Raw genomic sequence first — 243793 nt, forward strand, 5'->3', positions numbered from 1 at the left:
AGGACATGGTTATAAATCTCTCAACGTCTTCGTCTCTCCTCTGGAAATGTTATAAAAGAGCCAGCATTTCTTTTAAAGGTGAGATGGAGAAGCTAACAATTCTGCAGATTCCATCTGACCCGTGCAGTAAGTTGGGAGAAGCTCACTCCTTACGTGGCTTCTTTCTTTTTTCTTCTTCTTTTTTTAATAAATGTACCTGAGGTTACATTCATGCCTGAGCTAACAGACTTGGGCCTTAGCTATTTGGCCTTGTCCTCAGGAAAACAGCTTCAGCCCTTTCCACATAAGCAAGTGAACAATCTCACAGGGGAAGATTACCTCCTGCCAGCCTTTGGTGAAATTTGGGGAAGCCAAGAATAAAGGAAGGAAAGGCCTGCGTGGAAAAACCAAAAGGTCCAGTTGGTGGAATTATGGGTGCTGTGAACGCCTCTGAGCCCAGGGAAGATGGGAGCCTGCCAGCCAACAAAGAAGCCCCTAGATGAGTCGTTCTGGGCACAGGCAGGCAGAGCATCAGATCAGTGATGCTTGCTCTCTGTTTCGCAGAACTGGGTGGGAGCAGTGGGGGCTTACTTCCCCATCTTGGCCGTGACAGTGTGTGCCCAACCATGCCAAATGGAAATGAATCCTCAGGACGCCAATTACTGCATCTAGTCTCCTCAGGGTCCCAGAGAGCTTCAGTTGGGCCTCCTGGCATCTTCCGGCTAATCCACGGAGCACCTGACACCACGGTGGCCCCCCTCCTGCTGGCCATTCCCTCCCCAGGAGACCATGCCATCTGCACCACAGGCAGGCTCTCGGGCATGGGTAGGAGGCTTCGGAGACTCTGCCATTGAGCTGTGCCTGGGGGTGGGGAGAATGAAGGGGACACCACACCCACTGGGGCAGATCAAGAAACTGGGGACCACTCTAGCTGCGCGGATGGGCCCTCAGCTGTTGCCTCCAGGCTGCAAAAGTCAGGCATAATCACAAACGGGCCCTGCCTGAAATCCAGGAGGTCTAATTACAGAGCTACGGATCTGTGTTTTCCCTGCTACCCTAAATCCTGGCATAGACCATAGTGAGTCAGGAAGGCAACACTGGCTTTCACAGGAGGGAGGAGGCAGGCCGGGGAGGGTGGGGGAGGAGGAAGCTCACTGAGCTTCTATTGGGAGGACAGGAGCACGTGATGGGAAGGCCACTGGGCTCTCTCCCAGCACAGAAGTTTCTTCGACTTCTTCATTGTCAGGGGGCCCGGCCTACCTTCCCTTTTGGGGGCTTTGTTTGCTTATTAATCTATCTCTTATCATGTAAAATCCATTCGGGAGTAGATTGCGTATATCCTCTTACACTGTTATCCTTCCTGGCAAATTAAGTCACTGAGGAAGTAGGAAGCAGCCTGATATGTCTCAACTTTTGCCACCATATAAGGCAGAGAGAAGGTGTGGAAGGAGAGGTAGTTTCTCTCTCTTTGGTTCAGCCAGCAGGAAAGCAAAGCATACGGTGGAGCCCAGGACCAAACTAATGTTGAAACCCTTTGCAAAGCATATGGTGGAGCCCAGGACCAGTGGTGATAAAATAGAGGGGGAGGAGAAGAGGTAGTAGTATCCTGCATGTCTCCTCTGCCCCAGGCTCAGCCCAGAGCCCCAGGTCTCTTGGGGGTGAAGGGAGTGACTGAGGACAAAGACACCCCTCCATGCTCCCCAATCCATACACCTCTCCTTCCTCCCTAGGGAACTCAGTCCTGGGCAGAGGAATGCCACACATGTCCTCCTCCCTTACCCACTTAGCTTCCTATAAGGTTCAGGGCATTTGCTGAACTGTTAGCTTGTGTTGTTAACTTTTTTTTTTCTAAGATGTTATTTATTTATTTGAGAGAGAGAGAGAGAGAACACGACTGGGGAGAGGGGCAGAAGTAGAGAGGAAGGAGGGCAAAGAGAAGCAGACACCTGCTGAGCAGGGAGCCTGATGCAGGGCTCCTTCCCAAGACCCTGGGATCATGACCTGAGCCGAAGACAGACGCTTAACTGAGCCATCCAGGTGTCCCTTAATGTTTCATTTGTATATCATATCTCCCAAACTCAGCTGTACCCCCCTCACAGCTCATCTCTGGGCTGGAGATGAAAAAATAACACCTCGTGGATGAATAAATAAGCATGTACTGCTCACTCCCCTGGTTCACAAGGAGGAGTGGGCCTGTAGGGGATGTTTTCACAGACTGATCAACACTGGGAGGCTTTTCAGGAAGCTGCAATAAAGAGTTGGGTTTATCTTTATTTTCTACTCTGAATCTTCACACTCTGGGTTGGAATATCCCTGCAAAGGTCATTTGCGAATGGTCCAATGATTCAAGATTTTTAGAAAATGTTTTCGCATGGCAAATTCCAAGCCAATACAAAAGAAGAGAGAGTCCCCGTTTGTCTACTTCTCAGCTTTAACAAATTCAACTCATGGCTGATTTCGTATCACTTATATTCTGTCCATTTATTACGCACCCTCCCCAATCAGGGTTATAAACAAAACACATCATGTCATTTTGTTCCTAAATATACAGTGCGTATCTATAAAAGATAACTTTGCTTTAAATAATCACTTCTGTGCTATCATCAAAGTGCTCTGACCTTTGAGGCAGGGCCTGAAGACTGATGAGCCCCTTGTGATAAGCCTCTGTCGGGTCCCTATTACTATTGCATGGGAGGCAATGGGCACACCAAAGTCTTCCTTATGTCCATCCTGCCACTCCCCCTCTTTTCTCAGTCACCTGGTGTCAGAGGAGTGGCTTCTTAGGAAATGTTTACATGTAGAGCCTTGGAAGCAAATGTGGCTTAAAATCCCAGCTCCACCACTTCCTAGCTCTGTGACTTTGACAAAATACTCAACCTTTCTGTGCCTCAACTTCCTCATCTTTAGATAAGGATGAGATAAGCTAAGTCAGTGGCACCTGGGTGGCTTAGCGGTTGAGTGTCTGCCTTTGGCTCAGGTTATGAACCCAGGGTCCTGGGATCAAGTCCTGTATTGAGGTCCCTACAGGGAGCCTGCTTCTCCCTCTGCCTGTATCTCTGCTTCTCTCCGTGTCTCTTGTGAATAAATAAATTAAATTTAAAAAAAAGTTAAGTCAATTAATACTACTTATCTCATAGAGTTCTAAGGATTAAATATATTGAAAATAATGTGAAGCTCTTAGAACAGTACCTGGCACATAGAAAGTACCATGTGTTTGCCCTTACTATTTATTCTTTGCTTAGGACGTGCACAATTTCCACCAACACCACCCACTCCCTGAATTAACTGACTACCACAATAACCTGCCACATCTGCACAGCAACATATATATTTCTCAAAGAATTTTCATATGTTTTATTGGGTGCAAACTTGCCATAATCTGCGACGGTATCGGGAATTCAGAGGTGTTAATGCAGAACAGGGGAGTGCAAAAATTCAGCTGCAATTAGCCCTGTCATGATGAGGAGAAATTAGAACCAAAACAAAGGGCTAACAATAGCAAATAAAATAAAATACAGCATATATTATAAAATAAAGTAAGATATAGCATATTTGTTAAATAAAATACAGCAATTTGTTATGTCCTATCATCATAAATGAAAAGGAACATTTAATACATAAAAATTATTCATGCTGCATAAAGTGAAAAAGGAAAGTTACAGAAAGGTATGTAAAGTATGAATCTACTATGCTTTTTTTCCCCCTTTTGGTGTCGTATGTTTGTTAAAAGGACTAAAAAGATACACATCAACATATTAGCATTATTTCTCAATGGAGCAACAAAAAGTCATCTTTCTTGTGTTGGGAATTTCTTTTTTTTTAATACACAGATAACATTGTTTATTATATTGCTTCGTGGCATATATTAATAATAATAGGTTGTGTTTGAAATTTCTGAATGCTACATAATGAACATTTATTACACTTACAATAAGGAAAGGTTGCTATTTAAAAACAAGATACAGAATTGTATATGCAACGTGGTTCAGTTACATAAAAGATATATAGAAACTGCAAGATGTTAATGAGAGAATTGTGGGTTTCTTTATATTTTCTTTATATTTTTCAGGTTCTTCCAAATTTTTCATTCTGAGAGCACAATGTTGTTTTGAGGTAGATGGTTCAGATAGGGAAACTGAGGCATAGTAGGTGGGCAGGAAGGCTCTCTGGCTCCAAACCAGAGTAGGTGTGTTCAGTCCAGCCCAAGGATGCCCACTTTAGGGTCTGTTCCTAACATGTGACTTAAGGTCAAGGCTATGACTGTCATGGAACTACTGACTTTAAGACTCTCCCCTCGGAAGAATTGGGCCGCAGGTGTGTATAGGGTGAAGGTGGGGATGCTCAGCACCCCAGAGACATCACCCTGGCCCTCTGTGGGGGCAGAAAGCCAGCCCACAGCTGTGTCTCTCCAGATTCTGAGGCAGCAGCCATCTCTCTGCTCCAGATGCCAGGTGTTAGGGAGGAGTAAGCCCTGAAGGCAGATGTGTCCATAAGTGATAGCAATCCACCCAGCCCAAACATTTGGGGTGTGTGTCTAGAACAAAATAACATAAGAACAAAAATAAGTAGGAGTGGGGGAAAAAGAAGAAATGGGTGAATGAGAGAAAAGTATTTTCCAGAGAAAGCAATTGGATCTGTTAGCAACCGAGGAAACAGGTAGAAGAGAGGGTGGTGTAGCCCAATGGGCAAAGCTGTGGGTTAGAAGTCATGGACCAAGAGTCTGTTCCACCCACTGCCTACAACTGTATGATCCAAAGTAAGTCCCCCTCTCGGGGCAGTGTCTCTTTTGCAAGAAACAAATGTCACTAAAGAGTACGAAGGGTTCCTTGATTCTGGAAGGGGAGCTACATTTGCCCCAACCCCCCAGGAAGGGTGAGTTGGTTCACAGTCTTCTTGCACATGCCTGTTTGGGTTTGATCAGCCAGGCAGATTGATGACATTGTTGGATTCATGCTTCCAGACCTGCAAACAAGGAAATAGGCCCATCTCGGCGATACCACACTGAGGGGCCTGGGCTGGGCTGGGAGCACCCCTCCACCACACACATACCTGGCCTGGGCTGGCCCAGTGTGTGAGACAGCTGCAGGCCTGGACCATCTTCAGGGCCGTCAGCTCTGAGTAGCTCCGTGGCCCCTGGCTGCCCTCCAGCAGGCCTATGCTGCCCAAGAGGACATTCACATCGCTGTCCATTGGTCACAGAGTAGTCTTTGAGGATGTTTTCCCCCCAGTGGAATGGAAGCAAAAAAAGGAGCAATGGTCTATTGTCATTGAAATGTTATGTACAGGTGCGCCTGGGTGGCTCAGTGGTTGAGCATCTGCCTTTGGCTCAGGTTGTGATCCCAGGGTACTGGGATCAAGTCCTACATTGAGGTTCCCACAGGGAGCCTGCTTCTCCCTCTGCCTGCGTTTCTGTTTCTTTCTCAATGTCTCTCTTGAATAAATAAATAAAATATTTTTAAAAAATGTTATGTACAGTTGTGGCAATTCTAGACATGCCCCCCAGTAACTTACCTGTCTTTGGACAAGGGGAGACTCTAGCAGTGATTTCAAGGCAAGAATATATGGAATAAAACAACACTGAAAATGTGGGTAATAGGAAAGAATCATTCTTTCTTACTCCCTAGCTTCCTAAGTTTTCCTTTAAATCCCACCCAACTCTCCCACTGGTGTCTCTTTGGGTGTGCAAACAGATTCAGGTTCTAGTACTGGGTAAGAGGTGGAGAAGATTACAACAGAGGGACAAAATCTGGTCCTGGTGACTTCATTCCAGAGGGGGTGACAAAAGCCACACTGGAGGCTATTGACTAGAACAAGTCAGACAACAGATTCCAAACCAAATCACAATGATACAGCCCGTGAGCACACTCATTCTGAATTAACCCCAACCCCAAACAGAACATATAGACAGGATCATAAACTGCACCCCTGTTAGTACCAGCCTGTGCCGTTAATGGAGATACCCCAGCAGTGGTTCTCTGCCTCAGAGGGCAAGAGCCATAGGATGGCCACTCAGTATCATGCCTGGACATTCCAGGTGTACATTAAGGTCCATCTCCAAGCAACAGCAGCTAGGCTGTTAAAAAAGGTATCTGGCCATGTTTGTGTATGTCCTACCCTAAGGACAGCATAGAGGAGAGAAGATATTTACTTCACTCAAATTTACTTCACTAGCATACAGGCTGCTTCTGGCAGGATCCACCTGCAGACCTCAGATAAACCCCATGGGCCCACCTCTCACTTGCTGGGTGTATCCTCTTAATTGACTCAATATTTGTTTTTTCTCTTTTAAAGGTACCATTTGAGCATCACATCTCCTCCTCTTCAGTGATGTCTCCAACTGCTCTTGCAATTCCACATCAGTATTATTCAAATAAAACCAGCTCATGATTTATTTATATTCCATGTTTTGTATTTATGTTTCTGTTGTGGTTCCAAAGCAGGTAGCAGGTGACAATCCTGGGAGCCCCACCACGGTGCCTACACAAAGCCAACAATTCTGTCCCCAGGAAAATCATGGCAGACACCATTCTAAGTATCTAGCGTTTGTCCCTGTTGTGCTGTTTAACCGCCTTTAAATGAAGCCCACTTAGAGGTGTACGTCTGCCTCGCTGCTTCGGCAAGCAGGTGCACTGATACCTAATGGCAACCATGACTCACACTGTAGCCATGCCAATTAGATTTTGAATTATATTGTTCAAACCCATGTTCATCAGCCAAAAGATTGCAACAAAAACAGTTATTATTACAAGGAATCATTTGTATAGTCGGTGATAATTCCACAAGATATGAGTGAGAGATACCATCTTCGTGAACAACAATTCCACAAAAACACAGACGTGACCACACATGAGTAGAAATCCTAGCTCCTTCTAGGAGAAGAATAATAAGCAAACTATGAATTTTCTTTATATTTACACAGTGGTTCTAAAACTAATGGTTAATCTGTTTGCCCTGTTTAAAGATTTAAAATTATAAGCTGTTTATATCATGCATACGAAGTTAATAAATTACATTTATCCACCAAAAAGATGCATATTTCTATGCACACATCTGTATTTCAGACAGAGATCTGTAACTGCACAAAAAAACCCTTCACCGGAATGGAAGTGAACACAAAGGCAAGAGCAATTAAGTTGCTAATTCTTTCCTCCCGGCTAAGTCTATTAGTCTTCCTGCCCTGTGTACTTGGTTATATTCCTTCCTGGATTTGCCGAGGGGAGGGCAATCAGCATTAGAAGTCTGATACACAGATTTTAAAACTGATTTTCAAACACATAAACAAAAGTTCCATGCCACCAATATAAAATTAAGCCTTGTCAAGCCTGGCGCAGTACAGTTTTGGCTTTAACCACTAATTTAAAATGATGTTTAATTCAAATACCCAAGAGCCGACCAAGAGAAGCAATTGTGGCTTCTGCATACAGTGAATTACTGTAGATCACTTACATATACAAAGATACCTTTGAAAGGCTTAGTTTATTCTCTTAAATAAATAGTAATTGTATCAGTTTCCTCTGGCTGCTCGAACAAATTACCACAAATTGGCAGCTTCAAACGACAAACATTTATTGTCTAACTGGAGTTCTGGGGACCAGAAGTCTGAAATCAGTTCCACTGGACAAGGTATCAACCTGGAAGGTTCCTTCGGGAGGCTCTCAGGATGAGTGCGTTTTTGCTTTTTCTAGCTTCTGAGGGTGACCCGAGTGCCTTTGTCTTCTGACCCCTTCCTCCCACCACTCCACCCTCTTGCCTCCATCCTCACCTCTCCTCCTTCCTTCTCTATCTTCTTGTCTCCCCCTTTGAGGACCTGGTGATTACGAGGGCCCATCTGGATAAGCCAGGCTCATGTCCCCACCTGCAAGTCCTGTTACTATACAAAGTCCCAGAGATTAGGACCTGGAGAGTTTTGGGGAGCCTTGTTTACACTGCATTTACGGTGAGATGGACCAAGGATAAAAACTTCAGACGGTAGAGCCATAATTATATCTAAGTCCCACACCCTAGAATTGAAGACAGGGCTGGATTGGCAGTGAGGAGACCTGAGTTTCAGTGTCGCTCTGTCACCGCCAGGGAAGGGTAGCTGGGGAACAGACAGGTCTGCTTTGAAATTCTGGATCTGACTTATTAACCGAGTGACCCTGGGCAAGTTGTGTAACTCATCTGGGGAGTAATCACAGCTCCCAGGCAGGGCTGTCTCCGAGAAGAAATGAGTAACTGTATGTAAAGAACCTGGCAGAGAGGGTGTTTAGGAAGTTTTAAACCCAGTTGCCCTTCCTACCCTACCCTCAGGGATGAAACAATGTCTGTGATTTTTTTTTAATTTCTAAAAATTAAAAGCATCTCACAAATATAGATTCGTATGATTATAATGGACAAAGTGAGTTGGGCCTACCCTCTGATTATTTTTCTCCTTAACTGAGAGCCCAGGTGAGGGCAGAGAAAGCAGTGGCTCTCCATCCCATTAGTTGGAGATGTGAGTGAAATCCATGTACAGAAGACATAAAGGGAGCAAAGATGGAGCACCAGGGTGGCTGAGTGGGTTAAGCATCTGACTCTTGATTTTGGCTCAGGTCATGACTTAGGGTCGTGGGATTGAGCTGTGTCAGGGCTCAACACCCAGCACAGGCTCAGCTGGAAATTCTCTCCCTCTCCTTCTGCCCCTCCCCTGCTTGTGTGCTCATGTGCTGGCTCTCTCTCTTTCTCTCTCGCTCTCTCAAATAAATCAATAAAATCCTTTTAAAAAATAAAAAACAGGGCACCTGGATGGCTTGGTGGTTGAGCTTCTGCCTTTGGCCCAGGGCATGATCCTGGGGTCCTGGGATCAAGTCCCACATTGGGCTCCCTACGGGGAGCCTGTTTCTCCCTCTGCCTCTCTCTCTGTGCCCTTGTGAATATATAAATAAAATATTAAAAATAAATAAATAGAGCAAAGGGATGGATGAGAAGGAAAGAAAACAAATATGAGAGAGAGTGGACTAACTGGCTTTTAGAAAATTGGAATGACCATTTGAGCTCACCTCACCCTGGATATCATGCTGGAGGACTTAAGCAAATCAGTCCCTTGAATTTCTGTGTCCCCACTTGTAAAATGGACATTATGGAGACTATCCCACCTCACTCTGATTATGTACAAATAATAATTTACATTCAAATCAAGAGAATGTGTGCACAGTGTCATGTAAGTGGCATTTGGCTCCACAAATCAAAGGCGACATCATAAACCGTTGTTACCAGCCAGGGTCCAGAGGGGCAATAAGTTTCACCCAACTTCAAAATGCAGCTTCCAAAAAAAAAAAAAAAAAAAAAAAAAAAATGCAGCTTCCGTGTCAGCATGGGCAAAACAGGCAACACAACTAAGAAAAAACGTTGTAATAAAATATGTCAACAAGCCACTCATTCCGTTCCTCCAGGACCAATGCCAACACTTCCTTCTTTAGGACACACGGGAGCCGGGGGTGTTTGTATGCAGGTGCCTTGCACAGAAGGCGCCTGGCCAGTGGGGCCGGCCCCCTCTCCAGACCTCCAGTGCCTCATTGCACTCACTCCTCCAAACTCAAAACCCATGTGTTGTTTCTAAGGGAAACAGCTCCAAAATGACTCACCAGGAGGCTCACTGCTCTCAGGACCCACTGCCAGTACCCTGGAAGGGAAGGGTCAGAAGAAGCAAGCAGCTTACTTTTCCCTTGGCGCCCCAGAACTCAGGGGAAACCCACGCCGGGATGAAGCTCTGGGGGCTCTGTGAGCTACAGAAGGACCAGGAAGCAGTGAGCCTCCTCCCCACTCACTAGGCCTCCACTGGATTCATTCCTGGGTGTTAGTTCTCTTCTTAGTGACAAGTTTTCTTCTAAGGGTCAACTCTTGTGGTTTTCTTTTCTGGCTTTGTTCCAGCTATTTCCCAGGACAGTCCTAATCCCTGGGCCCCAGTATCCTCACCTCTCCTCAGGGGGGTCGTGCTGGGTTGATCACAGATACGTGATAAGGATTTTGTACCTGGGATCTCCTAGTACGGCCCACTCATTTTGCAAATCAGGAAACTGAAGCCCCAAGAAGGGAAGTGACTTGGCAGAGATGGCAACGAGGTTGGGTATGAATTTCTGGACTTTGTCTTATCTTGTTAGCCAGCTCCTCAGGAACTCAGGGGCAGGGGCTATGGCTTCATGCCTTTCAAATCCCTCCAGGTACCCCAGTCCGTGGGCAGTGAGGGCTGGGGTCTCTGTAGACACATATTGATTGCGGGGGGTGGCTAGTGGATGGAACACAGGATTGGTGGACTTGGGTTGGAGAGAAACTGTCAAGAGCGATCCAGACTGTGGAGCAGGCCCACATGGGCAAGGGCAGGGAGCATGGGTGGGGGGCTCTGGACAGCCACTCATCAACGGGTCAAGTTTCTTGACTTCTCAAACTCTCCATTTCTTCAACTATAAAGGCGGAGGGGGGCGGCAAAACTTACTCCACGTGGTTTGAAGATTTACTAAGCCTGACATGCTCAATAGATACCAGCTTATTTTTGTTGTAGTTCTCATTATTGTGTAATTACAACTGGAATAAGAGCAGGGTCCCTGGGGAGGTGGGGAAACAGAATGTCACCGGAAGATGCAGGAAAGCGCAAGGCAACCAGTCCCCTGCCTCTGCTCCTGATGTGGGGAAGCTTTGCGGGGCTGCAGGAAGCTCTGCTGAGCCTGCTGGAGGGGAGGAGGGGGAGGGCTCCTGTAAGTAGCCGGTCACTATGGTTGGGGCCACCCCTTCTGGTTTGCACTCAGGGCCTCAGGTGTAGGGGATCCTTTTAGACAATTTTTTTTTTTTAGATTGTATTTATTTTTTCATTAGAGACACACAGAGAGAGAGGCAGAGACACAGGCAGAGGGAGAAGCAGGCTCCGTGCAGGAAGCCCAATGTGGGACTCCATCCCAGGACCCCGGGATCATGCCCTGAGCCGAAGGCAGATGCTCAGCCATCTGAGCCACCCAGGCGTCCACCTTTGAGACAGTTCTGACGCAGTACTCAGCATTGCTGTTGACTGGGCTTCCCCTGTGAACAGAGGGGTATAACCCAGGGCAGGGCCCACCCTTGATGAGAGTTCTCCTCCTAGACACGGATGCTCCCCCAGCAACTGACTTCTCCGGCACACCAGCAAGAAGAAATGGTGACAGACAGATGGCTTGCTAAGGAATTGAGGACATCTCACCTGGGGGGCAAAACACGGGCACTGATGCCTAGGTGGGCTCATCTCTGGCAGGGTGGCCCTGGACGACAGGTGGCGTTTGGCAGGCGTGGGGCTCTTCCGACTCCAGTGCAGCCCTCTCCCAGATGTCAATCCTGCGGGCAATCGCAGTGTGATCACGTCCTCAATGAACCTCTGCTTATCACTGCAAAAGTGTTAGCTGATAATTCAACAGTGAGATAACTACCAAACCAGAAGGATCTGCCATCTTAATGGGGGTAGAGTAAGGAGGGAAACCAGCCAGACTAAGGAGGTTGGCTCTGGAATCCAGAAGACCTGGGTTTATATTCCAGCTGTACCATTGCCCTGCACAAGCTATGTGTCTTTGCTGGGACTCAGTTTTCTCATCTGTGAAATGGGACCGATCTTTCTTGTCCACTATGGTTGTGGTGAGGTTCCAATGAGATATTTGTCTGTAAAGGCACTTGGCAAACTGTAAACTCTCTATACTTGTAGTAGGCTGTTGTTGCCAACTGTCCCTCTCACAGTTTGTTTCAAGGAGTTTTAAAGTTGAGAAGGGAATTCTCAGCCATACCTCAGATGATAGGACTTGGGACACCCCCACACCTGCCATGCTGCATCTGAAGAGTAGGCGTGCCCTCCAGTCTCCAGCCAGAGCAGCCCTTCTTTTTTTTTTTTTTTTTTTTAATTTTTATTTTATGATAGTCACAGAGAGAGAGAGAGAGGCAGAGACATAGGCAGAGGAGAAGCAGGCTCCATGCACCAGGAGCCTGATGTGGGATTCGATCCCGGGTCTCCAGGATCGCGCCCTGGGCCAAAGGCAGGCGCCAAACCGCTGCGCCACCCAGGGATCCCAGAGCAGCCCTTCTTAACTAAACAGTCATAGGCTTGGTTGAAACCTCTAATCCTCCAACCTGATGGAAATGAAGCCTTTCCATTGAATCAGAGCAGGCCTGCTAAAAATAGCCCCTTTAAGAATGCTGGGGGGGACACCTCTGATGGTTGGGTCCTGCACTGGCCACTGGGCCACTGAGTCATTCCAAGGGGTTGGGGGCTTTTCTCACCTGGATGGCCCTAAGCCTTCAGGGTTCCCTAAATGTGGGAGCAAATGAGATAAAGGCTCTACTAGCTTCTCAAGGCTGCTAGGTTGGCATGGCGGTAAGCATGTCTGAAAGGGAAATGTGTGAGTGTGCAAGCAGGTGATGGGAGAGAGGGCAGGCAAGTGAAGGGAGGGAGGATGAGGCTCATTGAGTCTTCCACTCAAAAATGCTGTTTGACAGTTGACTATATGTAGGTTCTATGGTGGATAAGGAAAATGGGAAGAGTGAGGGAACATGAGAAGGGAGAAAAGGAAAATGAGCTCAATATTCTAGCTCATGCCAGAATTTTCTGAACTGTAGGTTCCTGACCCTTAGAAGGTACTCAGCAAACAGTGGTGGAAGGCTGGGTGGTTCTAGGCCCCGGTTCTCCAAAGGAAGCCAGACCTGAGTCTGAGCAAGGTTTAGAATCTTGAAGCCCAACACAGACTTGGGACCAACTCTCTACTGGAGTTTCAGAAACATGCTTAGCACTTGGACTCTGCACCCTGCACTCTTGAGGCAGATGGCACAATCCATCTCAGGAAGAGCAAAATGTCCTTCTCTGACATATGTGCAGGGCAAGCATCGAGCCTTGCTTTGTCCATCCTCAGACCCCTTGCAGGAGCCCAGGGGAATTCACTCCAGCCAAACTGGTGTTTATTGACAGTACAACCTGTCTATGGACATTGCAGTAAGTGCTAGAGATACACAATAAATAGAGTCCATTCCCTGCTCTTTGGCAGCTCCCAGATCAAAGAAGAGGTGAAGTCATATCTACTTTATAGATGAAGAAACTGAAACTCTATGTGATAGGATTAAAACATTTATTCATTTGTTCTTTCTTTCATTCACTTATTCAGAAAACTTTTATGGTGTCCACATGAGGTGTCAGGCCCTGTGCTAGGTGCTGTAGGCTGATGTGGAGAAAAGTCAGGCACTTTCTGCCCCACAATAGGACACCTACAGAGACAGTAGCAAATAAATGAAGCGCTCTGGAGTTGATATTTTTGTTGTGCACTGGAGCCTTGTGACTTTATCCGTGTAGCTTCCATTTTATTATTTAAATGTTATTTAGAGGGGTTATAGGAAAATGTTGTGGGGTGTGTATCTGTGTGTACACAAAGACTACTAAAATTGCTTCCTCAGATCTCAGGGAGTTGAGGGGAGAAAGATGACTGGGGAAAGATGTAAGAAAAGACAGTCCCAGACAGTTTAAGTGATGGGGTGGTACCTGCAGGAAGAGGGGGAGATAGTATAGCCTAGAGCCTGGGCTGGGCATTCAACCTGCATCATGATGGTCCAGAGCAGGGGCACCTGGATAGCTTGGTGGTTGAGTGTCTGACTTCAGCTCAAGTCTTGATCCTGGGGTCCTGGGATTGAGTCCGCATCGGGATCCCCACAGGGGACCTGCTTCTCCCTCTGCCTATGTCTCTGCCTCTCTCTGTGTGTCTCCCATGAATAAATAAATAAGATCTGTAAAGAAAAAAAAAGATGGTCCAGACCAGGGATAGTCAGTTATATCTGCCACTTATTAATGGTATGGTCATGAGGAAATGGCCTAATCTCTCTAAATCTCAGCTTTCTGATTTGTAGAATGAGGATAAGTTTGCAAATTTCTCAAGGGTGTTCAGACTTCCTTGTGAGGAGTCACTGAACTATCACTGGCACATTCTAAGAACTCAGTAAGCTACAGTCAATCATCAGCATTAACATGGTTATGAAAAGTGTCTCATGCTGGGGCACCTGGGTGGCTCAGTTGGTTAAGTGTCTGCCTTCAGCTCAGGTCATGATCCCAGGGACCTGGAATCAGGGTCTGTGACATCGCACATAGACTCTCTCTCTCTCTCCCCATCTCAAATAAATAAATAAAATCTTTAAAAAAAAAAAATGTCCTGGCGAACCTGGTTGGCTCCGTGTTTGAGCATCTGTCTTTGGCTCAGTTCATGATCCCAGGGTCCTGGAGTCCTGCATTGGGCTCCCCAGAGGGAGCCTACTTCTCCCTCTGCCTGTGTCTCTGACTCTCTCTGTCTCTCATGAATATATATATATAAAAAAAGTGTCCCACGTGGAAGGAGTAGGAGAAGGTGACAGTGAGTGAACAAAGGGATTTTTCCCATCAGGGCAGGCTTGAGTGGATAGAAGACCTCCCCCCCATCACTCTGGGGTTTCAAGCACCTGTGGGAGAGACCCACATTGTGGACTGGACCTGTGGGGCCCAGGCTGCATCGGGCTGGGAGAAAGAATGCTGCATCTGACAATGAGTGGGTAGCTGGGGCCCCAAAGCCCCTGGTCTGGGGTGGGGCCCCAGGACCCTTAAATATTCAAGGACAGCATTTTATCGGTCTGTCTCCCCACAACCCCACAAGGAGGTTCCTCAGAGATAAGCTCAACCCACCAGTCTCCCTCCCAGAGAGCAGGTACTTTCTCAGTTTTAAGTAATTGAATATTTTTTTTCTATTCACACAAATGCTTATATTTGGAAAGTGTACAAAAGTAAAAGTAACATTTTACAATGATCCTGAGTCTCACCACTCAAAACAATCATTTTTCTGTAGTATAAATTATTTTTAGCGCTTTATTTTTTGCCTTTAAAAAAAAACAATATAGTTGTAGCCAGAATATAATTCTATTCAACTTTCTCACTTAACATTACTTTGTAGCTTTTGTTATTACAGAATTTACATATACAATTTTAAAAGTCTGCCTTTGGTTTTAAGTAGATGATCAGTTTTTATCTAATCATTCCTGCATTGTTAGACTGTTTCCAATGTTATACTTTTATAAATAACATCACATTAATGTCTTTGTAGACAGCATATTCTGTAACTTGAATTATTTCCTTAGATTAAGTCCTCAAAATGGCATTTAGATAGTTAAATAGCATAAACATTTATAAAGCTTTTAATGTTTTAGGCATCTCTAAGTGTTTTCCAGTTTTTTAAAAACAGTGTATGTAATATACACTTGTGTAAAAATGCTAAAACATAGAGCTAAAAAATTAATGGAAAAATTATAAATAATCCTATCACCCCACCCTTTTTTAAATTTTTATTTATTTATTGTAAATTTTTTTTTTAAGATAGTCACAGAGAGAGAGAGAGAGAGAGAGAGAGGCAGAGACACAGGCAGAGGGAGAAGCAGGCTCCATGCACCGGGAGCCTGACGTGGGATTCGATCCCGGGTCTCCAGGATCGCGCCCTGGGCCAAAGGCAGGCGCCAAACCGCTGAGCCACCCAGGGATCCCCTATCACCCCACTTTTGACACTTTTTATTTTTTAAAGATTTTATTTATTTATTCATAGAGACACAGAGAGATAATGAGAGGCAGAGACACAGGCAGAGGGAGAAGCAGGCTCCATGCAGAGAGCCTGACGTGGGACTTGATCCAGGGTCTCCAGGATCACGCCCCGGGCTGCAGGCGGCACTAAACCGCGCGCCACCGGGGCTGCCCCACTTTTGACACTTTCATATACTTCCTTCCACATTGCTTGGGGATCATTTTTTAAATAAAATCGTTATTTTCATTTCTTTCTCCACATCATTAAGAATCTGTCCACCACATGAGTTTTAATTACTGCAAAATGGCCCTTTATGTACATATATCATAATTTATATCTTATTGGTGGTTAACAGGATTTCCTCCTAGTCTAAGTATTGTAAGTAACACTCAAGCAGGTGATAAAAGACCCCTACATTCATGAGGAGGATCCTATCTGGTGGGAGTCACAGAATTACAATCTCAAGCACTCATATGCTTCAAGAGATTCACTTGTCTACTACCCTGCAATCATATTCAAAACCATTTATATCCTCATTTTACAGATGGGGGATAGTATACTACAGAGCCTTGGAGTGGTCTGTGCAAGTTCATAGATCTAGTGAGTGTCAAAGATGAGGATTGAAACCTTAATATGTTGGGTCCAATGCTCCTTCCATACATGAATCAATGTGATTATCTTCATTTTTCTGAAACATCCTTATTTTTTGAGCAATTTGAGAGCAAGGTGTGCATAAGATGATAATGCGCTAAGGGAAGCCTAAAGAGGATTGACTTTTATTCACATCAGCCCAAAGGAAGGTCTCTACTGTTGTGTCACAGATCTCCATCCTTGACTTTATTCATTCAGCATTTTAATGAAAATGAACCAAGCAGGCTTACCCAAATTTCAGGTAATCTATAACTAAGGTGCTGAGTGACAAAAGCAAGATTCCAACTCAGGAGATCTGAAGGAGGAACCCAAACTCTTCCCATTAGGAAGAAGTATAAAGATTTCCTTTCCATCAAGAAAGTAGGGGTGGGGGTAGAGAAGAGGAACTACACACAAAAAGCATGTCTATTAAAAATATTTGAAAATGTGTTTTTTAAAAAAAAAGGAAAAAGAAAATGCATTTAACTCCCCCCACCACACACATAGTGCTGGCCACCAAGGTAATGTGGGAGCCACCGTGTTGCACAACTCCAGGGGGCCTCATTTACAAGGACTTCATGAAGTGGCCTTGGATATGGTTGCCAAAAGGCTGCAGTGGATTTAGGCTGTCTTCACAGAACTGTAGAGTTGTTAAAGAGATTTTCATGATACTTGTTAAAGACTAGAAGGTCAGGCTTTATTTAGTGGGGACTTCTACAATGGGGTTCTGTAGTAGAGGAGAGAGCTTGGGTCGATTCCAAATATAACAAGGACAGGCGGCGATTTACAGCCAAGGAGCAGAGGCAGTGGATGGAAAGTTACTAAAATGAAACATGAGGGGTAGAGGGGATTCTGCTAAACCAACTCGATAATATTATTGTTGAAGGCAGGCTAGAGTGGTAAGATATTGAGGGGGTGAGGGGGGTGGTAAGGAATTTGCCCAGAAATCAAGGGTGAGAGTTTTGCTCAACTGACCCAGCAGAATTCTTGCTAAATCTCAACTAAGCAGAGATGAACACAGGAGCCCAAGAATCCGGACCTCACTGAGAAGAGAGTTCAGAGTTGATAATAAAAGTTCTCTGACAAACATGTCATGTTTCTCTTTCAAAAGACATGGATCGAGTACCTACTATGAGCCAGTTGAACAGTACAGATAACAAACTAAATTCCTGTTCCAAAGAACTTTACATTCTGGTGTGAATATAGGGAGATTAAAAATAAGCTAGTATATGAAAATAAGCGAGATGATTATAGTATGATACGTACTATGAAAGAAATAAAGGAGAGAAAATGATAGAGTTGGATATCAGCTCTAGAGCAATTAGTCAAGCAGAGGAAAATGGAGTTTGGGGTGTCAGAGAGACAGAAGAGCCTCAGAAAATGAGAGGGGGGCTGATTGTGTTTCTTGCTGCTGGAACACACAAGAGCAGAATGGAGAAGTACCCACAGAATCTGGCAACACGGAAGTCATTTGTGGCCATAATCCAAGGGTAGCTTTGGGATATTGAGAATAGAAGCCCGGTTGGAGTGGGTTGAAGACAGAATAGGAAATGAGAAAGCAGAAACAACCTTTTCTAGAAGTTTTGCTGTGAGTGGAGAGCTGAGAATGGAATGTAGCCGGTGGAGGATCCAGAGTCAAGGAAGGATGTACTTTAAAAGATGGAAGGTATTAGGATACAATTGTGTGCAGATGGGAAGGATCCAGTAGGGGAGGGCAAGAGATGGTCATGAGAGAAGGAGAGGCACGTAATCTTTGAGATGGCAATTGGAGATGGGTCCAGAGCACAGGCAGAGGAACTGGCCTTTGGTAGAAGCAGGGAAACAGAATACTTACAGGAGAAGCACTGTAAGCAGAAACAAAATGGAAAATATGAGGTCAGCTGCCGGTAGGTGTGTAGACTTGGTGGTAGGAAGATGTTAAATGTTTCCATTTTCTTTTTTTTTTTAATTTTTATTTATTTATGACAGTCACGCAGAGAGAGAGAGAGAGAGAGAGGCAGAGACATAGGCAGAGGGAGAAGCAGGCTCCATGCACCGGGAGCCCGACACCGGACTCGATCCCGGGTCCCCAGGATCGCGCCCTGGGCCAAAGGCAGGCGCTAAACGACTGCGCCACCCAGGGATCCCTGTTTCCATTTTCTTAATGAAGAATTAGCCACGTTTGCAAAGTGGGGAAGTTATGAAATAAATGCCTTGGAACTGACGGGGTTGGGGTATGGCAGGACTGCTAGAGAGAGCAGGGCACCCATGTGAGGTTCATGCAAACCATAGATATTGAGTCTGGCTAAGTTAAAGCAACATATCTGTTGGAAGGACGGAGAGAGTTCCCATGGTCATAGGAAAAGCTGAAGGACCACAGTACCAGGAACTCCACAGCAAAAACTCACGGAATAGCCGCTGTTGGGATGGGTGGGTTCCATCTCTCCACATTCAGATTCCAAGGAGAGAACGTCTGATTGATACTTGCAGATTGAGGCAAAGGACAATGATTTTATTGTAAGTCTCACCAAGACTGTGCTCAGCCAGAGGGAGATATTTCATCCAGGAAAATTGTGGTATTATTTCTCGAAGAAGAGGAAAAGGATTCTGGACAGACAAAATCAGATGACTACTCCGGAGTCATGAATTAAAGGATAACTAGTTAGCAGGATTGTGTGTTTTCTCCAGCAATACTTTTCTCTGGGGCAAGCCCAAAGAAAGTGTATCATTGGGATTCAACTAAGTCAGCTTTCTGGAATAAGGAGCTTACTATAAGTAATTAGACCTTACACAATCATGGGAGGAGCTGGGGAAGTAAAAGTCCATATTTGGAGCTGAAGGATCAGAGAAAAGCTGTGAACCAGCCCTGGCACTGGGGAATGAGCAAGCATCTGTAGGAATTCTGGAAGCTAGCCACATCCAGCTGTTGCAGTAGGACCACAAAAAGGGCTGATGTGGAAGTCCAAGGACAGTTGTTGGTTCTCCACTGCTACTGCATCTGTGAGTTCACACCAAAGTGTCTTGTGTGGGCTTGGTGTCACCTGTCAGCAGTCCTAGCAAGTGGGAAAAAAGACCCAGAAGGGGAAGAGAAGTACAAACTGGAACCTCTGGCATCTCTGTGTCTGTCCCTAACCAACAACAACCTTCAGGGTGTGATGACTGCTATTTCACTTCGCCTCCCAAATCTTGCACAACTTCACTTTTGAACCATTCAGCAAAAGGGATACTGGGAAACATCTCTCAGTATAAATAAGTCATTAATAAAAATATACAATATGCTGAGTGTAATGAAAGAAAAAGGGGCACCTGGGTGGCTCAGTGATTGTCTGCCTTCGGCTCAGGTCGTGATCCTGGGGTCCTGGAATGGAATTCCACATCAGGCTTCTCCCTCTGCCTATGTTTCTGCCTCTCTCTCTCTGTGTGTGTCTCTCATGAATAAATAAAATTTTCAAAAAGAAAAGAGAAGACAGACAAGGAATTTAGCTTTTTTTTTTCCAGAGGAGTTATAGTGATGGACTGCAGGATCCAGAATATGGGAGGTCACATGACCTGGCAGTCTCAAGGTCAAAGAATTTTGTATCAGGGTCTGCAGTTAGGTGAACTGTAAGGATAAAAGATGATAGGAAGTAGGACGTGAATTTGAGATTTTGGATGTGTTATGGTTATGGTGATAAGCAGGTGTGGAGTAGCCAAAGTGATGAAGGCCCACCGTTTTGACAGAATCATTCATGGGACTGTGGAAGTTGCTGAGGGAAAGTCAATGAGGCATGAGCTGAAGTCATCAGTGAAGAATAAGGAGAAGTGGACGCTGAGCTTGAATGAAGCTGGAGAGTTTGAAGTAGAAGGAAGGGAAGTAGTTTTCAAATGGTGATAGAGAGCAACAAGGGCTCCTACCTACTCCTTGGCCCTGAGGTACACGAAGAGTGGGGTTGGGGGGGGATCAACCTGTCTTCTGAGAGTACTGCAGAGGAACCAGTGTCCTGGAGGAGGTGCAAGATTTCATTTAATGAAAGGAGGTGGGAGGCGCATTCAGGGAAAAGGTAAAAATATACAGGGGAGGGTGGCAAGATCTCAACATGTCTTCCAAGAAGGCGTAGTGAAATGTCCCTGCCAAGAGTTCAAGGATGAGAGAGTGAGTCCGGTTAAGAATTATATTAGGACTTTTCAGTTTCAAATGTCAGATATCCAACTCAAACTTAATTAAGCAAAAGAAAAGAGAATTGATTTGCTCATGTACTGAAGTCCAGCGGGACAGCTGGCTTTAGTCTCAGATGCATCAAGCACCCAAACACGTCCTCAGGGTGTGCTCCTCTGGGTTGGCTACATTCTTAAGTAACTTCTCCCCACAGAGCAGTGGATGGTTGCCCAATAAGTGGAAATGGGCTTCAGCCACTGCCTCTTCCCTTACCACATAGTGAAATCACAACCCCAACCATCCACTGTGGTTCGTGGGAGGCATCTCTGGTGGGCCAGGCCTGCATCCCCTGCCCACTCATGGTGGACAGAACTCACCAGAACCACATGTTGGCAAGTAAGGAAACGGTTCTTCAAAGGAAAACTGCAATGCTGTCATCAAGAGAAGGAGGGTAGGGTGCTGGACAGCCAGAACATGGGATGCTCATGTGGGGTGCACACAGAGAGGATGGGGATGAGAGTCAGGGTGATGTTGCATCACTGCAGAGACTGGGATTTGGACTTCTGGTGGTCACTGAGGAAAACGGTTGTAAGACAAGATGGGGTTGGCGCTGATAACTTCTTAGGGAAAGAGGATAACCTTTATAGTAGTCCTAGAGCTCCAGAAGGAGGTTTTGTCCATAGCGCTCTCTGGCGGTGGGTCACAGCAGAGCCGGGAAGCTGAGGCACAAGATGGCTCCCCTGTGATTGTTCACTCCCTCAGCTCCAGATAGTTTGTGGTCCAGGACAGGCAAGGAGTCCTTTGAAAATGTCTGAAGGCAGTGGGGGAAGTTTGGGGGGGGAAAAATTGAGAAAGACTTGAATGACATCAGCTCTTGTCAACTTGAAGAACTGACCGCTGGACAAGAGGGAGGAAACTTCATTTAAGTGGTTCTGGAGCAGAATCATCACCAAAGTGTGTAAGTGAGAAAAAGTTCTGATCTAATAATGCAATGAGAACCGCCTAAGAAGGGGGTTTTCATCTGAGGTGGTGAGTTCCCTGTCCCTCAACGTGTTTAAGCAATGATATGAATGCCTCTAGTCAGAGGCATTATGTTAAGGCTTCTATTTGGGGTATGAGATCAAACCGGAACACATTTAAAGCAGCTTCCAGATTTAAATTCTGTGACTTTGTTCACAGAAATTCTACCTCAGAAAGAGGAAGAAATTATCAGCCAAATGGTGTGGTGGCTAAATGTCTTCAATATCCTCTCACTTCCCTTTTTTTTTAATTCCTTTTTTCTTTCTCCAGGCACCACCATCCCATCATTAGAAGCTTGATGCTCTCATGATGTCTACTGGATTCCCACCCAGGTCAGCCTTGTAGACAATGTCCCTGCTGCGAAATTAGTCTTCCTGTTTCTCATGAAAATGGCCAGCCTACTACTAATACAGATGTAAACTAACACCTGACTGTCACAATTGGAAAAGATGAGCCTTGTTGGAGGAACTATAAACTTAATTATAAAGTGTGTGCCATGCATTTTTAATAATTTTTTTATTTATTGGCTTCTGTACTCACTTTTTTTTTTTTTTTAAATAGGCTCCATGCCCAGTGAGAAGCCCAAGAGGAGGCTTAAACTCATGATTCTGGGATCAAGATCTGAGCTGAAACCAAGAGTCAGACACCTAACCAACTGAGCCACACAGGCACCCCTGTGCTCACTCCTAAATGTGCCTTAATCAAGGCTCAATCTAGTCTCATCTAAAAGTTAGAAACTTCAGATAGGAGTTACATGATACAATCTTCTGAATCCTCCACAAAGCTTGATATTTCAGCAATAGGAGATTAGTCTATTAAAATTAAGATTAGGGCAACCCCGGGTGGCTCAGTTGTTTAGCACCGTATTCAGCCCAGGGTGTGATCCTGGAGATCTGGGATCGAGTCCCATGTCAGGCTCCCTGCATGGAGCCTGCTTCTCCCTCTGCCTGTGTCTCTGCCTTTCTCTCTCTCTCTCTCTCTCTCTGTCTCTCTCTCTCTCATTAATAAATAAATAAAACCTTTTTTAAAAAATTAAGGTTAGTAAGTTTTATTTGTAAGCAAGTTTGTTCATTTGCTCAAAACATATGTAAAGGACCATCTACACACAAGGAACCAGGTGTGCAGGTGAGTGGAACAAAGCCCCTGCTGCATCGGGGGAAGAAATGAGACAAAAGCACCTACCAAGCTCCAGGCACCATGCTGGACACGGTGCATCATTCTTGCCTTTTACTCTTTGACACCCCCATCAGGCAGGGATGATGCATTATGAGAAGAAAGAGCTGCCCAGAAAATGAAAGCCACAGCTCAAACCCAAGTCAGTCTGGCTCCATGTTGCCTATAAACAAATAAGCAAAATACAATTACAAAACAAATCAGTTTTCTTCGGTTTTCACACTTCCTTTTGCGAGCCCCAGGAACAAAAGGGGATCTTTTTTAAAAACAACAACAACAACAAAAAATAACCTATGATTGGATCCAGAGAATAAAGCAAAAATTGCCTCATTTGGTCCTGGTGGATACCAAAAATGGAATTCAGCAAAACCAGAGACAAGAGTGACTGTGTCTTACCAAGGAGAACTCAGTGAGTGAAGTGACCCTGTCCAGCAATGTGATGGGCCCAGCTCCACAGAGGTGCCTAGAAGGACAAGTTTCTGGCCGCCTTGCTGCTCCGTGACTGGGGAGGGCCGCAGCTCGGGTGCCATCTAGTGGTAAGTCTAACGCCTCATTCACAGCTTGAGAAAGGATGTGGTGCCAACATGCCTTCATGAAAAGCAAGGAGCTAAGACTCGGTTGGCTGTACTGGCTGAGTCCTGAATCCCAGGCCCAGAGCCCATCACAGCATCCCCAGAAATTCATCAACTGCCCATGTTGCCATCAGATCTAAATTCCTGAAGTCTCAGTCCACACCTTCAGCTTGCAGGCTTTCCAGAAAGGAATTTGAGTGTCCTTCTATAGTCTACTTTGTACTTCCATTCATGTTAGTCACAAGTGAAAAAAAACAGGACTCAGTGAATCCAGGTTTACAGCACCAAACACACACACACACTCACACACACACACACACACACACACACACAGGTCATTCATCAGAGAGCCTCTCCAAGGGAAATTTTCCTAAACACAAGATCCAGGTGGAAAAAAAATTCAGCAGCACAAGAAGGCCAAGGCTTGAAGACCACCAAGGAAGAAAAAGCTGCACTTACAAAAAGAACTCCCATAAACAGAACCCAGCAAACACAAGTGTCCTCAGCTCTCTCTCCAGGCACCTGGCTACCTTCAGGGCCTCCGTACAGCTCTCCTGTCGCCCTCTCTGCCTGGTATGCCACATTTCAGCTCTGGCCCCACCTTCCACAGGTCAGGCAGTTGTGCAGCACCTGGACTGGAGGGGACAGACAGGAGGGGAGACTGGCATTTTCAATGGTCCAGAGCTGCGGGTTTGGCCTTGGTGTAAGGGGTGCTGGAGAATCTACGTAGCATCCTGGAGGATTTTCTCTGAATACAACCAGGTGAGGAAGAGTTCTCCACCCTCATACTGACTTTTGTACCTGATTCACCCAATTTAGTCATTCATAAATAATGTTATGTGTTCTATGAATGCATATATTTTAATTTAAAAAATATTATTTCCATTTTAGGTCTTCTGGGAGACAGAATAACCCTCCCTCCAAAAATGTTCACATCTTAATACCCGAGACATACAAATACATTACTTTGCATAGCCAATGAGACTTTGCATATATAATTAAGGACCTTGAGATGGGGAGATTATCTTGGATTAGCAAAGTGGGCCCAATCTAATCACATCAGCCCTTTATTTTATTTATTTTTTTAAGATTTTATTTATTTATGAGGAAGAGAGGCAGAGACACAGGCAGAGAGAGAAGCAGGATCCATGCAGGGAGTCTGACATGGGACTCGATCCTGGGTCTCCTGAGCCACCGGGGCTGCCCACACATCAGCCCTTTAAAAGAAGAAAACCTTTGTAGGCTATGGTCAGAGAGAGAGAGAAACACGAGGTAAATCTGAGAGATTTGATATGCAGGCTTTGAAGACAGAGAAAGAGAGCCATGTATGAACCAAAGATTATGGGCAGCCCCTAGAACCTAAAAAAGCCTAGGACATGGATCCTTCCCTAGAGCCTCCAGAAAGGAATGCAGCCCTATGAATGTCTTCCTTTTAGCCTAGCAAGACCGTGTCAGGCTTCTGCAGAACTGTGAGATAATTTGCATTGTTGTCAGCCACTACATTTGTGAAAATTTATCAGAGGAGCCATACAGGCTAACACAAGTCTCCTTGGGATTTGAGATCTCAGAGTCTCACTCAGCATCAAAGCAAGAACCACCTGACGCTATGCTGTGTCTCAGAGATTTTGCTCTGATAGGGGCCATGGTTTTTGGATTTTCAGGACCTGAGGGAAAGGCATCATTTCTGTTAATAACCTATTTTGTTATTCAGAAGCCGAAAGATCTACTCAGCCCCACCTAGTGGGCCTCCAATAAATGTCTTCAGACTTTTCAGAGTTCTGAATTAGGGGATAGCTTATGTGCCCTTCATCATTGACTTGAACACACTCGAGAAATAGGCATGTGAATATGTACTGGAGAAGAGGCCCAAATGGACTGTCTCTACCAGAAAGCATTGGCTCCTTAAGAAATCTTTATTGAATCATAAAGTTGTCCAAAGCTCCTAAACACAGCAATTCCATACTAGGGAATTTTTTATTTGAAAGAGACTCCAAAAAAGCTAAATAAATTGTGCATTTATAATTTATGTGATAAGATTATCTATAAGAGTAAAAGCAGCAACAATGGAGGAAATATCAAAATTCCAACATAAGGAAAACTTTAATAAATTGCTATTCCATGCTATTATGGAAGCATTAAAGATTGCAATTAGTCATGCTATAGAAACACATGGAAATATTCTTATGACGCTAAATGGAAGCAGCGTGTTATAAGATAGTATTCATTCAATAACCTCTTATTGACCCCACACGACGGATCACGGATCATACCAGGCGCCACGCAATCAAGTGAAACCAAAATAGATAATACACACAGCCCTTGTGGGTATCTATACACATGGAAGGAGATGTGCCAAAAAATGAAGCAGGGTGTTAGGGCACGGTAAATACTCTCCTTAGCCTTCTCAAATTATCTTTCCAGTTATAATCATTATATTAAAGGATAGGACAGGAAGAAACATAATCCACTAGACCTAAGTCCCTATGCAGAGCAGGAGTGGCAGCAGGCTTCTCCTGGAGGAAACTGGATCTGGATCCACCCTTAAAAATACAACAAAGAGGGCAGCTCAGGTGGCTCAGCGGTTTAGCACCTGCCTTCAGCCCAGGGCCTGATCGTGGAGACCCAGGATCGAGTCCCACATCAGGTTCCCTGCGTGGAGCCTGTTTCTCCCTCTGCCTGTCTCTGCCTCTCTGTGTGTGTGTGTCTCTCATGAATAAATAAATAAAATCTTTAAAAAAAAAAAAACAACAACAAAGAGAGGTGCCTGGGTAACTCAGCTGGAACCATCTGCCCTCGGCTCAGGTCATGATCTTGGGGTGTTGGGATTGAGGCCCACTTTGGGCTCCCTAATCAGCGGGGAGTCTGCTACTCCCTCTCCCTCTGCCCCTTCCACCTGGTTATGTGTGCGCTCTCTCTCCCTCACTCTCTCTCAAATAAATAAATCTTAAAAAAAAAAAAATACAACAAACAACAACCTGGCAGGTCAGGAGGCCAGGCTCTTTCCCACCAGGGGAGCAGGAATACAGCTGTACACACAGGTCCTTCCCAATGGGGTCAGTCCTGGAAGGCCACATCTCAGCCTGACCTGACAGCCTCAGTTCTGTGTATTTGGGAAACGTTTGCTGCACTAGACACGGCCCCGAGGGACACCACCTGTCTCTGCCTATCTCCCCAGCGGCCGAGATGTTAACTGTGAAAGCAGATGCTGCATTACCCATAGTTTTTATGCTACTGTCTGGATCTGCCAGGCCACCCACACTGGGCCTGCCTCAGTTTCTCCGGGGTGAATGAGGAAAGTCAGGGCTTGTTCATTTCTAAAGTGCCTTCTAAAGGCTGTAGTTGTAGGAGCTGTGCTGGGCTCTAGGCCAAGCAAGATGGATCCAGAGTAGGCATAGCCCTGACCATGAGCTTACAATCTGAAGACACTTTTATGATGGTGCAGATCGGAAGAGCACTTAGATGACCGAACAAATGCAGAGCTCATGACAAAAGTCACAGAGAGACTCGTTAGCAACGAACATTAATTGCACAACAGGGATGTGTAGAGTAGGGCATGGTTAGGAAAGGCATTTATAGAGGTCTCATCCTCTCTTTTGACTTACCTTCTCCTATCAAGTCCGAAGTTGCTTTTAAATAAAATTCAGAGCAGACTTTCTCCAACTCTTGCTACGAGCCAAGCGCTGTACTTAGTGCTTCCCTTGGAAAATTTCATTTACTTGTCACAGCAACCCAAATAGGTGGTAGTATGATTTCCATGCTACCTTTGAGAAAATATGAGGTTTTTTTTTTTAAGATTTTTAAAATTTATTGATGAGAGAGAGAGAGAGAGAGCAAGAAGCAGGGGGAGGGGCAGAGGGAGAGGGAGAAGCTGATTCCCCAATGAGCAGGAAACTCGATGCAGGGGCTCCATCCCAGGACCCCAGGATCATGACCTGAGCCAAAGGGAGACACTTAGCCAACTGAGCCTCCGAGGCACCTGAGAAAATAAGAGTTTAAACAAACAGCTTGCCCAAGGTCTCATAACTAATAAATAGTCTGGGATTTGAGCCAGGCTGGGGATACTCACTCATGCATGATCACTGCAACTGAAACCCTGTGTCTGTTCAATCTGATTCATTCTTTTAAATCTAGTAAATAAGTCTTTTGTGCCATCCCCACACTCTCACCTCCAACCCATCTCCCAACTTCCTGTGCTTTGTGCTTCCATGAGCTGCAATTGCTGCCCACCAGCCCCTGCTGGTCCTTTAGACGGTACCTTGGGGCACAGCATGCCAAATTGAGCCTGCGTGAAACTGGAGGACTCATTAAAACACCCATTCATGGGCCTCCTTCCCAGGGTTTCTGATGCAGTAGGTATGGGGCAAGGTGGTGAATTCGCATTTCTACCAAGATTCCAGATGAGGCTGCTGCCCTTGGCTCTGGTGTCACATTCTGGGAATTCCTGTTTTGGGGAGCCTGCTTCTACTGTATTTTCCTGTGTTGCCAATCTTCTCCTTAAACAACGGCTCTCCTGTGTTTTATATAAGGAACCCTGGCTTTCCTGGGACAGCACTTCACCCAGGGTATTTTTCTCCTGGATCCCCAATAACAAGACAAGGAAGAGTGGTTCCCATTGGCACTTCTAATGCCCTCGCCTCACAATTTCTTGATTCTCCCAATTCCAGCAATCATTTCCACACTGGCTGCTTGCAGCAGGCATGGGATGTGTCACCCTGCCCCTCACCCCCCATTACAAACAAGAAGTGATTTGCAGCCACTAGTCTGGGTAACACCACCAGCCTTTTTGCTCCTTCCTGACTTCTTGGCTGCTGGAGATAATCACAGAGCTATGATTAGGTTCATCACATATTCAGGCCTCCTGACCTCAGATGGAACCTCATGACTGCTCAGTTGTCTCTGACTCACTTGTTGCATCCCTGCTAGCTCCTATTTTAACCTTTGCCAGTCCCGCTGCAGCCCCTCCCTGCCCCATACCTTCCTGTCTGGATTTATGGCCTTGCCATTAAAATAGTGAACAAAATGGAGATCAGCTAAGAGCCACCTCGGCATCTTTCTTATTCACTTCAAAATAGCTCTGCCTCTCACTCATCTTCCCCTCCTTCCCTCTGTTTCAAAAAGGAGGCTTCAAAACCACAAGGAGATTCCACCTCATAGCCATCAAGATGGCTACTATCAAAAGAAAAAAAAGAAAAGCAGAAAGTAACAAGTATTTGGGGAGGATTTGGAAAAGATGGGATGCTTGGGCACTGCTGGTGGGAAGGCACACTGTGCAGCCCTTATGGAAAACAGTATGGAGTGTCCTCAAAAAATCAAAAATAGAATTACCATATGATCCAGCAATCCAACTTCTGAGTATATATCCAAAGAACTGAAAGCAGAGTCTCAAAGCGATATCTGTATACTTGTGGTCACAGCAGCATTATTCACAATAGCTAAAATGTGGTAGCATTGCAAACGTCTGTCAACGAATGAATGGATAAACAAAATATGGTTTATTCATACAAGATTTTATTTATTTATTCATGAGAGATTTTATTTAAGATTTATTTTAAGATTTTATTTATTTATTCATGAGATTTTATTTAAGATTTTATTTATTTATTCATGAGAGACACAGAGAGAGACACACAGGCAGAGGGAGAAGCAGGCTCCATGCAGGGAGCCTGATGTGGGACCCGACCCCGGGACTCCAGGATCACACCCTGGGCCAAAGACAGGTGCCAAACCACTGAGCCACCCAGGGATCCCCACATACAAGGGATATTAATCAGCCTGAAAAAGGAAGGACATTCTGACACAGGCTACAACATGGATGAACTTTGAGGACATGATGTTAAGTAAAATAAACCAGTCGCAAAAGAAAAATACCATCGGATCCCACTGATGTGAGGTATCTAGTGTAGTCAAATTCACAGAAACCGGAAGTAGAATGGTGGTTGCCAGGGGCTGGGGGTGGTGGGAATAGGGAGTTGTTATTTAATGGGTATAGAGTTTCAGTTCTGCAAAACAAAAATGCCCTGGAGATCGGTTACACAACAACATGAAGATATTTAACACCACTGAACTGTACACTGAAAAATGGTTAAGATGGTGAATCTTATGTTGTATGTATTTTACCACAACTTTTAAAAAAGAGTCTTTCCTCTTCCTTGCAGTAATTGTTCCCTTTGTGCCCTCAATCCTATCTAATGCCACCTTTTCTAGGGGGCTAGTTCTTCTGTTTTCTCCCTTCCAGAATGGACACAGACATTGGCAGGACTCGCAGTAAGATCACATGCGTATAATTCAGAGATGCGTAAGATCACAAATCTAGGTGACACACGATTCAATAGGATGTTTTATCATCCTAACTTGAAAAATATGTCTTTATAACAAGAAAATGGGGAAGCATGTAGAGTTGTGGTTTCTATAACACTGAAAGTCGGTGAACTCTCAAGTCTCTGGCTCTTAGGCCATGCTCTCTCTCCCCAGTCTCCCAGCTCTTCCTGTGCAGTAGAGTAGTCCGGGCCAGCGCCCACCCTCAGGCCACAGCAGGGCCAGCCGGCAGCCTCTGGGCCATCCTTGTCACCAGCAGGCCATGGGTTCCTGCAGTGGCCACAGAGCTCACACACTCATGGGGTCAGGCCCATGGGCCTGGCACTTGGAAAAGTCATGCATTTGGTTTCATGTTCTCCCATCACTTCTTAAAATTCTTGATAATTTTTGAATTTTAAAATTCCTGCATCTTCACTTTGCACCAAGTGTGCATATCACATAGCCAGTCTCAGGTAGCCATACCCTCCTGAGAGAGCTCTAAGCCTCAGCCTTGGGATGGGGACACCAGGAGGTCAGGGACATTCTCTGGGTCTTCGGTTCCTTCCTGTCCACTCCTCTCCCTGCCCCGAGCCTAGAGGTAGTAGAAGCTTTGCTGCATTTGTTTCTTCTGGACTGTTTTGTGAAGTCGCTCTCTTTTTAAATCTCTTTCAGATTGTTAAGCATGTTCTATTAGGTAACAATTCTCTTTTAAAAAAATAAAGATTTTATTTATTTATTCATGAGAGACACACAGAGAGAGGCAGAGACACAGGCAGAGGGAGAAGCACGCTCCAAACAGGGACTCCAGGATCATGCCGTGAGCTGAAGGCAGATCCTCAACCGCTGAGCCCACCCAGGCATCCCTAGGTAACAATTCTTGATACTAAAATTTTCCTTTGAAATAACATATATGGTTTCTGCCTTCTGACTGATATGGGGAGACAAACCATATACTAACAAAATAAGAAAATATATGGTATTTCAGATGGTGCTACAGGTTACAGAGAAAGAGGAAAACAGAGATAGGCATAGAGAGTGTGGGATTGAAGGATGGCAGCTTGCAATTTTACACGGACAGTGGAGAAGAAGTCAGAGAAAAAGACACCGTACTGAGACTACACAACGGACTCTTCAGCCCCAATTCCAGCTGAAATGTTGAGACAATGTAAAAATTGGGCTCAACCTGCATCATTCAAGTGGAAAATTCTCTATCCAAATCCAAAACCTCAAAGGAATTATCTTCTAGGGTTTTAAGGCAAGTAGGATGAGAATATTGTGAGGAAAGATAAGCTGATCTCCAGATCGCCCACTGCTTTCTCTCCGTCTTCCTTCCCTTCACTTCTGGGACTTTGAAGGGTGGTAAGCAGGGAAATGACAAGTTTTTCCAAGCTCTGTCTATAAGGAAGGTAATATTCATTCATTCTTCCATTAATTAATTAATTAATTCATTCATTCATTCATCACTTAGTAAACGTATTTTGAGCACCTCCTATCTGCCTAGCACTGTCCTAAACACTCTGGAGGGTGTGAAGTAGAAGACGTGGTACCTATCTGTCTTCAGAGGGGTTACAGTCTAGTGGGAGGCGTTATGGGAACTAAGACAATTGTGCAAATAAGTATGATTCAAAGCTAAGAAAGATAATGAGCAAGCTGGATAACAAAATATGAATTCTAAAGATTCTAACAGATGGAAATGTTGGCTTGACTTGAACAAGAGGAAATATCCAATTCAGTTCGAGTAGACATTATTGGGCAGCAACTCTAAAAAATAAGGCATGGGTCTGAAACGGGGATGAATTTGGAGATCAGGCCAAAGTAGGATCATTGCAGCAGGAGATGGGTAAAAGCTATTTCTGCTGTGGAAGGCAAGGGATCCAGAGCCTTAGTTCTGCAGGGCATGAGAGGAATGCATCATGGACACACAAAATCTATTTGTTGACTTGAATTCATATTTGCTCCAGGCTAGGAATACACAGAGGAATAAGACGGTAGCGAAGACCAACAGCAGTTATACGAAATGAAGGTGCTGAGCAATAAAGGAGAGAGACTTTCTTGCCTGGGAGGTTAAGAATATCACAGCCGCAGAGGGGCAAGCTGATGGATGAATAGATTTTTTTTTTCTAGGCAGTCAAGAAAGAGGAAATTATTCCAGTCATAGGAAATATGTGTAAAGACACAGAGGTGTGGAAATAAGGGACACTCTGGAAGTGAGCAAGCAGTTAAGCATGCTGGAACCAGGGGATATGTAGAGATGTGTTAGGACTTGGGGCTTAAAAGTTGGAGGGCACTCAGTCATGACCTTGGGGTGTTAGGCTCAGGAGGTAGGCATGAGGCCAACCTGCCAATAACATCTAATCACCCACCAATTCCTAGAGCTGACTTGCTACAAATTCTAACTCTAACCTCGAGGTGATAAGGAATGAATGAAGGATGCTGACGGAAGTGGTATATTAGCTGGAGTGAGGAAGGAACACAGAAGTGGTGAGATTCAAGGGACCCAGTAAATAACCCACTGCTTCCCACCCAAGTCTGAATGGTTTGCAAAATGGAACAAAAACCATATGAAGACAAAAATATCACCCTTTCTGCAGATGAAGTCGATATGGAAGAATGATCAGAATAGGATGATGCATGTACATCACAGTGGTCAGGGAACGAAATTACTCTGCTTAATCAGCCCAGGATCAGGTGTTCTGACCCAAACGGACCACGTGTGAGACAGGCATATTCTTTCACAAATTTGGACTCCTTTTACCAAAAACAGAAGGATGGGTCCTGAGCAGCAACCATGTCCACTCCCTACGTGTGTGTGTGTGTGTGTGCGTGTGTAACGACTCATATCCCACACGATCCCTTTACGTATAGTCGATCATGCTGCTATGATGAGAAAAAGTTGAAGGAAACTCCGAATTCCGATGTTGCTTTAAGCAAGCCACTTGCTCTTTCTGGATCTAAAATGCTCTCTCTCCATAACCAAATACCATAAAATAAGAATCCTCTTGGCCCATTCCCTGCTTTAGGAATGTTGAGCTTATAAATGAGGTCATGTCTGCCAAGTGCTATGATCTCCTTGAAGACAAATTCTGCACAAGTATGTAGGATTATTAGCCAAATTGCTCAAAAACTAGTCTGTGCATGAATGCATTAGAAGGCAAACAGGACCAGGGGCGAATAATAGGACTCACCATTTCCAAGGGCCACTTGATTCCTTTGTTTCCGTGACGTGCAACACCTCCCAGTTACCTCTTCTGAACATCCATACTGCCAGGGGGGACAGTTTTAGCCAACTTAGGCTCCCTGGAATGATGGGTTAAAACATTTTTAGAGCAAAGCCAGCAGGATGCCAAGCAACTGCCACATTAGAGGAGGTTTTTTTCAGGAAGATAATTTAAAAGAAATCCTGTGTGGGTTTCAAATACTGATAGTTAAATACAAAGCCATTCATCAAGGTTCTTACATGCATAAATTGAAAGCAATCCGGAGTTCAATGAAAAAGGGAAAGGGCTCTTTTATATTTGATTTCATAAGGAGGAGGAGAGGAGGAGGAGGAGGAGGAGAAGGAGGAGGACTTTCTTTCTGGTCTTTTCTTTTGCCGCTTAGAAATTATGGATTTGAGGAGCGCCTGGATGGCTCAGTTGGTTAAGCATCTGCCTTCAGCTCAAGTCATGATCCCAGGCCTGGCATGGAGTCCCTAATCAGGCTCCCTGCTCAGCAGAGAGTCTGCTTCTCCTTTTCTTTCTCCTTCTGCTTCTCTCCCTGCTTGTGTTCACATGCTCTCTCTCTCTCAAATAAATTAATAAAATCTTTTAAAAAAAGAAATTATGGATTTGAGATCTGAAAAGGGCCTTAGAAGTCAGCCTAGCCACCTCCCCCTTCCCTTTTTCAAATAACATATCGATGATGAGGATCAGTGAGGTAAACTAAATTTTCTGAGCTTACACAGTCCATTGGCGACATAGTAGGGACTAGGGCTCAGGTGTCCACCTCCTGGTTTGGTATTCTTCATATTCAATTATCCTGTCTCCCAGTCTTAGGAGCTTGTGCAAGCCACTTTGCCTCTGAGAGCCCAGCTGTCTCATCTATAAATGTAACTAGACTCTAAACTAACTAAAGAAAAAGGCAACTGGAGAATAAGACCTCTTTTTTTTTTTTTTTAATGATAGTCACACACACACAGAGAGAGAGGCAGAAACATAGGCAGAGGGAGAAGCAGGCTCCATGCACTGGGAGCCCGACATGGGATTCGACCCCGGGTCTCCAGGATCGCGCCCTGGGCCAAAGGCAGGCGCCAAACCACCCAGGGATCCTGAAAATAAGACCTCTTGATGGACCTTCTAGTTTTCAATCAACCAGTTCAGAAATAAAGACCTAACAGTAAGTAATGGAAGACCAGTCAAAACTAATTTAAACAAATAAAAGTTTTATTTTCCTCTCATTACAGGAAGTCAGGAGGTAGACCCAATAGCTGGGTTTAGTTTCATGATGCCATGACGGACCCAGCAACCCTTCCTTTCTATATCCTCATACTTAGTATTGCCATCTTATTCTCATTACTGTTGCCTCGTGGTTGCAAGAAGGCTTCTGCAGTCCAGATGTCACATTCTCTCCGAAACTTTCATTTAATACTTTTAAAATACTAAATAGGTAACAAGGTTCTTCACTCTTACAGTCATGTTAGCTATAGTTCTGTAGATCTTCCTATCAAACTGAGGAAGACCATTCTCTTCACGGTTGATGAGAGCTTTTCGGTTTAAATCATGAATGAGTGTTGAGTTTTGTCAAATGTTTTTTTTTTCTACGTGGATTGAGATAGTGTGAATCATACGAATTGTCTCCTATACACCATTTATGTAATGAATAACATCAACTGATTTTTAAAAGGTTGAACCAGCCTTGCATTTTTTTAAAGATTTTATTTATTTATTCATGAGAGACACAGAGAGAGAGACAGACAGACAGACAGACAGACACAGGCAGAGGGAGAAGCAGGCTCCACGCAGGGAACCGGATGTGGGGCTTGATCCCGGGTCCCCAGGATCACACCCTGGGCCGAAGGCGGCACCAAACCGCTAAGCCACCCGGGATGCCCCAGCCTTGCATTTCTTGAAGCAATTCCACTTGGTTAACCTGTCATACTTTTTCTAGATATTGCTGGATTTGATTTGTCAATATTTTGTTAGAATTTTTGCACCTGTACTCATAAAAGAAATTGATGTGTAATTTTCTTTCCTTTCTGTTTCTTGTCATCAGGATCATTTTGACCTTATATTGTGAGTTAGGAAGTGTTCCCTTCTCCTCAATTTCTCTGAATTTATATAAGATTTATATAAGATTGGTAATTTATATAAGATTTCTTAAAAGCTTGATAAAATTTGCTTTTTTTCCCTAACTTTTTAAAAAATTTCTTTAAAGCTTTTATTTATTTATTCATGACAGCAGAGAGAGAGAGAGAGAGAGAGAGAGAGAGAGACGCAGAGACACAGGCAGAGGGAGAAGCAGGCTCCATGCAGGGAGCCTGACGTGGGACTCGATCCCGGGTTTCCAGGATCACGCCCCGGGTGGAAGATGATGCTAAACCACTGGGCCACTGGGGCTCCCCTAACTTTTTTAAAAAATTTATTTATTACTTATTTTAGACAGAGAACACACATGAGCTAGAGAGGAGCAGAGTGGGAGAGAGAGAGGGAGGGGGAAAGAATCTCTAGCAGACTCCCTGCTGAGCATGGAGCCTAGTGACAGGGCCTGATACCACAACCCTGAGATCGTGACCTGAGCCAAAACCAAGAGTTGGACGCTTAACTGACTGAGCCACCCAAGCACCCTTCTTATACTAACTGCTTAAGGTAGAAACTTAGTTAATTGATTTCAAATATTTTTTCATTATAACATCTTCTTTATCCATTCACTTGGCTATTTTCATATTTTGGCAATAGTAGACATTGTTGCTATAAACATTGTGTGTGTGTATCCCTTGAAATTAGTATATTTTTTTATTCTTTGGGTAAATACCTAGTAGTGTGATTGCTGAATCAGGGTAGGGTAGCTCTATTTTTAACTTTTTGAGAAACCTCCATACTGTTTTCCAGAGTGGTTATACTACTTTGCATTCCTACCAACAGTGCAAGAGGGTTCCCCTTCTCTTACATCCTTGCCATCACTTGTTCCTGTATTATTAATTTTAGCCATTCTGACAAGTGTGAGGTGGTACTTATCATAGTTTTGATTTGTATTTCCCTGATGATGAGTGATGGTGAGCATCTTTTCATGTGTCTGTTAGCCATCTGTATGTCTTTGGAAAAATGACTATCCGTTTCTTCTCCCTTTTTTAATTGGCTTATTCACTTTTTTGGGTGTTGATTTTTATAAGTTCTTTATATACTTTAGATACTAACCCTTTATCAGATATGCCATTTGCAAATATCTTCTCCCATTCCATAGGTTCCTTTTAATTTAGTCGATTATTTCCTTCGCTGTGAGAAGCTTTTTATCTTGATGAAGTCCAAATAGTTTATTTTTGCTTTTGCTTCCCTTGCCTCAGGAGATGTACCTGGTGATAGGTTGCTATGGCAGATATCAAAGAGGTTACTGCCTGTGTTCTCTTCTGGAATTTTAATGGTTGAATCATTAGATTGTACACCTGAAACTAATATTACCTTGGTTGTAAACTAGAATTTACATTAAAACGTAAGGGGAACCCTGGGTGGCTCAGCGGTTTGGTGCCTGCCTTTGGCCCAGGGCGTGATCCTGGAGTCCTGGGATTGAGTCCCACATTGGACTCCCTGCATGGAACCTGCTTCTCCCTCTGCCTGTGTCTCTGCCTCTCTCTCTGTGTCTATCATGAATAAATAAATAAAATCATTTAAAAAATTAATTAAAACTTAAAAAGAAGTAAAGTTGTAAATATGTTGAGTGAAAATGCCTAGTTCTTCTTAGATTTTTTTTTTAAGATTTTATTTATTTATGAGAGACATAGAGAGAGGCAGAGACACAGGCAGAGGGAGAAGCAGGCTCCATGCAGGGAGCCTGAATCGAGGGGACTCGATCCCCGGTCTCCAGGATCACGCCCTGGGCTGAAGGCAGGCTCTAAACCACTGAGCCACCCAGGTATCCCCTCTTCTTAGATTTTCAAGTGCTATTTTCCATAATCCTTGGGAGCACAAAGGAAAGGTAATCGAGGTGTGGTAAGCACACTGTGGCTGGCTGACTACCAGAGCAGCTACCACGGGCGGTAATGAGGCTGCACTACCCCTTACTCCTGCGACACCACGGTCACTTTTGGCAAGGACCGCTCCCAGGCTCACTGGCACAGCTCTGCACTGCGCGCCAGTCATCCCGGCGCAGGCCCCGCCCCCGGCGCAGGCCCCGCCCCCGGCGCAGGCCCCGCCCCCGGCGCAGGCCCCGCCCCCGGCGTGCGCGCTCCCGGCGCGGGTGGTGACGCGCAAGGGCCGGCGCCGGGTGGCCGCTCGGCTCCCGGAAAGGACCGGCGCCTCCAGGAAGCCGGGTCCGTGTTGCAGCCGCCGCGCCGCGCCGCGCCGCGGTGTCCGTGATGCCCTCCACTCGCAGCTTCCCGTCGCCGGGAGTCCCGGCCGCCGAATCGGGCGCTGCCGAGCAGGTGAGGCGGCCTTACCGGCGCGGATGAGGAGAGGGCGGGGAGGCTGCCGGCCGGGCTGGGACGGTCGGAGTGTGGGGCCGGCGTGGCGGCGAGGGCCGCGGACGAGCGCCCCCGGCCCCTCCTGGCGGTCTTGCCCGCGTCCGCGCAGCCCCCGCCGCCCGGGCCGCGCGGCCACATCCGGGCGCCCCGGAGGTCAGCCCCCGGGACCCCGGGCGGCAGGTGCTCTCCCCCAGCCCCGGGCCGGAGAAACTGGCGTCGTGCTGTGGCGCCTCCCCCGGTGACCGGCGGCTGGATTTTCCCTCGCTCCCTCGCGGCGTGGGCGGGTCTGGCCCCACCGGGAGGGACCTGGCCGGGGAGAGGGGATGCTGGACCGACTGGTTCTTGCCTGCCGGCCCGTCCGAACACTGGGGCTTTCAGCCTCGGTCTTGCTGTGCTCTGCTTTTACCAAGTTTCATGCTTTAGATTGCTCCTTGGACAAATGGAACTACTTGGGCAGTACAGTGATAGAGCAGCGTTTCTCAAACCCGAGTGATGCGTGGACACCTTTTAAGGGGACGGGTCTCATTCTCTCGAATATGCCCCAGAACTCGCAGGGGTCCTCGGACCCCATTTCGATGAACGCTGGGGCAGGGCATTTTCAGGGAGCATTTATCAGGAAAGAAAAGAGATGCTTTACAGATCTGGGACTCCAGTGCTAGAAGATAAACTAGAAATTATTATTATTTTTTTATAAACTAGAAATTATTAAAGAATTCTAAATTAGAGACTCAGATCGCTAGTTTAATTTCACATGTCTGCCTTTACCGTGTCTCGATTTGCATAATGAAAATTTTCCAGCCTCGGAGGTTTAAAAGAATCATATTTTTGTGTTATCTTGTGTTTGCTGTTACCTAGTTTTTTGTTTTTTTTGTTACCTAGTTTTTGTATTAGGTTTATTCAGTTTGACACATAGCAGAATTTTAGAATGGGGTGCTAATTTGCATTAGTAGTTTAATGATTTCTTTGTGTTTAACCTTAACATTGATTTTATCACTTTTGTTTGTTGCATATTGTATCTCTGGTTTACATTCTTCCAGGTGTAATAGGAAGGCTTGATCTCAACTCCTGTGTCTATAGTCTAGAAAGAAGAAAAAAAAAAAAAGTAAAGTTGATCTAAGGATTTATATGTATATATATTTTTAAAGATTTTATTTATTTATTCCTGAGACACACAGAGAGAGGCAGAGACACAGGCAGAGGGAGAAGCAGGCTCCATGCAGGGAGCACTACGTTGGACTCGATCCTGAGACTCCAGGATCAGGCCCCGGGCTGAAGGCGGCGCTGAACCGCTGAGCCACCCAGACTGCCCAGGATTTATATTCTATACATATTTATTCAGCATGTTTATTTAAAATAAACTGCAGTTGGAGTGCCTGCCTGCCCCAGTCACTAAAGCATGCAGCTCTTGATCTCAGGGTCATCAGTTCAAGCCCCATTTTGGGCATGAAGCCTACTTTAAAAAAAGAAAACATTAAATAAAATAAACTACACTTGAGTAAAGAGAAGATTCAGAATGTGGGAAAACAATAGAAAGTAAAACAGGTTAAATCTTGTCAAAGAAAAATATTGGACCAGGGCTTTGAAAGAAGTGTAATATCAAGAGTAGGACATACTAGGAGAAGTGATATTAGTAAAGGCCAGAGGCAAGAATGAGAAGAGTGTATGTGGGCAACAAGGGACCCACCTCACTAGAGCAGAGAGATGTTATTTGGGGCTGAGGAGAGAAAAAGTTGATAAAATTAGATGGTACCAGTTGATGAACATTAAGGTTTCAGATGCTACACAGGAAGTTGGTGTTGAGCCATAGTCTTCAGAAGTTTCTTGAGCTGATCATATTTTGAAGGTAGCATTTTACACAGGTATTTCTGTAGTGTGGTGTTGAGAGTAAAGGTCGAAGGTAGGTGATCTACCTAGAATCTGTCCTGAAGTAGTGATGTCTGCTGTGGTGATTTTAGATGTGTGAACTAACTGTGATGTTTGAAAAAGATTTGTCAGGCCCCAATGAATGATAAAATATCATTGCAAATAAACAGGATTGAAGGTTAAGAACCAGGTGACCCCAGTCAATAGTGATACCTCTCTTAGGCCTGGAGAATTTGGAAGGTGGTCATAGTTTCTGCCAAAAGATTGTGACCCCAGACTTGGATTAAACACGTTGCAGTAACAGGGTGTCAGTAAGCTCAGGATGTGGAATTGGAACCTGAGGAAAGTCAGAGTTGCAGATTTCAGAAACTGCAGAAGGGATGCAGGACAAGTGTGACCAGAAAAAGGTCATTTAAAATAAGGACCAGGGAAGCCCCCGTAACTCAGCGGTTTAGTGCCGCCTTCCGCCCAGGGCCTGATCCTGGGGTCCTGGGATCGAGTCCCACGTCGGGCTCCCTGCATGGAGCCTGCTTCTCCCTCTGCCTGTGTCTCTACCTCTCTCTCTCCCTCCCTCTCTCTCTCTCTCTCTCTTTCTCAAGAATAAATAAAATAAAATCTTTAATAAAATAAAATAAGGACCAGAATTTTGCAAATGAATAAAGGTAGGAGGAACTTTGAATAGGACTCGTTATTCAGAAATAAAAATTTTTAAAATAAATATTGGAGAAAATTGGCCAGCCCCAGATGGCTTAGCGGTTTAGTGCCATTGTTGGCCCGGGGTGTGATCCTGGAGACCAGGGATCGAGTCCCGCGTTGAGCTCTCTGCATGGAGCCTGCTCTTCACCCTGCCTGTAACTCTGCCTCTCTTTCTCTCTGTGTCTCTCATGAATAAATAAATAAATAAATAAATAAATAAATAAATAAATAAATAAATAAAATCAATCTTTAAAATGAAAAAATAAAAAAATACTGGATAAAATGTAGATCATAAGTGCAACTAAGAGCATTCTTCTTGAAACAAAGAATGAATTGTTATTTTAATGTCTTTCCCCACAACTGAGTGAAGCATAGCATCCTGCTCTTTGCTTTGGCTTCTCACTCTCCCAAGACAGGTGTTTCTTTTTCTTTTTTAAGATGTATATATTTATTTGAGAGAGAGAGCACACATGCACAGAAGGAGGAGGGGCAGAGTGAGAGAATCTCCAGCTGACTCTCTGCCAAGCCGGGAGCCCACCTCAGGGCTCCGCCCCACTACCCATGAGATCATGACCTGAGCCAAAACCAAGAGTTGGATACTCAACCTACCAGGCCACCCAGGCGCACCAATAGTTGGTTCTTACAAAGTTCTGCCTAAGTGTTTGTGGACCTCTATGATTATTCAAGGTCCTCTTGTAATCTTGATATTTAGATCATTCTTTTCTTCATGTCATCTTACCTTTTCTTACTCAGAGGTCTATCTAGCTGTTCCAGAGTCTCATTTGTCTATGATTTTGTTCTTGTGATTTGAGAATTTGCTAATAATGTCTGTCTCGTTGAGTGCTGCATTTTTCACCAGAAGAGCCATTTCACTTTGCAGTTGATTTAAGTTGTTTTTACATACAACAGGACCAACAGTGAGAAACTGCCAGACATTGAACCATGACCACTAGAGACCACTAGCTTCTCTCCACCAGAGAATATTCAGCTAAGGAGGGCCCCCCACTAGCTGAAACCTTGAGTTAATACATCTCTCTGGTGGTAGGTCTAACACAAGTTAGGCCTTTTAAAAACATGGCAGTTTTATGTAACATTAGAGTTTGCCTTCATAAACCCTGGTGCCAAAATTCTTAGCCACAAATACAATTGGAGTTTACATTTTGAGATCAAATTACCATATTGCTGACTCTGGGTAATATTCAGCCATACTTTTGTCCTAAAACAAAGTAATTGCTTCAGCAGTTTATAAGCTGTCCTATTTTCCTCTGTCTTTAACCACAAATGTTGTCATTTAGAAAAATATCTATTTATCCTTTTTGTCAAAATCCTCGCATATCTCAAAAAAAAGTTCTGAGACAAACATCAGATTAAATAACGTTTACCAAGTTTGCTACGATTGTTCTAAACAGAGCAACTTCCTTGAAAAATGTTCTCTTTTCCCTTCTTCCATTGAAAGGGTACCTCTCACCTCCAAGAATCTTCCTGTTCCCTAGCCTCGTTGTGCTCTTCTACAAACTGTTACAGCAAGAGTCTGGATAATTTAACATTGCCTTCTGTTGTTCTCTTGTTTTCTGGGTATTGGAATTTTTTCTGTAACCAGTCTGGAAACTCCTTGAAATCTGGAGCCACATTTGTTACTCCTCTGTGCCCTTCATATAGCCTTCAGGCACACATCATTGGAGATCTTTCTTCCCCCAGGACCTTGACTTTAAGCTGTTAACTAGAACATTCTTTTCTTTTGTTCTTAGTTCAGCTATAACATAATTATTGATTTTTCAAAATGTTCAGAGTCAAATTCCTATGTCACAGTTTTTAAATAGGCTTTCTTGAGGTATCCAGAAGAGGATTTGATGCTAGAAACTGGAGATTCATCAGTTGAATCTTGTTAAAAATAGTTGTGTCTCTTCTGCTGATAAAATTAATGTATGCCCTTTAAGAAAAGCAAGCCTAAGGAAGAAAATAGATGATCCGTTAATCCACTACTTAGCAATAACCAACCACTGTTGAGATTTTGGTTTCTGTCCTTCCATTTCCCCACTCTATATATGGTATGTTTTTTTCACTTACTATATCATGGATATCTTTCCATGTCAATAAATACAGATCTGCATCATCACTTTTAATAGTCATATCATGTTCCACTGCTGCAGAAATGGACCATGTGTAATCTATCCCAACCCCTATAATGCACATTGGTAGCCATGTTACGCTGTTATACCCAATACTATCATGAATTTCTTTACACATATTTTAGTGAATTTACCCTATTATTCCCTAAGATTGAATTTCTGTGTGATAGAGCACAGAGTAAGCATGTTTAGTATTTTCATATATGTTATCCATATGCCCCCAGAGGTTAATACCTATTAAGATTCTCTGCAACAGTACTCCCCTTTGTTAGCTAAGTATTGTCAGACTTTAATCTCCACCAGTCTGAGAGTGAAGTCTTATTTTTCTTTATGTTTCTTTAAACATAAAGAAGTGAAGTATATCAAGATAACTACTTGATAAAAACACCTGAAAATTCTTTTAAACATCTCAGTAATTGACATCTTTTTCTTTTTTGTGTAAATTTTTAAATTACAGTATCATTTGTCCCAAGTTCTTGGTACATGGTACAATAAGGATACCATTTTGAAACCTGAACTAATTAAAGTGATTTTCCCTCTTTGTCAGGTAGGCATTTCTAATACTTTTTACTGTAAGTGTGTGAGTGTGTGTGTGCGTGTGTGTTTATCCCCTCTACTGCATTATAACTGATTTCAGGGGACGCCTGCCTTCAGCCCAGGGCGTGATCCTGGAGTCCCGGGATCAAGTCCTGCATCGGGCTCCCTGCAGGGAGCCTGCTTCTCCTTCTGCCTGTGTCTCTGCCTCTCTCTCTCTCTCTCTCTGTGTCTCTCATGAATAAATAAAATCTTAAAAAAAAAGAGAGAGAACTTATTTCAGAGCTGGATCCATACCTGATTCATCTTTATATCTCCTATTCCCAGCCATCCATGAAGCAGATAGTGCTTGCTCATCACTCCTGTGACAGGCACTGGTCACTGGAGAAACAGAAGACTAAGAGGCTGCCTCTGCCAATGAGAGGCTTGCCATGTAATAAGTCAACTACCAGTATAATCCTGTAGCCAACTACTGTGATGAGCAAACACTCTGGGGACATGAGAACTAGGGATGCTTTCACAGAAGAATTGTGCCTGACTTGTGTCACAGGGAATACATAGGAACACCAACAGATGGACCTGAAAGAGAGGCATTCTAAAAAGGCAGAGGAATGTGCGGCATTTCAGTGACTCGCTGCTTGTATTTAGTATGGCTAAAGCATAGGGTACATATCTGTCTAGTCTGTCGGGATAGGACTAGAAAGACCGGGACAGGATCAGTGTTGTCTAATGCAGAAGCTCCAGGTGGCTGTTGAGTACTTGAAATGTGGCTAGTGCAACTGCGGAACTGCATTTTTCTTTTTAATTGCTTTAAATAGCCACATATGCAGTGGCTACCCTATTGAACAGCACAAGACTAAAAGACCATGAGAGCCCTCCTTTATTACCCTAAGGAGTTAGGACTTCTTCCTGAGTGGGAGAGAAAAGTTGGGAGGTGGAAAAAAATGGGATGCTTGGGTGGCTCAGTCTGTTAAGTATCCGACTTGATTTCAGCTCAGGTCATCATCTCAGGGTCATGGGATCAAGCCTCACATCAGGCTCTGTGCTGAGAGTAGAGTCAGCTTGTCCCTTTCCCTCTGCTCCTACCCTACCCCTGTTTGAGCTCTCTCTCTCTCTCTCAAATAAAGAAATAAAATCTTAGAAAGAAAGAAAGAAAGAAAGAAAGAAAGAAAGAAAGAAAGAAAGAAAGAAAGAAAGAAAGAAAGAAAGAAAGAAAAAGGAAGAAAGAAAGAGAAAGAAAGGAAAAAAAGGAAGAAAAAAAGAAAAGTTGGAAGGTGAGGAGGTGTCAGGATTCCCGGTTGTTTTGGAAAGATCACTCTAGTGTATAAATCCTTAACCTTTTAGGCTCCCAGTTGTCTTTTTGCCAGACACTTTCCTAGGGGTTTTTTGGTACTGTGAATGCAGCAGTCAACCAAGCAGACAGAAATCTGGCCCCTTGTGGAGCTTGACGCATGAGCAAGAGAAATGCAAACACACACACACACACACATACACACACACACACACAGCATTTTAGAGGACAAGGATAATAGTATGGGTTTTCATGCTAGAATCTCTGTTTTTTTATATATGATCATTTTTTGTTGGCTGCATGGCCTTAGGCAAGTTACTTAGGCTCTCTGCCTCATCTGTGAAACGCTATACAAATAGTGTCTACCCTGTGGGTCATTAAAAGGAATAAATTAATATTTGTAAGTAACCAGGGCCTGGCACATAATAAGGTCTATATAACTAATAAATAAGTAAAAGCTAAGGGAAAAAAAATAAAGAAAAGAGATAGGTGGAGGGGACAGCTTGCAATGATAGATTGGGTGGCCAGACGAGTGACAGTGAATAAAAACCTGGAGTGGGGGTAGTGAGAAAGGGAGTTGCACAGGTGATTTCTAAACAGAGGGAGTAGCACGTTCAGAGGCCCGGAATCCAGACAGCACCTGGCATGTTTGAAGATAGCCACGGCACCAGTATGGCTGGTATGGGGTGAAAAGGGAAAGTGGATGATGAGATCAGAGCAGTGACAGGTGGCGAGGTCCTGTGGGCCACAAGAGTCAGAGTAAAGCCTTTGGCAGTGGAAGCCACTGAAGGATTTCAAGTAGGAGAGTGACAGGATCACAGACCTGAGCAGGGACGGGGTGAGTGTCAACTTCAGGTGAAGAATCTGTGCCTGAAGGTATTAGATAAAGAATTGGAGAGCCACTGGGTTGATGCTGCAGGTAGGAGACTAACTTATTAGACTGCTATTCTGATAGGCTAGGCAAGAGTTGAGAAGAGGAAGAGATTTTAGATAAACTGAGGTTAAAAAAAATGGGAGGAGGAGTCTGTAACAAACTGGCTGTGGAAGGTGAAGAAGAACAAGGGATCAGGCCTGGCTCCCTTGCTTCTGCTTTGAGCAGCTTGGTGGAATTGAGACTGAGACAGCAAAGTGAGACAGGATGAGGGAGAAGGGAGCAAGGACTGTGATATAAGCGTGTGGTTTTAGAAATGGTTTTCATCCAGTACTCAGATGGAGGTATTGGTAGGTGCTTGAAGATCTCTGTATCTGTAGCTCAGAAGAGAAGCCTGGGATGGGGAAAGAAGTTTTTCAGTGAACTGTTAATTGAAACCATCAGTGAGGCTGACCAGGAGCAGAGTCAGAGTTGGGAGAGAGCAGAGCCAAGCCAGGAAGAAGCTCAGGGCATGGGGGAGCAGACAGGCCTTTAGGAAGTAGATGTAGGGTGGAGGAAGGGAGTCCTGAGAAGGATCTGTTCAAAGGCTAGGAAGCCAGCAAAGGGAAACAGCTGTCTTGAGATGCCTGGAAGAGGTAAAGCAGCAATACCAAGGATGATGTCAGTCTTTGGATCCAGTAGATCAGAAGAAGGCCCTAGCTTAAGCCCCAGCTGTCCCTTGTTTGCTTTGTGATTTGAGGCCTCGGGGCTGAAGGAGTGAGACTCAGTAGCTGTGAGAACACCAGAGCTGACTAGGAACATAGTAACTTGCATGGTACTTTGTGCATAAGAGAGGTCTAACAGACATTTATCAGATGAGTCAGTATTTCAGATTGCTGTTGAGTGAATCATACCTCCTACCCCTGCCTACCTCCTACTTCTACCCTTAGTCTTCCTTAATTCAGTACCTACTTGATGACCTGGTATTTTGGTACTGATGGCTTTTAGGTAGCTACCACTAGCTAGCACCAGACTGTTAGCATCTCTTTTGATTTAGGCCTATATCCCTGACAATGTGAAATTGACTGAGAAGTGTGTTGCTCAAGATAAATCCTTATGACAGCTTCACTGCAAGGATCATGCACCAGATTTTGTGTGGTTGGATTTAAACACGTACTTGGGGGACACCTGGGTGGCTCAGCAGTTGAGCATCTGCCTTCATTCGGCTCGGCATGATCCTTGGGTCCTGGGATTGAGTCCCACACTGGGGTTCCTGCATAGAACCTGCTTTTCCCTCTTCCTGTGTCTCTGTGCCCCCCCCCATGAATAAATAAATAAATAAAATCTTCAAAAAACAACAACAACACATACTTTGTAAAAGAACATAGATGTCTTTTTGAATTGTGCCATCTTAGTGACTTTTCTCACTTTCTGGAACAGGAGGTCTGTAACTCCAGGAGGACCCCATTATGTCTGTAATGGTATATGAGGACTGACTCCTAGAACGTTGCCTGGTCTCTGACCCGTCAGCATGGGGAGGTGAGTGATGGTGTCTAATCACTGGCACTTGTAAAACCCAAGATTTTGGTGCCACAGAAACAGATATTGAAAGGAAAAAAAAATCTAGGTTCCAAGTGAAAAGGGTTCAAAGTTATGCTACACTTGTGTTTAATACCTTTGTTTTTCCAGGCCTCATTGGGGTGCCTGTTACAGAAAGTAGTTGTGCCAGATAGATTCTATGGGGCTTTTAAAGTAGTTTACTGTGAAGACACGTGTGTGGGAATCTGTGAGAGGCTGTACTAGCTGCAAGATAACTGTAAGCCTCAGAGGTGTGGGCAGGGGTTGGCAGCCTCTGTGGAAGTGGCCCAAGAACCCACATGGAGACTAGAAACTACAAGTGAACGCCATTGGGTTAGCAGGATATCTCCCCTTTCTGTGAGGTATTTTAGTCCAGGAAGCACCCTTTAAAGGGAAGAACGTAGAAATTAACCACAAAACTTTAACATCTACTCTAAAAGTAGCAAGTTTTTTTTTTTTTGTTTTGTTTTTAAGCCCCACAGTAATCCGTTATTCCTGGCATAAACAGAAGAAAAGTGTTTATTTGTTAAAATGTCTCAGGAATAATCCCAAAAACACAGGACATGCAAAACTCACTTTGTGCCTTTATTCTGAGGATGTTATTAAAGATCCTGATTTTCTCCCATTTTCTCACTGAATCATCAGGGAGAAATTTGCCTTGAAATTCAATGTTGAAAAAAGTCTTACTCCTCCTGAGCTGTTTATGTTTCTAATCTAATGGACAAGGTTTTGGCTACTGGGCAACTTTTACAGGGCCTTTCTTATTACATGTTTTTCCTTGTACTGAATTGTTTTTTTGGTTTCATCACCCTGAAACCTGAGTTCATTATAGATTTATAGATTTATTACATTGAATTTACTCGTCTCTGTCCTCTCTTTTTTATTTTTTTGAACAAAGCAGAGTACGAATAATAATCTACATACTATTGTCAGGAAAGGTAGAAAAACATAGATATGTCATAACCATCAGGGTGTATTTCTCATTCATGTAGTCTTATACTGAGTAAAATAGCAAAATAGCAATATGGAAGATGCTGGCATACAGATACCTCCCAGCAGGGGAATGAGTGGCCCCAGCCAGATGTCTTACTTTGAGATCAATTTAGGTGAGGAAAGTCCTCTTGGGAGCAGATTGCTTTAAAATCTGTTTTATTGGAATTTTAGGATTGGCATCTCCTGTCTATTTCCTGCTTCCTGGCATTTTAGCATCTCTCCAGTGGGGTGTCCGCGAATTCTGAATACCAATTTACGCCAGATTATTGTTATTAGCATTCTGGCTGCTGCTGTTTCGCTTTTATACTTTTCTGTTGTTATAATCCGAAATAAGTATGGGCGGCTATCCAGAGACAAGAAGTTTCAAAGGTAAGAGAAAATATCATTTCTTTTCTAGATGGGGTGCCATACCTTCAATTTTACAGCTTCAAGACTTTGGGGATTAGATTGGAATTTGAGGAGCATGTGGCTGTAGGAATCTGTACTGACTACAGCGTGGCATGCAAAATTAAACTGTTTGAAACTGTTTAATCATTAGCCACCAAATCCGCATTGTAAGAGGATTTAAACATAAGCTTCTCCTGTGATATCTGTTAAGCTGATTTTTCAGTGAATGTCAGTTGTTTGGGAATAGTTTTGCTTCTCAGAACTTCTTTGAACTTCTTAAAAGGAATGATTATGTATCTGATTTAGATTATCTTTATCACTATCAATTGTTTTGTTTTCTTTTGACTCTTTAATCATTTGGCAGTTGTAAAAATGTGATAGTGGATCAGCTTAGAATTCACTGATTTGGTGGTTATTTATTGCTTTTGCTCTGTTAAGGTTTGGGCAATATTCTCTGTCTCAGATAAAGCATATGTTCATTTTTCTAAACAAGGTACTTGGCACGAGTTACTGACATTGAAGCGACAGACACCAATAACCCCAATGTGAACTACGGTATCGTGGTGGACTGTGGTAGCAGTGGGTCTCGAATATTCGTCTATTGCTGGCCAAGGCACAACGGCAATCCTCATGATCTGTTGGATATCAGACAAATGAGGGATAAAAACCGAAAACCAGTGGTTATGAAAATAAAACCCGGTATGTAAAGGATAAATATCAATTGGTAACCAGGTTCTGTCCTTTATTCTCTGTCAGGTTTTCATGTCCTTCCCCCCGCTTTGCCCACAGCCATCGCCCTTCTCCAGAGCTCACGCCAGGACCTGATAATCGTTTCACTTTCTTCCCCCTCCTCTCTCCACCCCACATGAGGCGACTAACTCCTTGTAAAATAGCCAAAACCATGTCTGTCTTGTGTGTCCTGCAGCATTTATCACAGTGCCTTACTCATGTGTCTGTCTACTCAGGTGTTTGCTAGTTGACATTCATTATGGAGAGATTGTTTTTCCTCCTATTTGGTAGTCGTTGATCTCTATCCCTAACAACAGGGTAATTTCAGATAATTCTTGGATATCTGTACTCTAAAACATTGTTATTAAAAAATAAAAATAAAAAAATTAAAAAAAATAAAACATTGTTATTATCTTTTCCCCCGCATTTTTAAAAAGTGCTCCAATATGGGCAGCCCGGGTGGCTCAGTGGTTTAGTGCTACCTTCGGCCCAGGTTGTGATCCCCAGACCCTGGATCAAGTTCCACGTCGGGCTCCCTGCATGGAGCCTGCTTCTCCCTCTACCTGTGTCTCTGCCTCTCTCTCTCTCTCTGTCTCTCTCTCTCTCTCTCTCTCTGTCTCTCATGAATAAATAAAATCTTTAAAAAAATTTTTTTAAAGTGCTCCAATATATTTCCTTTTTTAAAAAAAATTTATTTACTTGAGAGGGAGCATGTGTGTGAGTAGGGGGAGGGGCAGAGGGAGAGAGAATCTCAAGCAGACTCCATGCTGAGCACAGAGCCCAATGCAGGGCTCAATCTTATGACCTGAGCCCAAATCAAGAGTCATACACTTAACTGTCTAATCTACCCAGGCATCTCCTCCCAATATATTTCTAATCATCTAGATTATTATTAAATGAGAATGACTGCAGAACTTAAAAGAGCTGATGTTATTATGTCAAGTATTTAAAGATGTCACAGTTTCTAAAACAGTGTGTTGTGTAAAATTGGGATTTGCTTTCTCCATTAAACAATTTAAGTCAGTGGTTCTCAACCTTTTTCTGTACATACATTATTTCCATGGGCATTGCCATTCTGTAAGAAGTATTAGAATCGGAAGGTGTCCAGGAGTACCTTGAATAGATATTTTATGTCTTGATAGTTAATAATCACTGATTTAAACAGTGGACCACATGGGTGTCTGGCTGGCTCAGTTGGTAGAGCTTGTGACTCTTGATCTCAGGGTCATGAGTTCAAGCCCCATGTTGGGTGCAGAGATTACTAAAATAATAAACTTAAAAAAATAAATAAAACAGTGGACCACAGATCCTCATAGAGATTCAGCACTTTTATTTCATCTTGCTAGGGTGTTAAATGGTACAATATTAAACCCAAATAACTCAAGGAATTTATCTTGTAAAATATTAGAGAATGTTTATAAAAAAATCACTTATTATCTATTTCAAATATGTAAATGAAAAGGTGGTTCAGTTTTAATATGATAAAATACCTGTCCTCATAAAATTGTTCCTAATAACATAGACTACGGGCTCTTTGAGTCCTCCCCATTCTTCATTGAATAATTTAGGCCCCACTTCCTTCTTCAGAAAACCCTTAGCAAGTTGATTGTTCTTTGATGCTTGGGCAGCTGGGCACTAGCATATTGCTCAGAAAATCCAGAACCTCTACCTCATTTCTCAGGTTAAAGAGAGGGAACTTAATCTGAATCTCTCATGTAAGCATTATTTTGATATTAGAGTACATTTCCATGAACAAAAATTATTCTTTTCTAGAAGTCTTAGTGAATGACTTTGAATTTTTAGTTTTTTATTCCATTCCTTAAAAAGTTTTTTTAAAGATTTTATTTGTTCATGAGAGACAGACAGAGGCAGAGACAGAAACAGGCTCCCTCTGGGGAGCCTCATGTGGGACTTGATCCCAGGATGGACCCCAGGATCACAACCTGAGCCGAAGGCAGATGCTCAACCACTGAGCCATGCAGGTGCCCCCTCATTCCTTCAATTTTGATGTATTCAAAATGTAGAAACATTTTCAGGATTAAAGTCATGTTGATTAAATTAAAAATTCACCAGAAGATTGAAAAATAAAGTTCTATAAAGCACATTGCATTTCATCTAGCTTCACATACCAGCTTCCATTAGTTATTAAATAAGATAAAATCTTTCATGCCTTGGAGTTGTCTTTTGGGACATCATCCCAAGGTATACACCAGAAACTCATTAAAATCAGGTTTAACATGGTTCTTTCTTATGCTACAGAAAGTATTTGAAATAGAAATTCAAGTACCTTTTTATAGCACTCCTCAGTCGTGAAGCCGGGACTCTCATGTGTAGCATTTCAACAAAGCTCTAGAATAATTTCCTTACTTAATAGATTCTGGGTAGGTTGGGGTTTGGTGTCTATCAAAACAGTATTGTTTGTGGAGTAAAAAAAAAAAATCTGGCTTTTGGTCTATTTTCTGCTGATTGCTCTGACAAATCACTTAACTTTCTGGATCCACAGTTTCCTAATCTGTGAAATGAGAAATGTTTGGACATCTAAAATGTGAAGTCTGGAAGACACCATTTGTGTGGGAATGGTCGAGGGATCACCAAGACTGGAGGGTAGGAGATGTTGCATCAGACTGCCAGAAAGGAGGAAGAAAAATGAAATGTGAGAGGAACCAGGGAGAGGCGATTAATGACACTCAGAACACATATTGGAGAGGGGATTTTATCCAGAATCCTAGCTTGGGCTGCTGGTTGGCTAGTGACGGTGGTCACTGATTGGCTAGTGATGGTGGTAAGAAGCAGTAAGAACAGATTTGCTGTGGAAGTTGAGCTCAGATTTGTATGTGTATATGTTGAGTTTGAGGGTTGGTGAAGACAAGTACATTGTCATGTCTAGTGGACAGTTACCACATACTGATCTGGAGTTTGGGAACAAGACTTGGTAGCTGCTGATGAGATTTGGAGATATGAGACACAAAGGTGATGGCGGCAGCCGTAGGAATGAGTGAGCTTGCCTGAGCAAAGTGGGAACATGTTCTTGAAGGCAGGTGCATGTGCTCATGTGCAATTGATCCCAATGTCTGACACATAGTTGCTCAAATGGTTCTCATTTCTTTGGAGACTGAGAGCATAAGCCTGAACATTTAATACCACTACTGTTCAAAAAGACTGTGGAAGTTCTTGCTAAGAGGGATACAGGAAAAACTAGGAAAGTGTGGTTTATAACTTGAATTTCTCTCAATTTAGCCACGTTGAAGAAACATAACTTATTAACTATCTACTTGTTAATGGAAGTGTCTTTTTTCGATAGGCATTTCAGAATTTGCTACCTCTCCGGAGAAAGTCAGTGATTACATTTCTCCACTTTTGAGCTTTGCTGCAGAGCACATACCACGGGCAAAGCACAAAGAAACGCCTCTCTACATTCTCTGCACAGCTGGAATGAGAATCCTTCCTGAAAGGTGATCCTCCAGAGGGCAGGCCAGGCCTGGATGGCCATGGTGGTGGTGGTGGTGGTGGTTTATTTCCCCCCTTCCTCTTTCTGTCCCTTTTCCTTCTCTTCCTCCTCTTCTATTATTACCACCAAAAGGAAGACATTAAAAATTCTTCAAATTCGAGATAGTACCAAAACTATTCTCTTAGCCAAAACTCACCAAAATCTCTTAATGTATTTGTTTATTACTATAAATAATAAACTACAAAGTAAACAGTAAAGTATAAACTATAAAGTTGTCATAAAAAAACTCATTTTCTATGTCATTAATTTAAGGATTGCAGTTGTAGTTTTACATCTAGGAATCACAGAATTCATACAACTCATGAAATTCCTAAAATAAAGTTTTATTCAGTGAATTCCTTTGGTTTTGAAATTTACTGTTTTCATATAGGATATACTGGAGCCATAGTTTTTGTTTTGTTTTATTTTGTATTTTCTTTTTTTAAAACAGAAAAATTTAGCACATATTTTGATATGCAAATTTTGGGGTTGTCTTACAGCCAGCAGAAAGCCATCCTGGAAGACCTTCTGACTGATATCCCCGTGCACTTTGACTTTCTATTTTCTGACTCTCATGCAGAAGTAATTTCAGGGAAACAAGAAGGTTGGTATATTGGTCTTCAACTTGAAATTTGGGAAGTTATTCCTTTAAGGCTCCCCCCCATTTTTCCCAGTGTATGCTTCACTAAATTACTTTTTGTATCTTAAAAATTAGGAAATCATAGCCTTGAAATATTATTTTTAAATAGCAAAATTAGTTTCTTATATGACTGGTCTTTATTATCCAAACATTAAGCCATTAAAAAAAATAGCTCAGTTTGTGTTCACCGTATTTAGGAAACATACATTGGATTCATTTTGATATAAAAGGTTTGTGTTCCTTGCCTAAGTTATATAGCTTCCTGGAATTATGATTACTGCATTGGAGTCTTCTGTTGATTTACTTACTATTCTTGACTTTGATACACTGAGAAAATATTATTTCTGTTTTCAAATAACTGATTCTACTTGAGAATGAAATGACAAGTCAGTGAGATATTATTTGGGGAATAGCTTGCTAGAAATGGTGACCAAAAGCATTTATTTCAAAGTCGTCTATCATTTCAGCAGATACCCTCTCTGTGAAAATAAAAACTGGGTGAAATTTAGATACTGCCATTGAGTTATTTACAGACAAGGGAGGAACACAGTTAGCTGCCATATGAGGTAGAGTCTTTGGTGCCATAAGGAAGGAAAGGAAAAAGGATCATGGGAGTTTGAGCTTTTTTTTCTTGCTAGGGATGTCATGAAACAAGTGACATTTGAACTGTGCCCCTAGGGATAGTTATAAGCATGCTGGAGCATGGCCAGGGTGGGGCTTTAAGAGAGCAGTAGGAAGTACCTTCTAAACAGGAAATGATTCAAGTCAGCATCAGTTAGAAAAGCTGTTCTATGGACAGAGGAACAAAAATATGTTAGTTTGAGCAAATTATAGCCCTTTTGAAAGGTGGTAGTGATGTGAAAAGTTGAACAGTTTTTGTGACGTTGGTGTCATGGCAGCGTGAGTTGTTCCTTATATGTCTCCCATTTGATTTAAACTAATAAAACACCCGTGACCCAGAAAAAACCACTCTAGATAGGATACCCAACAGATCCATCCTCTCAAAATGGGTGGCTTGAACCTCAGAGGAAGCTATGGAGCCAGGCAGGTGGTAGCCGGGGCAGCGGTAGTCCAACACAATTTTTCTAATGGAGGACATGAAGGGTGAAAGTTGTGAGTTAGGGATTTACCCAACAGCACATGCCAGGGCCTGTTGTTCTCTCTGAGCAGAGATCACAGTGACTGAGAGGAGGGAAGGAAGAGGAGGACAGCACAGAGAACTGAAGGAATGTGTTTCCTTCTGTCTGCCCCAGGATTTTGGCAAGAGGATCATCCATGGACCTCTGGGACCACCCCCATCTTGAAGATCCCCTACTAGGCTATGAGCACAATCAAAGACCCAAGTACTAAGCACACACCTCCACCAACACTGCAGTCAGCCTTTTTTAAAATTAGTAACCTGTTGAAGTATTAGAATTAAAGTAAAAAAAGACTTACCTAAATAAGAAGGGTGTTCACTACTTGAAATGCAATAGAACACTTTTTATCAAACACTGAAAAATCAGGTTAATATGGCAATTTTCCAATAATAGAGCCTAAAAACATGGAATATTTAAATCTAACTGATGAAGAATTCAAAATAGCTATTATGAAGAAATTCAGTGAGCTATAAGAAAACTCAAGCAAATACAGTGATCTCAGCAATAAAATTAATGAACAGAAGGAGTACTTTACCAAAGAGATTAAAATTCTAAAAAATCAAACATTTTGGAGCTGAAAAATCCAAGACATGAGATGAAGAATGCACTAGGAAGCATTGGAAATAAAGCAGATGGAGGAGAAAATAAGCAAGCTTGAGGATAGAAATATAGAAATATTTCCCATAGAAGAGCAGTGAGAACTAAGATTTTTAAAAAGTGAAGAAGCAAAAAAAAAAAAAAAAAAGTGAAGAAGCCCTCTGAGAACTATCAGACTCCATTAGAAGAACCAACATAAGATTAGAGGGTATCCCAGAAGAAGAAGAGAGCAAGGAGCAGAGTATTTAAAGAGCTCATAGAAAACTTCCAAATCCAGGGAAGGAATTGGATACATAAGTCTATAAAGCTGATGGACCACCTTTATCTCAGTGCAAAAAGACCATCTCTGAGACACATTACATTAAAATTGTCAAAAGTCAGTGATAAATTATTTTGAAGGAAGCAGGGGTTGAGGGAAAGATATTACCCTACAAAGCAAGTCTCATCAGGCAATCAGCAGATTTCTCAGCAGAAACTCTATAGGCGGGCAGCCCCGGTGGCTTAGCGGTTTAGCTCCGCCTTCTGCCCAGGGCCTGATCCTGGAGACCTGGGATCGAGTCCCACGTCAGGCTCCCTGCGTGGAGCATGCTTCTCCCTCTGCCTGTTTCTCTCTCTCCCTCCCTCCCTCTCTGTGTGTCTCTAATAAATAAAAAAATCTTAAAAAAAAAAAAAAAAAAAAGAAAAGATACTTCTTCATTAAAAAAAAAAAAGAAACTCTATAGGCCAGGAGAGAGTGGAATGACATTTTAAAATACTGAAAAATACAAATTGCTAGTTGAGAACACTCTCTCTGGCAAAGATTTCCTTTGTATATAAAGGCAAAATAAAGGCTTTCCCAGACAAACAGAATGCAAGGGAGTTCACCACCTCCAAACAGCTTACAAGGAATGTTGTAAGGAGCTTTCAAGCTGAAATGAAAAGATGAAGGTGCACAGAAGTCTGATTAAGGTGATAATAGAGTCAGAAAAACCAATTTTTTAAGAATAATATATTGAAGTATAAGGTTAAAGGAGAAAGAGCATTAAAAATACCTATAGCTACTGCGACTTGGTCACAGCATACAAAGATAATATGTGACATCAAAAATATAAAAGGATGGAAACTTTATAGGTGAACAAAGATAAATTGCTATCAGTAGAAAAAAGACTTATCTATGAGCTGTTTTATGCAAACCTCATGGTAACCACAAAGCAAACATCAGAGTAGAGAGACACAAAACAAAAGGGAGACTAAGGAAATTGTGGAAACCATGGAAAACCACAAACTTTAAAGATAGACATAAAGAGAAGTAAGAAAACAAGGGAGAGAACAACCTAACCAGAAGGCAAAACACAAAATGGCAGTGGTATATCCCTACATATCAGTAATCATCCTAATGTAAAGAGATTGAATTTACCAAGAATGGGAGAGAATTTTTGTAAGCTGTATATCGGATAGGTGTTAATATCCAAAATATGTGAAGATCTCCTACAACTTAATAACAAAAAGTTAACAATTTGATTAAAAACTAATGTGCCTGGGTAGCTTAGTTGGTTGAGTGTCAGAGTCTTGGTTTCAGTTCATCATGATCTCAGGGTGGTGAGAGCCCCACATCAAGGTCCGTGCTCAGCAGGAAATCTGCTTGAGATTCTCTTTCTCTTCCCTTTGCCCTCCCCCGCCCCCATGCCCACTGGCTCTCTCAAATAAATCTTTAAAAAGAAAACTAAACTAAATAGACCTTTTCCAGATAGGATATCAAAAAGGCCAATAGTACATGAAAAGATGCTCAGCATCACTAATCATTAATGAAATGCAAGTCAAAACCACAGTGAGATTTCATCTCATACCTGTTAGAATGGCTGTCATCAAGAAGACAAGATAGCAGGTGCTGGCAAGAATGTGGTGAAAGGGTAACTCTTAACGTGTTGTAGGTGGGAGTGTAAATTGTACAGGCACTGTGGTAAACAATGTGGAAGTTCCTCAAAAATTCGGAACTAGGTGTACCATATAGTCCAGTCGTTCCACTTCTGGGTATGTACCCAAATAAAACAAAAACAGGATTTCATCACAATGTCTGCGCTCCCATGTTTACCATAGCTTTAGTTACAAGAGCTGAGACATAGAAACAACCCAAATGCCCATTAGTGGGTTAATGGTTAAAAAAAGATCTGATGCATACATACCATGGAATATTATTCAGCTATGAGAAAGGAGGATATCCTGCTATTTGTGACAAAATGGGTGAACCTTGAGCACATAAGTGAGATAAGTCAGAAAGAGAAAGTACCATTTGATATCACTTATTTGTGGAATCTGAAAAAGTCAAACCTATAAAAAAATAGTAAAATAGTGGCTACCAAGGAATTGGGGTGTGTGTGATAAGATTGATGATGTTTAAGGGTGCAAACTTCTAACAAATAATAAATAAGCCATAGAATTCTACTGGGCAGTGTAATTAGTATAGATAGTAATATTGTACTATAACTGTGATGTGACAAGTATCAGTATAAGGGCACCTTAAATCACAGGTGTAACACACTATACACCTTAAATATGCACAATGTTACATGTCCAATTTATTCAATAAAAACAAAAATTTGGAGAGGTCTTGAATTGTCAGGCGGTGGAGTTTAGCCTTGTTCTACGTCAGTCCAGTCGCAGAGAATAGCGTGCGTTGAAGTGGAGGAGGTGGGCAAGATCAACTAGGTCTCTGTGACAGCTTAAATCAAGGTGTAAGACGTGAAGTGGGTGGAGACTGGATAGAGCAAGTGTAAAAGGGGAATGAGGCTTGGCTACTGAGTGAAAAATGAGAGACGAAGGAACTGGAAGAGTTGGAGTTTTGTTTTTTCAACCTTGCAGTTGGTAGGTTTAACTTCATAAAGCAAAATTACTCCATTATTTCAGAACTGTTTGAAACAAAAACTAGCATCAGGGGAATCCTGTTTTTAGCTATGTAAGTGACAAGAAACTGAATTTTAAGGAGTTCTAGGAAAGCCACTAGAAAAACAAAATATATCGGACGGATTTGTTATTTCCGATAATGTTTTTGCACATTGTCAGGGAGTAAAGTAAATGAGTTGTTTGCGTGGACTGCATCAATAAGAGTTGTACAGAGTATCTTAAAACTTTATTCTCTCCCCCCTATGAAATGTCTATAGGTGTGTATGCTTGGATTGGCATTAATTTTGTCCTTGGACGATTCGAGCATATTGAAGATGGTAAGTATCATGTTTCCAACCGATATTTTTGACTGGAAATAATAACTGTTCTGTCTAATCCCAAAGGACAAAAAAGGAACTAAGTTTTGTTTTTGTTTTTTAAGATTTTGTTTATTTGAGATAGAGAATGAGAGAGAGCATGACTGGGGGGCAGAGGCAGAGGGAGAAGCAAGCTCCCTACTGAGCAGGGAGCCCGATGTGGGGCACCATCCCAGGGCCCTGAGATCATGACCTGCGCTGAAGGCAGATGCTTAACTGACTGAGCCAGCCAGGGACCCCAGGAGCTACGTTTTGTGACATAGCTAAGTGTGTAGCGTAGAGAGTGTGTAGCTCTTTCCCACCATGAACTTGACTTTAGGCAGGAGGACTAGGCTGAGTTGGGCCTAGGTGGGCTTGAAAGTACCATGAAAATAAGACTCTTCAGAAGATCCCCATTTTCTGGATTGGTTCTGTTCCAATGGATGTTTCTTGTTCTTCCCAGATGAGGAGGCAGTTGTGGAGGTTAACATTCCTGGTAGCGAAAGCAGGGAAGCTATCCTCCGTAAAAGGACAGCCGGTATTCTGGACATGGGAGGCGTGTCAACTCAGATAGCGTACGAAGTTCCCAAAACTGTAAGCTTTGCCTCCTCACAGCAGGTTACTATCCGTGCAAATTTTCTTCCATTTGGTTTGGTTTTCCTTTAACATGTCTCCATCCATTTTTGTTTTGTTTTCTGAGTCTGAACACATCTTTACTGTGCTTGCTGAGGCCCCACCTTCCCAACCCAGGAGAACGGAGTCAGGAGGAAGCCACGTAAACCTCCGCTAAGCCATTTGTGTTTGTTCATTGAAGTCAGCTGGTTTGTTTTTTGAACTGAGAGTTTCTGTGCGGAATAAATGTCAGTCACATGCTCGAATTTTTGTTTGTATTTTCTCTTCAGTCACTTCTCACCAGATATTGTAATACTTAATGTAATGGCATCGTATTTCTTAAGTTATAGTTAGGGAAGGTACTGGGTTTTTTTAAGGCTCAGACAGCTTTTGACTTTTCTGGAAAGGATTGAGGTTTGTATGCACTGCTTGCATATTTATGAACTTGACTTTTCTCTGTTTTCTCCATGCCCTTCGGGGCTCCCTGTCACTGCCTGGAGTTTCCCAGTAGGCCGGGCAGCCTTGTAAAGAGAGCACCAGAAAGGTTTCCAGATGCATTCCTGAATTGCTGCAAGTCTTTATGACTCTTTTTCCCATCTAGCTGTAAATTACTATCAAAGCCTGATTTCCTACACTTTTCCCTAGCATGGTATAGTGCTTAAAAAAGTCTGGGCTCCATCATCACGCTGGCCCCACTAGCTATGTGACCTTACACACATCACTTAACTTCTTTGAGCTAGGTTCTTCATCTATAAATGTGAATGCAAGTACCTTTCACACAGAGTTTTTAAAAGGCTGAAATGAAATAGTGCATATAATGTATCTGATGTACTGCCAGCCACCTAGTGTTCACTCACTAAATGTTATTGGCATATTTATTAAGTGCTTTACAAAAATGCTTGTAAGTTAAACGCTTTATGTGTCCTGCATCTCATCCAGACATGGTTCCAGAAACTATTATACTCTTTGTTAAAAGTCATGTTTTCGCCCTCAAGACAAAGTAAAAAAATACATAGAAAGTGAGTTTAGAAAAGAATACTGAAAAATCAGAGTTAAAAATTTTCCATGGTGCATCATCCAAAAAAGAAAAAAATCATTGTTAGCATTTTGGTATATTTCTTTTCATTCATTTTTTTCCCTACTTAGAGTTTTTTTTAATATGTTTGTTGTAATCTTACTGTTTATACAATTTTGTGTCCCTTGTTTAACCATGCATAAGCATGTTCTTCCATAAACTAATGATTACCATAATTAACTAAAAACTCCTTGGAGTTGTAGATTTTTTTTTTATCTTTTTAAAACATTTTTTTAAGATTTTATTTATTTGAGAGAGCGTGTGAGCAAGAGGGAGGGGCAGAGGGAGAAGCAGACTCCCCACTGAGCAGGGAGCCTGAAGTGGGGCTTGATCCCAGGACCCTGATACCATGACCTGACCTGAATGCAGCCACTCAGGCATCCTGGAGTTACAGATTTAGATGACACCCAGTTTCTTCTCTCATAGAACACAGAAGTCATCTTTGTGTATAGAGACTTTTCAATGTTTAGAATTATTTCTAAAGCATAGGCTTCCACCAGTAGGAAGATGGAGGATGTGAACTATTTTGCTAACTTCCCTTTACAAAAAGTAGTAGTATCACAGATGTGCAGCCCATCTGGAATTTTTTAAGTCAGAACTGTGCTGTGAATTCAGAGGGATGTTTTGAAGGGTCCTTGGGAAATGCAGAAGCAGAAATTTTTGCTGCTTTTGGATGAGAATCATTTTAGATCATTCTTTTTCACAGGAGGTAATTGTTTTTGTATTGCTTAAAATACTAAAGTTTTTTTATCCTTGCATATGCAGGAAGAAGTAGCTAAGAACTTGTTAGCTGAATTTAACTTGGGATGTGATGTTCACCAAACTGAGCATGTATACCGAGTCTATGTGGCCACATTTCTTGGGTTTGGTGGCAATGCTGCTCGACAGAGATATGAAGACCGAATATTTGCCAGCACAGTTCAAAAGAACAGGTAAAGCACCTTCCACTTCTCAGCATTTGCTTTCAGACCTAGGTCTTTCCTCATAGAAAACCTCTCAGGGCAAAGCAGGGAAACCTCAAGCAGCAGAAATACATCAGCACAGTCAGCTTTGACTCCCCTGCTAGTTGAGAAATGAAAGGACACCACGATTCTACCTTTGGCTCTCAATTCTTTTCAGGTTCTGAAGGCAGATCTCTGTCTCTCTCTCTCTCTCAGACCCACACCTCCCTGGATTAGAAATTTCACTGTTAACATATTGAAATAGTTTTGAGCCCTGGGTGGTGTATTTCATATTGCAGAGTCCTGGGGAAAATCAGCACGCAGGCTACTGCACATGTCCTGGAGGCCTGCGGTAAGTGATGATCGAATTGTTGATGATTGAAGTGAATTATGTGATATTCTGGTGGTGTTCTGGAAAACCAGCCTGTACAGTTATTTATTGGATAAGACCATAGAGAAAAAAGTTATTCAAGAGAAAGAGGTGATCTAGAAGTCTAAGTTAGTGATTTCAAACATTTTTAGCAGTGAAACTTTTAAAAATGAGTCTCTGGGGAGCCCAAAATGGCGACCAACTGCTGCTGCCAGCATTTCCTTGAGCTCTGTGAGGACTTGCCGGTGGATGAGAACAGGGCCGAGACTTTTGTGCTTACCTGCAGCACCAGGTAGCACAGGCCTTTCAGGAGGGAGAGAACACCCAGATTGCAGAGCATGAGGCCTGTGGTCAGGTGTATGAGAGCTTAGCCACGACTCCATTCAAACTATTACAAACACCAATATTCTTGCCCCAGAGACATGAGCTTCATCAGCCTGTCCATGGAAGAGTATAAGCTGATCCTGTGCACAGGCACCCTGAAAGAGTTTAAGGAAACAAATAAAGATATATGGAAGACAGTGCAGGAGAAGTTTGCCCCCAGGAATCCCAAGGAGAAGCAGAGGGCCCAGGCTCAGTCTTTATCTCACCCATGCACCAAGTCATGGAGTTTTGTACCTTGCATAAATAAAACTGCCCTGATTTACCTTCCTAAAAAATAAAAATGAGTTTATAAAAGAATTCTGGTATAGAAAGCATATAGAACAAATAAAAGCAATACTTTAATGAATTTAAATTTGTAAGTTTAAGTATATAGGAATTATTTATTTAAAATTGGTCCAAAAAAATAAATAAATAAAAATAAAATTGGTCCATAAGTAAAGCAGAGCTGTTGGATGAATAAAAATATCTGAAATCTAGGGTTATATAAAAAATGCCAATTAATAGAGATAAATTGTAGTATGTGGTTCCTAGATCAATTTAATCTTAACAAACCTTTGGAGGCCTGAACTTTAAGAAAGACCAGGTCAGAGCCATTTTGTACCACATTTCCCAGAAATTCACATATGTGAATAGGAAAAGCAATAAAAACTTATTATTTTCCTGCTCCAGACATTAATTGAACAGTGTTAAGAGATTGGTGGTCCCAAAGTTTCTTTTAAACGTGGTATATAGGACATTCTGGTATAATTATTTTTTATAATAGTCTTATTAAATAGAAATATTTTGTAAGTGATGTTTGAATTAGAACTTTGGAGAAAACCAGCAATGCTAATTTTTATTTTTACTTTTTTTATTTTTTTTTTTTTCTAATTTTTAATAATAGGTTTTAATGTCAAGAAGCTTGTATAATGGACAGTTGTGTGGTCCTTCTTAAGATGTGGGACAACTAAAAACAGTGTTGAAGTACATTTGACAAGTCTTGGACTTTTTTTTTTTTTTTTTTTTTTTTAAGATTTTATTTACAGGGCATCCCGGGTGGCTTAGCGGTTTAGCACCGCCTTCAGCCCAGGGCCTGCCTGATCCTGGAGACCTGGGATCGAGTCCCATGTCAGGCTCCCTGCATGGAGCCTGCTTCTCCCTCTGCCTATGTCTCTGCCTCTCTCTCTCTCTCTGTGTGTGTGTCTCATGAATAAATAAAATCTTAAAAAAAAAAGATTTTATTTACATATTTATTTGAGAGAAGAGAGTGTGTGAGAGCACATGTGAGCAGGGAGAGGAGCAAAAGGAACAGGAGAGAAAATCTCAAGGTGACTCTGCAGTGAGTGCCGAGCCAGAAGCAGGGCTCAATCTCACGACCCTGAGATCATCACCTGAGCAGAAATTAAGGGTCAGACACTGGGGCACCTGGGTGGCTCAGTCTGTTAAGTGTCTGCCTTCAGCTCTGGTCATGGTCCCGGGGTCCTAGGATCCAGCACCGCATTGCGCTCCCTGCTTCTCCCTCTCCTCCCTGCTCATTCTGTCTCTCACTATGTCTGTCTGTCTCTCTCTCAAATAAATAAATAAAATCTTTAAAAAAAAAAAAAAAAAGTCACTTAACTGACTGAGTCACCCAGACATCTTATCTTGGACTTTCATAATAATTATACACATAAATCATCACTTTTTACATATGTCATAAATTGAGCTTTGAAATGCATAGTTATCTCTTTGCTATCAGTAGCAATTGAGTTTTAAAAATAATTTTTTTTAAAGATTTTATTTATTTGATGGCACAAGCAGGGGGAGCCAGAGAGGGAGAAGCAGGGAGCCCAATGTGGGGCGCAATTCTCGGGACCCTGGGATCGTGATCTGAGCCAAAGGCAGACACTTAACTGACTGAGCCACCAAGGCACCCCAAAAATTGTTTTTAATTAATGGCAAAGACCTTAGTTTATTACATTCAAGTGCATGTTTAGTTACCCTGATCTTAGGAATAAACAACTTGTCAATTGAGTGACTGATACTAATACTTAAACACTTTTTAGACCAGGGATCAATAGTGGGTTAATTTTTAAAAATTAGTTGAAACAGAGATTCAAAAATAGAATCAAATGGCAGGCATTTTGTTTTATGTTTTCATTTGCCAGTCTTTTGCTCTGGACTCAGGTCTTTTCTTAGACTACACCTGTCATATCTCTGGCATGCACTGCACCTGCTCATCTCAGTGTCATTTTGGCTCTTTAATGACTACAAAGGGCTTAACAAACATTTGTAAAGCAGTTTGATACCAGTTCTAGGTTTTCCCAATTTTTTTAAACCTACTGAATTTGACAGTAGTTTTCAGGCAACTTGCCTCTATCTAAAGCATCTAGCCTGGCTTGGGCAGGGCCAGTTACTTCTTGCCACAGTCACATTTCATCTCTATAATGAAACCCACAAGCTCTAGTGGCAGAACAGGATTGGAAGGGACAGTTGGTGGGCATTCAGTTGCGGTGAACTTGAAACCAAGAGGAACTTAGGAACCATAAACTCACCCAGGCTGAGCGCACCAGGCCACTTTGCAGGGTACAGAAAGCACTGGTAGTCTGTGCAGGTAGTTGTCTCACTGGACCCCATTACAGTGTCTGCTGTACACACATGTGGATGGATGGAAATCTTCAAGAGGGGCTCAAGAACCTGTTTCCCTAATCTCATCATCCCAGAACCCTTTTGTTTTCCCACAGAATACCTTGCAGGGCTCATGGTTCACAGAATGTCTTGAGAAACACTGACTTGCAACTACTTTTTCAGAACAATTTTCTGTCAGTCTCAAATCAAGTTTCTCTTTGTTCTGTAGGCTCCTGGGTAAACAGACTGGTCTGGCTCCTGATACTCCATTCTTGGACCCCTGCTTACCCCTAGACATCAAAGATGAAATCCAACAAAACGGACAGACCATGTACCTCCGGGGAACAGGAGATTTTGACCTGTGTCGAGAGACCATCCAGCCTTTCATGAATAAAACAAATGAGACACAGACCTCTCTCAACGGGGTCTACCAGCCCCCGATTCACTTCCAGAACAGTGAATTCTATGGCTTTTCAGAGTTCTACTATTGCACTGAGGATGTGTTACGAATGGGTGGAGACTACAATGCTGCTACTTTTACTAAAGCTGCAAAGGTAACCTTCAAACAAACCCTCTTCTCTCCTGCATGCTGTTGAGAGACTGGTGTAGATAGTGGCACCTTATGTCCCTCCTGCATATTTAGAAGCCCAGCTCAAGAGAAAGGGGAGGTGGAGGGTGGAGGGGTGTAGCATAGCCTGTTGGGGATCCTGTTCCCTTGGTGAGCAGGAGACATAGTCCCAGCAGGAGTCAGAAGTCCACGGTGAGCTAACTTTTGCCACCACTGCATGAGCCACTCTGATCATCAGTGGCTTCTAGATGACAGACTTGAATACTTCTGGGTAATAACGTAGCCAGTATCTGGCCACACTCCTGGCAGCCTTCCTGTCCCTCAGTTCTCTTGTCGGCCACTGCCTTTCTGATAGTTTCTTAGGCTCTCTCAGCGGTTCCCCTCCTTTACACCCCTTAAACCTTGGTGATCCTAGACTTCCACCCTTGGCCCTTGTACCTTCAAGCTTTTGGATGGTCTCATCCATGCTCATGGTTCACTGGTAACTGCCTGTCAAAAGAGGCTCTAGTCCTGACCCTGCCTACTAGATTTCATGACCCAAAACAAACGCACCATTTTCTCCATTCCCCTCATTCTGTGATATTGTCTGGGTTAATGGCATCCCTTGACCATCCAGTCCACCTCCCAAAACTCAGAAGTTCTAGACTTCCTCCTGCCATTCATTCCCTCCTCGCTGTACAGCCCCTATAATCAGTCAGCAAACTCATTATTTTATGGATAATCATTTCTCAAAGCCCCTCCTACTTTTTGTCCTGCTCTCACTGCTCTCGTGAGGCCTGCATCTGTCACCTGTGCTACTGCAGGATCTTCCCAGTTGGTCTTCTTGCCTCTGGTTCCCTCCATTGTTCATCTCTCATGCGACTCCCAGAGAGTTCTGTCTGAAACACGAGTGCCATCTCTTCTGTTTACAGTCTTCAGCGGCTTCCTTTTGTAGCAGGATAAATCGCAAATGCCTTAGCATGTCCCTAGTCTCCCGGGAGCCTCGTTTCCCCACCTAGCACATCCTTATGATAATCACAGCGAGCATCTATTCTTTTCCTCGGTACCCAGGCTGCTTCCATCTTGTCTTCATTCACGGTGTCTCCTCTGACCTGAATGCCTGTCCTCCCCTCTCACCCCAGACCAGGTGCTGTTCTGTGTTCCCTCTTGCACTTTCACCATCTCTCAGAGCCTCAGTTTCTTCCTCCTTTGAGATAAGAAGTGTAATCCTAGCCATGCCAACAAGTGGTTCTAAGTATTACATTCAGAAAAGGCACTTAGTGCTCAATAAATGTTAGCTATGGATATTATTACAAATAATTTCAGAAAAAGATGGCACCTTTTTCCCTTCTGAAGACAGGCCTTTGTAATGATATCGGTGTTCCCAGAACCTTGTACTGTGCAGCTGCAAACATAGGTACCCGCTCCGAACTAACTAAAGTCCCACTTCACTTTTCTGAAAGCGTATGCCTGTCACAGGCAGTCACACAGTGGGAGAATGAGCACTTTCGAAGAGGGTGGCTATGGGCAGTGAAATTCTCTGTATAACAATAATTTTGACAGCATTTTAAGACCGAATGAGCCCTGTCTATGCTGATCAGTAAGTATTTGCTGGATGCTTGTGCATCTCATCTTCACATTACACATGGAAGTTAAGCTTGTGTTACTTAATTGTTATGAATATGAATTGGGTAAACCCTTTTTAAAATGAACATAGCATTTAGCCTTTACCAATGATTTATTTACGGTGAAATTTCTTCCAGGATTATTGTGCAACAAAGTGGTCGATCTTGCGGGAACGTTTTGACCGCGGACTCTACGCCTCACATGCTGATCTCCATAGGCTAAAGTAAGCAGTGGGTGGCTGAGCCCACACGGTTTCCAGAAACAATGTAGTAGTGGTAGCCGCTGGCTTGCCACACCCTGCTTTTGCATCCTCATCCTTCACTGTTTCTCCTCACCCACCCTTGGCTCCTTTCCAGTGGGACAACAGATACTTATGTCCAGATATACCTTATGGGTTTTTATTCAGTTTTGCTTTCCTTCCACCTGGAGTGCCCCTGTTCTTCCCTTGCTTGTTGAATCCCTGGCCAGACCTCAGAGTCAGGTCAGGATCTATCCCTTTCAAGTCTCCCCCTGCCCATTCAATCAGACTCCATTACTCTGTCCGACTCCAGAGCACGCATATGTCTCCCTAGTGGCATTTATCAGATTCCACCCTATTTCATAATTATTTGTTGCTTTTTAAAAATCCTGTCATTATAAGTCATTTAAGTATGCTGGCTATCCTGTTTTTTGTTATATCTCATTACTGACTTAGCTCAGCACTTTGTAATAAGTAAGCCTCTGATAAGCATTTAGAACCATAGAGTATCAGAGCTGCAAAGGACCCTTCAGGCTTTTCATTTTATAATAAAGTAACCTGGGTCCAAAGAAGTTGGAGCTTGCTCAGTGTTTATCAGAGAGTAAATCCCAGAATGCCCAAGAAAAAACATCTGTCACGGCAGTGTATTAAATCATACTGAGACAAAGTGTCCTGAGCTACTGAGTTTGACAGGTGAACTGTTGTGGGACAAGGGGCAAGTAAATCAGCTGGAAGTGCATGTAATTGGTTCACCTGCTCGGAATGCTGGCCTGGTGAAGCCTGTGCACCCGCCCCTGGGTCTCGGGGGAAGGCTGTCTCACTGCACGGTTCAGTGTGACCAGTAAATGAATCCCGCTTACATTTGTGCTTGGTGTTCATAGGTACCAGTGCTTCAAATCTGCTTGGATGTTCGAGGTGTTTCATAGGGGCTTTTCATTTCCTGTCAACTATAAAAATTTAAAGACGGCCTTACAAGTTTATGACAAGGAGGTTCAGTGGACACTCGGAGCAATCCTTTACAGGACCCGTTTTTTACCCTTAAGGTACGGCTCTGAATTTGGTAACAAGAATCAAAAGATAGGCCTCTCTGCAGTTATGACGCAATGTGGTGGCTGTGGTGTGCGGATGTTTGGGGTGTGCCCTGGCTATGGGCAGGACTGTAGAGGCAGTGAAGTTTGACTCTGGTCTTTCCCACCAGCACTTGCTTCCCACCTCACCCGTCCCATCATATACAGCATGAAAGTGTTGTTCTTTGCCTTTATGGCTTTGGACTCCTTCTCAAAATGTTTTTAAGGTATAAAATAAATAACAGGTTAGCCTCTACCTTTGGCTCAGGTCATGATCCTGGGGTCCTTAGGCTCCCTGCTTAGCAGGGAGTCTGCTTCTCCCTCTCCCTTTACTCCTCCTCCCTGCTTGTTCTCTCTTTGTTTCAAATAAATAAATAAATAAAATCTTTACAAAAATAAAAAATAAAAGATTACAGAGGAAACCACTGTATTGAAATACATTTCCCGAAGTGCTACAGAAAACATATTTGAAGTATAGTAATAATGTGTTCTTTTTTGTTAATACATGAAATAACCAATCTGGCAGCAGAACTAGTACTCTCTATCATTTCAGTAGTTTGATGTCTGTATTCATGGTTAGTGGAAATGACAGTCAGAGATTGGCAAATAAAGGTGGACATTTTTCACCATTCACGTTCACAGACCTGGCTGTCAGCTGACCCCCCCCCCCCCCCATAGGATCCCTGGGGGCACTGATAAAGGAGGAATTCGCTTTTGGGTTTTTTTTACCCCTTCATCTAATTGAGCATGTCCCAGCAATCCATATAGCTGCATTACCTGCAAAAATTGTGGCTAATGGGTATTACTGCTCACAGACAGGTGGTCTGATTCCACCTTGGCTTCCGTGTGTTAGTAAAACTGTCACGGTTCTTTTAAATTTCTCTGATTTTTGTTACCCAAATTATAGTGACAGTAACTGCTGCAGACTAGCGAATGCACTTTCGCGTGGTCTCTTGTTTAATACTCACAGCCACCCTCTGTTAGGCCACGTTAACCCCCATTTTAGAGGTAAGGAAACGGAGTCCCAGAGACCAAGAAGACAGTTTTTGTCTGCAGAGCCGAGTCCTCAGCCAGCTCCCGTGGGCCCATATCCTGTGCACGATGACATCGCATGCCTGCCTGAGGAGGCCTGTTCTCGCTTACCTGTCGTGTTTGTTTTTGTTTCCATGTGGGCAGAGATATCCAGCAGGAGACCTTCCGGGCCAGTCACGCCCACTGGCGGGGCTTCTCCTTTGTCTACAATCACTACCTGTTCTCAGGCTGCTTCCTGGTAGTCGTGCTCTCCATCCTCCTCTACCTGCTGCGGCTCCGGCGCATTCACAGGCGGACGCTCCGCAGTGCTTCGACTGCCACCCTCTGGCTGGAGGAAGGCCTCCCGTCCCAGAAGATTGCTGGTACCTTATGAACGGGGATTTGAGAGTCCAGGAAGACTTTCTGAAGGAAAAGCCATTTTTTGCCTCAGGGTTTCTCCTCTTTATTTTCATTCAGTTTTTTTCCCTTTCCTTTTTGTTCCTTGAAACAGAGACAAAATCCATTGTTTGTAAGCTCTGCTGTCCCAGAGGTAACGCATTTAGCCGTTCTGTATACAGCTTTAAATTGAGGAGCAGGGAAAAGGGAAAATCACTACATTTTTGCTGCATAGGATAGCTACTAAGATTTTTTATTTTTCTTTGAGGTATGTTAAATTTTAAACAGATGCACTTTGATATTGGAGGGAATATGGCAAAGCTGTTTCTATCAGAAAAGGTAGCGCTGTCAAGTGATGCTTTCCCAGAACCAGAACCCAATGACTGAATCATAGTCCTCTTTTTGTCTCTCTCAAAAACTCTGACCTACACAGGGTAGTGATGTGTGATATCAGATCTGTCACTGTAAGTTTTCTTGTAGGCTTAAAAAAAATCAAAGCTATTTCTTTTTTTTTATTTTTTTATTTTTTATTTTTTTCATTTATTTATGATAGTCACACAGAGAGAGAGAGAGAGGCAGAGACATAGGCAGAGGGAGAAGCAGGCTCCATGCACCGGGAGCCTGACGTGGGATTCGATCCCGGGTCTCCAGGATCGCGCCCTGGGCCAAAGGCAGGCGCTAAACTGCTGCGCCACCCAGGGATCCCTCAAAGCCATTTCTATCTGAGATAAATATAAGCACCAAGAGGTAACTATTTTTAAAAGTAATAGTCCTAGAAGATGTGAAATAATGACTAGAGCAGTGTGTATGTGTGTGTAAGAGAGAAAGAATATGTGTGTGAGAGAATCTGGGTGTGTGTGTGTGAGGGAGAAAGAACGTATGTGTAATAATGAGAATGTGTTTGTGTGAGATGTTTGTGTGTGTGAGAGAATGTGTGTGAGAAAGAATGTGTCTGTGTGAGAAAGAGTGTATGTGTGTGAGAAAGAATATGTGTGTGAGAGAAAGAATGTGTGTGTGAGAGAAATGTTTATGAAAGATGAGAGAATGCAATGCTCTTTTAAAAACACACACTTTAAAAAACAAAAACACACACACTTTAGAATTTACTGTTTATTTCTTTTAATGTCAAAAAATCCCCATTACCATTATCTTTTCTGACCACAGGTAATGACTTTCTCAGTCCCACCTTTCAACAGCCTTAGAATATTATGCCTTTGAGTGAGTTGGAAAATTCATCAAGTTTCACTGGTTTTGATGTCATTAGAACTGGAACTAGTGCCTACTGACAGGCAGACACATTAGCATTTCCTAGTGGTACATTTTTGCTGGTTTAATTGCACTCCAGTTTCTTCCAGCTTCAAGTTGGTGTTCCCCTCCGTAATGAAAAATGGTCTCAGTGGTTTTACCTTGGAGATTGTGTACTTAGCTTGACACGTTGTCTTTATTCTGGTCTTGGTTGGGGCTCTGGTGGTAATGCCACTGTAAATCCAGACTAAGAGAAAGGTCTGACATTAATAGAAGAAATAAACTCACATTTAGAGAAAACAAGTTTGGCATTTTAAACAAAAACCTAAGGAGGGCAGCTGGATTGGCATATGTGAGATCAGTTGTTTTTCACCTATTCATTTAGTTTAGAAGTTTAGGAATTCTCATACCTAGATTTTTTAGGGGAAGTTCTTTTTGTGAGTGTGTATGTGTGTGTGTGTGTGTGCATGCACGCTATTTCTTAGCCCCAGAACAGTTAAATTTGTCTGGTTGGCAACGTATGTATATTTTGAGAACCATCAGCTGCTTTTCCAGACATCATTGATTAGAGAGAAAGGGTTCAGACCCTGAAGCCCTTATTTAACTTAAAAAAATTACATTTTTATGTTTATTAACTATATAAAACATAGCATATATTTTAAGCATATTGATGACTTGAAAAGATCACAAATATATAAAAGAAATGCAAATTCTCTTACTCTGCTCTTCAAAGTGAATATTCAATAGTGAGAAAGTTATGGGTAGAATCTTTGTGTCTCAGATATACAGAAGGTTAGAGGAGCTATGTGGTGGTACAGCCCCTGCTGTGTGGTCTTGTGTCAGGATGGAAGTAAATGTCCCTGTGGAAGATCCACCTTCTGAAACGCTGATCCTCAGCTATTTAAGTGCTTGATCCCTGGTAAACACTGTTCCTTACCAAGACCCAGCCACAGGTGAGCTGTGTCTTAGATACCCCAGAAGTAGAGTGAGTCGCTGTGCTTCCCCTTGAAACCTCAGACAGTGTTTCTTCTGCAGACTGTGGCATTAGTGGCAAAGAGGAAGTGTGTTTACACTTGAGCTTTTCTACTGCCAACCACTGGGAATAGTAACCTGGAAACGAAACTCCTCCGATTCCTGAAGTATGTGCTTTTTTACCTTTAAAGTCAAGGCAAGGATTAGCCAGCATAGACCCAGATTTAAATGGGCCTTAATTAAGATTTCCTACCATAAATAGCCACTTTTTCATAAAGGGTGCCAATTTGGTCCAGCTCTGTACCGTTTGCGGAGCAGAATCGAGAAAAACAGATCTGCTTTTATGCCTGGTTTGTGGATCCCTCTGCAAGCACCTACCTAACTCTCCAAAAGAAATCCCCAAATCAGTGTTCTGAGACCCAAACAAACTTCTACGTTACATAGCTAAGTGCCCATGTTCCCCTGCCAAGGAACTCCCTGGAGCAGGGCTTGGCAAACTTGGCCACAGGGAAAACCTAGAAGCCCTTGAACTGAGAATGGTTTTTCAGTTTTGGAAGGGTTGTTAAAAGAAATTAGAAAGGGGGGGGGGGGGAGAATATGCAAAGAGACACATGTGACCTATAGAGGCTAAAATATTTACTAAATGTCCCTTTATGGACATCCATTACTTGTTGATGTTCATGGACCCCTGCTCAAGAAGGCATATGCATTGGCATTCTCTTAATTCAGGAAGCTAGTTACTGTTTGTGGGGACAAAGACAGGCAAGAGAAGTGACTAAACTTCAGTCTTAAAATATTTGTGTATGCATCAGAATCGCACTTATCTAAGTTATTTTCAAGAACCATTTTCTAATAAGCCAGCAAACATGCCCTCCTTCCCCAGATTTAAAAAGCGCTGTTCCAAGTACTCACCATGTGGTGTTGGGAGGTCTGCAATCTCGAGAGGATTGAACATGGGTCTTTCTGATGCAAGGGAGGGCCAGGGCGAAAGGCAGGTCCTAGAGGAGCTTACTTTAGGAGAATTCATATCAAGGGCTGGTCAAGAAGGCAGGGAACTCAGAATACTTGAAGTAAGAAGCAAAAGAAATTAGACTGGTTGAAATTTGCTAATAGCCTTGTGGAAGAAAAACACTCTGTGTTGAGCCTTGCTGGAAGTGTGCTACAGGAAATACTGTTGTCCCATCCTCAGTACTGTGCGATGCTTCTTTCTAAACCTTCCAAGGACACTAGCAAAGATTTTACAGTCCATTGGAGGACATCACAGTAAAAGTACAAACACATACCCATTTGAACCAGTGCTTTTTGCATATTTTTGAACCAGTGCTTTTTGCATATTTTTGCCCTAAACTGCAAGCCTTAAGCCTGGGGGTAAGCTGGAGAGGTGCCTGCAGCTAGGCCCGGCCCCTCTGGAGGCTGGGAGAGTCACTTGTTCACTACCCGTTTCCACATCTGCACACTCAGGTAGGCAAACTCTAGATTGATAGATATTTAAATTTTAAATATCAGGCCTACATAGAATAGTTTTCCTTAGAAGAAGCATGCATCACTTAGCGAGAAACTCAAAAAGGCAAATGTGTTTTCTAAGTTTTAAAAAAAATCAGCTTTAGGATTTTGTGTGGTTATGTGCAATGCAGCAAAACTACCTACACATAAATTATTTTGTTATTTATTTCTTTCTTCCATGTTTCATTTTTTTTATGATTTTTTTTTTCCTGTTCTGTAACGAATGATGTGACCAACCCAGGAAATTCTTTGTTCTGTTACTGAGATGATATTTTACACTTAAGAATTACAAAACTTAAGGAGATCTTTAAATGTTTTTTTTTTATAATTAAAATAATGTTTTCCATTCAAGGTAAGAATAATTATCTTTGGGGTATTGTGGTAGTGTATCATTTCCGTGTTTGGCCATCTCATGTTGCCAGACGTATACGCAGATGGGTGTCAAGAGCCAATAAAATGAAAGCTCATCCACTGGCCCATAGACTCTGTGTGAACTTGCTTTCTTACCACTAAAATAAGTTTTTCTCTCCCGTTTGAACCTTGTTACCTGTTAGAATGCTTAGTTGAACTTGAATCTAAATTCAGTAAAATAAATTGTCTGAGTCTGACCGCAACTCTGCATTTGCTCTATTTATGTGCTTGTAATGAAGCACTGTTGTCTGTATTCTGGAGGGAGGATTCTTTGTCCAGCAGCACAAAAGTCAAATATTTCCCCAGGAGAAATATTTACCAAGGTGTAAAGCCACCTGTGTGTCAACAATAAAGGTTGTTCTGAGACAAATGTTGCTAGGGTTATCATTTTTAAAATAACTATTAACCATTAATATAGCCCAGAAACTGAAATTAACCAACTTTAACACATTTTCCCTTAAAACTGTAAAATCAAATGTAGACTTTACATTATATAATTCTTCAGTTAGATCTAGGCTTAAAGTCATTGGCTTATTTCCAGACAACTGTGAATGTCACTGTTCGTGTTACTAGTAAGTAACTATTAGAAACGCCAGCTCTTTCAGCTGTCTGAGAACATATCAACAGAGGTTTTCCCCGGCCGGGAGGGTGCGGGGTGCTGCTGAGGCATAACCCAAAAACACATAATAGAGACAGAAGGAGAGGGAAGGGACCAGCTGTTGACAACACAAAGAAGAGCCTAAGACATACGTACAAGCCGGGTGAGGGACCAGCAGGGCAAAACGGGAGTACAGGGCGAGCACAGAAGCACGGGGCTTGGAAGGCCAAGAATGGGGTGATAATGTTAAAAGAGAATTTAATTTCTGAGGCAGTTCGGTAAATGTAGGTCTTTGGGCCTGAGGATAAATACATGAAAATATTTAAGGCATCTGAAGGTGTCTCAACTTTACTCTGCTTGATTGAAGAGAAGGAAGTACCTGTTTCTAACGGCTGCAGGTGTTAACAGGCCTGAAAGGCAATGGGTTGGGGATTTTTGTTTGTTATCTGTTTCCATTTGTCCCGTGAATCTGGAATGCACCAGCGGCTCTCTCTTGTTCTTTCTCTCTCTCTACTTTTTTTTTTTTTTTTTTTTTTTTTGAGATCCCGAAACGCTAATGGTTTGCACAGAGGGGTTTTGGCGCTCACACTGGTCTGGGAGCAGAGACGCGAACGTCATCTCTATCAGAGTCAGACTGTCTCCTTACGGAAAGGTCACCAGAGGACAAAGGAGTGTCCTCTTATCCCAAAGGGCCACTTGGCCATGGGGCCGTTGCCTGGAGCATTAGCGCCTGCAGGAAATCAGATACCTCGAGGTGTGTCCCAGCCCCACCTCATCTGGTTGCCTGCCTGAGAGGCTCGGCCTGCCATCTCACCTCCTTGTAACAAAAGAAGAGGTGACCTGTTAAGGTATTTTCATTTGTTCTTAACAAGCAGTTAGTTCCTGCTGCCTGGTGCAGTGTTGCCTCTATTACTACATCCATTAAGGCGGATGAAGCCCTGCCACAGCCCAGACGGGGGCTGGTTTGGCCTCCCCTCTTTGCCCTTCACCCTTGATCCTGTTTGGCAGGTGAATTACTTCTGGGCTCCAGACTTCACGGCCACTTAAATGTTTCTATCAACAGCCCGTTGTGTGTTAGAGACCCAAATAAGAAGCCTCAGAGAAAACCCAGACTTTGGAAAGATTTCTGCCCTGAGAAAAATACTGAAGGCTCCTCGCGGAGCATAATGGTGATGGTCACAAAAGACCGGCCTCTTACTTATCTAAATACGTAAACGCAACTGAATGGAGGGAAAAGAAGACTTTTTTTTCCTCCTGAAAAAAAGGAGAAGGGGAAAGAGTTGGTCTGTGACCAGGTCATCAGAAGACAGAGTGCCTTCCTCATTCCCGGTGTGGAACTTCCTCTTTCATTGTATTATTTCTGGAAAGTGCCCAGGCCAGCTATTCCCAGTGTTCTCACAGGCTTATAATTGGTAGTTTTGATACCACCTTTCACCTTTTTGGCCTCCATGGTAATCAAAATTTGAAGTGGGCAATTTTGAAAAAAAAAAAGTAAAGAGGGCAATTTTGGAAAGATGAATCCTGTCCTTTCACAGCTTCAACTCCAGGGACCATACCTTGCACTTCCTCCGAAGATTCCATCTTTTCCACCCGACACAAGCTTTATTTATTACTTAGATCTGAGATTCAAAAAGACTGAGACGCTTAAATATTTAATGGGTTCTGCTTATCCTCGTTAAGTTTTTTATTTTGGTTATGGCAGCACGAGAGGATTTTCTGGAATTTCCTGGCCTTTCTCCATTCTGTTCAAATTACATGTTTAAATCACCTCCAGCCTTTTGTGGCCCTATGGTCCATCAGTGTGCCTGTTCACCCTCAACCTCCTTGCACATGAATCCTGATATGTTTACTTTCTGTGTTTTTATATTTATAACTAACCCAGTGAAGAAATACTTTGTAGCTTATAGGTTTTCCTAAATATTTGTCCTAATCAAAATCTGGTTTCTTTGCCACATCACTTTAGGTTTCTAGAGTTTGCAAAGTAAATCTTTTTACAAATCTTTCACTCTCGGTGCACTTTCTTCTTTGAGGATTGCTGAGCTTCATGCATCTTAGAGGCACAGGCCTCTCAGGAATCTGTCCACTTCCTCCTGCCACCATGAAGTTTGCTAAGGGAGTGTTGCATTTTAGAGCTATGTTTAGAAAAACTTAGGAAAATCAAAGTTAATTCAAGTGGCTTCCTTTCTTCTTAACCCATTCAGTCCTGAAGAAAAGGAAAAAGAAAGCCCAGAATCCGGTAGAAATGAGTAGGGGCAAAGAAAGATGAATGTTTCCCAAAGCCCAGCTTAGAGGAATTAATTTCTGTATATTGATCTTATTCTAAACATAATTTCAGAATTTTTTTTTACTCTAAATTATCCTTAAAAATCTGTCACTTTCTAACTCAAACCTCCCTCCCCCACCTAAAGCATCAAATGTAAGAGAGAAAGGATGAATAAGGAGGCGCCTGGGTGGCTGAGTCGGTTGAGTGTCTGCCTTCAACTCAGGTCATGATCCCAGGGTCCTGGGATTGGGTCCCACATTGGGCTCCCTTCTCAGTGGAGAACCTGCTTCTCCCTCTCCCTTACCTGCTCCCACTCCTGCTCCCCCTGCTTGTGCTCTCTCTCTCTATCAAATATAATCTTTAAAAAAAAAAAAAAAAAAGAGGGTGAATAAGGAAATACCAGAAGAGGGGTGCCTGGGTGGCTCAGTCAATTGAGCATCTACTTTCCACTCAAGTCATGATCCCATGGTCCTGAGATGGAGCCTCACATTGGGCTCCCTGCTTAGTGGTGAATCTGCTTCTCTCCCTCTCTGCCTCTCCCTCTGTCCCTCCCCTACTTGTGCTCTCCCTCTCAGGCTCTCTGTCTCTCAAATAAATAAAATCTTAAAAAAAGAAAGAAAGAAACCCCAGAAGTAAGGATTTCTGTTCACCAGTCATCAGTCAAAGCTAACAGGTGGCAGACCGAGAAGGTATTTTCAGTGACTAAAATTGACAAGGGATTAATATATATTTACAAGGATTCTTACAAATCCACAAGAAAAAGAAAGTCAAGAAAAATGGGCTATGGGTCTTAATAGGTGGTTCTCAGAAGGGTGGGCCCAAATGGTTAACAAGAAGAGATAAATGCAGGAGCCAGAGAAATGCAAATGAAAATAAAGAGCCCCTCGAATGCCATACTTTAAGGGTCAGTCATGATGTGGGGACAGTAACTTCTGTATTGCTGCCAGTGGGGTAAACCGCCGCAGGCACTCTAGAAAGAGAGGTGGAGGCACTTTAAAGTTGGCTGTTCGCATATCCAAGGGCCAGTGCTCCCCACAGCAACGTCTATCCTGAGCTACAGAAGGATGCTCTCCACAGTGTTACTCAAGCTTCCGTTGCTGGAGGGAAGCAAGATCTTGGATAAGTAAGTGGCAGGGGCTGGCAATGGATGACTATGCAGCTGTTAAAAACAATGACCTAGAGGTAAATACAGCAACATGGGTGGACCTTAAAAATAGTATTGGACACTTAGCAAAGAAACGAGATTTGTAGCCTAATGCCATTTACGTAACCATGGCACACAACACCGTGTCACGAGGATACTCAGTATATGTCTGTTGTGTCTATGGAACATTAAAATGGATGTTTTGAGGATACAGACTAGTTCTGGAAAGAGGACTAAGAATAAAGCTGGTCTTGGTTTTCAACTGGCCAACCGCACCTGTTTGCCCAGTCTTCCCTGGTTTAAGTACTGACAGCCTCCCATCCCAGTAAAAAGCCTCAGTTCAGGGCCAATGGGGATGGTTAGTTACCCCATTCCCACCCTGTCCCTTCAACATGGCAGCCTTGAAAAACGTTCAGATAATGACTGTTGGCAGTATCCAGCCAGTTGTCTACTTCACTCAAAGGAAGAACCAAAATTTTTGTAATGGCCTATGAACATACACACTATGCTTCCCCCAACTCCGCATCTCTCTGACCACCTGTAATTTCTCTCCCTGGCTCTCTCTGCGTCAGCCCCACTGGCCTTGGGACCTCAGTGACTCACTGCCCCAAGAAGGCCCACCTGGCCACCTGCTTAAAACTGATACTCCTTCCTCTCCCAGCACTTCCCATCCTCCTTACTGTGCTTTCATTCCCCCCCCCCCACCTTGGTACCACCTTCCAGCATACTCTATATTCATTATGTTCATTGTGAATCTCTCTACTAGAATGTAATCCATGGGGACAGAGGGTTTCTGTGTTCATTTTGGTATTCTATCCCTAGGATCTGATACATAGTAAAGGCTCAATAAATATGTGTGGAATGAAAGAAAAAAGATCCTTGTGGGAAGGGGAAACTGTGGGCTGAGAACCAAGGAATATGCTTCACTCCACCTTCTGCCCCTGGGGTGTGGGACAGGAAGCAGGACTCAGACTCCTTCCTTTATTGAGGGAAAGTGCTTCCTGTACAGAATCACCCCAACAGCATAATAGTGGTCTCCGATGTGCCTGGCAGGCTGCTTAAACACTTTATTGGGCAGTCCGGGTAGCTCAGTGGTTCAGTGCCGCCTGCAGCCCGGGGTGTGATCCTGGAGACCTGGGATCGAGTCCTGTATCAGGCTCCCTGCATGGAGCCTGCTTCTCCCTCTGCCTGTGTCTCTGCCTCTCTCTCTCTGTCTCTCATGAATAAATAAATAAAATCTTAAAAAAAAAAAACAAAAACACTTTACGTAATCCTGGAGGCAACATCATGAGGAGGTGCATTTATTACTCTCATAGGTGGAGAAACAGGGAGAGGTTACATAACGTGCCCATAGCTACACAGCTAGCAAGTAGGGAGCTGGAGTTTGGAACCCAGAAGCCTGGCTCATGTCTACTCTAGAGCTACACTGGCTGGTATGGCACATGAAATATGGCCAGTCCCTCCATCGAGATGGACCGTAAATGCAAAATATACACGAGATTTCAAAGACTCAGCACAAAAAAAATTAAGTAAAATATCTCAATTTATTTATATTGGTTACATAAGACATAATATTTTGGCTATATTGGGTTAAATAAAAGATCAATGCCATCTATTTTTAGTTTTTTAATATGGACACTAGAAACTTAAGTTACTTGTACACTTATGTTTCCATTGGACAGCACTGCTCTAGGCCCTCCTCAAAGCAAGGTCTGGGGACCAGTGGCATCGGTATCACAGAGGCCTGACAGATGTGCCAAATCAGGGCTGGTCTCAGACCTCCTGAGCCAGAGTCTTCCTCTTACAGGGTCTCTGGGTATTTCGTAATGCACAGTGAAGGTTGAGACGTGTTGCTCTAGACAAGGAGTTAGAAAATTTCTCACCAAAGGGCCAGATAGTAAATACGTCAGCTTTGCAGACTATATGACTTCTGTCCAAAACTTCACTCTGCTTTTACAGTGTGAAATGTGTCATGGACCATACGTAACTGAATGGCTTTGTTCCAATAAAACTTTTTTTTCTAAAAAAAAAAAACAAAAAAACTTTTTTTTCTAAAAAAAAACAAAAAACTTTTTTTTCTTTACAAAAAGCAATGGTAGGCCATTCCCTCCCGTGGGCAGTAGTTTTACAGTGTCTACTCTAGACTCTATACTATGCTGGGGCGAATTTTAAGAAAACACAGCCTGCCTCCAAGATCTCATTCTCTGCCTTTCATTTCCTTCCAGACTCCTCTCGAGAGTTACAGACCCAGATTTCTGTTTCCTACCAGACGTTACTTAGGTGTCCCACAGGATCCTGAAACTCTTGTCCAAATATGAACCCTTCCTCCTCCACACCTCCTCTCTCTATGCACCAGCTGGTAACTCAGACCAGAAACTGGGAAACATTCTAGATCATGTCTTACCGCGTTCTCTCTCCATCTAATCAGTCACCAATCAAGGATCAGATCCACTATTTTTCTTGGGTATAAGTTTCCAGCTGCAGCCTCGGCCATCCTATCTGGGTAGCTTGCCCTGGGCGCCAGACCAGGGGCCTGAGTGGCGGGTGTGGGGCAGGCCCCTGATCAGGGACCCAGTCCACCTGCTGACCAGCTGCAGAAAGAGACGTCGCCACCTAGTGGCTGCTCTAACCCCCAGGCACTCTGGCTCCCTGTGAGAACCCTAGCTGGCCTACTGAAGAAGCAACGTATCCTTTGTAACATGATCACAACCTAAAGGTACTCATTTTATGGGTGGAAATCCAGAAATGTCGTGTGAATTGTACAAGGTGATAGAGACAGTAAATAAGAAGGCTTCCAGGCTGTTGCTTTGACTCCACTGTGAGTGGGGAACCCAAGAGACGTGATAATGGAAGCAGGTAGCTTCTGGGCATAACGCTGGGTGTTTCCACTGCTTGCTCACCAGAGCAGAGGTTGGCCGGAGAAGACCTGGGGAGCTGAGGTTGAGCGTGACAGGCCCATCCCTCACTCCCACACAGAGGTGTCCTGAGCCATGGTGGTGAGGTGTGAGCGGCAGGCTAGCAAGAAATTCACTGCAGGTCAACACACTGGCATAAGCAGGTACATTAGATTCCAGTGGCTGCCCTAACAAATGACCACAAATTCAGGTGGCTTAAAACAGAAATTTACTCTCATAGTTCTGGAGGTTGAAAGCCCACCCTCCCCACCCAGGCTCTGGAGATGGGGCCTTTCTCGCCTCTTCCTAGCCTCCAGTGGTTGCTTGAAATGCTTGGACCCCTGGCTGTGGCAGGCTCACTCCAGCCCTGCCCCCATCTTCACATGGCCTTCTTTCCTGGGGCTCTTCTGTGTCTCCGGATCTCTCCTGACAAGGACACTCACCATGTAGGGCCTACCCTAATTCAGTACAATCTCATTGTAGGTCCATTACATCTTCCAAGACTGATTTCCAAACAAGGTCAGGTTCACAGGTCCTGGTGTTAGGACCTCATTGCATCTTTACGGGGAATAGAACTTGACCCGCAAAAGTGGGGGATCATTTATCAAGCATCTTCCAAGAAGAAATGGTTCTGGAGATTACATGGTTAATCAGACTCCTCAGAAATGTAGGGAAGCCAGTGTGAGAAATGGGCAAATTCACTATGGCAGTAGATTTTAATACTATTCCTACTTATTAATAGATCAATCAGCAAAAATCAGTTTACTACACTTGAATAACACGCCAAAGAAACTTAATGTAGGAAAGTGTATAGAACACACACTTTTCAAGCTGCATGGGGAATATTTACAAAATTTAAGCTTAAAAATAAATAAATAAATAAATAAATAAATAAATAAATACAAACAAAACAAAAATTTAAGCTTAACAAATTTTGAGCAACTCCTTTCACTCCAGCCACATTGTCTGACCACAATCCCATTATGTCAGAAATTCATAACAAAAGACAATTTTTTAAACTCTTAATACTTGAAAAATGAAAATCCGTGTTCTAAGAAGAAACGATTCTAAGTTCTAAGCAATCCATGTACCAAAGAAGAAACCATTTTGAGAGCTAGAGAATAATTAGAACTGACCATTAATGAGATACTACATCTGAAAACTTCCTGGGTATGGCTAATGTGCTTAAGAAGAACATTTATAGCCTTAAAATGTATACATTAGAAAGGCATAAGTGATAAAGTTTAATAAAGTAGAAAAAAGGATAACAATGAAAAAATAGAATACAGCAAATAAGCATAGAAATGGATCAGCAAAACCAAAATTCCATGCTTTGAAAACACAGATACAGTGAACAAACCTTTAGCAAAATTGTTCAAGAAAGAAAGAGAAGGCACAAATAAACAATAATTGAATCAAAGAGATATGACTACAGATAAAGCAGATATTAAAAAGATTAAGAAAATTATGAATATATCAATGCCACTATGCTTAAAAACTTGAGTGAAATGATGAAAATCCCATACAATTACAACTTTTCCAAAACTGATTCAAGAAGAAATAAGGAACTTGAATAGTCCAACATTCATAAAGGGATGGATTAGTAATTTAAAATCTTCTCACTGGACCAGGTACTTTCATAGGAAAATTCTACCAATATTCAAAGAACAGATAATTCCTGTCTTATGCAAACTTTCCCAGATAATACGAAATAGAGGGAACAGTCCTCAACTCCTTGTGTGAGGCTAGCCCATGCTAAAACCAGGAAGGAAACAGAAAAACTAAGAAATGTATTTCTGTAATTCAATACCTTAATTAAAGAGAAAGATCACATCAACTGGTACAAGAAATACATGTGACAAAATTCAACGTAACTGAAATAATAAAATCTGTGGACAAACAAGGAACAGAAGAGAGCTCCCTGACCCCATTAAAGGTTATGTGCTATAGCCTGCAGCCAGCCTAATTCATAATGGTGAAAAGTTACACACTCTCTCTACAATCAGAAACAAAACTAGGATTCCCACTACAACCACCTCTATTCAGCCCCTTACTGAATGACCAGGTCTGTTCATGAGGCCAAAGCAAACAAACAAAATTATAAGAACTGGAAAGGAAGAAATAAAAGCATCACTTTTCACAAATGATATGCTTGCCTACATGGATTCTAATAAAAGAATATTTATTTACTTGAATTGATAAGAGACCTAGCAAGGTTTTAATATCCAAAGTGCAATTGCATTTCTATACATTGGCAACAGAGTTAGAAAATGCAATTTGAAAAATGCCTGTTATAACAGCAATAAAAATGTAAAGAGCTTAGAATAAATCTACCAAAACATGAGCAAGAGCAAGACCTTTACAGAAAAAAATCATACAATGTCAACAAGAAACCATAAAGAAGACCAAAAATCAAAGAAAAAAAATATATATACCATATTCATTGGCAAAGATGCTTAAGATATCAATTATAAGAAATCAATTCTCCCCAAACTGATCTAATGGATTCAGTTCAATTCCAAACAAAATTCTAAAAGGGTTTTAAATAGAAAAGCTGATTCTAAAATTTATATGGAGGGACAAATGGTCAAAAATAGCCAAAATAGGGGTGCCTGGGTGGCTCAATTGGTTAAGCGTCTGCTTTTGGCTCAGGTCAGGATGCCATGGTCCTGGGATCAAGCCCCCAGTGGGGCTCCCCGCTCAGCCTGGAGTCTGCTTCTCTCTCTCCCTCTGCCCTTCCCCTGCCTGTACTCTCTTGCTCTCTCGCTCAAATAAACAAATAAAACCTAAAAACCAAAGAAGAAGAATTGCCAAAATACTGTAAAAAAATAAAGGTCAGACTTTTACTGCAATGTTGTTGTGTCATGTCATATCATTACATGTTGCATCATGCTAATCTTTGGGGGAGTGTAGCAGTGGTACTGTGCTCCTTCCAGGGCTCATCATCTTTGCTTTGTCTCCCCATGGCTGGGACCACTTGCCAAGTAGGGATGGTCTTCTGGTTCAGTGTCACTGCAGGGTGTTCACTGAACCTGAAATACAGCTGCTTGACATGCCTAAATTTGAACACATCCAGCAAGATGAGAAAATTAAGACAAATGTTTAATTAATTAGGTTAAGGAATTTTTTTTTTTTTTTTTTGCATCAGATTGGCAAACCTTCAAAACTGGTGCCATCCAATTCTGGTGAGGGAATGGCAAAATAGGCGGGCACTCTCATATGTACTGCTTCCTTGTGGGAATATGAATTGTTACAATCTTTGGGGCAAGTAATAGATAGTATCAACTAAAATTTAAAATACTCATCCCAGGGGCACCTGGGTGGCTCAGTGGTTCAGTGTCTGCCTTCAGCTCAGGTTGCGATCCCCCGGTCCTAGGATCAAGTCCCACAATGGGTTTCCCGTGAGGACCCTGCTTCTCCCTCTGCCTATGTCTCTGCCTCTCTCTGTGCCTCTCATGAATAAATAAAATCTTAAAAAAAAACTCATCCTTTTTGTCTAGGTCATCCCACTCCTAGAAGTCTGTTCTATAGTAATAAAAACATGTGTGTTGGGTGGCACCTGGGTGGCACAGTTGATGAATCATGGGACTCTTGGTTTCAGCTCATGTCTGGGTCTCAGGGTCGTGAGATGGAGCTCTGCATCAGGCTCTGAGCTCGGCGGGGAGTCTGCTTGAGACTCTCTCTCCCTCTGCCCCTCCCTTCTGTGTCCCTGCAGGTGTGCACAAGTACGCACATGTGCTTTCTCTCTCTCAAATAAATAAATCTTTTAAAATGTCTGTATATTGCAGGATTTATAACTGACATTCCTGAGCTTTCATGATGCAGCCAGGTGTGGTTCTCCTGACTATACACTCATGTGCATAACCTCATTTAATCCCTACAACAATCCCACAGAGCGGGAGTTATTACTATTCCCATATTTCACGTAAGGAAATGAAAGTCAAGTCTAGCAGCTTGATAAAGCACATAGCTAGGGTGAAACTAGGATTCCAACCTAGGCAATCTGTCTCCATAGCAAACACTCCTAAACACATAATTGCTTGTAATCACAAAAATGGAATCATCTGAATGCTCATGCACAGGGGAATGAATGGTTGAATAAATCATGAAACCTCCATGCTACCAAACATTACAGCTATTCAAAGGAGTGAGTTAGGTCTAAATAATACATTTGACCCTTGGAAAGCTGTCGTTGATACATTTTTAAGTAGATGACAAGTTTCTGGTAATTCATATATTATTAAACGATTTCAAAAATATATGACCCATTTTTATATATTTGTATAATACAGCAAACAATGAAGCTAATATTAACTTTGGGGGCTATATTTGTTACTAATATCTTCTAGTTTGTGGCTTGTATTCTCACTTTCTTTTTTAAATAATAAATTTATTTTTTATTGCTGTCCAATTTGCCAACATACAGAATAACACTCAGTGCTCATCCCGTCAAGTGCCCCCTCAGTGCCCATCACCCAGTCACCCCCACCCCCTGCCCTCCTCTCCTTCCCCCACCCCTAGTTTGTTTCCCAGAGTTAGGAGTCTTCATGTTCTGTCTCCCTTTCTGATATTTCCTACCCATTTCTTCTCCCTTCCCTTCTATACCCTTTCACTGTTATTTATATTCCCCAAATGAATGAGACCATATAATGTTTGTCCTTCTCCGACTGACTTACTTCACTCAGCATAATACCCTCCAGTTCCATCCACGTTGAAGCAAATGGTGGGTATTTGTCATTTCTAATGGCTGAGGAATATTCCATTATATACATAAACCACATCTTCTTTATCCATTCATCTTTCGATGGACACCGAGGCTCCTTCTACAGTTTGGCTATTGCGGACATTGCTGCTAGAAACATCGGGGTGCAGGTGTCCCGGCGTTTCATTGCATCTGCATCTTTGGGATAAATCCCCAGCAGTGTAATTGCTGGGTCGTAGGGCAGGTCTATTTTTAACTCTGAGGAACCTCCACAGTTTTCCAGAGTGGCTGCACCAGTTCACATTCTCACCAACAGTGCAGGAGGGTTCCCCTTTCTCCGCATCCTCTCCAACATTTGTTGTTTCCTGCCTTGTTAATTTTCCCCATTCTCACTGGTGTGAGGTGGTATCTCATTGTGGTTTTGATTTGTATTTCCCTGATGGCAAGTGATGCAGAGCATTTTCTCATGTGCATGTTGGCCATGTCTATGTCTTCCTCTGTGAGATTTCTGTTCATGTCTTTTGCCCATTTCAGGATTGGATTGTTTGGTATTCTCACTTTCTTAAAGCTGTATTTTGATGGACAGAAATTCTTACTTTAAATACAATAAAACGTGTCAATTTTGGGGGGTAGTTTATGCTTTCAGCTTTTAGTTTAAGAAATTCTTCCTCACCTCATCGTTAGAAGGGTAATCCTCTTTATTGTCTTCTAAAAGTTTTTAATTTTTGACTTTGATATTTACATTATTAATACTCTGGGATTGATTTTGCATATGGTGATAACTGGGAATCTGATTCCATTTCTTCCAAATGGATAACTAAATTTTCCAGCTTAATTTATTCAAAAGTGCTTTTTTTTTCCCTCAGTCATCTGCCTTGACTCTTGTCACAAATCAAAAATTTATTGACGAGTGGGATTGTTGGCAGGCTCTCTGTTCTGTTTGATTGTCAACTTGTCTACCCCATGCCAATACCACAATTCCTTAATAAATATACTTTACAGTATATCTTTAAATCTGGTGAGACAGTTCTTCCCCTTTCAGTCTTTCTGTCCAGAGGTGTCTGCACTATTCTTGATCGGTTGCTTTTCCATGTCATCTTGTATAATTCCTTGCAGAATTTTTTATCCACGTTAAAATAAACTTACATAGCAACTTGGGGAGAATTAGCATCTTTGTGAGATTATCTTCTTAACATAGGAACATGGGACATCTCAAAAATGACAAACAGCTCAGAAAAAATATAGGCCCAACAGGCCCAAGGGAAAAATGAATAGGCACAGGAGAAAAACCCATCTGGCCAATAAACATATGAAGAAATACTCAGCCTCACTAGCAATCAGGGTAATGTAAATCAAGATCAAAGCAAAATACCATTCTACACTCATTCAATGGCAAAATTTAAGATGCCTGATAGCCCCTGGGTGGCTCAGGGGTTTAGAGCCTGCCTTCGGCTCAGGGCGTGGTCCTGGGGTCCCAGGATTGAGTCCCACATCAGGCTCCTGCATGGAGCCTGCTTCTCCCTCTGCCTGTATCTCTGCCTCTGTGTGTGTGTGTGTCTCTCATGAATAAATAAATAAAAATATTAAAAATAAATAAATAAATGAAGGGTAAATATTTTTTAAAAAAATAAGATGCCTGATAGATTTTGGTGAAGAAGTGCATCATTTCTAACTTGTTGGTGGGAAGGAAATTGGTAAACATCCTGATATTATCATATAAAGTTGATATTTACACAATCTAGGACCCCAAAATGGCAATCTAGGTCTCTATACACACTAGAGATAGGCATAAAAATGTTCCCTATAGCACTATTTTTTCATTGTATTAAACTAGAAACAATCCACACCCTGCTCCCTGTGGAACTGTGACCCCGTCTCCCACCCACTGTTTCTCTGATGTAGAGGAACCCACCAAGCAGTTTTGGTATTTCCAAACTATATCTCCCTCAACCTGAAATTTGGATAAATAAAAATTTTCTCCACCTTATTACATTTTGTTTGTAAAATGGGAATAATGAGACTTGTTTTACACACCTCATGGGCTTATTATGAAGATCTAATTGACCTCATGAGGTAATTGGCTGTATGTCTCCAAGAAGAAGCAAGAACAAATCTGAGGTTCAGCCCTTTCCAATCAAGATCTGAATGAGTTTGTATCTTCAGTGGCATACCATTAAAAGCTGTCTATTAAAAAAATAATAATAAAATACAGTGTATCCCTGAGCAAAATGGGAAGTGACCCAATGGGCGCAGGGAAAGGGCCCACCCAGAAAAGACCCGAGAAGATCTTCAGGGTGTACCTCAGGAGAATCCTTGGCACAGAGGCAACCTACAATAATCAAAAAACCAGTAGACGATAACAATAATAAAAATCCTCAGCAAACATAACAGAAAGGTGAAAATCTGATTCCCAGAGTTTCCTGAGTTCCAGATATTATTGGATTGAAATGTCCAGTTTGCAACAAATAAATCAGAAGGCATACAAAGAAACAAAGAAACAGGAAAATAAGGCCCACTCAAAAGAAAAAAATACATCAGTAGAAACTTTCCCTGGAAAAGGTCTGACATCAGACCTACTAGACAAAGACTTTAAAACAGCTCTCTTAAATATGCTCAAAGAACTAAAGGAAGATGTGGAGAAAGGCAAGAAAACAACGTATGAACAAAATGGAAATATTAATAAAGAGAGAGAAAAACTAAAAACAAAAAGAAAAGAAAATTCTGGAGCCAAAAATTACAATAACTGAAATAAAAAATTCACCGTCTTCCCTAGGCTGACAAAGAATTTTTTTGCCATGGGAGAAATGAAACCAACACAGAGGGAGCAGGGCTGATAAAGAGAAAAGATACCTCTGAAAACACACCATGACGTATTCCGTGTGGATAGTGCCCCCTACACTGCGCAGACGCAGCCCTGCCTGACCACAATATCAACCCCAATCCTCAGGTCTCTAATCTCATGGTGTGGCCAGCCTCCATCCTGAAACTACTCCCCCGCCCTATGGTGCCCATGGGGGGGCACCACGGCTCACCTAGCATACTCAGGCATGGCCTGGGACCCACCATGAATAACCAACACGCTCCCATCACTGGGGAAAATTCCAAAGATTTGGAGGCTTTCCCTCCAGAACCAAGGACAAAGAAAGACCAGACAAATTCTTCCTTATACAGCAACTCCCAAGCCAGGACACACACTCTCAAGAAATCCTCGGTTACTGTAGTGCAGCCGTGATCTGAATAACATGCTGACTCTCTCTATACCTCAGTTTTCCCTCAGCCAAATGATATAACTTTCTCTGACTTTGTAGGGAAGAAGCGGATATGTCTGTAAAATCATCATGAAAACCTACAGAGGTGTGAACTTCTGATTTTCTGAGAGACATCAGGAGGTAATTGTGATTGAGAGTGTGGAGCTGAGGCGCCAGGCAGGACGGCATGACCAGCTTGGCATCAGCTCCTCCGGCTCCCCTGGCCTCAGAGAAACCTGTCCATTCATTCCACAAGTACTGTTCTAGGTAGTCAAAATAGCAGTGAGAAAAGAAAACAAATTAAGAAAAAGAAAAAAGCAAGCTCTGCCCCTATAGAGCTTACATGCCAGTGGAGAAGAAAATGAATGAATAATGTATATGGTATGCTAGAAGGTTTGAGGGCTATATGGAAATATATAAAGCTGAGATGATGAATAGGAAATGCAAAAAGGGTGGGAGTTGGAAGTTAAAATATTATGGTCAAGAATGTCCTTCCAGAGACCATGGCACTAGAGCAAAATCCTGAAGGAGGCAAGGGAAGAAGCCTAAGGAGACCCTGGGAAAGAGAGTTCCAGCATGACGGAACCTGTGCAAAGTCCCTGGGGCAGGCACAGACCCGGGGCATTTGAAGAACAGCAGAGAGGGCAGTGGAACTGGAGCAGAGACATCAAAGGGGTGATGAGGTCGGTGAGGCAAGCATTTGAGGGTCAGAGCATATAGGAGTTCATGGGCTAGATGTAAGAACTTTGGCTTTCACTCTCAGTGTGACGGAAGACTATCATATCACAAGGTGATGACAGGGCGGAGACTGAATTTGATGCTTTAAAAGCATCCCTTGGCCTGTGGGTTTGAAATCAACTGTTGAAGCAAAGATCAAAGCAAAGTGAGCAGGTGGGCTGTCAGTCATCTGAATGAGAGGTGATGAGTACGGGAGGTGAGGAGTGGTCAGGATTCTGGAGATCCAGTGAAGGATGTGGAGCGAATCTAGGGGGTTTACAGTGAGCAGGTCAGCAGGTAGGATAGCTTTACCCTTTCTGATGTGGGGAGATTCAGGGGAGAGGATCACTAGTGGAGTTTGGGACATAACACACTTGAGGTGTCACTTAGATACCCCGGGGAGACGTGATGCATAGAGTCAGACACCAGGAGGCTGAAGACTTTTGGAGAGAAGCAGGCTAAAGGTACACATCCGGGAATTGGCAGCATCTAGAAGTAGTTAAAGCCAGGGACCTGGCGGGGATAACCCACGCTGCACCCTGGAGCCTCTGACAATGAGAGACCAGGGAGAGACCTGCTGGAAAGTTATTACCATTTAAGGAAAGAGAGAGAGAATGTGTTTACCTTCAGGGCAGGGAGGCAGTTTTGGGAAGGAGCATGTGTGTTGTGGGGGTGTTTCTGGGATGCCAGTAATATTCTGGTTCTTGAGCTAGAAAGTAAGTATATGGATGTTTGCTTTATGTTAGTTCACTAGGCTCATACTGATATTTTATGCACTTTGGGGTATGTAGGTTATATTCCATAGTTTTATTAAAAGTTTTGAGATGGGGATCCCTGGGTGGCTCAGTGGTTTAGCGCCTGTCTTTGGCCTAGGACGCCTTCCTGGAGTCCCAGGATCGAGTCCCACGTCGGGCTCCTGGCATGGAGCCTGCTTCTCCCTCTTCCTGTGTCTCTGCCTCTCTCTCTCTCTCTCTCTCTCTCTCTCTCTCTCTCTCTGTGTGTGTGTGTGTGTCTATCATAAATAAATAAATAAATAAATCTTTAAAAAAAAAGTTTTGAGATGATAGACAGACAGATAGATAATGGGCTCACAGGGAAACCCAGGAGCATGGGACTGAATGGCCAGAACTTATTTATGTTGAACTACAGAGAATGGGGTTTGGTTTTGTTTTCTACTACAGCTCAAGGGCTCCAGGGATCCTTTAAGGAAAAATGATTCCAATTCCTAAAGTAGAAGCTGTTGGAAAGATGGGCTGCATTGGCTCGAGCCTCCTTGCAAACGTCTCCTAGCAACCAAGGACGCTCGTAGCTAGGGATGGGCCTCTGACTATACTGATGGGTCTTGGGTTGCCCTCCGCTTCGTGATCACACCCAATAAATCCCGAGCTACTTTCCCTGTCTAGAGCACAGCATGTTTAATCTCTTTTACCTTCTCAATAGCTCTATGACGTAGGTGGAGGAAGATCCAACTGTATCTCAATCTACAAAAAAGAACACCAAGATTCAAAAAAAAAAAAAAAAAAAGAGAGAGAGAGAGAGAGAGCAATGATGTTTCTATAGCTAGGAAGGGCCTTCACTATCTAACTCAACCCCTTGTTTCCTGAAGAGGAGACCTGAAACTGGGATCCACCTTGCCTGACATTCCTGGAGCGCTCCAGAACACTGGTTCATTGGCCTGGAGGAAGTAGTGCCTGCAGCTCTGGGCATGTTGCCAGCTCCAGAAAATGAGAATAAAAAGGAAAATAAGATCTTCATTTTAGGGACACCTGGGTGCCTCAGCAGTTGAGCGCCCTGCCTTTGGCTTAGAGAGTGATCCTGGAGTCCCAGGATTGAGTTCTGCATCGGGCTCCAGGCATGGAGCCTGCTTCTCCCTCTGCCTGTGTCACTGCCTCTCTCTCTCTGTGTCTCTCATGAATAAATTTTTAAAATATTTTTTAAAAAAGATCTTCATTTCATAAAAATCATTTGACCTCATAGACTCCTTGCAGGGGTCTTGGTAACCCTGGGGATCCCTGGACCCCACGGGTGGCCTAGAGCATTAAGGGTCGCATCCAGGCTGGCCGGTCACCTGGAGGGGAGTTAGGGCAGCAGCTGAGGGAAGGGGGTGTAGAGAGACAGGATATTGTCCACATGTCTAGGGCATCTTCATTTATGCTGCGCCTTGGAGGGTAGGCGATGGGGGTGCGGTGAGCGAGCCTGCGTGTAGGAGGTGAGCAACAGGGGAGCCAGAGGACGGGGAAGCCACAGTCCCAGGGCATGATGTTGCCAGGGCTCAGCGGTGGCAGAGGCCTGGGAAGGGGGCACCATCTGTGTGTCTGTCTGAGTCTGCTCAGGCTACTGGAACAAAATACCACACCTGGGCAGCTCCAACAGCAGGCATTTATCTCTCCCAGGTCCGGAGCCTGGAAGCCAAGATCAAGGGTGCCCGCAGTTACAGTTCTTGGCAAGAGCCCACTTCCCTCCCGCCTGCGGACAGCTGCCTTTTTGCTGTGTCCTTACCTGGTGGGAAGAGAGAGAGAGAGAACTTTGATCTGTCTCCCTCTTTTTACAAAGCCACAAACCCCATCGTGAGGACCCCACCCTCATGACCTCACCTCACCTCATTCCCTCCCAAAGCCGTGTCCAAATGCCATCACACAGGTGGGGGGGGGGAGCGCTTTAGCACCAGAATTTGGGGGGATGCAGTTCAGTCCGCAGCAGTGTTCCTGCCATTTGGGTGACTGGCCCTGTTGGGGTTGGGAGACTTTTTCCTGAACCACACCTCCCTCTGAACCTCCCATCCTCTCCAGATGTTTAAAATAAGACAGCTCTCCCCCAGGGCAAGGTACTGGTGGGCAGAGCAGGCCTGGTCCTCCTCTCCCTCCCCTAGGGGGCTGGACTGGGTCTGGGCATGCAGAACCCTCATCAATGCCAATGGCTGGAACGGATTGGAGTCAGGCTGTGTCCTCAGCCAACCCTGAGTGACCTGGCCAGGCCGCTCAAATGCTTTCTGGGAAGTGGCAAGGCTTTGCTGAGCTGTGGCCCGGAGTAGGGGCCCTGCCAGGTGCCAGCCCGTCACTCGGCAGAAAAGCTCCCATTTTTGTCTGGCACCCCCCCCACTCCCTGTTTTAGCTGCATCTTTGAGACAAGGTGGTCAGAACTGGCAGAAGCCAGGTGTCTGGGAATGAGATTTGGAAGCTTTCTTCCCCCCTCTAAATAACCGCTAGGTAAGAGCCTCCCTCTTCTCCCAGCTGGAGACTTTCCTGGTGGAGCGGTTCAAGTGGGAAGTGGGGAGAGCAGCAAAATTATAATGTGGGTGAAGCTTGTCTTCAGAACCTGTCACCCCATGTTCTGTGCCTTTGCCAAATTTTCAGGGTCCACTCTATGCCCAACCATGTCCCACCTGTTCCCAACGTCCCAGAGCTCTTCCTAAGCAAAGATCAAGCTGCTTTCCCAGGTATGTGTCTCCCTCTTGCCACTCCCACCGGGCCTAGCCTGGCAGGCATTGCCCCTTCTTCCCTGCCTATCTGGTACCCACCCTCTTCTGATCCGCCACCCTCACGCACACGCACCCCCCAGACACATGCAGCCTCTCCGACTCTCCAGCCCCTCTGATTGCTGCTCACTGCATGGTGTAGCCACTTCGTACTGAATCTGCTGCTGCTTTGTCTTGTTATTTAATTTCTATGTGATCTTTTCTCCTAAATCATAATATAAACCTCTTGGGGACTGCATCAAGTTTTATTTAATCCTAGTACTCACCCTCTTCCAAATCCTATCTGCTACACACACACACACACACACACACACACACACACACACACACACACACGGAGAGAAGAAGATATGATATTCTGGGTGCTTGATGAGAATATCCAGCCTCAGCCTGGGAGAAAATCTTTGCAAAACACATAAAAGACTATGTTCAAAATATACAAAGAATTCAAAATTCAACAATAAGGAAACAACCCAATCAAAACATGAAGGGGCACCTAGGTGGCTCAGTGGTTGAGCATCTCCCTTTGGCTCGGGTCAAGATCCCAGGGTCCTGGGATCGATCCCCCTGACTAGTCCTGGGATCAAGTCCTGACTAGTCCCCAAGGGTAGCCTGCTTCTCCTTCTGCCTATGTCTCTGCCTCTCTCTCGGTGTCTCTCATGAATAAAGTCTTTAAAAAACAAAAATATGGAGAAAATATCTGAAAAGATGCCTCACCAAAAAAGGTTAGCAGATGCCAAGTAAGCATATGAAAAGATTCTCCACAACATGCGTCATCAGGAAAATGCAAATTAAAACAACAGTGAAAAAAAAAAAAAAACAACAACAACAGTGAGACACCACTACAGACACATTGGAATGGCCAAGATCAAGTGCTGGTGAGGGGTGAAGCCACAGGACCTCCCATTCATTACTGATGGAGATGCCTTTGGCAGTTTCTTAGAAAACAAAAAATCCTCTCTTTCCCCACAGCTGCTCTACTTTATGTGGCTTTTTTCTCCAATGATTTTTATTACGGCAAAATACACATAACATAAAATTTACTATCTTAACCATTTTAAGTGTACATACAGTTCAGTGGTATTAAATACATTCATAATGTTGTGCTACCATAGCCACCATCCATCTCTAGAACTCTCTATATCATCTCATAACACCTTCTCCTTCATCTTGTAAAACTGAAACTCTGGATCTGCTGAAAAACACCTTCCCATACTCCTTCTCCTCGGCTCCTGGCAACCACCATTCTACATTCTGTCTCTATGATTTCAACTACTCTAAAAATACCTCCTACAAGTGGAAGCACACAATACTTGTCCTTTTGTGTCTGGCTTATTTCAGTTAGCATGATGTCCTCAGAGTTCATCTACATTTTTGCATGTGTCAGAATTTCCTTCCTTTTTAGGGCTGTATAATATTCCATTGCACGGCTATACCATTTAATTAAACATAGTTTTACCATATGATCCAGCTGTTGCACTCCTTAGTATTTACCCAGATGAGTGGAAAATTTATGACCACACATGAATAGCAGCTTTATTCATAATTGCCAAAACTTGGAAGCAACCAAGATGTTCTTCAGTAGATAAATGGATTTTAAAAAAAGGTGGTATGTCCAGAAAATGGAATATTATTCAGCGTTAAAAAAGAAAAGACCAAAGTAACCATAAGAGAAGGAGGGGAAACTGAATGGGGAAAAAATAGAGAGGAAGACAAACCATTAGAGACTCTTGACTGGGAAACAGAGGGTTGCTGAGAGGGAGATGGGTGAGGGGATAGGCTAACTGGGTGATGGGCATTATGGAGGGCACACCATGTGGTGAGCACTGGGTGTTATACTTTATGTTGGAAAACTGAATTTAAATTAATTAAATTAAATTAAATTAAATTAAATTAAATTAAATTAAATTAAAAAGCTATCAAGCCATGAAAACACTTGGGAGAAACTTAAATGCAGATTACCACATGAAATAGGCCAACCTGAAAAGTTTACGAGCTGTAGGATTCCAACTATATGACATTCTGAAGAAGGCAAAACTATGGAGACAGTACAAGGATTAGTGGTTGCTGGGGTTGTGGGGAGGGGGGATGAACAGGCGAAGCACAGAGGATTTTTAGGGCAAGGAAACCCTCCTGTATGATATTGTATTGGTGGATACACGTCATTATACATGTGTCAAAATCTTTCTACAAAGATCATACAGCACAAAGATTGAATCTAGCTGTAAACCATGGACCTTAGTTAATAATAATGTATCAACACGGTTCACCAATTGTAACAAATGTACCATCCTAAGGCAAGTTGTTAATAAGAGGGGAAATTCATTGTGTGAAGGGGGATATATGGGAGCTCTCCCTATTTCCTGCTCAATTTTTCTGCAAACCTAATGCCACTCTTAAAAAAAACATAGTAACTCGAAAAACGTAAACAACTTGAGGTGACATTTACATCTCCATGTAAATTGGTTTAAAATTAGCTGGAGTGGGCACCTGGATGGCTCAGTGATTGAGCATCTGCCTTTGGCTCAGGGTGTGACACCAGAGTCCTGGGATCGAGTCCCATATCGGCCTCCCTACAAAGAGCCTGTTTCTCCCTCTGCCTGTGGCTCTGCCTCTCTGTGTGTCTCTCATGAATAAACAAATAAAATCTAAAAGAGAGAGAAAGAGAGAGAGAGAGAAAGAAAGAAAACACATCTTTAAATAAATAAATAAAAGTAGCTGGTGGTGGCCATGTGCTACACACTTCACTCCAGGCACTTCACCTTTATGGACTCATTTCAGCCTTACAAGAATTCTATGCAGTAGAATTTTACAAGCGAAGAAACTGAGGCCCAGAGAGGTTAAGTGACAAGCTCAGTTCACACAGCTCCTAAGTAACGGAGTTAGGATTCAAGCCCACATGGCGTTACTCCCGCTGCTGAGCCCCTACCCACACATCACCCTGTGTTGCTCTCTCCAAGCTACTTTCATTTTAAAAGAGGATTTCATAATGGGGAGGGGTCCCAAAAGAGGGTACTAAGTTTTAAATAACACTTATTGTGGAATGACTTCTGTAAAATAAAATTTGCCCATTTTAAGTGCTCAGGTTCATGAATTTTGGAAGAATGCGTATACCAATGTATCCGCCACAATCAAGGAGTATAGATCATTTCCATCACCATCTCATGCTCGTTCCCAGGCAAACCCCGCACCCACTTCCAGTCTCAGGTCACCACTGATCTGCTTTCTGCCACAATAGTTTAGTGTCGACTTTTCTAGAGTTTTATATGAATGGGATCACTTGTGTCTTACTCTTTTGTGGTTGGCTTCTTTGGGGGGTGGGGCTCAGCGTGATATTTTTTGAGATTCAACCATACTGTTGCACGTGCCAGTACTTTATTCACGGGTAACTAATTTCTAATGACGGGATTTCAGACACAGCAACCCCCAGGAGAAGAATGCATGCTTCTATTTAGGCTCCTTAAACTATACCTACTCTGGTCAGTCTGCAAGAGGGGGGGCACTGGGCCACCCCAAATGGGCTGCAAGCTCCAGAAGTTATCCAGGGAGCCAAGGAGCTGCCAGATTAAGTTCTGGGCGGAAATGGCAAGGAAATCGTGGAAAATGGATTTTTCCCCCTTCTAGACCTAACTTTCTTCTTTGAAGAATGGAAAGGATTGCCTTGCTCTGCTTTCTTCACTAGAGAAAGCTTTGAAAAACTTTGAGGTCCCGAACAAATTGTTTTGCACCTTCAAACGTGTGGGTGTAGTGACTAATAATAAAGAAAAGGAAAAGGAGGGAGAGGAGAGGAGCTTAGCCTCAGGTGTGTGACCAAGAAAGACCACACATCCTAGAAAATAGATTATGTGGATGAAATTATACTTTGAAGATATAAAAACATGTGTTCTCTGTGGAGAAAAGGCAGAGGCATCCTAAGCACCCCCGACCTACACACAGGTGCAGTTTAAACTGGCTCTCTAAAACTGTGTGGAGGTTCCTCAAAGAGTTAAAAATAGACCTGCCCTATGACCCAACAATTGCACTGCTGGGGATTTACCCCAAAGATACAGATGCAATGAAACGCCGGGACACCTGCACCCCGATGTTTCTAGCAGCAATGTCCACAATAGCCAAACTGTGGAAGGAGCCTCGGTGTCCATCGAAAGATGAATGGATAAAGAAGCTGTGGTCTATGTATACACTGGAATATTCCTCAGCCATTAGAAATGACAAATACCCATCATTTGCTTCGAGGTGGATGGACCTGAGGGTATTATGCTGAGTGAAGTAAGTCAATCGGAGAAGGACAAACATTATATGGTCTCATTCACTTGGGAAATATAAATAATAGTGAAAGGGAATAAAGGGGAAAGGAGAATAAAATGAGTGGGAAATATCAGAGAGGGAGACAGAACATGAGAGACTCCTAACTCTGGGAAACGAACTAGGGGTGGTAGAAAGGGAGGCGGGCTGGTGGGGGGTGACTGGGTGACAGGCCCTGAGGGGGGCACTTGACGGGATGAGCACTGGGTGTTACTCTATATGTTGGCAAATGGAACACCAATAAAAAATTAAAAAATAAAAAATAAAAAATAATTTTAAAAAACTGGCTCTCTAGGTTTCGGAGAGCTGGGCTTTAATGGGGAGCCTAGGACCCCTCAGCATCCCCTGGGTTTGTAACTTGGCCTGAGGAGCCCACGCGCTCACTGCCGTGGGAGATGTGGACACGAGGGGGCGCTGCAGGCCAGGAGGAACCGAGAATTCCCAGCCAAGCTCTTTCTACAAAGCATCCACACCCTTTATAAGTGGTTGTGATAACACTACAGATTTCTGAATCTGAGAAAGCCAGCCGGTTGGGTCTGATAGGTATCTGGCCACCACATGTGAAATATTTGACCAGCTTGACTCCTTTAACTGCCATCCGCTCCGCCAGCACCAGACCTGGCCAATGCCCTGGCAGAGACGGTGCCTTTCCAAATCGCTTTCCCAAAGGGACCAATGTTTGTTTGGTTGCTAGGCTCCCCTTTTAATTTAACAAGTAGGCAAGCTGGAGCCTCTTCTTTGATTGTATAGATTTAAACTACTGGGGGTTTTTTGTTCTTGTTACTCTGAGCAATCGTTAATAATACTGACCACAATGATTGCTTAGTCACGTAGGCGTTCAAATGTTTTCAGTTCAATCTGATTCATTTCAAGACACACGGATGCTGGTCCTATGTGCAAGGTGTGGGGCTGGCTCCCCAGGTGGCTCATGGTTTCTGTGCCCAGCGAGCTTGTGTAAGAGAGAAATAGAATACATAACCACACATAATTCAAGTAGACAGGGATACACGGCCCCACCCCAAAATGCCACCTCATCAGATGGGGTCTTCCCAGGGAGCCCCCCTGGATGAAAGAGCACCCCATACTTCCCTCACTTCTGTTCTCCTTGCTCCGCTTCACTTTATTCCATAGCACTTGCCAACAGCTTCTCTCCCATTTCACCATTTCCTTGCTCCTATTTGTGGGTTTGCGTCTTGTCTGTCTCCCCACACTGGTGTGTCAGCCCTATGAGAGCAAAGATTGCTGAGGATATTAGCTGGGTCTCCACTGAGACCCCGGTTGTACTTTCTGGGACTTACCCAGACTTAGCAAGGTGATTTGGTCACCGAGCTCAAGGGCCAGGAAATAAGGAGAGAGAATGGTCCACATCCATGGACTCAGCCAGTCATCGTGTCCCAGGAGTGTGTCCTAGGGACGCAATCCCAGTGGCCCCTGCAGGTGGCAGGCAGGTGCTGTCTTCCTTCCCTTTTCTCTCTGCCGCTGCCAGGGGTCTGCAGCTCTGGCTCATGCAGAGTCCGCACAGGCACCATGCCCCGCTCCCTGCAGCCCTGCAGGAGCAGATGCCAAACTGCAACTTATGCACAATCCCACGTGGCAGGGACTATTCTACGATGCCAGGAGCATTGGGCCCCTTTCCCTCTTCTAGAAGCCTTTTGAGCAAGGTGCTTCTTAGAGAGGAGGGGGTAGGCAAGTCAGGCAAAGAGAATCACTGTTCAGGCAGGAAGTGGTGGAGTGAGCATGTGGACGCAGGTGTTCTGACTACAGATGCATGCTCTGAATCCACTGTAAGGCTCTGGCTCTGCGGCACATGGGACCTGGGAGATGGGGGGCAGGGTGAGTGGTGGCACATGTGGACCTTGTAGATGACATGTGGACATAAAGCATTTTGTTTCGTCTAGAACAGAGGCCTACTGCCTTCCTGATTGCCCAGGCCTTTGGTTCAGTTCACAGAAGTGCATCAATGAACTATTCTGTGCAAGCTTCAAATAATCTTCTCTTGGGTGTAGGGGCACAGGGAGGCACAGGGAGACTTGTAGAGGCCTCCAGTGTGAGGCCACCGAGTACTTATAGGAGGGCTAAGTACACTTTAGTTATACAGCTTGACCACTTAGCAGTTCTGAGTCTGGGGAAATTACACAGCCTCTCTGAGCCTCTACTTTCTCATCTATAACAATTAGCAGGAACCACATAGTAGCTGCTCAATAAATATTCCTTTCCCAAGGGTAACTGTCCTGGTATAATTTAAACTAGTAAAAAGTCATAAATAACTTGATGTCTAACAATAGAGAAATGATGCTATCAAACATGGTAGTTTTAGACACTGGAAGAGTCTAAAGCCATTAAAAAGTACATTGAAAATGCACAAAAAATAATACAGTAAAAAAGAAAAATGCTGAGTACAAAAATTGTATCTATGTTTGATTTAATTTTTATTTTATTTTATTTATTTATTTATTTGAGAAAGAGACAGAGCATGAGCATGAGCAGGGGAAGGGAGGCAGAGAGAGAAGCAGACTCCCTGCTGAGCAGGGAGCCTGACGTGGGGCTCCATCCCAGGACCCTGAGATCATGACCTGAGCCGAAGGCAGACACTTAACTGAGCCATCCAGACGCCCTTTATATTTGATTTTTAAAATATCCTGAAGGAAACATTCTCCAATGTTAGGTACTTCTCTATGGGTGATAGAACATGAGGGTGACAAGTTTTTTCAGTATACTTTTTCATATTTTCTAAATGTTCCACAAAGAGTTTGCCTTTTTTCACAATTGGACAACACATTGTTTACAAAGTTAGCTTCCTTTCATTTTATACCATATGGGTTATTTTTTTTTAAAGATTTTATTTATTTATTCATGAGAGACACACAGAGAGAGCGAGACAGAGACATAGGCAAAGGGAGAAGCAGGCTCCATGCAGGGAGCCTGGGTGGGACTCAATTCCGGGACTCTGGGATCACACCCTGAGCCAAAGGCAGACAAACCCTCAACTGCTGAGCCACCCAGGCATCCCTATACCATGTGGGCTAATGCTTGAGCACAAAGAGCAGGACCAGAAGTGGAGGGATTAGAGAAAAAGGCGAGGAGAAAGCTCAGTTTCACTGGCATTTATTGAGCACCTGGTATGTGCAGGCACTGTATAAAGTGTTAATTGTACCGACTGAGTGAGATCTCAAAGAACTAGTCATTGCCAGGCAGACAAGGCAAGGGAATGTCTTGTGCAAAGGCCCTGGGGTATGAAACAGCAGGCAGGCTGAACAGCAAGTAGAGCCTGTGGGAGAGAGGAAAGAATGTGGCTAAGAGATGAGCAGGCTGGAAATGCCTCTGGGGGCCCCAATAGCTGTCAAGGGGATCAGACTGCATCCTGAGAGCCCTGGAGCTCCTGTGGATATTTTTTGGTTTGTTTGTTTGTTTGGTCAGTCAAAATTTTTATTGAGATAATTGCAAATTCACCTGCAGTTGTAAGAAATAATACAGAGAGATGCCTGGTATGTTTTTTTTATAAAGATTTTATTTATTTATTCAAAGACAGAGAGAGAGAGAGGCAGAGACACAGACAGAGGGAGAAGCAGGCTCCATGCAGGGAGCCTGATGTGGGACTCAATCCCGGGTCTCCAGGATCACATCCCAGGCTGCAGGCGGCGCCAAACCGCTGCACCACCGGGGCTGCCCTGCCTGGTACATTTTACCCCATTTCCCCCAACAGTGACGTTTTGCAAAACCATAGGGTGATATCACAGACAGGATATTGACATTGATACAATCCACTGATTTACTCAGATTCTCCCAGTTTTGCTTGTCCGGCGGTGCTTATCAAGTTCTCTGCAATTTTACCACCTGTGTGGGTTCTTGTAGCCACCACCACAGTCAAGATACCAAACAATTCCAGTACCACAGGAACTGGAACTGGGACTCCTGCTACCCTCCCATAACCCACCCGTCCCCTTTCTTCCCCCTCTCTCCACCACCTACCAGACCTGATAATTAATTCTGGGGAGGCTAAGGAAGAGGGACCAGGGGAGCCCCCTGTTCTGCCTAGCAGAGCTCACAGGGATGGGGGTGGGCGGTGAGTTAGGGACCAGGCTTAGGGTAGCATGCTAAGTTAGCTGTGGCCATGGGAAAAGTCCAGAGGGCCAAGGGAGGATGTCCTGGAGGCCAGTGGACTTAGAAATCCACAGTGAGGAGAGGTCTGAGCTGGAGGTGAGTTTGGGACTCACCACCTGTCACTGCTGGCCTGTGGATTTGCTAGGGAAGGGGAGTCTGGTGGGAGGGGAGCAGGAGGAGGATCGCAGCCCTTAATGTACCAGACATCTACCGACAGTCCCCTTCTGGCTGCCGCCTGCCCAGAGGCCCACAGACTTGGTGCCTTGTTTCACAGCCGCCTGCCTCCTGTCTGGTCAAGCCTTGCTGTTGCTTAAGGGGCCCTGGGAATCCGCACAGAGGGCTCCCCCAACGTGTCAGACGCCTTTCACTTTGCCCCCAGTGTGAGCCTCAGAGCCAGCAACGGAATGTCCCTCTGCACAATACGCACCCCTTAGCTGTGTCCCGGCCGGTTCCCAGCGCGCGGGGCTTGTGTTAATCCCGGCCCCGGCGCGCAGGGGAGGACCTTCGAGGTCACTGAATCCGAAGCTCTTCATGACAAAGCAGACAACCAATCCTGGGAGAGGGACGCTTGCCCAAGGCCATAGATGTGACCTGCTGGAAGAAAGGGGGCTATTTGTTTTCATGTTCGGAGTCTGCTTTCCTCCTGGAGAAACCCGGGCGGGCTGGATGAAAGTTTCTGAATCTTCACGGATCGGTTTTTATTGAGCGCCTATTATGCGGCGGAGAGACCGAGATGGGTTAGGGACGGCGCCTAACGCTGGTGGGTAAGGGCATGGAAGGGTTAAATTCCAGGGGTGTGAGGGCGGGCTGGGGGGCGGCGAGAGGAATCTCCCAGAGGCAGGGCCCCGTCCCCGGCTTCCCCGGCTCCGGAAACCTGGGCGCGGGGAGCCTGGGAAGGGCGCCCCCCGCCCTCCCCCGCACGCCCGCTCTCCTCTTTCCACAAAAGGGGGTGGAGGCCGGGCCTGCCGCGGTAGCCGCCTCCCGGGAAGGGGGTGGGGCCGGGGAGGGGTTTACCTCCCGACTGGAGTTAAAAGTACCGGGAAAGCGTAAAGCGTCCACTCCAGCCGGTGGCGTCCTGGACTCGGAGCCTCCTTTCTCCAGCGGCCTGAGACGGCGGCTCGGGCAAGGGGCTCAGCGGCGACGGGCGCGCAGAGAGGCCACCGTGGAGAGCTGGCCCCAGCCTGGCCGCTGCGGGCCCCTGCTGCCAAGTAAGAGCGCCCCCTGCGCCCCCTGCGCCCCCCGCGCCCCCGTCCCCACCGCGGGAGGCAGGGAAGCGGGAGCTCCCGCTGGGGTCTCCAGGCTCCACTCCCCGCGGAGCCGCCTCTCGGCCGCGCTCCGGGTTCCCGGGCCCCGCGCGGGGCGCCCTCGGAGCGAAGGCTACTTGCTCGGAGAGATGCTGGGACCCGCAGCCTAACGGGGTGCCCTTCCCGACGCGGGCGGCCCGGCCGGGCCCCGCCTCTCCTGAGCCGAGCGGGCGTTGCGGGAGCGCGGGGCGCTCGGTGCCTTGCTGGCTGGGGGCGCCCGCGACCCGGCCGGCCCGAGCTAGTCGAGGCTGTGGCGCGCCGGGTGCCTAGGAGGGTGCGCCGTGGGGGCCGGGGATGCTCGGAGTTGTGGCTTCTGGAGGGTGTGGAGCGCGCGCAGGGGACAGGGGGCGCCCGGGAGCGTCCCCGCTGCTGCGGCTTTGGGGATCCGGAGCGCACGGGGCTGGGGCAGAGTGGGTGGGGGCCACCGAGGCTGCGCCCGGGTGCCCCAGTGCCCACGGCCTCGGAGTTGGGTTTTCTCCCCAGCGAGCTGGAAAGGCTCTGCTGGGCGCCCGAGCGCCCTGAGACGTGCGCTAGGGCAGGCGCGATCCGCACGCCAGGTATTCCCTCCCACGTCGCCCTGGCTCGTCCGGGGACCAGGGAACCTCTCCCGAGAGGCCCCGGAGGAGGAAAGAACCAGCGCCAGCTACCCCGCGGATCGTGCAAGCCGGGTCGGCCCGGGGCTAGTGCAGGGCTCGCCCTGGCACGGAGGCTCTCGGGTCTTTGGTGCCTGCGGTTTTTACGCAGGCGCTTTGGCCGCTGCGCTCTGCACCCCCTCCCCCCAACTCCAAATTTGGGAGCCTTCTAAAGTAGCGGCCTGCTGGGGGTGTGGCCGTCCATCCGCGCCGGAATAGAAATGATTGGAAGAAACCAACGAAGACCACCAGAAACCCCCCAGCGCGGGCGGGACGAGGGGACGCGGCGGATCTCGGCTGGGGGAGGGGGGGGGGCGCGGACTACTCGTGTGCTAGGAGACCTCAGGCCCAGGTGAGAAGAACGACACGCACGAAAACCAGAAACATGGCCCACATTTCTCCCCCTAAAATCTTTGAACTGTGGAGTTCTTTAAAATCAGTCCAGTCGTTTCTTTTTGAAGAGAAGGAAAAACGCTGAAGCTCAAGCAAGGGCCCTGAATTGGTGAATGTGGGGCCTCAAACCCCCCTTTATGCCACCTTGAGCCTGTCTCTTTGGGAACCCCCAGAGCCCATTTGTGCCCCTTGGCTGGAATTATTTCGTTATTTATGATGTTTTCTGTACTTAAAAGTGTTCCGAGATGGGGCTTAAGAGAAGGCCAGGTGTTCATTTCCCTGGTCAGTGCCCAGATGAATGACTTACTCGATGGACCCCGACTCGGCTAAATCAGTCATCACCCCCTCCCTTTTGTCCTGTTCTCCTTCCTGGTCCCTAGTATCTGCCCACGGAAAGAGCAGCAAACCTGTGGCAAAGTGCATGCTCCCGCGGGCCCCTGGGGCTCTTGGGGCCCAAGAAGATCCAGGCTCTGGTGTATGTGTGTGTGCACATGTGTGTGCACCAGTCTGTCTCTCTGCTACTTTGTCGACTTGGTCTAAGGTGAATATGAAACTCAGGTCCAAAGACAAAGTATGCACTTGACATTATAGGTTGGCTGACATTTTGATGCATGGCAGACTGGAAAATTCTGCAAAGAGACTTCCGCCTGTCTCCTTTCCATCTGGGTTCCTGGCCTTTTGCCAAGTCCTTGCTCTCTGACCTCTGGATGACCAGTGTGGAAGGGTCTTTCTTGGGATGGAAACAGATTTTCTATGCTCTGGGGATGACCATCAGTAAAACTTTGTGATGCCCCCCCCCCCCGATTCTGCAGTGTGTATTTAAAACTTATTTTATATTCTGAAAAATTTCAAAATGCACAGTAGTAGAGAGAAGGCCCCCCATATCTACTCACCCAGCTTCAAGTAATCAGTATTTTGCCCCACTTGCTTCTAACTGTCCCTTTGCCTTTTTCTTTTCTCATTGAAGTATTTTAAGGCAAATTTCAGATTTCATAATCATTCCATCCCTGTATATTTCAGTGTGATCTTGAAAAGTATTAAATAATCATTATGCCATTATTCCATCTAAGAAAACGAACAATGATTCTTTACTATCATCTGATACTCAGCCCATATTCAAACATCTCCCAGTTTTCCCCAAAATGCCTTTCTGAACCTGATCTGAGTTCTGTTGGCTTTTATAATCTATGTTCATGTAGTATGTTATTCCTTTCTTCTTCTTTTTTTTTTTTTTTTGTTATTCCTTTCAAACTACTGTTCTACCCACTGTGTCATTTGGTTGTTACAATGCCCTGTTAGAGAGTAAGATAGGTTCTGAATTCATTTTGCAGCTGGGTAAACCAGCAGACAGATAAGCTGTCCAGATGGCACAGCAGGTAGAGGGCAGAACCAGGACCTGACGTAGGCCCCCTCGTCCCTGGGCCACGGTGGTCCTGTTTCTCCGCACTGTATCAGCTGTTCTCTAAAGCATTCATCTTGGCTCTGGCTTCATCCTGAGCTTATCACTTCCTATACACCTGCTATCAGCAATCCCTGTGTAAATATTTAGTAATTGGTCATTTGGCACTTGAGGTAGATCAGCTGCAAAGTCGGGAAGCCTGGATTTATTTCCCAGCTTATTGTGAAACTGTATGAAAGCAGCTTCCCTCTCGGGGTGGCCCTCTCTAAACTAGGAAGAATTTTTCCCCCCATTCTCAGGCTCCTGGGTCTGGGAGTGGGGTGAGTGAGACAACTGTAGCTGGAATTCCTGGACAAGATCAAGGCCCCAGAAAGAAATCTCATTGAGAACAATTGCCCTTCTTGGATCATTGCCTGACTGTTCTGGCAGCTGGATTTTTTTTTTTTAAGATTTTATTTATTTATTCATGAGAGACACAGAGAGAGGCAGAGCCATAGGCAGAGGGAGAAGCAGGCTCCCTGTGTGGAGCCCCATGTGGGACTCGATTCCAGGACCCCAGGATCACGACCTGAGTGGAAGGCAGACCCTCAACCACTGAGCCACCCGGGTGTGCCTGGCAGCTGGGATCTCTAGTCAGAGATTCCTAAATCTGATGACAGAGAAGAGGCTTCCCTCTGAAGTCCTTCACACACGGACAACTTTGTTTTCTCTGCTTCTGTCTGATGAGGATACAGAGCACCAGAATTTTGTACTTTTAGCATTTTCATCACTTGTGTTTATTTGCTCTGAAGTGGGGTGATAAATCATTTTTACATCTTATTAGTAGGACTCGTGAATTGGAATTCTCTTTCCTTGGCAGGCTCTGTGGGAAAATGGAATCTTATTTCTTGACTCCTAGATTCTCTGTTCTCATGTTCATTCTGTTCTCACGTTCATTGCCCTGAAATATACATTGAATGAACAGACCTTCCTTAAAACAGGCAGCCAGGGACAGAGAAACGGGCTGCTTCCAATCCCATCATTCAGGGGATGAACCCAGAGGGCACAGCGCTAACCTAGGGTCACACTGTCTTCTGGCAGCCACCAGTTCTCTTCCCCCTTAGCTAATAGGCGGTCTCCATGGGGGTAGAATTTCTAGGTGAGTCCATGTCAGCAGTGGCAGTTGCTTCATTCCTAACATTTTTTAAAAAGATTTTATTTACTTATTCATAAGACACACACACACAGAGGCAGAGACATAGGCAGACGGAGAAGCAGGCTCCATGCTGATGGATGCGGATGCGTGGATGTGAGCCTGATGCGGGACTCGATCCCAGGACCCCGGGATCACACCCTGAGCTGAAGACAGACGCTCAACCACTCAGCCACCCACATACCCCAGTTGCTTCCTTCCTTTTAAGCTTTGGGAGCATTAGGAGGTATAGTTCCCCCACTCCCAGGGCTGCCTGGATTCAGGATGGCTTGTAATTATCTTTGTTCATTTACCTCCATGCAAGGGTCTTCGTGGCCAGTCAGCCTGGCTGTGTCACCCAGACCCACCTGTACTGCGGACCCTGCGCGTGCCTTGAGGCCTCAGATGAAGTGGCCGCAGCCTGCCCTCCTCCAGGCCCACAGAACCAGTGGGACATGCATCCGCAGCAATGCGCTGTTGAGCTTGTTCTGCAGCCGTGTCCAGGTTTGAAGTGAGTTTCACACCTTCTTAGTTGAGTAATTCCAGCTGTGCTCCTGCTGTCCAGCATGGCATGTGCTTGGCAGGGAACACCACCTGGCCAGGTGTGCTGGCGGGTCTTCCCCTAACCGCCTGTATCTGAGAAGTCTTCAAGCACCAGGACCATCCTTTCAAGGGTGATAAAGCATGAGGGTGACAGATGAGATTTCTGTCCAGAGTTCAAAAAAAATTTTTTTTTTGTATTTCTCTTGGCAAAAACAGCACACCCAGGCAAGTTTCACGTGGCAAGGAGGGGTGTAGAGTGAGAATGAACTCAGCAGATAATGAGGATGTAATTAGGATCACAGTCCGTTTCTTCTTGCCCAAGGCTTTTGATCCCTTTATTGAGAGTATCTTTAACTTTGTATTGTAATATCATGTGCGAATGATGACATATTTTTTTAGTTTTTTCATTGTCAGAATCTCTGTTAACATAAGCAGACACAGCTGGCCCCATGGATGTTTTGTGCAAACTACCATATGTCTTCCTTGATGCGTCCCCAACACAGAGCTTAAAGTATTTTCTGGGAAAATAATGCTGCTTGCCTATGAAGCGCACGATTTATGGGAACATAACTTACGTCGATGACTTGTGAACAGCTCACTTTGCTCAGTTTCTTTACACTGTCCTCAAACTTGGATCCATGAACTCTCCCACCACCAGCCTTGTACCATTACAGTCATGGGGTAAAATATACCACAGCTTTCCAGAATGCCAGCATGACTCAAAGATCTAGCAAGATCTTTTCCTAAATATCTTTCTAAATCAAATACAAATATCTTTTCCTAAGTATCTTCCTAAATCAAATACAAATATAAAATCGAGTACATTTTAAAAGTCAACTCCCTCCCCACCAAGAATAACATATATAGATAAAATGGCCTCAATCCTAAGCATACACATGTATAAACTTTTGGTTTTGCTTTTATTGTGGTAAAATGTATATAACTTAAAACTTACCATTTTATTTATTTATTTATTTTTTAAAGATTTTATTTATTGTTTCATGAGAGACACACAGAGAGAGAGAGAGGCAGAGGGAGAAGCAGGCTCCGTGCAGGGAGCCCAATGTGGGACTTGATCCCGGGACTCCAGGGTCATGCCCTGGGCCAAAGGCAGGCGCTAAACCACTGAACCACCCAGGAATCCCCCAAAACTCACCATTTTAATCACTTTTGAGTGGCATCACTTTTGGGTTCAGTGGCATTAAGTATATTTGCATTAAGTACATTCAACTTTCTCATCTTTCCAAACTGAAAGTCTCTGTCCCTATTAAACACCTCCCAGGCCCTGGAGACCACCGTTCTACTTTCTGTGGCTACCTTTTGATGACTCTAGGTACCTCATGTAAGTGGAATCCGATGGTACTCTGTCTTTTGGTGACTGGCTTATTTCACTTGACCTATGTATCCTCAAGATTCATCCATGTTGTAGCATGTGTCAGAGTTTCCTTCCTTTTTAAGGGACTATTCCATTGGATATGGATAGGCCACATTTTCTTTTATCCATTCATCCATCAATGGACACTTGAGCTGCTTCCACCTTTTGGTTATGGGGAATAATGCTGCTGTGAACTGGGCATATAAATACCTGTTCTGCATGAAGTTTTACAAAACGAACATGCCTTTAAAACTCCCACCTAAAAAAATAAAACATTTTAAAAATTAAAAAAAATAAAACTCCCACCTAGATCAAGAATAGACTGTCACCCAGAGTGTAGAGATTTACAGGGAAAGCAGGAGATGTCAATGACATGCCATGCCTGCATGTGGCTCCTTCAGCCACACCCCAGGGACTGGGGATTGGATGCTCATTTTCTCTACCATGAGGCAGTTTGGAAGAGATGTTTGAAAAACACAATTTATAATGTGAAAGGCCACAAGATGAGCTGTGAGATTTCAAGCAATGTCTGTCCTTAGGGGAAGATAGTACCACATATTTGGGATTTGCAGTTGCAGCTGTGTTAACACATGACCACTAAGTAAGTCCACCCAGGCTCTCCCTGGAAGTGTGGGGGCGGGCGGGGGGGGCTCACATCCACCTGGAGAACTCCCCTTTTATCAGCTTCTGCTGGAACATGAGTTTTAAGCTTTAAGGGAAAATTGTATGGCCATATCCTGCTTTCCTTTCTTCCTTCTCTTCCTTCCTCATTCCTCTCTCTCTTCTTAACTGAAATGATTTATTAGTGGCCTTCTAGGTACCAGACACTCTGCCACTCACTGTAGGAGACACAGAAATGAATAAGGCATGATATTTGACATGTGTATTTAAAATGAAATCATCGGTCAAGAATAATATTCTGATGGCTGGCGGCCAGCCCCTTGGTACCCACTAGTGCCAACAGCAGCCTTAGAGCACTGCCAAAGAATTTGTGGAGTTGGGGCTTGTTGCAGCACACAAACAGAGGAAGACTGTCCATCGGGTTACCTAGAATTGCTCTAGCATGCCCATAACCAAAGGGTAAGAATAAGTTTTTTTTTAAGGTTTTATTTATCAAAACAAAAATAAAATAAAAGATTTTATTTATCTATACATGAGAGATGCAGAGAGAGAGAGAGAGAGAGGCAGAGACACAGGCAGAGGGAGAAGCAGGCTCCCTGCAGGGGCCCGATGTGGGACTCGATCCTGGGTCTCCAGGATCACACCCTGAGCTGAAGGCAGATGCTCAACTGCTGAGCCACCCAGGCGTCCCAGAATAATTTTTTAAAGTAAGCTGGGGGTCCTGGCTGGCTCAATCAGTAGAGCTTTTACTTGATATCAGGGTCATGAGTTCAAGCCCCATGTTGGGCATAGAGATTACTTTTAAAAAAATCAAATAAAATATTTTTAAGCTGCCTTGAATTCAGGTACTCTGTTTGAGAGCATTCATGCTAAAAATGATGTTTAGAGGGACACCTGGGTGGTTGCAGTGGTTGGGCATCTGCCTTTGGCTCAGGGCGTGATCCCAGGGTCCCGGGATCGAGTCCTGCATCGTTCTCCCTGCAGGGAGCCTGCTTCTCCTAATGCCTATGTCTCTGCCTCTCTCTTTCAGTGTCTCTCATGAATAAATAAATAAAATCTTTTTTAAAAGTGATGTTTAGAGAATATTTTAATGATGAAGAAAACAACCCTAAAATTTACACATTGGTGAAAACCTGTGGGGGTCTCAAACCCTTTTCCGGAAACCAGGCACTCTTGATTTTCTTGAATTGATTCTCTCCAGATGTTTTTCCTTCCGCGCAGCTCACGAAGCCATGTGTATCTCTCCCCACTCCATCCCATCCCCTATACCATCTGTTACACCAAAATCATAACATTACCCAGCGCCAGGAGAGTTGCTGGTCTCCTCATGGGCCTCCTCTCCCTTGATCTTAACCCATGAGAAACCATCCTTTTATGCAATAGCCACAGTGGCCCTTCTAGAGCAGGAGGTGGTAAACTTTTTCTCTAGGGACAGATAACAGCTATTTTAGACTTTGTAGTCCTTAGGCGCTGTGTTGCTGTTGGTCAACTCTGCTGTTTGAATGGGAAAGCAGCCACAGATCACAAGAAATCATTATGGCCGGGTTCCAATAACATTTTATTTCCAAAAACTGTATTTATAGATTTGGCCCAGGGCCTGCTGTTTGCCAACTCCTGCCTTAGGTCACAAATCCGCTCCCATCACCCTCCCGCTTACTGTTCATTGGCTCCTTATCCCCAAAAAGAAAACTTGGGCATGACTTTCAAGTTTCCTCTGGGCCAGCCCTCTGCTTGCTCCTCCACCCTCACCTCTTCCACCTCTCACCACATCCACGCCCCACAGCTCTTCTCCTTTTCATCCTGCAAATGGAACCACATGCAGCTCCCCAAACAGCCTGCATTATTTCAGACCTGCCCTCCCTGCTGCTTTGAATGACCCCCCACACACACCCCAACCTTGTCAAACTCAAATTTTCCTCCAAAACCTGCTCAGTGTCAACTGTCTAAGGCTTTCCCTGTTCCTCATCCGCAGGTGTGATCACTGCCTCCCTGTTTCATTTTTTTAAAAAATATTTTATTTATCTATTCATGAGAGAGACAGAGAGAGAGGCAGAGACACAGGCAGAGGGAGAAGCAGGCTCCATGCAGGGAGCCCAGTGTGGGACTTGATCCCAGGACCCTGGCATCACACCCTGAGCCGAAGGCAGACGTTCAACCACTGAGCCACCCAGGTGTCCCCGTTTCATTTCTGTACCTATTGCTGCACTGTTACTGTACGTATAGTGTGAACTTCTTGCAGGCAGCACCCATGTCAAATGTATCTTTGAATTCCAAGTGCCTGACAGTGTGTGTTGTGCAGCAGATGCTTCGTAAATATATACTGCTAACCTGAGGTGTCATTTAAGTCCATTTTCTTTTAACAGCATAATCGAGATGTAATTCACGTACCACACACTTCACTCATTTAAAGTGTTCGAGCCAATGAATGTTAGTGTATTCACAGATAGGTGCAAAGGTCACCACAGTCAATTTTAGAGCATTTCATTACCAGAAAGAGAAACCTGTGCCCTTTACCTATCACTCGCTTCTCCTATCACTCCGCACCTCCAATCCTGCTAATCTGCTTTCGGCCTGTATGTGCCAATTCTGGATTCATATAAATGGAATCATAGATATGGCTTCTTTTTATTTCGCATAATGTTTCCAAGCCTTAATTCTTTTATTTTTTTAAAGTATTTATTTATTTATTCATGATAGACATAGAGAAAGAGAGAGAGAGGCAGGGACACAGGCAGAGGGAGAAGCAGGCTCCATGCCAGGAGCCCGACACGGGACTCGATCCCGGGACTCCAGGATCGCGCCCTGGGCCAAAGGCAGGCGCCAAACTGCTGAGCCACCCAGGGATCCCCACCAAGCCTTAATTATGTTGTGGCATGTACACATACTTCTTCATACCTTTTTTTACGGCCAAATAATATACCATCATATGGATATACCACGTTTTGTTTATTCACTGTTGATGGATGTTTGGGTTGTTTCCACCTTTTGGCTATTATGAATAGTGCTGCTATGAACATGTGTATGCAAGTTTTTGTTTGGACATCTGTTTCCAGTTCTCTTGGCTATATAAATAGGAATGGAATCTCTGGGTCATGTGGCAATTCTATGTTTATCTTTTTGAGGAATTGCCAACCTGCTCTCCACAATGGCCACATCATTTTACATTTCAGCAATGTATGGAGGTTTCAATTTCCCCACATCTTCACCAACACTTATTTTTTTCCCATTAAAAAAAAAATCATAGCCATCCTAGTGTGTGTGAAGTGGCATTTCATTCAGGTTTTGATTTGCATTTTCCCTGGTGACTAATGATGTTGAATATCTTTTCAGGTGTCATTGGGCATTTGTACATCTTCTTTGGGGAAATGTCTGTTTAAGTCCTGTGCCCATTTTTAAATTGGTCTGCTTATCTTACTCTCATTGAATTTTAGGAGTTTTTATTTTTATTTTTTATCTTTTTATTTTTTATTTTTTGTAAGATTTTATTTATTTATTCTTCAGAGACACACACAGAGAGAGAGAGAGGCAGAGACATAGGCAGAGGGAGAAGCAGGCTCCATGCAGGGAGCCTGACGTGGGACTCAATCCCAGGACTCTAGGCTCATGCCTCGAGCCGGGGGCAGATTCTTTAACTGCTGAGCCACCCAGACATCCTGAATTGTAGGAGTTTTCATATGTTCTGGATACTAGAGCCCTTTCAGATACATGATTTATAAATATTTTCTCCCATTCTGTGAGTGGTTTTTTTCACTTTCTTGGTAGTGTCTCTTTCTCAGTTCACATCACTTTTACTTAGCATTTATTCTATAATGAACCCAGGAGATACAGAAATTATGTGCCCCTAGGAGGTTCACAGTCTTGAAAGGGAGACAGGTATTCAGACCGTATAGCAAATCCTTGATCAGTATGTTCTGCTATTGCTATCCTGGTTCATAAAACATTTTAATAGTACCTATTGATGCACAAAAGTTTTAAATTTTGATGAAGTACAATATATACATTTTTACTTTGTTTCCTGTGCTTTTGGTGTCCTATTTAAAAAACCATTGCTTAATCCAAAGTCATGAAGATTTACCCCTACGTTTTCTTCTACTAGTCTTATAGTTTAGATTTTGTATGTAGGTATTTGATCCATTTTGAATTAATTTTTGTAAATAGTGTGAAGGAGGAATCCAACTTGTTTCTCTTTTATTTTTTTAAGATTTTATTTATTTATTCATGAGAGACAGACAGAGAGAGGCAGAGACACAGGTAGAGGGAGAAGTAGGTTTCCTGTGGGAACCTGATATGCAACTTGATTCCAGGACCTTGGGATCATGACCTGAGCCTAAGGCAGATCCTTAACTGAGTCACCCAGGTGCCCCCCCCCAACTTTTTTCTCTTCCATGTGGCAGTTATTCCAGCACCATTGTTTTTACAAAAACTATCCTTTCTCCCATTGAATGGGCTTGGTACCCTTGTCTAAGTGAATTAATCATAAATATGTGAGTTTATGGGCAGCCCGAGTGGCTCAGTGGTTTAGCGTCGCCTTCAGCCCAGGGTGTGATCCTGGGGACCTGGGATCGTGTCCCATGTCAGGCTCCCTGCATGGAGCCTGCTTCTCCCTCTGCCTGTGTCTCTGCCTTTCTCTCTCTCTCTCTCTCTCTCTCTCTCTCTCTCTCTCTCTCTCTTTCATGAATAAATAAATAAAAATCTTTAATAAATAATTAAATAAGTGAATTTATTATTGGATCTCAGTTCTATTCCATTGATCTATTCCATTGATCCACTGTCCTTATGCTAGTGCCATACTGTCTTGATAACTGTTGCTTTGTATTAGCTTTTGAAATTGGGAAGTATGAGACTTCCCACTTTCTTCTCCCCTCTCAGAATTGTCTCAGCCTTTCTGGGTCCCTTAAAATCCATATATATTTTAGAATCAGCCTTTCAAATTCCATGAAAAAGCCATTTGGGATACTAATAGGGATTTTGATGAATCTGTAGCTCAATTTGTTTTCTCATCTTAGTGATAGACATTAAGTCTTCTAATCCATGAACATGGTATGTTTTTACATTTATTTGGATCTTGAATTTCTTTCAACAATGTTTTGTAGTTTTCTGAGGATAAGTTTTGCATGTCTTTTGTTAAATTTATTTCTAAATATTCTTTTTGGTGCTATTGTAAATAGAATTAGTTTTGTGATTTCATTTTTGCAGTATTCTTTGTAAGCGAATAGAAACAGTTAACTTTTATATATTAATCTTGTATCTTGTAACCTTGTTGAAATCTTACCAGTTCTTATACTCTTTTAGTAGATTCCTTAAGATTTTTTTATATATACATGTGGGTTGATTCCTAAACAAATGGTCATAGGTATTTAGGAGGTATATATGTTGTGTCCTAGAACAGGGAATAGAAAGTCCAAAGGCAGGGAATTGTGGAAGCAGGTGTCTCTGGTAACCACATGCCCTCAGGTCATTGTGCCAAGAGCTCAGTGTTGTGGGTGCGTGTCCCCCTAAAGAGAGTGGAGGCATCTTGTAGCTGCCAGTGGGAGCCATGCCATGCTTGGAAATACAGTGAGAATATTAGAATCATTCCTAGAAAGAGGACCAGAAAAGATTTGTGATCAGTACCACTGACACTTATCAGATTCAAAGGTAGCTGAGAAACTCTGCCTTCCTTAGTAAGGGCAAAAACTTGCAGGTCTGTGTGTATATGCCACTACTCTGCAGATGCCATTATCTCCAGAAATGATCGTCAGTGACACAATACCAGCTGGCAGTGTGGAGCTGAGCCTGGCCAGCTTTGGTGATGTGGCAGTCAGTGCCTGTTGCTATTACTCCCTGGGCTTCTGGAAGGGAGCCAGTGCTTCGATGGACAGTAGAATCCCAGATCACAGGCTCTTTTTTTTTTTTTTTAAGATCTTATTTATTTATTCATGAGAGACACACACAGAGAGAGAGAGAGAGAGAGAGGCAGAGACACAGGCAGAGGGAGAAGCAGGCTCCTTGCAGGGAGCCCGACGTGGTACTTGATCCTGGGACTCCAGGATCACTCCCTGGGCTGAAGGCAGGCACTAAACCGCTGAGCCATCCAGGGATCCCCATGATCACAGGCTCTTAACAAACTTGAGAACAGCACTCCTACCTCCTTCTCTTTTTATAGCCAGACATTTCCAGACGAGACAAAGTTGTGGCTGTGGTCTCTGTACCAGTTGCTTCTCCCTTTGCTGGGCCCACTGGGTCTAATTTTCATCTGAGGGGCTCAGGCCTGAACAATTGACTGTTGGCCAAGGCTACATCACTTGGATGAGAGCTTGGCCTGGAAGCTAGTGGAGACACAGAAAGTGGACAAAGCCAGGAGTGAGTCCTGCTAGGACCACCCTGCAGGAAGCACAGGGAAAGCTAACTAAGCAGGAGGGTCCTCCTTGACCATTTTTGAGGGGCCATCTCTTTGAAAAACTGGTTTGTGTCCTCCCTCCAGCCCAGAACTCCCTCCACCTCCTGCCCAGTGTACTCCTCTTACAGGCCCTACCGAGCCCCACCCTACCTGTCTGGGCTTGGATCAACCCTCCAGGAATTTGCATGCGGTGGGTCCCATCCCCAAGTATCACTTCCTGCCCTAAAACACAGAGACATCAAGTGTTTGCAGTGATTCTATTGCTGACCAAGTCTGCACACTATCCTGGTTCTGGCTTCTGTTCTTCTCCCCTTCTAAAGTGGGACAGAAACTCAGACCAGTTTGGTGACTGATTGTTGGCTCTGGGAAAGTGTGTGTGTAGAGGGGAGGAGGTGGGAGGATGGTTAAAACCTGTTATGCAAGTGGTATGTTAAGAGTGGTTGATGAGGGGATCCCTGGGTGGCTCAGCGGTTTAGCGCCTGCCTTTGGCCCAGGGCGCGATCCTGGAGTCCTGGGATTGAGTCCCGCATTGGGCTCCTGGCATGGAGCCTGCTTCTCCCTCTGCCTGTGTCTCTGCCTCTCTCTCTCTCTCTTTCTCTTTCTCTATGTCTATCATGAATAAATAAATAAATAAATAAATAAATAAATAAATAAATAAATAAATCTTAAAAAAAAAAAAAAGAGTGGTTGATGGATGAAGCAACACCCTTTCTGGGATTTTTTTCCAGGTTCTTGCTGATTTTATAATTATAATAGTTACCACTCACTGAGCATTGCCACGGGCCAGTCACTGTACTAGGCCCATGATACTTCCTATCCGACTCACTAAGATGGTAAGGCCCTTCTCGGCAGAAGCCAGATCTGAATCTGAGACCACTCTCTGATACCAACACCATGTTCTTTCAATTACTGGATGTCCTCTTGTACTCAAACTAAGTCTTCATTTTATTGGGAGCCTGGCTAATTTGAACCTGAGGGACATCTTGGCCTCACACTGCTCCCAGTGCCATTATAAAGTACTGCCTTCAAGCAGCAGCACTGACTTTGGATTTTCTTTGACTCTGTTTATGGGCTATGTGCTCTAAAGATAAAACGCATCTCTTACAGACGCTATATATGTTTGACTTTCCCTTTCTGATCCAGTCCAAGAGTCTCCATTAGGTACACTTTTAAGAATTTAAAATTGTACCTTCAGCCTCCCCAAGAAAGAACCTGGTTAAAATGAGATTCCACCCAGAGCCAGAAGTGGACTGTGGGAAACCCCAGTTGATCACAACAAATTACGCCTGACAAAGGCCTCTTTCTGGAGGATGAAAAAAATTCGGCTATAATTTATATGCTTACCTTCTCACCATTTCCCTATGCCCTGAACATTCCTGCTCCATGGCCAGAAATAGACAGGACTGAGGTGGAATCTTTGGCCAGGGGCCAAATGGACCAGCCCTGGCCAAGCCTGGTGTCAAAGTCTGCATTCTTGTCTGAGGTGGTTCAGAAAGGCCCCGTCGTCCCCCACCGCTTCCCTCATTCTCTGAGCACACCCCATTCACTAGAAGCAGCCTTCTTCCACAAAGGAATGTGTTCCATGTGGGGCCAGAGGCAGCACCAGGACCACAGCTGGGGTAGCCTCCCGCCGTGCACTCTGGGCTGTGAATGAGGACCATTCATCCCTCCTGCTGATCCAGCAGGAATCCCTAGCAGTGAGGGTCTGATGAAGGAGACAGCCCCCCACCCCACCCCTCGACCCCATATCTGAATGCTGACATCTGGCAGAGATGTTAAGCGGAGCATTCTGTCTCAGTGAAAGAATTCTGCTGAGTTCTGTGCCCCACTGTTTAGCGAACATTAAGCAAGTGGCCTTTGCATGGTGGGCCCCTGCGCCTGGCTGGGGTGGGGGTGGGGGTCCCTTGTTTATGTGACGCTTCCCATTTGGAGCAGGAGGGTCCATTCCTGGGAGCTGCACAGCACAAGATGTGGAGCAAGGGGCTGGGAGGAATGATTCATTGCCCTGCCTCCGAAGGGCCTAGAAGCGACAGGGCCAGTCACGCAAAACTGGAGCGAGGCCTGCTTTCAGTGGGCCCCAGCCCATCCTGTTGGTGGGCAGGCAGAGAGAGGTCACGGTGAAGAGGATCAGCTTGTGTGACAGCAGTGCTTTTTGCTAAAAGCACTACATATAAATAGTGGATATAAATATATGCACTACATATATTGCATAGTGGATTTATATGCATTACATATAAATAGTGGATGATGCTTCCAGTACATTCCCCCCACCCCCACCCTCCACCCTTATCTGGGCATGCTTTCGTTACTGACTGGGAATCAGTTGATCACATGGGGCTTTTTTGACTGGGTGCCACAAAGCGAGGTGTCAGTGGTAAGAGGCCATGGTTTGTCATATTCTTTAAGGCTGCTCCCAGGAAGTCAACAGCCACTTGACTTTTAAGAAAATATTTTGAAGCAAGCAAGTTCTATAGCACAGATTCCTCTTTTCAGGTAGATGATGGAGGGACTCAAACGGGTTGCTTCTGGGGGAAGAAAAACATTTGAATAGCTCCAAGGCTACTTGAGACTGGAGATTTCCTTGGAGTAGGCCTTTCATATTCTTTGCTAGGCAGAATGATTCAGATGTCAAAATAGTAGCCTAAGAAAAGGACCCTGGAAATTTCACTTTTACATTTTCTCCTTTGCCTTTTGGAGCCCTGTTGGGTTAAAATTAAGTAACTGATTTTCAAATATTTATCCTTTATGAGGGCAATGCCACTCTTGGAATCCTTGAAATCAGTGTTTCTAGAATGTACTAGAAAGCTCCTAAAGATGTCCTCAAAGACTGATGTTTATCAGACAATTGAAGATTTATCAGACAATTTCATGATGAGATGAAAAACTTGAATAAGATCCAGGCTTAGAAATTCTCTCCCTCTGACTGTGCCCTCAGCCCCAGCAAGACCAAGAAGCACTGGATGACTTAGACTCCACTTAAAAGTCTTATTTGCAGACACTGCAGACTCCCTGGAGCCCACCCTCCCCTTGGACCTGACACAGTGTAGCACCTACCTAGCTTATACAGCACGTATGAAGATGCCTGTTGATTTAGGTCATTAGGCTTTTCTCCAATATTATATGTTCTTTGGAGCAAATGTATATTTCTGGTTTTCAATTGAGTTGTCCCAAGAGCTGGATCCAGGAGGACCTACCTAAGCTCATCCTTGGGGGTCACCAGTTCCCCCAAATCTGAAGATAAAATTAAATACAACCCATTTCCCTCATGCAGCCTAGCAGCTTGTAGTTGGCACTTACATTGCCTGGCCCGAATCTAGCAGGCTGCACCTGTTTGAACCAAAATACTTTACCTGGTATTTTTGACCACATACCATAGATCAGGAACTTAAGATACACGATCTCTGATTTTTATAACAATCCTGAAAAGTCAGTGTTTCTTGTTTCCCCTTTAAAAAGTTGCTTTTAGGTACACATCGCTTCCATTTTACAGATGAAATACAGAGGCTTGGAAAATCTAAGCGTCCCTGAGGTCACAGAGCTAGGAAGTGGAAATGACATTTGAACCCTGTTCTGCACACCTCTAAACTAGTACTCCATGCTGCTTACTGACAACAGAGAGGCAGCGGCGTGTCGTTCTGCATGGGGGAAGAACGTGCAGGCTGAGTAGGCACTGCATGCAGGGGGTGCTCAGGGCCCTTGGTAAGGGTGAGCTGATTCTAGCTGATGTGTTTCGGGAGTGCCTGGGACCTTCAATCCCAGTGATGTGAAGGAATGCTTTCCCTATCTCCCCGGATCCCCCCACCCAGGGGGCATAGAGCCTCTTGTTGGCCAAGCTGATACTAGTATCCATTGTGTGAAAATTGCATCCTCCAGTGGATTGAATTGGATGTAAGAATGTCCTCAACTGCCTAGCCAAGAGCCAAGTGAGAAAATATTAGGAGATATAATTTACCAACTTTCCGATAAGCCACGGCCACAGCCAACTTTTCTCTGGCACACACTGGCTCTCATTCATGTTAATCACATACTGCAGTCCATGGGCATCTTGCCTTGAACCCTCTGATGCTGGCCCACTCCCGAGCCAAACTGTGTGAATAATTAAGACCATCTGCTGCAGTAGTTCCTAGACTTGAGTCGGATGAGGTTTTAACAGAATACTCTCTAAGGTGAGCTTCCGCCTTGTGAACTCCGCTCAGCATGCCTGGAGAGGGTTCCTGAAACCATCTTGAGCTTGCTTTTTGGTATGTGTGAGCAAGCTACAGAAATGTTCCACTGACCCAGTTGGCTTGTGTTCAGGGTAGAAGATGCTCCTGGAATTTCCATGTTGGGTGGTGGTGGTGCGTCTGCCTGTCAATATGCTGGGAAGTCTTCAAAGGTGAATGCTGCGGGTAGATCATTATGGTAGCAGTTACCATAATTGGTCAGATGTCTCCACCATTTTTTTCTTTTATTGGATGTCTTTAGCAGAATAAAATTTCTGACCAGGACTGATAGAGTAGGTGTGAAGAAGGGAAACATGTCTTCCATCAATCCAAATGTCATCAAATGTCCAAAATGGTAAAGGGAGAATTTACCATATTTGTTTATGATTAGGCACCAGAAAAGGTGAGAAACCTATTGCTCTTCGGTGTGTTTTCTGCAAATTAAAATTGAAGTTTTCCTTTGCTTTTGTTTTTCATCATTTGGAGCCTAGCTCGTTTCTTAGTGAAGCTCCAGCCCTGTAACCCATAACAGTCTTAAGCAAATTGGTCCCTGGGCAAGGCTGTGTATACCAGAGTGTGCTTGTCTCAGCCACAGAGATAAGAATGTTTAACGAATAAACGAATCAGCTCTGGTATCTGGCTTCCTGAATGGAAATCCCAGCTTGAGCACCTTTTAGCTATTTGACCTTAAGAAAAATCACGTAGCCTCTCTGTCCCTTGGGTTTTCCTTGGGGAAGTAGGGATGCTACTAATACTCTCTGAGAGGGCTTCCTGGAGCTGTGCCATCCAATTTTTGGTGGCCACCGAGCATCTGAAATCTGCTCGATTGAACTGAGATGTGCTGTGAATCTAAAGTACCCACCAGCTTTCAAAGACTTAGTATAAGAAAAGAATGTGAAGTATCTCATTAACAATTTTATATTGATTACATACAGGAATCATACTATTTGGGATATATTAAATAAAATATACCATTAACATTAATTTCACCTATATGATTTTACTTTTTAATGTGCCTACCATAAAAATTTAAATCACATATGTGGCTCATATTATGTTTCTTTTGGGAAGCTCTGGTCTACAGAATTAAGTTGGTTCGTACCCATAAAGCACTTTCCACACTGTAATTGATACAGAATGAGTGATCAATAAATACAGGGTTTGCTTATTTTTTTTTTAAATCCAGCTGTTTCTTTAACAGAATCCCACCTTCAACACCACTCACATAGTGTCCAGGTTTCTGTATAAAAGCAGAGCTCATACTTTTAGAAGAAGGTGGTGGGGAGGAGAGCAAATGAATACATAAAGCGGGCAGAGACTAATAAAATGTTATCTGGGGCAGCCTGGGTGGCTCAGCAGTTTAGCGCTGCCTTCAGCCCAGGTCCTGATCCTGGAGACCCAGGATCGAACCCACGTCAGGCTCCCTGCATGGAGCCTGCTTTCTCTCTCTGCCTGTGTCTCTGTGCCTCTCTCTCTCTCTCCCTTTCTCTCTCTCTCTCTCTCTGTCTCATGAATCAATAAATGAAATCTTAAAAAAAAATAAATCCTTAAAAAAATAAATAAAAATAAAATAAAATGTTATCTGTCGCTGAGTGGGGGCATTAGTGTGGAACTCTTCATCACAGTCTTTGCACAGCCAGAGGAGCAGAGCAGACCTCCTAACGGGAAGCCGATCTACCTCTCTGCACCTTCTAATATAATGTTATGCTGAAAGATGGAGGCCTGCTGGGCTGCCCTGGAAGCTTTCCTTCTGCCTTCCTTCCTGAGGCTGGCATCTATTTGGAAATGGCCTTCAGAGAGGGAAAGGAACATGCTTGGCCTACCTGGAACACTCAAAGCAAGAGATGATACCAGCCCCTTCTAGCTCCCTGAGCATAGCTAAAGGTGTTGTTGGAGGTGAGCCAGGAAGGCAGAAGTAGCTGGAGCAGGCATCTTAGAGCAGGTGTGTGTTGAGTCATGCTCCCTGTGGGTCTGCTCTGTTCTCCCCTCTGAGTGTCAGAGTGGCTCACTGCCTCAGGTCTTTTGCAGACCCTTAGGGTGTCAAGTCCAGCATGTGGTCAGGGGCTCATCCTTTGAGGCCTAACAGGTATGTACAGTGAGTTGGCACATTTCCCAGGAAATCAGCTGTGATGAGTTGGGATTTTACCTTACTCTGCCTCCCCTGATCCCACCTTTCAGCCCATCCAGCACGGATTATCTGGTGGGGTGAGATTTTATGATCCCAGGGGATCTTCATCTCCCATAAATCACCACAGCATCTGCCTACCATCTTCACTACACAGTGAATTTCAGCAGTAAGCAGGTACCTATGGTGGCTGATCTGAAGGGCATGGGGAAGGTCCACCGACTCATGAAAAACCTCGTTGGCTTGCTTCCAACATTGTACAAGATGTGAAATTCAACTATTGGAATTCATATCTAGGACTTCCTGTTACAATGTAAAAGTACCCTGTCCTCAGAAGAGTAATTATTCTTTAATGTATTAAATTCCTAAATACAATAATTTCTTATGGAATGAATTTATCTTCTTGCTTTCCAGTGCAATTAGATCAGAAGAAAAAGGAATGTTTTTTATTCCTAATTTTTAGGAATAAGAAAAATACATTTTTTTTAATTTAGTTCCTGAAAATAGGAATTTTATTTATTCACTCAATAAATATTTGCTGAGTTTCTACTGAGCACCCACAGTCAGGGGTTCTGTGTTGGCAGGACTGAAAGAAAACTAATGTGAATGAGTCTATGCTGTGTGCTAGGAATTTTTACATTATTTAATTTAATCTATACACACACACACACACACACACACACACACACACACGGGAGGTTATTTCCATAATCCAAAGAGGAAATTCAGGCTCTGAAAGTAAATTGTCCCCAAATCAATAGAGCTTGGCGGTGGTGAAGGCAGATTTCAGACATTTGTGTTCTGATTCCAAGATGCCCAACAGACTTCTCCAGGGAACCAGTGGTGCCAACAGAAACCAGAGGAAGGGTTGCCGAGAGGCAAGAGGACCCTTTGAAAGTAAAGGGAGCCAAAGGTCCCTCCCATCCACTTTACTTGAATAGCGCTTTGACCTATGATCATAGAAGACAGCTTGATTTTAAAACAAGCCATGGAGAGGCACATCAAGTATCAGCCGGTCAGCTGATGAGATCAGCAGATGAGGATGGAGCCATGGAACAGGGTAGGTGTGCACACAGAGAGCTAGTGAAGCATGTGTTTGGGGTGGGCTCAGCACCAGAGCATCAGCAGGCAAGAGTGAGAGATCCAGGGGGTCAGCAGAATCAGGACCAAGGTTCGGAGAAAGAGGGGATCAGCCCCTAGAAAGACTGACCAGAGCAAGGCAGGGGACACAATGGTTCGTCCAGTGCCTAGGATGGCAAATGCCCAGCAGGCATCCTTTGTGGCAGTTATCACAAATCCATGCCAGCCCTCTTGCCTCTAAGGTCTTGATACCACTCAGCACCCTAGATAGCCACCACTAGCTGGGTGAACGTGACATGCAGGTCACATGGATAGCTGCTTGCCTTCCCTGTGCTAGCACACCCTCTTCATGGCACAGATGAGGGACTGGAGGCTGGGGGTGGCAGGGACTCAGACTACAAGACACTGAGAGCCTGTGCTCTTGTCATGGTCCCTGGCTGCATTTTGGCATCCAGGAGGATGCTTCCAGGTCCTCTGCAAGCTGGCCTTATCCCAAACTTAGAGCCTAGCTGAGAAACAAAATGGTGACAGACAGGGACAGACAAAGGCATCCTAGTATAGGAGATAGAACTGGAAGGCAAGATACCCAAGGTCAAGAAAAGGCTCTGCCAATTACTAACCATCGACCATGGGCCAATCCAGTAAACCGTTGGTCCTCATTTCTTTTATCTATAAAGTGAAATGAGATGAACTTGCTGACTTGATGGACTTGCTCTGAATTCCCATCCTTCTTTTCCAGCACCTTCTAAACTATGCTCTAAACACCACCTTGCTCTGTCCCTACACGGATTGCTGGTTTTCACACCTGTTGCTTTAATCACCTAGTTTGCTCTAGTGCTGACTACTCCCCATTTTCTTTTCCTAATCTTCCCATAGCCTCTCCTGACCTTTGTACTGAAGTAGGAGGAGTCCTGGATTTGGGAAGCAGGAGCTACAAATTGTTCCCTGCTCTTGCTCCCTTAGCCAAGTGATCCCAGACATGGCCTTACCCTTTCTCTCTCTCTCTCTCTTTTTTTTTTTTTTAAGATTTTATTTATTCATTCATGAGAGACACAGAGAGAGAGAGGTAGAGACACAGGCAGAGGGAGAAGCAGGCTCCATGCAGGAGCCCGACGAGGGACTCGATCCCTGGTCTCCAGAATCATGCCCTGGGCTGAAGGCGGGGCTAGGCCTAAACCGCTGAGCCACTCAGGGATGCCCCCTGCCCCGCCTCTTTAAAAATAAATTCATTCATTCATTCGTTCATTCTTTTGGGTCTTCCCCTTTCAAATGGCTCTGCATGTTCCTTTCTGGCAAAAACCTCTCATTTTCTTCTGACTCACCTCTTACACCCATTACTCTTAACGTCCCCATAGTCTGGGCCTACCTATTCAAAACTTGAATAAATTCTCTTCTTATAATTCCCCCATTCCAGAGAGATAGGACCAGCCCAAGAGACAATGGGAGAAAAATGAGGACAAAATTTATATTCTAGATGGGGAGGTAGAACCAGCCCCATGAGGATGTGAGCACCTGGCATTTCTTATATCTCTCCCACAGCAACAGCTGGATCCATACTGGCCACATAATAGGTGCTCAGTTAAATACTCATTAAGTGTAAGCATATTACTTTTCATTTACATAGCACAATTTATAAAGATTCTCTGAACTGAAAGAAGCTGAATAAGGAGATGGAGCACAGAAGTTAGGAGGTCACACAGGCTGTCCCTCCATTCTTGCAGGAAAAGAAGGGAGGGCCTGTTTTTTTGCACCCTGACCCTTTTTTTTTTTTTTTTTTGTCGCCTCTTCTGAGAGGAAAAGTCCACAGAGGGAGCTATACCCAGGCCCTAACAAAATTCAGTCCCAAGCCCTGCAGTTGTTCAATTAAAAAAAAAAAGGCCTTTTTCACCTGCTCTAATGATCCTTTCTGGAGAAGCATGTGTGCAATAGGAGACCTTATTTAAGGTAATGGCAGAAAGGGGCACCTGGTTGGCTCAGGGGCTGAGCATCTGCCTTTGGCTCAGGGTATGATCCCTGGGTCCCAGAATTGAGTCCCCCATCAGGCTCCCCACAGGGAGCCTGCTTCTCCCTCTGCCTATGTCTCTGCCTCTTTCTGTGTCTCTCATGAATAAATAAATAAAACCTTTATAAAAAAAAAAAGGTAATGGCAGAAAGCAGAGGAGGTCCTTCTTGTTTGAGGTTTGACTGCTATCTCACCCCTCTCCTCTGAGTTCTCACAACTGGGAATTCCTAGGGGGCACCTAAAGCAGATGAAAGTAACCTCTTTGTGTGACAGAGCGGAGATTGGGGAAGGCTGCTTGGGCCACCATGGGGCTCCTACCTCCCCAGGGAAAGGGGAAGATAAAGGTAATGGAGTTTTTCCTCTGCTTTTGCCCCTGCTGTCATTGGCTGAATGCGTTTGATCACAGGTCAGAGCCATGTATGTATTTCACAGAGAGAAACACTGAAGAAGGGGAAATGGTTTTCTAGGGGTAACAGAGCTGTGCCAACCCAACTGTGCTCTCAGAACTTGCGCCTGCTGCTCTGCTCCAGGCCCTTGGTGAGGTCTGTCGTTTATAAGGAAAACTGTGACTGTCACCCCCCATCCGGGAGGCCTGCGGGGCCCTGGTCTCCTCCGCCCTCCCTCTCCCCTCTTCCAGGAATGGGGATGTCGCCCTCTGAGCCAGCTGCACCCTGTCATTATCCAGACCTTCTAAAATAAGGGCCTGACATGTGTCGGGCTCCGTGCTAAGCCTGGGGACCCGGCGCCCTGGGCTCCCCGGCTGGAGCGGCGCCCGCGGGCCTCTCGGGGAGCCAGGGCGGCCGAGGACGGGTCGGGTCGGCGGGGCCGCGCCAGGTGCCGCGGGGGAGTCCAGGGCGCAGGGTCAGGCCGCGGCCCCCCCCTTCCCCCCGCCCGGACCCCGCGCCCCCGCCTGCCCCGGAGGACCTGGGCGGCCCGGGCCCGGGGGCGGGTAGGAGGAGGAGGGCTGGGGGGGCTGGGGGGCGGCCGGCCCCCGGGGCACGATTGCGGGGCGCCGCAGGCCAGGGCGCCCTCCGGGCTGGGCCCTGCACCCCCCGCCGCCGGCCCCTCTGCACCCCCCGCCGCCGGCCCCTCTGCCGCGCTCCGGCTCCGTCCCTCGCGGGCGTCGGGGTCGCGGGGCGCCGCAGGCTCCCGGGGGTGGCCAGAAGCAGGGGGACCACCTGGACGGGTTCCCCGCCGGCCGCCTTGCTCGGGCAGCGGGGGTCGCCGCAGGCCCACGAGGGACTGAGCCCAACTCCAGTGCAGGGCGCCCGGGAGGAGCAGGCGAGGCCTCGCCCTTGAAGGGGGGCAGCGTGGGGAGGGGACCACGGGGCTCTGCACCCGCCCAAGCTCGGCTTGGATGATGGTTTTCACCTGGCAGTTTATCCCTCCAGAGGGCTGATCGGATGCCAAAGAGAAAAATAAATTTTACAAAGCTATTAGGGAAAAGGCATGGAGAGAGAATTTCCCAAGAAGAAAGAACGAATAAGGGGAAGGGAAGGAAGAGGGAAGGGAGAGGGAGAAGAGAGGGGGAAGGAAGGGAGAGGGAAAGGAGAGGGAGAGGGAAGGGAGAGGGAGGTGGAGAGGGAGAGGGAAGGGAGAGGGGGAGGGAAGGGAGAAGGAAGGGAGAGGGGGAGGGAAGGGAGAGGGAAGGGAGAGGGAGAGGGAAAGGAGAGGGAAGGGAGAGGGAAAGGAGAAGGAGAGGAAAGGGAGAGGGAAGGGAGAGGGAGAGGGAGAGGGAGAGGAGAGGGAAGGAGAGGAAGGAGAGGGAAGGGAGAGGGGGAGGGAAGGGAAAGGGAAGGGAAGAGAAAGAAAGAAAGAAATGCAGGTGGCTGATGAGAATGGGTGGGTGTGGAGGATGCTCAACTTCACCAGTAGCAGGAAAAATGCTAGTTAAGCTTTTCTGCTTATCAGATGGAGAAAGGATTGAAGACATGGTCCTAGCTAGAATTCGGAATTGGCGAGGGAACCGACCCGCTCCTGGCTGATGTGTAAGCTGACAGTCTTTCTGGAGGGCAGTTAATACAGTTTTGCAAAATGTTGACTTTTGGCCAGGCTCTTTGACCCAGCGATTTTTACTTTTTGGAATTTATCCCAAGACTGTGCAAAGTTTTAGCTACAAGATTATTCATTTCAACAATGTTTATAGCAGTAAAAAAAAAAAAAAAAAAAAGAAATCATGATAAGATCATCCAATTTTATGGTATATTGATAAATAACAATCTCATAAGAGAATAGTCAAGGTGGCATAATATTGGCAGTATACTGATGAAGGTGAAAAGCAGTTTACAAAGCAAATGTGTAGAAGATTATTCCAGCTTTTTAATGGATTTATGTATGTACCAAAAGAACAAAAGGCTGGAGGGGTGCATAGCATAGTGTTGGTAATGGTTTCCTCTGACAGTGATACTGTGAATTATTTTCTTCCTTTTACTTGTTTGCATTATCCAGATTTTTATTACTAGTTTGCAGAAGAAAGAAGATAAAAAGTTATTTTTGAAATAAGAGGGAAGCATCTGGGTCTAATACTTTACAATCCCCCAGAGTAGAAAGCAGAAGCCCCACAAAAGAAGCAAAAAATTCAGGAGCACTTTTCTAGGAAAGCTTTAGGAGTTGAACACTGGCCATTCCCACAGATTGGAGAATCCAAGAAGACGGGTGGAACAGTTTGTAGATATCCACATCCAGAGAGTCAGATTTCTTTTTAAAAATTCCAGTATTTGGGATCCCTGGGTGGCGCAGCGGTTTGGCGCCTGCCTTTGGCCCAGGGCGCGATCCTGGAAACCCGGGATCGAATCCCACGTCGGGCTCCCGGTGCATGGAGCCTGCTTCTCCCTCTACCTATGTCTCTGCCTCTCTCTCTCTCTCTCTCTCTCTCTCTCTGTGACTATCATAAATAAATAAAAATTTAAAAAAATTCCAGGGCAGCCCTAGTGGCTCAGCGGTTTAGCGCCACCTGCAGACCAGGGCGTGATCCTGGAGACCCTGGATCGAGTCCCACATCGGGCTCTCTGTATGATGCCTGCTTCTTCCTCTGCCTGTGTCTCTCCCTCTCTCTGTCTCTATGAATAAATAAATAAAATCTTAAAAAAAAAATTCCAGTATTTTTTTTCTTTCTGAGACGTGAAGAGATGATAGGAAGGCATCTGTAGCTCTTGTGTCAGGGGGAGCTTGGGGTGGGGGGGCTAGGGAGGACAGGCAAATCCTGGACTGGGGTGAGCTACTAGGGGCAGTAAAGCCTGCTGGCAGAGGACAAAGCCCGGGTCAGCCTGCCGCCCAGATGCAGGGCCTGGCTTGCATCTTTTGCATCTGTGCAACCTTGGGCAACTTTCCCAACTCTCTGTGCTTCCTTTTCCTCCTGTGGGTCATAGTGGTGTTTATCTCATCGAGTGAGTTAGCAGTAGAATGTTGAGAATAGTGTGTTTTAAAGTGTACCCAGAAATGGGTACATTTTACATAAAATGTTTGTCTGAATGGGGTATGGTAAGACACACAGACATGAATGTTAACCAACTAGAATTTAAATAAAAATTGGAAGAAAAAAAATAAAGTCACTTAGTTTAAAAAGTTATATACTGGGATCCCTGGGTGGCTAACTTTAGTTAGTAAAAAGGGGGGGGGGGAGATACGCAAACGTGGAAATGACCATTTTGAAGAAGTTTATACTCCCCAAATCCTAGAAACAGGAGGCAAGGCACATGATGGGGAGTCACATGGGGAAGCATCCAGGGCTGGTCACACCACTGGCAAGAGCCTTTATCGTGACAGTCCCCTGCAAATCCAGTTCTGGATTGGTTGGTCAAATCTTTTTGGCTCACTCTGGGCCGGAGGGGCTCTCTAGTTGTCTGGTACCTGGCCCTGGAGTGACGAGGGCAGAGGGATAGTGGCCCAGAGTATGAGATTTCCTAAGGAGGTAGTTGAGAGGACGTGGCTCTGGACCGGTCGGTTTGCATATGAAGAGTACACTTGTAAGTGTGTTCTTTATCATCTTGAGGAATTAACTAGCCCTGGGAAGGTTAATTGTGTAAAGCACAAACAAAATGCTATTTTAAAGGAAATCAGAGAAGACATTCTGATTAGAGGAAGAATTTCCTCTGCCCTTCCAGGCCCTTTCGAGCTGGGCCAAAAGCCTTATTGACACAAGACGGATTAACAGAAGAAAAATGTCATTTCATATGTACAGGGAATCTACACAGACATGGAAATTCCAAAGATCGGCAGGCAGAATGAGGTACAAAGAAAGGGGGTAGAGGTCTGGGACTTCAAAGGAAGGAATACAATTCACAGGAAGATGATAAAGACCAAATGTTTGGTAAACAGGCGGGGGGGGGGGGGGGGGGACGCAGAAACAATGGGACACACAGGACTTGGATCAGACGGGCCTGGCATGGTTCCTCCCTGTCTGCCACACCTAGTTCAGATCTTTTATTTTTTTAATAATAAATTTATTTTTTATTGGTGTTCAATTTGCCAACATACAGAATAACACCCAGTGCTCAGATCCTAACGTAGTGATCTGTGGTGACAGCTCTTCCCAGAGCAGGTCCTCTATCTACAGTCTTTTTAGGCAGTTGAGGGGGAGGTGAAGAGCTTTTCCTGAATCTGCTGGGTTTTGATTGCTTTTAACTCAAACTAATCCTCATGCCAAAGCAGCGGGTCTTGGAGTGGCTGTCTCTGGCCCCTAGAGGAGCACATGTGGGGAGGTTTCCTTGAAGAATGGGAGGGCCTGGGACATGTGCCATTTGGAGGAGACGGGAGAGGAAAGGGATAGGGACACCCTGCCCCAGGTGTAGCTTCACCCAGGTAGAGGCTGATGTGATTGGACAGGTGACACATGAAGGTCCAGAGTAAGAGCAGAGAAGGGGGGAGCTGGGACTGGAGCCAAGAAGGTAGCTGCGTGCACAACTGTAGAGGTGTCTGTGCCCCAGAATTTGGGCATTTCTTCTACGTGCTGGTGGAATGCTGATGCCTTGGTACCTTGGGATTTCTAGTTCTGGCTGTGCCTGCACTAATGGGCAACTCCGGTGAAGTCCCTAATCCTCTCTGGTTCTCTGGGAGACCTGGGTGGCTCGGTGGTTAAGAGTCTGCCTTTGGCTCAAGGCATGATCCCAGGGTCCTGGGATCGAGTCCTGTATTGGGCTTCCCACAGGGAACTTGCTTCTCCCTCTGCCTATGTCTCTGCCTCTCTCTGTGTTTCTCACGAATCAATAAAATCTTAAAAAAAAAAAAATCCTCTCTAGTTCTGGAGTTTCTCCCTTGTAGAAGAATCAGAACCCTTGCCTCCCTGACTACGCCTCTGGGAGCCTGCGGATGCAAAGGTGCTCTGATGGGGATGGAGCAGGGTCAAGGCAGGGCAGGTGAGGATGCTTCCCTTCAGAGCCACGCTGCTCATTGTGCAGGCTGTGGTCTGAAGGGGGCTATTGCAGGAGCCCCCATGACTTTCTGAGCTTGTTTGCGAGTCACAGGATGGCAATGGGGGGGCCTTCCACAGTCCTTGGTCCTGATCATCCTCCAAGCACTGGCATCTTTGCCCCCACACCTATTACAAGGGACTGGGCACTGCTGGACCATTGGGACAGACATGGGCCTGCCTCTCTCCATGGTAGATCATTCCTCCTGGACAGCTCTGGCCTATTATCTAGTCCTTCTTGATGGTGAAGTGCCATGAACTGATTAAGATTAGCCTGATCCTTTGTACCTGGCTAAAATAGAAAGTATTATAGTTTTAGCTTCCATCTACCAGTAGGTCCTAGGGCCCCACATCCCAAGCCTACTTCCTCTCCTGTGAAACAGCTGCAGTCCTTTTAAGCTAGTATTCCCCTCTCTGGATTATGGAACGACCAGGACACATGACCTAGGTATTTATCTCTTGCTATAATCCTCACTGTGGGATTATTAGAGGTAGTCTCCATCTGGGTATGGTGACCACAGTCTTGAGAATTTAAATTTTTTATTTAGCGAATGCTCTTGTAGTGCTTGCTATGTGCTGTTCATTCAATCTTCTGACACTTCTGTGAGCTAGATAGTATTATCCCCATTTTATAGGTAGGAGACACAGAGAAGCAAAGAGAAGTATTTGCCTGAGGTTGCACAGCTAGTAAGTATCAGAATGAGGATTCAGACCCAAACTGTCTGGCTCTGAAGTCTGTGCTCTGCTGTCCAGTCCTCCCTTGTCTGATGACTGGCCACTCAGCCCCTCTCCTGCTTGCCACAAAGAGCTTTATTTTTTTAAAGATTCTATTTATTTATTTTATTGATTGATTTGAGGGGGAGAGAGAGAGCTTGAGCAAGATAGCACAAGGCGGGAGCACAGAGTGAGAGAGAAGCAGACTCCCCACTGAGCAGGGAACTCAATGGGGGTGTCAATCCCAGGGTCCTAGGATCATGACTTGAGCCAAAGGCAGATGCTTACCTGATGAGCCACCCAGGCGCCCTGCCACAGAGAGCTTTATGCTTTCCCTCTATGCTAAGAGTGGACTGGTACTTAGCCCCATGCACCCCTCAGGGACAGAAGCTATGAAAAGGGATGGAGCTGTCACCAGCACATCACTGGCATCAGGACCACTGTCTGAGGCTGCTGTTTGCAGAGACCGCAGCTCAGCTAAGGACAGACTCTGCATGAGGGCTTTTAAAGGAGACTTTGCTCCTGACCTCCTCATTCAGCAGCCTCGTCTGTGTTGTGGTCCAGAGTGTAAGGTGTAATGAGATTGGGGGTGTGGGTGGGCAGCATGCTGCTGTGTCTGAAGCCCTGGAGCCAGGAAGCAGAGCCATAGGAGGGTTCACAGGTGTGCGCAGAGAACAACAGCCCATGTTATTCTGGTGCTTCTCCCAGTGTTATTCTCTGCACCTGGAAGAGGCCCTTTCTGTCCACGTCAGCTAGCATCCCAAAAGAAAGAGGGTCCCTCACACAGGGACACCCAAAGAGGGCACACAGGACCCCTTCAGTGTGGTACCCTTAAGCTCCCCACTCCACCAGCAGCTCAGTCCCTGACACCAAATCACTTTCTCGTTCAATAAACATGTCCACAAACCTGTAATGTTTATTCTGGAGGAGCCAAAGAATGAGCTACAAGTCTCGCCCTTGAGAAGTTTTGTAACCTACCTGGGGATATGGAAGTGTCTGGAAAGGTTGAGGAGAATGTCTAGATAATGAGCCCACCTCGGAAGGAGAGGACCCTGGAGGCCACTTCAGTAGGGATATTGCATGAAGGAGGCAGGACCTGGTCTGGGCCCTGGGGAACCAGCTGTGCAGAGGTGGGGAGGAAGGGGAAGAATGTGCTGGATGCTTGCCCTTTCCACATCTGCCCTCTCTCCCCACCACCCCCTGGGCCCCAAGAGTCCCACCCATACAGACTGCACCAATGTGCTTGGCGTCGGGCTGTGGGGTGGGCTTGCCCAATAGGAGACACTGGAGAGAGCAGGAGACCAGAAGAGAGCGAGGTCGGGTATTCATTCCTGCTCCTGTTGCTGCGGTTTGGCTTTAAGAACCTACACTGAAGCCACAGCTCCAAATAGGAAACCCTCTCAGCTTGGCCATTGTCTCTGGTTCTGGCAACTACTCCCTCCCTGGACCCTCAGGCTGGAGTGGGAACAGCTTTCCTCTGCTGCCAGTTCCCCTGAACCCTGCTCACATCTCTGTAGATGGTCTTTTTAAGAACACAAGTGAAGTGTGGATGTGCTCTTGGCCCTGCTAGGAGCCCCATTGGGGGAAAAAAAAAAAAAAACCTAGAAAACCATATCAGAGACCAGGGAAGGCCGGTGGGCAGAGGTAGGAATTCACAGACCCAACCCGTGGGCCTGGGGGTCAGGTGGGAGGAGAGGGGAGGAGGGAGGAGGAGGAGGTCCAGAAGGTGAAGAGCTTTAACCACTAAGCAAGAGTGTGAACTCCCCGGATGTTTTGTCGCCCCCTGTAACCTGCCTGCCTCCCTGACTTCCAGGACGGTCCGGCCTGTCGCTGGATCAGGCCCTCCGGCCCGAGGGTGAGGACGAAGACCGGGATGGCGAGGCGTGGAGGCCCGCGCCTGGGCGGCTGCCTGGCCTTGCTCTCGCTGCTCCCATCCCTGAGCCTGGCGCAGTACGAGGCCTGGCCCTACTACCCTGAATACTTCCAGCAGCCGGCCCCCGAGTACCACCGGCCTCAGGTGCCCTCGGATGTCGCCAAGATCCAGCTGCGCCTGGCGGGCCAGAAGAGGAAGCACAGCGAGGGGCGGGTGGAGGTGTACTACGATGGCCAGTGGGGCACCGTGTGCGACGATGACTTCTCCATCCACGCGGCCCACGTCGTCTGCCGGGAGCTGGGATACGTGGAGGCCAAGGCCTGGACCGCCAGCTCCTCCTACGGCAAAGGGGAAGGTAGGTGTTCTGTGCCTGGGAGCTGAGTGCTGGTGTCCCTGGAAACCCCAGGAACAGGCCCACGTGCAGTCAACCTGCCAAAGGAAGCTGTGGTTGCTGTTAAGTGTGAATTCCCCGTAATACTTCACCCGGACAGCCTCCTGCATCTGCAGGAAGGTGGGAACAGACAGGTGCCAGGAAGGGCTACGGTGACTGTCCTGCTCTGCCTGGGACTTTCCTAGTTTTAGCTCAGGAAGTGTGGCATCCTGGAAAATGCCTCCTCCCGGCCAAAGCAGAGCCGTTGGTGACCCTCACTAAGGGCAAGGGTCAGTCAGTGCCCGTGGCTTCATGTGCCCCGCCTGGGGGCCGTGTGAGCCTGGGGACGTGGCTCTTCTTACAGTCCCCTCCTCGAAGGGGTGCCGGTTGCTCTTTCCCACAGAGACTCTCTCCATTGGGCTGCTCATGTAGCGTTCACAGTGTTCACACTAATATGCTGTTCTGGGCTCGTCTATGATAGGAACAGAGTTGCTTTGGGATTTTCACTCTGGTTGGCCTACTCTTTCTTCCCTTGTCAAGTTCAAATCCATATATTTTGGGGAAAAAATATTTTGGTAAAAGCTTTGAGGGAACGGCAGGTGTTGGAGCTGAGAACCCCGAGCTCAGTCCTTGTGGGGGATGGTGGGGCGCAGTACTAACCTGTGATATTCTGGGCTAAGGGTCTTAGAGTCTGGGACACTAACGTTTGGGAGCCTCTCTAGTGATTGTATATGTAGCCAGGTTTAGGGGTCATTGAAATAGATCATTATTATGGTCCCTTCCAACCCTTGCTTTCTGTTATTCTAGAAATTATAGGAAAAAGGGTACCCACCTCATATGTATCTTACCTCTATGCAGTTGAATATGTTCTATTGGAATAACCAGACCAAGAGACCACACTGAGAGTAAAATGTCCTCTGAAGCTGACTTGAGATTCCCTAGCAGGGATGAGATGAAAGCAGTAAAGATGAGTTAGCAAATGGTGGGTTTTGGGGGGTTTGTTTGTTTTAAGAGAGAGGAGGAGAAGAGGGAGAACCCCAAGCAGGTTCTAGCCCTGTGTGGCGCCCAACGTGGGTCTCTGTCCCACAACGCCGAGATCACAACCTGAGCTGAAATCAAGAGTCAGATGCTCAACCAACTGAGCCACCCAGGCGCCCTGCAAATGCTGGGCTTTTTAAGCCCACTTCCTGTCTTCTTTACAGAGCTTGGGCCATGTCAGAATGCCCAGGTGGCTTAATCAGTGAAGCATCTGACTCTTGATCTCAGCTCAGGTCTTGATCTCAGGTTGTGAGTTCAAACCCTGCATTGAGCTCCACGCCCAGCATGGAGCCGACTTAAAAATGAAAAACAGAAACCTCCAGACGTGTCTCCATACTTCTACGTCTCCATATATTCTGCTGGCTGAGTGACCCAGGGGTAACATCAGGTTTGTGTTTTTAATTCCAGGCTCTCAAAGCCTAGGTATTTTGTAACAAATACTTCCCAATGACTGTGGGGTTTTTCCAGGGACAACTTTATTTTATTTCTACTCAGACTTAAAGTTTACCTGTCATCAGGTTAGATGGGTGTGGTCTTTCCCCATCCAGGTTCACCTGGCCAAGTATGGGCATGTGGTGGCTGGGGAGGTGGGTTAACCTGGCTCAGACTTTGCCACCCAAGGAAGATGAAGGGAGAAGGGTTCAAGGGAGCAGAGGGGGTGTGTGAGGGAGCAATTGAAACCATGGTCCCTGGGGCGCCTGGGTGGCCCAGTTTGTTAAGCATCTGCCTTTGGCTCAGGTCATGATCCCAGGGTCCTGGGATGGAGCCCTGCATTGAGCTCCCTGCTCAGTGAGGAGTCTGCTTCTTCCTCTCCCTCTGCCCCTCCCCCCTGCTCCTGTTCTCTCTCTCTCTCTCTCTCTCTCTCTCTAAAATAAATAAATAACAATCTTTAAAAGAAACCATGGTCCCTAGAGTCCAGGCTGGGTAAGTAGGACTGTACTACATAGCAGACTTGTTTGGAAGGCTGCTGGGGTCATGGGTCAGGGTGGAGATTGCAATACAAGAAGGAGTGAGCTAGAAACATCTTTGGGATGGATGTAGATGGAGATGCACAGCAGAAGGGCTGAAATGGACATTGGGGCGGGGTGCCATTGTTGGTAATGATGAGGTCTAAGCTATGACCACAGGAGAGTGGCTGATGGGGGCGGGGGAAAGGCACTGCAGAGAGAAGCTATAGTAACAAGAGGCCAAAGCATCCTGGAAGGGTCATCTGTGTGGATATTGAAAGAAACCAGTAAGACTTAGGAAAGGAGGGATCCCTGGGTGGCACAGCGGTTTAGCGCCTGCCTTTGGCCCAGGGCTCGATCCTGGAGACCCGGGATCGAATCCCACGTAGGGCTCCCGGTGCATGGAGCCTGCTTCTCCCTCTGCCTGTTGTGTCTCTGCCTCTCTCTCTCTCTCATTGTGTGCTTATCAAAAAAAAAAAAAAAAAGAAAAAAAAAAGACTTAGGAAAGGAGAAATCTCAAGGAGGAAGGAAAGAAACAGATGCTAAAAAAATTGTAAACTGTCATGTCTCCTGGACTTTGAGGATTATGTTGTCTATATAAAAGCGGTACTTGGCTTTTGCATCTTGAGAGGTCTTTTAGATATAAAAGTATTTGAATTTCTTCAGCATCAGGGTAGGATCCTTAACTGGGTACAAGTTGGGTACTCAATACATATTAGCTGATTAATTCATTTTGATTTAGGAGAATACTAAAAACAGTTGACCAGCAGTCCTTGACATAGGGACCAGTGAATGTGACCAGTGGCCAGGGGTGTGCTCCATGGGAAGAGTTTAACCTGCAGTCGGGCTCTGTGTGCACACTGGGAACCCCACAGCTGAGCACTTAACCAGACCAGTGTTCTGGGAGTGCTCGCTATCACCTGCTCCTCTGCCCCTCAGGCAGTAGGAATGAAGCCCGAGGAGATCACCCAGGTACTCCCAGGTTTTCCAGCCTGGATTGTCAAGAGGTCTTTTCCCCTAAAGTGTATCTGAGCTCAAGGAACTCATGGACCCTTTCAGAGGGTTCTAAAGGGGGACAGATGTTCTATTTCTCACCCTCTGGATGGGTCTCACAGCAGCGTCCGGTGGTGGTTTTCCCGAGCTCGGATCTGATACCTCCTCAAACCCCCACACCACCCCATCCCCCCATTGTTCAGATCAGAACGACAAAACCAGCAGATGACCACAGTGGGGCCCCAGAGGTCCTAACTTGAACATTTGTCCTGACAACAGCAGCGAACACTCTGGCATTCAAATGGTTTGATTTGTGATCTCTGTCTTTCAAATGGATGGTTGATTGGTTTATATATCTCTTCTCCTTTCACCAGGAGAAGTATTTCTTCGAGTGAATGAATGGACAGAGAGTAGAATGAAGTTTGGCTTCTAATTGAATGGCTTTTTGTGTCCAAAGTTAGAGCCCCATCTGCGCTCCAAGTGCCACTTTCCTAGCAGCTCTGAGATAGTGTCTACCGAACTGTGCTCAGACCACCCTGCGTCCCAGCAGGTGGAATCAGAACAGTCTAGGTGATAGGCATTAAGCATACAGGGAAAAATATTGTTATGGAATCAGGTCAAATTAGTACATGGTGCCTGGTGATGCTATCCTGGGCTATGTAGAAAAGTACACTTCCACCGTCTACAGAAAAATACCTGGTGAGGGGGTGCCTGGGTGGCTCAGTTGATTAAGCATTTGCCTTTGGCTCAGGTTGTGATCCCGGGGTCCTGGCATCAAGCCCTGCCTCTCCCTCTACCCCTGCTCCTGCTCTCTCTCACTCATGTGTTCTCTCTCTCTCTCAAATAAATAAGTAAAAATTGTTAAAGAAATAAAAATCAAATGTTCCTTATCAAAGTGTGAAGCAGGTCATAGCATGTCTGTTTTGCAGCTCCTGATGGTTCCATTAGCTGCACGCTGTCCTGCTTCCCATCCCCTTAGCTAGGGTGGTTTTTCTCATTGCAGATGGAATAAGGGCCCTAATTCTTTTCATCATCTCTGTTCCTTCAGCAGCTCTGCCATAGAATGTTCCAAAGAAGAGGCCCCGCTTCAAATGCAAAGGGTCTTTTCCGTTGCTAGTACTTAGCAAGACAAACATTGGTTTGTTGTCCAAGCAGCAATTGATTAGGGAGCATATGTTTCCAAGGAGCTTGACAGCTGGGAAGCGAGGCCAAATTGAGAAACCAGTTGGAAAACCTCAGCCCAGATGTTTTCAATAAGCTTGTTGTTCCCCACAATGCATCTGAGACACTCTGGTTTGAGCCCTGACCAGCCATCGGTCACAGCACACACGTCTCAGCAGGGCCAGGGAGTCAGGGACTAGCCCCGTGTCCTCCCTGACCTCGAAGAATCTCAGAATCTCCTTGGTTTTCTCATCTCTACAATGGGAGTATTCGTATCTGCATTTTCCCTACATCACGGAAACAATGGGATTCCCTGTTTTTCTGATTTACTGGAAGGAGGAAGGGAAAGGGGCTTGAACATGTACTAGGCACATACATTATCTCACCAAATCTCCATGGTGACCTGCTTGTTGGGGATCTTTGTTTTCACTTTAGAAATGGGAAACAGGCTTGGTCAAGCAGCTGGCCAAGTTATGTGGTGCCCAGGCCCGAGGCAGAGAGAGTCTGATCCCTGGTTATCTGCCTCCATTAACCTGTCAAGTCCTGCCTGGAGCCCTAAGAAAAAGACATTTGATTTTGTTTCCTTTCAATTTGTAGCAGCACTTACAAACATCACCCTTTAGCACTTTGAGAAAAAATTATTTTGAGTTGGGGTGAAAGACACGTAACATAAAATATGCTGTCTTCACCATTTTTCAATGTGCAACTAGGGAGTGTTAGGACCTTCATATTGTTGCACACCGATCTGTAGAACACATGTTATCTTGCAGACCTGAAGCTGAAGCTCAATCTCAATCCCCATTAAACAAACACTTCTCATGCTCCCCTCCCCCAGCCCCCGGCAGCATCCTTTCTACTTTGTCTTTGGGAGCTAGACTACCCCAAGTACCTCATCTAGGTGGAATCTACAGTTTTTGTCATGTTGTGATCGGTTATGTCACTGAGTATAAGGCCCTGAAGGTTCATCCGCGTTGGATACTGTGTTAGAATTCTCTTCCTTTTTGAGGCTGAGTAAGTCCAGGGTGTGTGTATACTGCAGTTTGTCAGTGGACACGTGGGTTGCTTCCAGCCTTTGGCTATTGTGAATAATGCTGTAATGCTCATGGGTGTGCAAATATCCCTTTGACACCCTGCTCTCAGTTCTTTGGGCTATAGACCCAGAAGTGGGGGTTGCTGGGGCTCAGGGTAATCCCATTTTTATTTTTTAGGTATTTATTTATTTATTGAAATATAGTCAACATGCATTACATTAGTTTCGGGCGCACAGCCTAGTGATTCGAAAAGTCTGTGCGTGCTCCCCACAAGCGTAGCTCCCATCTGCCACCACACAATGCTATGACAGTACCATCGACTCTATTCCCTGGGCTGTGCCTTTCATCCCTGTGATTTCCTCACTCCATGACTGGAAGCCTGTATCTCCCATTTTTCATTTCTTGAGGAACTGCCATACTGTTTTCCAGCGTGGCTGCACCATTTTGTATTCCTGCCAACCACCCATGCACAAGGGTTCCCGTTTCTCCACAACTTTGCCAACCCTTCTTGATATTTTCTCTCCTTTTGACAGTAGCCATTCTAATGGGTGTGAGGTGGCATCTCGTGACAAACCCTCTAGCACTTGGCCCACTGAAGTGCACATCTCTACTTGGTGCAAATCAGGTATAGACATGTGAGGTGAGCAGAATTGCACAGGGCCCACCAGCCCTGCCTTCACCTGACTTCTGGAAGGTGATGGGGCAGCTCTGTGGCTTTAGTATAGCAGGGGAAATGTCAGGGAGAGAGAAGAGCACTGAATGGACCAGGCTCTGGGCTCACGGGGTGGCCCTGCAGGATGAGCCACCCTCTGAGCCAGAGCTCTGTGTGTCAGGTGGGCTGACTATCCCTGAGGCATGGGGAAGTCAGAGGAGGTGATACATATAGAAATTCCTTAAAAACTCTAAACCCTCAGGTGTAGGTTAGCTTACCTTTTTACTGAGAGGTCAGAGTTCAGCCTCTGCTGTAGATGGAAGGTGAGTCTGACTGGTGCCACAACCAGTCTAACTACAGTAGCCATCGTCATCCTTGTTGCCTTGTTTGAGTAACTGTGAGCCAAAAATAAACTAGGCATGTGCCATGTATTATCTCTGGTCCATACACAGCCGCAGTTGAGGCATCTGACAAGGTATCTGACTTGACCAAGGTCGTATAGCTCGTGACCCTGCCAGAATGAAACCCAGCTTAGTATCCAAAATCTTGGCTCTGTCTACTCTATTATGTGACATCTGGGCTCAAATCTGGTTTCTGTCCAAATCACACTCAGTCTACCATGTCAGCTGCCTACTGTGCAAAGGGAATCCAGATGCCCTAGAACTATATCCGGTATCTCAAACATACTACACATCAATTGATGACCACAGTAATTATCAAAATTAGGGAAAAATCCTCTATGACATTGGTGCCCTCCAAAGACTCAACGGCTCTTGGTCTCCCTCTTCTCTGCTTCCTTTAGGACCCATCTGGTTGGACAATATCTACTGCACAGGCAGAGAGGCCACCCTTGCGCCTGCTCCTCCAATGGCTGGGGTGTCACCGACTGCAAGCACACAGAAGACGTGGGCGTGGTGTGCAGTGACAAAAGGATTCCTGGTTTCAAATTTGACAACTCATTGGTCAACCATATAGAGGCAAGTTTTGTGTTCTTAATGATTCCCACACATGACTATTTCCCTTCTTACGTGTAACTCACTTCTCACCTGCCCATTCCAAGAATAGCGTGTGAGTGCTAAGGAAGGGACCCAAGGCAGCCTGACTTGATGCTGGACATCGGAGGGGAGGGTTTCTGGAGTAAGGGAGACCACCAGTGGGGAAAGGGCATCCAGACACAAAGAATGGCTTGGATGAAGGCCCCGAGGCCCTGAGGCATGAAGGGGGATGATAAGTAGGTCAGTACTGCCCAAGACTAAAATGTGAATGTGGGAGTAGTATGAAATAAAGCTATAAAGGCAGACATGAAAGCCCCTCTGTGCTCTGCCTAGGAGTTTGCCATTTCAGTTGGGAAAATGTAGTGGTTATTATTTTTTTAAGATTTTTAAATTTATTCATTCATGAGAGACACAGAGATAGAGAGAGAGGCAGAGACACAGGCAGAAGGAGAAGCAGGCTCCATGCATGGAGCCTGATGCAGGACTTGATCCTCGGTCTCCAGCATCAGGCCCTGGGCTGAAGGCGGCACTAAACTGATGAGCCACCTGGGCTGCCCTGTACTGGTTATTAATTGCCATGTAACAAATTATCCCCCAAAGTTTGCAGCTTCAAACAATATACTTTATTATCTCACTTAGTTTCTGAGGGTCGGGAATCCAGGAGTGGCTTAGCTGACTGACTCTGATCAAATTTTCTCATGAGGTCACCTGGGGCTGGGGGTCCTGTCCCAAGCTGACTCGTGTGGCTGTTAGCCAGGTTTGGTTCCTCGCTGTCAGCTGGAACCCTCTGATCCTCTGCACGTGACCTCTCTATAGGCTGCCTGAGTGTCCTTAAGACATGGCAGTTGTCCTTCTCCAGAGTGAGTGATTTAAAAACCAAAGCTGAAGAAAGGCAACTTAAAATTGCCCTATTTGAGCTCCAAAGGAAGTTCTACCCAGACTATGGTAGACATTTTCCTTTCATGACTCACAGCCATCCTACTCTTTTTCTCATATGTTCCTAGAGCACACTGCATACGCCCAGGAACTTGTGTAAACCTGCATTATAGCATGGAAAAGGATTTCCACCTTTCTCTCAAATGGCAAGGTCAGACCACTTCTAGCTGACACTCTTCAAATGCTGCTATTTTAGCTGGGAGTAGTAGACAAGATTGTTAAAGAGCTAATGTACTTTAGTGTTCCAGTTATCGACAGTAAGTTTGCTTTACTGTAAAGTCTGTGATTTGGAAGGTGGGCTTGTCCAGCCCAGTTTCACACTTCCCATCTCCACTGCTTATGACTTCACATGGGATAATTAGCACCCCCTTTCTAATGAGATTGGAAGCTCCTGGGGGATAGGGTATACCTAATTCACCATTAGATCCAATAGAAATAGCATTAGGTACCTGGTAGGAATGGTGTTTCCAAGCCGTAAATTTTCTTCTTTTTTTTTTAAAGATTATTTTTATTTATTTTTTTAAAGATTTTATTCATTTATTCATGAGAGATAGAGAGAGAGACAGAGAGAGGCAGGGACACAGGCAGAGGCACCCAGGGATGCCCCCTAAATTTTCTTCTTAAGAGTACATACCAGAGGGACGCCTGGGTGGCTCAGTGGTTGAGTGTCTGCCTTCAGCTCAGGGTGTGATCCTGGAGTTCTGGGATCGAATCCCATATCGGGCTCCCTGCATGGAGCCTGCTTCTCCCTCTGCCTGTGTCTTTGCCTCTCTCTCTCTCTCTCTCTCTCTCTGTGTGTGTGTGTGTGTGTCAGTGAAGAATAAATAAATACATTCTTAAAAACACACACACATACCAGAGATCCTTATCCCCATAGGTGAAGAACCTCCCAGGATCAAATATCAAATTAAACAATGATAAGAAGCACATAGAAGCAAATCATTCCTTCATTGCATTGCCCTGCTTAATAGAAAAATGAGCTTATTTGTAAGATCTACAATGGGCCTCTATTCAGCCTAGAACCTCAGGATAATACAATTGGATTATCAAGTGACGATCCAGTCTTCCGATCATAAAAAGGTAATTAGTAGTTTGAATAAAAAGGTGGGCCAAAATATCAGTGGGAGAATGAAAAGACTCATCTGCCATTAGAAAAAAAATGATCCTGGAAAAAGGATTCTGGATATGGCACTTCAACATTCAAACATTCAAGTGTTTATTGAATGTGGCTCCTAGAAAAAAACAGAACCTTGACTGGGTAGACTAGGTGGAGAAACGACACCCAAAAATATAGTAAGAAGTACTTTTGTATTCTGGAAGTTCTAAGAGTCCCCCACAAAAGCTTAGTACCTGTCTTTATTCTGGACCTTTGTTGGGTACCTGCTGTACACACAGCGTGGTCTGGAATACCATTAGGGAAAGAAAACATGGCCCTTATAACCTGAGAAGACAAGATGCTTGCCTTGGCAAAGCTGGAGGATCATTCCAAGGCAAAGAGCCTAGACTCTAAGTGAATTTACAGTAACCCAGAGAGGGCTATGGTGAGGATAACTGGTTGAAGAGTGGGATGACTCCCACAGCCTTCCACGCTTTGCATCTTCCCAGAAGGCTTCCCTCTTGCTATTGTACAGTCAGGCTGGTTACCATGAGCCACATTGGGAGCTTTCTCATCTGACTGGAAAAGGAACTCCAGACACTGTGGAAACTTTGAACTAATGAGCAGTAATCCCCTGTAACCTCTTCCCTTTGGTGTCAGCTCAGTGGAGGTCGGGAAAAGGCCCACATCTCAAGATGTCTAAGGAGAAACTTCGAGAATTGCCACTCCATCTAGGACTTTGTGGCTAAAGCTCATGCTTACTGTCAGGGCTGGCCTAATGGATAGGGAGCTGCCCAGACCAACTACAAGGGATATTTGTGGGATGTTGAGAAGTTTCTCCAAAATACCTCATGTAATAGCCTGTGTCAGTGGCTGAAATCATGGAATCATTCCTCTTGGCTAAAGAAATGTCCCCTATTAAATGTTTTTGGATGAGAGGAAGAGATGTAGGCTGGTGGACATGGAGTTAGGTGGGGTCACAGTGCGGTGACTAATAGTACCTAGGAAAACTGCAAGCTAATCAATATGAGCACAGTGGATGGTCTCTAACAGTAGTTCCTGGGGTCCCGCTCCTGCCTCTTTAACAGCAGACATTTACATGGAGGTGAAAATGTGCACTGATAAAAGTTGTAGAGGACACAAAACTAGAAGGGATTGCTGGGATATAACATTACTGAATGAGATTCAGAAAAACCTCAGTAAGTTGAGATAAATAGGCCCAAACTATAATATATTAGGGATGAATAGAAGGTCCTATTAAAGGTTCATGAAAAAAAAATCAGCTACAGAATGAAAGCCAGGGAGAGTGACTGAAAAACATTGATTATATCTTTAAAATCCCTGAAGGGGGGACGCCTATGTGGCTCAGCGGTTGAGCATCTGCCTTTGGCTCAGGGTGTGATCCCGCGGTCCCGGAATCAAGTCCTACATCAGACTCCCTGCGTGGAGCCTGCTTCTCCCTCTGCCTGTGTCTCTGCCTCTCTCTCTGTGTCTCTCATGGATGAGTGAATAAAATTAAATAAATAAATAATCAATCAATCAATCAATCCCTGAAGGAGATTGACCTAAAGCTCTGTATAAGCCAAAGCTATGATATGGTGGGGGAAAAAAAAAGTGAATGTGCACAAATGGAAGAATTCATCCCCTAAATTCTTTGTTTTTTTGGATCAAGAACTGAGTACAGAGTTCAGTTCAGGGGCCATCTCTTAGCTAGAGGACAGACCAGCAAGGTGGAGATAGATCTAGAAGTCATATCGTATAAGGAAATGAAGATACAGTGACAAAATAGAGAGAAGAGGAGACATCTCTTTAAATAACTGAAAAGTTACCGTGGAGAGGATGCATGATTTATTCTAACCCAGAACCAAGATGGGTAAGAAGGTAAAGGGACATAGATTTCAGCTCGGCATGAAAACTCTGTAACGCTTAGGGCTGCCCCACGGTGGATGGGGCTAGCCTGTTAGTAGCAAGCTCCCTGTCACTAGAGTAATTCAAGCAGGAAGGGGATGGCCTCCTGCCAGGAATGTTGCAGCCAGATTCCTGCACTGGGAAGGAAGCAGGATGAGGTGATTGCCAAGTTCTAAGATCCCTTGTTACTCTTCATTTATGAAAACACACTCAACCCACATAGGGGGGTGCCCATAGCTGGTTCTTGGCAGTGTACACCATTGTGTGAATGGGCATCTCTCTCTTTCTCTCTGTCTCATTCTCTCACATGCACGCACACACGCACACATGCACGGAAGGGATGCCTGCTGGTGTGTGTGCTCTGGCTGTCTCCCTGCCTCTTCTCTGGGCCAACACAACCTTGGCCTTGAAAGCAGTAGCAGACTTTCTACCTTCACTCTTCCACGTCAAAGTGTGAGCACTAAGGCCCTCCCTCGACTTCCCCAGTTCAGGGTTCATAAATTCAAAAGTGGCCAAGAGTGGAGTATTGGTCAAAAGGAGATGCCAGCTAATGCTTTCTCTGTGTCTTATGATCCCAGGAGCAAATGACTGACCTAATGAATGTGGTGAGGACACCTCCCCCCGCCACACACCCCGTCCCATTTCATCCCACCCCTACTCTGAAGGGTATGGCCTGGATCTCTAACATCCATCCTCATTGACTCCTGGAGACTGGGGGCAGATCACAGACTATTAGAGATGACTCTCACAGGCTTGTGCCTTCTCCACAGTACATTGGAATTCTCCAAGCAGAGAGTGGAAGAAAACTGAGCATCAGTCTAGACCAAGTTCATCCCACTTTGGAATGCCCGAGGCATGAATCACTAAGCCCTGGAGACTGGCTGATGAATTTCACTCAATGAGCTAACTGTGCTTCCAGTGGACTCCTGCGTCTGCTTGGGGCATCCTCAGGGGCTCTTTGACACTTCATGAGTTCCCTTCTAAAGAAGGGAGGAAGCACATCTCCTGCATATGAATGACCCCACCAAGGGAAAGTTCATAGGTTTAGGTCCTGGGCTACCTGTTGGCAAGCAGCCAAAACACGGGGCAAGTCCATTTTCTTTTCTTTTCTTTTTTTTTAAGATTTAACTTTTATTTATTCATGAGAGACACAGAGAGAGAAGGAGGCAGAGACACAGGCAGAGGGAGAAGTAGGCTCCATGCAGGGAGCCCAACGTGGGGCTCGATCCAGGGTCTCTAGGATCACACCCTGGGCCGAAGGCGGCGCTAAACCACTGAGCCACCCGGGCTGCCCAAGTCCTTTCTTTATTAAGATAAGCTGGTTGATTTCTCTCCCTTCCAACTATGGTAGTCTGTAAACCAGAGTGGCAGTGGTTTTCTCCATCAAAATGGAGATGTGCTTGTGCTCATCATTTACTAGGTAGTTTTAAATATTCTGCAGAGGAAAGAATTCAGATGATTTCTGTCAAAGTGCTTAGCAGACTATAAAGTGCTACAGTAGGTTAGCCCTGCAGATTCACCAGCCTTGGTTCACGGCATCCAGAAAATTCAGGCAGTCTCAGTTCTCCAGAACTCTCTCACAGATCCAGTCTCTGTGACACAGACTGTACTGTCCCATCTAGCTGTATAGCCTGTTTCAGACCCCCAGAGTTGAAGGCAGGACCCCTGAGTTCCAGTCTGGTGGAGTCTGAGACTTGCAGCTGGGTGTCCGGGGTGCCTGACCCTTCCTGGGTCTCTGGACACCTCACCGTCAAACAGCATTCTCATAAGGCCAATGAATCAGAGGCCAGTCCTCAAAACCTTCTCAAAAAGAGGCAAGCAGGAGCAAATTCTGAAATGCAAAATACTCGTGCTTCCAAGCAAACGGATCTTTTTTTTAAACCTAGGAAACAGAGCCCCAACTAAACCTCCCAGGATTTCAGAGGCTCTTAACTTGAGAGGCTTTGTTTCCTGTCTGTGGCACTGGACAAGTTGGAAAAAGCATTAGATAAGAAGAGATTACAAATCCAGATGCCCTCCTGAGTCAACTTCTCTACTCAGGCTGTTTTGCACATTGCTAAGTCATGTGCTCATAGAAGGGCTCAAGGCTGGAGCCGTGTGCTGTGAGATCAGGGAACATACAGATCTTTTCCTTTTCTTCACCTTCCCACACCACCTTCTTACGTACCCATTTTTTAAAGGCTCTTTTGCGAGGTGGTTAGGTTACCAGAACTGATTGGAAACCCCCAGGCCATGAGATTTAGGTGTGGCCCATCCCTTAAGTGGCCTCCAAGCCTCAGTTCCTCTTTGTGACAGCAGGCAGCCCCGAGATCTGCAGAGGCCAACAGAGGGCCATAGAGGACATTGCTGGGAGAATCTGGTACCCCTCCCCTCCACACTTTCACATCCTTCTGGAAGGACCCTGAGACCTGAAGAAAGCTCTTTCTTCTCTTAACCGCAGGAACAGAGGCTGGTGGGAATTCTTAAAATTCCAGGAGTCCTGGTTTGTCAGCTGCCAGAATGCTTCAAGTTTTCCCCCTCGGCAGCAGTCTTATCTCACCAGCATCTGGGGCCTCTAGGAAGGTCTGAGAGCTTTCCAGCCAAAAGTTTGACCCCTTGCCCATTCCCTACCGCCCCGGCCACCAGAGAGCGGGTGCAACAGGTTGTACTGGGTAGTTTCAGAAAGAAAAGGGGTCTGTTCTCATCTTGGTGCAATTTTGAAGGTGAGAGTCCCTCCAAACCTAAATGTAGTCCTGCTTCTTCCCTGATGGTCGCAGGATGCCTGGACGGGCTCCCTCTGTGGTAGGAGGAGAAATGGTAGCAAGTAGGCAGTTCGTGCCAGACTCTCCCACAGGGAGTAAGGAGTTATGGTGGAAGCCCAGAGCCTCTGAATCCCCCGTCTTGCTGACCTGTTGAGCTGGGCCATCACATTAGCTGTCCTGGGTTTGTCCTGTAGCTCACAGGGAGTTTGGGCAAAAGGATGTATGTATAAGATCCTGTCTGGTGTTAACATTCCATGATTCTATTTATTGAATCTCTATGTGATCAGGACTTGCCAGCCACCACAAGGACACAAAAATTCTAAGGGGGCACCTGGGTGGCTCAGTCGATTGAGCATCTGTCTTTGGCTCAGGTCATAGTCCCAGGGTCCTGGGATGGAGTCCCATATCGAGCCCCACATTGGGCTCCTCATCGGGCTCCACAGGGAGCCCGCTTCTCCTGCCCCCTGCTCCCCCCAGCCCCGTGCTCTCTGGTGAGCGCTCACTCTCTCTCTCTCTCTGTCAAATAAATAAGATCTTTTTAAAAAAATAAAAGAAGATTAAAAATAAATATAGTTCTAGGGTGACCTATTTTCCTGACTAAAAATAGGTCAGAGCATCTGAAAAGCAAAAGGGCATTTATGCAGGTAACAGAACAAAATATTTGAAATTGTGTGCATCCTGACAAATCTGGGAACCTGATTCCTGGCTGGGGTGTGGCTCACACAACTTTTTGAAAAGCATCAATATTATTATAATTGTGTGAGAGGTGAAATAAGTAAGTAAACAACATCATACTTACCTGTTAGAAGAAATAAATAAGTAGCATTATAATTTATCTTGGATGAAATAAATGGATGGATAGCATGTACTCAGAGTTCGAACATATGAATCGGATGGGACATCTGTGGCAGTTTGGAGAGGGAGAGAACAGAGAATATGGGAGATTATATATGGAAAGGAGGCAAGATGGGAGAAGCGGGCAGGAGAAAGACTCATTGCCCTGGTTGGGGGATCCATTCTGTAGAGTGGCCCAGTGGTGTGAGTAGGGTGGGGCTGCAGTGCACCAAGGAGTTCAAATGAGTCACTTCAACCATGCAGGAGGGGTCAGTGCCAAGGACTCCCTCCCACTGGATCCCCAGGAGTCTGTTGCTAAGGTAGCTGGACTGTATCTGGCCATGTGTTCATTTGATACATTTTAATAGAGCACCAGACACTATGCCAGGCAGTGGGAATAAAGAGATTGATGGGGTGGACAGCCTTGCCTTCCTGGAGATTCCAGTCTAGTAGTAAAGGACAGTTCCACAAATTGTTACTTCGTTACCATGGTGACAATTTACCCTGAGAAGCAGTAGGGACCCCAGCTGGGAGGCTGGCCCAGGACTTGGCTGGTCTGTGGCCTCAGCCCCCCTGCTGGAACAGGTGTCCTGCCAGCTTCCTGCAGACGGCAGAGCTTGCTTGTTCTCCAAAGAAGCAGTCTCTGTTACCTACCCCAGTGCTTTCTGGTTGGAAAATGAAATACAGAGCGTTCGATTTTCCAGCAGCCTTGTAAGGCTCTTGATTTATAGGAGGAGGGCCCAGACAGACTGCTGTTTTTTTCCTCTGGTGGCTCAGAATGATCTCAGCTCCCCACACCACCCCCACCCAAGTGCTGTCCATCACATGGAGCGGAGGAGCAGAAATCACCGCAATGCCTTTTCTCTTCTACTTCATCCATCTGACCCAGTAGAAGTCACTGGATAGAGAATGTTACTTCTGACTTAGCTCTTTACTCTGTGAATTCCTGATTTGATCATCAAAAGGAGACAATTACAGTGTGGCCAGATTCTTCTACTACAATTCACCTCATGTGTTGACAGATGATACCCACTTAACTCAACCATCTAGATGTGTGCTGAGGGTCAGATCAGCTTTTGGTTCAGCTCATTAACTGCCTTAGCATCAGATTGTGAGAGGAAAGGTAGGGTGATAATAGCCTAGATGACAAGGGAGCGCATGGAGAAAGTGTAGACTTCTGCTCGTCCATCCATAAGTCACACAAGTAGTGCTTATGCTATGAAGAGAGAGGCAAGTGCTGCCTCGTTTATTTTGCATTAAACAAAGAATAAAGGGAGTCTTTATTACATTTTTGGCTTGGGAGCTCAATGTTCAGCTAAGATAAATTCCTGTAATTGGATTTTTAAAAATTACTATTGGTTCACTCCAAAAATATTTGAGGACCCACTATGTGTCATGTCTGGCACTGGGAGCCATGGGCAATACAGAAATGAATAAGGCCCAATCCTGCCTTTAGGAACTCACGAATCAATGAGGTGGCAAAAACGCAGGGAAAGAAAAATAGTAATAATACAAGATAGGATAAGTCAAGGACTAACTAACCGAGTGACTCAGAAAGCAAATGCGAGGGGAATAAAGAGATCAGATCTCTGGGGACCAGATATTTGGGGAAGGGGGCTTTGTGAAAGAGATGGTATTGTGTCTTTCCTCCTCTGTCATGAATGACAGAGAGACTTGCCTGTCTGGTTGGCCCGTGTGTCCCAGGGCCTCACACGGTGCCTGGGTTGTAGTACCACTCAACAAACATTTTTCAAATGTATGAATGAGATATTGTCCCTGAGGTCAATGGGACTCAGAGAGAAGGAAGAGAGAATTGCCGGGAGGTTGAATGCTGGGCTTTCAGGAGTGATATCCATGGCAGTGAGAGAAGGTCGCTGGCTGGAAAAAGGGAAGGGAAGGGGTGTTATGGATTAGAGCAGGATGCCTAAGGCCTGGGAGCCATGGGAAAGCTTGGTGCAAGACATGACTACGCAGTGGGCAAGGTGGATGACTGTGCCGCTGGTGTGTGAGGTGGACCGGGTCAGCAATTCCTCCACAGTGGGGAGACACTCAGCCCGTGTGAGATGCCAGCTAGTCATTTCACGTCACGGTTCTCATTGCCATCTGACTGGCAAATGGAGGTGGGAAGGAGACAGTGATGGAAGGCTAGACGAGGTGTTGCTGAGTGGCTGGACGGTAGGTGTGAGGAGGGGCAGGTGCAGAAGGCAGGTGAGGCTTGTGGTCTGCAAGCTGGAATGGCGGAAGCCTGACTTGGTGAGCGGAGAAAAGGTTGAGGGTATCTTGGATGTATTTGGTTTGAGGTGCTAAGGAAGGTGCCAAGCTAGTAGTTGGGAAAATGGATCTCTGTTCTGGAGGGCCAGTTTTTGAAATAGCTGAATAAAGACAGCTCAGAGCTAGAAAGCAAGATGCAGGAAGTGTTCACAGTAGAGGGATGAGGCTTGCTTAGCAAGCAGAAATTATGTGGAACTGACCAGCCATGCACTCTCATTGGGAGGACTGCGTCCTCGCGTATCCCGCCACCACGTATCCTTCCTCCTGGACACCTCTCCTGGGATGCCTTCTCAGGTGGGGAGCCCTGGGCTGATATTCAACAACAGCTTCTCGAGCAGAGGGAAGGAAGATAATTGGGCTAAGATGGGGCCCTTATGAACACACCTCCCAGCTGACAGACTTTGCACCTAGTACCGAGTTTTCAAATTGTGAAGGGACATCCTTGTCGTCTGGCTTGCCTTGCCTCCCCCTACTGTAGCTTTACCTGATGCAATCTTCAACTCGACTTTCAAAATCGGTGATTTTTCCTCCTTGGCGACAGCCCCAGATGGTCACATTGTGGAATTTTTGCAAGTCATTCACAGATGCTGCAAAAGTGAAATGTCCTGCAGGCACAAGACTGGGAATCCTGCCCTGGTGCTCCTTGACCAGCCTTTCTTTCCACCAGCTCACTGGCTGAAGCAAGGCAGGTCCTGACCTCCCTGCACCTTGACTTTCCCTTTTGGACGTGGGTGATCATCACTCCCAGGGCTCGAGCCCTGCTGGGGATGAGATGAGTTCTCAGTAGCACAAGTTTAGAAGGTTCTCTGAATTCCTTGGAGGGAGGCCTTTTTGGAGACCTGGGTAAACTCTTAGCTCTGGCAAGAGACAGCATTCAGACTTTCATTTTAATTTGAAAATGTGCCAGATGCATTACAAGCTTCTGGCCCAAAAGGGTTTAATATATAACCGGTAAGTCAAGAGAGCCCTTTGTTAGGAAAGAAAAACATGTCTGTGTTTTAGTGGTTCACATCTTCTCTTCTCTTTTGGAGTTGAACTTCTGAGAAAAAAAAATCTAACTCTTGTGGTGATGGAAGAGATTCCACAGCGGTGAAGTAAGGAGGGAAGTTCTGTGTGTATGTGTGTGTTTTCCTGCACAGAAGTCTCTGAGAGGCCTATGTGAGCTAGTTAGCTAGCAGTGAGCCTTGAATGTGCGCCACGAAGGGTTTCCCTGCTGCCCTCTGGCCGGAGTCCAGGCGCAGCTGGGAGGCAGCCCCTCTCTCACGCAGGCTCGGGTCTGACTCATGGCTCCTCCCCACTGGAGCACAGGACGGACTTTAGACGTGTAGGCCCCAAAGGGACCACCCAGAAAGCTGAGCTCCTGGCTCTGCCCCGTGTGGGTCTACTCTGTACCTTGTGCTGGACAGGGCATGGGTAGGAGGGCAGAGACCAGTGGTCACCAGTCCAGAGTCCAAACTCGGTCTTCACCCTTGTTTACCTACTTATTGGCTGTGTGAACTTGGAGAATTGTGAAGTCTTGCCAAGTTCTCTCATTTTTCACCTGGAACATGAGTGTACCATTGCCCTGCTCCTAGATTGTCATGGGAATTGAGGGACCACAGAGCCTGACGTGGTCATGAGTTGGTTGGTTGGTGTTTGGTAAGTGAGAGCCCTTGAAGTTTTTGTTATTCAGGGAAGAGACAGGGTCCTGTGGTTGGGGCATAGAGAGGAAGCCTGGTCCATCGAGGGCAGAGACTGTATTTTGTTGAGTGAATGAATGAAGTGAATTTGAGCCTGATGGAATGAGAAGGAGTTGGTTGCATGAGGGAGAAAAGAAGACATTCCATTTTGAGGGAACAACCCTGACCACTTTTCTAAGGCTTTGGAGAGAACAAGGCCCTCTGGACTTCTCCTGCACCGCATAGGTGCACAAATAGACTCACGCTCCAGACACACACAGAGATACACAGCATCATACACACACCACACACACACACACACACACACACACACACACACAGTGATTTGGTGGGAGAATAAGGACAAGGACGCCTCACTCTAGCACTTTCTCTTCTCCAAGCCTCATTTCCCACATCCTCGAGCCCACCTGGCTCCCCCTCACTGTCATACTTCTGCAGAAGAGATGCCACCTTGCATCAAGATAAGGGTACAGGAGTCCACTGTGTCCCGTCTCCCACTGTGGTAGCTGGGGTGCTGAGGGTCACATTTTACATCTCCACATAGTGAGCCTGTGCTGCTGACCCAGGGAGGGGGGGCGGGGAGCGGGGGGCAGGGGAGTAGGGTAGGGAAGGATCTGTGAATTTAACAAAGTCCGCCTGGGCTGCCTGCCCTGTGGAGTCACAGGGCTGGTGCCTCTGGGGTAACTTTCCTTCTGGGCTTCGTGCATTGCATGCTGGAATTCCAGCCCCGCCTCCCGAGGTGGGAAGAGGCAGGAGGGGGCTGGTCCAGAGGCTGGTCCAGAGCTCAGGCCCTCTCTTGGCTTGCCCCTGTCCACGTGTCTTGATGGCACAGGTCCTGTGGCCTGAATGGAGGCTGTCAAGCAATCCCGGATTGCTGGCAAACGCAGTCTTGCCCCTGGCGCTTTCATTCCTCTCTGCGTGGAAAGGAACCAGGGCCAAATGCCATCACTCCCGGCCCACATACTTTCCACTGCCTTGCCAGGCTGCTGAAACAGGGCCTGCCTTTGCACCCTAAAGCCAGGGTAAGGAGGCATGAATCCCCGGGCACCCAAATAATGGTTCTGTTCAACCTCGTGGTTCATTTGCATCCTGGCTGGACAGGAGCTTAGGCACTCGATTGCCAGGATCGTCTCTGCAGGCACCCCTGCCCGGCCCCACCCTCCTCCCCCTTGGCCCGGCTCAGAGAGCTCACACTGCACTCCCTGCTTCTAGGTGGTTCGTGGGAGATTATAACAGAGTCAACAGCCAGTTTTCTTATCTGGAAAAATGGGAGGACAATAGCTCTGAACCACCTCACTCTGTTATTTGAAGATTAAGTAAGAGAATGCACATAAAACACTCCTGTGGGGCTCACATACGGAGGCTGTTACTGTTATATTGCAGTTAACCATATCTGAGTATAGATTTTGGGCTGTGGATGATGAGTTATGACTGGCTATGGGCACCTCACTAAGTAATTTGGGCATGATTTTATGGTCAAGGGATAAGATCACTCTGTTTTAGGAAGAGCTCTAGTGGCTGGCCCTGTAGCTCATAGATGAAGAGGGGTTGGAGGCAGGGACCCAGGGAGCCTTGCAAGAGCTCGTGGTGGTCCCATAGGGCAGGTGCAGAAAGAGGAGGAGAGATTCCAGAGGGAGCTTCCATAGTGTCTGGGGGCACAGATATGACTAACGCCAGGTGCCCCCCCATTCCTCCCATCCAGCTTGGCCTCTCGAGGCCCCTTGTCTTCCTGCCAAATCCCTGGGCCTCTGGGGCAAGGACATTGCCACTCAGTGTCAGAGGTATGGGGAAGAGAGCCCATGATGCATTGCGGCAAGAGTCCCCCCCCCCAAGCCCAGCCACTTCCACCTGTCGGGGTCCTAACTCTTTTGTCACTGCCTTGGAAAGATGGATGGGGGTGGAGGTGGGAGTGGAGGTGAGGAGAGGGCTTTCCAAGCGCCTCAGGTCATTTGGAATCTTTCCTTTCCTTGCTACAGCCCAGTGACCATGGCCATCCCTACCCCTTGAGTCCCTACACAAACCTCTCCAAGCCCTACCTCTTCTCTCCTGGGATTTTCTCATTGCCGAGCACCAACACCAATGCCAGGGGATGAAGCAGCATCCAAGATGGCACCACCAGCCTTAGGATGGCCAAGGCTCATCCGCCTGACACTTCAATTTTCCTGAAAGCTTCGGGGGGAGACAAACACATACAGGCACACGTGTGCACACAGACATGCTTTGGAGTAAAATTCGAAATCCAAATTATTTTTAAGATAGAACTTGAAAATCTAAAGAGCATGTCCTCTCTTCTGCACTTATTTTGAAAACCCACAGAAGGAGGCTGCTGCACTGTGCTCTCCGGGCTCTCTGTAGGATGTCGGTGAAGCTGCTGAGGTCCTCAGGCCCCTCTCGGATGGCTCCTGGCCTCTCCTGCTCCCCCTGCACCCCTGCTCTGCGGGCTCTGAGGGCAGAGTGTCTGGCCTGTGGGGCGCCCCTCCATGGCCAGACCAGGCAAGTAACCCCTCTCCTTCTGTGCCTCCTGCTTCCCAGAACTTGAACATCCAGGTGGAGGACATCCGGATCCGAGCCATCCTGTCCGCCTACCGCAAGCGCACTCCCGTGACAGAGGGCTATGTAGAGGTGAAGGATGGCAAGACCTGGAAGCAGATCTGTGACAAGCATTGGACAGCCAAGAATTCCCGCGTGGTCTGCGGCATGTTTGGCTTCCCTGGGGAGAAGACGTACAACGCCAAAGTGTACAAGTAAGGGGACTGCTCAAGCCCCGGCTTCCTGGGCTCTTGCCCTGCCTTGCTAAGCATCACCTCCTGGAGTGCCTCTGCCCCATGCAAAGCAGAGTCCTTCCTGTCCCACGTCGCGGCAGGCCCACCAGTGACCCCCTCCAGCAAGCCTGCCCTTGAGAAACTCCTGCTCCTGTGGGAGACAGACCCCAAGAGCATGACAAAGGGAGGCTGAGGGGACTATTAGGGCAGAGATGAAGTGCAAGGTGCTCCAGCCTGGAAAAATCCCACTGTCCCAGTGCAGAGGCTCATGACCATGGGGGCTGGACAAGGATAGTAATAGCCGGGCCAGGCAGGGCAAGGGCAGGCCCGATTTAAGAAGACATGTCTGCTTTTCCTCACTAAATGATTATTCGGAGAAACCTTTCAGCGACTGTCAGGAAATTGAAAAATGGTTCGATTTGACTCACACCCGTCCCGGTTAAACCTTACAGTTCCCGTTATGGTTTCCAAAGTTAGTGTCTCCGGGGGGAAGGAGGGAGATACTAATGGGACTTGGAGTGACCTGCCCCAAGGGGTGTCCAGTGAAGGAATTTGGGCCTGTGCCAGGCTGGCTGCTGGTGTACTCTGGTTGGTGCGGGGTCTTCTTCTCTCTTCTTTTTAATTTTTAAAAAAATTTGTAAAAAGATTTTATTTATTCACGAGAGACACAGTGAGAGAGGCAGAGACATAGACAGAGGGAGAAGCAGGCTCCCTGCAGGGAACCTGATGCAGGACTCAATCCCAGGACTCCGGGATCATGACCTGAGCAAAAGGCAGATGCTCAATCACTGAGCCACCCAGGGGCCCCTCTTCTTCTCTCTTCCTATTAATGGCAGTGACGTCTGTTTCTGAGTGCTCACTGTGTGGAAGGCTCGGCTCCTAGTCATCGAACTCTCATGGCACCAGAAGTAGGGGATCTGCTTCAGAGTCAAAGAAAGAAAGTCAGAGAGCCATGCTAGAACTAGAATCCAAACGCAGGTCTCTAGCTTTGAGAGGAGTGGGGACCAAGCCTAGCTCTCCTTCCAGATCCTCCATGGGCTTGTCCTGGCCACTTTTGGTTAGAGCTCCCAATCCACTGCAGGGGTGAGCACTGGCAGCAGGGCAGGCTCACAACACCCCTAGGGGTAATCACAGTGTCGATTCCCACCCCCATCCTCCACCGCCCCAGACACAGCCCAAACCTTCCTGGTTACACAGGGCAGCTGGGAGGTGGAGTGGTCTCAGGCCTCTGAGTCTTTGGACAACTCCCGCCAGCTGGTCAGCTCCATCCCTGGGGACACCTTCTCAGCTTTTCAGACCCATTGGAGCCAAGAAAAGCAAACCCCACCCCTGGCTGGCCCTACCACAGCCCCCAGCCTGGTGACAGATCTGAGCCGAGTCCTAGAAGTGGGAAGGCTGCCATCGGACCAAGGCCAGGCAGCGCGTGGCTTGTTCAGATGGCATTTGAAAACTATCTCCCCAACTGAGGACAGCCCTGAGTCCTCATCCTGCTTTCAAGGAGGGGTCTCAGCTCTGTTTTGGCAGCTGTTCCCCGGGCGATCCTCTCTAAGCTCCTTCCATCCCTGCCCCTGTGTCGGCTTCCCTTTTCAAACTGGGACAGGAAAGGGCCCCAAGGGCTGGGAGGCATCCAAGGCGGCGGCGGTGGATGGTGTTCTCAGCCAAGTTGGGAGATGATTAACTGCTGCTGCTGCAAACCAGCTCTGAGGCCTGACCTCTAGCTGGAGAGGGTATGGAGGGGCAGGAAGGCGGGCGGTAAACCTTGTAGGCTGGTTTTATCTTAGCCACTGAGACTCAGCTGACAATTAGGTCCCAAAAGAGAAAGGCACGCTGGGGGACGTTTCTGCCTCCATGGTGCTGTTGGGGGCTGTGATGGCAGCCGGCTGGACGAAGCCGTTAGTGATGAGCTGGGACTTCCAGGGCACGTGGCGGCCTCAGACATCACCTGGTCCAAGCCTTGGTCTGCATAGAAGGAGATGCAGGCCTGCAGGGCAGGGGGCTCGGGGGTCACAGGGCCCACCTACTGGGGCCCGCAGGGGAGCCCAGGTGTGTTCTCCACTCTGCTGCTGCCACGTTCAGCCCCAGCTCCTGCTCTGCTCTGCCCCAGAGGCAGGGCCTGGCTGCATGGGGTGGCCCCCACCACAGGCTGGCTGTTAAGTCTAGGAGCCGGGGAAGGGCAGGGCTGGGAACCGGGGGTCAGACAGCCATGCTTAGTCGCACCGGATGGCAGAGGTGTGGGAGCCGAGCGAGGGCCACCCTGCATGGTTCCTGAATCTGCACCTTCTAGTGGCATCTTTCCCTCGCTCCCTTCGGCCCTTCCTGCAGCCTGATCCTGCTGTTGCTGACAACCCTCACTCTCAGGGAGACCCTTCACCCTAGGAAGGAGATTGTTTTCAAAGTGATTCTCTCTCTGGTGGGGTTAGCCATCTCCAAGTAGCTACCAGGTCCAAAGGAGCTTCGCAACCTTAGATGTTCACCTGGACAGCACCTGAGGCCTCTCCCCTCTTGCTCTGTCTGCTAACTGGCACGCTCAGGGGCTTCGGTTATCTCAGGGGGGCCTTGACCACAGCTCTTCATCAGAGCCTCTCTGCCCACCACCCTCCCCGCGCCAGGTGGTTCCTGCATGTCCCTTGGACTCCACGCACCAACAGGGTCACCAAGAGTGGAGTCATTTTCCCCACCAAGGGCTGCTTTGCCATGAGCTGACTGCTACTCTGGCCCAGGGAACCCTAAATGCCCCTTGGAGCTAATGAAGCCCAAGTTTCAGGGCCCCATTCTTGGGGTCAGGAGCATTTTGTGGCCATTTTTTTCCTTAAATCAGGACCCCAGTGTTGACACTGATTAATTGATATGAGCTCACTAAGCTGAGATTCTGCATCGAATGTTGGAGTTAGGAAGAGTTACCAAGAGTTGGTGGGTTGGCTGAAACATGGACCAGAGTGTGGCCCACCGTGAGCGGAATGGAATTGTCTGATCTCCTTGGTTTCATGTAGAGGAAGCAATTCAAAGGCTTGAGGAGACTGGAATGTTGGAGTGGATTTGTCATCTGAGACCTCACCCACCCTGAGAGGGTCCACTTCCCTTGTGACTGAAGAATACATTTGTAAGGGAAACTGGGGCATTCTTAAGAGCTCCCTAGTAGCTCTTCTCTGCAGGCCATATGTCACCCTAACTGCAGTGTGGGTGACTGGACCCTGGTGAGGGGGCCCCAGGTGATAGCACTCAGCCTCCCAAGGCCAGGTGGGCATGGTTCCCAGATGACAGCAGAGTCAGAGCAGTGATCAGAACAGCTTAACTCCTGCAGACCCATGACATGGGCTGCTTGATCATCCTAGAAGTGAACTGGAAGCCTACTGAATTCCCACTCCTTCTAGGTGAACAGAAAGTCTAGGTGGAGAGAACAAACTCTAACCAAAATCACCAATACAGAGAGTCACACCCATCCACCAGTTCCGGGACCTGAGCCAGCTTACAGACCCAGGACCCTTTGAATGAAAGGGAGACTGGGTCCCCTTGAGGAAAGACCCAACACACTGCCAAAAATTTACAATGTTAGTCAGTTTCCCAGCCTTCCCCAAAGGAAGGCCTTTTACAAAAGTTGTCCTTCGGGGAAGAGGAGATAATGAGAACTTTTGTGCACGCACGACTGGACACAGGCTCTGAGCGACCCTGATTCCAGGAGACTTCAAGGGTCACTACGGTTCTCCAGTCAGAGTCGGGGCGCACGGAGGCCAGGCGATTGATGGAGTTTGAACTTGGGTCCATCTCACAGTAGGCCCAGTGGGTCCCTGAGCCGATCTTGTGGATCTTTCCTTGATGCTGGAATTCATAATTGGAGTAGACGTACCCAGTAGCTAGCAGAACCCCTAGCGAAGTCTGGCTTTTGCCCTGGCTGGGGAAGAACCAGGCGGCCTTTCCATTTTCAGATGCATCAGCCCCGCCGAACCTTCTTCCTGTTACCCTGCCGCAGCTATGCCCAGGCACCTCTTTCTCAAGCAGGCTTCCCCCTTGGCCCAAAGCTGCTTCTCCTTCCCATTGCTCTCCAAACACCAGGCCTCACTGGGGCTGTCCACGCATCCTCCCCAGCGCCTCGCCTGGTATCTGCACCCCCAGCCTGGCCCTGATGAGTCACTGGGTGGGGGGAGGGCAGGCCGAAGGAGGCCTGTGGAGGGCCACGGTGCATTCCTGTGAGCTGATGTAAGAGGCAAGCAGGGCTGTTCTGGGAAAGGCGGGAGCAGTTCTGTGTTTGCTGTGGCTGCATCAGTCTATATTAAGAGCTCAGGACATCTGTTGCTGGGCGAGAGTGGTGTTCAGTGAATGCTGGAAGCAAGAGGATGTTTCAAGCCAGCGAGGCCTGGCCAATCCTCATGTAGCTGATACCCTTCGAGTGTGTTCTCTCGCCTAACATGGAGGAGTCATGAGGAACAAGCTATAAGCACCCCCACCCACCCCCCGCCAAATGTGTTCTCCAGTCCGAGGTGGGGGAGTCCTGGGGAACAAGCAGAGGTTGTGTTTCCAAGAACAGGGGACTTGTATCCAGGAAGTGGGGAGGAGCAGTGGTTCTTGGAATTATTAACAGCGTCCTGTAGAGTTCTTCACTGTAGGCTACAGGGATGTTGAGCACACATCCTGAATTTCCCAGGATAGTCCTTTTGCTGAAGATTCTGTGTCATTGTGCGCACAGGTACAGTAGAATTCTTACCAGTCGAAAATTTTGGTTGAGGAAAGATAAAGGCGGTGTCTGTAGGGTTTTACCTTCCTCTGTGTTCACATCCTGTTCACCCCGAGACAAAACAGAAACTTCCAGGCCCGCCCTACCAGCAGAAACAGGACCCTGCTGCTGCCCCATCCTGGGCCAGCCTGCCCCAGGATGCCCCTCCACTGGGCAGCTGGCAGCGGTGCTGTCTGGCTGGCTGGCTCTCTGTGGCATCTCACTGGTCCTGCCAAGCAGGGACAAGCACACAGACCTTACAGAGCTGGGACAGCCTGAGAGGACAGGGTGTCCTCCCTGCCCTCGTCCTTTGCAAATCCCACCATCATTCCGAGCCTAGCTCCAGCCCCAACCCTCCTCAGGTCATATCTCGTGGCGGCAACCCTGGGGAGCCCCACCTTCTCTCAGCCCCTTTGTTTCTCCTGTAACTAAGATAATCGTCATTTCTTGTACAAACACATACAAAGCCCTTCCCGTGTGCAGTTTTAATCGCTTCACAAGTGTTAACTCATTTCACTTTCCTGTCTTATAAAGGAGTTCCCATTGGCACTTCTAATTTGAAGATGGGGAAACTGAGGCACAGCAACTTTTCTGTTAACCAGTTCAAGAAAACACTTTGACTCACCTGGATCTTTATTCCGCCTTCCAAAAACATATAAACAGGAATACTTTACATGTAATACAGGCTGAGAGCTTCCCTAGGCTATGCTCTGGGGACACCATCAGCCTCATTGGCTCCCAGGGGAAGATCTGATACTGTCTGTGGCCGAATTTCATGAGCATTTTAATTTCTGGGCATATTATACTTTGATTCAGCCCAGGGGGTGATTTAAGACTTTTTGTTGCTTCTCATTGGATTTACACCTTTGACCTTGGATATCATTGGGAGAGAGTTTAATGTTTGGCTTGTTCTGCTTGTTGACACCAGCAAGAAACAACCGGTCATGTTGAAATTATGTGAAGAGGTGGGGTGAGCAACCATTCCGGTTTGCTTGGAACTGAGGGTTTCCTGGGACCAGGAGTCTTACCTGTCTTAGATCCTTTTTTACATTTTGCATTTATAGGCCTTAGTGTTAATCTCACTCCTAAACCCCTCCCCTCCTGGCATACAAGCTGCCTGAGGAAAAGAGGTCCTGCTCCCCAGAGCCCAGCGTGGCGCCCCACATGACCGAGGTGCTCCGCGAGGGCCTGCCAACTCAGCTGGGCTCAGCTCCAGATGCATAGACCATACCCGTTTCCTTCCACCACCAGATCCCCGGAAGCCAGCACAGCTCCTGGCCCAGTGCCCCATGCCCAGCTGTGGAAGGAATGAGGTGGATGGGTGCCACGACGCCCTGGTCACCTGTCCCCTCTCACCCTTTGCAGGATGTTCGCCGCCCGGAAGAAACAGCGCTACTGGCCCTACTCCATGGACTGCACAGGCACGGAGGCTCATATCTCCAGCTGCAAGCTTGGCACTCAGGTGTCGCTGGACCCCGTGAAGAATGTCACCTGTGAGAATGGGCTGCCGGCTGTGGTGAGTTGTGTGCCTGGCCAGGTCTTCAGCCCCGACGGGCCCTCAAGATTCCGGAAAGCCTACAAGCCAGAGGTGAGGACGCAGCCGGAGGTCTGGCCCCTTGGCATGCTGGGGAGAGGGGAGGATGGCATTTCGGGGAGTGGGCGTGGATCCCCCCAGGAGAGAAGGAGAGCTGGCCCCAACCCAGACCACTTTTCTACAGGGAAAGAATGTAGGGCCGGCCCCGCCCATACATGCCACCTCTAGAGTGTGACAAGCAGCTGGGCCCGAGCCCCAAATCATCAGCACCCCCAGCTGGCCTTCCCCCATTGCTGCTCCACTCCGAGGCCAGAGTCCCCTCTGTGGAGGACACATACCGAGGAGAGGACAGCACCTCATTATCCACCATCACTCGTTCTGTGTGCTGGCTGCTGGCCTGGCGCAGAAGGCCAGGGTAGGGAGTCCTGCTTAATTCCCAGAGGAGAAGAGTGTTCTGGAACTGTCGGAAATTCAGTATAATTCCCAAAAGCATATGAACTCAGCTACAAATGTTTCCAAACATATTTTGGTTTGTTCTACAACCAAAAGGATAAAACTGCAAAAGCTTTCACCAAGACACAGAGAATGGAAACCTGTCATTCCCACGTCTGTGTCACCTGTACCCATCAGTCCCCTTCCATGTATGTCAGCAGCGCCTGTGCGTGTGTGTGCGTGTCAGGGCACTCAAGACATGTTGGTGTACATCTGCTCACATAAATAACGTCCCCATTTCCAGTGTCTGACTTCTTAGGACGAGGGAACTCTCCCGACCATGGCAGACTTGATGCAGCCTCTGAAACAGAAGCTGCGCTTTTCTATCTTCCCTTGAAAATCGTTAGGAGGAGATTCATTTTTCTTTTTCCTACTCTTCCGTTTTCCTATATTCCCCAAAGGCTCTCTGTGGTTTGCATGTTCTGGAAACTACTTACACAGGGCTGGAGGGTGGGAATGGCACACAGGAGGAGGAGAAGGAGGCGTAGGAAAGGGAGCTGCTCATTTATTAGGAAATGATTCCCTGTGCCAGATAAAACCTCGACACTCACCTGGGCAGGGGTGAGTTCCAGGTCAGCTCTGAGTACGTCAGGGTAAGAAGAGGAAGAAAGGTCATGATGGGGACAGATGGTGTGTCCGCCGGGTCCAGGCCTTGGGGCAGGAGGAACAGCCCCTCCCCGGGCTCAAGCAACCTCATCTGGGTCTCCCTGTCTCTCCCATCTTTCCCCTCTGCCCTCTGCAGCCTCCCCTCCCTGTGAACATCTAAGGACCTGGGCGATAGCTCTCATCCAAAGGAAAGGGGAAACCCAGGCAGGAGCCAGATTGGGTGCCCCTTCCCAGGCTGGGGGTGGTGCATTTGGGCAAATGAAAAAAATCTTCAATAAAAGTTGTGAAATGAATGCTGTGAGCCCATCCATCCACGAGGGGTACGGAAACTATTTGGAGCACTTTCATGACTCTTCCGCCCCGAGGGGCCTCCACCAGGCCCACCACACAGCGCATGTGTGCAGCCAGGAGACACAGGCGCCCCCAGACGGGGCTGGCCCTCCCACAGCCCCCGCACACCCTCACTTGTCCCCTCTGCTGTATGATTTGATGGCCACATCCTTCCTACAGCCTCAACCCCAGCCTCCGAGCTTTTCTCGTGTGTCATCCAGAATACCAGACCTACTGTTTTGGAATTCCTCTTGCTGTGTGGTTTAAAGCAAAGGAATTGAATTCACACCAAAGGAATTTTAAAAAAATAAAATAAAATAAAATTTTAAAAAAGGGAGTGAGGCTTACATCACATTTTCCCTTGGTTTCTTTCTTTCCTCCAGGGCCAGCTGACTAAGCTTGGCCACTGCCAAGAGGGGGTGAGGTTATTTGTCACTCTGCCTCCATTAAGCTTGGGTCATGGATGGTCTGACCCCTAATAAATGAGCAGCTACCTTTCCTACCCCTCTCTCTCCTCTTCCCATGAGCTCTTCCTAGCCACCAGCCCATGTGAGCAGTTTCCAGAACCTGGAAGCCACAGCTGCTGGTACCAGACTGCTTGGGCAGGGTGGTGGGGGAAGGGAAAGGGCAAGGGCAGAGCTTTGCTGCAAACGGGCTGCAGCCAGCAGGTGTCTTTGGTTTGTTTTCTAAAGCTAGACGGGTCCTCAAGCCAACCAGTGTTTTGCACACACTCCTGTCCCTTTTTTCTTCTCTCCCTAGTCCCCGGTCCAGAGAGTCCCCAAGGTCTGTAAGCCTGGGTGCTGTCGCTGTGCCCTGCCCTGCCTCGGCAGCCACGAGGCACCGTCAGTGGGGGAGAGTGATGTGGCCTAGTGGGAACCTCTGCTGGAGGATGGAGACACAGGTTCTGGTCTGACACCTCGGCCCTCAAGGTGGCTGGTGGACCCGAATGCTGATAAACACCACCTGCAGCCAGGCCACCGCGGCTGGGCCATCAGCGGGTGTGGCCTTCTGAGGACCGAGTAGGCCAGAGTGGACCAATGACTCTGGTCAGCTCCAACACACAGAACGGCTGCATAGTCACCCCGTTCCCTGTGTGTTGAATCCGATGGGCATCAACAGTAACTCAGAGCCTCAAAGCCTCCTCAGCCCGACCCCAGCACACACATGCTCAGGTGCACGCGCACACGCACACACCCACATACACACACACATGCATGCATGCACACACGTACACACACATATGAAGTTGATGCAGACCAGGGTGTGGGCAGATGGAGTCATGTGATCCAGCTTTTACCTGGTAAAATGGGATCCAGTAGGATCAAAACACTGGTGGAAGGTGGCTCCTAACACCTGTGCCATGAAATAAACCTCATAAGGGGAAGCACCCACCCTCTCTGCACACCTGGTGGGCCTGCCTCTTCCGAGGAGTCAGGATGATTTGGGCCTGGAATCGGGGGTAGCGGTAACAAGAGTAGTGGCCCCACGGGAGCCCGGTCCTGGGACACATGGTAGGTTTGACCAGCATGAGGCCCCCCGCCCCTGAGCAGTGTCCATTGTCTAAGTTCCAGCCTTCTCGGTTGGGCCCACGCTTCGGCTCCCTGTGTCCCCCCTCCTGCTTCTCACCTGCCTGCAGAGCAGAATCGCAGGTGTGTGGTTGTTCAGTGCCCTGAAGCCTCCTGCAGGGCTAGGCTATAGCTCTCTGTTCTAAGCAAGGTAGAATCATGGTCCTGGAATCTGCCAAGTTTGAGGGTAGGAGCTGCTTTCTGTAGCTCTAAAGCTTGAGGTTCTGGAGTGAGGGGGTAGAGGCAAATGCTGGTGGTAAGGCCCCTGAGACAAGCCTGGGTTGGAGTGACAAATTAATGAGGGTCCCAATGGGCTCCTCAGTAGCCCAGGACAGCAGCTCCCGGGGAGCGCTGCAGAGGGAGCTTGCAGCAGATCCCACAGCATAGCGTGAGCCTGTGTGCACCCCCTGCCTCTCCAGCACACAAAATCCAGCACAGGTTTGGCTCCTAGCCTAGGCACCAGTGTGGAGGGGGGTGACCAGGAAGGGAGTGGGGTGTCAGTGACTGCCAAATGTGCATCAGCTTTTGCACTCAGCAGGACCCCGTGTCTCTTCAGCAACCCCTGGTGCGGTTGAGAGGCGGTGCCAACATCGGGGAGGGCCGAGTGGAGGTGCTCAAGAATGGAGAATGGGGGACCATCTGTGACGACAAGTGGGACCTGGTGTCTGCCAGTGTGGTCTGCAGAGAGCTGGGCTTTGGGAGTGCCAAAGAGGCCATCACTGGCTCCCAGCTGGGGCAAGGTAAGCAATGAGGAAGCGTTCTGTGGCATCTTCACAGAGAGCATGGCATGGGGAGCCCTACCGGGATGGGCTGGCTTTGGACTTTTTAGGGTCTTCTTGCATTTTCTCCTCCCTCCCAGGCTGCTATCCTGGTAGAGAATCCCCAGCCTCACCAGCAACAGTCAGAGCTGGAAGGGCCTCAGGGAACACTGAGTCCCCATTTTATGAATTTTGAAGCTGAGGCCCAGAGAAAGAAGTGAATAACCAAGATGGGATAGCATATTAGCAGCCAGTGCATACTCTAACGGAGGCTCCCAGCTTGTAAGTCAGTGCTCCCCACTGTCCCACTGAGAAAGCTGGAATTCTCAGGCCCTTCCTCTAGGACAGGATCTCAGAATTCCTCAGGCTATGGCCCACCCCAGGCACCTAAGAATCTCAGATGTCATCTTACTTTTTTGCTCTGGTGTAGCACCACAAACATTCTCTGCCTGCCACCAGACACTGGGAACAGGATGCCCTTCTCTGGATGTCATGTGATGCTCTTGAGAAGGGGCCTGGTTTTTATTAAGTGTCCTGAACAAATCTTTCATCTAACCAGAGCACAAAAGTATAAGAGGCTTTTAAGTGGGTCATTCCATTGAGAGAATGGATGCAAACATGACATAAGAACAACGCCAATAGCTTCCCTTTCTGACAAGGAGGTTGGAGTGTCCTGTGAGGCGAAGATGTTTCCATACCACCAGACATAGAGCCATCACCCTCCAGAAAGGAATGCGGTGAGGTCATCGGCCACAGCCTGAAGGAAGTAACAGCCCAGTGGACTGGAGAGAGAGTCCTGGAATCATAGTCTTGCTGGAGAGGACCCTAGTTCATCTGATCCGACAGCTAAGGCCTGGAGGCGCAAGAGAACAAGCTTCTGGTTGCCTCCATAGTTAGTGGTGGAGAAAATATGAAACCCAAGTCTTTAGCTCTCAGATTTGGGCTTCTTCCAGTATGCCCAGCATGGCCCAGTCCCGCTCACATTCAGAATATCTGTCTACCCCCAACCTGCAATCCTGCAGGCTTCCTGGGCATGCCCTGAAGGTTAGGAGTCTAGGCTGGACTCTAGTTTGGCATTGTGCCACCTGGAAGCCTTGGTTATGCAACAGGACTCTCCTCTTCCTCCCCGGTCATGGTGAACTCTCTGGAGTTCCCTTGGATCTCGAATATTCCCACAGTCCATTTTCCTGATTGGCTGATATGTTGGTCTATGCTTTCCCAAGGCCTACAGGACAAAGCCCACTCATTCTGAGGCACAAATAAACGCTGGATGACATAAGCATTCCATTTATCATGGGCGTGTGCTATTTGACCTAGTTATTTCATTGCCCAGAGCAGCGGAAGGTTTCCCAGGACCTGCAGAATTCTGGAAAAAAAAGAGACAGCTGGCATTTTCAGTGTTGTCCTTGAAGGAACCACTGGATGATTTATTATCTTCCGCCACTCTGGGCAGGTCAACCCTGGTAGGCAGAAGGAGCAAGGTCTATAGGCAGCGTCAAGTCACAGAGCAGACAAGATCAGTTCTGTCCCAGCCCTGGCTGGGGGACCAAGTGACCACACCCATAGTTTGGGTGTGAAAGGCAAGGATGAAGCGGCCAGCAGTCTGAGTCCTAGTCCTGGGCCTGCCACCTACTTGCTCCATGACTTTGAGCCTCAGATTCTACACTGGAGTCCCATTTGATGGTTTGTCTGGCTCCCACCTCCTATGGTTCTCTGAGACAAGCTCTTATCACCAGGATGAATGCTAGGTCAGAGTCGGGCACCATGCTTTGTGTCCCAGGACCTCCTGCACACATCTGGACTCCAGCTGTTGGTTTCCACATGCTGCCTGAGAGGAGGGACTGTGTCCTATGCCTCTGTGTCCTGAGTGCTGAGTCTGACCCGACTCCTAGTGCTTCAGGATATTCATCTTCTGAAGAATGAATGAATGAGTTCCAGTTGCCAAAGTAGGATCAGCAGAGTGAACACTTGGTACTTCAGCACTCTGCACCTTAGCTGTCCAATAGAAATACAACATGAGCCACGTAATAAGTAATTTTAAACTGTCTGGTAGCCATGTAAAAACAAATAAAAAGAAATAGGTGAAAATAATTTTAATAATATATTTTCCTTAATCTAACATATCCCAAATATTATGAACACAACATGTAATCAGTATAAATGTTGTTAAGGAGATGATGTACGTTTTGTGCACCAAGTCTCTGAAAATCTTGGGTGTGTTTTATACTTAGAGCACATGTCAGCCTGGACTGGCCACATTCCAAGCGCTCAGTATGGCCAGTGGCTGCATTAGTCAGGGCAGCCCTAGAGCAGTGGCTTTAAAATGCATCTGCCTCAAATCCCCAAACAGAAATCCATGTGCCGGAACATGCCATGCACATAAAGCTGACACAACTTTCCGGAAACAAAGCTAACCTCTACGACATGGAAAACACTATGATATGTCCTGTTGTATTCTGCTGTGCTCTTAAAAATGTGATCGTAACAGGCAGAGATGATTGTGGGTCTGGAGTCCATGACACTGCTCCAAGAGGTTAGGCCTCTCCCAAGTCCCCCATGACAGGACTTGTACGTGGGAGGAAGAACAGGGCCAAAGCGCAGACAAGGAAGGCATCGTGAGGAAGAGTAATTCAGGGGTGAGCACGTGAATGCTAGGAATCAGGATGCAGGTCAAGCCCAGGTCAACAAAAGGAGCCAAGAGCCCACAGACACTGCCAGGCAGGCTCAACTGTACCCCCAGGCCAGGGTTCTTCAGGGACACCTTGCACCTTGCAGAACTGGTTGGTACAGGGAAGAGGGTGAGAAACACTGGATCTCATCTCTGCACTCTGCCTCTGGTATGCCACGAATGTCTATGCTTCAGGAACGTGGGCTCCGTCGTTTGGAGGGCCTCATCGCCAGCCTCTTCCCCAGATGTCTCGGAGAGCCATGGACATTCACATTAAGTAAGGCTGGAAGGAGACAACCAGTTGTTAGTTGGAGTCTAAAGCGTGTTAGGCTCTTGCATAAACCTTTCCTCCCCTGGCCAGGTCTATAAGGCCAGTGATTCATAAGTGTTCATTGAGGACTGCTTGGGCCAGGTCCCGGGGAGAATTCATTTATTCCATAAACATTTATAGTAATGGTTTCTGCTCCACAGGAGCTGTGTCAAGGGCAGGGGGGCGGGGGAGCGGAATTAGAAATAACCTCCATCAAAGATAACCTGCACTCAGAGGGCTGATGAGATATAAGAAGTGATACTGATAGTATTTATCATTTCCTGAGCCCCTGGTAACTAGCCATCCTCCATGTCACTCATTCCTCATCATCCTCACCCTGCCAGATAGATGTTACTACTGCCTTTTACTATTGCTCAGAAAATGCCCGTCACTTCCCAAGGAGACGCAGGCCAACTCCCGTCTGAGGCTGGCTGCCCGCTCAACTCCCAAGGAGAGTTGTAAACAGAAAATGCTGCAGGAGGGGGTGAGGTGGTGTCAAACGGAGCCGTGCAGGAGGAAGGCCTTGAGATGGTCCTTGGAGGGAGGCTTCTATCTAGGTCAGTACAAGGAGAAGGTGTTCAGGAGGTAAGAGAGAGAACATGGGCGCTTCCAAACACTCAGCTCTTTCCCAGAGTAGCCTTCTCCTCCTGACCAGCACATGGGATTTTCTGTGCTGATGGTTCTGGAAGCCCAGCAGGATCACACTGCGGGGTCACACTTCCTGGTTTACATATGGCTCCTCCATCAGGCCAGTTACCTCATCTTTGAGCCCCACCCCCGCCAGTTTCCTCATTGTATTGACTTGCGATGATTTTTTAAAAGATTTTTCTTATTTATTCATGAGAGACACAGAGAGAGAGGCAGAGACCTATGCAGAGGGAGAAGCAGACTCCTCACAGGGAGTCCGATGTGAGACTTGATCCCCGGACCTGGGATCCTGCCCTGAGCCAAAGGCAGAAACTCAACCACTGAGCCACCCAGGAGTCCCTCCAACTCTGTTCAAGTCATCTATTTTGATTGTGCCATCATTTTCCTCCAGGGACTCTGATTCTATAGGGATAGTCAACCCTTTCAGGTTCACAAATGCATGGAGTATTAAAGTTGAAGAGGGAACTTAGGTATCTTATCATCCAACTCCTTTATTCAAGGAAAAAAACCCCAATATTCAGAGAGGCTGAGTGGTTTGGCCAAGGTCACACAGGAAGTTAGCACATTTGATTTGCTTTTATGGGAGAAGTCAATCTCGAGACAAGTAGCAATTCTCTCCAACAAGAGGAGGCCTGGATCCTTGAGCTGATGATGCAATGCAGCTGGAAGAGTTTTGAGGATGGGAAAAACATGTCCTTACTGTCTAGGACTTTCTTGTGCATTCCAGAAACTTGCCTTTGGGAGCTCTCAATAGCACATGTTTGTTTTCCTCTCCCAGGGATAGGACCCATCCACCTCAATGAAATCGAGTGCACTGGGAATGAGAAGTCCATTATAGACTGTAAATTCAATGCTGAGTCCCAGGGCTGCAACCACGAGGAAGATGCTGGTGTGAGATGTAACATCCCCGCCATGGGCTTCCAGAAGAAGGTGAGGGGACTATGTTCTATTTTGGTCACTGAGCCCCAGAAAGTGTAGGCCAGGTGGCCTCACGCTCAGAGTTTCTACCAACTGGTATTCAAGTGCTTGGATGATGAACTCAGAAAGGGCCCAGGCTCCGCTGCTGTCACTATTAACAACATTGTCACCTAGCATTCATTAAGTATGCCAAGTGAGAAAGCATATGTATCAGCACGCCATCCTTAGTGGCAGATGTCGGGCATCCACTGCATGCCACACCCTGTGCAGGGACTGGGCATGTGGCATGATCACAATCCAATCCTTTACTATAAAGGATTCAAGACCTGTAGCACCTGTTACACCCTTAGCATGGTCCCTACCAAGGACGCAGAGGAACTATATCACAGCAGGTCTACAAATGACACAAGTGTAAACACAATATAGACCATATTTTGGGACAGAAGATTGTATTTTAGTAACCAGAGGGAAATAAAGGGGAACCTTAGCAGTATTATACCAGAGACGCACCCTTCCTCTATTGAGATGGAGTCTCTAAAATCCTATATTGTGTCTCCTGGCTTTGTGATCTGTCCCATAGGGGTAGCCAACAAGATGATCCCTCTTGGTCTATCCAGTCCTCAGAAAGGCCCAGTACATCCTATTTCTTACTCTTCATTATACCATGAATTGGGTTGTGTCCTATGAACCATCTGCTACAGGGCTGGCACATTGGAAGAGTTTCTTAAGTGCTTATATAAAAAATGATCAAATGCGGACACATCAGCATGCTGGATGGCTCCCCAGTTGGGTACTTGCTTTGACAATGATTCTTGACCTTGGCACCAGCATGCCGAATTGGTCAGCCTCAATATGTGTTGTGCAGTTCACTGCCCAATGGGGCCAAAGATGGACCCCAGCAGTACTCAGCCAAGCTGTGCATTTGCCCGTGGGTGAGTAGGAGCATGGGCCACAAGCCCAGAGCTGCAGAGAGGCTTGCCATCTCTGATTGTCTGGCAGCATGGCGAGAGAGCCATGCAGAGCTATGAAAGGTGCCACGAGTCCTGGAATGTTCTGGCAGCCTTCACTGTAGGCTGATTGGAGTTGGGTGGAGTGGGGTTTTCAACCCAAATGAAAGACATAAGCCAAAGAAAGTGATGTTTTCCAGATGCATTTTGTGGTTGGTACGGCTGAGCCAGGCCATGTGCTTGGTGATGCTAGTGGAGGCACCACAATCCCAGCACCAATGGCCTCCCCCTCACACAAGCCCTCTAGGCTACAGCAGGTGCTCCCTAAGTTCAGGCGTGAAGCATGGGGGAGTTTTCCACCTGCTTGCCACCCCCCAGGAAGGAAATGGGCAAGGTCACCTGTGAAAGAAAGTCCCACAGGACTGTATGGGTTGCCTCACCACCGCAGCGGGCCAGACTGTCACGTGTTGACCAGGCAGGACCGCCAAGACTTTAGTTGGGAGGTCAGCCTTCACCCTTACTGACCTCACTGTGTTAGTTTGCCGGGGCCACCATAACAAAACACCACAGGCTGGGTGGCTTCAACTGTAGAAATATATGTCCTCATAGTTCTAGGGGCTAGAAATCCAAGATCAAAGTGCTGGCAGGATTGGTTTCTCCTGAGGTCTCTCTCCTTGGCTTGGGGATGGCCGCCTTCTTGCGTGTCCTCACACGACCTCTGCATATGCATCCCTGGTGTCTCTTCCTCTTCTTATAAGGACACCAGTTGTGTTGGACTAGGGCCCACCCTTATGACCTCATTTAACCTTAATTACCTCTTGAAACACCCTTTTTCCACATATGGCCATATTAAGGGTTAGGGCTTCAGCACATGAATTTCCTAGGGACACAAGTCAGCTCATAACCATCACTCACTGGCTGAGTCCTTATTTGATTTCTTTGAGGCTTGAGTTTACTTCTCTGAAAATAAGATGGTGAGAGAAAGGATTTCCCCGGCTTCCCTTCCAACCCCCGTTCATTAGGAAATTGACTTTTCTCTTGAAATGCTACTCAAGACCACAGACTTGGAACTGCCTGGCTTTGGTCATGTGGCCACAGCAAAGCCTCACCCCTCCCACTGCTGGAAGGGAGGAGCCAAGCCCAAGCTCTGGGAATGGCAGGTGGGTTTACCAGGCAGCCACCCTTACTGACCTCTAGTTCACCTCTGAACTGCAGGCCGGGCCAGGCCTGGTAGCAGGACCAAGCCCATGTGTGGAATGCGAGTTGGAAAATGCCCATGCTTCCTTTCATGCTGACATCTGGGTCATGTTACCTCGCCTCTTACCCCCTCACCTCCCAAAATAGGTATGGGACTGGTTAACCACAACCTTATCAAAACATGATGCGGTTTTGCCATATTCCGCTGGCTGGAAGCATTTTGCTTTCCTTATTCATGCTCAGGAAAATGCAGTTGCCTGCACTTCACGCCTTCCTTCAAACCCCAGACTGCTGCCATCGAGAACCAGAGGAATAAAACAAGGGAAATACCAGGGTTCTTTTCAGAAATTTTGAGGAGGATTGGCCTTCCCTGGCATCCTCACTGGGTGACGAGGTGGAAGGGTGAGGGCCAGAAGCTGCTGGCTGACCCCAAGCCCCGTGGGGTCCTACCAATGCTGGTGCTGTCAGAGCACCTGTAGCTAGCTCACCAGACTCTTTCCAGAATGCTGACGCCCAAGGGTGGAGCCCTAAGCATAAAGAGCTATGTCCTGGGCCATGTGAGAGCTTCACATTCGGCCTCTTGCTCCCTCTAGTCTTCTCCAGAAAATGAGAAAAGGCCTCCAGTGCATCTTGAAGTGCCTGGACTCCTTCCAGAGCAGTGGAACCCTGGTCCCTGTCACAGAAGCTGCTCCAGGCCCAGTCAGCCTTGGAGAACCACAGCAACAGCTTCAAGGAGACGCCCCAGCTCACCACTGGGGACCACGTGCTTTCCTCGTCTCAGAATCAACATGTAGCCACGGTCCTCAGCCAGAACATCTGAGACTTCCCTTGGCTTTAGGGTGCAGGACAGGGATGTTGCCACATGGCCAACCAACTTTGGGAGGGCTGCACGGGCGGAGATGGATAAGGGAGAGAATCCTCTGGAACCTTCCTAAAGAGAGCCCTGGAAACAGGGACCTTCACACCGAGACCTCAACTTGGGAGCCCCACTGCTCTCTGGTAGCAGGGCAAAGTGTGAACAGGGGTTCTGTTGGCTCCCCCATCCTCATAGCTCACTGACCTTGAGATGACAAAAGGAAGTCAGTTTTCAGGAGGCGGTAGCCTGTGAAGGGGCAGCAGGAGGAGCCGTCTGTCCCGGGTACCGTCAACAAGGCCGGGCACAGCCCACAGGGGATGCAAAAACAGTAACAAAGCCGATTACAGTCATTCTGTTCTTTAACTTTGCTGCCTGCTGGCATTGGGAGCCTCAGTGCCAACCCGGCCCTCGACACCCTGGGCCTTCACCTCTGGCCGTCCACCTTGGAAACAAAAGCGTCCCTGGAGAAGGAAGCTTCACACAGATGCTAAGAGACGCCTCCCTTATCTGAGACTGTCCCTTCTCATTTGTAGAATGGGGATGACCTTGTAGGGTAGTTGTGAGAGCTGAAGTGAACTGACACCCATAGAAAAGACTCGCGTGGCCCACGGAGACCAGAAGCGCTCCAGAGTCGGCCTGTAAACTTCCCTGCACCGAGCACAGCGCCTGCCACAGAGCACATGGTCAATAAATATTGGATGGACGAATGGATGTGGTGAAACCTTGCATCACCGATTTCACCCCTGGGGAGAGGCTGGCATTATTGGCAGAGTTTAGTAAGCATGTGAAGGAACTTTATGGTGATATCCAGGCCTTTATTAGGTCACAGGTAAGCAGAGGGGATGGCCTGTGGTTGCCTAGAAATGGTCCTGCTGGGTTTCAACACCCAGGGTTGGTTTCTTGGGATTTTGAAGCTGGGTAGCCTGCCTTCTGCCGTTCTGGGATTTTCTCAATGGCTCTGCTCATCTTATTTGTCTATGATTTTTAAAATTTTTTATTTATTCATGAGAGACACACACAGAGAGAGAGAGAGAGAGGGAAAGACACAGGCAGAGGGAGAAGCAGGCTTCTTGCAGGAAGCCTGATGTGGGACTCGATCCCGGAACTCTGGGATCATGCCCTGAGCCAAAGGCAGATGCTCAACCGCTGAGCCACCCATGTGTCCTATTTTGTCTGTGTTTTTGCAGAGACCCAAAGATATGTTAGTTGTAGGTAAAGTACGATCCATATTTAAGACAGTGTCCAGTGCCTGCCTTCACCCTGGGCTCTCGGCCCAGAAACACTCAGAAAGATACATGTTGACTTCCCGAAGGCCAGCCTTCTTCTTGCCTGCTCTGATCCCATCTGTCTCTTCTGCATAGGGTTTTGATTTCTGATGAGACTCCCAGCCTAATAAAGATCGTTGCTATGATGCTAATATTTCTTGAGCACTTCCTGTGTGCCAGGCCCTGTCTGAGCACTTTACATGAACTGTCTCATTTAATTCTTCCACTCAACAATCCTGGGAGGCAGACCTAGCATCATGACTGCCCTTGGCTTGTCTGTTTGCCAGCTGACCTCATTGACCTTTGCAGCCCCTAAGTCCATAATAAAAATTGAGGCCCGTGCCCTAGGAGTCACGCTGTTGCTAAAGACTGGCAAGCCAATAGCCCAACGTGCTGAGGGTTCCTGGAGGACCCTGGAGGGTTCCTTGTCCCAAAGCATAGAATTGCTAGGCATATAAAGGAAACAGGGTAAGGTGTTTGGATTAAGGGTAGTATTTTTTTTTTTAAGATTTTAGTAATTTATTTGAGAGTGAGAGAGCATAAGCAGTAGCAGAGGGAGAGGGAGAAGCAGGCTCCCCCACTGAGCAGGGAGCTGGATGTGGGCCTCAATCCCAGGACCCCAGGATAATGCCCTGAGCTGAAGGCAGATGCTTAACCTACTGAGCTTACCAGGTGTCCTAAGGGTAGCATTTTTAGAACCCCTCCCTAATCTCCAGATCTCTCTGCTTGAGCTCACATAAATTGGTCCACGCTTACAGTCCGTAAGGCTGATCATCCATTCATTCCAAAAGTAGTGTTAGAGAGCCTCACATTTGTGAAGTACTGTCTTAGTTATCGATCACACAGGAAACGACACAAATACAGCTCTGCCCTTGGGAGCTTATATTCTAGCAGAGGAGACAGGCGTTAAACAGACTGTAAGTCAGCCTCATTCTAACTGTTGTAGACGCTAAGAAAGAGATGTGTAGGGAGCAATGGAGTGTGTATGTGGGCCCTGACCCCAGGGAGAGGGAAGTGTCGTAGGGTATGGAATTGGAAGGGCGATTGAGTGAGAAGGGCATCTGTATGTAGTGGGCTTCAGCGTGACATGTATGACTTACTGTGTGACTCGGTCGATAGAGTCAGGTAGCCATGGAAACTGAAGTGGGAGAACAGGATGCAAGAGGAAATCGTGGAGCAAGCGGAAGCCGCTACCATGTTCTAAGCAGAGAAGCGACACAAGCAGGTGTTTTTTTCAAAGATGACTCTGGCTTCTGACCAGACAATCAGTTGATGAAGTCCTGAGTGGAGGCAGGGAGAGAGGAGAGGTCTGGCTGAGGCAGGAGGGGATGGTGCCTGGGACAAGGGGCTCTGCACGGAGCCAAGGGAAGCAATGGATTGGAAAGAGACTTTGGAGATAAAATCCATGGAGGAGATTTTGACAGGAGGTGAGGGAAGGGAGAGGATGGGGTCCAGAATGGCTCCTGGATTTCTGGCTTGTGTAACAGAGTAGATTGGGAGTCAGCAAAGGACAACTTGCAGGCCAAACCTATCCCTCTGTTTTTGTAATTACGGTTTTCCTGGAACACAGCCACGCTCAGCCGTTCACACATCAGCCGTGGCAGCAGAGCCGAGTGGTTACAACACGGAGCATACAGTCCACGAAGCCTAAAATTCCACCTTGCCCTTTCTAGAAAGTTTGCTGCCTCTGGAGTAGACAGTTGTGCCTTTGGCTGAAATCGGGAACAAGGGGAAGATAGAGCACAGGTTTAGGTGGAGACAGAAAAGATGCCAAGTTCAGATTTGGGGTCTCCACAGTGCCAAGTGGAACTGTCAAATAGGCAGTTGGTTACAGGGTCTCAAAAGGGAGGCCTGGTGGAGAGGACAGGGGAGGCAGGCCGCATGAGAGCGGGAGCTGGAACCAGCCCCGCCGAAGCTGTGATTATGACAAAAGGAAGGAGTCTCGGGGAATTCTAACATTTTAAGGCCCCTTGACGCATCCTCCCCAGCATCTGATTCTCGGGGCAGCAACAGCCTCACGGAGGGCCGCAGGGAGTAGAGGTGGGGGCGGGGGGGGGCAGTGCCTCCTCTCCTGCCACACAGGCTGCTAAGGCCTCAGGATGCCTGTGGGGGGACCTAACACGTAAGACCATACTGGGTACGATGTGGGCTCATAGGACTCTCAGGGATGCCTGAATTGAATCTGTGCCCCAGGCAGGACCCCCTGACTTGGGGAAATTTAGATGAATGGCAATATGGGGGGCAGCTCTCCTGTCCCCACCTGGTGACCATGCCTTTCTTTCTGTCCACAGCTGCGCCTGAACGGGGGCCGGAACCCCTACGAGGGCCGGGTGGAGGTGCTGGTGGAGAGGAACGGGTCCCTCGTATGGGGGACGGTGTGTGGCGAGAACTGGGGCATTGTGGAGGCCATGGTGGTCTGCCGGCAGCTGGGCCTGGGGTTTGCCAGCAACGCCTTCCAGGTGAGAAGCCTGCCATCAACCTTCCCCAGCTACCCGGGAGGTGGACAGCAAAGTGCCCTGGACTGGGGGTCGGGGGCAGGAACCTCATCCTGGCCTTCAGCTCTCCCTTCACAGTCCTGAGTCCTTGGGGGGTGGGAGTCATGTTCCTCTCTGGCCTCTGTTTCCCTCTACAGAATATGGGGCTGGATTCTCGTTTCCTGGGTCCACTCCGCTTAGGGCACTGGGATTTGCCCTGGGCTGAGGGCTGATCCTGGGATGTCCTGAGAGGCCTGTGCAGAGGGAAGAAACTCAGTCCCCCACCCGTTCCTCGGAGGCCCCTCCAGCCAGACCATGTTTCCCAACTGGCGTCTGTACTCACACATTCTCTCCCTGATGGGCTGGAAAACCGCTAATAATGATCTGGGGCAAAGCAACCACCCTTCCACTCGGCAGTTCTCCTCCCTGTGACCTGGAGTGAAAAGTCCTCACTCTCTTGGCTCCAAACACTTTCTCACAGAAGAGGAAACTGGCTGGAGCCCCAGTCTCATTTTGCTAACCCTGACTCGGCTCCTGTGCCCGGGTGGCCCCGTCCCTCGCTTGGAACAGTTCTTAGGGAGGGACCCGGGTCAACTCCAAAGCCTTGCTGAGCCTGACCACCCGCCACAGGCTGGCTGGGTCCAGGGTGGGAGCTGAGTCCTGAGCAGAGGCTCCCCCGTGACTCCTCATTCCAGCACCCAGAAGGCACAGGCCTCTGATACCCCTCTGCCCATCGTGCCCTGGGGTCCTGGCTTCTCCACGTGTCTCTGCTAATACTGCTTTGACAAGCCAAGGTGCTCTAGGGGGCTCCAAAGAGAGGGAACAACAGTGGTCTTTAGCAGAGCACCTGCCCAGCTATTTTTGTTCCTGGCCAGCTCATTCCTAAGACACCTGGGCCTCCTCAGGTCATGAAGTGGGCCTGGCTCTGCCGCCGATGACACACCCTGTCCCTTCTCTAGGCCCCAGCTTTCTCTCCAGAGGATCAGGAGGGGGGCTCTCCAGGGGCTCTCTAGGCAAGTGGAACCAATAGGATGTTTGAATGTTGAGCTATCACCTGTGAATAGATTTCTTCTCTCCTGCCAATTCTCATCAGTTGGGAGCACCGTGTTGAGGATTCTGAGAGCACATTCAGGTTTAGAGGAGAGAGTGCTGTGATTCACTAGTCGTGCCTGCCCTGGGCTCGTGAGTTACAGGTGCCTGATGTTCCTGACACACAACAACCAGAACCTCAGCTGTGATTTCCCCGCGGGGACCAATGTGAGGGTCTCACCTACTCCACCACCAACAAACTGCATGACTTGGGGTCATGACTGTGCCTCCGCTATCTCCCCCCGAAAAAAAAAATGGGTTCATCTAGCTTTAGCCTTGGGATGTTTGTAGAGGCTGCAATGGACAGAATGCAAGAAGTGACAATACAAGGTGACACGCTTCCCGTTTCTTTTGATTCATCCAGGAGACCTGGTACTGGCACGGAAATATGTACGCCAACAAAGTGGTCATGAGTGGAGTGAAGTGCTCGGGAACGGAGCTGTCCCTGGCGCACTGCCGCCACGACGGGGAGGATGTGGCCTGCCCCCAGGGCGCGGTGCAGTATGGGGCTGGAGTGGCCTGCTCAGAAAGTGAGAATCCCTGGGAATCCCTGTCGCATCCCACCCTCCCCGCCAGCCTCCAAGAGGGGACGAGAGTCTCTCTCACTGGTTATTCCTTGCAGGGCTCTGAGGCCTCTGCCAGGAGTGGAACCAAAGAGGAAAGCAGAGATTAATTTTAAGTGAGAAGACCTGGGGGCCAGAGGAACTGCCCACCCCCACCCCCCAGAGTCCTCACCTTGCCTTCTGATGGTGGAAAGACAGGAGGGAGAGCAGCGAGGGCCTTGGGAGTCTGGGAGCCATGGGTTCAAATGGCAGGGCCATGGTTGACCAAGTGACCTGCAGTTTTTCTGTCTAGAACTCCCTTGTTCTTACCAGTTAATGAGGAAGACAGCACCTTCCTTGGGGGGGGGGGGGGTGTTTCTGAGGTCGGGAAAGCAGACGAAGCACAAACTTGGTGCTCAGTGCGTGTGTCAGCTTCCTTCCTCCCACCCTGCTCCAGAGAGCGTTTCCTGTTTGCATACCTTGGAGATAATATAGCTTCCCGGTGATTCCCTGGGAGTCCTAGAGAGGTTGAAAACATAGAAGGGGATCCCCAACCAGTATTCAGAATGGCCCAGCTCGTGAAGCCTCCCTTCTGTGCTGAGAGAGAGAGGACTTGCTGAGCAGCCTGGTGGGCATGCTGCTCTCCCGAGGCCCACACAGGCTCTCCCACCCCTGGCCTTACTTAGCCCCTTCCCTCGTGAATCTGGGAGGTGAAAGAGGCCCAGGATCTGGCCAGACAACTGGAGACCAGACCCCACCTGCCATTTAGTGGCTGATCTCGGCAGTCCGAGGCGGTTAGCCACCATGATCTATAGTTGATTTCCCTAGACACTGGAAATTAAATGTGACGGTGAATACGCACACAAGCACAATAACCGATGATGATGCTCTGTCTTAAGCCATCGTGGAGAGCTAGGAAAGTTAAACCAGGGAGCTTCATGCGCCCATGGAGCCCTTTAGACTCACCCAGCATTTCCTAAGCCTTGTGAGGCAGGACCGGCCACCCTGGCATGAGCTTTTTTGGGCAGACAGCACAGGCTCTTCATCCTGTCTGAGGAGTTGATCATCACCCTCTACCAGCCTCCCCAGGAAGGAACACCCAAGCAGAGAGAAGCAGTCAGGGGCCTTTACTTCACTTCTTTATTTATATTTGTCATATACCACCATTTCTCAAAGGAAATTAGCACAATATAAACCTAAATAAAATTCAAGGTAGTAGAAGATAAAAGCAGATGTGAAATAGCAGGGCTTGGTGGAAAGGTAGTGGCTCAAAATGGAGCTGAGAGAGAGGTTAAAAAAATATGTGGTATAGAGTCCTATACATTTACTATTGGGAGGTCATAAAATTCACCATGAGCTTCCCAAGAGCCAAAGAAAAGAAGGAAACCTGGACATGAATGTCATTCACAGCGTCCATGAGGCAGAAACATACCCTGAGATTAGAGAAGCCCACTGTTCTAGGTTCTGAGGTGGAAAGGCGTTTCTCATGAAGACGGACAGTTATGAGATAAATAGTGTCCTTGACATCCTCGTGGCAGCTGAAAAATGAGTTTCGTGGGGCTCCCAGATCCCCTCAAGTTAGGCTGAAGGCATCACTCAGAGTGACCACAGGGGAGCAGTGGCCATTTGGGCCAGGAACACAGCCCTTGGCGGATCTGGTTTAATGCGTGTTAGTGTATCCAGAGAGATGAAGTGTATTCTTCAGGCCACCCTTTGTAATTACTTTTTCTCATCCAGTCAGTTACACCCTGTATCTGCAAGTCTTTCTTTTCCTCTATCTTCCTCTTGACCACCGCACCCCCACCCCTGCCCACGTACACTCCATCTTACATCTTAGTCGTCCTTTCCATGTTTTCTCGACTTCCTCTACCTCCTTCCATCTGGCTGTCTCAGCCATCATCCAGATGACATTCTTTTTTTTTTTTTTTTAAGATTTATTTATTTATTTATGATAGACATAGAGAGAGAGGCAGAGACACAGGCAGAGAGAGAAGCAGGCTCCATGCCGGGAGCCCGACGTGGGACTCGATCCCGGGACTCCAGGATCGCGCCCTGGGCCAAAGGCAGGCGCCAAACCGCTGAGCCACCCAGGGATCCCCAGATGACATTCTTCCAGACTGTATTACTACTGCAGAGGCTCCTGAGTGGGATCCCCACAGTGACATGCACCCCTCCGATCGCCCCCCCCTCCAAGCCAGAATCAATGCTGGTCTCCCTCTCATGCCTCCATCCTGTTCAAACCCATCCAGTCTTTCCCACAGCACTTAGGTGAATGCAGGGACTTATGCAGGGACTTGCACTCCAGCCTCACTTCGGGCTACTTACCACCTCGCACCCCTCCTCAGTGTCCCAAGCACACAGGCTTTGGTGCTCCTTCACACCTCAGGGGCTTGGCACATGCTACTAAGCCTTGTAGAGATACTTCCTATAATCCCTGCTCATCCTCCAGGGAGCAACTAAAACATACCTGCCTCTGAGGAAGTCCTTACTGATGTCCTCCCCCCCGACGGGTCCCCCACCTGTAATTTTCAACACACCTCATATTTCTCCTTCTAGCTCTGGTCACATCTGTAATGAAGTAATTAATATGGGCTTCCAGCCTTCTCTCCTGTGACAATTTCAGGTCTGCCTTGTTCAGCACTGCCCAGAGAGCCTAGTGCAGGGTTCACTGTAATACTTGGCTGATGGGTGGATGAGTGCAGGCTTTGGATGAGCTTCTGGTGGACATCTTGGATATTGGAGAGGTTAAGGCCTAATTCCATGGCAGGTGCTAAGAGTCCAGCTCCCAGGCTACCAGCTAACTGCAGACCATGTTATGTTCAGACTCCAGAGCTGGAGCTAGAGCTGGTCTCCTCTCAGAAAGAGGAGAGAGCAATGAAGACCCAGTTGCTCAGCTCAGAGGAAAGCGCTGTCCATCAAGCACCACTAGGGTACAAACAATGAATAAGAGACTCATGACACCCTACAAATAAAAGTGTGCCCAGAGCACTCAGCACTAGCAATGCTGCATCCTGGTGTGTGTTCTCCAAGAGGAAATATTTCTCACCAAATGAGAGGCCCCCGATTTATGTCTTCTACTCCCTACCCTACATCTCATCGCATACCCTTCACATACACATCCAAACCTTGTGGGTGGACTTGCCCTTCAGACACTGCCAGCCCCATGGGGTACAAGCATGTCTTGCTTGAGAACATGTGCTGTGCTCCACATGCAGCCTGGGGGCCACGGGGAGTGCTTCAGGCTCTGGTGAACTTGAGGGAAGCAAAACTCAGAAACACACGCACTTCAGAAATTTACAAGCAACTTGTCAGAAAATTAAGGATGGATCTTATTGCAAATAATTCATATACAATAATTTTGTGAATCAAAATGTACTACAAGTAGTAAATGGAATATGAGTTTTAAAGGGAAACAGTTGGGCAGCCTGGGTGGCTCAGTGGTTCAGCACCGCCTTTAGCCCAGGGCGTGACCCTGGAGACCCAAGATCAAGTCCCACATTGGGTTGCCTGCATAGAGCCTGCTTTTCCCTCTGCCTATGTCTCTGCCCCTCTCTCTGTGTGTGTATCTCATGAATAAATAAAATCTTTAAAAAAAATAAAGGGAAAAAGTTAATCCTTTTGTAAAGAAGCTAAACCTTCTAATAGGATTGTTTAGTAAACATAGACTATAGGTAATTTTTGGTAATTTTTGGTAATCACTGTAGGTAATTTTTGGTAATTACTATAGGTAATTATTGGTAACTTTTTTAACACACCTGCTGTGTGCTCACTGAGTAAATCAAGCTTTGTTTTAAAAGATGCTCCTGGGGGTGGCTGGATGGCACAGTCAGTTAGGCATTGGACTCTGTTTCGGCTCAGGTCATGATCTCGGGGTCCTGGGATCGAGCTCCGAGGTGTTGGGCTCTGTGCTCAGCAGGGAGTCTGCTTCTCTCTTCTCTCTCTCTGCCCATCCCCGAGCTAGCAGTCTCTCTCTAAAATAAATACATAAGTCTGGGACACCTTGAGCGTCTGCCTTTGGCTCAGGTCATGATCCTGGGGTCCTTGGATTGAGTCCCACATCAGGGTCCCCTGTAGGGAGCCTGCTTCTCCCTCTGCCTATGTCTCTGCCTCTCTCTCTGTTCTCTTGGGAATAAGTAAATACAATTTTTTAAAAAAAAATAAATCTTAAAAAAAAAAAAGATACACCTGGGGGACACTGTGATGTAGAGCAACAGTGTGAGTAGAAACTAGAAGAATCTGTCAAGAAGGTAATTTAGCAACATGCATCAGAACCTTGAAAACATGCAGCCCTTCTTCTCAGCAATTTCACTAATAAAAATAATATGCTAAAGAAGTAAGTTATATACACAGATTTACTGCAGGATGTTTATCATAGCTTTCTCTTTAATGGTGAGAAATTTCAAGCAACCAGTGTATCTAAAAATATGAGATAAAGTTATAAGTTAAATATGTAGCCATGAAGTGCATGTTGTAACGGATATTTATTTAGTTAGTTTTAAAGATTTTATTTATTTACTCATGAGACACAGGGAGAGAGAGGCAGAGACACAGGCAGAGGGAGAAGCAGGCTCCATGCAGGGAGCCCAATGCAGGACTCCATCCCGGGTCTCCAGGATCATGCCCTGGGCTGAAGGCAGGCGCTAAACCGCTGAGCTACCTGGGCTGCCTGTAATGGATATTTATTAACAAGGAATTATGTCAGGATATATTTTAAGGGAAACAGTAGTAGCAGACTGTAAGTCTACATACAGTATTACATAGGCTGTAAGCTGTTTGTGTATCCTTCCCAGAAGGATCAGACCAAGGTATTTATTAATGGTGCTCTCTCTCAGGGAGGCACATTGATATTGTTTGTTTTTATTATGGAAAATCTCCAGCCACCCAAAAGTAGAGAGAACAACATAATGAACCCTCATGTACCATCACCCAGATTAAACAACTGCCAACATTTTGCCCTTATAGCTGCAGAGGTGCTCAAGAGGACTCTCAGGAATGGGGAAGAGGAACTTGGGGTAGTGTACCTCAAGGAAGGTGACCTTGAGGAAGGTGACCTTGGAGAGCATGAGCCAGTCCCAGATGGTGGTGCTAGGCAGGGATGGGGGTTTGTCCCAGCTTAGGAATCAGAAGCAAAACACTTTAGAGGGGCAGGGGTCTCTTGTCTTGTTTGAACACCATGTCTGCCCTCCCCAGCGGCCCCTGACCTGGTCCTCAATGCGGAGATTGTCCAGCAGAGCACCTACCTGGAGGACCGTCCCATGTTCATGCTCCAGTGCGCCATGGAGGAGAACTGCCTCTCGGCCTCGGCTGCCCAGACCAACCCCACCACTGGCTACCGACGGCTCCTGCGCTTCTCCTCCCAGATCCACAACAATGGACAGTCTGACTTCCGACCCAAGAATGGCCGCCACGCGTGGATCTGGCATGATTGCCACAGGTGAGTCCTCCTGTTCATCGCTGGCAAGCGACGCGGACCCGGCACGCCACACGGCCTGCACAGGGTTCAGAATCACAGGGTCCCTTTGAGAGAGCTGAGAGGCCACACATCCAGGAGGCAGGGTCTTCCTATATTAGAGGGCGTTGGGTGGCCATAGAGGCCTTCCACATTCACTGGCCCGCCTCACCTTCCCCGAGCCTGGTCTCTTTCTTAACCTCCAATGGCTAATGTTAGGAAACAAACTTTGTTTTGAGTAGCTGATGCCTCTCCATCGATGCATTTAGTCAACAGTTTTCAAGTGCGTCTCCAGCAAGTTCATGGTCTGCAGGGGTTAAGGGTTCTGCAATTTTTAGATTCTTGAGTTCATTTATAAATATACCTTAAGTATCTCAAGGAGGCCACTGGGTGTGGAGACAAGAGCTCTAGGCCCAGTAGTCACGAGACCTCTCAATCCAGCCGTGCCTCTAACCAGCTGCGTGATGTCAGGCCATCTGGGCCACATCACCCAGGACCTCCAAAGTCCCTGCCAGCCCTCAGTCTGTGGACTTGGCCCCGGGCTATAAATCCTGCACAAGAACAGAGTGAAATCCTAGAGCCAGCCCTAGCTGGAGCCAACAGAAGCCACCCCATTCATCTCCTTGCCTTGTCTGTTCTTTATCTTTTGCCTTCTTACCCGACTCCAGAACCCGCTTCCCTAGCTTGTTCACATTGTCCTGCCAGGACCTGAATTGCACAGGTAGAGGGAGCAGAAGAGAGCACACTTTTGAAAATGAAGGGGGGAGGCTGTGCCATGCAATAAGGAGCCACCCCTGAGGGGTCTGCAGTGAGCGCCCTCCTGTATGCCCTCCACCTCTGCAGGCAGAGTCTGCCCACTGCAGACCTTGGCATTAGAATCTGCATCTTCACAGGATCACCAGGTGATTGGGTGCATGTCACATCTAAGTGTGAGAAGCTCCAGCCCAGCTGACAGCTAGTTAGGCATCCTTCGAGCTGGAAAATGTAGTGACCGCTGTTAGGGGCACAAGAACTGACATTTATTGACTCCCTTCTAAGTGCCCAGGCACATGGGATACTCATCTTCTAGGGTAAGGAAATGGAGGCTCAACTTGTTCAGGATAAGAAGTTGCCTGGTGGGGATCCCCAACTCGTGTCTGTGTGACTCCAAAGATCTTCATCAGAAATCTGTCCTCATCTGCTTTTCCATGTCACATGGTCCAATCACATTCCATTGGTTTGGGGGTAGAATTGTTCAATCTGTTTCAAAAGAAAAGACTAGGCTATCCTAACTTAGGGTGCTGATTTCCCTTCATAAGTATTGTCCATATGTTTTGAATGTCCTAATTAGCCAAAGAGCTTTTGGTCTTTATAGAGAAGCATGTCGGCCCTCTGCAGGGTGGAAGTCATAGAGTGAAATTAAAGTCGTGACCAGATTGGTGCCTGATTTCTTTAGAGAACATATGGGTAGGAGCTCTGGGCCTGCAGAGGCTGGCGCTGCCCACTGTAAGTTGGACATAATTGCATCTCTGTCTCCCACACATGGCAGTCCACCCAGACATTACATGGTGGGAGTCCTTTGGGGCATCTGCTTGCTCTCCAAGCAATGAGCTGTCCTCCAAGAATACACATGGCGACACCATGGAAGTGTCCCTTCTGATCTGGAGCACCAGGCATTCTGATCTCTACCCCGCCCCACCCCCTGCTTTTCCTGTCATCCTATTTCATTTCTTTGCTTACAGATGTTCCACTTGGTGGTTGGGAGGAATGAATGGAAAAAACATGCTGGCCAAGCATATGTCCCTTCAGGCTACCCCTTCCTGGTCCATAACTGAGAACCTATGACCATGAGATCTCAGGGAGCATAAGAGGACACCCCTGCTCTACCCTCCCCTTTCCCCCCCGCCTCCAGAGATCCAGGGGACCTCTCCAGGCTGTGTAGGAGGACCTTTCAATAGGGCTTCTGGCCCCAAACCTCTCTTGGATCCCTTTGGGAATCTGAAGAAAGCAAGCCCTTCCTCCACTCAAAAAAAAAAAAATATTTCTAGAAGATTTAACATCCTATGTCAGCAGATTTACAGACTGGAGCCAAAGTTGAGAACCCTGGCTCAAATTAGTGCGAATGGGGAAAATTATCACTCCCGATGCCATTACTGCTACAGTGAAGAATAGAACGATATTCTTTGAAAATCTTGAAATGAAACATAAAGACTGACCCCTTAGCACCTTTTTTGCCAACTGGACATAGCAAAAAATACCCTGAGTCGTTCACTCTCATATGCATCATGCCCTTGGTGGATGATCTTGGATGAGGTGCCCTCCTGCTGCTGCCTGTGCCCCAGGTAGCGGGGCCACACCTGTTTAACCGGCACATCATGTCACAGGTTCAATGAGGTCCAGACAAAGCTGGCCCCAGAGCAGCTCTGCCCCTGCTGTGTCCTGGAGACTAGCCCTCGCACCTCAGGCAGCCCCAGGAGGGGCGTTGAGAGCTGGTGAGCAGGGAGGTGGATGCCCAGCACCAGTGCCAGCTCAGCGAGTCAGGAACAACACTGCTACAAAGGGAGACTTTCATTTACTCCGCCCTGCTTCCACCATGTGCAGAGTAGGCCCCATGTTGGATCAAAGCTACACAGAGGCTATGTGGCCTCTGTGAGCTGATTTTAGGCCCTTGTCACATCCGTAGGGCTTTGTTCTGGCCAGAGGGCTCCTAGCACATGGGGAAGGTAGGATGAGGCAAGTGGAAGGCCCTCACCCTTCATGATAGCACCTCCTGAGACTGGAACACCCCCAGTATTCTCTGCAGTGGGGACAGGAGCACTGTCTTAGCTTCAGCTGAGTACCAGCCAGGACTGTCCATTCTGGAGGTACCAGAGGACACATGGCTTGTGGTGGGACAGGATGAAGAGTGACAACATCTCTACAGTGTGCACTGACTCTCTGACTCAGTTTAATTTGAGCCCCCAACAACCTAGGATAACAAAGGCCCAAACCTGCTGTCTTCCTCTGGACTGGCTTGTTCTATCTTCCACGTATTCATCATGTCCTTCTTCTGCCAGTACTACGTCTTAGCAATACTGAGCTCTGGAGTCTTATGGTAGACTGCCATCCTTCCTTTTATCCAGATTACAATGACTTCCACCGAGTGTCAGGTTATTCTCTCTCTCTTTAGGTTCTGGAATTTCTTTCCAAGTTGGAAATTTCCTTAGGTCTGGCCCCCTCTTAAACTTCCAAAGGACACCTCAGCCTGGAATGAGGAGGTATACCCTCATCACCAGTACATGGCCTCCTGCCTTCCTGGTGGCACCATCTGTATTTCCTAGGGTGAATGGTGGAGGGGGGCCCTGGGCTCTACAGCGAGCCAGCAGGGAGGGAGACTTCCTCCCAGGGAGGATGCCCTGGGAGTGATGTCCACACCTGTCCCAGCTGTAAAGCACAGGAGCCCCAGGACTGCAGGGAGCTAGAATCGAGAGGCTCCAAACCAGCTATTTCCCTCCTCATGTTCACAGAGGAAAAACTGAAGAGCTAGGGAAGACTTAAATCAAGTCTGCAGGAAGCAGGAGGAGCGGGAGAAGGTCAGCCTTACAACAGTCCATCTGTGGACTCCGTCTGAATTTTGTTTAGACAACGGAACATAAACCCATTTCTCTTCAGTCTTTCCAGCCGGTAAACATGGTAACATAAACCCCTCTCTGAAAGATGCAGACATGTTTTAGGCAATGAGTCAGACCTCATGTCTCATCCCGCTCCTCAGAGAAGCCAAAATAGACTCGTTCAGTCATCACTTCAACTTGCACAAAATGTGTCCTTGTGAATGTTCTCAGGGGGCCCCTGGCTCAGCATTGCTTTACCCAGAAACGCTCCCACCAGCGACCTGGGAAAAGCCCAATTTAGGAACTCCTGACATTATTTTTAGCACAGGCAAACACAGGAGGAAGGGGGAAAGGGCCTCTAATTTCCTGTCGGAAAACCTATCCTTTGAATTCCCCGCTTGGCCTCTGTCCTGACTCCCCAGAGTCCCGCAGAGGGAGCCCCAGGCCATCCCTGTGAGGCCTGGGGGTGAGGAAGGTTGGGAATGGTGGAGGGAACAGTCGTGATGGTTGTGGTAACGGAAATACCACTCCTGGTACTACTGGGAGCGGGAGTAACAGTGAGAGGGTTGACAGGTGCTGAGGGCCCCTGTGCTACAAGCCCCCTGTGAGGTCCTTCCGTGGTTTCTCAGATTCAGTCCTCCCGGGACCCCTGAGAGTGGGTCCTGTGGCCATTACCTCTTTACTGAGGAAGCAGCTCAGGTTGCGTGTACACACACCCAGCAGTTTTGCTTCCCGTGCCTTGGGTGCCTTGTCTGGATTTCCCCTCTGCCCGATGTCCCTGTGATGCCAGAGACAAGCATGTGCCAATAGTTAGTTGCAGGCACCTGCGCTGTGCAAGGTGCAGCTCAGACTGGGCTGGCTCCGCCCAGCACCGGGAAGCCCCGCCCAGCACCCGGGAGGGCCCGCCCAGCACCCGGGAGGGCCCGCCCAGCACCGGGGAGGCCCCGCCCAGCACCAGGAAGCCCCGCCCAGCACCCGGGAGGGCCCGCCCAGCACCGGGGAGGCCCCGCCCAGCACCAGGAAGCCCCGCCCAGCACCCGGGAGGGCCCGCCCAGCACCGGGGAGGCCCCGCCCAGCACCCGGGAGGGCCCTCCCTGCACCGGGGAGGCCCCGCCCAGCACCCGGGAGGGCCCGCCCAGCACCGGGAAGCCCCGCCCAGCGCCCGGGAGGGCCCGCCCAGCACCGGGGAGGCCCCGCCCAGCACCCGGGAGGGCCCGCCCAGCACCGGGAAGCCCCGCCCAGCACCCGGGAGGGCCCGCCCAGCACCGGGGAGGCCCCGCCCAGCACCCGGGAGGGCCCGCCCAGCACCGGGAAGCCCCGCCCAGCGCCCGGGAGGCCCCGCCCAGCACCCTGGAGGCCCCGCCCAGCGCCCGGTAGGCCCTGCACTCAGCAGCCACCGCCCCCTTGTTTATTCTGAGCCCAACGCACCACTTTCCAAGAATCCGCATCTGTTCTCAATTCCCCCCAAGCCGAGGGATGGGACACTTATGTAAACACCGTAGGGCGGCAAGAGCAAGCTCTCCGTCCTCTGCCCTCCAAGGCCCACAGGGACGCGCCTGCACGCCCTGTGCCTTCCCAAGGGCCCCAGGGCCCACTTTGCCCCTTTTTGTGTGTCCCAGGCAAGGAGCACAGACTCCCACCGCTCCCGTCCCAGCTGGGCCGAGGGCTGGGGCCTCCCTGCCTCTGAATCCCATCCCTTGCCCGCCCCGGGCTGTGTGAGGGTCTGGTTCCTTGCCGGCTCTTCCCACCTTCCCCTTACTCCACGTGCCCCCCCTTCTGTTCTCTCCCTCCCCCCCACATCCCCATTTCGGAAGGTTTTCCAGAGAGATCACAAAGTCACCTTTATCCGTCTGCAGTACCTGTACCGAACAGGAATGAGCTGGGAGAGCCACTGTAGCGCCCAGGAGGGCTATAAAGGGGTTACTGCAGATCTCCACTTCCTGAGGGTCAGCCTGCCAGGCCCTCTGCTCACGCGTGTGCCCCCCCCATCCCCACGAGGCCTCCTGCACTCCGTGGGCTGTTATTCCCATTAAGCTGGTGAGAGAGGCGAGGCCTAGGCAGGCCAGAGGCCCCCTGCGAGTGAGCCCCACGGTTGGTGCCCGGGGCCCTCCCTCTCCTCAGGCCCTGTCACCCGCTCCTCTTCCACAGGCCACCCCTTTGGACCACTCTGCTCCAGACAGCTGCTTGCAGGCGGCAGGGGCTGCAGAAACTGACCTGTGCGCCCTCTCTCTTGCTCCAGGCACTACCACAGCATGGAAGTGTTCACCCACTATGACCTCTTGAACCTCAATGGTACCAAGGTGGCAGAGGGCCACAAAGCCAGCTTCTGCTTGGAGGACACAGAATGTGAAGGAGGTATCTTTGTGTGGGTGGCTTCTGGGGGACTCGAATGCTCCCACCTGTTCTGGGGCCCAGGCCTGATACTGGACTCTGTCACCCTGGCCACAGCTGGCTCTCCCCATGACGTTTCTCCACTCGGGGCCTTCCACAGCTACAGCTTGGAGCTGGGGCACGTGCGCAAGGCCTGGCTATGAAGGTGTGGGGTCCCCCAGAGTTATGCTAATGGGCACCGGTTGGTCTGCATGGTCCCCGGGGTAAGGCCCAAACCTGGCATGTGGTCCCCTCCCCCTCCTGTGTCCCAGCACCAAGCCCCTGCCCACAGCCTCATGCCTTTGAAGCCCAAGCCCAAAAGAGCTGCTCTGAGGTTCCAGACTCTTGACTCCCCCAGACAGAGGCAGCATTCTGCTCACACTGCCAGGATGCCGCCCAGCTGCACTGTGATCACCGGTGGGCACACCTGTGTCCCCACCTGCCTGGAGCTCAAGGGAGACCCATTGCTGCTTCTCTGCAGGCCCAATGCTCTGAAGAGTGCCCAGACATGGTAGCCTCTCAATAAATGTGTGTTCGTTAGTCAGTCATGGACATGCCATGCCAAGAAATCACACCAACAAATGGGTTTGTTGGTGCACCTACTATGTGCCAGACGACCAACTGACCCAGTAAGGGTCAGATAATGCAAACCAGACCTGAGCCCACATCCAAGTGCTGAATTCTCCAGGGGATGGCAAGATGATCCCCACGTTAAGCTAAATAATAAACAACAGAGCTTTCCCAGATAAGCATTCCCTGCATTCCCAAGCTAATAGAAATGCCAGAGTGGCCAGGGAGGGCTCTGTGGCAGAGGGGGCACTCGGCTGGCCCTAAAAGGATGGATGAGATGTGGGGAGAGAATCAAAGGGTTTCCAGTGACATGAGAATGGATTGGAAACCCCTGCTGTGGCGATGGGATGCCCAGCCCAGATGAAGCAGAGATTTGAGGGCTTGGGGGAAGGAAGAGATTTGCTGAGTGGGCTCTGGGAATATCACCCACCCAGCAGGGCTCTTGGGGCACTTTGGGGGGAAGGGTGGCACAGAGGACAGGCACTTCAGGCAGTGCAGCCAGGGTGCATGGTGACTGGGCTCCTCTCTGCCCCTGCCTGTAGACATCCAGAAGAGTTACGAGTGTGCCAACTTCGGTGAGCAGGGCATCACCATGGGCTGCTGGGACATGTATCGCCATGACATCGACTGCCAGTGGGTCGACATCACTGACGTACCCCCTGGAGACTACCTGTTCCAGGTGAGGGGTGCAGGAGGGGGTTCCAGCCCCTGCTGATGGGGGGAGGAGCCTTTGGTGACGGGGGAGGCAGCCCCCTTCCTGCTGGGGTCCAAACACAGAACTTGTGCAAGAGGCTGTCCAAAGTGCAGGAGTCCTACACTCGGGGGCCAGCACATCACAATCCACCAGGTGACCTAAGTATGCGAGGCATGCATGCCTGTGGGGAACTGCCAACCGCCCGAGACATCCGCATGCAGTTAACACCTGGCACTTGGAAATCAAAATACATGTGCAGCCAAACCTGGTCCTCAGGTCAAGAGTTTATCCCACGGACTCACAGACACCCCCACCTGTGCTGTCCTTTGACACAGACTCTGCCCTCCACCCCACCTCTCCCAGCACCCTCACCCTGCCTTGTCCGCGCTGGCGAGGCTGAGGCAATCTCATAAAGAGCCATTTGCTAGCAAGGGTTTGTGACTTGCATCTCCCAGGAAAGTTGCCTTCATAAAGGGTCTGCAGAGGGGACAACTGTCTGCCTCCCTGCAGACGAGCGGCATGCCGCAGCCAGGGCCCTGACTGGCATGGAAGCAGGGGCACTGCGTTCCCAACCTCACCGTGTCTGGAACACAGGTGCGCCCTGGCCTGCGGAGCCCCCCTGTGCCCTGTCACGTTCCTACACAGCCACCCATCTTGCTTTCGAGCTGGCCCCGCTGGGTGGCCAAGTGGGTGACCAGAAATGTGTCATTTTCCTTGAAAACTTTCCCAAGGGGACATTGAGCCAGCCCCAAGCCTGGCTGACTGCCTGTGGTCCCCACCCTGTAGGCGGCCCTGGGAAGAATCAACACCTGCACAGAGGTGACCACAGAAGGGCTTTGAAAGTCTTCCTGGGCAATTTAAGAGACTGGAAATCAGACAGCCAAGCACTTTTCCACCCACAAACCCAAAACCGCAGACTTGGAGAGTCCCAACCAAAGAGCAGAGTGCTCTTTATATTAAAAACGAACATCCATGTCTCTGTGCACGTACACTGTGCAGGGGGGGGGGGGGTAGATGTTTGAGGTTTGCTATCGCTTTGCCAGGTGAATGTGTATCATCATGTAGTCTGACAAGTGCCATCTATTTAATAACGACGCTCACTGAAGACTGAGGCCAGGCCTGGCTATGCCTAGACCCTGTGAACGCATGTAATCCTCCAATAAAGGGCTTTACTACTACTCTCGTTTTACAGCCAGGCAAACCCAGATCACATTTGTGTTCTTGACCCCTGAACTACACAATTAGCAAATTAACTCAATAGGAGCATGTTAGTGGGTCAGATTCATGGAAAAGAATTTCCCTTCGGACAGACAATGAGCATTAGATTCCGAGCCTGGGATTCATGGACCCTCTCCATTCCCACACGGACCTAAATACAGACATCAGTAATGCTGGGAGGGAGGGTGGAGGGAGTCGGACAAGGAGGATGTGGCCTTCTGGACAGATGGGCCCAAGGCGGAGGCTCAGAGGCAGGGACTTGTGTGAAGTCACACTGCCAGGAGCATATGGGTCCTTGTCCCCACCCCACCTCAGCACATCCCACTCCCCTATCAACAGCCTATTCTGTGTGCCCCAATTCCTGCCTCTACTAACCTCAAGCCTCCTGGGTACCCAGGAGACGGTAACCCCTTTGTGAAGGCCTACTTGTGGGAGGGAGTAGGTGGAAGAGTCACACATAAGCAGGCAGCCAGGGGCGCACACTCTGCCTCATCCGGGCCTTGCCCCCTCATCACTGGCCGATCCTGCCCCGGGCCGCTCCCTTCCATGAGGTCACCCTGGCTCTAGAGGCAGGCCTGGTCTCGGCAGGGTCTGGGCCCGGGGTGGAGGGTGGCCGAGGCGGGACTCAGCAGCCCACTCTGGTGTGCCTCGCCCCCAGGTCGTCATTAACCCCAACTACGAGGTAGCAGAGTCGGACTACACCAACAACATCATGAAGTGCAGGACCCGCTACGACGGCCACCGCATCTGGATGTACAACTGCCACATAGGTAAGCGCCCTGGGCACCTGTGGGGGAGCACAGCACGCCCTGCACCCCGCGGCCCACCCTCCGGGAGCCCGGCAAGGACTGCCCTGCTTTGTCGAGGAATCCAAGCAGCTTCCTAATTTGGGCAAAGAGCGTGGGGAATGGAGCCAGCCTCCCATTTCCACGCACGGGAAGGAAGCTGTAGACACACAAGGCCTGGACGGAGGCTGGGTTTTCGCAGCCAGCTCTGGCCAAGGAAGGAGGGCGGCACAGACCCCGGCTGGAGCTGAGGCCATCTCCTCATTACGCACGTGACCTCAAATATGTGGGCGTCAGCAATTTGTGGGTTCTGTGTATCGTTTCCCTCTGTTGAGAACTAGAGGCTAGTCAACCACTGTGGCTTCTGGTCGCCAATAGAGAAACTTTTCCTTGCATTATACACACAGGGGGAACCAAAGGGGAAGCAGAGCTTCCTCTTCCGTAAGAAAAGCGCTGGCCCTGCTCTGTGGTGGCGAAAGCTAAGCTCATTGAGTTACTCCTTCGCTCAGCCTGGGCGGAGGCCCTGACCTGTGCCTGGCCCTAGGGACGGCTGGCACCTGGTTGCCATTGCTGCTGCCCTGGTGGCGTCACAGAGAGGTGGCCCCAGCAGGCAACCTGGTGGAGGGCAGTGGCTCCAGGGCCCCCCCTTTTCCCAGGCCAACAGCTCCAGTGCGGGGCCAGGCAGCACCTCTGGTTTGCCAAATTCTGTCTCCCCAATGCCCACCCTGCAGGCGGTTCCTTCAGTGAAGAGACGGAAAAAAAGTTTGAACACTTCAGTGGACTCATAAATAACCAGCTCTCTGCACGGTAAAGCACCAGGTCACCACCGCCCGTCTCGGGGCCCCGGCGCACCTTCCCCAACAGCTGCAGTCCGAGGGCCACAATCTCTCCTCGTCCAGCCCTGTGCCTGCCGTCTCAACCCCCTGCAGCCTCGTCCGAGGCTCAGGAGGAAGGCGTGTGCCTGTCACTTGCTGGGGGCTGCCGCCTGACCTCGGGAGCCTGGGACGACTACCAGGGTTGTGGCCACCAAGAGCCATCCAGCCTGGGACCCCAGGAGCACGGGTTAGCAGCGGCCGGTCCCACCTACCCCGCAGTCTGCCCCTTGTAGGACACCCCCCCACCCAGCTCACGCCAGGTAACACGGGGCCCCATCGGTGTTGTGAGCTGTCCACCCAAGGGGTTTGGGCTGAATTCCATCTTCCTCCTCTTCAGTCATTTCCAGCCAACCTGAATATCTAGACCCTTCTTCCAATTAAAGACTGCCTCTCCTCTGTTATATTCACATATACAAATAATGCTGCCACATGTTTTCTAATTAGGTGAGCGAGCTCAGAGTTGGTGCTTCTTCCCCCACCCCCCACTCCGAAATTCTCTTACAAGATACCATTATTATATTTTCACAGACTTTGAAACACAAAGTAACTTAGTGGCATTTAATATTGGGCATCTGGGCCTTTGAAAGTATAGCTCAGAAGAAAAACCAACCCACCTGTGTAAGTGAATCATCTTTCTGTTGTTCCAATTCTGTGGGTAACTGATGTAACGGTGCTATAAACCTGGGTCCTGGGTGATGAGGACACCCACTGAGCGCCATGTGTCATCACAGACACTTACACATACTTGAAACTTTAAATAAAAGGTTTATGATACGCATCTGTCGTTCATTTGGGCCTTGGCCCCCGCAGCCGTGAGCAGCAGAGCTCCCAGGGACGGTTGGCCGGGAGGGAGCCTTGGCATCCACTCTCAGCTTCCGGCCACAGAGAGGGGTTCTGGGCCACCTTCAGGACCCACCACAAAGCACCAACTCCTGCCCTCTGGCAGCAGCGGTCTAAGATCACAAAAATTCAAGTCCTGACCTTTCTTGAACTCTTGTTTTTAGTGAGTTTTCAGGTGGGGGGGCACAGCAGCTGTGTGGAAGCATCTAGACTTAACCCATCTTAGGAGGGTCCCACGAGGCCGGTGCCCGAGCCAGGCAGCGCAGGGGCAGATCTTCCCAGCGCGGTCAGGGTAGGCAGCCAGGGCTAGCCACTCTACCCAGGCACAGGAGCTCCCGCTCGTATCAAGAGCATACTGCCGCCCAGCAAACTGGAAGGATCCAGAGCACCAGAGAGGGCTGGCTTGGCACCAGTTCCTCCCACACCACAAACAGGAGTGACCTAGACCCTGTCCCCACAGATGCCCTTGTCCTGTGTGGGAGCCAAATTCAGCGCCCCCTTCAGGTTTTGCCTCTATGGCTTTGTTCATGGTTACAGAACTGTGCAACAAGCCCTCTGTGACCCACACCAGCAAGGAAGGCTAGGACCAGTTCAAAGGGTCGGTGCCGTCCGCACTGGGCACATGGCAACAGGTTAGGATGCCCGACTTGTTAGAGGAGACTGAGCAGGTGTCACACAACAGGTGCAAACCCCCCTCCCCTGCCCCAACTGGGTAAACACTGGGCAAAAATGCCTTTGAGGCCCTGCTGGGATTCTCCAGGCCAATCTAGACCCCCCTTTCTTCAGCAGCCCCAGGTCTAAAATGGGAAACCAACAGCACCCCCTAGTGTTCCCTGGCAGACCATCTCATTTTGAACCAACTTTCAAATTTTTATTTTTTCTCAACTTCTGGAACTAGATCAAACTGAAGCCCACCACGGCCCACAGGGACACCCTAACAAACAGTACAGGGCTATTGTAGTGTCAGGAAAGGCTAGTGGTGTTGGGGCACCAGTCTAGTCCTTGGGGGTGCCAATCCAGGCTTGCTGGGCCCCTCAGGGCCTCAGGGAGGTAGGAGACTCAACTGCAGGTCGCTCTTTCTTCTTGTGTTGGAGCCCCAGGGCCCGGGCCACCAGCCTCCTGGCCACCGCTGTATTGGTCTGCGGTCTCACCTTCGCCAGACGCAGGAGCTCTAAAAGAAAGCCCCATGGATGAGGACCTGAGTTCAAGGCTATGGCCACCACTCTTCCCGGCGACAGCAGCCTAGAGGCCATCTGAGCCAACCTCTAAGGCCCAGCTGGGCCCACAGCATGGCCACATGCCCGTGGGGTCCTTGCTTAATCCTGCCACCTCTGCATCTTCCCTGCCTGGGCCACCTGGGAGAAAATCAAGTCAAGATGGGACACCTGAAGCTTCTGGACTGACCAGATACTGTCCTCAAGCCCAGGCAAAGGCTACATGGGCCACAGGAGCAGTGGATGGCCCCAGCGGGCCTCTACTGGGCCAGTCTTGCCAGCCACTTTGCAGCCACAGAAACTGGCCTCTAAAATCCCTCATCATGCTTTCAGGAGGGAGAAGAGGAAAAAGGAGGAGCTCTCATTTACCTGGCATCTTCTACATGCCCCCCCCTCCCCCCCATTGCTCCAGGCAGGTCTGCCGGGCTGTTTTAGTCACCCCTCCAGTTTACCCTGTACAATCTGTTTATTTTACAGAGAAAGGAACTGGCTGACAGACCTTTTCCTCAAGGTGAACTTAAATAAGTGACAGAAGCAGGCTCACAATCAGGGCCGACCCCAAGATCCAAGCTCTTCTTGCCCCACTGTAAAATATGGTTTCCATGGTCCTACAGGAAAGACCATGCTTTTCCCTGAGCAACAGCCAGAAGAGGGAAGCACAGGAGGGCAAGCCCAGAACAGAGCAGCTGGCTAACAGCTCTCCCTGAGGGGGCCCCTCTTCCTGGGCACCCCCGGCTCCTGGGGTGTGCCCAGTGGGCCTAAGACAGAGAGCTGAAGGACAAGGAATGAATTGGAGGGAAGGCCCCACCCTGCCCAACCAAACACTTGCCCACTCACAGCCTTCCCATCAGGACACAAGTGGCTTCCTTACTTGGCCTCTGCAAGGCTTTCAGCTTTGACTGCTTGGTTCCTTGCGTGAGGGGCCGGATCTTGAGCATAGGAAACTCCTTGGTCAGGGCTTCAGCAGCTACGGAAAGAAAACAGATCTGGAGCCATCCCTTTCTCTCCTGGTGAAGTGCCCCGTCAGGGCCAAGGAATGCATGTATCACCCCAAACTGATAGAGCCCCTTTTTTGTACCCATTTAAAGCTCAGGGACATGGCTGCCCTGACAACGCTGCCATCAGTTGGCCTCACCCGCCCCCAGAGCCCCCGCAAGCTGCACAGGGCCCCTGTGCTCTCAGATGAGAAGCCTGTGCAGAGCCTGGCGTCCGTGCTCCACCGTGGGCCCGTTAGGAGCCATAGCAGCGAGGCTGCATCAGTGAAGGCAGGCTGCCACCTTCAAAAGACCAGGAGCTCCAGATAAACTCTATCCCTTCCCCTAGTCAAGACCCTCCCGGTGGATGCCCTCACTGCCCAGAGTCGTGCTGCGCTCTGCCCACAGAAGACTTGGGCTACAGCACGTCAGACATGGCACGCCAGAGCAGCAGGTGCAAGCCACCCCTTTACACACAAGGAAGCTGAGGCCGGACGGGACCTGCTCTTCACTCACAGCTTGGGAGCGCCCAGGAGGCAGCCGCGGCCATGCCGCACCCAGTGCTCACTGTTTCGATGCACCCTGTGGTCATCGCCCTGCCCGCCCACAGTCAGTTACTTCTTTGGGGCAGCAGCAGCCCCCAGGCCCCAGTACTGCTCCCTCAACACCTCGGGCTCTCCTGAGAACTGGGCTCACAGCAGCTACAGCCTCTCCCTGCTCTGGTGTTCAGAAGCTTGTGGTTGTGAAAAGCCCAGCTAAAGGGGTCGGGGGTCTTGAAAAACACACCCAAAGTGAGCAGCAGGGGGAGGCAGGGCAGCTTGGGAAAGTGGCTGAGAGGGGGAAGGTGCACTGCAGTTACTGCCAGCAGCCTGGCTGATGTCCCCCGACTCGATACTGAGATGCTCCGTCACCTTGAACAGACCACTTACATTCTTGGAACCTCAGTCTCCCCACCTGTAAAATAGAAGTTATCTGACCTACTTCCTGAGGCTGCTATGAAAGCTGGGTAAAAACATATCTTTTTTTTTTTTTTTTTAAACCATATGAAATTGCCAGTATTTAAAGGCCTTTTACCGGGATCCCTGGGTGGCGCAGCGGTTTGGCGCCTGCCTTTGGCCCAGGGCGCGATCCTGGAGACCCCGGATCGAATCCCACGTCAGGCTCCCGGTGCATGGAGCCTGCTTCTCCCTCTGCCTGTGTCTCTGCCTCTCTCTCTCTCTCTCACTGTGTGCCTATCATAAATAAATAAAAAATTAAAAAAAAAAAATAAATAAAGGCCTTTTACCTATAAAAAGAGCACATTCATATGATTTCATTTAACATGTGGAAGCACCCAGAGCTCAGCCTGTGACATGTGCTCAGTAAACATCACCTGAATCTGAAACCTCTGACCTGAACAGGAAAGAGTGTGAGCTGGCCTGGCCAGCGCCCACTCTGCTGCCTCTGATTTCTGGACTGGGCAGGCTGGGCATAGCTACCAGTCCACCTGCACAGGTGAGCCTGCACCCTAGACACGGGTGATCCTTCCCTTGTCAATGGCAGTCAGAGAAAGGGCCGAGCCCACCGTGAGCTGCATACCTGAGGCCAGGCAGGGAAAGACACCGAGCGCGTGTGTGTCATCAACCCATTGAATCTTGAGACCCTTCTCTCTGTGCCAGGGAAGAGGAGACAGAGTGAGTACAATAGCAAGGGGCGAAACCCTTTCTGCGAAAGGAGTCCCCTCCCACCTTCAATCCTCCAACACTATGAGCCCAAGACAAGCTCCTATCTCCCCTGGGAAGGAAACAGCCCTTTGCAGCAAACTTTCTCAAAGACGGTTAGCTTCAGAAAGGCAAGTATCACCCCTGTTAATCAGGTGGGTACCAGATTCCTAGAACTGAGGAAGACAGGACTCAAAAGAGCTCGAAGAACACAGTGCCAAGGGTGAAGGAGGCTGCACACAGCTACCACCACAGTGAGGACAAGGGCATCCAAGGTGGCTATAAAAGGGTTTATGTACTGGGGATAGGGGAGCAGAACCTAAAATAAGGAGGTCGGTGCTACTGCTTCTGATCAGCTTTCTTCTACTGCTCAAGAAAGCCACACTGAGTCTGGGGCTGATAAGAGGCCAGAAGCAGTTTCTCTATGGGCACTGCTCACGTCGGCTGAAGAAGTCACAGGTGCCCCACTTTGGCCATGCCTTTAGGGAGTGAGAGCAGATGAGTGTGCTGCACCAAGCTGCCCCTTCAGCCTTCCTCAGGCTCAGAGAGGCAAGGGAGGGCAGTTTGGGAAGCAGTCCGAAAACGAGGCCATGAAAAAAAGGATTTCTATTTTTTTCCCCTCAAGGATTTTTATTTTACTTATTTGAGAATGAGTGAGTAGCGGGGAGGGGCAGAGGGAGAGGGAGACAGAGTCCCAAGCAGACCCCACACTGAGTGCAGAGCCTGACTCGGGGCTTGATCTCAACACTCCAAGATCATGACTTGTGCTGAAACCAAGAGTCAGGCACCTAATCAACTACACCATGCAGACACCCCGAGAAAGGGATTTTTAAAAGAGTAAGCAGGAGGGGCACCTGGCTGTCTGTCAGTGGAGCATGTGATCTTGCTTTCAGGGTTGTGGGTTTGAGCCCCATGTTGGATGCAGAGACTTAAAACTTAAAAAAAAGAGAGAGAGAGAGAGAGAGAGACTAAACAGGAAAAGAGAAAGGAAGCTGGAGAAAGGAAAATGAGCATGAGAGAAAAAAGAAAAACAGAAAGAAAAGAAAAAAAGAGAAAATCAGAGAAAAGACTGGAGTTAGATCCAAGAAATTTGGGGAAGCAGAAGTCTTTGCTTGCAACATACTCTCCTGGTGCCCATCTCCACACTGACTCTGCTCCAGCTCACTGCACAAACAGTTCTTGCACAGAAAGAGGCCTCAGTCTGTAGACTGACTGACTGACTGGGTGGCCGGGACATAGAGCAAGGGGGGAGGCAGTGGGCTCCCTGGGTCATGCATCCCAGCAGAGGGCCTGGCTCCTGGCAGACATGTGGGTACGCAGGGGGCAGGATGGAGAGCTGCTGCTGAGTGCCAGAGGACCAGATCCAGGGCTGCTGCACATGCCCACCACTAAAAACCCAGCTCTTTCCTTCTGTACAGTAGTGGCCAGCGGGAATATGTAGCCCGGAGCAACCACATCCACTTTCTGCCCTTCTTTCCAGATAGCTTGATACTGTGGGACGGGCAGGCAAGTGTCCCCAACCACAAAGCGATGTCCTCGCTCCTCTCCAGGGGCGAGCACCCACCTCCCCTGCCTCCCAGAAGCCTCATGAGCACTCACTGGAACTCGGAAAATGCTGCCAGCAGATCCTCAGTCTTAAGTGTGGGCGCAAAGTCGTAGATCTCCACCACATGGGCAAAATCCTTCTCTCCAGGCAGCTCCTCCATGAAGAAGGACGTGTCCACATGGATCTTCTCTACCTGAATCTCCTTCTTGGTCAGGTTGTCTATTATCTGGGAGAGATCACACCCTTTAGCAAGGGGAGCTCTGACACACAGGGCTCCAAACATCTGCTTCAAAACCAGAGGCCTGCAGGCAGAAGCAGGGCTCACACGGCAGAGAGGAGGGCACCACACATGGGTTTCCACAGGAGCCACACTTGGCAAGAGTCTGGGAAAGGCAGCATGATGGCAGGATGGGCTTGAAGGTGGAGAGGCAGGAGTTTTAGGGAAGGTAACTTACTTTTATGGAGTCCTCACTGGGTAACTGGCATTTACATGCACTATGTTTTATAGAACCCTGAAAACCATACTCCATACACCCTCTCTGCAGAGAGGAGCACTATAAATCAAAGAGCTAAGTAACTCCCCCAAAGATACATAGTAAGAGACAGAACTGGGCAAGTCCAGGATCTTTCCTCCCTTTACTAACAATGGGATGTTAAGCAAGTCTATCTGGCCTCTACTCCTCATGTACAACATAGTAATAAAAGATGCCCACCCTCCCAACCCAACACCCTAGCCACTCTGAGAGGCAGATACACAGTTCCAAGGAAATGAGATTTGTAACACAAAACTTCAGGCAGAAGAATCATTCTCATGACCAAGGCCTGTAGTCCTTAGGAAGCAATTCCACATATACCCCCCATCTGTTACTTCGTGAAACAATGTATTATTATCTGCTTCTCACATGGGGAAAGAGCAATTCAGAAAAACAAATGATCTGCCCAGAGAGGAGCTTGTCAAACAGCTCCTGCATGGCTGCACAGGGACCCAAATCCACACCTTTGACCCCACATCCTGAGCCTTGTCCCCTCCACTGTGTCAGTCCCTGCTCCTTCAGGCAAGTCCCACTGCCCCTCCCCTACGTCTCCAAAGGGCCCCCTATCACCCAACACCCAGCCCTGCTCAGCCAGCATAGCCCCCACCCCTCCTTGCCAGGACCCTTGGTGCCCCCATCCACCCAGGAGCACACCCACCTCACTTCCGCCCTCCCTTTTCTGGGCTTAAGAGCCTCATCACCTCCTGTAGCAGCTCACTGTAATCGACCTTGGAGCAGCTGCCAGGCCCCTCCTCTTCCAACTCTTCGTTTTCCTCATCTGCCGCCAGGCTCTTCTCCACCTCATTCCCACTCTCCTCTTCCAAGTCCAGCCGCAGACTGGATCCAAGCCGGGTGGCCATCTCCAACCCATCTCCCATCCCTGAGTGGCTCTCAGGCCGTGGGGACTCAATGCCAAGTGGGTCCAGTAGCTGCTCACTGTCACAGTGTTGGTCTGGGCCCTCTGGGTCCACAGGTGCCTGAGTCATCAACACAGGAGGGTCCGGAACAGAGTTGAGGTCCCCAGCACCAACATTCCCAGGCTCCTCCAGAAGGTCACCAGCTGGAGCGTCTCCTTTGAGCCCTGGGGTAGAGCATGGTACCCCTTCTTCTTGCTGGCGCAGTACTCGGGGCACATACAAAGCCTGGTCCGGTCTGCGTCCACGATGACCCCGGCCAGCCCGTGCCCCTCGAGGACCAGCAGGTGCTTGGTTTGAGGTGGGCCAAGGACCTCGATATTTGCCAGGCTGAGAGGCAGGAGGGTGGCAGGAGCCAGAGAGTCCATCTGAACTGGGTGACCTGGAGCAGGAACAGGAGGTGTGATCAGAGCAGTGCATGGGCCCCAAGGACAATGGTTTACTGGAGCTACCTGCCATTCAGGCATGAGGCTCTCAAGTCAGCATTAGGCCAAAACCAAAGCCAAGATGACCCCTGAAAATACAATAGGAAGGCAATATAAAGGAGGCTGAATGCCAACTCTGAAGAAGCACAACGCAACCAGCTCTCCCTCTGGTGTCATAAATTAGAGACAGCTGAATCTTCAGTTATACACGAAGTGAAGTAATTGCATTTCGGTAACTTTGTTAGAAAAATATGTAATGGGGGCGCCCGGTGGCTCAGTCGATTAAGCATCCAACTCTTGATTTCTGCTCAGGTCATGACCTCAAGGTTTTGGGATCAAGCCCCACATCAGGCTCTGGGTTAAGCATGGAGACTGCTTAAGATTTTTCTCTCTCCCTCTGCCCCTACTCTCTCTTATTTAAAAAAAAAAAAAAAAGAAAGAAAGAAAGAAAGGGCACCCCAGGAGGCTCAGTGGTTTAGCACCACCTTCAGCCCAGGGCATGATCCTGGAGACCCGGGATCGAGTCCTTCATTGGGCTCCCTGCATGAAGCCTCCTGCTTCTCCCTCTGCCTGTGTCTCTGCCTCTCTCTGTGTGTGTGTGTGTGTGTGTGTGTGTCTCATGAGTAAATAATTTTTAAAAATCTTAAAAAAAAAAAAAAAAAAGAAAAAGAAGTAACTTTAAACACCAGGATCACAGTCGCTGTAAGATCTTATGAGATGCACACGGGAACAGAGATGCGTGAGGTTCAAGTGTGCTTCCCACATTCCATGGGCTCTTGGGGCAAACACTCTCACTGCCTAACCTGCTCTATCTTTCTGTCTTTCGGCCCAAGCACATAACTGAGTTTGCTGAGCGAGTCCCACATACAGTACACACCGACTGCACTGCCGAAACAGAAGGCGACGACTTTAGGCAGCTGCGGTGGGGACCTGGGAAGCAGCCTGGAGGCTGCCGGTCCTGGTTCCCGACCAGTGCACCTGCCAACCCACAAGGAGGTACTGAGGGCCCCCAGAGCACCAAGATACACACCTGATATCCAAGTGGCAGATGACTGTCCTTCTCTTCCAGCCCTCCCCAACAGAGAAGCTGCTCAGAAGATCAAAATTCTCTGCTGTCCTGTGGATCAGGTACCGGAGACGACTGGAGAGTGGGGGGAAAAGAAGTACCCTGGGAAGGGACGGGAATGAGCGCTGAGCAGGGGCCTAGGGCCTGACCCCCACCAGGTCCATGCCCGGTTTGCTCCCTCTGCCCCCCTGCGTCCCTGGCCGGCTGCAAAGGACTCGGGCATAGAGGTTACCACGCGGAGGTCCTGGTGCAGGTGCTGAGCCATTCCCTTCCTGGGCTGGGGCCCTGCAGCCTCTGGGTGATGCCCAGAACCGCACAGCAAAGATGTGGCTGGGAGACGCCAGCGAGTAGGGCACTAAACCCAGAGGCCAGGACCAGAGCCAGGGAGGAACCAGCCGCTTGGGAAGGGGGCACAGGGGGCTCGGCACGAGCCTGTCCTCCCGCACGGGCAGCCCCCCCCCCCCCTTCCCCGGCCCAGCTCACTTTGACAGCTGCTTCTGCAGCAGAAAGCGGTCCAGCTCCTCCTGGATGCGGTGCACAAAGTCATTCTCGGCGGAGGAGAGGAAGACGCCGTCCAAGCAGAGGAGGGCCAGGGTGGCGGGTGGGAGAGCCTGTGGGGCAGACGGACCCCGCGGGATCAGAGCACAGACCCGGCCCCCCACCCCCACCCCCCCTCCCCCTCCCCGCGCAAGTGAGGAGCAGGCTCCGGGGCGGCGAAGGGATGCGCCCAGGGCTCGGGGGGAGGGGGGGGGATGGGGCGGAGGGGGGGTGGGGGGCGCTCCCGGGCCTGCACCGCCAGCCCCGCGCCGCCTCGCCCTCCGGGGGAAGCCGCGGGGCAGCCGAGGGCGCCTGCTCGGGGCTGGCCCCCAGCGAGAGCCCCGGGGGTGGCGCCCCGCCCCAGGCCGCCCGCCGCACTCACCGCGGCCGCCCCGCCGCCGCCGCCGCCGCTCGGAGGGTCCCCGGAAGCCCGCTCGCCCCGGCGCGCCCCGGCGCCACCCGGCCTCCGCGGGGCCACAGCGCCACCGCGCGGCCCGGGGGAGGCATCGCCGAAACGGCAGAGGGGCGTGTTCCGGAATTCCCCCCGCCCCCCGCGCTTGAGAACACATCATCCCCTAGGATTTTTTTTTTTTTTTAAGATTTTATTTATTTATTCATGATAGAGAGAAGCAGAGACACAGGCAGAGGGAGAAGCAGGCTCCATGCAGGGAGCCCGACGCGGGACTCGATCCCGGCTCTCCAGGATCACACCCTGGGTCAAAGGCAGGCGCCAAAATGCTGAGCCACCCAGGGATCCCCCATCTCCTAGGATTAACCAAGTTCAGCGCTTTTGAGTGGCTCCTATGTCCTAGGTGGTGGGGTACCAGATTTTCTGGTCCAATGCACCCCTCCCGAGGGACCTAACAGAGGAATAAGGAGCAAGGAGGTTTGTGGGCACCAAATATTTCAGCACCTCTTGCGCATCACTGCCCTTCTGCTGCCCTCATTGATGGAATCTGCAAAGAAGTCCCGCTTGACACCAAGGGGTCACTGACAAGATGCACTAGCCTTGTTGGTAACTGGGCGAGGTAGCCACCTGCAGGCCATCAAATTATACTACTCTGCTACATCCACAAGTAACTCCAGCACCCACCTTAATTGGGGCTTGAAATTCTTGCCCTCAAACAGCTCCTGGCTATTAATATCTAGAAGACCAGAGTAGAAATCCTCAGGCATCCTATGAGGCGCTGAAATGTAAGCCCTTGATCGTCCTGAATCCAGAAGCTCAGAGCAAAGCAAGGCCCCAAACTAACAACATTTAAGAGATGGGACAGACTGGAGGCACCTGCTCTGGGGTTGAGTGTCTGCCTTCGGCTCAGGTCATGATCCTGGGGTCCTGGGATCAAGTTCTGCATCGGGTCCCCGCAGGGAGCTTGCTTCTCCCTCTGCTTATGTCTCTCTGCCTCTCTCTGTGTGTCTCTCATGAATAAAATAAATCTTAAGAAGAATAAAAGAGAGATGGGACAGTCTGAATGTGCCCTGCAGTAGGATACTGGCAAAGGTTACGGGCACAGCATACCTCAAAAGGTGGGCTAGGAGAAGAGGCCTGGGAAGAGGAAAACAGAAAAATTAAGATGCATTTTTGCTTTCTCACAATTTTTTCCAGAGTATTTCTTAAGAAGATGGTGGTGTTATATCACATTTACAAAGACTATCTTTCTAGGTAGTTTGAAGAGTAAAAAGGACCTAGAATAAAGACAAAATCCAATACAGGGAGGACTCAAGGGAGCCAAGTCACGAGTCTCTTTTCTGGGCATGGTTGTGAGGAGCTTCTGAAGGCCTGACAGATTCTCTGCCCTCATCCTGGAGGGGCTTGCAGTCCCTGAGGGAGCAGAGGATGGGAGGGTGACAGGAACAACAAAAGACACCCTTTGGGCTCCTGACCCCACCAGCCCCACCCACACGCCTTAGAGGCTTCAGTGAAGTGGGAGCAGGCCTGGAGAGAATGCTGAGTGGCCACATGATGGCACTGTTTCTCTGACCAGGCTTCCTTGCCTGGGAGGTACGTGGCTGGGAGGCAAGCCCACTTAGCCACAGCTATGGACCAGATCTGACCTGGGAGAAATATGCCCGGTGACTCAGGAAAATAAAGGCCCAACTTTCTCAACAAAGTGGTTGTCTCTCCCCCAAACAGAGGGACAAATCAAAAACACAGAAAATAAGCCATGCCCTCACCTCTTCAGAGCTGGTCTGCAGTACAGATGTACAGCACATTCAGAGAGGGTAGAAATAAAGCTCATAGAGGAAGGCTGCCCCTGAACCGCTTTTACCACACTTTCTTCAGGTGGCTCAGAGACTAAATAGAAAAAAAAGGCGTCAGCAGGCAGGCCTCCACATGGGTGGAGGTAGTGAAGGGATGCTTAGATAAATGTGGGAGGGAGTCAGAGTGTTTCTACCCACACTATTTTGGGACAATATTAGGTAAGGATAAAATGGGTCCTATTAACCAGAGGTGAGTAAACAGAACAAAAAGCAGCACAAAGGATATGTACAATTTCTACAGAAGAAGAAGAAAGGAAAAGCACATAGGAAAATGAGCAGAGCAGAGAATAGAGGGTAACAGAATATTGGAAGATTCTCTTGAGAAAAGAGAATAAGATTTCAGTTAATAACTGCTTCACATTCCCAAGGAAATCAAAGAAATCCTGATTTCCATGTCACAGCGGATAAACCAACAGATTGAGATGAAAGAGAACTGTCAGAACCATGGGAAGATGTAAAAGAGGCAATCATGTTCATCACAGAAGCAGCAAAAACTAGAGCCAACAAAGCAGGGACTGCTGAGTAAATGCTTGTGGGAAAGAAGATGACTATTTACGTAAAGCTTGCCATCTAAACTGCACTCATTAAATCCTCACAGCAGCCCTTTCAGATGGAGATTGTTAGCCTACTGTACAAGAGTAAACTGAGGTTTAGCCAAGGACACCCAACTACTAAGTGCAGAGTTGGAACTCACTCAAATCTAGCTTTAGCCTGACTACCACACCCATGCTCGGAAACCCCACAGGATTGAGATTCTCCATCTTCAGAATGTCATTAGAATTGTCTTGGTGGCCAGGAGCCAGATTCAGAAATCAGGAATGAAATAAGTTCGATGAATCCAATCAGCCGGAGAAGCACACTGGTATGTGCTATAGATTTTTACTCAAAAGAGGAGGTATGATTATGAAAGAATTGAATGCAGGGGACATGGGGTTACAAATAGTCCCATCTGATGACATGGACCAAGAGTTCCCTGCTGCCAGAGTGTCTTCTTTGTGTTTAAGGTGAAGTTTAAGAATATCCAGTTTATGATTGTTATTGAAAGTTCTTGTAATGTTTGCATAGTTTGGCATATTAGAGTATCTAACACATTAGGCAGTGATCCCAATTTAAAATGTGAAATAGATCTCAGGCTTACAATTTTAAATGGGCAGATGTAATGATGTGGCAAAAGAAAGGCAAAAGAATTGTAGATAAAATTAAATTTCCTTACAACTTGCAGCAGGTCGACAAATACTTGAGAGAAGCTGAATAAGAAATTCCTCTGGTAGCTCACAACTGTCTTAGTGTTAATGCTTTGCTAGAGGCAAAAATCAACCTAGCTTGACAATAGCTTGGGCCTCCTGGATCCTCGAAGTTTTCTTTAGCATATGAAAATCATTTTATTTTTTTTTTTTTTAATTTATGATAGTCACACAGAGAGAGAGAGAGAGAGGCAGAAACATAGGCAGAGGGAGAAGCAGGCTCCATACACCGGGAGCCCGACGTGGGATTCGATCCCGGGTCTCCAGGATAGCGCCCTGGGCCAAAGGCAGGCGCCAAACCGCTGCACCACCCAGGGTTCCCTGAAAATCATTTTAGAAACTTCCTTTCTTTTAAAACTTTAAGTATATAATCAATAGCTCCTCACAACCCCAGTACAGCTCTTTCTCCCCACCAGTCCGGGCCTGGTGCTTTAATCAAGACATTTTTTTGCAACAAAAACATCTCAAGTCTTTCTTGACTATTTACTCCTGGCCCATATCACATCAGTTAAAAGTACTTGACTAAGTTGGTAAAAAGTATTATAATATTAAAGAGAGCTGGATTTACAGTATTTTAAGATCAACAAGAGTTGTTTAACAGCATAGAGAAATGTTTTTGCTTTATAGCTCACAAGGTCATCCATTTGATATGCATTTAAAAAGTGAGGACTTCTGAAATATAAACATACTTTTCCCTATTCCTCCCACTAAATACAACTAAAAACCCTGGACATTATATATAAAACAAACAGAAGGAGGCTGAAAGGTGGAGAGAAAAAGGCTGACGAGCTAGGGAACTCAGGATTCAAGGGAAAATGAAGTGGTATATTTCTTGGGTTTTCTTTATGCCTCAAATTCCCAGACTTGGAGCATGAAGCCAACAACCCAGAAACGTCGAAAGACACAGACAAACAAATCAAAACAAAAACCTAACAAATGCCTTTTTTTTCTCTCTTGCCAAAGAGGCAGGCGAGCAAGAAAGAAAACTTTTAGATAATTACTGTTCTACTACCCCAGCCAGACGTTGTCCTCACTCAAACCCGCAAAACATAACATAGGAGTCCTAGACTGTAACCTTCATCACCTTGTAATAAAGTGCCCCGAAGACAATGTCAGAGAAGGCCCAGTAGGGAAACAGGCCTTTCATCCTCTCCAGGCAGTAATGAGCCCTGGCCCCTGCCTACAGTGTCAGTAGAGACCACTAGAGAACCTAATTTCCACCCCCTGCTCAGGAGTAAAATAGCACCCTCCTCCTCACTCTCCCCACTGGAGTGGTGGCATAGGAGGCCTAGTGGACAGGAGGACTTTCATACCACCCAGAAATCAAGAGACCACATCATCCCCATGGCGTCACTGGAAGCCATGTGGGGAGCAGCAAGGCAATTCTACCTCTCCTAGCCAGGAAAGTATCTCTGGAGGCCTGCTGGGAAGCCAGAACTCCCACTCCTACCCAGCAGTAATGACTCCACCTAAGTTGTCAATGGCATATGAGTGGGAAACCTGAATTTTAGATTCCACCTGCAGCAACATGGCAATGCCTCCCATTCCCCTGTCAGAATGGTGTCAGAAAGAGATAGCTAACAGAGATATAATTAAGATCCAGAATCTCATAACACCCAAGATGTCCAGAATTCAATCATAAATAACTGGGGATAACAAATACTAGAAACACTTCAGATTCCATGAAGAAAAGGCAATTGATACAAACACTGAGATGCCAGAAATTTCACATTATCCGACAAAGATTTTAAAGTAAATGCTTCTACAAGCAATTGTGAACACACTTCAACTAAATTAAAAAGAAAAAAGTCTCAGCTAAGGCATAGAACATGTAAAAAGAAGAACCAAAAGGAAATTTTAGAACTGAAAAGTATAATGAAAATAAAAAGTTCAGTAGCAGAATGGAAGAGGAAAAGGAAAGAACCTATGAACTAGAAGATGAAATAGAAATTACCCAATCTGAACAACAAAGAGTAAACAGACTGAAAACAAAAATGAACAGAGACTAAGGGATCTGTGAGACTTTAACAAAATGATTTTACATAGATGTTATTAGAGTCCTAGGGAGGAGAAAGAGGGTGAGGTGGAAAAAGTGATCAAAACAATGGCTGAAGACTTCTGAAATTTGGGGAAAAAATCTACTTGGAAATTTGCAAAGGGTCAATTTTCCAAGAACACATAGCAATTAAATCTGAAGAAATCAAGACAATCTCAGATAATGGAAGAGTAAGAGAATTTGTTGCCAGAAGATCTAGCCTAAAAAGAATAGCTAAAAGAAGTTTTCTAAACAAAAAGGAAACAATAAAAGAATTTTAAAACATTAGAATGGAGAAAAGAACACAGTAAGCAAAAATATAAGTAATACAATAGATTTGCTTTTTCTTCTTGAATCTTCCAAATTGTGCTTGACGGTTAAAGCAAAAATTATATGTACTGGTTCTAAATGTATGTAGAAGAAATATTTAAGACAATGTATTATAAATGGAGGAGGTTAAAAGGACATAAAGGGAGTAAAGTTTCTATATTCAAATTGGTAAACTAAGAACACCAGAAGATTGTGGTAAGTTATGTGACATAAGCTATATTAAGAAACATTTTAAAAATACTATAGATAGGTCAAAATGGAATTCTAAAAAATGTTCAACTAACCCACAGAAAGGCAGGAAAAAGAAAGCAGAAATGGAAAACAAAGAAAACAGGATGCCCAAGTGTCTCATTCAGTTAAGCATCTGACTCCTGATTTTGGCTCAGGTCATGATCTCAGGGTTCTTAGATTGAGCCCCACATTGAGCTCCACACTGGGCATGAAGCCTGCTTAATATTCATTCTCTCCCTTTTCATCTGCCCCCCACTCCCAACACACACACACACACACACACACACACACACACACACACACACCTAGAAAGCATAGTAAGGGATGCTTGGGTGGCTCAGCAGTTGAATGTCTGCCTTTGGCTCAGGTCATGATCCTGGGGTCCTGGGATCACGTCCCACATTGGGCTCCCTCCAGGGAGCCCACTTCTCCCACTGCCTAGGTCTCTGCCTCTCTCTGTGTGTCAGACATGAATAAATAAATAAAATCTTTATTAAAAAAAAAAGAAAGCATAATAAAGTAGCAGACTTAGACTGGAAAATATCACTAATTACGCTAAATGTAAATATTCTAAATACTCCAATTAAGACAGATTGTCAAAATCAATTTAAAACCATGATTCAAGGATCCCTGGGTGGCACAGTGGTTTGGCGCCTGCCTTTGGCCCAGGGCGTGATCCTGGAGACCTCGGATCGAGTCCCACGTCGGGCTCCCTGCATGGAGCCTGCTTCTCCCTCTGCCTGTGTCTCTGCCTCTCTCTCTGAGAGAGACTGTGTGACTATCATAAATAAATAAAAATTAAAAAAAAAAAAACCATGATTCAACTATCTACTATCTGCAAGAAGCTTACTTGAAATATAAAAATATAAGCAGGTTGAAAGTAAAAGGATGGAAAAAGATCTATCATGCAAACATTAATCAAAAGAACATAGGTGTGTATACTAATTTCAGCTAAGGTAGACTGCAGAGCAAAGAAAATTACTTGAGACAGAGAGGGACATTACATAATGATAAAAGGGTCAATTTACCAAGGACATGTGGGGATCCTAAATGTGTAAGTGCAAAATAAAAGAACCGCAAAATATAAAAAGCAAAGACTCAGAAATGAAAGAAGAAATAACAAAGTCCACAATGATAGTTAGAGATTTTGACATCTCTCAACAATCGATAATGAGACAGAAAATCAACAAAAATATAGAATAATTCAACAATACCATTAATAAACAGGACCTAATCAACATGGCTGGCTGAGTTGATAGAGCATGCAACTCTTGATCCCAGGGTTGTAAGGCTGAACCCCAATCTGGTTATAGAGATTACTTAAAAATAAAAATTTTAAAAGCGGGGGGAGAAGAAAATATAAACCAAAGAAAAAAAGAAAATAGAAAGGAATAAAATATAAAATGAGTAGAAATCAATGAAATTAAAAATAGGAAAACAATAGAAAAAAATCAATAACCCAAAGAGCTGGTTCTTTGAAAAAAATCAAGAAAATGACACGAAAGAAAGAACACACAAATTACCAATATCAGGAATGAAACAGGAGATATCACTACAGACCCTACAGACATCAAAAGTATAAGGAACTATAATAAACAACTTTACACACATACATTTAACAATTTAGTGAAAAGACCTACTCCTAAAAGGCCACTTAGTGTATTCCACTTATATAACCTTTTTGGAAAGACAAATTTTTAAATGGAGAATAGATTTGTGGTTGAAGGGGTTAGAAACAGGAGATATGGGGGATAGCTGATGGAGGGGAGAGGAAGTGGGTGTAACTAAAAGAGCTACAGGAAGAATCCTTGTGGGACCACTGAATGGCTCAGTAGTTGAGCCTCTGCCTTCGGCTCAGGGTATGATCCTGGGATCCAGGATCAAGTCTCATATCAGGCTTCTTGTATGGAGCCTGCTTCTCCCTCTGCCTATGTCTCTGCCTCTCTCTCTCTCTCTCTCTCTCTCTCTGTCTGTCTCTCATGAATAAATAAATAAAATCTTTAAAAAGCAAAAGGAAGAATCTTTGTGTTCTATATCTTAACTGTGGTGGTGGGTACAAAAACCTACACATGTAATAAAGTTATGTAGAACAAAATACACATGCTCACAAACACAAATAAGCACAAGCAAAACTGAGAAAATCTGAATAAGACTAGTGGATTGTATGAAGGTTAACTTCCTGGTTGTGATATTGTACTATAGCTCCCAAGATGTTGCTACTGGGGAAAACTGGATAAAGGGTACACAGGATCTCTGTGTATTATTTCATACAACTGTATGTAACTCTACCAATTCCTTAATAAAAATTTCCAATTAATAAAAAAGAAAGATTTAAAGAAAGATTTAAAAGAAAGATTTAAGTATATTAAATTTATAAATGCAAGTTAAGTGTTTAATAACTTCATAAATATGAGTAAACCCAGGAGCAAATGCTTTTTTAAAAAAGATTTTATTTATTCATGAGAGACACAGAGAGAGAGAGAGAGAGAGAGAGGCAGAGACACAGACTGAGGGAGAAGCAGGCTCCCTGCAAGGAGCCCAATGTGGGACCCGATCCCAGATCCTGGGATCATGCCCTGGGCCAAAGGTAGACACTCAACTGCTGAGCCACCCAAGATCCCAGGACCAAATGTTCAAGAGAAATAAATTTGTTTAGTTATTTCAAATTTACCAAAGTTGTTCTCATTTTCTGTAAAATATATTAGATATATAAAATTATAATAGTTATAACTTGAAATTTAAAACAATGAAAACTAGATATTTAAATGTGTTACTTTCATAAGCTAGTATAACTTAAAAGCTAAATAACTATAAGGAATATTTTGTGAATAAAAAGCCAGTCTCATGAGAAACTCCCTAAAACTACATGGACTTCAAAGAAAAAGCAAAAGAAGATTAAAGCAATTGGGGAAAATATGAATACAGAGGCCTGCATTGTAGATCCAACATATGGATAATGAGTATACCTGAGGAAAAAAACAAAGGTACTGGAACAGAAAAAAAAACTAAAATTGCAATATTTTGTTGAAACAAAGGAAAACATAAAGGTATAGATTAAAGTGGCCTTACCATGTTCCAGAAATAAAAAGATAGATAATGATGATAGATAGATAGATAGATAGATAGATAGATAGATACATAAATAGATAGATGATAGATAAGTAGATAGATAGACCAACTAATGGCTGATAGAGATCATGGCAAAACTCTTTTCTCTGGGCATTAAAAAAAAAAGACAGATATCATTATTTAGACAGAATACAAAGGGTAAAAACCAAGTGGCTAAAGATTTCCCTAGCAACTCATAACCAGAAGAAAATGGAACAATATTTAGGGAAAATGTTAAGACCAGAAAAATCTATAAACTGTGATGGCAACTGGAAGATGTTTTCAAACTTGCAATGACTTATAAGCCTGTCTCTCATAGAAATTCTGCTGAGGAAATGGAGTGGTCGTGGCCTAAGGTGGAGATGCCAGGCAGGACATTGGCAGACACCGTTTATAGACAGCCGGTCCTTGTCCTGCATAGTTTAAGTCTCAAGAATTTTGGAAAATCCACAAACAACTGAAATTGTTTTCTCTAATGACCTAGTCAGTCTATTCCAGAACTGCTTACCCAACCAATCTCTTTGATAGCTGCCAACTAATGACCTTAATTAGAAAAACAAAATTCATTCTTTATGGACTAGCACCTTCCCCCAACATCCTTGCCTTCTTCCTTTTCTTACAAAAGTCCTTTTTTTTTTGTTTGTTTTCATTTCTTCTTTTTTTTTTCTGTCTTTGTTAACTGATAAGAATCTAATGCTGTTCTTGGTGTACTTGTGAGTTAGTTAACAACTCACTAAATGTTTCTTTGCTTGGACATTCATTATCCTTCCTAGGAAGCTACTAAAAGACATAATCCAGACCACCAAGGGATGAATAAAAATAAATGACTTACAAACTGGAATGTCATGAGAGAAAACACTTCATGATGAACATTTAATTTGCTTAAATACTTAGTTCAATGAAATAATCACAGCAAGGTTGCCTGGGTGACTCAGTTGGTTAAGCATCTGCCTTCAGCTCAGGTTGTGATCCCAGGGTCCTGAGATCAAATCCCACATAGGGCTCCATGCTCTGTGGGGTGCCTGCTTCTTCCTCTGTCTCTGCCTCTCCCTCTCTGTCTCTCATGAATAAATAAATAAAATCTTAAAAAAATAACAGCAAGAAAATGGTATACAAATATTATAATTCTTGAAGGAAGAGCTACAGAATATAAGCAGAAAAAAAGCATTTTTTATCACAATAGATTAGGACAGGAACCCCAAAATGCATTCTAGAGTGTGAAGGAAGGAAGAAGGGCATATAACTGAGGTAGTCAATAAGTAATATTTTTTCCAAGTAACTAGCTCTGCTAGTTACATTAGTTAATAAGAAAACTTAACCTTATAGCAAAATATGGTCAAAAATATAATACAAGGAGGGGCAGAGAGCTTAAAAATGGATTAAAAAGAGGTGATGGAAATAACATTAAATAAAGCCTTTGTAGCAAAACCATATATGGGATATATATATATATATATTCAATTATATTATACACATTAAAATTGATTCAAAGAGCAACATATCATTCTATATTCTTTACCAAACTCACACCTAGGACAACCCTATGAAATTCATTTATGGATCTCAACAAAATAGTCAAAACACCACATGGAGCTTAATGGGCAAACAGTAGAGATACCACATTAATTTCAGAGCAAGCCAGGGATATTCATCGATGCCTTTTTTTTTTTTTTTTTAAGATTCTATTCATTATTTAAGTAATCTCTACACCCAACATGGGGTCAAACTCACAACTCCCAGATCAAGAGTTCCATGCTCTACATACTGAGCCAGCCAGGCACCCTTCACCTTTTTGTCTTTTTTTTTTTTTTTCTAGAGGTACTAGTAAAAGCAATTCGACAAAAGAAAGAAAACCGGAAAGGACAGGAAAGGTTGGAAATTTGATGAGATCAAATTGTCATTGTCTGCAGAATCTTTTTTTTTTTCACATAAAATTTCAAGATCAACCAAGAAACTCTTAATAAGCAAGAACTGTCTCCAGAAATGAAGACCATCTGTAGCTGAGAAAGTGGGAATGCTAACAGAAGGACAGAGAAAGGCAGGGGTGGGGAAGCTGGAAAGGGCTGGGCTAGAAAGGAAAGTGTAGAGAAGAGAGGACTGGCTAAAGGTGAAGGGGCCAGAGGAAGAAAGGAAGGAGAAATCCACTCCCAGACCCTGCTCTACCTGATTGGCCTCTGCGTGGCCATTCCCTGTTGTGGAGGGTCCCCACCTCAGACCTAATCTCTGAAGCTCTGTGTTGTCCTTCAGCTCCTAGGAGACCACTTGTCAGGCTTGCCCGAGTTCTAGCTCTGTTCTTAAAGGGCCAGAGTATCAGGAACCCAGATGGGGAATAGGGGTGGGGGTGGGGGTGTCTCACTGGTAGGCTGCGGGGCACAGGCAAGTCACATCTCAGCCTCCAAGCTCCTGCCAGGACTCTTGATGAGGAGTGACTGCTGGTGTTTGCACACCCACCCAAACCCAGATCTGTTTTCCCCAATTTAAGTGCCAAGTCACATCAGATCCTATGGCCACAGTGGGACTTACAGGACAGAAGGGAGAAATGAATGTTAAGATGTTGTAATGGCACAGGAAGTGCCCATGCTTAAAAGTTCAGTGAGAAACCCTGTAAAAGAAAGAAGGAGCCCAAAGAAACAATCCACAAAAACAGGGACTGTAAAGGTAATACGATGACACTAAATTCGTATCTTTCAATAGTTACTCTGAATGTGAATGGGCTAGATGATCCCACCAAAAGACGGGTACCAGACTGGATAAAAATTCAATGAGAAAACATGGCACAAAATTGATGTCCTTGATTTAAAAAAAGACAACAGAAAAAAAATTGAAAGAAAACATACTAAAATGTGGGCAGTGGTTGCCTGTGAATGATTTTATTATGAGTTGTTTTCTTTTCTAGACTCCTGCACCTTTCATGCAAATTTTCTAAAATACATCTATAGAATATGTGTATTTCCATAATATATGGATAAACATATGCTATTTTTATAAGCATAAAAAAGACACTTGTTTTTCAATCTTCTCAACCACTCGGGTAACACTACATGCAAATTTAGCAGAATTTTTAAAACTTAACCAACCAAACATTTTTTAAATGACCCTCCCTTAATTGCAAAACCCACAGATTTCCAGTTCTCCCCAGTGTAGCCAGCTTGGACAGAATCTAACTTACATGAGCTGAGGCAGTGGGGAATGCTTTCGTTTAGTATCCTCATTTATTGGGCTCCTACTGTGGGCCTGGCATTTTCCATACATTACCCCATGTCATCCCCAATGAAATCCCCCACTTGGCAGACATAAAATTGGACTCCCTGCATTCAATAAATGGCCCACCATTGATTTGCTACTAGAAAGCAAAGCTGGGATTCAAACCCAGGGGAATGGTCTCAAAGTCTGTACTCTGTCCCCTATTCTAGTAATTTCCTAATACTTTCTAGCTGTGGAACCCTCAGTTCAAACAAATGCCACCTGATCTATTAGTTTGCTAGGGCTGCCTTCATAAAATACTTCAGACTGGATGGCTATATATAACATACAACTTTTTCCCCCCACAGTCCAGAAGTTAAGATCAAGGTACTAGCAGGGTTGGTGTCCTCTGAGATGTTTCTCTTTGGCTGGCAGATGGCTGGCCACTTGCTTCTTCATGTGGTTGTCCCTTTGTGCATGTGGGCCCTTGGTGTCTCTTTGTGTGTCCAGATCTCGTCTTATAAAGACGTCACCCATACTGGATTAAGGCTTCCCCTAAGAGCGTCATTTTCATTTAATCATCACTTTATTCTTTTTTTAAGATTTTATTTATTTGAATGGAGGGGGAAGGAGCAGAGGGAGAGGAACAAGCAGACTCTGTGCTGAGTGTGGAGCCTGATGCAGAGCTCAGTCCCATGACCCATGAGATCATGCTCTGAGTTAAAATCACGTGTCTAATGTTTACTGACTGAGCCACTCAGATGCCCCTAATCACTACTTTAAAGGGCCTATATCCAAATATAGTCACATTCTAAGGTACTAATGGTTACTTAGGCCTTCAACATATGAATTCTGAATGAACACAATTCAGCAGGTAACATCTGGACTTTAACACATAGATGTGACCTGTTTGGGCTCAAGTGGGGCTGGGAGGCTGGGATCCCAACTCTGCATTCACTCCTTAATATCACTTTATGGGTTCAAGGAAGAATAATTAGGAAATCACTACTTTTTATTATCTTAAAAAAAAGAAAATATTCAAAGAAACTCAGTAAATTAAAACTCCACATGTGAGGCATTTCTGTGAAAATATAGATGGCTCCATCAGGTGATTTCCTATGAAGACTACCACATTTTATCTGATATTCCTCAGTGTCCTTCCACACTGGCCAGAAAAACCGGATTATTTTTTCCTCATCCAGTTCTCAAATTGCAAGGATAGAAAGCATTCTAGGAGGTAGTAAGCTTTGTCCTTATATATGTATATTCAAAAATGAAATGTTAAGTATTTTGGATAGTAAGCATATTGGATACTCAGGGAATGGATCATTTTTAGACATCTTCCTCCTCTAGAAAACAAAATTATTTTTGTTAACAATAACATGGTAATCAGTAATAAGCATTATTGTCTTAATTTGTTCTTTAGCAAGGATTAACATTTAAAAAAAAGAATAAATTTCAATTTAAGGATCTTCAAATTCAGTAAAATATTTCATGCATGAACTAAAATATGCACTTCCCAAACAAAAATATATCAAATACTTTGTATTCTTTCAGTATTTTAAATTTTAAACACAAGTAAAACTCCAAGTGGTCATAATTACAATGACATGATTACTGTAACTCGTGCTATTTCTTTTGTATTTACAATTGCTATGCTATCCTGGTAGATTTTGAATCTACTGTTTATTTATCTTTTCCCTATGGTAAGCCTAATCTTTCTTTCTTTCTTTCTTTCTTTCTTTCTTTCTTTCTTTCTTTCTTTCTTTCTTTCTTTCTTTCTTTCTTTCTTTCTTTCTTTCTTTCTTTCTTTCTTTCTTTCTTTCTTTCTTTCTTTCTTTCTTTCTTTCTTTCTTTCTTTCTTTCTTTCTTTCTTTCTATTGGAGTTCAATTTGCCAACATATAGCATAACACCCAGTGCTCATCCCATCAAGTGCCCCCTCAGTGCCTATTACCCAGTCACCCCCACCCCCGCCCACCTCCCTTTCCACCAAGGGAGACAGAACATGAGAGACTCCTAACTCTGGGAAATGAATCTACTGTTTAAACACAAGAATAGGGGCACCTGGGTGGCACAGTAGTTGAAAGTCTGCCTTTGGCTCAGGTAGTGATTCCAGGGTCCTGGGATTGAGCCCTACATCCCTCCTCACAGGGAGCCTGCTTCTCCCTCTGCCTATATCTCTGCCTCTCTCTTTGTATCTTTCATGAATAAATTAATAAAATCTTAAAATAAAATTAAAAAATAAATACAGGAATATGTATGATCATAATGGTTGAAGACACGAACTGTGCCTAAAATGAGCTTTAAAGATCCCAAACTATTAAGAACTTATTTTCTTTTTTTAAAAAAGATTTATTCTAGAGAGAGATTGTGCACCCACAAGGGGAGGGGCAGAGGGAGAAAAGTCCAAGCAGACTCCCTGCTGAGTGACAGAGGCCAACTCTGGGCTCAATTTCAGGACCCTGAGGTCATGACCAAAGCCAAAATCAAGAGTCCGGCACTCAACTGACTGAGCTACCGAGGCACCCCAAGAACTTACTTTCAAAACACATGTGTGGCAGCCCACTGTATCACTGTGAATTCCCTGAATTAGCTTCCAAGTATAAGGTTTACTAAAGATGGTAATAAATATGTTCCATTTGAAGCTTACATAACTACAGCCATTATTTTGAACTAAGACCGATAAATTGTTTTTTCAGAAAAGCATTTATTACCCACATGGTTTAGAATTGCCAGCACATGGTGATAAGAAAAAGCAGACTGGGTTTTATTGGTTTGATAGTATCTGTAGAAAATGCATCCCCTTGGGCTCACACTTGGAAGAAAGGGCTCAGATTCTGCTGGTGGAATCAGGGTGGAGGTCAATTTGAGAGTATAAACCAGGAGTTTAAGAGACATGGAAGGATAGAATCAACACAATTTGCTGCCTCTTCTCTCTCACTTTCCAAGATACTATAGGTTTCTGGCTTCCTCTTTCCCACTGGCCACTCTTCTGGGCTCTACTTCTAGTCAGTCTCTAGAAGCTAGAATGCCTCAGGGCTCTGCTGTGGGTCAAGCTTCAAGTTTATTCCTCTCCTGGTTTCACCATCTCAGTAAATAGAGCAGCATCTACCCTCTTGTGCTGTATCCCTCCAAATACCATGTTGAAGTCTGTAACTGCATTTGGAGACAGGGCTTTTAAAAATGCGATTATTAACATCAGTAGGGTAGACCCTAATCCAACATGCTGGTGCCCTCAGAAGAGGAAAGTTGGACACAGACACACATTTTACTAGGTTAAGGAAATTTCCTTCCCTGGTTTATTTCCTTCCCTTCCTAGTCCGTGGTTTATTCATTTATTAAGTTATAAATGTGTTGAATTTTGGGAGGCCTGGGTGGCTCAGTAGTTGAGCACCTGCCTTCAGCCCAGGGAGTGATCCTGAAGTCCCGGGATTGAGTCCTACATTGAGCTCCCTGCATGGAGCCTGCTTCTCCCTCTGCCTGTCTCTGCCTCTCTCTCTTTCATGAATAAATAATAAAATCTTTTAAAAAATGTATTGAATTTTATCATATGCCTTTTCCATCTACTGAAGACTTTGTAAGATATACTTTAATCTGTTTGTGTGGGCAGGGCTGTCAATAGCCTGTATGGTGAATGAGAAGGTGCTCCTTCCTCCAGGGGGACACAGCCTCATGCCAGGCCCCAGAGCTTGGAGGCAAAGCTTCAGCTGAATTTCAGCCACCTTCAACTCTTCAGCAAGATGCCCACATATAGCTTATAACCTGTAAGAAGTCTGGCTCCAGGCCAAATCCTATGTATGATGGTTCAGGTCTGACTGCAGGCAACTATAAAGGCTTTGCCTGGCAGCCCTCATGGGATGGGGGTGGGAGTAGAGAAGCTGCCTTCCCAAAAAACTTGATGCACAGCCTGTGCAGTGCCAGCCAGGGACTCAGCTCCCTAGCCTCCTCCCAGCCATGCTCTTACATATACCTGCAATATCTACATTCCTAGCCTAAGAGTCTTCCCTGGAGGAGGAAGGGGGTCAGCTGAGACACTGCTTAGATGCCTCTGCATCTAGCCCTTCCCACTACCCTCACCCTGGTTCCCATTCCATCAAACAGCAAGAGTGTTTTTTCCCTGGGCTCCCTGGACAGGGCTTCCCCACTTCACTGATTCAGCTAACCTTTCACTCAGTGCTGTTTCATGGAGAGAAAAGAGAACTTTGGGAAGCCAATGTCCTTTCATATGTAGCCTCTTGCTTACACTAAGTAAATAAAGGCCTCCCTGTTATTTCTAGTTTGGCTCCTAGTCTTAATTGACATCTGGCAGCTCTGTGACAATGTACATGACCATGTCTGGTGACCTGGTGGTAAATGATGTTAGATTTTCTAATATTAAATCACCCTTGAAAAATGAGGATAAAGCCAAATTGGTAATGCAGGAATTTTTTTTAAAGATATTTTGCTAGTAGGTTTGCTATGATTTTTAATGGCTTGATTTTTTTTTCTCTTCATTTTTCAATACTAGCATGTACAGGTATAAATTTTCCCCTAAGTATCTCTTTAGCCCCATTACGTGACTCTTAATATGTAGAAAAACAGCATGGACAAAGACAGTGATGTGGGTGTATTTCTGGCAGGTTCAGGGTCAGTGAGGAGGTCTATGTGGCTAATTTTCTATTTTCGAATATAATTTACTGTCTGAGACATGAGTTATTTAGGAATATTTCATAATGCCCAAATGTATGTTTTGTTTAAATTATGACCATTTAGACCTACAGAAATAGGTATCTAGCTTAATGGTATCATGATCAGAGAATATAAATATGATTCTGATCTTTTGGGTCTTTTTTGTGACTTGTTTTGTGTCCTAGTGGATGGCCAACTTTTGTAAATATTCTATGTAAACTTAAAAAATGAATCGTCTAGGGGGATCCCTGGGTGGCTCAGTGGTTTAGCGCCTGTCTTCAGCCCAGGGCGTGATCCTGGAGTCCCGGAATCGAGTCCCACCTCGGGCTCCTTGCATAGAGCCTGCTTCTCCCTCTGCCTGTGTCTCTGCCTCTCTCTCTGCTCTCTCTCTCTCTCTCTCTCTGTCTCTCATGAATAAATAAATAAAAACTTAAAAAAAAAATGAATCGTTTCAGGGTGCCTGACTGGCTCTGTCACAGGAATGCATGACTCCTGATCTCAGGATCATGAGTCCAAGTCCCCCACAGGGTGTAAAGATTACTTAAATAAATAAAACTTTAAAAAAATGAATAGATTCTAAACATTGTATACAGAGTTGAAGATACTCCTTTAGATCAAGCATGCTGTGTGTTTCAAATCTTCCACATCCTCTTAATTTTTGGTCTACTTGATATATGAGTTCACCTCACTCTATCAGAATGAAATGTATTAAAATTGACCACCAAAATTTGATTTGGCAATTTCTCTTTTTAAGTTCATCTTCAACTCACATGCTCTGAAACTATATTATTGGGTGTATATAAATGTAGAAAAGATATATCTTCCTGGTAAATTGTTATTATTATTATTGAATTATGACTATCCTCCACATTTGAACCCTAAAATGTTTTTTCCCTAAAGTCTATTTTGTTTGGTATTAGAGTAGATAATACCAACTTCTCTATATTTTCTTTTTCTTTTTAAAAAATATTTTATTATCAATCTATCTATCTGAGAAAGAAAGAGTATGAGCAGGGGGAGAGGGAGAAGCAGACTCCCCGTCGAGCAGGGAGCCTGCCTTGGAACTCCATCCCTGGACCCCAGTGGGATCATGACCAGACCTGAAGACAGATGCTTAACTGACTAAGCCACCCAGGTGCCCCAACTTCTCTTTTAATACAATTTTAAGAAATATTTATTTATTTATTTGTGAGAGACACAGAGAGAGAGGCAGAGACATAGACAGAGGGAGAAGCAGGCTCCTTGTAGGAGCCTGATACAAGACTCGATCCCGGATTCCAGGATCACAACCTGAGCTGAAGGCAGCCGCCCAACCACAGAGCCACCCAGGTGTTCCATTAATATAAAATTTTTGTGTATCATTTTTTAAGTCATCTCTTGCAAACAGCTCAGAAATAGCTCTTATTATTTGAAAAAATTGAACAGTGTCTTTTATCTGACAGGTTCAATTCACTTATGATTACTGACATCTTTTCATTGTTTTTTTATCATCTAATTTCATACTCTCTATTAACCAAGACTTTTTGTGCTTCGGTTTTTATTTTTTCCTATCTCCCACTGGGTTTTTCCTATTACCCTTTTATATTCTAGTGGTTTAAAAGTTATTCATTCAGAGCACCAGGCTGGCTCAGTAGGTGGCTTGAGACTCTTAATCTTGGTGCTGTGAGTTCAAACCTCACATTGGGTGTAGAGATTACTTAAAAATAAAATCTTAAAAAAAAAAGTTAGTCATTCAATATCTATTTTTTTTAGTAGTTATCTACTTTTAAAATACTGAGTTACAACACTTACATAGAAATATGTATTCTTCAAGTTTATTCATCTCCAAGATCGCCTTAGCTACTCTTGAACTTTTGTATTTCTGTATCAAGTTTGGATTTTGCTTCATAATTTTCACATGTATGCACATACACATGCATGTGCATATACACACATGCACACATTCTGTTGAGATTTTGATTAGGTTTTCACTGAAGAATGGACAGACATTTTTACACTATTAAATCTTCTCATCAAAGAACGTGCATGCATATTTTTCATTTATTAAGGGTTTTAAATTTTTTTCTCTATATCATAGTTTTCACTGTAAAACAGTCGTTCTTAATTAGAGATAGTTTTGCACACTTTTTAAAATAGCAGTCCAAACTAATTGACCTCTACAACAAATATTTATCCATTCCAAAGTGTCAATAGCACTCTGAAGTGGTATTATACTTCTCTTGCTAGATTTTTTTCTCCAGTAATTTGATATTTTTCAGGCTTTTGCATATAATATCTTCAAGTTCTTTTATTTAAATTTGTTGCTAATACACACAAATACAATTGACTTTTCAAATATTGAACTCGTGTCCAGTGATTTTGCTAAAATTAACCTTTCAGGTAATTTACCTATAGATTCCTTGGATTTGCTGTATACACAATTATACCACCTGTGAATAAATACAGCTTTATTTCATTTTTCTCAGTCTTATACTTTTTCTTTTTCCTTGCCCTACCAAACTGGCTAGAAGTTCCAGTACTATGTTGAATAAGTGTAATATCTACAGGAAAGCTTTCAGCATTTTTCACCACTACATATGATGTTCTTGGCAGATATTATAGTTGATAATTATCATATTTTTCAAAATTATCCTCCATTCTTAGCTTGCTAAAGAATTTTTTCTCCCTTTAATCATGAATAGGTTTGAATTTTTAAAAAAGTTTTTATTTATTTATTTGACACAAAGAGAGCACAAGCAGGAGGAGTAGCAGGCAGAGGCAGAAGGAGAAGCAGGCTCACCACTGGGCAGGGAGCCCAACATGAGGCTCAATCCCAGGACCCTGAGATCATGACCTAAGCCGAAGGCAGATGCTGAAGCGATTGAGCTACCCAGGTGCCCCAGTGTTGAATTTTATCAAGTGTCTTTTCCAATTTGTCAAGATAATTATGTTTTTTCTTCTTGTTTCTCCCTTTTTTTGTGGTGAACTGGTTGATTTTCAATTATTAAACTTCTCTTGTATTTTTGGAATAAACTGCCCTTAATCTTGATGCAGTAATTTTTCTTTTTTGTAATATACTTGTTGGACTTTTGTGACTAGAATGTGCTGACCTTATAAAATGAGTTGGTGAGTATTCCCTATTTTTCTATTCCTCAGTAGGAGTTTGTGCAAAACTGCTATTTATTTAAATGGTTGGAAAATTTTGCCAGTGAAGCTATTTTGGCCTGGGGTTTTCTTTGTGAGGCTTTTAACAATAGAATCATCTTTTCAATAGATATCAAACTATTCAGCTTTTCTTTTTCTTGTCCTGTCAGTAGGGTAAGCTGTGTTTTAAAAGCATACAGTTATTCCTAACATCTGGAGCATAACTGTATGATCTGTAATGATGTACTTTTAACAGCACTCCAACCAGTCTTAAAGGTTGACTTGCTTCAAGTTAACAGACTCCTTACTTGCTGACCTAAGGCCTTTGATCAGTAACAGAACTAATTTATTCTTTGAGATCTGCCTTGAGGAGGGAAGGACCAAACTTTCCCAGGCCACAGAGGCCAGCAGGTCTGAAGATGCCTTAGCTTTCAGACTAGCCCAGCAATTTCTTAGCAAAATATTTTTTTTCTAGGTCACAAAAATGATTTTACTGACCTCCCTTTCTGAATCTATATAGACTTTGCCCTCCTCTGCAGAAAGAACAGAGTATTCCTGCATATCATGAAACAAGAACGAGACCCCCTTGCACAACCTTGAAGCACTGAGATAACATTTGTAGCTCACATCACCAAGTCTGCATGAAATCAAGAAATGTTGTAGGCCATTGCACTCCTTTTGCTGATTAACTACCATAAACTCCTTAAAAAACCCAGGAGCCAGGCAGAAACCTAGGTTGGCTTTTGGTCAAGAGTCTGCCTTCTTCCTGGGTTGCTGGATTCCTGAATAAAGCTCAAATTTCTTTCCAATCAAATACTTGTCTCTTGAGTAATGGCCTTTCAAGTGACAGGCAAGCCAAACCTGGGTTCAGTAACATTGTCTCCTTTTCTTTTTTTCTTGATCAGTTTTGCTAGAGATTTCTCAACATTATTCATTTTGCTAAAGAACCAAATTTGGGGTTTGATAAATTTCTTCATTGTACATTTGTTTTCTATTTCATTAATATCTGTTATGTTTATTTCCTTCTTCTAATTTCTTAAGTTTGTTATTTTTGCCTAGATTCTTGAGATGGAAGCTTAGACTGCTGGTTTTCCAATTTTCCTTTGTTTCTGGTATATGCATTTAAGGCTAAGCACTGCTGTGGTGGTACCCCACAACTTTAGTATATTGTATTGTTCATAATACTTGTACTAACTTTGTGATGTCTATAGGATCTAGATCTAGGTATGAATTATATTTTATTTAATCTGTTTGGAATATATTTCCTGAGTTTGAGAACTCATATATCTCATCAATTCTGGAAAACACTCAGATTTCTCTTTGAATATTGTGTTTCTTCTATTTTTAAACTTTCCTTCTGGACATCTAGTTACATACATGGTAGATCTTTTCGACCTTTTCTCTCTCTTTTTTTTTTTAAGATTTTATTTATTTATTCATGAGAGACACAGGCAGAGGGAGGAGAAGCAGGCTCCATGCAGGAGCCCAATGCAGAACTCGATCCCAGAACCCCAGGATCATGTCCTGAGCTGAAGGCAGATGCTCAACCGCTGAGCCACCCAGGCGTCCCATCTTTTCACTGTTTTCTCTCTCTCCTCCTCCTTCCACCCTTCACCTACTGTTTCCCTCGGCTTTTCACCCTTCTATCTTGCATTTGGGTAATTTTCTCAGTTCCATTTATAGTTATTCTTTTTTAAGATATATCAATCTGCTATTTAACCCATTCATTGAGATTTGGTGAATAAATGAACAAATATACTTTTATGTTTAGAAATTATATTTTTTTTAAATATCTGCCTAGTCATTTTCATAATTTGATTCCTTTTTATGCTTTAAATTATTTAGTATATTTTCGTTTTTATATTCATAAACTGTGAATCACTTTAGCTGAATTCTGGGATCTAACCCTGCTATCCTCTAGGTTAGCTCTCATTCATGCTGGATTGTTTCCTTGTGTATTCTATAACTGAGAGCTATGAGCCTATCTTCAGCAGTTTTGTCTGTGCAGATTCTATACAGCCTTAAAAGTTGTCTTGCCTTTGCCTCTTTCAAGTGTTCAGGGAGTCAGTGGTCTAGGACCATATTTTTTAATTGTGCTAAAATACATATACAGGACCACTTTTTATATCTCATCTTGATAGTTGTTATATCACATTAGAAGTGAAAAAATTAAACCCCAACCAGTGTGAGCAGACCTGTAGGTCTAATTTCTCAGGTGATACTTTTTTCCTTCTAAGTCCAAGCTGAGATAGATACACTTCCATATTATCTCCCTATCCCAAGGACAGCCTTTTTTTCCTACTTCACCCCTCCACTGGCTCAGTCATTATCATTGAAGTTAGTATCAAAATAAACTCATTAATTTTTAAATATGGTGTGTTAAAAACCATTCCTCTCATTATTTATTTTGATTCTCTGATTGAGTTCCTTCAAGCTGGCTCATGTGTTCCCACTGTTTTTTGAACACTTACTTTCTGGACTAACATGATAGTCTAGGTTCACCTTAAACTTTCCCTGATCCTGCCCTCAGACTCATTTATCCAAGGATCCCTGGTTCTTCCACTGGGAAATGATATTTTAAAATTAAGATCAGACTTTATATGTGTTCATTGCTCGGATACCATTGCTTGTAGGCTCTTGATGATTAATTTTATGTGTCAGTTTGACTGGGTCATGGAATCCCCAGATACCTGGTTAAACAATATTTCTGGCTGTGTCTGTGAAAGTGTTTCTGAAAGAAATTAGTGAATATTTGAATCGGTGGACTAAGTTATGCAGATTGCCCTTTCCAATGTGGGTGGGCATCATCCAATCCATTGAGAGCCTGCATAGAACAAAAAAGTGGAATTTGCTCTGTTTGCTTAGTCCTGGCACATCAGTCTTTTCTTGACCTCAGTGCTCCTATTTCTCAGGCTTTCAGACTCAGACTGGCATCTACATCATTGGCTCTCCAACCCTCAGGTCTTCCTGAGTCTCCAGCTTGCAGATGGCAATCTGGGGACATCTCAACCTCCATAATTATATGAGCCAATATCCAGGGTTTATACTTCCCTTCAGTTTCCCTTAGGAGGGCAAAATGCCTAAATAATGCATTCCTTGCTCATAGATTATTTTCTTCTTTTTTAATGCTTTCTCTCTGCCTTTACTTTTTTAAAAAAGATTTTATTTATTTATTTGAGAGAGAGAGAGTACATACAAGCAGGGGAATGGGCAGAGGGAGAGGGAGAAGCAGACTCCCTGTTGAGGAGCAGAGAGCCTGATGTGGGGAATCAGGACCTGAGCCCAAGGCAGACGCTAACCAACTGAGCCATGCAGGTGCCCTACTCTCCCTCTGCCTTTGAAAACCTTCTTTTTGTTTAGCTCAGCACAGCTCCCCTTTACTTGCTAGATGGGATGTTCCCCAATTCATGAATCGTTTAATATAGCCAAATTAGATCTTCAAATTTACTCGGATGAATTTTATTTTTTAACAGATTTGGTGGCACTGTCAGGATCCAAAGTGTACATCTGATGTCATTCAGGGACAATGAGTAACAGGTGTGGTGCCCTGCAGCTCTTCTGAGTTCTTGGTCTCAGTGCCCTTGTTGAATCCTACCAACATAATTGGCTTTCCATTCCAGGATTAACAGGTTAGTATATACTGACAAGATCTAACCAAACACTGGACCTTATGATGTGGAGAACAAAGGCAAAAGGAAATGTAGATAAAATTAAATTTCCTTACAACTTGCAGCCCATCAATAAATATTTGAGACAGAGTATGACATTCCTCCAGGAACTCTCAACTGTCTTAATGTTAATGCTTTGCTAGAGGCAAAAACAACCGTAGCTTGACAATAGCCAGGCCTCCAAGATTCTGTAAGTCTTCTTTAATATATGAAAATCCTTTTGGAGGAGGCCCAGGTAGTTCAGTCGATTAAGTGTCTGACTCTTGATTTCAGCTCAACTCTTGATTTCAGCTCAGGTATGATCTCAGGGACATGGGATCTAAGCCCTGAGCCCTGTGTTGGGTTCCAAGCTCAGCGGGGAGTTTGCTTGAGATTCTCTCTCCTCTGCCCCTTCCCCCACTTGTGCAAGTACATGCATGCACATTCTTTCTCCCAAATAAATAAATAAATCTTAAAAATAAAAGAAGAAGAAAAGAAATGAAAGTCCTTTTGGAGACTTCCTTTATCTCTACCCTTCCCAACTTAAAAGCATATAATCAATTGTTCCTCACAATCTTAGGGTGGCTCTTTCTGTCCACAGGTTCCCATGCTTTAATAACTCCACTATTTTTGCACCAAAAATGTCTCACAAGAATTCTTTCTTGACCGTTTCCTCACAGGCCTTACCTCACATCAAATCCCATCACTAAGCCCTTGGTTCAGCCCCCAATTCCACATTGAAATCCCCAGTTCCTACCTGCAGTTTGCTGGTTTAGTCCTTTCCCCATTTCCAGTCCTCAGTCTCCATAATGGAGTCTGCTGGCTTAGTCCCTGTGGGGCTTTACTGGTGGTACCCATGGCTTCTCTCGACCAGGCCATAAGGACATCTTTTGGTTATTGCTGGTGTGCTAAAGTACACATTTGTTTGTCTTGTTTTATGTAAATAAAGCCTTAGCTACTGGGATCCTTAAAATCCAAAGAATTCAAGTGCAGCACCTTCCAGCACACTTGCTTATTTTATGCCTAAAAACTGGTGTCAGGAGCTGTGACTATCTACAGAAACAGCAAGATTTTACTAAAAACAACCTAGAAATATAATGGCCATCATGGGGAATATTCCACTTAGATAAGATCATTTAAGAAGTGCACTTAAGGGCAGCCCCGGTAGCTTAGCGGTTTGGTGCCACCTTCCGCCCGGGGCGTGATCCTGCAGACCTGGGATCTAGTCTCATGTCGGGCTCCCTGCATGGAGCCTGCTTCTCCCTTTGCCTGTGTCTCTGCCTCTCTCTCTCTCTCTCTTTCTCTCTCTGTGTCTCTGATAAAGAAATAAAATCTTTAAAAAACGGAAAAAAAAAAAAAAGAAGTGCACTTAAGGTATGCCTGGGGTTGCTCAGCAGTTGAAGCAGTTGAGCGTCTGCCTTCAGCTCAGGGCATGATCCTGGAGTTCCAGGATGGAGTCCCACATTGGGCTTGGGCTCCCTGTGAGGAGCCTGCTTCTCCCTCTGCCTATGTCTCTGCCTCTCTCTGTGTTTCTCATAAATAAATAAAATCTTTTTTTTTTAATTTTAAAAAGTGGACTTGATGAAAACAAGGGTTCCCAAAGTAAGCTGTTTTAGCTGGCAAGCAGAAACTTCCAAAAAATTTTCAAAATTCCAAAATAGTTTCATTGAAAGATGCATTGCAAAAGCCTAAAGAAAATCAATTTGAGTGGTGCCTAAAACAAGACTATACAATGACATAATTCTTACTGCTCCCCTCTTTCCTCCTTTGAGAACTCATTTTACTCATCCTGATTCATTTTCCACTCTAAAAAGACACATATCCATAAAAAAAATCTGCCAAGTTAATGGCCTTACAGACTCCCATACCTACCTTGCAAAGAGGGCCCTCATATGGGCCCCTGCCAGAGTTGATAAAACTGAGGCATTTTCTGATAACCTGCTACATCATTCCCTTTATCAGCCAAGGGGAACCTCTGATAGATTCCAGAGCCTGCAGAGAGGATCCTGGAACAGCTGGTAGAAGCTAGTGAAGGGTGAAAAGCCCCCAGATTCAGTTCTGAATCTGTCTGTAGTGCCCAGGTGAGAGAGAAAACCAGTTTCCCTTTGTCTCCTTTCCAGATCCAAACCCATTGTTTACTGATCCCTTCTCTCCCAGGGCTAGCTATGCCTTCTTGCTGTCTCATTTTGGATAACTGAAAGCCTGGTTTTCTGCCTACCTGAGACAAGCAGGTTGTTGGCTCTTTCTTTTGGCTATCTTTGGGAGTGACTCTGGATTCAGGGAAAGTAATATCCTTTGCACCCTCTTTGGGGACCCATCTCACACCCAAGGAGAGGGGCAGTATTCAATACTGCCAGAAATATTTAAAATTAAAATTATGTACCTAGAAGAAAAGAAGCAAATTGAGGATAATGTAGTTGGATATGTTGGATCAACCTATGATGACATTCAAGCTACAACCCAATTCTCTGAGGAATTGAGAACAATTATCCTGATCTTACAAATCTTTTTATGGGGAGAGGTATGAAGAGGGGAGGTGAGTTTTAAAGGCAATGCAAAATTCACCTATTCTTTACCAATCCCCAAAGTTCCCTTGTTTATCTCAAAGGACTTGTAAATTATTGACCTTAGTTACATTCTTTCTCTGTCCCTTAAAAGTTGTACATCTTCCCATTCTTTTGAAATGTAAATACAGCCAACAATCACCTGAGACTTAGGGGGAAGGAAGGTACAAACAGTTAAAATACAAACTGCTAAAAGGGCTCCCATGTCCAAAGTCTAGCACAACCTCCTTTAAGTCCAGGAACAAAATACAAATCTTAAAAATCTTCTCCACAAATATTAGAAACTATGAGATCCTTTGCATCTGTGTGTTTGTATGTCCATATATATGTTGTAAATGTGAGATATTTTTCTACCTCCAGATGGTATTGCTAAAATTAATTTGTAACAGAGCTCTGTTTAGTTGGTTTGAAGGCAATCGCTTGTAAGATTGGGCATTCTGAAACTCTCAGAAAGAAAGAAACTAAGCCAAATGGCTTTCCAGTTTACAGGATCTGGGAAAATAGTTCATATAAAAGCTACTTTAAGGTTGATGGTTTAATTAAAATAGACATCTTTAGAGTTATCAACATCAAATATAAGACTTTAATTCTACCAGCCAAATAAATTCGTGTTATCTCTTATAAGATCTATCAACAAAAAAATAAGAGCTTAGTATAATGGCTGACTTTGGCTAATGTTTAATGAAGTCCATGGAAGTAATCTAAAAGAGTTATTAAGAACAAGAAAATTAAATAGATGTAAACAATATAAAAGTTTATTTAAGCTTTTCAGCAATACTTAGATTTACTTAAATTGTTTTCCCAAATCTTTTTTGGTAACCTAAAGCCTTAGGGTTTTGCTAAGTGAAGTTAAATGATGAGTTAAGTTAAATTCATTACATATCTAGATCATTTCCAAATAAGACCAAATACTAAAGTATTAAATAGTGAACGTAGGTTTGATGTAAGAAAGATGCTGGGGTTCTAAGCCAATGGCCAAGAATTCTTGAGATGTCTTTGGTACAAAAAAGGTGGTTTTCTTAAAGCACAGGGACAGGACTCATGGGCAGAAAGAGCTACACTGGGTTGTGAGGAGTGGCCTATTATATACTTTCAAGTTGAGAGGGGGTTAGGGATAGTATAAGTCTCTGTGGAATTTTAGGAGAAAGATTTCCAGGATCCTGAGGGGGCTAGCTATTGTTAGGATAAGGTCATTTACTTTTGTCTAATAAAACCTTCATCATAAGACCTTCAGATGTATATTGGTGGATCATATGCTAGCGGGAAGATGGCCAACATATATCTTGGGGAGTAAAGATAAAAGAAGTTTCCAATGAAATTTTTAAACGTTAAAGTAGACTTACAGGGGGGTGTCAGGATAATGTTCAGATTGCCTTTTGCCCTTAGCAAAATATTAATATCAAGGCAGCTGAGTTCCTAGGGGAATGTCATTCCACCTGTTTCCAAGAACTTGTGAATAACTGTAAGAACTATGGAAATTTAATTTTTCTTTCGCCTTTGTTTCCCACATTAAGGTTTATCTATCTTTGGCTTCTCATTATAGAAAACTAAAAAATGGGTGCCTGGGTGGCTCAGTGGTTGCGCATCTGCCTTTGGCTCAGGTCATGATCCTGGGGTCCTGGGATTGAGTCTTGCTTTTCCCTCTGCCTATGTCTCTGCCTCTCTCTCTGTCTCTCACAAGTAAATAAATAAAATCTTTTTTAAAAAAAGAAAGAAAACTAAAAAATATCTGAATGTTAATGCTCTGTTGGAAAATTTTAAAAGGTATATGCTTCTAGAAATTATAGAATATATTTACAAATTTACAAATCTAAAAAATGCTGGTATAACAGTTCATAATTAGTTACTACTTAATTATCACTAAAAATTAAGATTTCTAAGAGTTAAGCATTTCAGTAAGTATATTTAAGACTACTGGAAATAATAAAGGAAACAACTGTATGCAAGGAAAGTAGGACATGTGTTTTTGATAAGAAGAAATATGAGGAATAAAAACACATTCTTGTGGAGGGAAAAGAAAGTAATCTGATCCTAAAGTGAGTGAGGCTAATTATTTAAAGAGGAAAAACTTAAGACAAAATCTAAATGTTAAAAAAAAAAAAAAAAAGTTGTAGAAGGTTTGTGGAGGGATGCCTGGGTGGCTTCAGTGGTTGAGTGTCTGCCTTGGGCTCAAGTCGTGATCCTGGGGTCCTGGGATCGAGTCCCACATCAGGTTCCCCATAAAGAGCCAGCTTCTTCCTCTGCCTATGTCTCTGCCTGTCTCTCTGTGTCTCTCACATGAATAAATAAAATCTTTAAAAAAAAAAAAAAAGAAGGTTTGTGGAAAAAAGAGTCTTTGGAAAGAAACCAGCATGTCATTGGCTTTTATGCAAAGGCAGCAGCAGGATCTATGAAGATTATGGCATATAAAGAAAAGTCCATTCTGCTTCTGCAAAAATGGCCCTCCATAGCCAGACCTTTGCCATCCTGATGTCCTTGTAACATGGGAACAGTCTGCTCCCGAGTCAGAGAAATTGAGGTGAGTATACAGTGGCTATAAATTAAACAGACAGTCCGGTGTATGAGAATCCAAGAAAGCCACTTGGTTCTTCCTGCCTCCCTGACAATCTCCATTTTTCGGTTTTTGCATTCCTTCACTTTCCATAGGGCATTTAAAATGATCCAAATTATGAGTCGATATTTGTGAGGAGACTTCTATAAAATAGGCACTAATCAGGTACATAATCCTGGAAAAAAAACTGTTTTTATTCCCAGAGGCCTCAGACCTCCTCCCTCTGAACCCTTTAAACACCTACAGCTGGACTTCACTCAACAGCCACTTGGTGGCTGTTAATCGAGAGAGAGTACACACATTTAACTGGCAGAGGGGTGGGTGGGGCAGATGAGTAGAGGGAGAGAGAGAATCCTAAGCAGATTCCACACCTAGAGCCCTACACAGGGCTCCATCTCATGACCCTGAGATCATGACCTGAGCAGAAATCAAGAGTCAGATGTTCAACTGACTGAGCCACTTAGGCACCCTGGGTATAGATTATTCAAAGAGGAGTCTGAATATCTCCATATTCACCTTGAACTTTCTAATTGATTAAGTTCTTCTGTCCAGCTTATCTCTTAATTCAGGTGAAAGAGTTTGAAGGCAAAGGATCCTCTGATAGAAACCATAACTACCCCCTCAAGCAATAAGGGCTGCCCTGAGCCAAGAAGACCCCGTGCGACTGACCCCAAGAGAACGACTGACTTGATCCACGGCCCACCTACATGTATCCTCCGACCTTTCTCCCACATTTTCCTAATAGAAACCTGGAAGTATTTTCAGCACTTCGGAGGCAGTCTTTGGGGTGCTAGTCCCCCTGTCTTCTCAGTGTTGGCCTCACTGAAATAAATCACTCCCTTATTTTGCCACCATTCATCTCCTTGCCTTTGGACTTTGTCAATATGAGGGGCCAAACCTAGCCTGTATGGGACCCCAGAGCTTGGTGTTCCTGTACCCTTGCAACCCAGCTACATTATTAGTATGTTCTTGTTACTACTGTGTGTTTTCTAGATGGGTTAAAGCTTTCCCCTGCTATAAGGCCAATGCCCCCACAATAGCAAAAAAACATTGAAATGTGTATTTCCCATCTGGGGGATACCCCCATGATTTCCAGTGACTAAGGCACCCATTTCACTGGACAAATTGTATGAACTTCAACAAAAATTTTGCAAACTTCAGGGTGCAAGGGTGACTCAGTGGCTGTCTGCCTTCGGCTCAGGTCATGATCCTGGAGTCCTGGGATCGAATCCCACATTGGACTCCCCACAGGGAGCCTGCTTCTCCCTCTGCCTATGTCTCTGCCTCTCTCTGTGTCTCTCATGAATAAATAAACAAAACCTTTAAAAAAAAACAAAACAAACCAACAAAAAGCCTCTGCAAACTTCTTGAAATTCTATCAGCATTCAACCCTCCACGAATCCCCTGTTGTCTCATGCTAGTATGACCTGCTACTGAAAGTCTCTAATGTTTTATGATCAAGCCCATCAACAAGTTCCAAGGATACTTCTGGCCGTACTTTAGAGCCTGGTGTGCGGGTGTTCTGAAAATGTCATCAGAAGAAAACTGCCCTTGGGCCCTATTGGAAATGACTTTACCAAGCAAGGACTCCTGACCACTAACACTGCTGATGTGGGGCCAAAGTGAATGGTCAAGAAAGAATTACTAGAGTGCCTGGGTGGTTCAGTCAGTTAAGCATCTGCCTTCAGCTCAGGTCATGATCTCAAGACCCTGGGATCAAACCCCACATGGGGCTCCCTGTTCAGTGAGGAGTCTGCTTCTCTCCATCTGTCCCTCTCTCCTGCTTGTGTTCTCTTTCTCCCTCTCTCTCTCAAATAAATAAATAAATAAGTAAAATCTTTTTTTTTCTTTTTAAGATTTTATTTATTTATTCATGAGAGTCACAGAAAGAGGAGAGACACAGGCAGAGGGAGAAGCAGGTTCCCTGAGGGGAGCCCAATGTGGGACTCGATCCCAGGACCCCGGGATCACGACCTGAGCCAAAGGCAGATGCTCAACCACTGAGCCACCTAGGTACTCCTAAATAAATACAATCTCAAAAAATAATAATAATTATTGAGATGTTTTGAGTGCAAAAAGGTGCTTTTATTATAGCACGGGGACAGCACTGGTGGGCAAAAAGAGCTGCCCTGGGATTGTGAGGTGCAACTGATTATATACTTTAGTTAGTGGGGTTTAGGGATGGTGTAAGTCTCTAAGGAATTTGGAAGCAAGGTCCTCAGGATCTTGAGGGGCCAGCTTTGTTCAGATAAGATTATTTACTACTGTCTAGTAAAACAGTCTGGAGACCCTTCAGATGTAGGTCAGTGGGCCATATGTTTGAAAGATGATTGCTAACGTCTATCTTAGGGTTGGGGGAGGTGATATGATTATCAGAGAAAACCAACACTAACAAGAGCAAAGCTACAGTGGTAAAACATTACAGGAAGTCCTTGAGCGAGCTGTAGGAGTGTTACAATCTGTCTGTCTCAGGGATTTATTTGCAAGTTGTAAGGAGATACAATTTTAGCTACATTTCTCTTGCCTTTTTTCTCCTCAACACTGCCATAAAGCTAAAAGTATTAAGCCTTCGGTATAAGTCACACAGCTAAAGAAGTTACATTCTACACCTAGTCTTGTACAGATGCTGGAAGACCTCTAAATCAAGTTGGCGTAGCTGACGTCAAGGAATACGGCTTCCACCCAACATGACAGATCACACTTCATACTTTAAACATGAAACCCTTATTTTTGGTTTCCTTTTCTTTGGCATTGGCCTGGAAAGGTCACACCCTCATCTCTAGCTCCCAGACCACTACTAAGGGATTTAAAATAATCTTTTATTTCAGGCTAAAAGAAAATCTAACTATGTCTCAACTTCTTACGAGCAAAATAAGACGTCTCATTGGTCAACACCTTGGAATTTAGAAAGGACTAGCAGGAGGCCTTCATGATTCAGGATTCACTCTTTTTGGCAGGTCCTTACTTCCCTGGTTAAGGATACATATGAAGGAGGCTAACTTCTTAATTCTTAAAAATTACTGCAGAATCTGCTGCTAAAGCAATAGCTACCCAGCAAAGATCCTTAGATTCTCTGGCCTAAGTTGCTCTGGATGATAGGCTAAGCTCTTGGCTACCTTTTAGCTGAGCAGGGAGGTGTCTATGCTGTGGCCAATACCATTTGCTGGACCTGAATTAATACTTCTGGGGAGGGATCCCTGGGTGGCTCAGCGGTTTGATGCCTGCCTTCGGCCCAGGGCCTGGTCCTGGGGTCCCAGGATTGAGTCCCATGTCGGGCTCCCTGCATGGAGCCTGCTTCTCCCTCTGCCTATGTCTCTGCCTCTCTGTGTGTGTGTCTCTCATGAATAAATAAATGAAATATTTTAAAAAATACTTCTGGGGAAATTGAAACTCAATTACATAATATCACAAAACAAGCCACTTGGCTTAAAAGATGACTCCTTCCTTGGGGTCTTTCTTGACTTATTTGACTTTGATTGCTTTTGGGTCTTGGGGACCATGGCTTCAAAGTGCACTCCAAATATTGGTAATTAGCCTGCTTATGGTAATCACAACAATCTCCCTGGTGTGTTGTATTCTCTCAAAAGCTTTATATGCATGTTCATAGCCACTAACCACCAAGCAAATGATCCCCCTAAGAATGGGACTCCCTAAGTCAGAAAAGGAACAAAGCAATGGCTGACCTGAAGAATGTATACCTCAAGTCATAACCTGTAGATATCACAGAGATAAAACAAATGCATCATGACCTGTGGGCACCAAAGGAACAACAAAAGCTGTGAGAACTTTAAAGCAGTAGCTGAGAGTGGTGCCAATGCCTTAAATTTTGATCCTATCTCTCAGTTAAGCTGAAAGTCTGATCAAAAGGGAGGACACCTGGGTGGCTCAGCAGTTGGGCATCTGCCTTCGGCTCAGGGTGTGATCTTGGGATCTGGGATCCAGTCCCACGCCAGGCTCCTTAGGAAGCCTGTTTCTCCCTCTGCCTGTGTCTCTGCCTCTACCCCCCTCCCCCAATGTCTCTCATGAATAAATACATAAAATATTTAAAAAAACAAACAAGGGCAGCCTGGCTGGCTCAGAGGTTTAGCGCCGCCTTCAGCCCAGGCAGGGTATGATCCCGGAGACCAGGGATCAAGTCCCATGTCAGGCTCCCTGCATGGGGCCTGCTTCTAGCTCTGCCTGTGTCTCCGCCTCTCTCTCTCTGTGTCTCTCATGAATAAATAAATAAAATCTTAAAAATAAAAAAAAATACAAAAATAAATAAAAATAAAAAAAAAACAAATAAAAAACCATATACCCAAAGTGGCACGGTTTAGGTTAAGGTCCAGGTCAGTAAACCAAGACTTAATACCTAACCTAACTGTAGTTTTAACCCCCCCAGGAATGTAACCTTTAACCAGTTAACATGGAATTTCCTGGTCAATATTAGGGAATTTATTGCCAGATCCCATCCACTTCCACTTAAGGAGGGCAACTCTGTCTATCCAATGCATTCCTTGCTAATAAATTCCTTTCTTCTTTTTTTTATGCCCTCTTTCTGCCTTTATTTATTTATTTTATAAATAAACTCTGTGCACAACGCGGAGCTCAAACTTAGGACCCCAAGATCAAGAGTCACATGCTCTACCGACTGAGCCAGCCAGACGCCCCTCTTTCAGCCTTTAAAAACCTTTCCTTTGTTTTGCTCAGCAGAATTCCTGCCCTACTTGCTAGATGGGATGACGCCTGATTCATGAATCATTTAATAAAGCCAATTAGATCTTCGAATGTACTCGGTTGAATTTTCTTTTTTAACCCGGTGTTTATGCTTTTTCATCTGGTAATGATCCATACTAAAATGTATGTGGAGAAAATGGTATGATGCCTTAGGGTCTTTAAATATGTTGGGAAGAAGATAAGTAAGAAATTATAGATGAAACAAGACTGACAAAGTGCCAGTCATTACTGAAACTGGGTGATGGGTACAATATTTTCCCTAATATTACATATAGTTGAAACTTTCCACAATAATAAGTTGATTTCTCAAAAAAAAAAAAAAAAAAAGTTGATTTCTCTAAGCCAAATGAAAGTTATTGAAAACAAGGCAAAGATGGGCAAGGGTGGCATTCACTTTGTAGCTAGACCACCTTTAAGTTCTTGAATGGAAAAAGACAGAAATAAGAAAGAATTTTATAATTTTTTAGGAAAAAAGTATATAGTTAAGTCAATATGCTAAAAATTTGAGGGTACCCATTGAAAGGACAGAAATATAATCGATAGTTTCTGAATCATCACAGAAAAATAAAAATGATATAAGAACTTTATCTGACATAGAGCACAAATGAAAAAAAATCAGTAAAGGATGGCAAATGGAAAATTGCATCTCATTGGCTTTATTCCAGATATGAAGCAAAACACAAAGGAAAAAGAAAAGGCAGGAAAAAAATGTATAATAATTAAAAAATAAAGATTATCACATGATCCAGCCCAGCCCAACCTTGGAAGTGAATTTGCAACAGACTACAGATGTTTGTCTAAGAACTACTCGAAAATTATGAATTTTTAATGAAAATCTAGACTCTCATTTACTTAATTCTTTAAAATGTATTTATGTTCTTTGTTAGTCAATATTTGACTATGAAGAACTTAATATTTATTTTTAATCTGAAGTCTATCAGCAAAACACTGAAGTGGGACACAGAGACAAAGAGGTCAAGAAAAACATGTGACAGTTCAAGCCCATTCAAGCACTATTTAAAACAAACCATGGGGCGCCTGGGTGGCTCAGTTAGTTAAGCATTTGACTCCTGGTTTCAGCTCAGGTCATGATCTCAGGATCGTGGGATCAGGCCCTGCATCAGCCCCAGGTGGGCCCCATTCTGGCACTGTATTGGGATCTACTCAGTGCAGTCTGCTTGAGATTCTTTTCCTCTCCCTCTGGCTCTGCTCTTCCCCCTGCTCTCTCTCTCTCTCATAAATAAATCCTAAAAAAAAAAAAAAAAAAAAAGCAAAATGCAAACTCTACATAACTGTTAGGACATCCACCATAATCACCTACCAGCAGGAAAGAATTCCACAAATGAACAACGAAAACACAAGGTCCCAGGACAGACCTGGAGGCAACGAGGCTTTCACAAAAGCTTGCTTACACATGTGAAACCGGCTGACTCTGTGCCCGGCACTCCCTATGACCTTCACATAATTCAACTCACTCAATCCTAACAACAATGTTAGATGGTAGTACTGTCACCATTCCCATTTTATAGATGTAAACATTAAAATGCAGAGAAGTTAAATGATTTGTCCAAGGTCACACAGCTAATAAATGGCAGAACCAGCACTCAGACCCCATGGTCTCTTACCCAAGAAGCCCCAGATTAACTCCCCTGGAAAGGACAGGAGGCAAGAGAGTGGGAACAAAAGATACCTGTGGCTGCTCCAAGGGCTCAGGGGCTTCTGGAACTCTGTCAAGCCTATGCCAGCAGCTCTACAGCCATCTTTCTAGTTTCTGGCACCTAGCCTGGCCCCCACCATGCTTTCAAACCAATCTTTCTAGTGCTTTCTGAATAGAAGCAACAAGCTTAGGATAAGAGAATGATAAAGCACACTCAAGAAGCCCCAGAAACTCAAGTGGTTGGAGTATTTCCACGAGCAACCTTGACCTATTCTCACTATGAGCTGCTTCCCCCAGTCCCTGGGTCAACTGGTCCCCATCCCCTATAGTTCAGAGACCCAAGTAGGGAAGGGGGCAGGCCACACAACAGAGCAGACGCCTGCTCAGGGCCAGGAGGCCTGATCTGTGGTTCACAACAATGACATGACCACTCGGGGAAAATACCCCTGATTTCCAGAGGAAATACACGCAGGAAATATCTTTCCTGTGTGTAGCACTTGGTACTTTCAAATAGCTTTAAAACACTTCCCATTTCTTTACTGTCACCAGTGCCTTCCTTTTAAGGTAGGCTAAGCAGAAATAATTATTCCCTTGGGTCTTTTCTTCACAAAGAGAAAGATTCTGCAAAGGCATAGGTAATGATGGAGACAGAGCTCAGGTGCCTTGTCTCCTGACTGCATTGGGCCATCGTGGCCCATCCCTGTACACATGGGAAGACAGCTCACAGCCGCCCCCAAGTGAGAATGAGAGTAGTTCCAAGCACCCATCCATCCCAGTGGCAACGAACATGCATCTCTGCCGGTAGAACAACAGAAGAGCCAGGATGAGGACACACAGGTTTGTATTCTGCACAGAAAGTGGAAATCCCTAGATAAACATAAGAGGGAACCAGGTCCTAAGTAATTTATTATAATAGCAAAAAATATATATAGACATTCTAGGGCAGCTCCGGTGACTCAGCGGTTTAGCGCCACCTTCAGCCCGGGGTGTGATCCTGGAGACCCGGGTTCGAGTCCCACGTCCGCTCCCTGCATGGAGCCTGCTTCTCCCTCTGCCTGTGTCTCTGCCTCTCTCTCTCTCTCTCTCTCTCTGTGCCTCTCATGAATAAATAAATGAAATATTTTTTAAAATAGACATTCTATCCCCAAACTCCCCTTTATCCCATTATCCCAGCAGAGTAGTTACAAGGACATAAATTGGGATCACATTATACTGGTACAGCTACTTACTTGTCAGCTGTGTGATCTTGGGCAAATGGCTTAGCCAACTCTCTATTTCATAGTTTCTGTATCTGTGAAATGGGGATAATAATACTTTGGACCTCAGTGAATAACTCACACTGAATAATGAGGTAACCCACATAAAGCATCTAGCACAGTTTGTAGCACATAAAGACTAGTCAAGATGAGACACCCCTCCCCCAGTGCCACCCACCCTACCCTCACCCCCACCCCAATGTAGCTCTCTGATGTGCAGATGAGGCACTCTAGTGCTCCAGCTCCGAAAAAGCCAAATCAAAGGTTTTCCTGACCTCTTCTGGCTATGGACTCAGGGTCCAAGGCCACAAAGTCATAGGTCTGGCTGCCATCCCCAGGTCTTGCCATCTTGCCATCTTTTCTCCACCATCTAAAACAGTTTCTAGACAAAAGTAAAATGGGCCAGGCATTCCAACCTGCCTGCCCAATCTCTACCCTATGAGGGAAGGGAAGGATGTCACAATGTTAACTTAGTAGCCATGGGTACTAGCTAAACATGGGAATGAGCTGTCCCCACAGAACCTGGCTCTGGGGCCCTCAGCTTGCTCCCCACTCGGCATTGGGAAAAGTTCATCCACATTCAGAGCTACCTCAGAAATGTGACTTCCAAGACGCCTGAGTGGCTCAATGGTTGAGCCTCTGCCTTCGGCTCAGGTCGTGATCCCGGCGTCCTGGGATCCAGTCCCACATAGGGCTCCCCACAGGGAGACTGCTTCTCCCTCTGTCTTTCTCTGTGTGTGTCTCTCATGAATAAATAATTTTTTTTAAAAAATGTGACTTCCACCCACCTCTCAAGTCATCTTAGCCTACCAGCACTCTAAGACCTCCTGCCTAACATCTCCATGTACCATGGTCCTCTTCTCTCACCTCAAAATCTAACTGCTTATTGATTCATTTACTCAAATTCCCCCAGGGACTAGCTGCCCAACTAAACTGTATGCAATGAGCAAATCAGGAATTATGGTTTAGCCAACTATGCTTCAAGACTAGCTTCTGCAGCTCCATGCCTATGGGGGCAGATGCCAGCAGTCACATGGGAACCATGCCCATGGCCAGGGATAGACCTTAGGGCATTGAGGCGGCCTTTAGTCCAGATGCCCCCAATATGAGGATGAGTCACAGCACCAGCTTCCTGGTTTATTCTTGATCTCTCACTCACAGGGTGACCTCAGTAAAGTGACTCCCCTTCTGAGCCTCATCTTGGAACTCTTGGACTATAAAGTCAATTGGCTTTAAAGTTCTGACTCCCAAGCCCACCTTCTGGTGGTTTTACCCCTGTGTCCACCCAATCACCACTGCCATCATTATCACCATCACCACTATCACCACCACCATCATTACAAGCATACTGCTATCACAACCACCACCACTATTACTAAAACCACCACCATCGCCACCACTACACTACAACCACCATTATCACCACCCCTACCACAACTACCACTATCACCATCGTTACTACCATCACCAGTCACCACCAACACCACTACAACTACTACTAATCACCACCAATACTATCAGCACCATCACTACCACCATCACCCACTACCAACTTTATCACCACCACGCATCTCCAGTGCTAAACTCAATTTGCAGACTACATTCCAGCAGCAATGAAGGAAAGAGGCTGTTAGGCAGAGCCAGCTCCTGGCCAAAGGACAGAGTTTTCTATCAATGCTTCAAGTCACCTGCTTCTCCACCCATTCGCCTTACACACCCAGACCCTCCCCACTTCAGGTCATCCTGTCCACCTTCTCTGTCTTCAGTCATTTACCCTGTAGTGTAAATATAACACAGTGTGTTGCCTCTCCAAAAAATATTTGCATACAAAGTTTACACTTTAGCTGTGGCATAAAAGACTCTGACTCACTTCAGGGATCTGCGGAATTAGAAAAGATTTTTGATCAAGGGCTATATGCCTTGTCCAGCAAGACTTTGGGATGAGGACTGCCTTGATGCCATGTAATGAAAATTAGTTACAGCAATGAAAGGGAAAACCCAGAGATATTCTGATGATTTAGAGTCCAGAAAGATGGTATCAAAATCCCCTGTAGACCTCACAGGTGACAGATCTCACAGTGACAGACAATGTGACCATAATTTAGACTCTCGGTTCCTCAGCTTCTGGCCTCCCAGACTCCACGTTACTCCCCTGCTCACCTTAGGAGATCCTGCTTCAGCCATTTGTTCAGAGCATACGGGAGAGCAGAAGGTGAATTTCTCCAGTATCAATGCTCTCTCTCTCTCTCTCTCTCTTTTTTTTTTTTTTTCCAATGCTCTCTTAACTGAGGACCAGGCTCACTGCCATCTCATCCCCTAGGACCAGGGGAGCTGGTTACAGAATGGGGGCCTCCACTGGGGGAGCAGCAGCCCTCTCCTTCAGGTAGGGTATGTCTCTGCAGTGGGACACCGGCTCATCGCTGAAGATGACCATCTCCACCACAGCTGAGAGGACCTGGGGCAGCAGCAGCAGCCCAGGGGTGAGACAAAAGGCTAGCAGAACTCCCTGTTAAACACATACACCACAGGAGAGGGCTGAGTTAGCCCAGCCACACTACCCAAAGATGCTGAAGGAGTCTCCCCAACAAGCAGGGCAGGACATCAGGCAGCTGAGAATGAAGAAGGCAAGCCAGTAGCACACAAAGACTCCAAGGTGAGGGACGCCTGAGTGGCTCAGTGGTTGAGCATCTGCCTTTGGCTCAGGGTGTGATCCTGGGGTCCTGGGATTGAGTCCCCCATTGGGCTCCCTGCATGGAGCCTGCTTCTCCTTCTGCCTGTGTCTCTGCCTCTCTCTGTCTCTCATGAATAAATGAATAAAGATCTTTAAAAAAAAAAAAAAAAGACTCCAAGGTGATAACCAAGGTCTTTAGCACCCTGGTCTCCTTACAGTAAATGTTCTGGGATAGACAGGACAGGTGCTGATAAAGTCCCCATTGAGACCCATTGGTGAGAGCAGGTGCATTCGACAGCTGTAGTACAGAGCAACCAGTGAGGTAGTAAATGTGATTATAGGTGACCTGTATAACTAGCACAGGGATACAGAAGCTGGCCAGCGAGGAGGCCACCACATAGATGCATCTGAGGCTGGGGCTGCATCTTTCAATGCCCATAGGGGGCTCTGCACAGATGGGAGAGGCCCACATGGTACAACCTGCCCCATCTGCTGATGCTGGAGTACAGCTGGATAGGGATGAAGGAGGTAAGAACTGACCGAAGCCAGGCTAATGCAGTGGCCACTAGAGAAGCCCTGGGGGTCTGATGCTGCTGGTGGTAGAAGGCACCAGCCATGGCCAGATAGTGCTTCAGGCTGATGCAGGATGGAGGCAGTGAAACACATGATGTCAAAGACCACCCAGATGCCACGGAAGCCCCCCAAAGGGCTATACTGCCTGGGCTGCCACTTTCCCATGCATCACCAGCAATGCCACCAGATGGTCCAAGATGACCAGAAAGAAAATGAGAACTCTGGTGATCTCGGAACAGGGGTGGCACAGAGTTCAGGGTGGCAGCACACATAAGGAATATTCCTCAACAAAATGCAAGCAATGAGGGCCCATGGGCGTCCTCCTCAGCCCCCTGCCTCACCCCTGCCCCTGTCCTCTGCTGGGCCGGGACCTCAGTTACCTCTGACACCACCAGAAGACTTAATTGCGGGGAGTTCTACAGACTTTGGAACAGGGCTGAGATGAGGGTCAAGTGGTGAGGCCAGGACAGCCGCACCAGCCTTCTACCTAAAATCAGCCAAATACACTGGCTTCCTGCGGGGGGTGGGGGTGGGGTCTTTCTCCCTGCGCTGAAGAGGCGCCCAGGGCAGGATCCCACCATTGGAAGAGGGGCCGGGTCCGCGCGGAGGGCGAAGATTGGATGTCCCGGATTTTATCCGGTGAAGGGAGCGGGTAGGTTTCGGTCAGTGGCTCCCGGGCTCCTCCCAGCGTCGGAAGAGGGCGACAGGCCACAGAGAGTGACTAAGGGTGGCCCAGCGTCTGTGCTGGTGAACCGACAGGGATCCGGACGCAAGGAGCCGTCTGGAGAGGACAGCGTTATCTGGGACGCACCGAGGCAGGGACCGAGAGCCCAGAGCGGGCTGACTTGGCGTTCTCCCGGGACTTTCTCGCCCGACGGCTCTCGGCGCTCCCGGCTCCAAAGCCCTGCGCCGGGCGTCCAGCCGCCGGCCTTCCCGGAGCGCCGCGGCCCCTCTCACCTCCGTCCCCCGGGGGCGCCGACCCTTTGCTCCTAGAGTCCCGAGCTCCGCTTCCTGCCTGCGTCGAGACAGTTCTAGGAAAAGCGCCAGTAAGGGCTTGAACCGACTTGGTTCTCCCCGAGAGCCAGCTGCGCGCCCTGCAACTCACGGCGAGCCCGCGCCCCGCCCCTCCGGCCCCGCCCCCGAGACCCGCCCCCGCCCCTCCGGCCCCGCCCCCGCCCCTCCGGCCCCGCCCCCAACCCTCCGGCCCCGCCCCCAACCCTCCGGCCCCGCCCCGAGACACGCCCTAGCCCCCGCCTCCCGCCACTCAGGCCACGCCCCCTTCGGCCCCGCCCCCGAGACCCGCCGCTCCTCGGCCCCTCGCCGCCCGAGACCCGCCCCTCCCCGACCCCGTCCTTCAGGCCCCGCCCCCGACACCCGCCCCTCAGGCTCCGCCCCCGACACCCGCCCTAGCCCCGCCTCCTGTCCCTCGGGCCACGCCCCCGGACCACGCCCCTTCCGAGCCCCACGTGCTACAGAGCCAGCTGGGGCCCGCAGCCCCGAAGATCAACAAGGTCTCCGAACTGCATCTCTGGAGCCTTTCCTTCTTAGAAGGGTTTCCTTTCCCTCGGCAGCCCCTCGTTGGACTCGGAAGGATCAGAAGAAATGCACTCTTGCTATAGCGGTATTTTTGAGATGACGGGGGCATCTGCGGGGTCTGCCGAGAGAGCCCTGTCTGGAGTGTTAGTGGCAGAGAGAACTATGCAAGAAGGACTCTCACCTCAGCTCCTTATGGTCTTCTCATTAGTGGCCAGGATGATGCCTGGCCCTCACTTCGATCCTGGAAACTGGCAAAGACGGTCTAGATTTGGATGCATCTTAAAAAGGCGCCCCCTCCCCCCTCCACACACACTCCAAGATCTAGTAAGTGCTTATGGTAAATAGAAAACAAAGAAAAGAAAAAGAGAAAGAAAAAAAAAGAAAACAAAGACAAATTAAGTTCTGGTCTGGAAGTTTCTCTTCCACTGCTCTCATAATCAAAGGGACTTATTCCAACCTGAGGGAAAGCTGCAATCAGTTTTCAAGAATCAAAACTGTATGTATTTGAGTTTCACTTATCAGTAAAGATGGTCAGGGTGAGAGGCGACCTTTATACACTGGTTGGGATAAGAACAGAAAAAGCGAAGACAAGTGAAAGAGAAAGGCAAAAATGGATTTACCTAGCTGAAACCTCTTTCCATCATTAAAAGGGGTTCTACAGGGGCACTTGGGTGGCTCAGTGGTTGAGCATCTGCCTTTGGCTCAGGTCGTGATCCCCGGGTCCTGGGATCCAGTTCTGCATCAGGCGCCCCACTGGGAGCCTGCATCTCCCTCTGCCTATCTATGTCTTTGCCTTTCTGTGTCTCTCATGAATACATAAATAAAATCTTCTAAAAATAAATAAAAGGGGTTCTACACCCAATTCCACTACATGGTGGTTGGGAGAGGGTTCCTCACACCATCAAGCCATTCTTGGCCACCAGCTGGGTGTCTTACATTTCACCTCAATTCTGACTCTACCTCACTGGAGGCAACATCAAATTACATAGGTTAAAAGCTCAATCCATCAAGTGTGACCTCCCTTCCCATGCACCCCCCTGCTCCAGATGCAATCACAAGTCCCAGGTTGGCACCTGTGCTTCTAAATCAGCGGTTTCCATGATACCCATCTTGGATTTGATTACTTTGCTAGGGCAGCTCACAGAACCCAGAAAACCCTTTTGCTCACTACATTATTGGTTTATTCCAAAGGATATTAAAGGATACAAATCAACAGTCAGATGAAGAGATACGTAGGGCAAGATCCTGAACAAAGGAGCTTCTAGCCTCGTGGTGTTATGACCCAGCAGGGTGACATGTGGAAGCATTCTGGCTCCCTAGCCTGCAAGCTCTCTAAACCCTATCCCTTTGGGCTTTTATGGTGACTTTATTACTTAGGCATGATTGATTGAATCATTAGGCATTGGTGACTGCGCTCAGTCCTCAGGTCTGTTCCCTTCTCTAGAGGCTGGGAGGTGAAGGTGTAGGAACAGAAAGTTTCAACCCTCTAATCACAAGGTTTGGTTCCTCTCACATCCAGCCCCTATCCTTAGGTGTTTTCCAAAAGTCATCTCATTAACATAAACTCAGGTGTGGTTGAAAGGGGCTGGTTAAGGATATCAACGCTCTTTTGCTACTCGCATCACTTAGGAACATTTCGAGGGTTTTAGATCTCTGTACCAAAAACAGGATGAAGACCAACTATATATGTCTTCTTATAAATCACAGTATCACAATCATCCACCGGTAATGTCGGACAAATTATTTACCATTTCTAAGCCTCCATTTAGCTCATTTGTGAAGGGATGCCTGGGTGGCTCAGCGGTTAAGCGTCTGCCTTCAGCCCAGGGCATGACCCTGGAGACCCAGGTTGGAGTCCTGCATAGGGCTCCCTGTATGCAGCCTACTTCTCCCTCTGCCTGTGTCTTTGCCTCTCTCTCTGTGTCTCTCATAAATAAATAAAATCTTAAAAAAAAATAACTCATTTGTGAAATGATGGTTCCCATCTCATTGGAAGATTAAGAGCTTAACATAGCATGGTAGTCATGGAGATGTGCTGTCCCAGCCTGTCTTCAAGGATTTGCTGCCCAGCTGCAGGGATTGTGGTCAG

General features: G+C 46.2%; 3 protein-coding genes, 3 long non-coding RNA genes and 1 pseudogene across 10 annotated transcripts; 5 read left to right on the forward strand and 2 right to left on the reverse strand.

Moving 5' to 3' along the window:
• The first annotated feature begins 20983 nt into the window (after positions 1–20983).
• On the forward strand, positions 20984–22276 carry LOC112670139 (uncharacterized). The gene is made up of 3 exons (XR_003142790.3): positions 20984–21220; positions 21553–21614; positions 21844–22276. It is a non-coding gene; the product is annotated as an uncharacterized LOC112670139 (long non-coding RNA).
• A 14460-nt stretch (positions 22277–36736) lies between these two features.
• ENTPD4 (ectonucleoside triphosphate diphosphohydrolase 4) lies at positions 36737–72454 on the forward strand. 2 transcript variants are annotated; one of them, XM_025463085.3, is made up of 13 exons: positions 36737–36933; positions 45776–45874; positions 47078–47275; positions 47787–47992; positions 51324–51474; positions 52010–52113; positions 57023–57082; positions 57564–57718; positions 59553–59719; positions 63298–63622; positions 65379–65464; positions 66361–66522; positions 67723–72454. In XM_025463085.3, the coding sequence occupies exons 2-13, from the start codon at positions 45867–45869 to the stop codon at positions 67949–67951; spliced, it is 1851 nt and encodes a 616-aa protein (XP_025318870.1). In that variant the 5' UTR covers positions 36737–36933; positions 45776–45866; the 3' UTR covers positions 67952–72454. The 2 variants fall into 2 exon arrangements, with proteins under 2 accessions (XP_025318870.1, XP_025318871.1); XM_025463086.3 differs by having other exon boundaries at positions 57564–57694.
• On the forward strand, positions 59746–63232 carry LOC112669741 (ubiquinol-cytochrome-c reductase complex assembly factor 2-like; annotated as a pseudogene).
• A 16624-nt stretch (positions 72455–89078) lies between the features above and the next one.
• LOC112670140 (uncharacterized) lies at positions 89079–92325 on the reverse strand. Its single transcript, XR_003142791.3, has 3 exons — positions 92197–92325; positions 90007–90149; positions 89079–89131 (listed from the first exon to the last, which is right to left on the reverse strand). It is a non-coding gene; the product is annotated as an uncharacterized LOC112670140 (long non-coding RNA).
• Positions 92326–100567: 8242 nt separating this feature from the next.
• LOXL2 (lysyl oxidase like 2) lies at positions 100568–191373 on the forward strand. The gene is given in 15 exon segments (XM_025463089.3): positions 100568–100736; positions 130689–131103; positions 137743–137790; positions 137793–137917; positions 151933–152144; positions 158236–158458; positions 161954–162137; positions 166560–166711; positions 173256–173423; positions 174892–175057; positions 180260–180503; positions 186327–186442; positions 187570–187706; positions 189598–189709; positions 190456–191373. Coding segments are annotated over 14 exon segments (2322 nt in total). The 5' UTR covers positions 100568–100736; positions 130689–130748; the 3' UTR covers positions 190536–191373.
• R3HCC1 (R3H domain and coiled-coil containing 1) lies at positions 164234–211820 on the reverse strand. 4 transcript variants are annotated; one of them, XM_049100907.1, is made up of 10 exons: positions 211722–211820; positions 202524–202644; positions 201868–201894; positions 200295–200422; positions 199776–199913; positions 198108–198702; positions 196927–197099; positions 195206–195276; positions 193525–193620; positions 164234–165106 (listed from the first exon to the last, which is right to left on the reverse strand). In XM_049100907.1, the coding sequence occupies exons 2-10, from the start codon at positions 202560–202562 to the stop codon at positions 165015–165017; spliced, it is 1359 nt and encodes a 452-aa protein (XP_048956864.1). In that variant the 5' UTR covers positions 202563–202644; positions 211722–211820; the 3' UTR covers positions 164234–165014. The 4 variants fall into 4 exon arrangements, with proteins under 4 accessions (XP_048956864.1, XP_025318876.3, XP_025318875.1 ...); XM_025463091.3 differs by lacking the exon at positions 164234–165106 and adding an exon at positions 192289–192610; XM_025463090.3 differs by lacking the exon at positions 164234–165106 and adding an exon at positions 192289–192610 and having other exon boundaries at positions 193491–193620.
• A 91-nt stretch (positions 211821–211911) lies between these two features.
• On the forward strand, positions 211912–230584 carry LOC118354886 (uncharacterized). The gene is made up of 3 exons (XR_004816263.2): positions 211912–212216; positions 224007–224162; positions 229848–230584. It is a non-coding gene; the product is annotated as an uncharacterized LOC118354886 (long non-coding RNA).
• The last annotated feature ends 13209 nt before the right edge of the window (positions 230585–243793 follow it).

The sequence above is a fragment of the Canis lupus genome, chromosome 25 (assembly GCF_003254725.2).
Source record: "Canis lupus dingo isolate Sandy chromosome 25, ASM325472v2, whole genome shotgun sequence".
In the NCBI taxonomy this organism is placed as follows: Eukaryota; Metazoa; Chordata; class Mammalia; order Carnivora; family Canidae; genus Canis; species Canis lupus.

What these genes read in the sequence shown, in the direction of transcription:
- ENTPD4 (XM_025463085.3), top strand. An exon ending in GGTTATGAAAATAAAACCCG is followed by an intron (nt 47,993 to 51,323) that starts GTATGTAAAGGA and finishes TTTTTTCGATAG; the next exon opens with GCATTTCAGAATTTGCTACC. An exon ending in AATTTCAGGGAAACAAGAAG is followed by an intron (nt 52,114 to 57,022) that starts GTTGGTATATTG and finishes AAATGTCTATAG; the next exon opens with GTGTGTATGCTTGGATTGGC.
- R3HCC1 (XM_025463090.3), bottom strand. Translation starts at nt 202,562, where the DNA reads ATGTGCTGTACATCTGTACTGCAGACCAGCTCTGAAGAG. An exon ending in ATCTGCCACTTGGATATCAG is followed by an intron (nt 198,703 to 199,775) that starts GTGTGTATCTTG and finishes TTCCTGCTCCAG; the next exon opens with GTCACCCAGTTCAGATGGAC. An exon ending in TGTGTCCTGATGGGAAGGCT is followed by an intron (nt 192,611 to 193,490) that starts GTGAGTGGGCAA and finishes GCTTTCTTTTAG; the next exon opens with AGCTCCTGCGTCTGGCGAAG.